Source organism: Opisthocomus hoazin, chromosome 10 (genome assembly GCF_030867145.1).
Source record: "Opisthocomus hoazin isolate bOpiHoa1 chromosome 10, bOpiHoa1.hap1, whole genome shotgun sequence".
Taxonomy (NCBI): Eukaryota; Metazoa; Chordata; class Aves; order Opisthocomiformes; family Opisthocomidae; genus Opisthocomus; species Opisthocomus hoazin.
Genome location: NC_134423.1, coordinates 11,063,925 through 11,341,767, shown reverse-complemented (window position 1 = coordinate 11,341,767; position 277,843 = coordinate 11,063,925). Strand labels below are relative to the sequence as shown.

The window sequence follows — 277,843 nt, the reverse complement described above, 5'->3', positions numbered from 1 at the left end:
CTCTCTGGGGAAATCTTTCATGTATTTGAAGAATATATAGTCTGTGACTGTTAAAGGAATGGGCTTAAATTGCAGTGAGTGGTAGCAGGTTGATTAAAAAAAAGTGTTTCCTGATGTTTCTTACTGACAGAGTGAATAAACTTTGGATTTCACTAGACAGAAATGTTGCTGTTTGGCCTTTCTAATATGCTCATATCTGCCAGTGCTTTTTAGGAGACAGGGTGACTTAGTTTCATTCCAGCTCTTTTTTTCCTTGACTTCTTTGTCTGACTTTTTCAGTTCCTGTTTGGATTTCCTCTTGGCTATCTTGTAGCTGGGTGTAAGGCAATTCTGCTGCTACTTTTGCAAGCAAAGCGTCACATTTCTTAGTTTTTAGATGTAGCTAGCTGCTCCCAAGAGATTTCCTCCATGTATTTAACTGTTTGTGATATACAATGTGTAGGACTTTCCCATACCACTACTTAATCTGATGTGACTCATCTTCCATAGTGCAGAGTCTACCAAAATTCAGCTCTGTTGCAGTAAGATCTACAGCATAGCAAATACAGAACCACTAAATAATCTTTGGTACCCTGTTGATAGGCTTGATAGAAGCTTTATAGGGCTGATTACACGTAGTATTACATCTTCACATTTCACTACACTGTCAAATGCTGATAATGCTCTCTGTGAAGTATACCTGCTGCTTTTCAGCAGTTACTCCTACTGTTCCTTCAGCCAGTAAAGCTATTAACACTAGCGCTGTTGGGTGGTTTGGAGAGGGAGAAAGATGTGTGGATTTATATTCAGGGAGTGGCTGGATCTGTTCTGGATGTTGGTTGACAGTACTTCAGTTTCCAGCTTCAGACAGCTCACAGTGTGTTTACTTCACCCTAGCTGCACAGCTGAAGTGGCTGCTCATCCAAACCACCTGGGTCTGGTGCCTTCTGCAGAAGAGGCTATGAGGTCTTGGTGCGACTGCACAGAGAGTTACTCAAAGAATGATTGAATATGCGTATGCTACCTGGAGCACACAAGCATGTAGCTTGCCTGCAGCAGTCAGCCTGACCGTTCCAGAGCTCTCTAACACATGGGATAAGACTTGCCTTAAGGGTGTTTTTTAATTGAGCTTTGTTTCTTCTTGCTGCTATTCAAATAACTTTTAAGTGCATTGCGGTGCAAGTGTCGTGCTTTACTGCCTTTCAGCAACCTGATGAGGCTCATGAGAATCCGAGAATCTCATTCAGAATGTAATCTAATAAGGCATGGTCAGGTATGTGTTTGTCTTGTTAAACAGGGGAAAAATGGTCTAACAAGCTCAATTTAACAAAGTAAAAAAACAAATGTCTTTAACAAGAAGAGGACAGCTCCTGAGATTTTTCAGTACCTGAAGTTTCAGATGAGACTTGAGATAAGTACTTGTGATAATACTGGTGGTGATAGCCTCCACTGTACGGAGTTAGCAGATCATGTAACTGAATTAATCTTAGGCCTGAGGTAAATCCCACTGAAATGCAATAGAAGTCTCTTAGGTTTTCTTGTGCACTATGCTCTGTAGCATTAGCACACACTTGGATGAATGCAGTGCTTAGCAGACTGTCTTTAAATTGTCTTTTTCAATTTTTGCTCTTTGGTGCTACCCTCACCGATTGGAGCAGCTGCGCTTTCTACATACACTAAACCTACTTCCACATCCTTTTTCAAATTGATCTTGCTAATCTCTGCACCTTCTGATAGCTCATCTGTTTCCTCTGGACCTGTATTGAGTAGATGCAAAGGTCTTTTAGAGACAGCGTCTTTTAAAAAGATGATGTATGCTTGAGATCTTGCTAAAAGGCAAGAGAGCAAATGGACATCTGTACTACATCTAAACTGGTGCTAGCACGAAGCTTCCCCTGTCTGCCAAACTGCTAAACTTAATACAGTATCCTTATAAAGTGGCAACAGTATTTGTTGGTTGCTGTAGGCTGTGCATGGCTGTTGAGTGGTAAGATGCTGGCACTCTTACCCTGTTTCCCCATCTCGCATATCATGCTTGTGTTTCTAGACTGCTTCAGCACTGATCTTTCACTTCTATTCTAGGGCTGTTTTTTCTGGATTTGCTGTTTGTCCAGCTCAGTTTTGGTGATACTGTTCAGTATTGGGACTGATTAGGAGAAAGCAAAATCAGTGGCAGACCAGAATTGTTGCTACTGATTTTTGAAAGTCTAGGTTAATATGATTTTGATGGGGCAGTGTCATAGTTTGCCTGTGCCCTACACAGCAGTAAGTGTAAACTTTGCCCTTCTCTCCTCCTTCCAGGTGAAAGGAATATCTGCAAAAAAATACCAAGGTAGTCCTGCAGCAAGTCATGTTTCCTTCTGTATAGTATATCGCAAGGATTAGTGCTCAAGACCAAGGCTGAATCACAGGCTACTTGTTACTGGATGGAGAAGAAGGTGCTGGGGAAGCACAGCTGTACAGCTGCTCCTTGGCTGTGTTACACCCCAGGCAGGTGTAATGGCCTGACTGCTGGCTGGCGTAGCAGAGGGAAACATGAGAAGTAGAGTTTGCCCGCCTGTTTCTTTATTTCCTCACTATGGCAGTTGCCTTCATTATACAGGCTTTGTTTTCATGATGTGTATTTAGTCCAGGCATATACCTTTGACACAGTCCTTGTTGTGACTGTGATAATCTTTGCTGGATCTGTGCCTGGCGGCAGCTGTTCTTTCCCCTCTGTGTCTACATTTGAGGATAGCTGTTCGGCTGTACTTCGTGTGGTGTATTTACACTGCAGATGAGCATCAAGTACAGTTTGCCCATAACCTGAAAGCATGGCCAGGTTTGGACATAAACTTTAACCACGCAAATGAGAGATTATCAGAGTTCAAGTCTGGTGACCAGCTGAGACAGAATCATAGAATGTTAGGGGTTGGAAGGGACCTCTGTGGGTCATCTAGTCCAACCCCCCTGCCGAAGCAGGGTCACCTACAGCAGGCTCCACAGGACCTTGTCCAGGCGGGTCTTGAATGTCTCCAGAGAAGGAGAATCCACAACCTCTCTGGGCAACCTGTTCCAGACTTGCTTAGTGACCCTGCTGGAGCAAGCGAAGAAGCACTTCTGCAAAGTTTTGACTTTTCAGTGCTATACAATGGACTACACATTTTCTTTTTGCTCTTACCTGCTTACCTTGACCCTAAATGATCATGCTTCACATGAAAGCTTTTGAGTTGAAGCCTCTACTCTCTTTGCCAGAGGGAAGCCTGCAAACATGGGTTACTACTAGTAGCTGGTGAGCCACAGCAGCCTGGGGCCACAGAGCTATTGCTGTTGACGCTCCAGCAAACGGACAGCTTTGCTTTCATTGCCGGTGTGTGGTGCTTCAGGCAGCAGTCCTTTTCACCAAAGGGGCTCCTGCCCTGTGTCAGAGTAACTTGAGCTTTTCCAGGTTAGTTGTGGTGTCAGACTTGCTAGCATCAGGCTGTGACTGAAGAACTGGAATTAATTTTCTTCATGCAAATAAAATGCTTAAGCAAACCACTGACGTTTGAGGGGCCTGAGAGCATCTAGGATGCCTTGTATGCAAAAGCACTCTGTTTTGTAGACCCAAGTAGGAATCTGTTGAGAAAACTGCTTTTGAGCAGAATTATGAATTTTTTCTCCCACCTGGACAAAGGAAGTGTAAGATAGAAAATGAGGCTGCCAGCATATCAGGTAAGCAGGAGCAGTGTTCGTATGCTCTCAACTAAAAGTAAGAGGAGGATAAGTCATTTTTGGCAAAGGTTGTGTTGTGTAGTCCTGTGCCAGGCCTCTACCGAACACCAATAGGCAAGACTTTATTTCCTGGTACATACCGTAGGAGAGCTAGGCATCCTGGCATGTCCAGGACCTGGAGAATGCCCCATCCTTGGGAGGCTTGCTTGTCACTAATAGTCCAGCACTCAACAAAGTGCCCTTGCGCTTTGAATACAATATCCACTTAAAAGCTTAAACCCACCATTTTAGCCTGGCAGTGTAAGTACACATGGGTGGGAAACGAAGACATCAATATCAAGAAAAGGCAGATGGAGGATACAGACTGAGAAATCAGAAGTTAAATTTAGGGCCTGTGCTGATAAAGTCCTCAGGTTTAAAAAAAACAAAAACAAAACACCTGACAGGACCCTGTGGAGCAGGGAGGATGCATTTCTCAAGATCCCCTCTATCTCTAGAGTAAGAGCTTCTCTTTGGTTTTGAATCTCCCCTGGCTGCTGAATTAAGCGGTGACTGTAGTAGAACCTTTAGCTGCTGCTTAGCAGAACAAAGTCACTGTCGCTCATGGCTCCCTTCCTCACAAGGGCTTCAGACACAAGAGGGGCTGTGCAGCAGACAAAACATTTCTCATGTCTATCAGTGCATTGAAAGCTTTCCCATTCACACTGATGTTAACATTCTTATCCTGGGAAGGTTAAAGTTCACCAGTTTCCCAAGAAGTCCCTCCATGGACAGTTTTCAGCTTAAAATTTCAGAACAATTCTTCCTTAGATGCAGCTGCTGAGCGTTTGTGCCTTTGGAAAGTGGAAAGGAATTACTAAACTCCCGCGCATGCTCCCTGCATTGAGTGTGAGTGTTATCTCCTGTCTGCAACCCCCTTCCCAAGAGCCATCCAGTTGTGTTACAAAAACAAGCAACAGCACTGTGTACACAATATAATTTGTGTTTTTGTAACCAAGGGGATGAAATCTGTTAACCATAAACATAAACCATGTTGCTAGTTTATGTCCCTTGTGTAGCCCCTGCCCATCTGGATGTTGGGTCCAGGAACAGAGGGTCTAGTCTCTAAGTAACCATTAATGTTAAACAGCAGTAGTGAAGGGGATTTTTAATAGGAATAGCATTACTATGGTTGCAGGTGTGTTTGTGGTTTTTATCTATTGTCTAAATTAACTGAAACAAAAAGTCCCATGTTTCCCACCTGAAATGTTAGCGGTCGCCTAGAGCCAGTCAAGGCGACCTAGCTACAGCGACATAGTTACAGCGACCTAGCTACGGGACAAGAGCCAGAAGAGGACTGCGCATGTGCAGAAGCTGGGGTCAACCAGCGGACACTGTGATGAAGAGGATGAGCCTTCATCCTGAGACCCCCGACGACCACCACTAGGAGGTACTGCGCAAGTGCGGGTGGGAGGAGTGTATGAAAATGAACTAATTTTATTATGAAAGGGATAAGTTATGTAACCTAATAAATAAGTATATTTTGATCTATATAAACTATACGGAAAAGGTATGGGGTATGCACGTTCGGTGGAATTATCCCCCGTGCATCCAGCGCTGCAATAAAGAATGCCTGCCTTTTAACACTACATTGGTGTTACGAGGTTTATTCCTGGATTTTCGGTGACATTTTGGTACAAGGTTTTCCAGTGCAAGTATTGATCTGACTACCACCCAACACTGGCTTGTTTAGATGGAGTCTGGGATGGAACAGTCACAAAAATACTTGGTGTGCCAGGGGATTTTCAGCTTATGATGTCAAGGTGCTCTACAAACTCCTCATGATGCATGGGGAAACTGAGGTATGGCTTCTCCAAAGTCATACCTTTGCTTCACAAAGTCAGTCACTTTCTTATTAAAGGGTTTAGCCTGGGATCCTTGAACAATCCAAGTGTGGAATCCCACACAGGAGATTTCACTCAAGTTCAGGCTAGAATTTCTTTAGCTGTACTGTGTGTCCGTTTACCCTGAGGCAGGGACTGCAGCAAATGCCAGAATTTCAAAGTCAAAGAGAATTCAAGTCAAAACACCACTGCTGAAGTTACAGTTTATTCAGTATTCCACCAGTTAACATGCTTGGTTAATTCTCCTTATGTCTGCCCTTGATTTGGTGGTGTAGTTGAATTATGGTAAGGGCAGCGAAGCTGGGATTGCAAGTGCTGGCTTATGTCTTCAAATCTGTATGATGCTGGCTCTTTTAGATCTGATAGGTGAAATTCCTTCTGACTTCAAAGAAGCTCTTAGCATATCTGTTCCCTCTTTGCTCACCCCCCACTACCCCTCAGTTGTCTTGGTACTCTCTTTATCCTCAAGAGGATATGTGGAAACCCCGGGCTATAAAATGGTAACTATGTTCTAAGCCCAGTCCTGTCTGCCCAGTGGATTGGAGGATTTTGTTTTTCCTTGGGGATGTCAACTCTGATTTCTCCTGAATTTGCTGGAAGGTCTCAGTGATTTCTACTAGAGTTTTATATCTAAAAGCAAGATTTAGTCTGTGCTTTCACCTCAGAATACACCACCACAGTAAATCTGCCTTTTGGGCCCTTGTATCAGACAGAAATGCCACGGCCACATGGCACGCAGCAGTGATAGGCTGTAAATGTGCTCTTAATGTTGCCCCAAGCAGCCTTGTGCCAGATCAGGTGTCAGCTGTCCTTTCACAGCTGGTAGAAGGACAGGATGAGCGCTGTACCATATGCACTGGCTAATTTGATGGAAATATGATTATCTGACCATTCTAGAAACAGATCAAATTTGCACTGTGCGTGATCCAGGAGTGCACAAATCTGGAGATAACTGTGGCTCTGAGCTTCCCTCATCCAAAATGTGAGCAGGCCACAGAAACTAGATAAACGCTAATGCAGAACAGATAATGACTTAACAGTTTGACTAAACGTTCTTTGCCCTCTCTGTTGTTCAGTTTTCTCACTGTAGACAGGGCATTGTCATTTTGTTAATAACCTAGTCACAGGCAGGTACCAGTTCCTGTTCCTCTTCCAAAATCTAGTTTCTCCACACAAGTTTCCTTTCCCTTACAAAAACCAGTCCATCAGCCCCTGCAGAGCCCTAGCAGCCATTTGCTTTCCTGAATCCCAGTGTGACCCAGCATCACAACTTTGTCTCCTTCCTCTTCCTGGGGAGCAAAACCCCAGCTATTGTCTCTCCTTTAGCCTCAGGTACAGTGAGCATGCCCAACACATCACAGCTGCACTATAAAACCACCTGTGATGAGTACTGTCATTAATTTAGGAAGCTGGTGAATGGTAATGACTGAGCCTAGTGCTGTTTTTAGGGGGGGGTTGTAACAGCAAACTCTGGTTTACTTTAGGAGCTTGGCTGCTTGGTTGTGCCATAACCCTATGGCAGCAAGGAGACATGGGTCTCGGAGTGAAGGCCAAGCTAAGGGCATCTTCCTGCTCTCCTTGCTCACTAGCAATGAGCATAGTTTCCGTTTGAGGATACGTGAAGCATTGGTAACTGTGTGGCTGCTAAGTGCTCTTGCTTTCAATGCCCCAGCCCTAAAAGCTGGAGACCAAAGCAAGGGAAAAGAGATGGTATTGAGCAGCAGAGGCTGCTTTTCAGGCCTTTACAGTTGGTCCTATACTGTGCAGAGTTGTTGCCAGTTACACTGAAGGTTAACTGACCTTTCAGTACAGCACACTGTGTATAGTACTGATGTAGAGTCCCCCAGGATCTCTGAGCCTGCACAGTTAAGCCAACTAGCGATGATACAGCCAAGAGGTTACATAGCACCAGAGAAGAAAGTGTATTAGTCATCCACCAGTTCTTAGGTTAGATGTTTCTTAATGCCCAACCAAGCTCCTATTAGCACCACCTGATGCCTCGCTTGTAATAAATCTCCTCCTGGCACCCCAGTGCTTCCACTTAAACTGCTTTAGTAATCAGTGAGGTCTGAGCTGCAGCTGGGAGTCTTTGCCTGGAAAGCTACCTCTGGAAAGGAGACTTGGACCTCAAACGCACGTCTTGAAGAAGCGAGACGAGCAGGAATCCAAAGTAACAGTTGCTACTCTTTATGTCTTATGTATATGATCTGTCAGCGCTTTGGCTGAAGTATGCTGGGTTATTCATAATACAGAGTTCAAACCATGGTCCTCAAGGAGGTGGCAAACACTTCAGACCTTGAACAGCCACTGTGCTCCTGTTGTTGCTGACTGCTCAGCTCTAAAAGGGTTGATCTCTTCCTTTAAGCTGACTAGTTGTGAAAAATGCTAGAAGCTAGCTGTCTGTAGCGATGGACCTGTGCTCTTGGCAGGGCATCCTTTCTCTGTGGTTAAGCTCTGACTGTGTTGGCTGTCAGCGTTGGGTCACCTGGATCTCTCTGTTTCTAGTCTGACACTGCTTTGTTTAACCCAGTTTAACTACTGGCTTGTGGGCTTTTAATACTGTGCACAGCAGCTGAGATCTTCAGTGCAGAGATGGGCCTCGTGCTGCTCTTGTAGACATTTCCTAATTTCATATGGTTGTTGGTGCCTAAATGTTATTTTTAATCAGATTTTCCTGTTCTTAATTAATAATAACGTGGTAAAAGAGAATAATGTGCATACCTGAGTATGGTTTAAGTGTACTGTTGGGCTGGATTGCCTACTTCCAACCTTTGAATTCTTCTTGTGGTTAAAGGAAGAATAGGACAGATTACCACTACACTTTTTCATAGCAATCTCATGGCATGAAGTTCTGCAGTGCAAGGTCAAAAACAGCTCAGTAACTTCATTGTAACTTCTCTTTAATTAGTTTGTCTGTATACGCATACTAGCCACAGGCTATAGGTAGGTGATTAAGTCCCCCCCACCTTGCAGAGCAGCTGGCAAAAGGCTGTTCCTTGCACCCTGGAAACAGCTTCTGGTGTGTGAACCCACTCAGAGCTCTAGCAGTGTCGGTAAGGAGGCAGTCTGCTTATTGTGAGTGTGCCATGAAATAGGAGTTACCCTGACAAACTCGCAACTTACTCTGCTGCTGTTGTTTTGTCCCTGTGTATTGCTTGGCACCTCCTTGCCCAAAAATGATAGTCAAAGTGAAAGTGGAGGCTTATCAGAATAGTTTGTCCAAAAAGAATTTCAACCAGAAAAGTTGGAGTTTAGTTTAAGAATGCCTCCCACTGGAAAGGACCCATTTCAGTTTCCCATCTTACCTGAAAATTAAATCATTACTTGAATGCCTCAGGTTTGTTGCTAAAGTGTTGCCAAACTGGAGAGGAAACATTGTTATTAAGGCAATATTAGTAAAGCAGTAACCATCATTTGACCTTCCTGCTTTTCCTACTGATGGGGTGTGGATGACACCCAAAACACGGGAATACTCGAAGGGTGTGGGTATTTCTTGATACCTCTGTTCTATTTCTGACAAGTGCTGCCACAACGATAGGGCAAACTGCCTAGATATGACTTGGTAACAAATCAGCCAGATTCTTCAATATAAAGCAGTAGAATCATGAGAAAACATCACTGGTGCTTTTTCATTTCCTGAGCAGTCTGGAGTTAGCATGTGGGACCCAAATGCTATGACACTGGGTAGATTTTGAAATACCTGTAGCCTCTTGCACTTAGTATTTATTTGACAGAAGAATAGACAGGTAGAAAGGAAACCAATTTCCTGAGTTTGACAGCAAAAATACGAAATGAGACAGGGCTTCAGGGTAACCAGGACTGGGTACTGCAGCGTCTTGTGTGAGGCTGTCTGGGCCCCCAAAGAAGTGAGGAGTCTTAGCAAAATCTGTGTGTCGCACATAAATAGAGGAGATGCATCTCAATGGTTTATTTTATTCTCTTTAATTAAGATAATCTGCAAAATATCTGTGTAAATTTATTTAGGTATTTGTTGGTTTATTACAGTTGTCTTTGTGGAAGACTTGAGTGTTCAAGAAGCAAATATATTAAATCTCTTGTACTTTGGGTTTCCTCTGATGCTGTACCTAACGAGCGATGTTGTAGTTGTCTCTGACAGCTACCATTTACAGCGCGGTAGCCTAGTTGAAGGCTATTGTGGACCATCTTTCTGTCACTGTTCAATTCAGACGTGGTCATGGAAACCTGTCATTAACATCTTCAGCCTGAACAAGCACTGCTGTTCGTATAACCTGGTGCCTTAAATGCCGCTCAAGTTCCTGCAGTTCCTCTGAGACTGTGCTAATCGCAGGTACTGAGCCCTTCAGCACTGATGCAGGTGTGCTGCGTAAGAACTTGGGGAAGTGTGGGAAGGACAAGTATGCCTGTGCAATGGGCTGCAGGGAATGAAATAAAAAGGGCCTGCAGCAACTTTTATTCCATTCTTGAAGCAAGAAATTAGAAAAAGGTACCACGAGTGCCTCTGACCTTCATTCTGTTTCATTTAAGGAATAATTGCATTGACTCTTATGGCTTTTTCTGTTGTCTAGGTTTCTCTTTGTCTTTACCTGTGTCTTAGCTAACAGTTCCTCCCTGCTCCATGCCTTTTGGGTAATAATTTGGTTCATTTTCATTGACTTGGTTCAGTTTTAAAACCTTGACAAGCAAGGTCATTCTGCCCCCAGAAATAGCAGGTTCTGCTTCAGATTAAGTCAACGATTTTATTTTTTTTTTTAAACCATCTCGAAATGCTGAAAAGGGAGGACTGGCAGAAAGTATCTATCGATCCCTTGGTAAGTACAGTGACAGTTGGAAACATTCTGAAATACTAAAGTAGAAAGACTGATAGAGCTGAAATCTGTGAAATACAGTGAACCTGCACAGTGCGACTTCTCTGGAGAGGGTTTGTTGAAGAACGAGTGCATTAAAATTGGCTGGAAAGTAAGAAGGACACGTCTATGCCAGCAATCCCAGAGATACAGAGGCTGTAGATAGCAGTTAGAGATGGAAAAGCCTGTGGGCAGAAGAGGAGGAGAGGATCAGCCAGGTGGACAGAGGGGTTGAAAGGAGAATGCACTGATGACACTGGTATGCACATTGTGTGAGGAGGCAATTGGCACTCCTCTCCGGTTCTCAGAGGAGAGGGATCAGGGCAGTGCAGTACTGCTGGAGGCTTTGCCTATTTGTTGGTTTTGTTGTTGTTTTTTCAAACATGAAAAATCCCAGGTAGATGTCAGGGAAACAATTCAACCAAGGCAAAAGCAAGCCTTGGGCTCGTCGTCTGTCCTTATTTTGCTACCCCAGAATCCAGTGCAAAGCAGAGCGATGGATAGCACGGATTTTGCTGTATTAGGCAATAGCCATGATGGGGAGTGCCTCATGTTTTCTTGCTACTGATGTATCTTGGTCCTTGAGGTGTTCCTCTTTAGCTGCATTCATTGCTTTTCATATTTTCATCAGTGACCCTGATAAAGAACAGTGGAGAGTTCCCCACCTTTCTCCCTGGTTACCCACGTGCTGTAAGGGGAACCTGAAAGTGGGCTGTTAAAAGGAACTTAAGAGAGCTTTTTCCTTGCTTTGTACAGCTAAGACCTGCGACATCAAAGCTCTCTGCTTTCTGAGTGTGCTTTCTACTCCACCATCAAAAATGCTTGCATGGCCTGTGCAGTGAGAGGAGGGGTTCCATGGCAGAGAATGTGGCTGCTGTGACCGTAAGGGTGGCTCACAGGCTGGCTGGAGATGGTCCTCTGTAGTGAATGACTTCACAGACCCCAATCTTATGCTCGATCAGAATCCCTTTATTGCTCAAGTGAATACCTGTATATACTAATACAATAGTTACTAAAGCCAATCAACTTCGGATTTGTGGCCTTGCAAATGCCAGTTCGTGGTCACTGTTTTTCAGGATCTTTTGCAGGTGGATGTGTGAAAGCAGCTTATCTCATGAGAACAGAGAAGGGAGGCACAGGATGCGCTGATCCTTCAGGGTGATGAGACAGTGCTGTTCTGTCTCAAGTTATACGGTTTCCCACAGTCCTCCATCCTGGAGAAAACAGCACTTGCTTCCTTGGTCTTTTTCATTTAGTGCATTTAAGTTCTGGGCAGGATTTTCCTCCCAGATTCGCCAAGCTTTGGACACTGATGGCAGCACAGTGTGCTGAGGGTAGGAAGAACTATGGCAAGAAATGCAAGTCCTAGTCTCTCTGAGGTGAAGATGGTTTTGGCAGACAGTGTAGGCCAGGAGGTGCTGGGATAGGGCAGGAGGAAGGGAGAGGAAAGCACGGTCAGTTGGTTATTTCCTGACGGTAATTGTAGAAGACAGTAGTATGGGTTGCCCTTGGTCAGCTGAAGCAGATCTTGTGTGGTGTTTGTTTTCAGTAATAGAATATTTTTAAAGTCTGATCACTGGGGCTTCTTTCCATCAAAGCTTTTCAAGATAAGACCCTGGCACAAAGCCTCGCTGCCCATTCCTTTCTGCTGTCCACCAGCCATCCTCATTTTCTTCAATGACAAGTACAACGTCTCCTTCACTGATGTCCAGTTCATCCATGTTCTGAAAGGAGATGGGGAAAGGCAATGTGGTTAGCCTGAGAGCACAGGAGGGCCCAAGCATGTACCTGGTGGGGTTTTTTTCACCCTGCTTTTCGTCAACAGTCTGCCAGTGTCCTTCTGGTTGTGAATGAGCCTGAAATACCTGACAGTGAGGGTTAAGCACTTACTGAGCTGGCTATTTTCTTAAGATCCTGCAGTTTCCCCAGCTTCCGTGGTGTCTCCTCGTGAGCAACATAACTGTTGTATCATTGGGGAAGGCCAGAAAGGGTTAAATACGACTGTCTTAAACTAGCTATCCATGACCCTTCTGCAGTCTGCAGGTGTTGTTAAATAAAACAGTGCACAGCTTAATTCCCAAGGGAGATAACAGTGTATCTACTAATCCAGGCCTTAAATAGGTGTCTCAGTTCTTTTAATACAGAACAGCGGTGACCAGTGGAGATACAGCGACTCTTCCTGAGATAGGTAACTTCTATCTCCAAGACAAATGGAGTAGCTGCAAGTAAGCTATCGCTGAGCTCTCGGGCAGCTATCAGCCCATTCAGTGGTGCTGTCCTATTTTCCACAGGAAACCACTTTGCTACCCGCAGTGTAGTAAAACAGAAAACAAGGTAAGAGAGGCTTCCAGATATGTTTGCATCAGCTAAATCTAAATATAATGTACCTGAGTAAGTAAGAACGGACTCAAAAAGTGGGAGGCCTCAATATACTAAAAGAAGTAACAGGCTCTTTTCTCAGCAGGGAAAATCCATGTGTGTCATGTTTTTGAGGCAACTGCTGGAGTAAGGATCTGACAAAGAGATCCAGCAGCCTCCTCAGGGGAGAGAGGCATTAGCAGAGAGGTACTTTCAGCTGTGCTTGGATGAAATTTCTGGCAAATAATAAAAAAGTGTTTAAAACAAAGCAGAACAAAGAATATATAATAAAAGGCGTCAGAATGCTGGTGTACCTAAGACGAAGTGCTCCTTTCCAGGCCTTACTCTGTTTTTGTCATTTATCTGGCTCTCTACTTTGTCATGTGCCAGCATTTCTTCAATGGTGGCTATTGATGGCAGGTCCTGTGGTGTGACGGTGTCTTTGCACTGTAACATAAGACGTCATGGACGCTGCCCCTTCTCTTAATCTAAAGCTAATAAAAGGAACCTTTAAACTGACACGTAATTTAACTGTGAAAGTCCCATTAGGTGAGGCTAATGGTTTGACAAGAGTCCGAGAGGTTCTGGAGTCCATTTGAATAAAAAACTATTCATAGCCTGTCCATTTATAACCTTTTACTAATGGTACTATGCCTGGGTAGGTCTAAAGCCTCTGAGAGTTCAATATCCTAGTTAAGAATGCAAGTTGCTCCTGCTGAAAATCTGCTGGTACGCGGACCAGGTCCACTGTGATTCTGCAATTTGCAAAATGGAAGGACAGGGAAAGAGCATGGAAAGCCAGTGTGGTAGACTGAAGTAGGACTCTCTAGATGAGAAGTGAGATCAAACGGAGAAACATTCCTAGATAAGCATATGTTGTGTATTCTTACACAAGGAATCTGCAGCCATTTTCCCTAGGAGAACATTTCACAATAGATGCAAGTTCAGAATGTAGAATACTGCATACTTAGCCATCACTCCCTAAAAAATAAAGTAGTCCTTGTGTTTGCGGTCTCCTGTATCTCTAGGGGGAGGTTGTAACAGCTCAGCACTAATTTAGGAGTGATTACACTAATGTGTAAAGTGTAATCACTTGCAAAAAATCTTATTGTTTCATCTTCAGGCAGCGTGGTCTAGTGATGAGCGCCAAGAACCGGCAGTTGGGAGTTCTGGCTTCTGCATGTGACCCTGACCAATAACTCTCTATGTGTCCCTGGCTGTAAAGTGAAGATAACACCTCCCTCACAGAATTAACACTGTCAGGCTGTTTGGATTAACATAATCTATTTTAAATCTGACACTATGAAATATTTATTTTGAAGCCCTTCGTTACCTGGGCTGTGTAGTCATAAAGTACTCTGTAGTCCTGTGATGATGTGAGTCCAGCTTGTTCATTTACAAAAATGGATGCATAGACTCCGTCTGTTTTCTCTGCTAGAAAAAAAAGAAAAAAGCCAAACCACACACAGAAATAAAGAGTTCAGTTGCTTATAAATGCATGGGATCACATGCAAGAGTTCACAAATACAAGAGTTTCTGTTCTCTCTCTGTCTGGAGATGTACATGTATAGAAAAGCTGTTGTGAACTGTAGGTAAAGTCTTGCACATAAACTGTGTCCGATTGATTAGATGACAATACGCCCACTGAACTTTGTGGGAGGTCAGAAACTAGCTTTAGCCTCACCCAGGTTGGGAAAAAAGTTTACCATGCTGAAGCACAATCCAAAGAGGGAAATGCTGTGATTAAACTGCTTTAAAATGGTTGCTACTGGTGGTAGCAAATCGTAGCAGCTCAGTGACTCACACAGGGTTTTTCTTTTGCCCTTGAGAAAAATGGAAAATACTGTGCCAATGGGTCACTGCACATTTTCCAGTAATTTACATCATTCCCAGATAGTTCTTTATCACTGACATAACTTTTCTGGAAAATATTGTTTTAATCCAGCTTGTCATAATGAAGGAAACCTCTTATTCCTTCCCAGCACCCGCCTGGGAGCTTCCCCTGCCACTGAGGTGAGCAGAGGTTTCCCACATATGACCCCTTGGTGGGTTGATGGTGCTGTGACAGCACACAGAGCAGCTGGCGTACCTGCACCTTCCCACAGTCGATCCTTGGTTTAGCTGTCCTGCTCCAAAGAGCACTGTTGGCTCTTTGACTTCAGATTTTGAAAGACAAGCATGGGAGCCATTGAAAAAGCTGGATACAGAGAATGTTCGCCATTCCTGAGGGTCTTGTCCAGGGAATGTTCTCACCTCCTGTCCCCAGCCTAAGGAAATTTGGAAGTAGTGGCTACCCTCAACTGCTCAGCACCGCATTGCTCTACGTGTGCCCGAGCCGGTGCCTGGCAGGTCCCGCTGGTGTTTGATAGCACTGGAGGGTCTCCCCTGGCTGAGCACCAAATGCAGTAAATAAGATAGTCTGGGCTTTGTTTCTGGGTGCCCAAGTGGGCATGCCTGACAAAGGGCATGGTTTAGAGCTGTTCTAAAAAAGCTTTTTATTTTCTTTCGGTGGGGATCACAGTTAAAATACTTTTGTTTTGAAACAAACCAATAAAAATATCGTAAGCTGTTACTTTCTGCATAGTCAAAATCCTGTTTTAAATGTCATCTGGTAAAGGCCTAGCTGCAAGGTTACAATAAGACAGTGTAACTGTGAAATGACATGCATATTTGCATTCATAAGGCATAAACCTGGTCTATTAAAAACTTCAGGCATTCTCTTGGATTTTAGAGGTAGTGTGTTCTACCTTAGGATAAAAACAATTGTCTAAGTCAGACTGTGGTGTGCTGAATGCGCAGTTCCCCTTTGCCCACACAGAGATTCTGAAGGTTACGTGGATTATTTGGCACTTTAAACTAGGAAATTTGCTTAATACACATCCAAGCTAAATTTTGTTTCCTGACTAGTCTTGCTCTTGATTGCCAACAGGAGAATATCTGCTGTACCGCTTCTGCTCTATGTCAAATCTTGATTTAGCAGTGTGATCTAAAACAAACACATCTGGTGAACTTATTTCCTGAAGAGGCGTACCAAGAGGAGGGGCTGAAGGAGTGACACTTTCCGTGTTGTTTTTGCTGCTGCCATGCAGTAGTTCGGAGAATCTGCAGAGAAGCCAATGACAAAATGAGTGAACAGGACTGGGTATGAGCATTCCTTCGTCTCAGCTCTCTGACTCAACCTTCCCTCCATCTGCTGCAGCACTGGGTAGATGGCATCTCTTCCTGTGGCTGTCTGTTTTCATTTATGCTGTAGATATATTTATCTTCAGTTAAAAACATATTTTTTAAAAAATGCAGCAGAATACTGAGCCATCAGTCATCACGAAATTGTGCACAAAATGCATCAGATAGTATTCTGATGTTGTTCCAAAGGCTTATGGTGCAAAAATCCAATTATTTCACAGTATTTATATGATGAGAAGTATCAGTTGTTTATAAGAGATTATGATCCCTTTATCTTTAAGGAAAACTGATGCAATTTAGAATACAAAGTTTGTATAACGAGCATTTCTAAAAACTGTGAATTTAAGTGATTTTTTTTTTTTTTAATCTATCCCTAGTTATTTGCTGTATCACAGCTGGGTGCTGGAGAATGAGTAAAGTGAGAATATAGGTTAGGATTCTCAAGCATTGGTAGAAATAGCATTGCATGCCTAAGGCATATTTAAAGGGTCTGATTTTTCTGCTGGTGAACACTTAATGTTTCTGGAAAATGGACATCCAAACTCCACAGTTTCTGACAAACTCAGACTGAGTGTCTCTAGGCTGCTTGCCCATGCAGAGCACGGTTGTATTCTAAATGGCGGTACAGTTGTCTTCTGTAACTGTATAGTATGCAGCATTAGAATTCATTATTATAGAAGATCTGGTTTCTGACCGAGAAAACAAAGTATTGTGTTTAAACCTTATCAGCTCACTGACAAGCCTGGACCACATTTTAAATGGGAGATCACAGCCTGCTCCTTGTCTTTGCCATGTAATAAGGCTTGTCAAGGTATAAAACTCTTCTGCTTTAAATACGAAGCCGTTCCCACTGTGAAATAGCCATTTTAGTATCAAATATTTAAAGCAATAGATCTAGCATGCTCTTCTGCTGATATAACTGCATCCATGTTGTAGCATTTACCAGCATAAATGGATCAGAAAAAGAAGAATCGCCTCCCTAATCATCACAGTTATTTCGCTAAGTGTTTTTTCCTGTGGTGTACATACAGAGAGCAGCTCTTTGTTCTGCTCAGCTGGACGGTGCAGTAAGCCAGGAGGTATTGCCAAAAAAGACAGCTCTCCCCAGCCTTTGCTCCCAGCAAGACTCACCTTTGCCCTCCCTTGAACAAAGTGGTTTTGTTGCTATGTGCCATGACTCACTGGGAAAGCGGAAGTAAGTGCATGCTATCCGTCGCTGACCAGCTAATTGTTTTATGAACTTGTCTGCTGTCTCTCTTCCCACTAGGCCATGGCAAAATTACCCTGACTCTGGTTTTAATACGTTTGTGTCTTCTGTCAAGTTATGTTTATTGACATGTAACTGCCTCTTGCTACAATGATGGGAGTAGTGACTTTCCAAGCCCTGCTCCTGTCGCCATACATTGCCATTCATAAGGAGAAATACCTGTTCTGGGAACCGAAGTTTGTCACTCACCTCTTTATCATCCCACAAGACTGGGTTGGGCTGCTGTTGCTTCTGTTTGGCTCTCTGTTGTAGTAGTTCTCATAGCCTATTGCATCTGCAACAGGGCAATAAAAGTGAGATGTTCAACAGGCAAAACTGCTTTCTCCCCGCCAGAACACAACTGACAGTCGCAACCATCAGGGCTGCTGGAGCAAACTGCAACGCAGCACCTATCTGCACTCGCCTGTAATGTGGCTGGAGCAGCTGAGGCGGACCTGGGGACTCAACAAAAGCCATTTGAGTGATTGTAAGCAGATATGTCTATGGTAGCAAGGCATGCTTGACCTGAGACAAGCACAGTCAAGGTCCTGAAGAACCTTTGTAATAGCTGTGGCTAACCCTAATTAAGGCAGCATTTTCCTCCATGACTGTTCCCTCTGTTGCCTTAAAGCTCAGGATTTCAGGGAGCAGAGCAGGGTCATTGTGAGCCTGGGATCATATTCATGATAGAATTGACTCCAGTGTGGTTTGTTTCTTTTTTTCTTGGTGTATTGAGTCAGCAATTTTTCTCGGAGCTGGGGAGATTTCTGAACTTTACTGTCAGCAGCGACAATGAGCAATTTCCTGGTCTGTGCTTTTGCTTGAGTGTCTCCCTGCCTTTCATATCTCCCCCGTCCACCTCCTGAGAGCTGAACTGCTGTTTACTCAGAGTTATTTGGGTTTTGTTTTCTCAGACACAGTTCCTTCACTCTCCCCTATGGTGTCATTAAGGGTGAAATTGAGACCTTTTCTAAGTTTAGCTTTACAGATGAAATAGTTACAGATGGATTTATTTATTTTTCATCTCATACCTCCCAGTGTAGTTGCTTAGAGCTGGTGGCCAAACACCCTTTCTGCCTTCTCTGTGTTAAAGACAAACAAATGTGAATGAAGTCTGTGATACCGCATTATCTCCATTCTGATAGCAGCAAGTTACGAAAGACATTGGACTTGGGCTAAAGGTTGTGTTGACATTCTCACATTGGGTCAGCCAAGATCATGAGCAGAGCAGGCATGTACAACTGGTGAGCGTGAGGAATCCTTACAAATAAGATTTTTCAGTAACTGGAGACTTTTCTGACCAATTTAAGGGTCTCCTATTACTTTTCTAGTCTGTCACCTTGGTATAGTTTCTAGTCTATAATGCATTGAAAGATTAGGTAGAAGAAGGTTGTGAGCAATAGCATCAAGAAACCAAAAGGTTTGATTAGGATGAAGGTCTCCTGCTACACAATGCAAAACATGTGGGTTTCCTCCTGCACTTCGTAAATAATAAAACAGATCCACAGCTCACCATGTGCTACTGTGCAAACTCATTAGTCAGAGCTGTGGAGATACTAGGATGTTACTTCCAGAACATGTCACCTTCAGACGGTGGCAAAAAAAAAAAAAAACAACACAAAAGCAAATTAGTTGTTTCTTTGCCTCTCATAAAGCTCTCATGGGTTTTTTTTTATTAGAAATGAGTCCTGACATAGCCACGAGCTGTTTGCAGAAAATTGCCTAGGCGACTGGAGAATGAGAAATCTCACGCAGGGAAAAAACAACCCTACAACCTAGCTGAGAATTACAAATTTTTTAGTGTACAGAAGTTGTTTCACACTGTTGCAAGGCACGGTTCTCCCTTCTGCCAGTGCAAATGTAGTTTTGCCTTGGTAAATGCTCCTATATCAGTGAAATTAAATCCCCTATGCGAAGAAGAAGAAACTATAGCAGCAAAATGTTATCTGGTGCACCCGTATCAATATATTTGTTTAAAAAAAATCCCCAAATCCCAATTCTTAATCATCACAGGTGTAATGGCAGAAAGACCAGGTGAAAAACAGGCCTCCAATGGCTCAGTGCTGAGTTAGCAGCAGCATCCAGCTCTGCCGGAGAAGTTCCTTCGGTGTAATTGCTGGCAGCTCTGAGCTCTGGGATGAAATCAAAGCGGGGTAAGCTGTTCCTGTCCAACATAATTATCCCTTGGGACAGGGTGTTCAAACTGCTGGTGTTCGTACCTATACAACTCCTAGCATGGAAGGTTTTTATCAGTATAAAATCTTCTTATGCCTGTATAGCTTCTTCCCCACTCCAAGTGGAAGTAAGCTCTATTGGTACTGCTGAGGGGACACCAAGGGGATTTTCTCTTTGACGTAGCAGGGTGGTGTTAGAGCAGATAGTGGAAGTGAAACAGTATCTGTGCATGGATTAAAATAAAAAATCAATGGTGGAAGAGCATAGATCTGTATCATCAGCTAATAAAGAGATGAAATAATAGGAATTTTTCTCTCCTTTTTACAAAGACGGTGAATCTTTGTTTACTGCAGAAGTTGCACAAAAGTGGAAGCATTCACTCAGTCTATAAATACCTTATATTGCTTGTTGAAGTCAGAGGTCATGGTTTGTGTTTGGCCATGTGAAACATTAGATAGTGTCCTTTCTGGTGGTGTGTTTGGAGAGCTCCTACCCTTTAGCAGCACATTCTCATTTTACAACTGCTCTTAGCTCTTGCTGTCCCAGTCTTCATTTCAGCCCAGAGCTTTCGATCTTTGAAGTCGATGAAAAGGCTGCTTTGGCTTGAATGGACAGAGTCTGTGAGCCTTACATTGCTTCTGTGTGCTGGAGCAAAGCCAATTTAATTCAAAATTTCCTCCAACTAGGGTCTTGCCCTTATACAAATAACTTCCTGAGAGGAAAAAAGATGTTATTCCCCATTGGGCAGGTGGAACAAAATAGAATACAAAGTTTGGTCCTCTCTGTGCTACAAATGAGGAGGCAGCACCTCTGTCAAGGGGACACCAGGGTGCAGTTACACATTAAGTTGACTCTGACTTGTCACCACTGCAGGAAATTGAGGTCGCCATCTCTGCAAGGCAGTTTGCCACCTCCTTAGCGGTGCCAGTTCAGCTGTACTGTGAAATGAGTGTGGTTGAAAAGCCAAAACAACTTTTTTTGTGTTGGGGGGTTATTTTTAACCTGGATCATTCGGCTACCCCACTTACAGAACCACCCAAGGGGCGATGGCAGCACAGTGAGGGTATAGTGAGCTGTGGCGGATGGGAATGAATAGCCGGAGCAGAAACTCCTCCAGCTGGCTTCACCTCCCAAGGACGTGTACCGCACAACTGCAGCCCCAGCCTGAGGGGTGATTCATCTGACAAGACCAAGAGGAATAATTACCTGGAGGTTGTGTTCCTGTCATTTTAGTCTTAATGAAGTAGTCTATGTCCGACTCTACAACGCAGTTCTCCAAGCTTACCCGAACCTCTTCATAGAGCTGCAAAACAGAATCCAAGAACTTAATTTAATTTATAACATTTCACATTGAATTAACACTAATGTTCTTCTAATACTTTTCCCCGTAAGAGACGTGTTATGCTTGACACATGTTGGACATGGACAAATCTTTGGCCTGTCCCTCATACAAACATTCTTGTAAACACAAATGTCTATTTGTCTCTGGATATCCTTTTAAGAGAGGAGGATGAAAGCAGTCCAGGGCTTTTCAGTGCAATGAAGAAAACAAAGGAAACAAAGTTCAAAGTCAAAACTAGTGTGTTCTTTATGTCTTCCAATTTTGAGACCTTGACTGGATGCCTTTCTGAAAGTTGTGCCCAAGTCCAAATGTACTCGACTGAACGTTCTGGTAGCTGGAAGCATTCCCCAACAAACCGAGGGGAGGAATGTCACCAAGTGTGACACACGGTGTCTACATCTAGTCATGTATATGGTTTACATCTAGAGGGAACAAGCAGGATTGAGGATACCCCTCCTCACAGAACATGCCCAACAGCCGGGTTGCTGGAGGCAGTCCACAGGCGCCAAGAAGGGCAAGCTAGTGCTGTATCATTAGAGCACTCTTGCTGCTCCTCTTCCTCCTCCGTACGTGAATCTGCTTGGCAGGTGCCCCTACCTCATCGTCCTTCACACACTGCATGGAGAGCTGGTTGCAGTGAACCCACAGCGAGTTGCGGAGGATGGTGATGCGGTCGCACTCCTGGACCTGGAAGACCTAAAGCCAAAGAGATATGAGGTAGCCTCATGATAGTTATTCATTTGCAATGCAGGCAGAGACAGGACTGGGGCTCCTCTGGGCCCAGTTCATTTGTCTGCAAACCATTCTGAAGGATTCTTTTTAAAGGACGTCTTTTCAGCTACTGGAGAAACTACATCTGCTTGTTAGTGCTCAAGAATTTGCATTAATTGACGGCACACATTAAAGTTCAGTTTTACAGACAAAAATAAAACAGGGGAAAGGAACCAGTATCTGGATTTGACTGCTCTCTCTACTGCCAAGGATTTCGGAGTCAGGGTCCTGTCTGCCCATCGCACTGAAATTTTGGTGTTGAACAGATCAGTAAAGTCCTGTCATGAAAGGGTTGCGTTTATGTTAGAGGTAGAGCCAAAACTATCCATCTCTGCCTTCCAAGAATCTCTTTTCAAACTTTTCTTCTCTGAAAATGTTTGAGGCTCTTTTGGAGTTGCCTGTGTTCATTTCTAAAGTTATTTTCATGGTGAAGATAAGGCATTTTTCTTTCTTCAGAGTTTACTTCCTTCATCTGTCTGATTTTCTGATGTTGTTGCACAGCTTGGGAATAACGAAGGGGGAAACCAGAGAAGTGTGAACTGATCTGGGGGAAGGGGGAAACCAGAGAAGTGTGAACTGATCTGGGGGAAGGGGCAGATAAACTCTTTCTTTAAAAAACTTAAAAAAGAAAAAAACACCTCAAAAACACCCTGATCTCTAAGTTGTTGTAAGTAGAACATCAGTTTTTGGTTTTCTGTGAGGTGTGAAACCTCAGATGCTTCCAGCCATCTGTTTCCATCTCTGTTTGCTAGTAATTATGTCCAGAACACCACAAAAGTACACAATATTCAGCAGAACATTCAGTTGGGTATGCTGCCTGCCATCTAATATCTTACCATCTGAAAAAAAAGAAACCAACCAAAAAACCACAACAGAAAAAGGAGCCCATCAAGGGAGTCAGCTGGCGTTGGGACCAGTTTCTGAGAGAACCTGGAGGGTGGAGAATGAGTATTTCAACATTCATTCTGAAGAAAAAAAACATGGCTACAGCTTAGCCCCTCAGAGGCTGCTGAAATAGCTCAAGAGCCGACTGGGAATTTTCCAGGTAAATGGCGTCCTACTGGGAAATGCAGCTCATCAAAGAGGGAAGTGTAGTGACTCTGGGCCTGTCAAGCCCTTCGCAAAGTAGAGCTGGCTGTTGTGGTAGACACATCGCTCGTGCTCCACTGGCTTATACAACAGACTGCTAGTGAACCTGGGCACCTTGTGCCGCGGAATATGGTACAACACCCACGACAAAGGTCATCCTAAGTGCTGCCACTTGCTAGCTAAGATTTTCGGGCTATGGATGTGCAGCACTCAGCTAGAGACCTAAGTGATCTTGGCACTTCCAGATTCCCTACTATTCAGCTAGAAGCTTGGGATCTTAAGCTGCTTTTGTACTAGTCACTAGTTTTAAATGCCTCAAAAAAATCTATCAGTTCTACCTACAAGCACTTTCAAAAGAAGGTGTTAAAGATGCTCTTGCTTTATGAATGGTCGTTTGAATTAAGCAGCGGGCAGGCCGCAAGCTCTGTGGGCTATTCCAAATTTAGCCATGTGTGAGAAATGAAGTGGCTTGGACTGTGGAACACTTTGCTTGTTTGTTGGCTTTTTAAGAAGGGGAAAAAATGTGCATCTTGGGAAAATTAAGGCTTGGCACAATTTCTGTGGAAAGCCTGCCATGCCAGCCATGGGACTTTCCAGTCCTCCCAGACAGGGAATATTTAAGAGGAAGGAGAGAACTGGAAAGCTGTGCTCCTGGCATTTTATTTTACGCGAAAATAAAGCCTGCAACAAGTAAACATAGCAAAATCATACTTTAACAGATGGGCAAATGTATTTGAAAGATTAATGTGATCAAATATGTGGCTGGTTTGGATGTCAACCAGTTCCTGTAAATTGCTGTGCAGAACTTACTAGCCAAGTGCAAACAGAGACTTTTCCAGCACCGCCTTTCAGTTGAAAGATTACTCCATGGCAGAGGGCAAACATTCTTGCAGGTGACTATAAACTGCTATGCAAAATGAAGATTCTGAGTGGCTTGGCTATTGTTGCTCTCTGAATGCTACGGTACATACTTATTTAGCTTAGCTAGAAAATTTTATTTTTAATTTCCATTGAGCTGGAGAGATTAAAAAAAACAAAACCAAACACACACAAAAACCTCTCCTGCATTAGAACAAGAAGCTGTTCTGGAAGCCTTTTGCAAAACATAATCTATAGGGAACCTTTTGTTTGGAAGCCTCTTGCAAAACACAACCTAAAGGGAATCTTTTATTTGTTCATTTTTAATGGATTAATTTAATTCTTCCTGTTGCAATTTTGAAATTCATTATTTAAACTAAAAATGAATTTTCATCTCTACATTTCTATTCATTTTCTACTGAAATTACATTTTGTCACAAATGAATTATTTGAGAAACAACCTTACCTTGGCTGTGATGGGTCATCCCTAAAGCTAGTGTATTCTTAAGTTGTGGGTGAAAACTGGCAACAAATGCTTGCAAATAGGTTGTACCCATTCATATATTGCTCCATTTCTCACACCTCTGCACTTATTCCTCTCCTTTATATTTACACACATACGGTGAACAAGCAAGGAGAGTGTAAGCAAGTGAGACAGCTAGCAGCTATGTCTAAATCAACTCTGGTTTTCACAGTATTTTTACAAAGGCATCTGCTGAGACTCCACACAGAGCAAACAGCAAAGCCCCTGGGACGATATCTCAGGTCTTAGACTGATATCTGCAAGTAGGGTAAAATAAAGAGCACACAAACATATCGCTGCAAAAGTCAACGTTTACCTTGCAGGTTTTGATATGTTCCTGTTCCCATTCTGTCCTGACCTTATCCAGCTGCTCAATGTTCTGTTTGTACACGTTCTCTGTAAACGCAGACACGCATAATACAAACCCAACAGTTAGGAAGAAAAATGATACAATCTTTCTTTTTTCCCTCCTATTAGGACTTGTTTCCTTGTTTCTACTGTGGTTCTTACACTTTAAGCCTGTGGTTTGCTAGACTATCACAAGAATGTGTGAGCTTGAAACTGGTGGGCCACAAGGATATTGGGGTTTTTTCTTTGCAATTTTAAACTCAAGTAAGGCTTTTCTCTGCATGGTTTGCAGATCATTTATAAACTTTGTAGTGGGGATAATGCAAATCAGAGATGAAGAGCCTGAACCATGCTTGGGCACTGAGCATCCTTAGGCTCTTTCTGTGCTGGGCCAGCCAGGTAAGCCCTGTGCTTTGGTGCAAACTTTTACATGAGCAGCGAGGGACAAGTCTGAACTCACGCACCAGCTCAGGTGCTTGCTGGCCTGTCCATTCTGGACGTATTTCTGGCTGGAGACTGCTACCATAGGGAACCTGGGGACCCTGTCTCTGGTTTGGGCTACTGGGGGCAATTTGAGTGTCATTCTTTTGTGCTTTCAAACTTGCTTCAACAAGAGTTTTTCTTTCCTGGGTGAAGTCCCTAAAGGAGGTCTTCTGTAAATTCTTTAATGAAAGTAGGAGACTGGCATTTCCACAAAGGAAAGCAGACGTAGATGACTATCAGGTTGCTGTTCTTTAGAAGCTTCTTCATTAATCTTTGGGTAGGTGACTTTGGGAAACCTGACTGAAAACAAAGCCAGCCTGGGTGGTTTTGGATGGTGCTCTATCAAAATCAGTGTGCTGGCAGATCTTTGCTGAGAAAAAGCTTAGTTCAGTTGCAAATAAGGCATCACCTGCTTCATTTGCTGCATCTCTGCATTGCTTGGCTTTGTTCTGGCTCTGAAACAGGAAAAGAAACACCCCAAATTAATTGCTGACCATGTTTTTTTGCTTCTGCCCCAGTTTTTTTGCTGCCCATTCCTTTTCCCTTTCTAGGGGAAAGGCTCAAACTTGCAAACACTTCTTGGCTGTCCTGCCTTTATGCACGGTTCTGTTGAATGTGTGCTATGGAGAAGGGACCAGAATTTCACAGATGCAGCCATAGGTCCACTGACTTCAAGGGAAATCTGGCAATTTACATCTTTCCATTCCAACATCCCTGCCATAGGAGCTCAGTGCTGGCACGACCCAGCCTGAAGCTTGTGTATGCTTGCTGAGCTGTTTTTTTCTCAAGTGTTTGATGTGCTTTTCTAATAGATATTTATAAGCAGAAATAAATGGCAGTTAAAATTCTTCATCTTCCAAGCTCCTCATGTAATACACAGATGAACATAGCCTTTAAAATACTTTGCAAATGCCAGATTATTTCCCCTAACAACTCAGAAGCCTAAAAGCAAAATTCACTCTGAGTAGAACTTTTTCAAAAACCTGCAGCTTTTAACAAGTGAAAATACAGTGATTATTGACAGCTCTGTACTCCCAGGTCTTTCTGCACAGATGGTTATGACAGTACATTAATGCACAGCTCTAGACATCAGTGTAACACGTTCGTCGTTCTGCCCTTCAAGACAAGGCTAAGGTAGGGGTTCTTATCACCATATTCCTCGTCACAGCTGGTTGGAAAAAGTGTAGTGAGCTGGGAACATAAGCTTCATTCTTATTTGCTTCCTGGCCCAAACTGTGAGGGCTGCGCAGAATTGAACAGCTGACATGTTTCTTGTGGGATGCCTCCCTGCATTTCAAATGTGCTGGCATGCGTGTGGAAGAAATGGCAACGAAGCACCCTGGGATCCCTCTACATGAAAGGAGCTGGGTCAGGTTTTGATGCCATTGAAGCTGCAAAGTGTTCTGGCATTATTTCAGTAGGGCCAGGATTTCATCCCATCTTTACAGCTAAGCTGGAGGGTTTTGTTCATTAAAGATTAGCAGATGCTGGAAATAAAATGTAAAGTTCTGGTGCTGTTTTTAGAGTCTCCATCCCCCCACTCCTTGAGATGATTTTTGATCCTTTTTGCTTACACTGCACTGATTTTTATCGAGCCAAAGGGAGTTCATTTATTTTGTTTTCTCCATCTGTTCTGCTGTAAAATGTTCCCATTAAAAGTTAGTGAATTGTCAGCTACAAGTATCAAGACGATGCAATGAAGGACTGCAGTGCCTCAATTTCCAATGATTTATTTTTGAGTTTTTTAATTTAGTTGAAATTAAACTAACCATAAGGAGAAAAATGTTGAGGAAAAATATGCATTTTCATGTAAGATACTATGCCTCCTAAATGTACACGACCAAAAGGCAAAACTAACTGCATGGCTTACTTATGACTTGCTTCCTTGTTTTATGAATAATTGCAGAGAAAAATCTCATTCAGGTTTCCCTTCAGGATTCATAAAGGAATTAGATCATAACCTGGGATAAATTAATTAGTAGATAACAGAATGGCAGGGGTTGGAGGGGACCTCTGTGGGTCATCTAGTCCAATTGCAAAGTCTCACTTGTGCTGTCCTTGGCTGAAAGGGCGCTTGCTGCCTTCACTGTCTATTTTCAGATTTAGGGTGCAGTGACAACACTTACTCTAATTTTGATGAGCTCACCAGGCAATAACATAATATCTGTTACTTCTGACTTCTGGCCATAGGCCAAGGAGTTGGTTTTTTTCCTGAATAAATATTTGTTATGTGACAGCCTAGGAAGGGGAAATGTGATGACTATCTTGAGGTATCACAGAATCACAGAATGGTAGGAGTTCCCTTCACAGTCCCTTTAAAAACCCTTGGCCTACCACAGCACAAGATCTGGGTTACCGAAGGAGTTTGGGGAGGAAGACCTACTTGGGAAGGTGCTTTGTTTTAATTTTGATTCTGAGGAGTTAATTAGAAGGGAAGGCAGCCCCGGGCATCCCACAGAATGGGTTGTTCAATTGTATTCTTTTGTACCTTGAAAAGGAAAAAACCATTATTTTCTCTCTAAATGGCACTGTCATCTAAGGTACCTTTTCTGTTTGCTTTTGGTTGCCTGAAGCACTTGTCCGTTCAAAGGACTGCTCCGCCTCGTCCGCCTCCTTGCACTTCTGTTCGTAGGTCTTCTTTGACTATATTGAAATGAAATCAAATGTGAGGGCTTGGGTTAGGGAACAAGGCTGGGTTGTCTCCAGCTTGATGTTCTAGGCATTGTTTCTTTTGCAGTCTTGGGGAGCAATTCAGTGCCCAAGTTTGGGCAACAGGAAGAATTCCCAATGACGCCATAAGGAGTTAAAAAAATAGAACTGAAAAATTGAGGTAGGGACTGGCAGCATAAATCAGATCCTCTTCTTGCAGCCCTGAAACTGTTTGCTTTGTACAGTTGTGGCCAGCTCCCCACAGGTGTGGTCACGAGTACACAGGGAGCACAAGCACCATCGGTGCAACAGGCGTCTGTCCAAGCTACCATGCAGAGACAAAACTGGGAGCCCACGTTCCGCGAGTGCCAGTGGCGATGGGTTGTCATTTCCACAGTGTGACTCAGAGCATCAGATGGCTGAATTCAGCGTGTTGCCTTGCCCATTACCACAAGCTGTGAGACAGAGCCAGCACCCCATAAGTGACAGTCTTGGTGCAGTCCTCAGCAGCAAAACAAATCCTTATTTGCACCAAAAGACCTCCCTGTCTTAGAGATTCACGTAGAACAACCACGTTTAAATAAAAATGGCTGGTACAGTTCCAGCTTTAGCACTGGCAGGTCTGCAACTACTTTTCTTCAGAGGCAATTGCCCATTGGAAACCAAAACCAGCTGCCTGCAGTTCCTGTACCTGCAAGCTTTCCAGCTGGAGAGTTTTCCTCCTGTTTACAAGATTCCCTCACCATTTTAAAAATTGTATTTAAACAGACTGACAAATTACATTTGCTCCTGGACGTATATCCTTGCCTAGAAGGAACAAAATCCTGTTTGACCTGGGGTATTGTTTATTCCACGTTAACTTTCCGAGTGTTTGTTTTGGAGACTCCTCAGTGGGTGAGCCAGGGAAGATTAGCTTCCTCCTCATAGGAGGAATCTCTCACACACACGCTCTTGCACTCTTACGCACTCACACATTCTTGACTTCCCTTTAAATATAGGTACATGTAATACAGATTTCGCCCTGTCTCAAACTGGAGCCAGTTTCCATCAAAAAACCTGCACAAAACCTCCTTGCTTACCTCCATTGTTTTCTTGTAATGGGACAACTTGCTCTTCTGCACGCGCTCCATTGCAGACTCATACTGTAAGAAACACACAGAAGTAAGGTTGTCTTGCTTTGGACTTCTTTCCCCTCCTTTTTTAGGGGCAGGATTAGGAAAGCCGCTGTCAGAGCCTTTCGATGAGCCACGTGCCTGTGGGGAAAGTGACTTCACACTGCTTTTATAAATGGCAGGTTTCTAAGTGACACAGAGCATCACAGTGCCAGGTAAAAAAAAAAAATCCAAGATAATTCTGCTTCAGTGGTTTCCATTAATAGCAGAGAGGATGTAGCTATTCATTTTCTTCATCCCTATTTTTTTTTTCCTAAGGAAGATTAAATAGTGTAACACCCAGTCACTGTGCCCATCAGCTCTGCCAGCAGATTTCATTTTCTGGTTCGAGAGCTTGATCCCACATCTTTGCAGACCAAGCCCCTGTCTCACCTACGTGAGCAAGGGTAGTTGTCCATTTAAAATACAAACAGTTTCTGCATAATTTATATTCCATTGCTTCTGGCAAATTTATACCCAGTGTGATTTGATTTCCATATTGTCATCTGGTCAGCATTGGAAGGACAGGGATGAATTCTCTTTTATGGCTTTAGCTGTGATATGCTCAGCCTTATGTGACAGTGAGATATGCTCTTACTTGGCAGGGTATGGGTTTCTTCAGTGGGACTTTTGGTCCTTTAATCTTTATATTCTTCTCAAGCAAAACTGTCTCCGGGGCTGCCCAGGGTCTTGCTTCACACTGGGCTAAACAGCACAGTCCCGAGAGCAGCTACAGCGAAACACAAATCACAGCATTTTGGGAAGTTACCAAAAATGCTGACACCATTTAGCATGTCTAATGTTGACTTCCTCACAGCCGCACACTGGATGGAGTAAAAAAGCTTGCCTAAGTCTCCAAAGCAGCTTTTCCCTTTTTTCCAGGCCCCTCTAACTGTTTCCAGTTGCGTTATAGGCTTACTGTTTTCAACAGGAGGGAGAGCCTCTCTCTTTGCAAATCCTAGTGGCAAAGTCGTGGGGGAGATACAAATGCTGATGAACTAGGTGCACGCTGTCTGTCTTAATATGCCTTATTTTCTCCGTCAGCTCCCTGTGGACGTCAAATCTCGGTAGCAGCCCTAGTTTTACCTACTCTTATATACAGAGTTCTCTGCTGTTCCAAATTCCTCTGTATCAGGGTTGTAAACACAAGATTTTTGTGGCATTGGATATTGGTCGTATGCATTTTCTTTTGTTTAATATTAGCAAAGAACTGGATATTTTATTTTTCAGCGTTAAGTGACTGTCCTGTCTTTGTATTCAAGCCCATGGAACCAGAGAAGGTGTAACAGTGACCATTGTTGTCTTTATTGAGAGCTACTTTTTGAAGGGACTTAGAGATGATAAGATCATAGGGGATGAAATGGCCTTGAATATACTCAAATTTTTGTTATATGTCATCAACTAGATACTATTTATTCCACGTATTTGTAATTTAGCATATACCATTGTTGCATTCAGCATGATATTAAGTTGCTTATATGTTTTTAAATGTTTGTGTTGCCCCTTTATTTTAGTGCTTGTTGGAGATCATGTGTGATTGTACCAAAGAAACCCAATTAGCAAGGGTATAAAAAAGGGAAAGGGAATGTTGAAGTTCCTGCAGGAATAGCAATAGTATCTGCAGTTATACCAGAGAGAGTAAAAGTGTCTAAAGCCTCTGTCTCGTGAGTTCAGAGCACTACTTTATTTCCAGCTGGGGGCAGAAAGAGGTTTTCTTCCACAGGCTAGTATATGGAGTGAACAGGGCACACGGGGCTTGTTTTTTGATCTTTTGCAGTATTCACTGTCTATGGCTAGAGACAGGTCATCAGCATAGACCATTGACCCAATCTGTTTCAACATTTCACTAGTTCCTCACCTTTTTCCTTTGCTCCTTCTGTCGTTCTCGGAACTCCTCTATTCCTTTCAGTTCATCCTTCAGCATTACTGCCAGCTGGATATGAGAGTTTCCAACACTTTCGATTTCTAAAGCAAATCAAAATTTGTATAGAGTCAGTGGAAGGGTCTTTAAACCTGAAGTCACACTTTCCAGGGGATATTTCTGGGCTGTGGCTGCTGTATGATTTGTCACGCACGGGACAGCCTTTACAAAGCCCTCCCTTTGTTTCTGCATGCACTGACGTTGCTGAGGGTTCCCACAACCTGAACAGAGCTTATTGCAGGTCCTGCCAAGTGCCTGCAGATTGCACAGGCATGACTCCTCGCTGCAGAACTGCAGCACCTGCTTAGAGCAGCCTTGGCAAGTGCAGAGCCGGCTGCATTTCTTTGTAGCCCCATTTACCCCAGCCACCCCTCTTCCTTCTGGGGCTGGAGGTCAGGTGTTGTGGCACAGAGGCAGGGAAGGAGCTCTGACCTCCATCGTCACTGCCTGTGTCTGCTTTCCTTCCACTACACTGCTGGGTTGCCATTGCTCTTGGGAGCTGCTTGCTGCTTGTGTCCAGCCTTGCACAAATGTCATTAGACGAGGTTGCAAGCTGCGAATTTCCAAGGGTCAGCAAAGATGGATTGAATTTCAGAGCACCTGGCTGATGCCGTTTGAAGAGGCTGGTAACTTCTCTGCATTTGTCGGCTTTGGTGCCTCTGAAATGGAACCCCACATTTTCCAGAAATGTTGAGCTCCCCCACCCAGGCTCTAAAAATACCTTAATTCACCAGCTGCTTTTCAAAAGGGTGTTTTTATCCAAACAGCAGGTGCCCGTAGCCAGGTACACTGGCCTGTTGGCTGTGATGGTGTTGCATTTTCTGCATGTCAAAGATTTTCATTCAGCCTTGGTCACATTTAGAAAGCATGTTGTTTTGATGTCAGTGGTTTGCAGACGAGAGAACAAAGCTGATATTTTGTGACTTGATCCAGATAAAATTAACTTGAGGAACAAGCCAGTTTCTTTGCCGCCAGAGCGCGGATGGAGTGCCTGGCCTCAGAGGACTCCCAGCGAGGACTATTTCCCTCCACTCTCCACGCTACAGACTGGGATAGAAAAGTTGGAACAGAGGGGGGAAGAGGATGAAAGACCCCAGAGGAGGTGAACACAGTGTGCCTGTCTTACTCCGATCAGAAAGAAAGATGTAAATACTTACGTTGCTTGAGCCTCTCAAATGCTGCCTTCAGTGTGCTGTGAGGCAGAAACAAGCGCACTTTATTAGTATAGGCTTCTAAGGATGGGTTGTGAATCTAGAGAAAAAACTTTCCCTCAGAATCTGAGATCCACGTACAGATAAAACTCTTTAATAGTCTTGTAATAAAAGTTGACCATGCTAACAAGCACAATAGCATCAATCTGTTACCATCAGGCAATGCAATAAAATGCTCCATGAAGCAAGGAATTGCGCTACTCCTTATGTGCATCCACGTTTTTTAAGCCCTGTATTTGTGACTGTGAGTGCTAACAGACATTCTCTATTCTTGCACCTTTCCAATGGATACAAGTCATCTGAATGAAAGACAGTGAAGGGAACTGAGTTTTGGAGCACTGTTCTGAAGAGTAGAGCGAAAGCAGCTCTACCCTCTGTGTTGCATGCAGCACCAGCAATTTTCTGCTCCTCAGTCACCCCTGAAGCTAGAGCAGCTCTGCTGTGCAGCATCCCCCCTACTGCGCTTTCCGAGCACCCTCGTGTGGTACAGCTCGCTCTCCTTCAAAAGCCTCACAAAGGGCACAGAGGCTTTGAAACCCTGATGCTCCCAGGGGGGTTCGACATCCCAGACACACAGCATGAATAAATCATGCTGTGAAATCAGGCCTCGGTCCTGGGCTGTGAGGTACAGCGTGGAGATGAGCGAAAAGAGATGTTCTGCTGCGTGTCCTGGTGGACCTGCGCATCTAAGTGGTCCTACAACGTAGAGCTGCAGAAGGGCGTGAAAGGGTAACAATAGATTGCCTGGTGCCCTGAGTTTTGGCAAGCCAGAGTCCAGTCTAAGAAAGCAGCAGAGATACCAGCATGGGAGTGATGGGAGAGGAAGAAGCATAGTCTGTAAGAGGCATTTTCAACTTAGTTTGCTCTAGCTCCAAGTCTGCAGGCTGGCAGGGCATTTGTATATGCAGAAGCCAAGGCTGTGGTGTGAATTGGAGGGTTTTCAGATTTAGAAATAATCTTTTCAAGACCCAGAGTGTGTTGTTCCCTGAAGAAAACAGTTCTGGGATCTCTGTGGAGCCCTGGTCTACCTCAGTTGGGAGCCCGGGGGAAAAGCCTGTTAATGAAGGCCCTAAAATCTCCCTGGCTGAAGCCTGGCTGCTAGGAGACCCCAGAAAAGGACGCGTGTGACTTCCCAGCCATGTGCAACTGCAGATGGGTAGGGAAATCCTGTATCTCTTGGGCCGTTTCGGGACTCTTAAGAGGCACGTGAATGATCCAAATTGTCTTGTGTTAATTTAGGCTGGACATCTGTTTCCCAATCAAAGCTTGCTCTCCCAGTCGCAAGGCTGCCCTTCCAGGCATGAGAAAAGCGCACAGGCAAGGGGAAAGGCTAAGCCTATCCTCAGCAATAACTGCCTTGCAATCCACTTCCAGATCTAAACTTGTAGAAATATAAGGAAAAGACTTTCAGCCAGAAGAGTATTGAGCTAACTGTTAGATTCTTTCAGCTTTCAACTAAAGTTGTTGTGGTGAATCTCCTGAGATTCTAGATTGAGTATTTTTCACTTTTGTCCTAATAATACTTAAACATTTTGAAGGTTCATTTTGCAAAGAATTAGTCTGATGTGAAATTTTGATGGTAGCTAAATTTTTACAACACAAAGGAAACAAACAGTATTCTTTCCACCTAAGCTAATTAAAAGCTTTAAATTAAAAGACAAATTGAATATCAGCAGCAGAAATAGCTTTTTCTCACCTAAAAGCTCTAATGGATTGTTTTGAAAAAATAAATATATACAAGCAATAAAATTCACTTTTTTAGTGTGGATCTTCCAATAGGAGGTAGGGAATGTGCTAACAACTTCATGCCAGGTAAATACTGGAATTTAGAAAACAAAAGACACTTGCAAACCGCACATACTCTTTGCACACTATGTTGATCTATTGTTCCCAGAGATTTTTTTCTTCTGCTTTTGGTGATTCAGGTTATGCAAAGACTGGCAAATTTGCTGTAGTGGACACTGAAAAATAGCACTTTCTCAGCAAGGACAAAAGCAATTTGCTGCTTTTTTGGTTTCCAGGCATCCAAGCTACCAGAGTGGTTCATGATCATAAGCCATACACAAAGCTTTTCTCCTTTATTCTGGCTGTCTGTAAGGATAAGTCTGTCTTCTGGTATAACGGTGCATCTGGCTATGAGCTGGAGAGAGACTAATTTGGCCATTTCAGAAGGCTCTAGCCTTTTTCTCCATGTATGGAAGATTTGTCCGGCCAGTTCCCTAGCTGCTGACTGGGGCAAGGCCACAGTCCATAAGTAGACTGAAACAGACTTTAGCCATTTCCTTCCTTATTTTTATAAAAATTTTCTAAAATCCGTGAATCGGATCCCTCATCCTTATGGGGCTTAAGGGAGTAGGAAGTATGTCATTGTGCCAAGTTATGTGTGGGAGAGAATAAATAAATCGGGTTTTGGCCCATGGATCCATCGGGTATTCCTTTATGACTTCTGGGCTGCGGGGATGTGCTGGCTGCAGCAGCAGCAGTGCTATAAGTGAGCTCCTCGTTGCTGCTAGATGCTCTGATTATATCAATGAAATATATAATTTCAGTGCTTTGCTGGGTTCAACGGAAACAACTCCTGTAGCCAACATACAAGCGACTCTTAATTTGGTCTGTGCTGTTTTGTATGTACTGTACCTATTACCTATTTCTTCTGGGTGAGTGTGACTTTCTAATAGCGTTGATAAGGGCTTGATTCTGAAGCATCTGAAGTGAGGAGGTCTCACTCTCACGGAACCCGGTTCATCCTCTCGGTATGTTATGCTGCTTAGCATTGTGGTAGTAATTGATTTTTTTTGTTTGTTCTGTGGCCAAATTAGAAAATCTGGGGTTGAAAATAATTCAAGTAAAACTGAAAATTCGCGATATGCCTCTCTTCTTTTTTCTTTTTAATTTCTTTTTTTAATTGCTCACTTCTGATATCTCCATGTATGTTCTGGAAGGTCACTAAACCACTCCAGCTAAAGACAGAGCACCAGCCTTCCCTTTGGGCACCTCTACATGGAGCCTGCTGCAGAAGTCTCACTGAAAATAGGCTTGGACACAAACTTACTGTGTGTGTTTGTAAATGACTCCTCCTTGGACATTTAAAGATTGGATTTGTCAAAAGGTATTTCTGGTAGAGATAGGGCTGACTCTGAATCCAGAGTAACGGGGACCAGACGGAGCCTGTGCAACAGCCACTCTGCGGCAATTTCTGGTGATTTTTGCCATCTAGTGGCTAAAATATTCTTACTGTTTTCTCTGGCTTCATTTGCTGCAGTCTCCTGCTACGCGAGGACGGCGGAATTGAGCTGCTCTCGTAAAATCTGCACGATTCAGTGTTTGTTTTTTCCAAGCGGAGGGGGAGAAGGAGAACAGAGCTTTTAGAGGAACAGGGGAACAAAGGGGAGAAGCTGATTATGGTAAAGCTTGCCCGTTGTTCAGCATTCTTGCTCTGTAGATTGCAAAATACTTTCCAAAGTGAACTTACCCAAATTTACCTGGCACACCAAAGCTGGAAAGGCAACCCTGTCGCTCTAGGGCACTGACCACTAGTCCCTGTGGGTCTCCTCTCACAGGATAAACATTTACAGAACATCGTTTGAGAGCTTGGTTTGATTTTTCTCCCAGCAGAACCTGTCCCCTGCTTTGAAGGCAGAAAACGCATCCAGTATTTGCACAGAGGTGCCTTGTTTGGCACTCGTCCACCATCGCAGCACAGGTGTGAGGAGTACTGGGGAACCACTGCATCTGCTCATAAATCCGTTTTACTCACTGTGCAGAATCAGTTGGTTCAGGAGGGGGAATTGACTGGAACAGTGTGGGATGACAGCACTTCAAAGTGAACGTGTTCTAGCTGCTCTCTGGGCTTGCTTTCTCTCTCTTCAGTTTTGGACCTTGTTTTTGCTAGAGAACTGGGGTGTTGCTGGAGAGCAGGCAGCGCTGGGCAGTCCTACCTGACACAAGGACCACTGGGAAAGGTACTGTAGGTAGGGATCTGGTACCTTCTGCTTCACAGTCATCAAAAGCTGAATTTTATGGCACCGGAGATGTAATGAACAGAGCTCTATCAAGTGGCAGTGCTTAGGTCATAGGTACACTCACTTACATACGCTGTTGCACCACACTATTTCTTTTGCAGCTGTAGGCTTGATCATTCGGGCATTTTTTTTCAGTACTTTGCCTTTTCACTCAGAGACTGGTTTAACTGAGTAATTCGAAGAGTCCCTGTACATCTTGTACACAGGAAGGTAAAACGGGCTCTTCTAACCGGAAAACCACAGCTCTATTTAGATTTTTTTTCTTTTCTACCTTTGCTTGGTGAATAAAAGTGTGAATTAACCCCACCTTCCTTTCTGGTAGGTTTTCATTTTAACATCAGTATGATCTACAATTTTCTGTTCTTACTGTAATTTTTAAAAATATTCTTTCTGACATTGAGAGGAGTCTCTGCCAGATGAACCCTACAGAGCACCTTCCAGCAGTCCTATTCATCCTCTGCCTCTAGTAACCTAGATCCTGATAACATGGTTATGAATCCAACCCACTGCCAGTCTCCTCGAAGGCCATGGCCAACAACTGTCTTTCCTCCTGCCTGGGTTTGTCAACATTTCTTTCTGTGAAGCCCAGTGGTGGTAGCAAAGTGTAGGGGAAACAAGTGCAGAAGTATTTGCACCTGGGACTCTGCCTTGCAGAAAAGAAAAGAAGGGGGGGCTGTTGTGCTCTTTCAACAGGGAGGTAACTGAGTCACTACCAAGTCCTAGGCCAAGCACACAGCAGAGTATTTCACGTGAGAATCGTGTCTAACATTGCTTAGCGGGGATGTGGTGAAAACGTCAAAGAATTCATTTTGACAGGATGTTTTCTGCTTGTTCTCAGAGGAGCTATAAACAGAAAGGCAAACCCACTCGGCAGCTGGGAAGATTTCTGTGCAGGTCCCAGCTGTGGTGCGATGTCTAAGCCACCTGCCATGGAAAAAAGGCACGAGCAGCACTCTTTCTCTGACCAGGGGAGTCCAAGTTTCACTCTGTCTATAAATTCACAATAGCAAGGCACTCGCTAGCACGAGGAGTCTTGCCAGCTATTACGTGAGGCTGCACTGTGCAGCAGGCTGGGCTTAGCATCGGGTTGGGTGTAGCATATCTTTCATGAAAGTAGCAACAAATGTGAAGGGTTTCTCTCGTGCTGTGGTGCGTCTGCATATGTGTTTTGCTTCTGGAGCTTGGATATTTTTGGATAGGTGTCAGAAGCGGAAGCAGCCCCAAACAGAGTGGGAAGGAGGCTATATCATCACTCCCAGGGCTGGTTAGTGGGAGCACAGACACATCGCCCCAGACTTTGCTGGGGCAGGGGAGCAAACAGGATGGCATCTCCGTGTACGTTCTCCTCTCTGTAAATCTGTGCCCACAGACTACAAATTAGACCCCTTGTGACTCCAGAAAGACCTATGCCTTTCAAATCAAAGGATAAAACAATCAAAACAACTTTTGTGACTTTAACATCAATTCCCTCATGTGTCCTGGAAAGAATCCAGCACTGCTCAGAAATACTTATCCTCATCACCAGCGAAGCTATTCTAGGTTGGATTTAAAAAGAACCGAGCAAAGCTTAGGTCACTCAGAGTACCTGCTTGGGCCCATTTTCATAGGGTCCTAAAAATCTGAAATACAAGTGTATAAAACTCTGTGTGAGTTCAGAACATGCGAGTGGAGAATAACTAACCATGGAAGGATGTGACCTTCCAAAATGACTTTTAGCTTCAGTCCAAAAATGCCTGCTCTGTTTGACTAAGACAGAGGATTCTGTATATTATGTGACAGAGGAACTATATTTATACACAGGAAGCAGCGATTGGCATTTCGTTACAGATGCCCTCACCTCGCGCTCACTGAAATATTCTATTTCAGGCACTGCAGAGAAGGGCAGATCAGACAAGGGCTTGGAGGAACTACCCTTTCCAGAGGTCTGAAAGAGATGGTAGTGGAAAAGAGGGGGGAAAAGTAGGAAATCATATACATGAGAAGAGACAAGCAGAGCAAATGACAAAAATAGCTGTTGTCAGACCAGGCAGAATTTAACCTGCTACCGCGTGTTTACATCAGTTATTTTACAGAAGAACTGAGTTCCCAGAGGCTCTATTTCAGCTGAAGCTGAGGATGTATCTGAAAATGGGGCTCTGTAGTATATTCTGTTTTCATGGTGTTCTGCTGAAGAGTTGCCCAAAGCTACTGCATGGCAATTCCCAGTCACCTTGCAACCTGAAAGGAGTTTCCTCTTAAAGGCATGAGCTCTACTGAGAATCATCTACCATGTGTTCAGACATCATTACTGTGTGTGCCACCAGCAAACACTTGCAAATTTGATCTCAGTTTGTAATTCAGCTGAAAATCCCCGGTTTTTGTGCATCCTCTCCCGTGTGTGCAACACAGAAAATGGAGAGTACAAGACCATACAGTGGCTTAAAGTTCATGACGTGTAGTTCCCTCTCCCCCACTGCATGTTGGAATAACCTGGCAATTGCCAAGAATGCATGGCTGTGGCTTTGTAATCCTCTTTTTCGTAATTTCTTTTATGCTTAGAGACTATGAAATTGTGATTCAGATATTATTTTTTTGCAGTTAAAGCCCTGTTATCCCACTTTCTTAAAATTAGCATAAGGTAGGAATGAAGACATTTTTAAAATTCATTTCAGCCTTGATCTCTGATAGATGAGTTCCAGAGCTCCATTTCTGCGCAGCATCTGCAGCATCCATCCTTCCATCCTGTCTGCTGGGATCCTCCCGGCTCACCCACTCCTCGAGGGCTGCCCTGCCCTCTCCTAGGTCTGCCCCACTCAGGAGGTGCGTTTGGAACTGATATTCTCTCGTGCTCCTTTCCAACACCTGTTCTCCTCCCAGAGTTCACTCAAACTCCCCAGGTACCTGTATTGCCAGGCACAGCCTGCATCCGTGACCGTGCTGGCATATCCAGGTGATTCGCTGGAGAGAAGCAGCCAACCTGTGCCATAGTTTTGGTGTTATTATGGACCTGGGTGCATTTGTAAGAATCAGAACAGGCAGTGGGACTGCAGCTCATCGGTGCAGACGTGCGTTGAGAAACCCCACTGTAAGGAAGCTGATCTGCCTTTATCATGTGTGTCTGATCTAACACGGCAAGTGAGGTGAGGTGGGCTGAAAATCAGCAAAGAAAAAGGCATTTCTGCACTTAACAGGAAAGTAGATTGCTTTACCTTAAGACTCAGTGGGTGCTAAAAGGTTTTGGGGTTTCAAATAAGAAAAAGACACAAGAAAAACCCATTGGGAGCTATTACATACAAAGCTGCTGGTGTGGCAGCCCCTGAGTTACCAATTGCTAAGGTTAGAAGATTATTTAGAACTATCCTCATTTGCTTGCCCTGTTCTTCTACTCTTCCCTTGGGATCTAGTCTTGAGGACAGATTAGGCTGAAGGGATTTTAATCTGAGCCTGTGTGACTCTTCTTGCAGTCTTGCACTTAGATTCAAGCGTGTGCATCCTTCTATACATTGGAATGAGCTTGCCAAGACCTCTAGCAACTGCTGAGTTAGGTCTGTGTCATGGGCTGGAAAGAGGACATCTCCCTTCGCTATGGGAAGTAGTTTCTACCAGCTGCAGTGCTCGAGGAAAGGGCAAGCAGCCAGAATGCTTAGATTTGCTTGATTCAGGCTGGACTATTGAATGACTGTGTGCTCTGGCTGTTAGGCAGCACTTACAGGGAACTTTTATTTCTTGACCTGGAAGCTGGAGTGTTTGTTTGCTATGCCTGTAGTAACCAGCACCAGCTTCTTTTAGAACCTCTGTCTCCTGCTTTTTTTTTTTAAAAAAAGAAAAAAAAAAAGGTATTGCAACACCTCTCCCTCATTGCGGCATGTCTGCCTCCTCATTCTAGTTTTATCAGTGCTTTTTCTACAGCTCTAGGCTGGCCCTGGCCTTTTCCGATACTGGTTTGAAAAAGAAGAGCGAGGACCTCACTGAAGTCGTTGCTCCTCCAGTATCAGCGCTAAAACTTGTCCCTTGTTAGCCCTCAGTTTTCAGTGATTTCTCACATTTCTGGTGCTACGGAGTCTGCAGGTGGAGGCACAACCTTGTCCTCTTTTCCCTGGTCACGATGTTACATTACTGCTGCTGCTCGGTAGTGAAGTGTCCTGGTACAGTCTTGACTGGTAGCTGTCTCTGCCAAGCGTGAGCAGGGCCAGACCCCGAGAGGTCAGCTCTCCGTCAGAGGAGCTGTAACGGTGCTGAGGGAGTGAGCACTGGACAGCACACAGGGTGGAAACCCGATGGCTGCTGTCGCCTAGATTCTTCTCCAAGCGACGGAGAGTGGTCCCAGAGGTGCTGTTACATTTCAGCGAGCCTTTCCTACTATCTTTCTTTTGAGTCGGCAGCACATTTTTTCATCTGTGTCTCTCAGTAAATAAAAATGGGCAGTTGAATCTATTTATAGATTTAGCTGAGTTTAGCAATTTGCTCCAGCTGAAGCAAAAGTTCAGGGAAGAAGGGAAGAGCCTGAAAAAATGTTGAAATTGTTCTTTTCTTTGATTCAAAACCAAAAGCCTTTAAAATACGGGGAAGGCTTGGGAGTACAGAGATGGCCACTACCTGGCGCAGTGTGCCGTAGACTTCTCCAGGCTGCTCCCCATCTGCTTGTGTTTACTCATGGTGCTTATTCTTTTCGCCTTGTTTTGTATTGGCCCTGACTGTGCTGAAGTAGCAACCTGGGCAGTACCTCCCCACCGCTGCCTAATTTCTCCCTTGAGCAGACCCTCTTCTCTCCAAGCACAGGAGGCAACAGAAAGGGCTGGGGGTTGGAGGGTGTGTGTGGTTCTCTACATTTTTTAACCTCTGAGGGTTTGAGTGTAGAAGAGCTGGGCGCCTGCCAGGCCCTCGGTTTCTGGAGTTGGAAAGAGCTGTTCACACTGGTACTTGGAGGATGTAAGTACATGAGGACCTGCTGGGCTGCCCATCGCACGTAGCAGTGCCGCCGTCTCCAGATCGGCAGATCTGGCATCGACTGGCAGCATGGGTTTGCCAGGGACGCTTTGCCAACAGGCCCCTGCGCAGGGACTGCTGCTTGCTCCAGCTCTGAGTCACTGCTCTGCTCTGCTCTCCATGGCAGCCACAGAGCATCGCTGTGACCTGGTGAAGTGGCAGGAGGTTTTTGCAGCCAACTCATTAGGTTCAGAAGTTGTGCTAAACAGAATTAAATGGCCTTGCAGTTGTTTCTCTTGAGGTGGTCTGGGTGTTTTCTGATACTGGAAGTTTCTGAGTGGCTATTGCAGACAGATTTTCTGTGTTCTTTTTATCGACTTTTTGAAAGTGTACCAGGTACCTTCCTGATACTGAGAACTACAGGGGTGTGAAATCATTTCCCAGAAGTGACAGAAAGCCTCAGTATCTGGGATGTTCAAAAGATAACTGAATTTAAGGCTAGAGGTTAATAATTTTGCGTTAGCAAGAAAATGAGAGTGTGATCTAAAATTAGTAATTCCTGCTCCTCTGCAATACATAGCATGGCACAGGGAGTTCTGTAAGGTGTTCTGCAAAAAAGCCCGGAAGATACTTTTTTCCTGGTAATTGTCAAATGCAAGATATAGGTACAAATACCTGCACAATGACCTCATTAGATTTTGTTTGAGAAATACTGCTACCCGAAGCTGCATTCAAAGATGTGCACAGCCCTGTTCAGCCTGTCAAGTGCTTGTAATACTCTTAGGACGCAGTGTGCTAGTCAATAACAGGGAGTCCTATTAAGAAGAAGCACTTGGAGTAATGCATGGCGATAGCTGTAGCGTAGTCATTTCAAGATTTTCTTATAGGTAGTATGTAGGTTCCCTCCCTCTGGTCTCCCTGAAGGACTGACCTTGGAAGCAGAACTGCTGTCAGCAATTAATGTCATATAAACAAAGAGGAACTTCACTCTATGACAAAAATTTTAAGGTGTTAAACCCAAATATTTCATTTCCAGGAGTTGTTCCAGCCCTGAGTAGACCCTAGTTTTCCCTGACTTTAAAGTGTTTACTCTGGACAAATGCCCTGCACTGCCTATCTTTGTAACTCCTGAAACAACCAGGGGATGCTCAATGACAGAAAGCAAAGTGTGCGCTCTCTGCTTCAGAACAGATACAGTGAGGCATTTGCTCTGATAAAAATATCAGCACAAAGCCGGTTACTGCCCAGACCAGGCGTGGGTTTATGCAAACATAGTAAATCAACTCTGCAGCATGCTTTGTTGGTATATTCAGCCTTCCGTCTATGCCAAGCTATAAAATTGCTGGATCAAAGTGGAGCTGGGCCTGAGTCCAAACTTCCCCCAACTTGAGGGGGAACTTGGATCCATATCCTGACTCTGGGACTTGCCTCTGCCTCTAAATCAAGCTCTGATAATCTCTTAGGAAAAGCCAGACCCATGAATTATCCACTAAGTCACAGAAAGGCATCCAAAGCTGTCTGTTTCTGAACACATTTGCTCTGCTTGCCCTGCATTGCCAGTAAAGAAATTTTGGTGGAGCCTTTCGTTAATTATGGAACACTGATAGAATCATAGAATCATTAAGATTGGAAAAAGGAATAGAATCATGGAATCATTAAGATTGGAAAAGACTTCTAAGATCAAGTCTAACCATGATCTTAGCCTTTGGTTTGGGAAGAAACCATCCATCCTTAATCTGCTATTTTAATTTCCAAAGAATTTTTCTTCTACTTCTTTTTCTCCAGTTAGGTCTGTGAATTGAGACACTGGGAAGGTAGAAACCATCCCTGGCAGCCTTTTCTAGGAACCTTGCTCTACCTTACTGCATTGCTCAAGGGCAAGGGGGAGATGGAGCACTAGGGGAGGGGAGGCTTGCACTCTCTCCAGACTGAGCCTCGGTGCTCTCCACACTACTGGGCACTTGGGTTAATGCAAAGGTTTCCCTGTCAGCCTGGATGTGCCAGCACCAAATTGACAGCAAGTGCTGCGGGGGATTGCCTGGCACTTGCACGCCGTGGTGGTGCAAGGGTTTGAGGTCAAGATTTCCAATAAAACACAAACGGAAAACCGCACTCACACTGAGAGTGATAGATCAACATAAAAAGGAGACTGCACTTAAGAAATGAGATGTGGGATGGATGAGGGTAGCAGGCCCCAGGGATCGATAGAGCTGTTTGGTGTTTAGACTGAGGTCTTCTCTTTCAGACTTGTCTTCCGTGACCCCAAATCTTCATCCTCTGCCACCTTATTACTGTATTATTATTTGTTACAATAATGAAAAAATGTCACATTATTGCTACTGCCATCAAGAATAGCAGCAGTTTATCAGCTGTGTTTATGAAGTTAAATTCCACGCCAACATATATCTTCCCCTCCGAACACAATTTATACATGATCTAAGACAGTAGTAGAGGTGACAGAGAAAAATATGTGTCATTTTAGTGTATTTCAGTAGTTCCATTGATTTGTCTCAAATCAAGTCCCTTCAAAGGGCTTTGAAGTTTGTATTCCTAAGCTAAGCCTTTTTCCTGCTGCAGAAGCTAATTTTTGGTGTCTTTGTGCTTTGGGTTTGCTCTGTCACGGCCTCTCCGTGTCCACCCAGCTTCCCAGAATTACTAAGCCACCATCCTAAATATTTCACAACCTTTTCCTTTCCCTTTTTTTCCCACCACTCAGTTTGTTTTTGGAAGCAAATATTAAACATTGTTAGCAATCTTGAAATTAAAAATTTTCTCGGTAAAGACCTACTGGTAATTCCCAAATAGCCATTTTGTGAGTCCTGCTTTGAAGGACCATGGTGTTTCCCAATTTTTCCCATACGTTGTCAAGTGCTGTGCAACGCACTGATGTGAGCAGCTTATGACCCCATTCATAGGCAAAACACAGGAGTCTGGTATTGCTTCCAGAATGCTTTTGTTTGCACTAACAGTAAAATAATTCCTTACTTGATTTCTGTTTGTCCTCCTGCTTTCCGGGCAATTTGAATCAGCTCTTTCCCGTATCTTTCTTCTGCTTGTGCTCTGTTAAAAGAAAAGTTTATTCCGTTTGTCGTAGTGGTACTGGGATCACATTTATGCAAATCTTGTCATTGCATCCGAGGTACAAAACCTGAGAAATACTATTTCTTTAATTCCTAACTCTCCTCAATTCTGGTGCTGTTACCTCTAAAATATTTTGGGTTAGTTATTTCTGGAAGAAATGAGAGAAAATGTATGCCTGTCTCCGTAGCTTTGATTAGACTATGGAGTGCTGTGTAAAATTCTGTCCCTAAAAAGTTGGATTCAGTTGGAAGAAGAGGTGTACAGCAGTGAAGATGCTCAGGAGAATGATAAGTCTCTTTTGCAACAGAAACCCAAAAAATGGCATCTGACTTCATCCATCAAAATTAAGGCCGGGAGGGGAATGAAGAGTAGGATCCAAAGGATATAAATTTAAATTTTCATTTAAAGAGAAGTTCTGAGTAAATGGGAGCCGGGAGCAGCAGGAAAACTTCTGCCCATTAGAAACACGAGGTGCTGCTTGAGCAGCTGCGGTGGAGGCGGAGGGGAAAGGAGTCTTGCTGGTTGGAAGGTGATGCTGTGACAGTTTTATGGAAGGGACAATATGATGCGGTGGGTCACCTAATGGGGAACTGTAACTAGTGACTCAGGCAGGTAGTTTGGTTTCTATGGTTAATACAGAAATACACTTTTTCTTTGCTGTTTTCCCCTCCCCCCAGCTCTGGAACAAGTTTCTATTCTCTGTTTAAAAAAAAAAGCAAATGTACTAAATATGTTATTTCCTTTCTTCTGGGTGCAAGAACGGAGCAGAACTGAGTTTTCAGTCTTCGAGTAGCTGCTAAAACCTACTGAATGCTCAACAGTAAATAATGAACAGACAGCCTGGTGTTGGGGACTGGGAGTGGATTTTGGTTAGGGTAAGTCCAGCTCTCAAAAGGGATTTCAAAGTGTTTCAAACAGTTTTGAGCCTGAAACTTTGCACTTTAGAGGAACGTACTGTTTGTTCACAACAGGAATTTTGATGTGGGTGTGAGGCCGTGCAGCCCTGCTGATCTGTTCTTACAGCCACCTTCCTGCTTGGCCACGCGGGGCTGTTTGCCGAGTCCTGGCAGTTTGAGAGCTGGGCTTTCAGCTTCACAACATGGCAGCTGCTGGGGAACATCCGAGCCAGTCTCTGGCTGGGGACTTTCCCCCAGTCCAAGGAGGTCTGTCAGACTGGTGGAATAGCAGAGCTGGGCGCACAGCAGCTTGCAGTTGCCGTAGCCAGGAATAGCAGCTGCTCCTGGCCTCTGCCCGTGGCTCCCACGTGTCTAATGCTGCACATTCAATTAGTTAATTGCTGTCGTCCTGCACTAGAAATTGCTGCGTTTTGGTGGGGTGTTCATACCTCGCTGCTTTGAGATCCCTCCTAGAAGAACAGGGTGCAAAATATAGTGACAGGCCACAAGAAGGTGCCACTTCATTTTCATGACAGATAGATAAGATTTCATCAAAATGGAAATATACTCCAGAGACACACAATGCTGCAGAAGCAGAATAGATTATTATTCTTCTGAATTTAATAACAAGAAACATTTCTGTGTCAGACGCTTTGCTTGCCACATCTTGGCGCTGCCTTTCCCGCTTTCTGGTACTCTCACACACAGCTTCTAGGCTTCCCTGAAGCCATTGAGAGCTGGAAGGTATTTTGTGGTTTAAACCTGGGGCTTTGTTCTGGAATACATCTGCTTTCTCGCTCCCCGATCTCCTAGCCCCTTCTCTGGACCAGGCAGAGGCATATGTGAGCAAAATTAATTGGCCTGGATGGAAAACTGATGAAGTGTTCGCGTAGCCAGGGCAGCTGGTTTCAGGACTCAGGGCAGCTGTTGCGGGAGTCCTTGCTGGAATTCTGGCATCATGCTCGTGATGCGGGCAGCCCCTAGGAACACAGATTCGTCCCATGCTTTGATGTCCTCCTAGGTCATTCCGATGAATGACATAAGGACAAGCTGAAACAAACATCTTCCAGAAATAAACTGGAAATAATACCTCCTTTCTTCAGCTCAGTGCTTGCTGTCTTTTCTCCTCTTCCTCCCCCCGCAGCATGTATGCACACACACAAGCAAATGCACGTATGCACACTCACTGGAATGTTTTGGGGTTTGCAAAATTTTGTGGAAACATTTCTCCCTTTAGCTTTCAGATCTGCAAAATAACTGTATCTGTATTTTTTCTTCTTTGTGGAAAGTCCTTTGTGCCTCCACCACAAACCAGGAAGGACCTTGTCCTGCGACTTGCAGAAACCTCTCTGATATGTTTTGGAAAGAAACACAGGCGTATAGAGCATCAGATGCATGCTGCAGTGTGGAGCCTGCCTGAAGCCTGCGATGCAATTCTAATCGCTGTGAGTTATGAGTCACAAAGGAGCCATTTTAAATGGTTACAGCTAAGCCACCATCAGACAGTTGTGACTTCAGGACTGTGTGACATGTGGCAGTAAAACATGCGTCCATTGGCGGTCAGGAAAAGCAATTCAAATAGCTTCAGAATTTGACAGGAGACTCTTTGCGCTCTGTGAAATGGTCAGCTTTCAGTTTCACAGCTCACATCCCCTTGAGAGTCCCACTGCTTGAAAAGTAGCCTTCAGAAATCCAAGCTAAAACTGGAAAGCTAGATGGGGACAGCATGGGAGGAAAGAGCAGGCATTGACTGAGGACGGCAGAGCAGTATTCGTAAGGAGGCAGCTCTGAGACTACCTGCTCTAGGATTACCTGCTGAATATGTAATCCGTGTTGTGTGGTCTTTCCTACGGGCCATGCATCAGCATGTATGCGCCTCATGTTCCATGGTGAAACTGGTGAAACCCTGCCACTTAAAAACACAACCAAATTTTGGATATTTTTTTCCAAGTCAGAAGTACAAAAATGAATGACAAAGGAGTCAGAGCAGCTGTGTAATATGTATTTTCTCACCCATAAAAGTGTCAGCTGTCTACAGCTGTGGGTGAGGGGCACCCAAGAAGCATGTAGAGGGTAGACACAAACTACAGCATTGTTATTCAAAGCCTGGTGAGGTTGGCAAACGATGTGGGCTGTCTTGGGTGTCTGGGAAAGGTTTTTGGTAGCATCTTGTGTAGCTTTGTCTGTATTTGAAAAATGGCCCGGTTTTGGTAGTTGCTGGAAACTGAAACAGTGCCTGAGGTAAGACCATGTCTAAAGAGAAAGAAAAATGTGCAAGTCATTTGCTCCCTCTAAAAGGGGAAACTCTGTAATGCTACTTGAGGATGTATGTGCTACGGTATGATTTTGGGCCAGTAACGACCTGGGTCTTAAAGGAGCTCTGGGTTTCTGATTCTTTCAACCTTCTCCTCTTATATCTTTGAAATTTGTTTCTTATCTGCCTTCACAAATCATGTCAAAAGGCTAGGATTCAAATCACTCAGGCTTTTCTGTGTAAACTATTATCACTACCAAATTCAGAAACGACCTACTGTTCCTCTCCAGATGACAAACAGGAGAGAAAATGGAGGCTGTTCACACTTTTTTCTCTCTGATTTTCTTACCTCTGCTTGAGCAAATCCTCCACATCTTTGCACATCTTCCTCCCATCCAACAGCCGCTGTATGAGCACCTCGTAGCCAGTGTGGAAGGTGAACTCCTTGCACTGAAGACAGAAAGAGAAACAGTTGAGCTGATTTGTGCACATAGTTTGCAGGTTTACCAGATGCCTCCTGTCAGCTGTATGGAGCAAATTAACTTTATGGGAAACCCAAAGGGACCTTTAGATTTGCCCGGAGCAGTGGCAGCTGGGGCAGTGCTAAGCGTGCAGGTATAGGTGGGTGAGGCTTCTCCAAAGTGAAGATCTGTAAAAGTTTTTATTAAATCAAGCTCGGTTTTTAATACTGAAAAGTGAAGTGGTTCACAAACTTTTCTGTGTGGAAAGCAGCTCTAGCTGACTTTTTGGGGAAGTCACGTTTAGCGGTGGGTGTGGGACCTTTGCAGAGCAGAGATGTATAGTGGCTCTTAAGGACAACAGCTCCTTTTCCCATATGTTTTCTAAAAAGAATGGTCAGAGTCAACTCCCTGCTGCGGGACTCTCGGTAAGACAGTGACCCATTGTCTAGACGCGAGTGGAGAAGTGAAGAAATCCAGTGCTCATACGAATATCGACCCACGGGATAGCGGTATGCTATCTGCTCAGTGGTGGGTGTCTTGAAGGCAGCGCTCGTGGCACGGGGTGGCAGTTTGCTGCTAGACAGCGCTTGGGTTTTGGTGTGCTGTTAGGTTTTCCTCTGGGATTGCTGTAACAGTTCTTATTGTTTGAATCAGTCTGTCTCTGGTGTAAATTCAACATGACAGGGTTTAAAAAAAAAATAGAACATAAGCACATGGAGACCTTGGGAATGTGGACATCGGGTCTTCAGGAATCTGCAAGTCTGTGTTTGAGGCGCTTGCCAAGGAGAGCAGCTTCCCTTGCTTTTGCATCCACTACCCGATCTCCACGCAGTATGTGGGATTCACCCGTGTCTTTGGGTATTTTTGCAGCCTGTCCTGCTCCATGCACCCGCGTGGCACACGGAGCCAGCCAAGGCAATCTGTGCTTTCCAGCCAGCCACACCAGACAGGCGAGGTCCTGGAGCTGGGTGGGGTTTGCTGCCCCGAAGCCAGGGCTTTCCTCTCCTGCTGGGGCTCTGTGCCTTCCGTGGCTCAGGGCCATGCTCCCCTGCTGAGGTCTAGGACCGCAGATCGCTCCCCATCATGCAAGTCCACACGTCAGGCTTGTCCCTGCCTATGTGACCCATCAGAGCACACCCCCGTGCAGCTCAGGAAAAGAAATCTGATTAATGAGCAGAAAAACAAGTAGTCTTCTGCTTCTTGAATCTTTTTCCCAACTTCCCGATTGCAGTGCAGCAATGGTAAATCAGAGTCACAAGAAAGTTAGTGCTGCTGAGGAAATGCTGAGAGCCCAGAAAGGGAAGGGAATCCAGTTGTGACATGCTCCGAATGTGGCACTGGGAGAAGATTTCTGAGTTGTCCCACTGACTCACAACAGGATCTCAACAAGCCATTTTCACTTTGAGAGCCTCAGTTAACCGGTACATAGTGATAATGTTACTGACAATGCAGTGGTGAATGTTAATCTGAGCTTTATGTTGTAGCGTTATGGTAAAATCACGGACTGTGCAACCATAAAGAGAATGAATATGTTCCTTCCCTCAAGCAGTTTATGTACATGAATGTAGTTTATCCATCTATCCACTGTCCCCTAAGCAGTTATCATTTAATAAATGTGTTACAGAATCACAGAATGTTAGGGGTTGGAAGGGACCTCTGTGGGTCAGCTAGTCCAACCCCCCTGCCTTCCACCATGACTGTGAAGAAGACAGCTATTGAAGTCTTGGGGTTGGGAAGGCTTCTCTGGCAAGCAACTGTTGGACACTTGAGCTTGCAGCTTCGCTTCCTTCTTGCTGGGATGGGAGAGGAACAGGGTGAGCTCTGGAGATGAATGGTGGCGGCCGATGGCAGCCTCAGTGCTGCTCACCCAGGCCCCAGGGCTTCTGTGGAGGCAGACCTGCGAGGGCGTTGTTTTGCTCCTTCAAGAGCTAGGATAAATTTCTGCAGAAAACCTACAGGTTGTAGTAACGTTTCCAGTGCTATAGTTTCGTGACAGCAGTAATTGCTTCTTCCTTAACGGACAATTTTATCACGAGCAGTGGGGAGAAAGGAAAGACAAGCATAATGGCTCACGAGAGACAAAGACAAATGCCTCTGCCAGCAAAGTGTCTGCACTACAGAGCCAGGCAAGACCATAATGTAGATAAAAGAATATGGAGAGATGGTGCAGTGGATTCACTGTTATCACTGTTGCAACCACAGGAAAATCAGAGGATTACATGTGCTTAGCTGAAGAAACATCACCCCTGAAGAAACAGGCTCTCTGAAACAAAACATCAGTTTTCCAAGGGCAACTTACACATGCACCCCCCAGGGAGGGATCCTGCTGTGAAATAAACAAAGAGCAGCAAGTTTTTCCCATGCATACAGGCAAGCAGGAAAGGTTCTTGGTAATACCATGGCAATGGGCTTGTCACTTCCTCACTCTCCCTTTTTTCTGAGGACATCCCAGTGTCAGAAGGCATTGCTGCTGTGAAAATCTCTCTTAAATTGCTCCCTCTGCCTGGCAGAAATCACTCTGGTCAGATGCTCCACAACCAACTCACAGTCCATAAATTTTGATTGTCTGTTTCCAGACCAAGTAACTTCATCCCATAGCTGTGTACAGACCTTCCTTGTCGCAGAAATGCTGCCCAGAGGTACATCAAACTACCACATGGGTTTCTGTCACCCCAGCAGTCAAGCATACTGCTACAAGCAACAAATGGAGAGCGATAAGCACACTGCAAAGTTACTCTGCTGTTTCTGTGCAACATATCTCATTGTTTAGTAAATGCTAGAACTCACTTAGTGTCTTCTCCCACCTCTTGTAAACTGGTGCAGTTGCTATAACGAAAGGATGGCAAATGCTGTAGATCAGAGAGAACTACTTATTAAATTACTAAATTCCCTAAATAGAGAATGCAGAACCTACTCATTATCAATCCAAAAACACACACATAAGCACAGCAGTGTGCTGGGAGTCGGCCTGCTGACTAACAGCCCTTCTAAGGGCCTGATAAAACTACCTAATGGACTCGATTCAACCGTTTATAAATAATGCAGCCATTATAAATGAAGTTATTTTATTTATAATAATTCGGCCATTTATACATAAAGTTACTATAAATATAGGAATATTTTAGCCTTTTAGTGCATATAGAAATATACCTGTTTAAACACGAAATCTGTAAGAGCGCTTGCACATTCCTAGATCACAGGCTTTCTACCAAGCAGGACATGGGAGTAATGTTCTCGCCCTTCATTCTGTGTGCTTGTACACACGTGTGTATGCCAAGTGCAAAGAGCCAGTGCCTTACTCCACGGTTTTGCTTTCTGTCTGTTGCCTGCTAACACAAGTAAGGCTTGAACTTGTTGAAAATGGAGCCATGGTAGCCGCATCTGAAGGACAGCTGGAATCTCCTCTGATGGGGGCATCAGTTCCTGCCTGCTAGGTTTGTCTGGGTTTTGTCGCTGTGTCTGACCCTTGTAGAGGGATTTGGCTCCAACAGGTCTAAAATGGGCTTCACACCACAGGCACTTCTTTAATTTTTCTTAATTTTGGGGGGATCCATCTCAGAATTTGCTTTATTGTCCTCACTATGTGTTCCTGAAGAATGTGAAAGCTGTATTTCAGAAGCCACAGCACCTGAAATCTAACCCAGGGCTTCCTCAGCCTCTCAGGCAGCAGAACTGGATGTGGTCTAAGTAGTATGTGTCACTAGCATGTCACAGGCTGCAGCGGAAATGTAGCCCGATGACAGCCCAGGTTTAGACAGGTTTAAGCTGCTGTGGTCACTCACACTGCAGCGTTGCTTCTTAATATCCAACCACAATGTAGCCATAAACCATTTAGGCCTAAGATTACTTACACAAGCATTTCCCTTTCGTTTCAGCAGCTCTTTTTCTTCTTTCCTGTGCTGCACAACTGCATCCTCTCTCGGTCGCTTCTTGAATCCAAACAAACCTCCTGTGCCCTGTCCTGGGATGCTGGGTTTCACTGCATTGATTCACATGTGTCCTTAGAGTGCCTGTTTCAGGCTGAATAAATCCCTGTTGGACAAGGATGATGCTCTGATTCTCCAGTAAAGTCTAACTGAGGCTTTGTACCGTGACATTAATGTCTGCTCTCTGAGAAACACTTCTGATACATCAGAGCATGCTATTTGCTTGCTTTCGCTGTCAGATCAGACCAGTGGCACCTAAATGATCTGCAGTCTATTGATACACCTGCAATTTTCTCCTCTCCTGCAATTTTATGAGGTCCCAGAGTGTGTTGTACCTTTTTGCTACTGGTCTCTTACTCTCATTTTGCACCTTGAAACATTAACTTTATCTGCTTTCTGAAACCCTGGGCTTGAAGGTTATCAGATATCTCCTGTACAATATTTCATTCTACCCATTTCTTTCAACAACAGCTATTTCCAGCCCATCCTTAATGTTTTATGCAAATATCTGCAATGAATATATTGAATAAAATAAATCCTGAGACCATCTCTCAAGAACGCTTCCTCCAGCTTAGGCATTTCCATTTGGGCACAAGCCCCCAGGAATGAGCTCTTTGCCCACTTTGCAGCCGTTCTTCTCCTGCTCTCTTTGCTCCAAGCCCTGCTTTGCTTTTCTTCTCCAGTTTCTTAAGGATTTCCTGTGCAGCACCGTAACAGACCCCACATTTTCTTTGTCAAGACAATCAAGACAGCAAGATTATATCCCATTAAACAACTGTCTAGCCTTGATAAGCTCTCACCTTTATTCTATTTTCCATTTGCCATTTTGTCTTACAATTAGCATTGGCATCGAATGGTTCTGTAAAGGCTGTTAAAGTCACACAACTCGGCTAGTGCTTGGGCACCTCTCGGGTGGGACCTTGTAATGATTGTAAGTACTGCTGAATAGTCAAAAAAGTGAATTTTTTTATGCAATTAGAAAAGAGGCTGTAATGAAATAACAAATGTACTCATTAAATGTGTAAAACATAATTTGTTTATAAAAACATCTAGGTAGTTGCTTGGAAGAGGGTGATTTGAATCACCACCAGTAATCTATCTCCTTGCCAAGAAAGTGATTCCACTTAGTCAAAGCGTGTATGACTCTGAAAGAGGATTTACTTGTCATGATTTTAATAAAAAGGATTAACTAATCTGTGTTGTCCAGCAGACCTGTAATCACTCAGAAGACAGTGCTGGACAAAGGGATTTCAGTGTTGCAGGCAGATTTGTATTGTCCTGAGATTCTTCTGTTAATAGTTCACATGCGCGTGGGTCTCTGCCCCGAGCCCAGGGTTGCTCTGCTCGTGGGGAGAATCCCAGCTGATGGAGAGGCAGCGTCTCCTCTTCCCATTTACAAAAGCTGCTTCCCTCCAGCACAATGAGCAACCCTGTTCCTCTAGAGATGAGAGGAATCTGGAAGGGGGTATGTGACTGAAAAACATTAATTTTATGCTCCACTTTAACCAGAGTAGCTTTTCCTAGAATGCTTGAAAGGAGGCACGGAAGACTTCAAGCAGAGGTGTTGACAGTAAGCACACAGGGACACGCTTTCTTCTTCCCATTGTTTTTTCCCCCAGGGTTTAATGATGCTGCTCCCTCACATTAGCACTTTACTGAAGAGATAGGTGCCTTGAGACTGCACCATCCCGTCTGGCAGAAGCTGCTCTGTAGGCAAGCATGCAGGTAAACATCGGGAGTTAATTGTGGGAGAGACCATCCGTGGCTCTGAGCGGGTTTCTGCAGCCGTGAGGGAGAGGGTCTGAGGATTTGGGGTTGGTAACGCAGGCTGCAAGCAGGAAGGCTCCCTGCCCAGAGGGCAGAAAGTGCCGTACAAAGGTAGCTGGGAGCTGACGCAGTTTCTGCTTACCTGCTGGTGGCACAAAGCTGGGTAACCCCGTGCTAAGTCCTGTGTCTCCAACTAGCTGGGGATCAGCCTTACAGCCCACCCCTTCTCTGAGCCTTGAGCTGCCTCAGAGGGCACCGCAAGGCTTTCTAAAGAGCAGGCGGCTACATTTTGAAGTCACGAGGGTACTATTGCAATAATATCAAGTAGGAAAGACTAAAATGCTTTGCTGGTTACTGAAGCGCAGTTTTGGTAAATAGCTGTGATGATGGACTGAACCGAAGCAAAAATTTCCAGGCTTGTGTGCAAAGTGCTCGCTAAATTGAATGCCCTTGCACGTCCGGCTGCTAATATTCAGAAAGTGACAGGAATTGATGGAGTCGTGGCAGTTGTGCTGTAGAAACTGCGGGCTCTTCTGTTGTGGCTGGTTTTCTTGGAACACTTCTAGCACCATCCCGGGACCTGGCTTGCCCACCCAGAACTTTTTTCCGAGGTAGCTTACATACCACGCTTCATACCTCTATCCGCTCCTGCAGGATAAGCCGGCTTGCCAGCAGCTCAGCTGCTTTGCAGCTGCAGTTGTCTGTCCTGCTTGGTAAGTGCCACCGCAGCTCCACGGCAGCTTGCCGTGTTGCTCAGGGGAGCCATGGTTGTGGCCTCTTTCCCAGCCGCCCAGCCGCTCGCTTGCATCTCGCAAGGAGCCGCGTCCTAGGTGGTGTGCAGGGAGGGTAACCCCCAGGGAACCACACAGCTTCAGTGCTGCCCTGACTGGGAAGAAGGCCTGGAGGAGAAACAGCTACGTAGCAGATGCCGGGTGCGTTGCTTGGTACTCAGCAGGAGGGCGCCGAGCCGCCCTGGTGATGAAGATAGTATCAAAATCAGCAGGTTACCTAACCACTCTGCACAGCTAAGGTGGGCCTGACTGAGAGCGGTAGTGCTACGAGCACCGACAGTTGTAGCGTAGCTATCAGGGATTCTTTTAGCCTAATGATCCTTCATTGAGGAATTATTTGGAAGGTATGGTCCGCAAATGTTCAAAAAATCTTAAAGCAAACAGTTTCTCTTAAGTTTAAAAATGTTTAGCTATAAGAGTGCATTCCTTGTCTTTGTTCTTAGTGGGATTTTCCCAAGGCGTTTATCAGAAATATTATCAAGATGGGTTTTGGACTGAAAATGATAGATGTTCCTAAATCACCTAAATAAAGTGTTCATACAGATATTTTTAAAATTAAAAAAAAAAAAAAGAAAGAAACGGAATCTCTATGAGTATCTTTGGAATTTTTTTAAATTCAAACTTTGTTTGCATCATAGCTTATCTTGTTTAGTGAAGGCAAGCTCTTGACAATTTTAGTAAAACAAAAACTCAAGATTAATTTTTCCAGGTTCAGAAATGAAGTAACGTCTGGTGTGAGGATGACGTTTAGAGGGAACAAGAGATAGTGAGTTCCAAACCAGCGCCATTCTGCTAGTATCTTTTTCAGCTGTCAGAAAGAAATCTTTTGTATCCGCAGTTGTATCACACACGGTGTCGCAGTCCGGGACTGAAAGCAAGTTGTTCTGGCTGAGTTATATCAATGAATGATATCGTTGCCTCATACCACTGTGAACTGGCACTGCTTAAAAAAAAGCGTTTCTAGAGCTTGATCTCTTGACCTGCGAGTCCCCTTGTCAACGGCTCTATCAAGGGCTTAGTGTTTACTGTGGGTGAGCAGCAAACAGATTTAACAGCCAGCAGTCAAACGTCATTTATAATCTCAAAGTGCATTTGACTGGGCCGGATATTTACCATCATGCCATGGTCTTTCACTGTAATTGAATCACTTGCTCTATGTTTTGGGGGGGGAAGGGGGCATCCCCTGCGATTCTTTAAAATTTACTAGCATTTCTAGGAATGTATTCACCATACCAAGTGTTTTAGGAAGTCTCTTGCTCTTTTTCTGCACCACTCAAGCTCTCCTGAAATAGTGCAATGAAATGGGATAGCAGTGAGCACCACTAATCTGTGTATCTGATGTCCAAGTTGAAATCCCCACTCCAGCTCAGCTGCGCTACTGAGGAGGGGTGCCCGGGGTGATAAGCAGCAGTTGGGCATTGCTTCCCGTGACATGAGCTGCTGTCCTAGCTCTGCTCTACACCCATGAGACATGAAAGAGCCTTTTTCCAAAACAAAAACCCAGGTTCTCAGGCTGATCCTCTGCTGCCTTGTCCTGGAAATGTGTCAGCAGCTGAAAACCCAGCTGGGTGACCTAATTAAGAGGGGAGCACATAAATGGGAGGAGGTTGTTGGTGTCCAGAGCAGAAGGGAATTGCAGCTGAAGCCTCGAACTGAGTCTCCTCTGACCAGTGTTTAGTGTGATACGAGTCCTTTTCTATAAATTTCCATGTGATGACAAACTGGTTAATGAGTTTAAAAGCATGCGTCCGTGCTGCATACTGCTGTACTGTGAAAAGCTCCTTTTTCTTACTGGCTGGAACTGGTTTGAATGGATGGGATTGCGATGGTTGCTCACGCTTTCCAGGATCAAACTAACTACAGAATTTATATGAAATTAAAAAAAGAACTTTTTTTTTAAAAGTATATGATTTTTCCACATAAGCAGAAAAAAGCAAGGAAAAGTAGGGGGGCTGGAGCTGGCTGCATAAAATTTCTCTCATTCCGTGTGGATTCACTCTCTGGACGTTAGGAACATAGATGTTTGCTGAGGATGTAGGTGGCTATCTTGGGACATTTTAGTGGTAATTTCAGGAGGTGACTTGGGTGTTTTCAACTTGTGGCTTAGTTCACAATTTCACTGCTGCCTGTCACCTAAATCTGCGATGCAGTACTTTTCATGGGGACAAGGCAGTATTTATTGCCAGACATGAACCTTGAACGGGGCCTCCAAAAACCAGAAGGAAAAAAACATTGCATTTGTCGCTTTACAATTGCTGAGCTGCTAGATTGCCGTCTCGTGCTTCCCCCTGTAATGAGGTAGGCTGGAGAACTTCAGACGAAAACAGATTCTCATCAGACTTGAATTCTGCGGCAGCTAGGGTATTCAGAAATAAATGTAAATTGATATTTCACATACTTCACAGTAGCATTGCAGAACTGGTGACACTGAGCAAACCGGTAGCTTCCCAGTGGTCTTTTGCTCTTTGTGACATTTTGGGCTCTCTCCAAGAAGGAAGTGGTTGGTTTTGAGTTCTGCTGACAGGAGGAATTTGCTCCTCAGCTTCCTGAGCCCTCGCCCTCTTCACTGGCGTCCCGGATTGCTCATGTGTTATGTATTAGGCATTCTTGCAGTCACCGTGTGTTGTTTGGCTCTCTTCACATTTTAATCACCCGATGATTTGCATAGCTGTAAAGTGGCTGCTGCACAAAAACCTTCTTAACTTGAGCAGGTGTTTGTTGGCTGGCAAATTAATGGCACACAGGGAACAGGCTTGCAAAGTCTCAATTACGGCCTAATAAAAGGACTCTGCTTGTGCTTATTACCTCCATTTTAGCTTCTCTTCTTAATACTTTAATTAAATAATATTCTGATGAGCAACGTTTCCTAAGGAAGAAAAACTGTAGCTTGAATTTTTGCTCCCTTTGTAAGAGTGCAAGTTTTTATGGTGGTTTTGTTTTGTTCTGTTTTTCTTTGCATAGCAGTGTCTTTACATTTCATAACATGATTAATCACAAAATTAGTCCTCCAAGCTTTAGCTAGAGGACTGGAGGATGAGACAATGATCTCTGAACTTTCAGCTTCTTTCAAACACTACGTGGAAGGAGCTTTGCCTGTTGGAAGGCAGAAACAGAGCTTCGGGGACCTGCTATGGTATCACCTCCTCTCAGCTGCCCATCTGCCCATCTCTCCTTATGCCTTCCACCAAGGGCATGAGCAAAGGCAGGAAATGGAAACCTTGTGCCATCCTTTCTCATGAGAACACCTTCTTCGTACTGAGTAGGAGAAGAGCATCTCTCTTCATTTTGAGGCACTGTCACCTATTGTTTTCTTCCAAGTGAAGCTTCTGCAGGTGGGAGTCCCGGGAATTTTATGACCACCTTCAGGGCATACCATGCTGCAGCTGTGCAGCAGTTCAGACCCCTGATGCTTCTGCGCTAGGAAAGGGAGAAAAGGGCCAGCAGCCAGCTGTGCATCACAAGAAAATTGTGACAAAAGAGCTAGGAATCCATCCAGGAAATCTGGATAGAACAAACTTCTGGAACACCTTTGTGATGGGGATAGTGAGAAATGGGACAGGAGGAAGTAAAATCCCTCATTAGTTTTAAATCGGAGCTTGATGTGGCTATATGGCACAGGCTTGCGGTGGCAGCATCCCTTTGTATTTTCTCCACGTGGTGACTTCAGGCGACACCTAAATCCATAAAGTAAAGTGGCTTCTTCCCAAGGCCAGCAGAGAGGCCTGATGTGAGCGTTTGCTCCTGCCTTTCATAAGGCACAGCACTGTTTTGCCGTGGTGCCTTCTAGAGTCCAGCAGATAAATGTGTCCATGAAATCAGATGTCGCTTCAGCCTCTTACTGAATAGTGTTAGCTACACAAAAGAAACTGGAAGTAAGATAAGGAGAAATAGAATCTAAAAAGTAGAGGATACTTCTGTTTCATACAAAATAAGTGTCAGAGTTTATTTTTGGTTTTATTCCTGTTTATTTCATCCGCTTTCAGGTCTATTCTCTTCTAAAAGAGTGCTCCTCTCCTCCCACAAACGCTGTGGGCTCAGTCCCAGACCACTGTGAGAAACACGAAACAATCCTGACTCGCTCAGGGGAGAGACAATTGTGCAGAAGGTCAGATAGAGCCACTGAAGCCAGACCTGTTTAGTTCGTACATTAATTCATGAAAAAAACGATGTGTCTTTCTCCTCCCTGTCTTAGAAAACTTAGAATTCTTTCCTGTTAGTCCTGAAAAAGGTACTAAATAAGACATACTCCTGCAGCCACACTTTCTGCTCGCCCTGTAAGAAGAGCCAGGCATTTTGTAGGTGGTCTTCCCTGGCACGCAGGGAAGGGTAAAGCTTCAGGAAATCTTCCCGGAGTCTTGCTGTACAAGGGGAATGGATTAAAGATTTAGTCCATTTCTTAGTGAGGATTATTCCGATAGCTACATATTACCATTTCCATTTTACAAGAGATCTTCACCATTTAAACAATAATTTTCAACATATCCTGTTACTCAATATGATGCAACATATTCTTACACTCTGTTAGTACCGCGTAGCACAAAGTTCTGGGAATTGTGCAACCCAACAGAAGAAAATCAACTTTAGGCTTTTAGAAGTTCTTAAATGAGGGGGTTAATTTAGGAAAAGTCAAGCAGTTTGTCCAGGTGGGACAACCATGCCTGTATTACACGACATTCCAGGAGGCCTATATAGGAAATGAGCAAGATCTATGTAAGTGGGTGCACACTAAGGGATTGCTCCGGCACAGCCGTTTTTGAACCCTTTGAGCTGTTAAAATGGTTGCATCAGCCTGACTGTCACGCACGGGGTGCCTCTTCACTCAAAACTGCCCTGTCTTTTAACCAGCAAGAATAAAATCCTTGTTCCACTCGCAAAGAGCCTCAGCGTTCTCTGCCTTAGGAGTGTTTTACGTTCTCGTGAGCTTCTCTTGTACAAAATGAACTACTATCGCTTTGAGAGCAGGGTGCGAAATGGTTCTCTTGCTCTGCACATTTATATAAGACTTTAAAAGTCCACATTTCACCTCTTGACAACAGCAGCAAGAGAGAACAACAAAAACAGACATTCACGTTGATATAAAGAAGAAACTTGCTCTGAATCAGGCAGATCTGATTGAGCTATCCCGCCACCTAAGCTGGCACACTATCGACCATCTGCTGGCTATATAGGGAAGGGAAATTTTATTTTCATCTCTCCTTCCTCTAGCTGTTTTACTTGTGGATGAATCTCCTGGAGTGGAGGGAAGGCGTGCCTGGACTCTAGGCTGTGGCTAGGGTAGGCTGTTGGGCAATGGAAGCTCTAGTTCTCGTTCCAGACTGCATTCTCCCCTGCAGACCTCCCAGCACCCCAGAGGGCTGGTTTCTTTACGGTTTTGGCCTCTTCTTCCCCTCTTTGGTTAGAAATTTCACCTTAAACCTCCATCTCCAGAGGAAGCCTTCAGCAGATGTGAACTTTTTCATGAAAACCCAGCTTTATCTTCTGAAACGGCTTCCCTACTTCCAGTGAAACTGTGTTTTCCCACAAAAAAGTTTTGCCAAAATGGCGAGTCCTGACCAAATGTGCAGCAGGGGTCTGTCAATGGCAGCCACCTCCTTTCCTTCTGGTGCTCCTGGGGATTTCCGTCCCACTGAGCAGCAGCCCCCGGGGCTGTTCGTCAGCCCTGACTTGTTAATAACCCTTCAGAAATTACAGCACCTATTGCAAACAGTGTGAAGTGAGGAGGCTCAGACCTCAGTGTTGCTGACCACCTATTTTCTTTTTTCCTTTGCTGACACCTTTTTTTTTTTCTTTCTTTCTTTTCCTTTTAGGAATTAATTAGGCCTGGACAAATTAAAAGCAGCACCAAGTAGCATCTTGGTTTGAAAAGTTGTTGCTTGAAAGGAAAAAAAAAGTTTGTGTCTGTTATTTATTTGCTCTGAATGGAACAACAGAAGCTGGTATCTCTAAGCTAGCCCGAGCTCGTCAACTTTCACTTAATTCTCGAGACTAAGTAAATAACTGTTGCCTTTCATTTCAAAGAATAATGAAGTTGCACCGAGAGTGTTTCACCAAGAGCTATGGAACTTTTCAGTTCCTCAATCTTGTTCAATGACGTTTTTCCACCACTTTGAAGAAGTGCTAAACTCCATTTAAAGTAAGGGAGCAAGTCTTTGGAGAACTGAATAGCTGTTGGGATCTATACGCAGATTTTCAGCATTATTTTTTTTCCTTAACCTTGACCCCCTGAGCAGCACCGAGTGATCCCCGTGCAAAGCCATGCCCTCCAGCCGTCACCTCATCCCAACTCAAATTCCCAAGTTTTTACTGAACAACACAATGAACTTAGTACATTATTGAACTGTGGCTGCTGAGAAAAGTTTTATTACAAAACCTAGATTAAACAGGAGATGAAACAAATGCTTTCTATGCCATCTGCCAGCCAGAATCTACCCTGCTGCAGTATGGCATGAAAACAAAATCAGATAAAAGGTCCTTTTGAGCCAAAAGGAGCTGAAGAATAACAAAAAAAAAAAAAAATCTGTTTATGAAGCAGCCTAATTTGCTTTCCACACAAGTATGCAGTGAGTATAACTGGATTGAAATTCAGAGTCTTGCCCTGTGCCTGCAAAGCGACGCCAGGTCAGTGTCCCCAGTCAGCAGCTGTAAACTGGGAAGAAGCAGAAGTGGTGCGACTCTGCGCTGCTGCATTGCGGGAGCGCAAGCATTGTGCAAGGCAAGGGACGGGTCGTGAATCACGCAGTCCTGGAAGGAAAAAAATATGCTGAAATGAGATTCCTGGGGAGAATCTGATATTCACCCTGGCCAATGTGTCGTAGGAGGAGAGGCTGAGAGCTGGGCTTGCTCAGCCTGCAGAAGAGATGGCTCAGTGTGTATAAACGCCTGGGGGGATGGAGTAGGGGACACAGGGCCGGGACTTCTCAGCAGTACCCGGTGGCAGGGCAAGAGGCAACAGGCACAAACTAAAATACAAGAAGTTCTATTTGAGCGTAATAAGTTTTTGTGCTGTAAGGGTGGTGAGACACTGCAGCGGTTTGCCCAGAGTGGCTGTGGAGTATCTCCGTCTTTGGAGAGCGTCAAAACATGGTGCTGGACAAGCTGCCATGGCTGGCCCTGCACTGAGGAGGGGTTTGGCTGGGTTCCTGTCCGACCTCAGCTGTTCTGTGACTTCACCAGGAGTCGATGCACCTCGACAGCCTGCACCAGCAAACCAGAGGACAGCCTCTCTGGTCATTGCGTGAAGTGCTGTTACAGAGCCACTGGGTCCGTTTCAAGCCATGTGCGACAAATACTCGTTTAGGCGATATTCATTAGACATGTCTGTGTACGTGTGAGTGAAAAGAGAGCTGATGACTCATCTATTCCATATTCAAAATGCATAATCATGGCGCAGTTACAGTTGGCGTAAATAAGCATCCTCTGTTTCTCTGAGCCCAAGCCACTTTTGCAGAGCAGGACAGATCAAAACAAGCCAGACATAACTGCGTAAAGATACTAACGAAATTGTCACAGTGAGTTCATCAATCAACCAAGTTAAGCAGTCAAAACCCCTAGATAAGGCACTCGATTGCAGCATGGCCATCAGAAAATTTTAATAAAATGTAATTGCTTCACTGTCTAATTATTTCAAATGCTGACCTAAAACGAGCTTTCTGCAAACCCATTAGTCCACCTGATCTGGAAAGCCTTCTGCAGCCTTAGGACCAGCCCATTGTTTAAACCTCCCCCAGATACTCTTCCTCCTCACAGGAGGTGAGGTGTGCGTGTGTATGTCCTCCTCAGCTTGGTGTGCCACATGCAGGCCATCACTGAGCATATAACCAAAAGCTGCAAGCATAGAACTCTAGTCCTTCCACCTGAGCTCATCACCAGGGAGATGAACCACCCCGGAAGTGCTGGTTCCTCACAGACCCTCCCAGGTGCTGTTTTAGGAATATGGGAGATGGAAGCGGGCACTGATGTGTTTGTCTCGCTACCGATATCCATGCTGGGAGCATTAGTTCATCTGAGCTCCGTTTTAGCTGTTGTGCTCTGCTCAGAAGTGATCTGTGAAGCACCAGTCTTTCCATAGCCACAACAACTAATCAGATTTTCTGTTTGTGATTTCCTGCGGTTTCAATGCCTGTTGTGAGATTGCACGCCCCTTCACGGGTGCTTCTGCTTGCCTCACTCAGCTAAGCATCCTTCCCAGGTCACATGGGGGAATGTAGGAAGAAATTAAGTACAATAAAAGACTAGAGCAGTCTCTTCCATGGAGATGAAGTTGACCTCACGACAAACACAGACGTCAGCTGGGCAACTGGTTCAAATTTTCCTAGTTGGTTCCCCCTGTATTCCCCATTTCCACACACGTCCCCCAGTGATGACTTGCCCTGGGTGTACGCAGGGCCACAGCTGTACATCTGCCTCTAGTCACACTTTCTGGAGTTCGGAGAGACGCAGTACATACCAACAACAGAGCCCGGCCTGTCTGGGTGCTGGTGTGCCATGAGATTATCTATTTTAATTTGCCTTGTGTCGGTAGACACAGATGCAATGGGTGCAATTCAATTCAAATGAATCTCAGTGGGGAACCACTCTCAAAGCTGGGATGCCAGCACAGAAGTTACAGCAGCCGCGTCATTCCCTGCCGGGGCACAGTGTGCCTCGGGCTCAGGGGCTGGCAGGAGCCCTCCCAACAAACCTGCCCGGACTCGCTGCCTCCGCACTGACCTGCTTCAAAACAACCGGCCCTGCGACACTTAGCCTCTACAGGGAAGCGGGGGAGCTCCTGGTATAAAAAAGACTTCCTTTTTTGAGTAAAACAGTTGATGCTGTATATCTTCAGCACATTGCCTAGTAAGTCTAGAAAATAGTTTTACTCTGACTTCTGTAATCATCTCTGCGCTCTCGTACCACAGTTGAGAGTCTCATTAGAAGTTACGTTATTTATGAAACTAACTACATCTTTTTTGGTGTACATATAATACACTGTTGTGTAAAAATCTACACTAACAGTTGAGAGGTTCACCTACCAAGTCAGCTTTGCATTGAACCTGCTGTAGAATATAGCCTGAAGTCCAAACAAGAAAGGTTATGGAAGCTTCTTGTCTTGTAACGGGCTCTTTGTCTTCCACGGCTCCTGTGGCTATAGCATCCGACCATAATCACGGACACTAGACGGGTGGGAGTGTGGTTAATGAGAAGCCTGCAGCAGGTCAGGGAGGCAAATCTTGCTATCTCACATTCAAGGCCTGCATCGTGTTTGCTGGCCCCTGTCTCCAGCTCACTCATACTTTTCAGTCCGAGCTGCAAGAATCCACAAGCCCTGAGCTCACCCGCAGCTGAGAATGAACACGCACTTCAAACTTCGAGCTTCTTTCCTTTTAAATCCTAAGCACCTCAGGAGCCCGTGACACATTTTTGGAATTGACTTGGCCGCTTGAGTTTGATTCAAAGCTGCCCGAGGGAATAGATTTGCTCCCACTCAACTCTGGGAACTGTGGAGCTTGCCCCAAAACCGAGCACGTCCTTCAGCAGCCTTCCTCGTTCCCCTTCCCCGGTGGGTGCGGCAAGGCCAGTCAGCGGTGCTGGTAAGCACTGACCTACCTCTTGGCCAGGAATAGCTGCGTGTCACAAGGCTGCGACTGGAGCGTCGAGCAGCACGTTGGAGACAAAACAAAACAGAAGGAAAAGGCGACGGCAAGAATTTCAGAGGAAAAGCAAATGATGCGTACAAGAACAGAGAACGAGACTAAGAAAGAGACTCAGTGTTTGTGACAGAAGCAGAAAGATTTTCTTAGTGCTTTTTTTGTAACAGAAAAATTAAAGTTGCTCAGATCTCTGCCTATTAACCTAAGCCTGTAAACATGAAACTTAGCCGGTGTCGCAGATGCGCTCCCCATTAACACAGGAATTTACCTGCCTCTCTAGTAGGAGGCTAGAGGAGACAGGTGAGGTCTGTTACATTTGCACAGCAGCCCAGCAGAGCAGTAATCCATTAGCAACTGCCCTGCACTGGTTGTCAAAACCAATTTGTATTTTCATCTTGCTCATATTTTCCGAAACACACGGTCAGAGGATAGAAAACTACTGCTAAGAAGCACATTCTAGTGGAGACTTTGAGCAACAACTTTGCCTTGAACCATTACAGAGTGCGTGGAGGATATAAAACCAAAAATTACAGTTAAAAAATATACTAGTTCTAGCCCAGGCCATGATGCAAAGAAAATAGAAAAAAAAGAAGCACAAGTGTGAAACTTTTAGTATAGTACTATCACTGCTACATTTCATAAGGGAAAATAGAGATTAAGTCACTGCGACATTTAATAGGGAAAAAAAAAGAGCTTAAAACTTAGACCTGTTATGAGCAAGAATTTGTGTTTTCTTGAAAGACAGCACACACTGCTCTTACGAAGTCTGAGGACCTTTGGGGAGGAATGAATGATGCTCTTTCTCTGCAATTCAGGGAAGATCTGCTGCTGTTAGGGTTTCTTTACATATTTTACGTTGCAATAGGTACTAAAGAAACTTCTGCCTATCCGAAAGTTTACTGATTGTACGAGCAGGGAGCTGTTGCTTAGGGTGCGGCTCGTCAGGGGGAATCACGGGGAAGGGGTGCAGCGATGTCTTTCGGCAGGTCTTGGAGCTCAGGGATCTGTACGGAGTGATCTGCTGTGGTGCAAACACAATTTCTGGTTTTTAATCATAAAGATGGTTTGCATTCGTGGTACAAATTGAATAAAGAAGATAATTGTTTACTGAAGCAACCCTAGCAAATACATTTCCCTTTCACTAACGGGCATGGCAGAACCTTATGAATGCTAGAATAATTGCTGATCTTGTGATCTGGGGGGCAGGCTGTACTCTTTTGCCACATTGTGCAACATCCTGTAAGTTTTTAGTTTAAAAGACAACTTACTGCATAGCTAAAACTACGATCCTGCAGCCGGATGTATTTCTGCCCTGCTAATCAAGCTTGGCATACAAGGTTTCCAGCCAAACAATGTTAGAAACAAAGCCGCTGTCCTTTGAGGAAGGTGTTAGATTCAGAGCTAAGCAAGGACTATAGTCATGTTGACATGACTATGCCCAGGAGAGAAGTTTAGGGAGGAAAAGCCAAAACAAACTGGCCTGGCCAGATTCTCAACTGGCATTCATCGCCCTGACCCTACTCCAGTCTGCGGAGTACACCTGATTTATTCTCGCTGAAGACCAAGACCCTGGAAAGTCAATACACCAAAGGTACCAGCTCTGTAAGTCAGACTGCGTATTTTGGGAGGAAGTCCAGAAATGCAGAAGCTGCAGCTCCCAGGGCAGTACTGGCTTGTGGTCGTGTCCCACCCTGTGCATTGGACTGGGCAGTTAGTAGCTGTATAAAACAGGAGGCACGGAGGATCTCACGTAGTCGTGGTCTGGCACAGTTAGGGTTAACATCAAAATTAACTTTTGCATTTCCTCATTACTTTTTTTTTTTTTTTAACTGTTCAAATCTGGTGCTGGAGCGAGGGCGGGGAGTGCTTCCTGGAAGTGCCAGGAGGAAGGTGGTTCACTGAAACTTCTTCTTGCCTCTGCCCTGCTGTTTCGTACCAAGAGAGGGTTTACCCTGAAGGGCGGGCGGGTGGAAGGAATGCGCAACCAGCAAACGCGCTATGAAGGGGCTGTTCTACTTGTCCTGACGCAAAAACGGCAGGGATAGCTCCTATGCCTTCATGTCTGTCTTTAAGTCAATGATGGCCCAGACGAGAGGGCGATAACATCCTGTTGACCCAACTTTGCAGCGTTAGGGCTTTGTGGTTGGGGTTTTTTTTCCTTAAAACCTCCACTCTAGACGCAACTGCAACACAACCTCGGATCACCCTGGGGAGACATGACTAGGGTCGTTTTACCCTGTAGCTGCAGAGAAAGAGCTTGAAAACAAGACACCAAACGATTCTTCAACCAAAAGTCAAACAGCCAGAACAGAGCATGTCTACTTGGTTTCGTATTCACAGTTTTTAAGCCAGTTGTGAGTGTTCAGGTTTGGTTCTCAAGTGTCTGTGCTGGTTTTCTCTGGGTGCCTACACGTCTCGTGCGTGCCCTGCTGCACCACAAAGCAGGCACGGTCTCTGTAGGAGGGGGAGCAGTAGCGCTTTGCGCGTAGCCGGCTGGCTTTGCTCCGCAAGCAAGCTTTAGAGAAGTCAGGCTGTAATTCGTAACCGTTCACCTGCTCAGGGGAGCCACTCCTAGAACTGAGGCTGCTCTCTGCATGCGAGCGCTCTCGGGGCGATGAGACAGGCAAACCCACATCGCTCTTGAAAGCAGTTTCTTGACCTAGCATGGGAACTGGGAACGTCAGTTGTTTTATGTGGATTGGATATAATTCTTTACAATGTATTCTTCTGGCTAGGATCAAACACTTGCACTACCAAACAGCATGTTAATCTCTGGAGACAAATTTGCTTTTTTACGAAACTAAAACACAGAACGGGATTAAATTAGTTTTAAACTATGTCTAGAACTAAGCTGTATTTTAAAAGGTTTTTAAATACAGACATATTGAATATAGGAAAAGCACATGAGATGCTCACTTACCCAAAATGCATCTTTAAACTCCAGCTGGGTCATTATTGCTGTTCTGTGGAGCGGGAGGAATCCTTCAGCAGGTTCGTTCGCAGATGCGAGCAGCAGCAGCCGCAGCACTGAGCTCTGCTGCTGCAGCCCAGCTGCAGCAGAAAGAGGAGCACATCCGCAGACCCGTCTCTTCGGAAGTCAGCTGGTGAAAAACAGCATCGGGCAGTTTCAGGTAGCTCCGCGTAATGACCTACGGCTGCTATGGGACAGAGGGGAAAAAAGTTCTTGCACACACAGAGTGACATGCACGCACTCAGCACCCTAACCCCAAACCTGTTTCTCTTCTGGTAAACAGTTAATATTGAAATGAGGAAGCAGGGAGATGTCAAATGATGTCAGGCTGTTCCTTGCCTTGCGAGCAGCTGGCAGATGAAAAAAAAAAAATAAAAAAAAAAGGAGAGAGAAAAAAAGTGGTAAAATTCAGTGATATGATTTGGTCAGCTACCAGAGGAAAGAGCACAACCAAAATGCAAAGGAAACCAGCACAATACAGAAAGATAAGCTGTGGAGGAAACAAGAGACAAACTATCATACAGTGCTGTGGTCTTACAAAGAAAAAGAAGCAAATGCAACGTGTGTGCCACATTTCTGCAACACCTTCTGGGGCTAGCAGAGGCCCGTGTGTTTGCAAAGGGGAAGCATAGCTCAGCGTGGCGTTTTGCAACTGAAAAGGCTTTTCAAGACTCCGGTTAAATTAAGAACACTGTCAAGCATGCAGGTGTCTGCACACTGTTAGATACCTACACATCTACACTGAGGATATTTCTGATTTGCGTGCCCTCATGTGAATGTTTGTATGAACAAGCAAGATACTTGAAATTTAGAAGTAAAACCCCAACTCTTGAAAAAAACTTGCGACAAGAGCTAAGAGTTTAACAGCACCAGGACCTGAAGTGGAGCTTCATGGACCTCTGCGCCGGCAGCGCGCCCAGTACCACACCCAGCGCACTGCTGACATTGCGTCCTGCAGGCAGCCAGTTAAATAACCTGACCCGTCGGTTACAGCGCAGCTGCAGAGGAGTGCTCACCAGGCAGTATGTCTAACACTTCCACTAAATCCTCTTCAAAATACCTGTCCTGCAAGTGAGGTCGCCTCTGTTCACCTCCTTGGGATGTTTTAAGGATTCTGCATGCTCAAATACTCAGTGGCATGATTTCATTCACTATTCACTGAATATTGGCATTTTCAGAGGATAGGAAAAAAAGAAAAGAAAGACCCTCCTGCTGTGGTTGTCTATGCAAAAATATGCCCTTCCACACCAACAACACCTCTGGACTTACTCAGCTGTGACTAATTAACGCTGCCCCTGATGCCTGGGTGTTGCTTGTTTCTTACTGTCCCTGCAGCTCCGGCCCCGCGGCAGGTTGTCGAGCGGTCCAGATGTCTCATGGCTTCTCAGAGCTCCGGCGGGGCATGGAGATTTGCTCAGGGACCTGCAGCAGCTGGTGGCCGGAGCTGGCTGTGGCCGCTCCATGAGCGATTTGGAGCTGTCAGTGTAGAGAACTGGCAGGCTTCCTTCCCCATGCCCTGAAGAAGACAGGGAAGGTGCAGAGACTTTGAAAGGGAAAACAAAGTGCGAGCAAAGGAGGGCAAAAGAGAGAGTTTGCAGGGCCAGAGGTGTGAAACTGCTTTGATTGTCGTGAGCAGGGGGAAGAAAGCATCACTGCATGAGAGTGGGAGAAGGAGAAATGCGAGGATTCTGTATCAGAGGGTGCTGAGGAGCAAGGAATGAGGCTTTCTTCCACAAGCAAAAAGTCCCTGAAAAAATTTATTTTGAGGGTATGGTCATTAGTCATAATACTTGATCTGTAAGCAAAAAAAAGAAAGAATCTTTTTAGGAACGTCTTTCTAAAACAAACTGTTTCCTTCTGCTATTTCCAAATCACAGCTTTGTTTTGAAAAGGATGGCTTAGGTGCTGTTGGGGATCCTGAAAGCACCTCGAGTGTGTTTTGGCCCTACAAAATGAAACCCTGCTTTCTCACTACTTTTAGTTCAGCTTCCAACCAAGAAGCCAATTATTGGATTGAATCTGACGCTGAGCAATGTGCCTGCATTGGTCCCGCCCCACAGTACTGGTGTAGCACAGCCACCTCCCTGAGGAGCAGCCGGGGGTGCCTCTCTGTACCGTAGGCTCGGGCAGGTAAGTTTATCTCTCACCGTTGGCCGCAGAAGGGCCTAGAGCAACCATGCTCCTAGCGCAGGCATTTTGATGAGCTGTTGGAAATTAGCTGGTGCGAGTCGCAGCCCCTGGCTCTGACAATGCAGAGCTGTTGGGCAGACACTGGATTTGGAGCCATTGCCTCTCGCATGTCCCAGCGTCGCTGGGTTGTTTCCAGAGGGTGCTGTGCCTTGCGGGTGTAGTCAGGCTTTGCAGGGCTCTGCAAGAGGGAGAAAATGATCTCCACTTTGCAGCTGAAGAAACTGAAACCCCGTAGCAAATAGTCCTGGCAAGTATGTCAGCGCGAGAGGCGGAGGCCTGGGTCAGAGTTTGTACGATGCTGACAGGGACTCTTCTCCAGGTGTTTGCGGTTCACCGCTGCTGAGGTGCGGGCACCGCGTCACCGGCCAGCCGCGTCGGCGTCAGGCACAGTATCCATAACGCCATGCAGCTCTTTTCCTCTGGGCGCAGCAGCACCGGCTCCACTTGGCCACAGCGTAAAAGCGTAGCTCTGCAGCTGATAACTAGCCCTCTGCAGCTGGTAACTAGCCCTCTGCAGCTGGTAACTAGTTCCCTGCAGCTGGTAACTAGCCCTCTGCAGCTGGGAAGTAAATAGCTCTCTGCAGAGGCTCGGGTCTACCTCCGCGCTGCACAGGCCATGACTAGGCTTGAGAAAACTGGTAGAGGATTCTTTTCCTTTTCTCCCATAAGGCAAAGCACCACAGAATACCTAAATACCCTGCAGTGGGCATCTACTAACCTTATGCTGGGGTGGTTGACTACGACTGCTGGTTTTTAGGGTGCGATTACTTGTTGTAAGCTTGTGTCATTTAGCAGAGCTGGAACCAGTACCCAGAAATAGCAGTTCCCAAGAGCTGTCTGAGTTCAAAGGTGCACCAGCCTCCTGACCGCTCCCGAAACTCGTCTCTGCCCCTTTCCCAAGCACATGTGTCAGGACAGTCTTGCAAGTCCCTTGTGACACTCCCATGGCAAGTGCTGTGCTTGGAGGAGAGATCTTCCTAAAGCCATCCTCCAGACAGGAACACGCACAACGTGGCGCCCTGTTATTAACAAATACTGTGTCTCACAAGCAGGGTAATGTTTGAGTCCTGCGAAGGTTGGAAAGGTTGTGCCCTGGAGGGAGCTCTGCGGTGATGAGGGAAGGGGAGTGAAAATCCGTGAACCTTGCTATGCTACTAACTACTAGAATGACATCTACTGAAACCACCTTGAACTTCATGAAATTTTCCCCCGCAAAATAGTTCTATCGACACATTTGTGCCAAACAGAAGCATTCGCAGTGGGCAAGTGAGTGGGCCTAGGGCGGTAATGATACGTGCTCAGCTGCTCGTCCGTTCATGTGGTTATTGACAGGCTGGACCCTTTGGGAACTTGCACGGCCCTTCATCTCCACCTCCTCGTCTTTCTAACGCAGCTTTTCGTCTAACCGTTGCATACAGCTCCGCTCAGAAATCCAGAAGTGTCAGTAACAAGCCTGAAGTGGAACGCTTCCCTGGCAGCCACTGCGGCTTCCTTCCCAGCCCTGCTCCACAAGGTTAAAAATCCCCTGGGTTTCTGTTCCATCTGTTTGATAAGGGCAGGAATCAGTCTCCAGGTCACAGTGTTGGGTGTTTCTTCCAGTAATTGAAACTGTTTGGCAACAGAATGTACCATCTGAATCTGTTCTGCAGTGGAAAGTGATGAAAAGTCTTCAGTTTGGTTTAAAAAGTTCCAATTCAAAAAACCTGAAATTTTGGTATGCATCAGAATGGAAGCTTCATTTGGGTCGAGCAAAGCTTTTTATTAGGGATTTGGGCAGCAGGTTTGGAGCTGACCGTGCTTAAAATATGAAAACAGCATCTACAGACAGGGCTGTGCTCCTCCAGGGCTTCAGGCAAGACATTCTTCCCAGTTAATGTCTCTAATCTCAGACAGTTGATTGGAGCAGGCAGTAAACCTTTCAGTCTGCACAGCAAAGGGGTGAGGGAGCCTCTGGAAAGTAGTAAGGCAGTATGTAAAGAGACGCTGAATATGCAGATAATTCAGGCATTAAGCTGGTTGTGTTTTTCAAAAGTCCTCAGGTACATTATGGGCCCTTGGAATCGTTGTTTGTGAAATGAAAAATGGAGAATAGAAGGCACTTCTACAATCCTTCAAAGCCTCTGGAACAATCACATCTCAGAGCTATGGCTTCACAGCCATTGCTGTCATGCAGTCACGTTCAAAATTAGCACAATTCGGCCCCTGGTGCCTGACGGAGTCCTGAAGCCTAGAGACACCGACAGCAGAGAAACCCCTTCCAGAGGAAAACCACGGCTAAAATACACAAGCTTTGCAGTCGGTTAGCTGCGCCTGCTGTTTCTATTGCCATACAAATGACTATCCAAATTTCAATGTGAGAAATGTTAGGGGCTTTCAAATTATCCACAATCGTGCCGATTTAAAAATTTTGAAATCACCTTGCCTTCTGTGAGGAGACGGTCTCTGTTCCCATGGAAACAGAAACAGCAGCCTCCGAGCACCCGCCTCGATCTGTGACAGCTCCTCTGAACCGACTACAGCTGCTGGCTGAAAGCTGGCTCAGTCCGCTCCAGACCCCGCGACAGCGGCTCTGAAACATGCTCCTTTCGCTGTTCTAGGAGGAACTATGTGAACATCCTTCCAAAAGCACCACTGCACGGTGCGAGACAGTCTGGCTGGCACATTGCTTCAGTGCAATTGGCAGCTAATGTCAAGATGAATTGCGTATCCTACATTCCTAACCAATATCTAGCATTTCACAGGGGTTTCCAATAGATGCCTTCATTGAAAGGTGGACCCAGTCGCTGGCATTTTACCCAAGAGAAAGACTATCTTAATCTTCATAATTATGAAGCACATGAAAGGATTTCCTCTAAAATTAACGTCATGGTACTCTATATCCTAAAATTATTGCTTGTATCACAGAAATGCAGGGTCTTTTTGTGCTTGGTGCATGTTTAAACACGGTTAGCTACCATCTTTATCCCTGAAAGGGTTTCAAAGATGAGAGAGGAGCAGAGATGCTGTGGGAATGTGCAGTCTCACAGGGGGCTTGCTCAACGTGAGCGGTATCTGGCAGTGTTTTGGAGAGAAGTACGGCTACTTTGTGAAAGAGAAAATCAAAAGGCTTGCGTTTCTGTCTCCCCTTCTTGTCAGAACTTCAGGTACCTGCAGAAAGATGCTTTTTATTTCTCTGACATCTTTTGTCTTTTTTACCAAGACACTGGCTTTCTCCCTCCTGTTAATTCAAAGGAAATCACTACTCATTTGCAAGTATTGCATATGCATTAGCCAAGTAGGCAATGCTTGCAGTGCTGGAGAGGTTTCCACTTCTCAGAAAGGACTCTTTCCAATTCTGGAAAGAAAGCAGGCTTCACGTTCACAGAAACGTCAGACAGAAGTGAAGGACATGCTTTGCAAAAGAATAATCTTACCTGGTGGAGACTCTGGGGGGTAAGCATGGAGGCAGTCGCTGTGCAGATCGCCATTTGCAAAGATGCTGCTGTGCTTTGGGAACCGTTGTGGCATTTTCTGTTGATCGCAAACCATTGGACCTTTGTCCACAACACGCGATCTCCAGCAGGTCTGTCTCTGTGCAAAGTGTCCCTGCTTTAGTGGTACAGTGAATTGTTTAGCACCATGGGAGGCTTAGATTCCTTTGGCATGTTTTAGCAAATATTCTGCATATTTGCTCATTTAGAAACATCACCAATCGTTGTGGGTTTTTTCTGCTTAGAAATGCAAAACTGTAGCCAGTCAACAGTGAACATCTGAAAGATCTTTTCAAATATATTTAAAAAGCAAAACTTTTCTAGATAAATTATTTGCACGTTTATCAGTGTAAACAGGCTGACATATTAAAGTTCAGTTGTTTAAATTTCAAGACAAAATATAGCTTACACAGTTCAAACAAACGAGTTGTTTAGGCCTGGTTCGCACTGTAATCCTCCACCTGTTTGAGAACACACCTGCTCATATATTCTGCCCAGGGCAGTGGGGGAGTCCCCATCCCTGTAGGTGTTCAAAAACGTGTAGATGTGGCACTTTGGGACGTGGTTTAGCAGGCGCGGTGGTGTTGGGGTGACAGTTGGACTTGATGGTCGTAGAGGTCTTTTCCAACTTTAATGATTCTGTGATTCCATGATTCTATGCTTCTGGTTTACCCTGTACTCCTACCTCGGTAGCTGGAAAGAGGGACAGGGAACTGGGGAAAGCATTTGTACCGTGTGTGCTCTTTGCAAATCTGAAATGCCAGCAATACTGATCAGCTGAACCACGCTTCAGCTCGGTCAGGGATTAGGCCTGGTGCTTGACACTGCTCAGTCTTGTTTTTTTTACTGCTGTTACTGTCAAAACAAAGGTTTAGACTCATAGGCTGGTTTAAGTGGGAAGGGACATTTAAAGGTCATTTCGTCCAACCCCCTTGCAAGAGCAGGGACATCTTCAATCAGACCAGGTTGCTCAGAGCCCCGTCCAGCCTGACCTTGAATGTTTCCAGGAGGAAACTGCCCTCCCTGTGTCTCAGCATAGCTTCCAGGAGGATCTGCTCCGTGATCTTCCCAAGCACAGAGGTGAGGCTGAAAGGGCGGTAGGTCCCAGGGTCCTCCTTTCTACCCTTTTTAAAAATGGGTGCAAGGTTTCCTTTTTTCCAGTCACCAGGGACTTCAGCTGACTGCCTTGACTTTGCAAATCTCATGGAGAGTGGCTTGGCAAGTCCATCAGCCAATTCACTCAGGACTCTGGGATGCATCTGGTCAGGTCCCATAGATTTGTGTATGTTCAGGTTCCTCAGGCGGTCACTAACCTGATCTTCCCGTAGAGCTTCCCCCAGTCCCCGTCTTGCCGTCCATCCACTGGAGAGGGGTGGGAAGAGAGGCTCCCAGTAAAGACTGAGGTAAAAAAGTTGTTGAGTACCTCAGCCTTCTCCTTGTCCATCATTACCAGTTGCCAGTCTTGCTCATCGGGGAGGGTACGCTTCCTTTGGCCATCCTTGTCTGGCTGACATAGCTATAGAAGCCCTGCTTATTGCTCTTAGCATCCCTTGCCAAGTTCAGCTCCAGCTGCACCTTGGCCCTCCCGACGCCATCCCTGCACACCCGAGCAGTGTCCCTATACTCCTCCCAGGATCACTGTCCCTGCTTCCACTGCCTGAGTATTTCCTTCTTGCTCTTTAGTGTGACCAGCAGGTCTTGACTCAGCCATGCCAGTCTCTTCCTTTCCTGATTTCTTCCGCCTGAGGATCGAGAGCTCTTGCGCTATAGGAAGTGTCCTTAAAGTTCTGCCAGCTCTGTTCTGCTCCCCTGTCCGCGAGGGCCATTTGCCAGTGGGTCCTATTGACTCACTCCTTGAAGAGCTGGAAGTTGGCTTTCCTAAAATTCAGGGTCCTGACCTTGTTCTTTGCCTGACCCGTATCCCTCACGACTGCAGACTCCACCAGTGCATGGTCACTGCAGCCCAGGCTGCCTCCGATCGTGACATCACCGATGAGCTCACCTGCATTGGTGATCAACAGGTCCAGTACCGCACCCCCTTGGGTAGGGCTGTCCATTACCCGGCACAAGGAGTTCTCCTCTGTGCTCTCCAGGAGTCTCCTGGATTGCCCGCAGCTTGCCGTGCTGCTTTTCCCGCAGACATCGGGGTGGCTGATATCACATGGCAGGATGAGAGCCAGCGAGCGCGAAGCCTCCTGGAGCAGGAGGAAGAAACCTTTCTCAAAACAATTTAACTTTTCCTTTCTGCATAGCGAATTCCTTGTGGATTGCTTTCTCAGCTTCTTCCTTTTTGCTCTGATAGATCAGCAGGGCTGGTAAAGCAACGTTCTTCATGAGCAAGTATTTCCTTACGCCTCCATCAGAGACATTGGTATACATCTATGTGAGCAACATTTATGTAGCACAAAGGATTCTGCTTCAAGGACCAAATTCTTGTGGAACTACCCTTTAATGTCACTTTTCTTCTTGTGAGAAGGGCACAAAGCACTTCACATGAGGCACTACCTTCTGTATAGAAAAGGTATAATACAACAAGAACAACTGCTACCTTAAAACCAACATTGAGATCAATGTTCACCTTCTGAGGGGTTTTTCTTGTTACTTCTAGCAAGCTCCGTTTTTTTTAAGACAGAGAAGGGAAGGATAGCCTGCAGTTGGAAATGCTGCATACTCAAAACAACTTACAATGTGTAGAAACATAAACCATTTGGCAACGTGTGTTTAGATGGGATCACTTTAAAGAGGGTTATTTGTGCCTCCCGGTCTGTGCCAGGCAGGTCTCCGCTGCAATCTCCTGCTATGAGCGGAGCTGACTTCAAAGACGGGTCGCATTGCTCAGGACCTTTGTGAGCTTGGTCTCTGGGGTGGCAACGCACTGCTTAACCACCGCTACTGTGAAATTCTCGTCCAGTCAGAATTTCCCTTGCTGGAACTTGTGACCGTTCCCTCTTGTCGCTTCATTGTGCACCTCTGAGAGTTCTGCCTGGATTGTACCAGCACTGGAATCGTGCTCGTGGTGTCGCCCAGCCACTTTCCCCGAGATGAGCTGTGCTTTTGGTAGGATGCACTGTTGTAGATGCTGAATCTATGAGCTGCTTCATGTTCTGAAAACTCTGCAAATCTAAGCCTCCTATTATTGATATCTCATATACTACTTGCCGTCATTATGCTCCCTTTGCCCTGTTCACCTGACATTTTTACGTGCCGTGTTTGTTTACAAATCAAATTTTGCGACATCCTTGATTTTATAAATGGAAGGATTTTGGAACAAGCAGAGGAATTTTGTTCTGTTCATTGAATTTAGCCAGTATTTGTTCCTCTGACAGTCTCTCTCACTTCAATGTCGTCCAGAGAACCATCCCAATGCATATTCCCACAGCGCTGGGGACTGCCCCTGAATTAGGGATAACTAATTTTGAGGGTGAGAATGTCACCTTGCCAACAGGAATGCTCCATCTCTCTCTAAGAAACCTGGGCGGTTATTACACGGAGACAAAGTGCTCTTACCCGCTGTAATATTTGACTTGGGAATATTCCGCACGTGCTGCTTACAAGGCGCGATCAGAAGTAACAGGGCAGAGACCCTCAGTTACAGCATGCTGAAGCAGGATGCCTCTTCGCCTCTAACCACAGTGACACTTAACCTTCACCATCTCTCTTTTTATTCTTCCCGTAAGTCAAAGCTAAGGTTTCAATTCTGAGTTAGATCTTTTTGGCTTTTTCCGGACTGGCTGTTCTGAGCTGTTCCAGCTGACCACAGCCTGAACACTGCTCACAGAACTTCTGCGGGCAGACGTGGTGCAGTTTGATGGAGTAAAGTCTCATTCCACAGCGGGGGATTCTAGGATGAAAGGTAGCGTTAGCTGAATCTGCTCTTGCTTTCTAGAATATCCCTACAACCTGATTGTATTTGTTTGGTGAGGTTTGTGACTGGCGAGCAGTCTCTGGTGTCGCTGGAGAGACACGTAAGGAAGAACGGGGTTCTTTAGTATGCCATTCAGAGGTCTGTTTGATCCGTGGGATACAGTGGTGGGAAGCTTTCTCAAAACAAAGCATCAGTTTTACACGACAGAACAGCAGCAGAAGGCACAGTCCTTTGTCCCAAATTATCTCCCTGTTTGAACATGTGGTGATAGCTACAGCCTGGATGTTGTAGAAGGACTTCTGTAAAACCTGGCAGAGGGGAGGGAGCTACCAGACGTTGCCCTCAGCCCTCACTGAGCAGAGAAATTCGGAATATCCTACGAAGAGTAGGGCTGACAGGAAACAGAAAAACGAGGCTTACCTGGGTCACTGTGTGCGTGACTTCCGCGGGCTCTGGTAACCCCAGGCTCACTACACCAGTAGTTCCTTCTATAAATTAACATAGAGTAAAATATGGCCACACCGGAGTGCTGAAAAGCTCTGTTCTAACAGATCACTAAATATTAATAATGAAATAGATAATAAAGTTTCTGTTTAATTTGTATCTACAGTCAAACAGGTGTTAGTCCCAAGCGATACTTTGCTTCATTGCACCTTCCCTCAGTACAGCTCAGAAATGCTAGGTAAAGGACTCTGTCGGCGCGTAACCCTGCAAATACTGGAGCTACTCTCGTGTAGAGTATTTGGAGAGACGTCACTGAATGCGGGTGGTGGATTGCCAAGCTGGGCAGCCTAAACACTAGATTAAACCATGAAAAGCCACAAATCTTTCTAAGATTGTGACAGCACTGTGAGGCTTCTAAGCCTAAAGTGAAAGAAGCCCAATTTTAAAAACATGATCAGAAATCAGAAGATGTCTACACTAATTTACTCTAGCAATGACAGAAACGTTCAGCAGAATACATCATCAGCAAAGGACTGAGCTTAGCCTTCTCCAACTCCACGTTTCAGTTCCATTAGCAATGACAATATTTCCTCTTAAGTCCCAGGTTTCTCTGCCCGTGGCATCGCCTTAAGAGCTGCAAAGCGAGGAAAGCTGCAGTTCTACCTCACAGCAAGCTAAGCTCTGATAACACCTAACCCCAGCTGCTTGCAGAAATAGGAAAATAAGCAATAAACGGGACATTTGGCACCAACTCCGAGACGCAGGCTGTATAACCGCTATGCTGCCTGGTACTCTACTGGTCTTGCTACACCTCTTCTCATTCTTGCTTTATGCAAATAATTGCAATCCAGCAAACAACTTGGAGCCGCGTCAAAGAGCAAAGGGTAGTGGCATCCTTCCAGTGGCACTTTTCTCTCCTTGTTTTGCCTCCTTGTTTTGCAAGCTGAAGACAACATTTTTAATACCGAGTATGCCGCTGAAACTGTCACTACGACTTCTTTAAAAACGCTGTAACACAGACAACAACAACAATATTTCATATTCCTGGACACACTGGATTTAATTAGGCTTTTTTTTTTTCAGATCAGATCCCCCTCGCTTGCCCCCACAGCAACCATTGTACTCACACTCCCAGGAACTGAAATAAACAAATATGGTGTGGAAAAAACGTAACCACAAAAATTTGAAAAAGTGTTTTGAATTTCTATCACTATGATATCTAAAAAAATACAGTAAAAGTATATGTAGTTTTGTTCTGAATCAAAATTGCTAGCTGCTAATGGTGACACTTCAACACTTACGTCAAAAGGAATTTCCTGTTTGTTCTGAAAGTAATTAAGAGGTGGTGTATCAGGAAAAAAACAAGGCAGAACTAGTTGCTTTTACTCAGTAAGAAGAGTTGGGAGGAAGGAAAACATTGGTCCAGAAGAACATTGCAAGGGCACTGCAGGAGTTAGTTATCTCGGAATTAAAAACCCCCTAATACACACACCACCATCCATCCTGGGAGGCTTTGGCTTTGTTTAGAATAATCAGCTAGTTCCTGTGACTTTCTAGCAGACAAAAAGCGAATATAGGTACTTTCTTCAACTGAACCTGTTGTGCCGTTAACCTTTCAGACTATTTCACATAATCACGTAACGGGACAGTACCTACTTTTATGAACAGTAATTGTGGAGCTTTGAACCAAAGTTAACTTTCAGAGGTTACTACTACAAATATTATGTAATGCCTTGATGCTTTAGAGTTCCATATATCCCAAATTAAAAAAAAACAACAACAAATCACTTTTGCAAACATGTCCAGAAAATGCTAAACACACACTCTTGCTTTTTTGAGTCTTCTTCAGCATCCAGACGAGATGATGTGTCTTTGGCTTACAGACGCTAAGAATGATGCCATTGCACATTACTTATATTGTGTACATTGTTCAGATTTCAAGGAGTTGCTATGGGTCACCCACAGTAAGAAATAAATGGACAAAACGCAGAATGACAGTGTTTTAAGTTTTAATCCAACAAATGAAGAGGGTCTTAACACTGTAAAATACCTTTATATTGCTAATGCTGTAGAATTGTACCTTAAAAACAGTTATTGTCTACACGTGTAAAAATAGCAAGTTTTATGAGACAAGAAACCACGGTATAGAAACCATTTAAAATTAAGCAGAAACCTCTTAAAACAATTGAGGCATTAATCTACATGTTTCTCCAAACTTATTAAATAAAACACAGTTAATTCTGACTCTAAACACCCCCCACCTTCCCCAATCCCCACCCTAATTAAACTGATTAGAAAAAAATAGTAGTCTCTCAGTTACTACAGTTTGCATTCTTTCAGAATCATTTGGATTCTCCATGTTCTTCAAGTACAGTAGAACAACTCTTCACAATACAGTACTAATCCTACAGTAATTAATTGCCCAATGCTATATAATTTTGGAACAAAGTATTTAAGGTTAACTTTGAAGGCTAGAAGAGGCTCAAGGAAGTCTGCAAGAGGGCAGTCAAATTTTGAACACAAATTACTTACACAATCATTAGTGTACTGTAGTTACAGCATAAAACTTGCAACATGGCTGACGGGTGCTTTTAACAAAAGCTCCAAATGCAAGAAAGGGAAGAAAAGCAGATTACAAAATAAATAATCTAAAGTTCTTCATGGTAGAAACGTTCATCATGAAGCTGCCTACCATAATCCGTTGCTTCACTGTTAAGGAACAAATCCTGGTTCTTAAGAATTTCTGCTTCAGAAAGCTTTTTATCATCATTCACATCCATTTCGTCAATAAGGTGAAGAGCCTTTAAAAAGAAATGGAACACCATGTGCACAGTTAATAGATATGAGCATTCACAAATAACGCTTTTGGAGAGGCTTTGTCAAAGCCCTGCCACAACACCATTATTTGTAACAAGCCACACAAGACTCTACATTCAGAACAGAGCCTTGCTTTTCTCAGTTTGTTTCCTTTTGCCTCTTTTATTTGGTGGCAAGACCATAATATCAAATCTCTATCCCCACTACCAATTATAAAGTAGCAAATCAATGTCAAACCCACAGCTTTACTTGAAGGTGGCAGACGGTATTAAAACAGCAAAGATTAATCGTAGTGCTGGAAGCACCCGTGGTCCTTGAAATGCATGGGCGGGTGCAGCACAGACCTTCCGCGGGTGATCACAGCAAAGGGAAGCTCAGCAGCCCAGTTAGAGATCGTGTGCTTTCAGAGAGCCCCTCTGGGTGCTGGGCCGCTGAATGACGGCTGCAAGAGCCGGTCCTTGACATGTGGGACCTCAGCGAGGATCTCGGCCAATACAGCGTGCAAGCTGAGCAGCCTCTCTCAGAAGTGGACACCCGTTAGCTCAGTCACGTATTTACTCACTGTCCAACAAGATAAGCATCGTTTACAGCGCTTGGGTTCAGCTGCAGGTGCGCTCGCTTTCAACTCCAGGGGTGTCTACTGTGCTAAGCCAGTTTTTATTTCCCAAACCTGTGGAGACTCGCTTTTCCATCACAAAAAAAAAATAAAGGCAGGGAGAGACTTGCAGCTGGATATTCTGTCCCTATTTATGACTTGCAAAAAACACTCCATCTCTATAATTCCTGATTAAAACGTAACTGGACAGTATTTAATGTTCACCGTGAAAAAGGGTTTTCTACCTTCAGCAGTGGACAAGACAAGCCACCTATGCATAGGAACTTTAACGCTGGGTAGCAATTCATGTTTTCCCTCATTTGCTGAAAGCAAAAGCTTGCTTTTCTGAAAAAAACTTCTAAATACTAAACCATGACGATGTCAAACGAAACTGCAAGTTAAAACAATTCTCTGATTTTTGCTTGTTTATATAGTACAAAAGGAGGGAAGTTCAGCAGTAAAACAAAAAACCAATCACAGAATATTTTATTTGTAGCTTATTCACAAGTATTACATAGCTCACAGATAACAAGCCAGTACAGCGGCTCTGCTGCACCTATTATTTCTGAGAATAGAGGAGTCCCGGTATTATATGGTTTGTGCTTTTATCTGCTAAACATCTACGAATACGATGATTTAGAGCATCCTTCTGTTCCTACTTTTTCTGATTTGTTTGGCTTCATATAACTGCTTAGTGACTTTTTTTTTAAATTAAGTATTACTTACATTTAAGCTGACTACATCACCAAAAAGGACTGAAGAAAATAACAGGGACGAACGTCAGCCAAGCAGATTTTAAAAGCACTCTGCATGGCAAAAGCTAAAGGATAACTAACACACACATCTTGGTAAACACAGACCAATTCCTGCAAATGGAAGGTATAGTAATTTTTCTATTTTTATGTTATTTAGCTACAAGGTTATTCAAGTCATTTTGAAATGCTGAAATGAAACTGGAATATTCAGCTTTCAAATAGCTGTTTATGACTTAAGTCAATGCTACCTTCTCTTCAGCATAGGTGACTTCGCTAAGCCCTTACATTAACTGAAGAAAAACCACAGCACATCAGAGAAACAAATTTAAAAAATGATTTCTTGCAGAACCAAGCTATTACTACAGCATGGCCTTGCTGTAAGCTAAAAATTGAATGAACAGCAAAGACCCGCTAAAAGAAAACTCCACCCAACCAAGCAAACCAACGCAGGTATGAATAGACTCAACACAGCACAGAATTCAGGTCAGAACAGGTTATTTCTGTGAAATAAGAACCAACCACCCTCAAGTATCAGATGTTAAAAAAAGTCTGTGCAACAGCTTACAGACCCACATTTACAAAAATACCGCTAGAGCAATCTAACAGCTTAGCCGTTAGGTAACAGGGTTAGATACGTGAGCATCCAGTGCTGCGTGCTAGCCACGTTGCTTTTTCTGTCACCCACAGCGCTGAAAAAGCAAGAGGAGGGACCTCTGTAAGGAGAGGGGCCAACGCAGCAGGCGGGCTACGCTCCGACACAAAGCGTCTCCCGTCCTTCCCAGGAATTGTGGAGGCACGAGAAGACCTGTTGCTCCTGCCCTTCTGAACACCAAAATCCTCCAGTGTGAAGGAGAGAGACTTGGACAAATTCAAGTTAAAAAGTTACTAGCGGAAAGGCAGAAACCCTCTCTACTGCAGCCGGTGACTGAACAGCCTGCTTACTGAAATGGGTTGTTCTGGAACCCTCGGTGCTTCTACTACCTGCTACAAAAAAATCAAGACAGCTACAAAGAGAACGCACTTAAACCTATTACGGTGTTCCACCCCTGATTAAACCATTTTAATTATCATCATCAAAGTCAGTATTACAGCATCTTGAAACAGAGAAGACTTCCATTTTCTTGTACTTACGAAAAGACGAGATTTTAGTTCTGCAAATTATGATAATTTATCCAGTTAGAAGAACCATGATCAACTGTTGCTTTCAAAATTATGCTGTCAGTATGTAACTGTTTCTTTTAGTAGTATATCTCATTAGATTTACCTCCAATAACTAGAAAATAACTGATTAAAATACTGTACCATAAGTCAAACTAGGTAAGCTATTTAAACATGTAGAAAAGCACTTTGTTAATTTACAGACGTTCAATAAAATTAATAGGAACTCCAAATTTGCCTCATGCAGTTAAAGGACCTGCATTCCTTGTCAAACTGAAAAAAGGTTAAAAATGTATGCAAAGATTTATGAAGAATTCTTTTTCAAGTACTAAGACATGATAAATCTGAATGCATCTATCATTCTGTTGTGATACCTTCAAAATTCTGTGGCATTAATTAAAATCTACACAGCAGTCAACACACATACCTCCTCTTGTGCAATACCCTGGTTGTTAGGTACTATCCAAGACAACAGCTCTTGAGGGTTGAGTCTTCCGTCATTATCCTTGTCATAGTCATTCACAAACCGATCCTTCTCAACAAGTATCCATTCTGGATCCTCCCGTGCAGCTAGTAAGACACATTCGTCAAGTTTAAAGCCACTCTTTACCTTAAAGCCCATGTTTTCACTTCTCTCCTACGCAAATTAACTTTATCTCATAAAATGTAACATTAAACCGATTTCGCTAAACAAAGGCAAGCCTCACAGACCAGTCCCAACAGATGCCAAGTAGACAGTTTGCTACTTACTGGGATAGCTGACTTATCAGTAGGAAAAAGTTAAAGCAGATGACAGAGGTATTTTCCATTTGCAGTATTTACCTTGGCTAAGATTACTCTCTCCCATTAACGTATAGCAATTGTGTTGCAGATACCATGTTGAGCGTATCACACGACAGCCATATGAGCACTACTACAGGCCTCAGACACTAGTCATCCCAGCACTTCACGGACGGAGAAAAGTAGGGAAAAGCTTGAAATCCACAAGAGTCCCAAAAAGTATGTTGATGACTAGTGTTCAGCAGTATATGGGATTATGAAACTTCTCAGGCCATATGAAGTTTTTAGTAATGTTCTACTGTCTGCTCCCCTGCTTCATCATCAAGTGAGGTCAGTCTGTGGCAGCTAACACAGCAGGTAAAAGTCTTAATTAGCACAGGCTCAACAGACTCAGACTAATACTGCAGGCTTTCAAATCACTAATTTTTTTTGTTTTCTAAAATACCTGGAATATATCCAAAGCAATTGCATTTACTGTTTTCATTTCTTTGGTTATTTGTATGCTTGGTCTATACTTACCCTATCCACTGGTATTGCATCCTGCAACCTAGCCAGCAATCTTAAACTTGTCTCTAACTCTTCACGAAATTTAGAAGCAATTCATCAAACTGATAAACATTGCAGACAACCATGAACAGATATTAAAACTTCCCAAACCTTATGAAAGTCAAAACTAGTTAGCATCACAAGCAGATAAATAACAGTTAAAAAACAATTAGGTTTCTATTATAAAAGAAGAAAAAGAGTGAAGTCTCTCTCCCTCCTTTCTAACATCCAGTTTGCAAGTCAATTATCCCTTAATGTCACAATTTACCATACACTGTCACCCAAAACCACGAGACAATTACGAAGCCAGAAACACCACATAGTTTGTCAGTCATTTCAGAGCGCGCTGCAGGAACATTGTCTGCAGAAGAGATGGCCATTTGGAGAAAAGCTGAATTAGTTTCTACAATTATAGCCAAATCTGAATTCTTGCTAAAAAGTTTTAATGAGAAAGCTGTTATCTTCTCTATTACCATAAGGACCCTAGCAACAATTTCACTCCCTTCCAACAACTTTGGGTACACTGGATTGGAAAAGCCTTTTTCAAGTCAGAGCCGGAAAAAGATGAAGAACCCTGCAGCTGCCTTAAAGGTCTATGGGGTTTACTGGCTCTGGCAAACAAAGCTGGTTATAAAAGGTGAAATTCCAGGTGGTTGATTGGAGCAAAGAATAACTGACTTCCCCTACTGCTCCATATCCTCACATGGCTGTAACATCTTCCCTAGCTAGGATGCTGGTCCACACAGGAATGAGCACTCCTGAGGACGAAGCAGGCTTTCCACATGCCTCAAGCTACTGATCTTTTTGGAACTGGAGGAGTTATTTGCCCTATATTTATTTTTATTTTTATTTGTTAGCAACATAGCTAAAGTATTGAGAAAGACCAGATAAGCATCCTTTTTCTTGTCAAAGAAGGAACAGATCAAGTTTAAGGAAGGACAAGAGTGGAAAAAAAAAACAAAAGGTGAAAGCAGATGGGCTTCTGATAGCTGGTACAGGGAACAAACTCTTTATGCTTCCCCTCCACCCCTCTTAAAACACATGCAGCTTCAATCCTTCCAAAGCAAGGCTGACAGCTGCCGCCTTAAGCTTTATCAGACCAGGAAAGCTTAACCTTACATTCATGCTGGGTGTTTTTGCAGACGCGTTAATTAGCAAAACCGCATCTTGTTTCAGCCATGCACCTAGTGACGAGGAATATGCTTCAGTCTTTAGGAACACAGAAAGTAACTTGCAAGGAAACAGTGGAACAGGCTGCACACAAACCACTGCCGCATACATACAGGGCAGACCGAAATAACGGCCTGCTATGTCCAGTACCAGGAAACTGAATTATGCTAGAAGACAGGATGTTACTCAGAACCTGTAGGTGGAGGTGTAAAAAGCTGAAAATAAAGGTGCATATAATTCACCCCATTCCAAAAGCTTTTGTTCAGTTCCTTCTTTCATGCCCCTGCCCTTTTGCTTACTTGGGTCTCTTCTGTAATCACCAAGGAATTCTTCCAGGCTAACAAATCCATCACCATCTTTATCATGTTCTTCCAAAGCCTCCTGAATGACAAAGTCCTTTTGCATACATACAAAAATATCAATTTGTGAAAAATTAGCAACTTGTAATCAAGAGAAACAGCACTAAATCATTTTAGTGCAATAAGGTATTTCATTTTAGCGCAATAAGGTATTCTTTAACGTAAAGACTCCCTCATTTCAAATCTGCTTTTCTGTTTTATGCAGCCTAGTGCAGTAATTGGTTCCTCTACAACAGAAGAGACCTGTTCTTACGAGTTTAGAATGTCGGGTTTTATGAAAGCCAGATCTGTAAGGTGTACACAGAGTTGGAATCCTGCAACATAATGCAAAACTATAAAAGTAGCTGAGAAACATGAATGTGTACAAAGCTATGTAATTTCACTTCACTTTTCTTTTTTCATCTGACATATTCACTAATTTGCATTTTTGCAACTTTATGAAATTGCTAGGAAAACTGGCTGGTCGTGTGGTCCTATGTTTCCCAGTGAAGTCAGTGTGCCTGTTCTTATAATGCTGTGTTTCCCTGTTTGTCCACAAGCAACAGTTCTGTCAACAGAGAGAGAGGCTCTGCTTGCACAGCGCTGCTCCTGGCAGTAGCCAAAACTAAAGGGTCTATCGCAGAAAAGCACCAAGGTACTTTTAACTGGGGTCCACTGTCGGCACCGAGCTGGAACGACACCAACAGTCACAGCAGTGACAGAACAGATGACTAACAAGAGTGCTCCTGGCTGAAACAATAATCCCCCAAACTCTGACTACAGCACAGTCAATATTACAGCTTCAGGTGGGCTTGAGTACTCTCTTTTGGCCAGAAAAGTGACTACAGTGTCCCTTTAAGCAGAGTGAAAGTCACCAGCGCTTGACCTTCTCCTGTGCAAAGAAATCTTTCCTGTAAGTCCCCCCTACTTAGAACCGAACTCTGAGCTAGGCATGAAACTTCCTCCCGCTAAAATCACACTGATGCATTTCCAACCTAACAGAGTTTAGAGAGAGTTATGATGTCAGTCCAGTCCCAAAAGTTTGGGATAGCGGTGCAATACCAGTTCTTGAAACGGATTTCAAAGAAAAGCACTGAACTACTGCTCCTGCTCCTGACTTCCAGCACTGGATCCACAACACGTTATCTGATTTTTAATTTGGTCTGTAAAAGCAGTGAACACAACTGCTCAAAGCACGCTCCCTGTAGTAGTGGGGCTAAGCACATGCACTAAAAAGGTGTTGCATCTCTGTACAAGGCTGATAAAGCTACCCTCCTAAATCTTACCGTCATATACTCCACTTCTTCAGGATGTTCAAAAGCAACAAATTCATCCTCATCTAGATCAGGAACATCATCTCTATTAGCTTTTTCAAAACGTTTTTTCTCCTTTAAATGAAGCTTAGAAAATAGATTTAGTTAGAGCACTTAATGAAAAGGAAAAACAACATTATAGTAGCTGGCTGTAAGCTCATTAGAATATTAATTGTTTCACATTACCTACTCATATTATACTGATGTTACATATTCACTAGCAAGAGCTCATCCAGAGCAACGAGAACAGCACTTTTAATTGAGGTAGTTTTATTCTAAGAATCGCATTAGAACTTCCTTTTCTTTAATTTAAGCAGATATTTAAAACACACCCTAGCCAAGGCTTCAAAAACACGGAAGGGAGATAAAGAGAAGACCAAGAATTCTTGTCTCGATACATGCTTCCTCTTCTAAAAGTCACCAATTCCCAATCTAACCGAGTGGAGTACAATGATTATAATTAATGGTAGCCATTGCATATTCCAAAGTCACCATTCTAAGGGCGTTTAACCTTCTGGATCTATACCTCATTTATATCGAGGGCTGTCTGTAGTTCAAAGAAGGGCCTGAAATATCATATATGTAACAAGTCTTTTCTGAAGCTATTTTAAGTGCTGAAGGATTAGACAGACTCCTTTAATACAAGGTTGTTGTCCATTACATCTGAACATATTTCAAAGCGAAGTCATTTCTCTAACCTGTTTTAAGTGTAAATATTAGCGTGCCTTTTAAAAGTAACATTCACACTAAGCAGGCAAGTTCATATTTCTGAATGTCTTCCACTTCCTGTTTCTGTATTCCAAATGTGCAAAAAATTTGTATTTTCTTCTTGTTTCATTTTATACAGACTCTTTAGACAAAATAAAGACCTACACCATTGATAACTGATCTCTACTCAAACTGCAAGTGATGTGAGCTATAAAAATGTTGGAATCTCACGATTAAGTGTGTTGTGCTGTCACTGTGACTCCGATCCAGATAAGGGAGTAGCCAGAAAACCAGAGATCACAAATACTGTAACCATTTGAAATTGTACTTCCTAGTTTATACCCTATTTATCAACACTCCTCTCAAGATTAGGCTAACCTGATTAATATAGGGCATGATATGTAACAAACAAAGTATAATTAGAAGATCTTAACTATTCTGAAAAATAATTAAAAATACTCTTAAAGCAAAGCTGACCTTAGCTGAGAGGCAATTCAGCAGGACTGACTGCAGAACGTACTAGACTGCAACATAAACATGAACCATCAGGGAAAAAGTACTTTTGTGGGTTTTTTGAAAAGTGATGAACAAGGCTGCCACCTTCTGGTAAATTCCTATGTTTACTTGATGTCAATTCTAAATCGATGCCATAGTCTTAACTCTTCCATTTTGATTAGAGCAGGATCACTAATTTCCAGAACTAAGGAGAATGCTGAAGATGGCTGACATACGATGTTTGTACAATGTTGCTGATTTTGCTCTTTACAATGTATGCTGAAGAAATCAGCTAGCAGGAAAACCTAGCAAGCAGTCAAACAAAGTACAGCGTGAGTAAGAGTTCTGCCTCAGCGTGTATATCTAAGACAGCAATATCTCAAACACGGGGTCAGTATTTTGACTGGTAGTTCCATTTAAAGTCTTGTTTTATTTAAAAGCTATGTAATTATTCAGCTAAGTGACCTTCGAAGCTTTACAGTTTCTTTCTTCAGTGTGTAAAATCTCCTGCCCACCGTCTACTTTAGCTTCGCTTCTGCCAACCTCCTGTATTATCTACTACTACTTTACTAAAAGCAGCCAAAGTAGTCCTCAGAGAAAAAAAAACAACTCAGGCCAGAATAGTCTAAAAACTCACTTCTCTTTTTGGGAAATACTTACCTGTACTTACAAATTTTTAACCTGAAATTAAACAAGTTTTACTACGTGGTGATTCTCGGTGAACCTTCCCTCCCTGCCGCTCTGGCCTTCCTTTCCACTCTTAAGTATCTGCTTTCCTGTACGAGATTAATCCGTAACTTCTGTTGTTTATACAGCCACTTTTTGCTATCAGAGTTGCCTTCTGATTGCTAAAAATGTCAGAATTGCTATTGCTTTCTCTGTGGGTTTCTAACGGACAGAAAATATTAAAGCAGGCAATACTGATCCCCCACACTGGGTACTTGAGAAGTGACGGGAAAAGTGGCTAGAACAGCGTACTAAAGGGGGTTAAAGAGTACAAAGGTTTCCTTCACCTCCAACAGCAGCGGTAGTGGCCCCTGCTGAGGGCAGGGCACTGGTTAGGCTCCAGACAGAACCGAACAGATTGCCAGCTTGTTTTAAGATGATGCACTCTGTGATAAGACCATCAGTAGACTTACACTCCGCTCAGCTAGCAAAATATACTTGGGAGGTACGATTTCATTTTGTCTTTGTTTTGATGGTAGCAGCTTCAATACTCCATTACTTTAACTACTCCCCTCTCTCAGATAGATGAAAGCGTTAAAACATGTGCCAGCTGCGATGGTTTCTCTACCCATCTTGTTCTGTCCCGATAAACAAACTTTTGCCAACAGCTTACAGAAACTGATGCTGAAACATTTTACCTGTCGAAATGATTCTTCTTCTTGATCATCCAGGACAGCGTTCTCATCAAAATCAATTACACGATCATACATTTGCATATTATACTCCTTCCAAGACACTAATCCATCACCATCTTTGTCATAGTTGTTGAAGTGTTGCTTAGCTTCTTGCGTAACATAATGTTTAAAAGACTGCTGTATCCAGGAACTCAGCTCATCTGTGAAAATCATTAAGAAAATAATAAAATGGAAAAAATCAGAATGATCTGCACTGTAAAAACTGCGAAGATACCACAGGCCTATTCAGTCTGGAATACACTCTGCAATTCAGATGTAAGCATACAGGCAAGAGGTTAGTTAAAGCAAAACAATCTGTTTCCTCTGTGCTACAGCTTTTTTCAAGCTAACAGAACAAGAGATCACAGCTACAGCCTTCAGTTTCTCTTCCACAGTACCATTTCCCCATCAACACCCTCAGGCTAGAGTTGCACGGTTACTTTAATCTGGCCTACACTGGTGTTGCCAGAAAAAGCTCTGACACACATGGGAAGCGGTAGGAAAAAATGATTGCAGGTAGCATTCATTCAGCTGCACAGCAAACTGGATCGCTAAAAACTTGGCCCATAAGAAGGAAGATTCTTCGCTTTCAGCTGAGAAAGTAGCCTTATTAGCTCCGTGGGAAGCAGACAACGGAAGCAAGAAGCCTGACCCTTTCGGTGGCTGTTGACGTTCTTGTGGGCTATCTGAAAAATGAAATGACTATGTGGCCACAGGTTTTCAAACCTGAAGCCAACCAGCATCCTTTCACCTTTGGTTTTCTTCCTTCAGAGCTTTATGAAAATGATGCTGAACATGGTTCAGGCAGACAACTCTAAATATAACCTTGTACACAAAAAAGCATTGTTCCCATCAGCTTTGGGTTTCTTTTGAAAAACCACAAACTGAAGTAAAACTAAATTCACTGCCGTTGCCCTAATTACCCAAAATAAAATATTAACAGATATTTTTGCTTTGATTGGGGCTGAAATAAAGTCTGACATATTTTGGAAAAATGCTTTTAAGCTACTTGTTTTTATAGAAACACGGCTGCAAGAAATAAAGCATAATACACTGCTGAATTCACAAAAATACATTAGTTCATCTAAAGGAGACTGGGAGAACACATTCTCTCAGTATCATCCAGTTATTGCCAGGTGCCCAGAAGAGGAAGGCAACTTCCTCTGCACTGCAAAATTATATAATTAGACCAACTCAGTTGAAATCCTGCTCTGAATGATCTCACGACTAATAAATCCTACAGAAATTACTACTGTGGTGTTCAAAAACTAAAGTATCTTATTCCATCTTTCTCAGCAGAAGTGTCAATACAACTTTACTGGGTTTATTTAAATATCTTTGAAAAGATACACTGAGAAATAACTGAGATTAAAAAGCTTTGATACCGTAAGTTTCTTAGTGTAAAAACACATTCCACTGTGAGTTTTCCTTTGGGAAGTAAGGGGAAGGCAAGTTTCCATGACACTGAGAACCAGATCCTCCACGAGGATGAGCTATGGGTGGAATTTCCACACTTTATAAATAGACCTCTTCTGTCACAGCCCCCCCCGTTGTCAACTGCCTGTTGTCTGCTACGGGGATTAGCCATCTTGCCAAAGTTACACGCTACCTCACCTCCACACTGCCACATGCAGGAACACTGAAATAAGCGTGCAGTTAATTAGTTTCAGCATATAAAGTGAACAACATTCAGGAGATATAGCTGATGTCGTCTTTAAAACCGTATTTTGTCCTCTCACTCAGAAAGCTTCCTGCATGTTTAGTATCATGTGAATGAAGCATCACTGTTCTGGCATTTGAACGGGGATTCTGCTTTCTACTTGCTCTGTGTGTGTGCACATGAGAGACTTCTGATTTTTTGTCAAAATCACAGCAAAACAAAAAAACAGGTTTTCATAATGAGTTTTAAAGTTCAATGCAGAAAGCGTCATGATGACGTACCGAAAGGAAGGGCCCAAGTTTACTGAGAAGTTCGCAAGTTTGACTGATAAAAACCCGCCTGATAAGAGACAGTTGATACTATATCGTGATGAAACGAATACATGATTCCCCGGCCCCACTCAGTGTCACCAGGTACTGGAGCGCACGTACGCGGCGTTATGGCCGCACCCTGCTTTCTTTGCCTCTCAAACTTGCTCGAAAAGGATTCCCAAAGCAGAAACAAAGCGGCTTGGGACGTGCAAGGAGCAAGGTGCAAGTGCAAAGCTGGTACCTGGAACTCAGTACTGCTCTCCCACCCGTGCTGGACCCCCTTCCCTCATCACACACAAGCGGGATCCTGGGGGCTCGGGGACCCTCCACACAAACCCCGCTGGGATTTCTAACGCGCCCTGCAAGAGGGTCGCTGCGCTTCGCACGGAGCTGCTCCACCCAGAGCCGTGGGCCGCGTCGGGGGGGGAGCGTATCTTCTCCTCCTCTGAGGGCGCCGGGCCGGGCCTGGGACGCGGAGCAAGCCGGGCCCCGCCCGTCACCAGCTCGGCCCCGGGGCAGCGCCCGCCGTTACCCTTGGTGAGCAGCCCGTCGCCATCCGAGTCGATCTTCCTCACGATGGCCCTCAGCCGCCGCTCCCGCTCCTCCGGGCCGAGCCGCGCGTACTCCTCCGCCTCCTCCTGCGGCAGAGGGAACCGCGCGTCAGCCCGGCCGCCTCACGGCCGGCTCCCGCCCGCCCCGGCTCCCGCCCGCCCCGGCTCCCGCCGCACCTGCCCGCCGAGCAGCGCCTCCCGCTCCTGGTCGGCGCGGTGCTGCCCGTGTGCCGCGCCCGGCGCCGCCAGGCCCAGCGCCAGGCCCAGCGGCAGCAGCAGCAGCAGAGCCCGCCGCCGCATCGCGCCCGCCGAGCAGGGCAGCGGCGGCCGGGGGCGGGCCGGGGGCCGGCCCGGGGCTGGGGGGGCGGCCCCGCCGCCTGCGCGGGAGGGCCGCTCTCTCGGCCGAGGGCCCGGCTGCCGACGCCGACGGGGAGCAAGGCTGTGTGAAGGAGTTAGCGGGTAACGGCTCAGCGCAGAGAACAGAAGAGCGAGCGGTGAAACCAGCCTGGCCTCACTCACTGCTCAGGCGAACTGAAAATTCGTCGAGGGACGAGCGGGGGGCCCCCCCGGTGATACCCATAAATGTAAAATTTCCACTCACAAGAGTGATTCTAATTAAACGAAAGTAGATCCTTGCTGTTTTGAGAAGGCAGGAAAGCTCTAGGACAGAGAGACTCCTAAATAATGTTATTTGGACAGCTCGGCCTTGGGAGGGCAGATGCGCCAAGCTACAGAGATCAAGAGGCACCAAGAGGGCAGCAAGACCGGAGCAAAACAACCTGGAAGGACATCCGTGATCTGAGAACTGAGTTGGCGCAGAAACAAAGGTCAACCAGCGAACGCTGTGATGAGGAGTGTAAACCTTCATCTTAAGACCACCAAAGACTGCCCGAGGACACTAACAGACATGCGTGAATGACATTAACATATGCTAATTATTCTTGGGAAAGTCATGAATATGCTAAGCACTTATCGGAAATATAATGAATATGTATATTGTGATTGTATTTAACCTGAAATGAAAGGGTGTTTCGCGCGCACATTTGGAGGAGAGATCCCCCGTGTGCCTGGCGCCGAAATAAAGAACACGTGCTTAACAGCCCTCTGACTGTTGAGTCTGCAGCTCCGGCTTCTCATGGCATCACCGGGAATACTGTTCCTATGAGCTGTCACGTCAAATTGGGATCGCTCCCATCCCGAGCCCGCTGAGGTCAAGTTACCATTCTTACTGGATTAACTCAGATTTACCTAAGGCCGCTGTTAGATTTGTTATTTCTCCTCTCAATATTAGTGTCTTCCTGGAACGCCTCTTTTAAACAGAAGTGGGATTAACCCACCCAGATTTGCAGGAGCGCGGTGGTCGCCACGTTTAAACGGAGCCCTCAGTCAGCGGAGGTTGCCTGCTGCACTGTCCTCCCTCTTCCGTGGCAGTAGTGACGTACTGCTCCCAGGTTAACCTCAAATTCTATTAACTGTGAAGAGCTATGACAGTTCATTTGAAGATCCGAGAGTAAAATATTGCAAGAAATCAGTAAATGTGTTATTGCAATTTCCTGCCCATATGAGAAATGGCTTTCTATTAAAAAATCTAATAGTGAGCTAAGTCTAATATCTTTTATTGGTTTAAACGTCATATTTCCCATCAGTATTTATATAAATCACATACAACAAAAGTCATACTACTTGTGGCACGTGTAGACAAAGCAAATCGTACAAGTAATCAAAACATAAATCAGATTTCATTTGTTTCTGAAATAGCGCTGAAGATGCTTTGCCTTCTTTGCCTAATGCATTACTAACACCCCAAAAAACCTCTTTGCTGCCTCTCTCACGGGCTGACAAGTGTATCAGATTATACATTTGAGTGCCTAAGCAACTGCAATAGCCTCCAAGTAACATTCAATGTAGATGTGCGAGGAGCAAGTGTATTAACAATAACGTTCATATGCCAAGATGACTGAGATAGGAGGAGGGAGGAAATGCAAACAGCTGGAGCAACAGAGCAAGCAAAACCCAAAAGTCATCATATCCTATACATTAGGAAAAAATTTGAAGCTCAGCAATAGGGAAAGCACAGGAAATCTTATTCTTCTCTTGGTGGTTAGCCTGTGTCCACATACAATCCAGACACTTCCCAGCACGCAGCTGATCAGTCATACACTAAAATTCAAGATCATTCTGGTATGGGTGCAGGGGAAGAAAAAAAATGAGAGAGACTCTCATGTTCCCTCAATATTTTTAAAGCAGCGGACAGCAAATGCATCACTATTGTAACTTGCAAGTAAAAAGAGAGTATCAGTGAAGCTATTTTTAAATCAGAATACAAGTCATGCTACATAACGAGGTTTTTATGTGCTGAACTTCCTGACTTTTCTGAAAAATCCCCCCTTCCCTCAAGCCAAATTGCATACAGTCGTTCAGAAATCTGTTTGGAGCTGGTCTTTCAGTCACAAAGGAATTAGTGTTAGAAGGTCACGTTCAGCACGACCTCTTCTCTATGAGATCTGCAAATGTAAATGTGTTCTGCTAAACTGTCAGCATGGGAGCAGTTGTCCAGCAATGCAAACAGCAGTTTCTTAACAGTTATTCCTAGCAGGTGAAGTTAACCATCTGGCGTTTACTATAATTTTTTGACATTTCTATATTTCAGTTTTATAAATCACTGCCCAACTTCGATAAGCCTTAATTTTCTTTAATGCATGTCATTTACACACTTTCAGAATAAGCAGATTTACAGCAGTTTTATTTAGCTAGGTTTCCATTTTGACATATTCTCCTAATTTAGTTTTTATCACCTATAAACATTTTAAGCCGCATACAAGACAGTAAAGTGCATCTCAGACCTGCATGCAAAGGTTATCCTTCCTTCTTCCATTATAAAAGTTGTTGGATTTTGGCATGTGGGTTTAAGTAAAGGGAAAAACTGAGCAATAATTTACTTACAAAGATAATCAGGTTCAAACACCCTGTGTCTGGATTTCAAAATGACAGGTATTTGCTTTAGTAATACCCAAACACAACTTTCTTGAGGGTTTTAATTGTTTCATGACATCACACACAGTATCCTGGAGTAATTTAGACTCTGCAGACATCACAGACCTGTTCTTCTACTTCTTTGCCTTTAGTGCTGTTATTAATATCTGAGGAAACAGGTTATAAATATATATATAAAATATATATAAATATAATGGCACCCTTCTGCTGTGGCACCTGATTTGGCATCGAAGCAGAACAGCGGGATTTGACGCTAGGCGCAGTACTGCGGTGCTTGGCTCAGCCGCAGACCAAGGAGGCAGCTGTGGCAACTCAGACGGCTGCGTGATCGGTAATCCACAAGCTCACTATCGAACGACGGCAGCGTAAGGGATTTGGGTGGACCTTCACGGGCCGCCTGGCTCAGCTCTCTGCCCGTGTCATCTCTTGAGAGGCGGGTGCGCTGCTGTTCCTGGAGGCTGCAGGGCAGCGTATGTAACCTCCCGTCTATGCCAATCCTTGTATTGCTTTTAACGTTTTGGAGATGGCAACCAAAATTGTCTTGGTTACAGTTGAGACCTCTTACTTCTCATCATTCCTGTGGCAGTGGGGGAAGTGGATTGTGCTTTCTCTTCGCAACCACACGTTTACGTGCTGGAACACTCCTACCGCATCGCCTTTTGTCTTCTCTTTTGGCTAAACAGATTCGACTCGTGCAGTTCCTTCTCACAGATCACGTTTTCCAGGGCTCAGATCCCATGGAAAGGGCTGACCCCTCCACGAGCCCCATCTTGGTCTCCAACTGCGGTGTCCAAGCGGGACGCCTCACCGCGTTAAACCCCGAGATTAGGTCCCGTTTTGCTCGCTGCCTGCACGTACACCCAACGTATTGCACACAGTTATTTGTTAGCCCGCACGTATTCGCTTTTCTCCTTTTCCCAGGGGTGAGGAAAGGGCTCGATGCTAAGGCACCGACCGCCATCACCTCAGCAGCCAGGGCGGCCCGAAGAGGCGGCACCTCGGGGCTGGCTGACAGGGCCGTCCCAAGCGGCGGGCGGCCCGGCCCGGCCCGGCCGGGGGAGCTGCCGGTACCCCGGTGAGCAGCCGGCGAACACTCCGCGGTGCCGCCTCCGCCCCTGCCGGCGCGGGGGGCGGACGGGCACGCTGAGGGCAATGGCAGTGCCTTCACCAGCGCGGGCGGCGCATGCGTGGCTGGCGGGGCCGACCTGCCGCCGGGGGGGGGGCGCAGACACACACGAGCGGAGCGCGCGGCGGCGGGCGGGAGGCCGCTGGCGGCGGGATGCGATGACGTCACCGCGGCGGGACGCGCGCGGGCGGGACGGCGCAGCGCGGCGGAGAGCGTGAGTGGCCGCTCCGCGCGCCCTGGGCGTGGGGGAGGGGCGCGGCGGCGGCGGGGCAGGGCGGCGCGGGGCGCGGCGGCGGGGCAAGATGGCGGTGGGCCAGCCCTCTGCCTCCCCCGCCCCGCGGAGCCCCCGGGCGCTGGCCCTGCCGAGGGCCCCGGGCTCCGCGGCCTGCCCGGGCAGCCGGGCCCAGCGCAGCGCGGGGCCGGGTGAGGGAGTGAGGCCGGTTGCTACAGGCAACTGGGAAGCCCATGGCGGCGGGCGGGACCGGTGGGTGCGGGTGAGGCCTTGCCGTGTGAGGGAGCTCGGCCGGGCGCCTCGGCAAGCCTGAGCCTGGCGGGGAGGGCGAAGAAGTCTCTCCCCCGTCGCCCCCGGCCAAGCCCGCGGTCGTGAGGGAGGTCTGTGAGAAAACGCGGAGCTGCCCGGTCTGAGGGAGAGCCCCGCGCCTGCCAGCCCTGCTGTGCGGTTGGGCTGCGCGGGTCCACCTGCCTTGGGGTGCGAGGGTTGCGTCTGAGGAGGGGAGAGGCACACCCAGTGAGAAAACTCACTGTAAAGTCTTAAAAACTGCCACAAGGTTCATAAGTGTTTGCTTTTTAAAAGCTGTTGAGGAGGTTCGTGGTTTACACTGATGGTCTTCCTTCGCTGTCAAGAGGGAAAATCATGGTAGCGGAAGCTGGCAGTGCGGTAGCTCTTGCAGCATTCGCAGGGGGAGGGTTTGCCTTCTCTATGCATTTTTCTAAATACAGGTTTTTGTTTTTAAATTGTTTCCAGATGCACTGCAGTGCTGGGAAGGTATTAATCCCTCAGATTTTTTATCTCGAATACATATGTCAATTTAATGAGCTTTCACTACACCTAGATTATAATCATGGTAATTTGGCGGGCAAAAACACGGTTTCCTAAGATACCTCAGCGTTCAGAGACTCCTGATGCTGGGCCTGTCCTGATGTCTGAGGCGATGCTGAAATACAATCATACGGTGTTTTCAGAAACTCTGCTTTCTTCAACCAACTGCAGAACGTTTCAGTTTTCATAAGCTCCGCAGGCTGTCGAGGAGCAAAGAAACAGGTGCAAACCTTAACAACTGCCCGTTTGTTGACAAATGGGCAATTTATGCGGAGTACAAGGTATAATAAGGGGAAAGCCTGCTTAAAGCAGTGTAACTAATGATAAAGATGAATAAAATCCTTCTTTGGATCTGATTAAAGGTTAATCTTGTTCTGTTACGTAATTTCTGATATTTTAGCGGTGTCTTTAACTTCTGGTCAGCGTCTGGTGCTTCAGAGGAATAACAGTTGCAGGAGAGTGTATGCACTCTAATCAGTAGCAGGCTGGAATTCATTTCGACCTTGAAGCCAAGGGTTTAGTTTTATTTCAGAATTGTTGTTGCTGTTCTGGAAATTCTTGACAAAGCTGTAAATATTTAGTCCTGTGCACTTCTGTGTTTGTGGCAATGATTCTGTGGTTCAAAAGTGGGTAAAAGTATTCACTTTCTTAAAGTTGACTTCTACAGGAACCGTCACATCTTTTTTTTAAGAGTGAACAGAAGTTTTCCATTTTATTTTGCTTTACCAGTAATTATCTGATACTGATTTCCTAGTAGGTCTGTGATTAATTTTTCTTTTTAAGCTAATAACCAGCTTGCCTGGGACTCTATGGCGGGAAAGGTTATTCTTACCTTGCACTGTTCTAGAGCGGTCCATGCAATGATTTGTTTTGAAGTTTTAATATTCTTTGTACTGATTGCTACCTTACAACATGTACGTCTACATTTTTATTTTGTTCTTGGGCCTTTGGCTACTTTTAACAAGGAGTATTGCAAACACTTTACAAATAAACCTATCCTCTGAAAACCTTACTGTGTTCGTCTGATGTCCATAATGTAAATGCTCCTAAGAAGCTAAAAGCAATTTTGGAAGTGGTTTGAGTGAAAATAATTAATTGCATTTATTTTGACACAGGTATGAAAACTCAATGGGGTCATCCAAAAATGTAATAAGTGAGCCTGTTGATGTGGAGGAAGGCTATAACATGATGGTAAGACATTCAGCTTCTATAACAGCGTGGTAGGATTTTTCCTGGTGCAAGAAAAACTTGTTTTTCATGTTGGGATTCAGTGATAAATCAGGCCATTTGTATACTCCCTGAAAGTCTTGATTCTAGAAACTGAATCAATTTAGTCTATTAACACCATGATAAGAAACCTTCACAAATGAATTTTACTGCAGAAGAAATCTGAGTATTTCTTCTGGTTTTGGATCGTTTCTGGCTGTGTTATTCACTCCAAGACATTTATTTCAGCCAATTCCTTCTTCAACTACTTTCATCCAACCTGTGCTCTAGTGTAAGACCATAATATTTGCTAACACGAATAGAGTGGTGTTTTTTGAAGTAGCTGAGGTTAGAGCAGAACTCATTTTCTTTGAGAATGCCAAGGATTAAACTGGTGGTTTTGTTTACAGCAATGTAGATTATGTATCTGAACACCATTAAAACAAGAATCCTCATAAAAAGTTCTGTAATCATAGCCATGCAAAGAAACAGTACAGACTAAGTCGCTAAAATCTGCTGTTTAAGGCTGAACAAATGTGTAGTCGCTCATTTTGCCTAACAGATCGTTGTATCTAGAGCACTTCCAAGAAGGTAACTTGTTTGGGTAGTTAAGTAGCAAACAGGATGGATTCAGGTTGAGGAAGTGTTAAAAAAAAAAAATCTATGTACCAGTATCACTTGACTCATACGAAGGAGGGTATTAAAACTTGTTCTTGTCTAATCATATGAAAAGACTGGGTTGATACCCTCTATGGCCTTTGGCACAACAGTTTACGCTTCTTCGTGGCTGTACACTTCCATTACTGCTACTTGTCCCGTTAAGACCCCCTTTAAGGGTTTGTTTTCTTTTGACTGACGTTTAACTTACGGAGATGAGAATTTTAAGTCAGACTCTAGTTTCGTGATACAGAGTACTTGGAAATGTCATGTTGAGATACTTCTGCTTTCTTTATAAGCCTTTCTGACTAGTAAAAAAATAAATAGTTCTAGAAGTCAGTTTGATGTGAGGTAATGCAAAGATTTACACTTACATGGAAGTATTAATCTCCAGAAATAAGGTTGGAAAACACATATCTTGGTGGGAGTTGTGTGGAAAGGAGCCTTGGGATTATAGACGGTCGTAGATGCAACAAGAGAATTTATGCTTATATATTAGGAAGAGTTGGGTCTGCTCTGACCTGGTAGAGGGGACTTGGAGATTGAGGTAGACCTGAAGAGGTCCCTTCCAGGCTTTGGTATTCTGTGGCTGTGTAAGTCATGCTAATTTATGTGTGATATGTCGTGGCATACGTTAGGACTGTGTCAGAAGTGATGAGAAGGGAATACCATATTGCAGACAAACTCCATGCATCATTTTGAGGTGATTAAGTGGGAGTATCATCTGTAAGACATGAACAACCTATCCACAGTGTTTCGCATTGAGAAGATCTTCACTGAACTATTTGTATCAGCTTTTGGACATTGTGTTTCAAAGACAAATGCGAATGACTCGGAGACAGTCTGGAAGAGAAAAACGTGAGTGCTCAGATTCAGAAAACTTGAAATCTGAGGTCTGGAAAACATGAGAAAAAAGATCGAAGGAGTAAGGATAGTAGGCCTGGAAGATGAGAAGACCAATGAAGTGGAACATAACAGCATAAAATAATAGGAAAGAAAAAAAATTCAAATGGTTTCCAAGCCCTCTGTGTATGGCAAGAATGAGTGGGCTTATGCTGTAGGAAAGCCATAGTTAAATATTATGTAGGTTGTGCCGAGTCAACACTGTCTGCTGGTGGAGGATCTGAAAGAAAAGATGCAATAAATGAGGAAAGATTTATTTGTTTACTTCATTTTTGGCAATTGGAGATGCCATAAATTTACTTCTAGCTAAGGTGAGTGTGTGAGTCTTTTTTCAGATTTGAGAATAAACTAATGCAAAATGGAGTCTGAACATTCTTCTTTTGGTTTAAGACAGACACATTTCAGAGGCGATTAAGTTAAAATTATTGGACTCTGTTCTGAAGTAAGCTACCACAAGTGTTTACACTGGGAGTTTATGTAGTAGTTTAAAGTGATTTTAAAACAGTTATGTGACATTCGTGGTTCTTTAACTCTTAGGTTGATGATGGAAAGTGTATTGTTAAGCAGCAAGGGATTAAAAACCCAAACCAAACTTGATTCAGCAGAAATGGTGACTCTTACTAAAATTTCCTAGTGAGAACAGGCAATTGATTATCTAGAATAAGGGTAGACTAGAACCAGTTTAGTACAGATCCTGGTTTTTTTATGTGCTTTGCTTGGCTTTCTTTGGGCCAAAATATATTGTTTGCTGTATTTATTTCATTAGGTTTTCCAAAAGTTCACTTGTATAGCTGTGCTATTTTTTTCTTTGGTTTTGTTGTATGACGCAGTGATGTCTCTAGCTAGGTCTGTAGAGCACTAGATGGCACACTGCAGCTGTGAAACAAGTGCTTGAGGACAACTGGATGAGAGACACTGGACTTAAATACTGTTATATAAGCGTTGAAGTAAAAGCAGCTTCTCATTTGTGTTGTGTTTCCTACCACCTTAATAAATCATAGCCACTCATCTGCTAAATTTTCTTTCTAAAGATGTACTGGTACTATAAAACAAAGTGGTTGCAGGCTTGGGTCGTGTGGTGGTAAGAACGAAAAGAGGAGAAGTACGTCTTCTGATTAGTGCTATAGAAAATCAATCTGTGCCTAAAATAATATTTAGATTTATGTAACTTTTTTTTGGTTAAGTTTGTTGGTTTTTAAAGATAACTTGGTCAGCCGTTTTGTGATATCATAGTACATCTGTTTAGCACTACAGTATACAGATTGGCTTTGTTTCAAATTATTTTCGGAGGAATGACTTGGTGCGCTGTAGAAGAGGCAAGATTTTATTTAATTGACATCTGTAAGTTGATACAACTATTTCTTAACAGATTTGGTTTTGAATGTCTTGCGATGGTGTATTTTGCAAGCGCAAAGAAATATGTGTATTAGGTGAATGACGTTCATCCTCAGTGTGTCTCATTCTGTCTTTTAACAGCTCCAGCTTTCTAGTAATAAAAGCTAACTTTAGTTGCCGGGAAATACTTTCTAGGTTCTTCTCTTCTCATTGAAATAGAAGTAGGTTTTTGATATGTTTCAAATGGTTCCAATAAATCTTGTGCCTTTCTCTAGGCTTTCTCCAGTCAGCTAACACATGTATTTTGGTCTCATGCAGCTTTTCTTGTGAATGATTAGTTCTAATTAACACAAGGTAACTAATACAGTTGTGAAGTGTACTGTGATGCTCTGGCAGCATTGACAATCAATTAAATGAAGGTTAAAAATGTGTAGTGTAGACATACTTGTAGTGCGGGCTGGGTAGTAACTCTTCATGTCACGTTGATGAATCAGTCTCCTTATCATGCAGAAAAATGGTTGTGAAAATTAATATGTACACCTGTTTTGGATATTTGGGGAAAATTCAGTACCCACGTACCTCACTTTGGATGGTTTAACCACATAATGGATGAAGTTAACATACCAAAACAAAAATTTATATTTTTATATATATATATATATATATATATATGTTTTTTTCCATCCCTGTATTTCTTGTTTTCAGGCTGCTTTCCAATGCTCTAATAGCCATGACAAAGTGAGGAAGATAGTTGCAGAAGAGGGACGTACAGCAAGGAACCTAATTGCGTGGAGTGTTCCGCTGGAAAACAAAGATGATGATGGTATGTATTCAACAGTCTTCCAACAGCTTTTTCAACTTCCATCCCTTTCTCCACTGGAGTTGCTCACTTGGAAGCATGTTTCTTACATGGGATTTCTCTGTTGAAAAGAAAAAAAGGTTAAGTTTAGCCTACATAGTATAATTTTAAAGCCTTTTTCCAAAATGCACCCCGCGGTTGACATATCACTTTATTAAAACCTTCACAGTGACAGATTAAAAACTGTTTTCATTTTGTCTGTAAGAAACATGTAAGACTGTTCTCTTGCTGATATTATTTAGATACTTGTGTAATATAATAATGTTGTCGTAAACTGGTCTCTTGTAACTTGGGAATTCAGTATTGTAGGAATGGCTTAGAACAATCCAAGAAATTGTTCTCTACGCTCTAAACAAATGAGTTTGGAAGTTTCTTTTGGTATCACTTCAGTCTTTGGTAAACATCTGTGAAGAATCTTTAAGGAAGGGGATGTGTGGGGACAGTTTTCCATCATGCAAGTCCTCGGAACAGTTTTGTTACTGTTGTAATATTCTCTTGTGGTATGATGACTTAAGGAGCCAGGAATTGACTGTAATTTTTCTACTGCTCAAGCTGTTCCAGATGTCAGAATGCTGTTTCTGAAGACTTCAGCTCAAGTATTTTTGTAGCTCATATGTCCCTGTGCAGGTGCTGCTGCTTTTGAGACTTAGGAAGGAGTGTGTCTACAAGTAATTTTTTTTTTTTTCTTTTTTTTTCTTTTGGTGGTGAAGGTGATTGAACCCTGGAACAAGTCGCCTAGAGAAACTGTGAGCAATCTTCGTCCTTGGAGATGCTCAAAACATGACTGGTCATAGTCCTGGGCAGCATGCTCTAGCTGACCCTGCTTTAAGCAGGGAGGTTGGACTAGGTGATCTCTAGAGGTTCCTTCCGACCTCAGCTGTTCTCAGATTCTGCCAGTGGAAAAGATATTTCTATGAAAAATTATGTCTAAGTTACAAGATAATTAACCAGTTAAAATCCAGTTGTCGGCCGGTCACGAGTAGTGTTCCCCAGGGCTCAGTTTTGGGTCTGGTCTCGTTTAGCATCTTTATCAATGATCTGGATGAGGGGTTTGAGTGCCCCCTCAGTAAATTTGCAGAGGACACCAAGTTGGGTGGGAGTGTTGCTCTGCTTCAGGGCAGGAAGGCTCTGCAGAGGGATCTGGACACGCTGGATCGATGGGCTGAGGCCAATCGTATGAGGTTCAATAAGGCCAAGTGCTGGGTCCTGCACTTGAGTCACTACAACCTCACACAACACTACAGGCTTGGGGAAGAGTAGCTGGAAAGCTGCATGGTGGAAAAGGCCCTGAGGGTGTTGGTTGACAGCCGGCTGAACAGGAGCCAGCAGTGTGCCCAGGTGGCCAAGAAGGCCAACGGCATCCTGGCTTGGATCAGGAATGGTGTGGCCAGCAGGAATAGGGCAGTGATCATGCCCCCATGTGGAGGATGAAGCATTAAAGGACTGGGGACATGTGAGCAATCCAGCATTTTCTCTATGAGGCCGTGAAGCCTTAGTATAAGGCCGCAAGGGCATCTAGAGGACAAATGGTGGTATAAACAAAGGAATGAATGCAAAGAAAAATGAGTCCAGAATACTGAAGCGGAACTTGCCACCTGGCAAGAAAGCCACGAGCACAGCGCGTGAACAAGTAATGCACACCAAACATAATCGGGTTGCTATGTGATTTAATTTGATTATTGCCAATGGGAGATCACCGCATATGTAATGGGGGATATAAATGTGAGCTATCTGGGGCTAGTAAACGGCTTGTACCTGATCACATTGATCGTCATGTCGAGTCCGGTTCATCCTCCGTGACACCCCCATACTTGGTACTGGTGAGGCCACACCTTGAGTGCTGTGCTCAGCTTTGGGCCCCTCATTGCAAGAAGGACATTGAGGGGCTGGAGCATGCCTGGAGAAGGGCAATGAGGCTGGTGAAGGGTCTGGAGAACAAGTCTTATGAGGAGCGGCTGAGGGAGCTGGGGTTGTTTAGTCTGGAGAAGAGGAGGCTGAGGGGAGACCTTATGGCTCTCTACAGCTACCTGAAAGGAGGGTGTAGTGAGGTGGGTGCTGGTCTCTTCTCCCAAATAACTAGCGATAGGACAAGAGGCAATGGCCTCAAGCTGCGTCAGGGGAGGTTCAGGTAGGATATTAGGAAAAATTTATTTTCTGAAGGAGTGGTCAGGAATTGGACCAGGCTGCCCAGGGCAGTGGGGGAGTCCCCATCCCTGGAGGGGTTCAAAAAACGTGTAGATGTGACACTTCGGGACATGGTTTAGTAGGCGCGGTGGTGTTGAGGTGATGGTTGGACTGGATGATCTTAGAGGTCTTTTCCAACCTTAATGCTTCTATGAATATGTGGATTTTTAAGTGGGCCAGTTCTGTGTTCTTGTGGCAGCTTTTTTTACATCTGTTTCCAGAAGATGCATTTATCTATTTGCTAGTCTTACATTTGCCTGCATGTTCTTGAGCATGTTAGTAGATCCGCTGATATTATTGGACTAGTCATGTGGGTCATTTAGGCAGAACAGAATCGGGGCCCTGAAGAATTTATAGATTCTGAATTACACTTTTGGGGAAGGTAGTAATATGAATGAGTATATGCAGAAGGAACATGGAGTATATTTTTAACAGTATTTTTGAGCTACTTGTGAGTTGATGCAATTTCTCTTTAAAAAGTGTTATTTTTTAATACTACCTTGCTTGTAATACTCTTTTAGAAACTTTCAAGTAAGACTTCTTCCTTAAAAATGTGTGTATGTGAGTTGTAGATGAATGTTTGCTCTAACATTTTCTGCTAAAATGTGAAGAACAAATGTAAAAGTGAATTTTTAGCCTTCATGAAGTAGTTGTTATGTACGATAATTAAAATCCCAGTAGCTCTATTAATTTCCTTCTTTTGGTCGTATTAGCACCAGTGTAATTTTTAAACTTTTTGTCAATGGTGCTTTCTTCTTTTTAAAATTTCTTCATTAAATCATAGGCTGACCTTTCTGCACAGTACAAAGAATCTGATGATAATGCCTGATGGAGAATTTCGCTGTGGAAAGGAGCTTGTGGCTAATGAAAGTCTGGCAGAGCCAGATCCTTTCTCTCTTGACCCTTGTCTTGGCATAGAGGGTATATATGTTGGTGTCAGTGAGCTCTGATTCGTTTTATGCTGATCTTTCAGTATGTGTTGTGTCCCTGAGGAATGATACAGCAGTATTATGAATTAGGACAGTTCTAACTCATGCAGGGGTTGTGTAAATCAGGCCAAAGGTTCAGGTTGCCTGAGCCAATCCTGCAGTGCTTCTGTACAAAGCAGAATTTTGTCTTTGTGCGGTTTCTTCTGCTTGTAACATTCAGAGGTATTGCCTTGGCAGTAACAGTGTGTGATTTAACATTTTGTATTATATACTGTTATTCATTATGAGATTCCCCCCCCGCAGAACAGTGAGGGTATGGGCATTTGCTTTTACTAGTGGTAGTATTAGAGAGGGTCAGTAAATTACAATGCTGGATTAATTTTTCAGTTTGTATCCTTTCTGTTTCCTTTAAAAAATTGTGTACTTGTGTCCTTCTTACCGTTTAACTTTTCCGCTGAAAGACTTGTGTTTCTATGGAGGACATGGGCAAAAGAGCAATAATGAAAAGAATTTCAGTCAAAACCTTCCAGTTCCTTCATGGAAGTATGTACTTCCCATCGATAAGAAATATTTCCTTAGAAAGGACAGAGATTTCTGGAATGGCAGTGGCACTTCTGTTTCACGTTTTGGAGCAGCGTGCACCATTGTTATGTCGGATGTGAAATTCAAGAATACAGATCAGTGACAGGAGAAAATCCAAAACACGATGGCAGTGGTCTAGAAGAGACAGTGACTGTTAGCACATTTTGACTATTGAAATTAAGATACTGCTTCACAGAATTCATTAATATGCAGCAGATTTTGTTGGATAGACTAGCTAACAGTTGACTGTGTCCTAGGAGGAGAGTCTTACAACTAAAAAATTCACTAATCTGATACTCTGTCTCCAGAATTCAATTTGTATTCCAAACCTGTGGCCACCAATTGCCTGCTTATTGCAGTCACTTAGACCTTGCCCACCTTGGAAGGCTGTGACCATGCTAAAAGAAGATTTCAGATTTTTTTCCTTTGTAATTACTTTATATGCCTAGCAGGAGATTTGAGGCACTGCGTGCAGATAAGCACTACGCATGAATTTTATTACAAGATGTAAGCTGTGATATTAGTGCCAGTTAAAACATCTGAGAGGCTTGACATTTAAATGTTAATAGAAGGTAAGGTACCTTGGGAACTGGGAACTGTAAGAGATGTGTCAAAAAATTGGATAATCTTGTATTTGTAACTATTCCCTTCTTATTTCCTATTTGTTTAAAGTCATTTGGGCTCTCGCCATATAGAATTCATTTGTAGATTAAGCATTTCAGGGTAAGGAAACATATTTTATGGGTTGAAAGGTACCTGGCACACTTTGGGGAGCCTGCAGTATCATCTGCTGCTTTAGCCAGAGCCTGATGGAGTAAGTAGATATTGCAGTATGGGATGAAAGTCATGAAACTTGGCTCTCTTTGGCCAAGTGAAGAAGTTCTGAGAGTCGTGACTGAAAACATTGTGTGTAAGCCATAGCAACGTTGGATCTGATTGTAACTGGCAAAATATAACACGAAGGGAAGGGTCCTCTTTAAGGCTTGTAAGTTTCAAACTTTGAATTTCACTGAAATGAATGGGAATCCAGTCTAGTGCTGGTAGGTGAATACAGGGCCGTTACATTCTGGGTAGAGACAATGACAGTGATTTGTAAAAGTAGTTTGTTACAAAATATATTGCCGTAATTCAGTCTGGAGGTGTAAAAACGTGGAGAATTGTGGGTATATCCATGCTTGAAGGCAGTAATTTCTCCAGGTCCTTAGCATTGTATGGTTAGAAAAATTGTTGCTACTATTGCTCTACAGACTTCTAAGAAGATATGGTTTATAATAATATTGGAAACTTCAATATGCTTCAATTAAGAGGTCAAAGATAATCAGTCCCGTCTGGTTGCTTCCTCCAGGCAGATGCCTCTGCCCTACTTTAAATGAGCTTCAGGCAACCAGGTCTTATCCAAGCCTCATTTTTGTAGAGATGTTTCTTGAGATGGACAACTGCACCAGCTGGGCTAGTGAGGTAGATTCTGGAGTACAGACTGGTTGTACATAGCAGTGGCACTGTGACGTAGGCTAGCTGCCGTGGAGGTTTGACAGATGCACGCAGGAAGAGAGGTGACCGAGTGAATTTCTCAGACTCTGTATAAGAACTAGAGGAAAACAACAGAACGCTTACCTGACTGCATCCTCAGATTCATTCAAGAAGATGAAAAGAAATGTAAGTGAAAATTGTTATCATTCCTGCTGAAGGTCTGAGGACAAGCAGTGTCAGTGGCACTGAAACTAAATACACAGATGATCTCTGGCATAGTGAGAACAGAAATAAGGGCTGCTGTTAATTACTAAATTTAAAGGTGATTCCCACATTTCTCGTATCAGCAAAACTATCCAAAAGAGAGAGATGGGAGGGATGATTGTTGAGATTGTTAGTATAAAAGATGGCTTTTGAAAATAGTTTGTCAGGGGCTTTTATTTTTTTGGAGATGTTAGCACCTCAGCTTTTTGTGACAGGAAGTCTTCACGAATCATAAACCCTGTGTGCTTCATATTTAATTTCCAGACTGAGGAAGTGGACTTCAATGTAAAATATGACTGTAGCTCCTTGAATGCTGCAAAAGTTTGTTAATTTATGTATTTCACATTGGCAACTTAATAGCTAAGGAGATGATTGTCTTTGGTCACTCTTGTTCTTTCCTTAAAATTCAGCAAATTCCTAGCAGATAATGCCCTTCATATGTCATTGAGTTCCTGTGCATCTCGGAACAATGCTAGAATTGTGTAGCTACATACCAGTAGTCACTGAAAGTAGGGATAACCATTGAGCATTTCACTTGTGTTGTCACTTCTTGAGAATATAAAAAGACGAAAACAGAAACGAAGACATCTTCAAATAACCAGAGGCATTTATTAGAAGACAAAGACTAATAAATCTGGGAAATGCGGCTGCTGCTTGAAGACAAAACTTTTTGGCCCAGACACCTTAAGAAAAAATTAGTCCTTGCCACACATTATTTGCTTTAAAGTTTGCAAAACCTGGTAGTTACATAAGTTTTGTTTTTTCTAAGTGTCTGCCTTATATAGAAAGTGCCTGAAAATTAGCTTTTGGCTTTACAGGGGACTTGTTCAGACATTTCCCGGTTCTTAGATGATGGATTAGAATGCTGTTTTTTGTAGAATCTGAAGAGACTGCACGTTTTTTTTCCTGTTCATCTGCCCTTTTTTAATTTTAACATACCCATGTTTGTTTGTAAGCCTTTTCACTGTGCAAGTTCTGTGTGCCACTGCATTCAAAATCTTGTCTTTGCAGAACATAAGTCATCTCAGAAGAGAGACGCTGGTGATTGAAATATTTCAGTTATCATAAATCTGACATGGAACTGATCCTCAGTTTAAGCATTTCAGTGAATAGGAAGTTTTTATACATACGGTAGCTGAATCAAATATCTTCCTGAATGCTCCTAAGTTGAGTTCAATATATTAATTTTTACCTGTTTTGGCTAGTGTAGCATTTAAAAAATGAATTATCAAGCAAATAATTTTAAATTTGTTTTAAAATTGTGGGCCTTGTTCCCTGGTACAGCCAATGATGCAAACCAGCTGTGCAGCTGCTTGATTAAGAAAGGTTTACAGCTGCTGTACATAGCCAGAGCAGTGTAAAACAGCTGGACTGTGTTAGGGAATTTGGCCTAAGAACTGTTAAAAACTCAACTGGACAATTCTGAAATTGGAGAATGATCTCCATGGTCTAGGAAGGAACTATGTTTAACCAATGTATTTATTTGCTTGGCTTCATCCAGCTAGATAATCTTGAAACTTTTACTTAGATGTAGTCAGTGCTAGGGAGTACTTCTGCCATAGTTAGTATTTTATCTTACTTGCTTACGTTTTTGGTAATTGGATCCCGTGATTTTCATGTTGTGCAAGTTAAATACTAAGGTGGAGGAATAAAACTGAATATTTTTTTTTTAAATTACCCCTGAGCAAATCTCAAAGATTAAATGCGAACATGTCAGGTAGGTCTAGGCTAACACGAATTTATCTATGCAAAGATATCTCTTATTCAGTTAAGAAATTGCCAACACTATAGCACTGAGCCCTGAAATAATCCGTTATGACTGTGGGAATTTAAAGTGATTTTGGAAGCGTAATTGCTGAAATCACTTCATGTCAGCAGTGGGGGGAGACAGGTACAATTTAGAAGGCATTTGAAATCTTAAGGGGAGTGACTTGTGCTCTGTGAATGTTTTTCTCTCTTCCTTTGGCTACCTAAATGCAGATGTACTAAATCTAGTCCTAAGTTCTGCTTTTCCCTACCTTTCTTGGCAGAAAATACAGAAATCTACTGGTAGGTTGTTTGAACAGTTCAAGAAAAACTAAATTATTACCTTTGTTTTTCTTAAGAAAGATATTCCTTGTTTTAATTCTGTAATATCTGACTGAACAGTCATTCAAGAGCAGACTTTTTTTTTAGTTTATGTAGAAAACTGGTATCATATTTGGCTGGTAGTTTGTAATGATACGATTTTCAGAGGTACTAAGCACTTAAGGTTGTCTTTGCGTTATGAAGTCTGTAATTCTTGCCTTTCTTTGTAATTTTTTTCTTTTTCTGTGTATTTTATGGCATTATCTGAACTGGGGAATATATATTTGGCATATACAATGTTACAAACCTCTTAACTCATAAATTGTACCACTAGCAGTACATTGCGAGATGAGATATGTGCATTTTAGAATGCTCTATGTACGTAAAATCGTTATTGTTGATTAAAACAGTTGCTTCTCCCACAGGAAAATCGAAATGGCAAGCTGGTGGAAAAACCAAGAGGGTGGCTCAGGGAACACACAAGACTGCAAAACAGGTATGGTCTCATTTTTTATTATGATATAAAATTTACAACATAAAAATGTTTTGTGATATCACTGATACATTATTGGCTGAATAATACATATATAAAACTGTGCATATGTTATATTTTTAGCGCATACAAGTTTCAAAGTCAAGTATTCAGAAGTTTAAAAATGCCAGAAGAGGTTATCTTCCTCAGCCTTTACTTTTGGCACTTCCTAACCTCTGGATGCATGTCTTTTTGGCTTTAAAGTTACTTAAGGAAAGTGCTGTTCAATAGAATGATACAAAACATTTGTCCTTGTAAGCACGCTGCTTATGCTACCTTTCTGCCCAATTTCTAATTTAAGGAAATGCTTTATTTCTTGACTTCATGTGTTAATGGTTGAAGTCAGTATATCCTGTTTCGGAAAAAATTAGGCCAGACGGGTAAAATTTCCAAGAGTTATGACTGGAAAGCAAGTCCGAATGAGGAGTGTCAGGAAGAAACTGCTCTTATTTTTATTCGTGTTTTTTCTATGTGACTGACAATATTCATGACATAAATGAAGTAATACCTCAGTCTTTCTTCATGTTTAATATTTTTAACAGTTGCTTTTCTTTGAGGAATGGATTTCACCATTAGTGTGGCGTTAGCCGGTTAGTATTTTCAGACAGTCTGTCAGATTTTGATAATATGGCATATGGAAGATGTTATTTTTTGAGAAAAAGAAAAAAATGTTCTGCTTCCATAGAGATGTATTTGCGTCTTCAAAACATAGGCATGTTGTTTTCCCAATTTAGTTTAGCAACTGTTAACCGTGTGTTCTCTCTTCACGTACTAGTATGTTACAAACGCTGTGTATCCTGGTTTTCTTGTTCCGTGAAGGTGGAATTTTATTGATGTAGTCGGGGTTTCCTCTAAGGATTTACCCTCAGAACGTTTTGGGTGTAAGAGTAATGTGCTAAATAATTTGGGTTCTGTCTGTTTTAGCCACTTGGGACTAAGTAAATACTGAGTTTTCAGGAGAATACTTGATTGTTACTCAGTGGCTCCGTGTGGGATTGCTGTGCTAAAGCTATATTGTAGAAACAGAGTACGTTCCTAGTGGGTACAATGAAGGTTTGAAATGGACTGCTGCATGTCCGTGCATCTTGGCACTGCAATTTGGTATTCAGCATCTTGATTTCTGCTGCATTTCAGACACTGGATTCTGCTGTAAATTGGTGGCCTTTTTTCTTACTTTTGTTGAGTCTTCGTTTTAATTTTTCTTTACATTAGTGGCCCATTTATAAATTTACAAGAACTCTTTCATATGATCTTATCAACCTCATCGTCCTCTCAGTAGGGTGCTGGCAGATGTATGTTAAATAAACTTTGGCATCTTGAGAATGAATACATTGTACTTTCAGAATAAGTACTTCATACTTTCCATAACTCCAAGGCAAGTTACTGAAACTACTGGGGGGGGAAGAGATTCAGTTTTAACATCACTGTCATCATCCACACTGAATTACTTGAGATGTAAGAAGGAATATTCCTGTGTTTCTTAATTTCAAAAGCATGAAAGCTTTGCATGTTCTGCAGTTGAAGGTTTGAACTGTCACTGTAAGTGACATCGTATGAACTAGCCCCTCTGAATCTTTGCCAGTCTTGGGTGGGTTTTGTTGTTCTAGTGAGGGCAAGCTTCAGTGTAGGCCCGCTAGATCATGTCTGTATAAGCCATCATCACGCATTGGGTAAACATATGTAGTACTGGGGGGGAGGCCAAGGCAAGCTGGTTTTTGGTGTGTTTATAAACACTGTGATTGATTGTTGTGGTAATGTAGGATGGTCTGCAAAGTTGTTGAAAATGGATTAAATTTTGGAAAAGTGTATTGTCAAAGGCTAAGGGAACTGAGATCGCTGAGAAAATTCAAAAGTAAGTACTTGTATCCAGTTAAGAATGATGTGTACAAATTTGCAGGATTAGAGCTTTAGAACTTTGCTCAGAAAAACTTAATTCTGTGTCCATGTGTCTCGTCAGTGGAAAGAGGCTTGTGTGTCAGCTGTTAACGAGAGTGAAAAATCTGCTCTGAGTTGGCTGGAAGCACTTTGCACAAGGATGTAGGTGGACTTTATGTGGCTTGAGTGTAGCTCCTTGGTGAAGATGTGGGATCATTGCCTTATTGTTCTTCAGACTACACTATTAGAAATACTTTGTCCTGTGTCCATGTGTTCCGTCTGAATACCAGAGAGATAATCATCTCTGGAAATGGAGTTTCACTATTCCATCACTCTGAACCTGAGCATGACACCTAAAAATATGATCTGGTCAAAAGTACATACTTTTAATAAATACTATTTAATTAAAACTTAATTCCAGGAAGGATGAATAAGAATAATAAAGCTATAGCTGTACATCAGCACAGAAATGCCAGTCTTAGTCTGTACCTAATCCAGCATTTCTTGCTTTTCACAGTGAAAGGTTAGTTTGATTTGTTAGAAAAATTACTTAAGATGCTTACAGGTAAAGATCCTGCTGAACAATATACAAATTAACTCGGAAATCCTGGTAATTTTTTGGTGCTTGCGTTAAACATTTGTAGAGAATGTAGCAGTCTGTAATAAAAATTTGTAGCGTCTTTATATTAGAAGTAGTCTTTGCAACTCTTAAATTTAAGTGAGTACTGGCTTTCATTTCAAAGTTGGTGCCAGTCAAACTTGATTAAGTTTGGAAATAACTTGCTGAGTTTGATCTTTTGTTGTGGAATTTCTGGAGGCTGAAGTGCCAAACACGGGACATGGTTTAGGTTCTTCTCAGAAAATTGATTTCTGTTTCCTTGAGTGGCAGATACCCGGCTGTGACAAATTCAGATGTGCAGTGTTAGACCTGACTTGTATCAGAAACATAAATATTATTTCTATTAACTAACCACCAGTTTAATGCTTACCTGCTTGTGTGATTGTGTTTACAAGAAATTTGGTAGTTTAGGGACTTGCATCCTTTCAGAGGTCTTCTGCTGGAATATGAGTAACTGTAAAATATTACTTAGGTTTTACTTAAACACTGGAAATTTGCTTATGGGCATAATAATGGAACTGCTGCAACTTACAGTAGTTAACACAGTTCAACATGCTGTTTTGCTAAGAAGGCTGACACATAAGAAGTATGATAAATGGAAGCCAAATATAGTATAAGGATAAGATTTATTGCTAAATATCGGAACATATTCCATGACACGGTCTTAAAAATACATTTGAAAATCTATCTTTCGAATAGTGGGAATTATGCATGGTTTCCCTTCCAAAACAACTGATCCTTTGTGTCAGCAATATTACCTGAATGAGTAGAAACTTAGTCACTTAACCAAGGTCACATTTTATAAATACAGGCAGCAAAAGGTACCACTGTTATTTTGAGATAGCTATTTATGATCTGTAGCTAAAATTCTGTCATTATAAACTCTGTTTTAAAGGAGCTGTAGATTAACCAGTGTAAGCTTTGCTTTAAAGCTTTATATACAGGGCTTCAGCTAAGGAGCATCTTTTCTCCAAGCAGCTCTTTAAGAGGTGACTCTTATGTCAGAGAAGAAAAAATACAAAATGCTCTGATATATGAAACCCTGCTGAAATTCCTGTTCATTGGTTGTTTATGACCTGCATCTTCTCTGAACATGTCTCTTGTGCATACATCAGCTGAGGTTCATCTGAAACACACTTGGAGTATTTTGAGATATATGTAAGGGCAGCAGAGATGCTTGTTATGATTGTAGTAAATCAGGTTTCTGTTCGTCCCCTTCTTACAGAAAAATTAGAATCTGAACACAAACGCAGGTGAGAGCATAACCATTTTGACAGCGCTCTGTCTACCTCTCTAATTACCAAGCGGAGTTTGCACTGTTAATGCTGTGTGGTACAGGCAGTCAGAGCACTGGGCGGAATGGGGAGACTGGGACCCAGAGGGAAGGGCTACTGAGGAAACAGAGCTCTGGAGTTCACTAATTTTGCAGGTTCAATCTTTGTGTCAGGGTTCATTTCCCTTGTAATGGGAAGCTGTGTTTATGGTATGAATTTATTGGGAAGGCCTCTAAAAACTGGAGCAGAAAGACATTTATACTCTGAAATGCAGTGACTGAAAAATCATGTGGTGATTGCTGCCTTTGGTCAGGCGTTGGACCAGGCTGCCCAGGGAGGTGGTGGAATCCCCATCCCTGGAGGGGTTCAAAAAACGTGTAGATGTGGCACTTTGGGATATGGTTTAGCAGGCACGGTGGTGTTGGGTTGGACTTGATGATCTTAGAGGTCTTTTCCAACCTATGGTTCTATGATACTTTCCCGTTCTATAATTTGAGGATGAGAAATACGAGTTCATGTTTCCTAAACATGCAGGGAACTTTTTGTAGCTTAGGCACAATTTGTTGGAATTCAAGAGAAATCTATGCAAAACAAACATCCTCTTAAGGAGGTTGAGGGAAATTTTCTCTAGACTTTGTACAATCTTTGGGTTTCTATATCTTTAATCATAAAAATATTATTATAGCTCTTCCTTAAAAGTACTTTCATTGATAAGTCCATCCAAAACTATGCTACAGTTCCTGATTACCTTATGTTGCCTGTGGTCTAAAATGACTGTGTTTTGGTTTCGGCTGCCGCCGGCAACAAAAGCGCCACACGGCCGCCCCTCCCCCCGCCACGGTGTGCAGGAGAATGGAAAGAAACAGGCAGAAACTGGTGGGTCGGGATAAGGGCAGTTTAACAGAACAGCAAACAAAGGGAACAGCAACAACAACGATACAGATAAGGAGAAAATACGACAAAAACTCGCACAACAGACCCGCTCTCTTGGACAGGACCAGCGCTGCGCGCTCCCGAGCCGCAAGTGAGTTCCTGCCACGCCGCCCCCCCCACCACCGGAACCCAGCATGACGGCACATGGTATGGAATACCGGGCTCTGTTTGGCCAGGTGGGGTCAGCCCCCACCCCCCGGCTGTGCCGGCTGTGCCCCTTCCTGGAGTCCGGTGAAAATGAACCCTGTCCTGGCCAAACCCAGGACATTATCCACCCCTTATTCCATACCATCTACGTCATGCCCAGGTCCCCCATTGTCCAGTTGATCACCACCAGTTCTCCTGTCTCCAGATATCATTCCCTCAGTCTATGGATCATCACTCTGAAGTGTCCATTGAGTTCATTTAATCCATGACTTCAGGCTCCATCTGTTGTAATGGTCTTCCGTGGCAGGAGAGGTGATGTGTGGTGATGGGCGGTCACTTGCTGCATCCGGAGCTCACGGCTGATGTATCTGGTGCGGCCCGTGCCCACAGTCTGCAGGCAATGTTGATCCTGATGAAGTTGCTGGATGCCAGTTGTTGAAAACCAGGTCCAGTTCCATCATCGCTGTGCTCTGCTAGAGTTCATCAAAAAAGTCCATCCTTCTTTAATCTGGACAATTCTTACTATGCTACTACTGGTACTAAATATAACAATTATAACAGTGATAACAGACAGTGACAGGGTTATTTAACAATTAACTTTATACAATTTATTTATGGACTATTCTCCCCCAAAATCAAATCCCCATGAGGTACACATTGGACTTCCCCATCCTTCCGCATTACCCACCAGGTACACCCAGGTCCTTGAGCAAAGGCAATCCCCCGGACGGGCTTGCCTTTGCCTGAGGCAGGACTAACCCAAACCGTCTTCCCTAACGTGTTCCACATGTGCACTACAGGGACTTTATCCCCTTCTACGGGGCGCTGAGGTTTTGACTGGGCAGGACCAGCCCGGTTGGTGGATCCCCTGGTGTTAACCAACCAGGTGGCCTTTGCTAAATGAGTATCCCAGTTTTTGAAAGTTCCAACCCCCATTGCCCTCAAAGTGGTTTTTAGCTGCACATTGTAACGTTCGATCTTTCCCGAGGCTGGTGCATGGTAGGGGATGTGATACACCCACTCGATACCATGTTCTTTGGTGTCTATGAGGCTGTTGCGAAAGTGAGTCCCGTTGTCCGACTCAGTTCTTTCGGGAGTGCCATGTCGCCACAGGACTTGTTTTTCCAGGCCCAGAATGGTATTCCGGGCGGTGGCATGGGGCACAGGGTAGGTTTCCAGCCATCCGGTGGTGGCCTCCACCATTGTGAGCACATAGCGCTTGCCTTGGAGGGTTTGTGGCAGTGTGATGTAGTCAATCTGCCAAGCCTCCCCATATTTATATTTTAGCCATCGTCCTCCATACCACTGAGGCTTTACCCGCTTGGCTTGCTTGATTGCAGCGCATGTCTCACATTCATGGATAACCTGTGCGATAGTGTCCATGGTCAAGTCCACCCCTCGGTCACGAGCCCATCGGTATGTCGCGTCTCTTCCTTGGTGCCCGAGGTGTCATGGGCCCACCGAGCTATAAACAGTTCACCCTTATGTTGCCAGTCCAGATCCACCTGAGCCACTTCAATCTTAGCAGCCTGATCTACCTGGTGGTTGTTTTGATGTTCCTCAGTGGCCCGACTCTTAGGGACGTGGGCGTCCACGTGACGGACTTTTACAGCCAACTGCTCCAGACAGGCAGCAATATCTTGCCACAATGGGGCAGCCCAGATAGGTTTGCCTCTGCGCTGCCAGTTGTTCTTCTTCCATTGCTGCAGCCACCCCCACAAGGCATTGGCCACCATCCAAGAGTCAGTGTAAAGATAGAGCACTGGTCACTTCTCTCGACTGGCAATGTCTAAAGCCAGCTGGATGGCTTTCACCTCTGCAAACTGGCTGGACTCACCTTCTCCCTCGGCAGTTTCCGCGACTTGTCGTGTAGGGCTCCATACAGCAGCCTTCCACCTCCGCTGCTTCCCCACAATACGACAGGACCCATCCGTGAACAGGGCATACTGTTTCTTCTCTTCTGGCAGATGGTTATACAGTGGGGCCTCTTAAGCACGTGTCACCTCCTCCTCTGGCGATGCTCCGAAATCTTTGCCTTCTGGCCAGTCCATGATGACCTCCAGAATTCCTGGGCGACTGGGGTTTCCCATTCGGGCGCGCTGGGTGATCAGCACGACCCACTTACTCCACGTAGCATCGGTGGCATGATGCGTAGAGGGGACTCTCTCTTTGAACATCCAGCCCAGGACTGGCAATCGTGGTGCTAGGAGGAGCTGTGCTTCAGTGCCGACCACTTCTGAAGCAGCTCGAACGCCTTCATATGCTGCCAGAATCTCTTTTTCAGTGGGAGTATAGCGGGTCTCGGATCCTTTGTATCCCCGGCTCCAAAACCCCAGGGGTCGACCTCAAGTCTCCCCTGGTGCTTTCTACCACAGACTCCAGGTTGGGCCATTCTCCCCGGCTGCGGTGTAGAGCACGTTTTTAACATCTTGCCCTGACCGGACTGGACCAAGGGCTACGGCATGAACTATCTCCTGTTTAATCTGTTCAAATGCCTGTCGTTGCTCAGGGCCCCATTCAAAATCATTCTTCTTCCGGGTCACGTGGTACAGAGGACTTACAATCTGGCTGTAATTTGGGATGTGCATCCTCCAAAAACCCACAACACCCAGGAAGGCCTGTGCTTCCGTTTTGCTGGTTGGTGAAGACATAGCTGCTATTTTGTTGATGACATCCATTGGGATTTGACGGCGCCCATCCTGCCATTTTATCCCCAAAAACTGGATCTCTTGCGCAGGTCCCTTGACTTTACTTCGCTTAATGGCGAAACCGGCTGTCAGAAGGATCTGAACTATTTTCTCCCCTTTCTCGAAAACTTCCTCCGTGGTGTCACCCCATACAATGATGTCGTCGATGTACTGCAGATGTTCTGGAGCTTCACCCTTTTCCAGTGCAGTCTGGATTAGTCCATGGCAAATGGTGGGACTGTGTTTCCACCCTTGGGGCAGTCGATTCCAGGTGTACTGGATGCCTCTCCAGGTGAAAGCAAATTGTGGCCTGCACTCTGCTGCCAAAGGGATGAAGAAGAATGCATTAGCAATGTCAATTGTCACATACCACTTGGCTGCCTTTGACTCCAGCGGATATTGAAGTTCTAGCATGTCTGGCACGGCAGCACTCAGCGGTGGTGTGACTTCATTCAGGCCACGGTAGTCTATTGTCAGTCTCCACTCTCCAGTAGATTTTCTCACTGGCCATATGGGACTATTAAAGGGTGAGCGAGTTTTGCTGATCACTCCTTGACTCTCCAGCTGGCGGATCAGCTGATGAATGGGGAGAAGGGAGTCTCGGTTGGTACGATACTGTCGCCGGTGCACCGTTGTGGTCGCGATTGGCACCTGTTGTTCTTCAACCCTCAGCAACCCCACAACGGAAGGATCCTCCGAGAGACCAGGCAAAATGGACAGCTGTTTAATTTCCTCCGTCTCCACAGCAGCTATGCCAAAAGCCCACCGATACCCCTTTGGGTCCTTGAAATACCCTCTCCTAAGATAGTCTATGCCAAGGATGCACAGAGCCTCGGGGCCAGTTGCAATGGGGTGCTTCTGCCAGTCCTGCCCAGTGAGGCTCACTTCAGCCTCCAATACACTCAGCTCTTGGGACCCCCCTGTCACTCCTGAAATGCAAATGGACTCTGACCCTTTGAACTCTGATGGCATTAAAGTACACTGTGCACCAGTGTCCACTAGAGCTTTATACTCTTGTGGATCTGACGTGCCAGGCCACCGAATCCACACCGTCCAATAAACACGGTTGTCCCTTTCCTCCACCTGGCTGGAGGCAGGGCCCCTCTAATCCTCGTCAGAGAATTTGCTGCTCACCTGCTGTAAAAATGACTTGGAGGTCCCCTCCAGAGGATTGGAATCAAAATCAAACTGTCTACCTGGTCTGGAGAGCTGGCTTCTGGAAACTGGAGCAGCATTTTTCCTAACAGAATCCCCTTTGGTGATTGCTTTACCTCGCAACTCATGGACTCGTGCCTCTAGACTTGAGGTGAGTTTTCCATCCCACTTCCTCATGTCCTCTCCGTGGTCACGCAGGTAGAACCACAGGCTGCCCCATGGTGTGTAGCCTCTGTATTCCCTCTCCGGAGCAGAGAAACGCCTGCCCCTAATAGCTGAGACACTGGCCCGTACAGGTGGGGAGTAGGACATATTCCTTTTTAGTCGCTTGACCAGTTTCTCCACGGCTGAAACAAGGGAGGAAGAGAGACTTTCCTCATATTGCCGGAGTCGAACAGCCACCTCATCCACTGTTGGTGCCTCCTTACCTTTCCAGTCTACTATTGCCAGTGAGTTGGCATATGAGGATGGTGCGCTCCGCACAAACTTCCTCCACATGGATTGTGAGCACTGGAGTTCATCTGGGTCTGTGGGTACCTGCTCATCGTCTGTGTCACAGTAAACCAGCTCCCGCACAGCTAATTCCCTCAAGTACTGAATACCCCTTTCCATATTGGTCCACTTGCCAGGGTAGCATACAAAATCGTCACTGAAGGGGTACCTCTCCCTCACGCCTGACAGAAGTCTCCTCCACAGGCTGAGGACTTGTTCCTTTTTCCCAATGGCCTTGTCAATGCCCCCATCCCTGGCCAGGGATTCCAGCTGCTTGGCTTCCTTGCCCTCTAACTCCAAGCTGCTGGCCCCGTTATCCCAGCACCGCAGCAGCCAGGTGGCAATGTGCTCGCCTGGGTGGCGGCTGAAATCTTTCTGCATGTCTCGCAGCTCGCCCAGGGACAGGGACCGGGTGTTGATCTCTGTCTCTATCTCCCGCGATGACCCTGGCTCATCGTCATCCCTCCCGGAGCGATCTGCTCTCTTTGCATCTTTCTTTAGTTTTACGGGGGCGACTGCTACCGGCACAGGTTGGTCATTGGGCTCAGCCACGCTGCCTGCAGCCAGAGCGGGGGCTGGAGCAGCTGCTGTGCCTGCCAGGGAAACCGAGGCAGACCCTGCAGCTGTGGCTGCAGCAGGCGTGGTGCCGGTCAGGGGGGCTGTGACTGCCTGCTGGACTGGAGGGGCTGCAGGGCCGGCTGGGGGGGCAGCGCCAGTCGCAGTGCCTGCCGCTTCGCTTCCCCCCCCTTTCCCCCTTAAGGCACTGAATCAGGTTGAACAGGGCTCGGTAGGCGTGGGCCAGACCCCAGCACATTGTGGTGATTTGTGTCTCTCTGGAGTTCCCCGGGTGGCAGCACACTTTTTGCAGATATTTTACCAGATTGTCCAGATTCTGTGTTTGTTCAGGGGTGAGTTTAAAACACACCGTGGGTGCCCATTGCTCTAGACACCTGCCCATGCTGTCCCACACACCCAGCCACTCACAGCTATCCAGCCCCCGGGGCAGGTCTCTGCATGATGTTCTTAACTACTTGTTTAACCCTAAACAAGACCCAAAACCCATTCAGGAGGCAGGACAATAGGAGAGTGCTGGCCTGAGCATCCCACAGGTACTCAAAAATTCTCAAAAGCCGTTAGGACCAGCCTGAGGGAGAGAGGAGGCGCGAAAGAGTGGGGGAAGGTATCCCCTCCGGTTTTCCCCACAGATTGGGTTTGATTATTCACAAATTCTAAGACATAGTATCCGAGGTACGGAAATGACCGCAGTGCCGCATGCAAATACAAGCCTAATTTCATGCACAGTGATGTTATCATGTCATAAGTCGATATCATACAGTACAGTAAAATCATCACCCTGATCCTCTTCCCCGTGATGATGAACAGCACCACAACAGGGAACAAGTACAAGTACGGATTCAAAAACCACAACGATCTGATCAAAGACAGAAACATTTTTACCGGCGACTGTTTAACTAACACAGTAAATACGTACAACAAATTATAACAAAAATCTAAGAAAGCTGTTTTAACACCCGCTGCTCAGCCCTGCCGTTATCCCCGTCCCACGCCTGGGCGCCAGTTTAATGTTTTGGTTTCGGCTGCCGCCGGCAACAAAAGCGCCACGCGGCCGCCCCTCCCCCCGCCACGGTGTGCAGGAGAATGGAAAGAAACAGGCAGAAACTGGTGGGTCGGGATAAGGGCAGTTTAACAGAACAGCAAACAAAGGGAACAGCAACAACAACGATACAGATAAGGAGAAAATACGACAAAAACTCGCACAACAGACCCGCTCTCTCGGACAGGACCGGCACCGCGCGCTCCCGAGCCGCGAGTGAGTTCCTGCTGCGCCGCCCCCCCCCACCGGAACCCAGCATGACGGCACATGGTATGGAATACCGGGCTCTGTTTGGCCAAGTGGGGTCAGCCCCCACCCCCCGGCTGTGCCGGCTGTGCCCCTTCCTGGAGTCCGGTGAAAATTAACCCTGTCCTGGCCAAACCCAGGACAGACTGCTATAAGAATGCTCTGTCTCCAAGTACAAACTCCAAGGTAATGCCATTAAACTCATGTTTTGGCACAAAGAAATGATGTTTCTCAGCTTTTTACATAGGAGATGGAAAGGCTTGAACCCTGGTCATTTGTTCTGCTATTTACATTATTTCTAGCTAGACATTACATATTCTAATTGTAAAAACTGTGTACTGGCTTATGCAGTGTTGGTTTTGACTGTTTTTATTCAATCACCAAAAGCTGAGTTTTTAGAATGGAATTTTGCAGTAATCCCTGCAAGTGTACTCCAATAAGAACTGATTTTCCGGTGATCTGTGCCACTGAACCAATTCATGAAAACTGCATGAAAGCTGCTGTTAAAACAAATGCATTAATGAAAAAAACAGAGCATGCTATTGTAGCATGCAGCTAACATCTCCACCCCAAAATGGCACACAGTTGGGTGTTACTTTGGGTTTACCGGAGGTGCTTATCTGTGTGGCTACTATGGAATGCAGAAGCTTACAGAAGTCTGGCGTGGCAGCAGGATTTTTCTGTTTATTTTTTGTTGTGGGAGAGCACTTCAAGTTTCATAAGGACAGTGTCGCGGGGCCAAGTACTGAAGATGGTATTCTCAGGCAAACAGGCATGCTTCAGAATCTTTTGGAATATCTGGTGCAGAAAAGTGACAGTGTATCTCTGTCAAGGAGACCTATCCTCATATGAGTGACTGAGCTAAATGCACAAGGTGAACAGAGACGTGACGCTGAGGTGCCATAACAGTACTTGCAGGGAGGTACGTGGTGATTCCTGTCCGTGCCAGCATTTGTGAAGACAGTAGAATGTTCTCCAACTGCTCCCATCACATTTAGCATATTGACAGTTCTGTGCATCTGTGCAGCAGAGCAGTACTAGATCAGTTAGCCTGCACGTTAACATTAAAAATCAAACAACAGATTTGTTGTGGTTAAAGCTGTTAAATTACAGCTTAGAACAGCATGAGGACACTTTCAGACTTGGCCTAAGTAGGAGCAACTCGATTCATTGGCACAGCACTTATATTGGGTTGAATTAAGCTTACAATGTTAACAATATGGTGAGTGGAAATTTTAGTACAAGTAGTATTCTAACGTGTGAAAGCTTCCTGCCGTAACTAAGTCAGTGCTTGCTGGCATCTCCTCTGCAGTGTAGCCATAACATATCGATCAAAGGGCTAGCCGCATCAGCGTTGTGCTGACGTTAATGCTCATATATTAGAATGAGGGTTTAAAAATTATAAAGTCGTCTGTAATGTCTGGGTAATAGAATTTAACTGTGGTGGAATATTGCTGGCATGATTATTGGGAAAATGTTACTTTCATCTCTGGATGCGCATACTTGTCAGAGTAAATAATACAGGATATGTGATTAGAAAATGTCACTTTCCAGTGTGCTAAGAAGGAGAAAATCTTGTACCGTTGTGCAATGTGAATGCAGAGTTACAAATGTCAAAGAAAGAGAATCTAGTTCTACATAGCCGCTGTATATATTTAAGATAAGAAAGTGTGTTTTAAAGAACTCAAGTCAGTGGGGTGATGTAGTCGTCTTCAGTGAAAAATGTCTTGTTTACAAAAGTTTGAATATGTTGAAAAAACCTGTGTTGCGCAGAAGCCCAACCCCTTACCTTACTTCTGTTTTTTGTTTTTGTTTTCTGTTGTTTCTTGTTTTTTTTCAGAGCACTACCATAGACTGTAAATTAACATCAGCGGCAGCTGGAGATAAAAACTTTGACAAAAGCCCAACAAAAACAAGACAGCCTCGAAAAGTTGATCTGCGAGCTCGATACTGGGCATTTCTTTTTGACAATCTCAGAAGGGCAGTTGATGAGATCTATGTTACGTGTGAATCAGATCAGAGTGTAGTGGAATGCAAGGTAAGTCTTCAACTGTTCTTTGCCTGTTGTCACGTGGCTCTTACCGTGGTTTATTATACTTTACAAAAAAGTCAAATGTGAATTTGAATTTTAAAATTGCAAAAATTAGAAAAAAAATGTGAATTAGAATTAGAAAAGGAATTAGACCTTCAGAAACATGTTACTTTTTGATTTGTATTCAGTGAAGGCTAGTAAATAGGAAAGCTGATGGCATATTTATACAGATTTAAGACACTTTCATCTTAGGCAGGGACTTAATTTTTGAAGCGTATAAAACTTGTCCATGATGTTATTAGATCTTAGTTTTTTGATGAGATCAGTTTTTACTTGTTGAGTTTTGAATTTATTAATTTTCTGACTGGACACCGATTTATTTGTTTTGTACCTGTAGCGTTCTCCACTGTAGGTGGCACTGTTGTGGTTCAGCCTGCTTCGCATTCATTTGCTTCCTGTTAAGTGGCTTAATTATACATTGCTCCCTTTCTGCAGTGACACTTATCACTCTTCAACTTTTCTCTGTGATGTTAAGAAAGTGATTGGTGGTGAAGCATAAACAACGTCTAGTTGGGATGTCACTGTAAGGCGCGCTTCCGAATTTCGAAAGACCTGTGTTTGTAATAACTCGTGCATCTGTTTTACATTTTATGGTGATTTTCTAGTAGATCTGTAGAAAGGCCATTGTCATTTGATAAAAATCACTCATTCTTTAGAAATGGAATTGATCGGAGTCATTAAGAGAAGCCAGAAAAAGAAGTTATAAAATAAATGTTAAATATATGACTTCTATTTTCATATTAAACATGGCTGAAAACTCAACACATTCTGGAAACGATTATCTAATCATTGTAAAAAACTACATATACCAATTTAAGTAAACTTTTTTCTTATCATATGCATCTAGTTCTCTGCTGTAATCAGACACGGCCAAATTGACTTGGAGATTAGCGTACAAATACATTTCATTGAAAGCAGGTTTGAAAACTGAACAGTAGCTAGAGGCTTCCAAATGGGTGGTTGGTCTAACACAATTTAACATTTTGTTACTGAACTATCTTCCTGCTCAGGAAACGTCTCTGGAGAATTTTTTGGTTTAAGAAAATCAGTCAGCCTTGCATTGTAATTAGATTACCATTTTAAACTTTTGTGACTGAAAGAACAGAAGCGTATTTGTATCATTATCACATATTTTTGGGATTACATATCGTTCCGCGTTTTAATCGTGCTACTTGATCTGTTCTCAGCTGGAGATACTACATAGCCTAAGTGAAAAGTCTTCGTTTTAGCAGATGCTTGACAATGATGTATATGTCTATGTGTATCAGATTACTTGTTTGCAGACCAGGAGTGGAAAAAACCAGAAATGAGCAGACAGGGGACTCATGTCATGTGTTGTAAAACTTAGGTAACATTCATGTTGCTTTTACCTTTCAAGGGCTTTTCTTCTCAGCACAGAAAAGCGCCTTACCTGAGTAGCTGGAATATGCGTTTGTGCTATGGTCTTTGGTTTGTGAAATTTTCTTTCAAAGGTTACTGTTAAATGATTAATTTATCAAAAGTCATTAATTATTACTCTTTTGATAAATTACTAAAATTTCTGTTATTTAAGCTATGACGTATAAAAGTGTTGAGTCTTGCAGATTATTTTTGCTAATAATGTTTCACTTCTATCAGTTCTGTTGATTGTCATTATTTATTTTGGGGTGGTTATTATTGACAGGAACAGTCCAGTTTCTACTTTTCTACCGTATGTTCTAGCTAATCACAGCAGAATATCTTAACTCCTGTCTTTTGAAGTGAGTGCTTTATATAACTCTTAATAGATAGGCATATGACATTATTGATACTACATACGTGGGCTTCAACCAGGGAGTGATCAAACTTGTCATTAGTGCGGAGGTGTGCTTTAATTTTGGATGGAATATTAGTGATAACGAACAACAGATCCTTGTGGAGAGTGCAAGTCTTCCTCACCTCTGATCCTGAAAAGCTAGTGCTTGCTGTCCTCCATCAACTGAAATGTCTTAAGTGCAGCTTTCATATTGTGGAATATACGGAAAGTGTTTAGGAGTTCATAAATTAAAATAATGTAGACTCAGAGTTTGGTTGGCAAATGATATTTGAAAAGCACACAGGTGACATTGTTTTAAGAATTCATGTAGCTTAGTAGAAGGCCTATGTCCTGCCTTAAAAACAGCTTAACTCAGTCTTTAGTTTGATTATTACAAATCCACGTGTGACTCAAATCAGGTGAATAATCATCATTTGCTTATCTAAAACAGTTGTTTTATTGCCTTGGCTTTAGTTGTCCTATATACATTGCTATCATGTTACTCCCAAGCACCAAGTTTCATACTTTGTATTGACTGTTCTGATCCTACCTGGCCAGATCTTACAAGATCTCTGGTTGTGCCTTTTCTTGCTGCTTGAAAATATTAAAGCGGTGAACAGAATCTAAATTCCCTGCTTTGTGCCAGCTTGGGTTTTCACTGTTGCAATAAAGATGGCTGTAGCAAGGTTCTGTGTGTTATGCCAGGGACGGCTCCGACCGCTTGAATGTGCAGGATTGGGAGGATGCAAAGTGATTTTACACCTCTGTCTGTAAATTCTGTGTGGTCTAATGAGGTATCTCCCAAACTCCGCTATCATCAGCAGAATAGCAATAATGCAGATGTGGCGTGGCAAAATACGTTAAGCTTCATTGGCAGGAAAATCATGTGTACGATGTACCATAGGCTTTTGGACTTAGGAGGCCAGGTTTAATTTGGTCATACCATGTGTCTTGTCTGTCCTTGTATAGCCATGATTTTCTGTCATCCCTGCCATAACTTTTAATATCAGTGGACCAATTTAAATTAATTTAGTAATTATACATTTCATGAGAGTAAGTGACTAGCTTGGAAGAAGACATCCTGTTCAGGTTCACATTGCAGAAAAAACTGCCACTCAATCTGTATTAAACACCAGAGAATTCTGAGAGACAACAGGAGAATGAGAATGCACCAGCTGAGGGAAGAGAGATATTTTGTGTGTGTGCGTGTGTGCATGTGTGTGCGTGCGCGCACGCGCACTGGAGCACTTGCTGGTGAAGACTGAGGCAAAAATGTTGTTGAACACCTCAGCCTCCTGCATATCCCGGGTAATCAGGTCTCCTGTTCCCTTGCGGAGAGGGCTCACGATTTCCCTAGCCTTCCTTTTATCAGCAGCATACCTATAGAAGCTTTTCTTTTTGCCCTTGACATCCCTGGCTAGGTTTAATTCTGTCAGGGCTTTAGCTTTCCTAATGTGATCCCTGACTGCTCGGACAGTTTCTCTGTATTCCTCCCAGGCTACCTGTCCTTTCTTCCACCTTCCATAGGCTTCCTTTTTGTGCTTGACTTTGTCCAGGAGCTGCTTGTCCATCCATGTAAGCCTCCTGGCGTTTTTGCCCGAGCTGCTCTTTGCTGGGATGCGTCGCTCCCGAGCTCAGATGAGGTGATCCTTGGACATTAAGCAGCTTTCTTGGGCCCCTCTTCACTCCAGGGCTTTATGCCATGGTACTGTGCAGAGGCTGCTCCTGTCTATAGAGGCCTCATCTGCTCAGTCTCCCTGGTGGTGTGGCCTGTAGCAGACCCCCACTATAGTGTCACCTGTCTCTGCCCTGCCCATGAGCTCTCGGTCAGACCCTCACCCATCCCAGGTGGAGCTCCATGCGCTCCAGCTGTCACTGACACAGAGGGTGACACCCCCTCCTTGTCACCCCTGGCTGTCCTTCCTGAAGAGCCTGTAACCTTCCGTTCCAACGCCCCAGTCATAGGAGCCAGCCCACCATGTCTCTGGGATGCCAAGAAGATCCAATATGGTTAAATGTTAACTTTTCCTTCTGCGTTTTTCAGTGGGATGTTGAAAAATCCTTTCTATTAAGATATATCTGCATTGTCAAAAACTTCTGTATATATTTCAACTTTTTAAGCGATACCTCCTCAAACTTATGTCCTGGTCAAATGGGCATGTGCTGTTCTATTTAAACATTTTAGTTGTATAAAGATCATATTAAGAGAAGACCTATGTAAAAATAAAATGTGAAAACTTCTGGTGTTTAAAACCTTTACATTAATCTAGTTCAGAAATGTTTCTTTTTGATTTTTGTACCTTTTGCTCTCCTGTAGTCTTACAAATTGGCACAGTTCTATTGATTACGTTGTCACTGAAGATAACGTTTGATGCTCCCAAATTGGAAAGGGCTCTAGTGGCTGTTTGCGGTTGAAATTGCAGACGCAAGGGTTGTGGTAAGGATACAAACTGTGGAAATGTGTGTAAGAGGATCGGTGGTTGTGTATATTTTCTCTCAGCTTTGGGCACTGCTGGAGTTGGTATGTTGCTATTGATTTGGAATTGAGAACTCTTAAATGATGTATATAAGATATATAGGTATAGCTTTGATGCCTTGTATATAAAGATACAATGAACATGCTTGAATTATTTCTAAAATAAATAAAGGATTCTTGAGTTTAAGCATCATCTCACTGTACATGAATCTGTTCAGGCACTAGTGATAGATAGACATTAGGTATATTCTAACAGATTGGGCTATAACCTTCAACATTTCAAAGTGTAAATTGTATGGCTATTATATACATCAGCTAGGTTTCTGTGTGTCTAATGTTTACATGGACATTTTGTTACCTAGTGTTGTCTAGTTTTGGGTGGTGAGCTTAGGCAGAAAAGAAACAGTAATGCCTTTAAATCTCTTTCTGTATGCTAAAAGGAATTAAGCCCAAAATTATTTGTGGATGGAGGAAGGCATATTCTGTAGCCAGTTTTGGCCAGCAGAATGTTGGTTAATGCAACAGAGAAATGCATTCTGCTGCTATTATTTTATGGCCTTCAGGTACCTCAGCAACTGAGTTTATATATATAGTGTGTATATATATATAAAAAATAGAAAACCCACACCACACACTTATTTAAAACTGTTATTGATAGAGTTTGAGCAACGGGATCCTGCAGCTAAGGCTACAGGAAGTCTAGAAGAATCTAAAGCTACTTTAAATTTAATTGTAGGGGGTTTTCCTCCCAGGATGGCTTCAGCTGTTGTTTTTTTCATTTCCTTTCAATAAAGCTGAATTTTGTGATGTGGAAATTTAGTTCTATATTCTTTCTGAGTTGCTCTTTAACATTACTTAATGCTTTCATCTTTCCACCCATCATGACTTATTGGTATATTTTTATAAGGTTTTGGCAAGGGTAGTTTCTCTCCTTGTCTCTAATGCTTACAGATACATTGTTAAATCAGTCTACCTTGAGTGTAGGTCAGTGAAAACAGTTTTCATTCTGCTGGAGATTCTTATTCCCTCTTATAAAAGGGAGAAGTCAGCAATGAAGTTCTGTTGTTCTGGTTCTCATAGACAGCACAAGATACCCTAAAGAGGTGGGTAAAGCCTTTGCCTTAAAAAACTTGACATGTTGTGTGATGCTATTATGTGAAAGAACCAGCTGAAATGACTTTAGTTAAGGCCTTCCAATCAGGGTGATATCAGTGAGAGAGCTGGAGTTGATTGAAGACCTCCCAGAAGGAGAGGGGAACTTGCTTCATTAGGGTCTCTCTCGCTGAGAATGCCTGGTGAGGGCTGGTTTTGGTTCAGGTATGGTAATTCTCATGATTTCGATCTATGCATGCAGGTTGAGACCCATGGTCATCCAGGCTGATTACTGGCTTTTAAGACAGCCAAGAAAATAAAACTGTTTCTAAACATGTTGGAGCTGAAGGTAGAAAAAAAAGATTTTCCTAACTTCAGTGAAAAGGAAATCTGCAATCATTCAGTATAATGGCCAAGTTGATCCAGACAGGATCTTGATCCTGTTTTCACTGATGAGAGCCAATTCAAAACTTACCCATCCAAAAAAAGTGAAATGGACAGAGTTGATTTTTTTTCATACTTTTCAGTTTTACAAATATGAAATGTACCTGGTTCCAGGGAGGAAAAAATACAGAATCAGGGTTTAGTACTTAAGGCTTTTTGGGAGAGATAATTTGTATATGTGAATTTGACTTCTTTCCTTGTAGTGCTACAAACACTAAGAAGGTATCCCAAGAAGAGTTACGAAGTAATTGATTTCCTCAACATAGGCCTCTAAGTATTCTCTTTAGATAGATTATTCTTGCTCCAGTGTCCTGGATTCCTCTGTGTGAAAAAAATCTTGATTTTCCAAAGGAATTTAAAAAAAACAAAACAACCCACCAAAAAAAAGCCAAACAAAACACAAAAACCTCAAGCTGTCAAATCAATTTTTTTAATTAATGTTTATTTAGCATCTTTTGCTTTTTACACCTAAATTCTTATAACTGCTGATTATTTTCACAGTAGCGTCTTCTATTAAGTGTATTTCTGTCAATTTTATAACCATTTTGAGTGTTAACTTATTACCTTGTTATACTGATGTCTTCATGCTTTGAACCTGTAGATATCCAGTTAGAAGGAGAATTTCAGCATGAAATGAACACATTCTGTATGATTGAATCTATTTTCTTTCTATTCAATAAAACCAAAGTGATTATGAGTTTCCCTGAAAGCCTCAGCCAACAATTTATATATTAGAACATGTGTAATTCTTTTTCTGTATTACTCACAAGATAGTCTTTCAGATCAATAGGGTTTTATGGAATCTGTATTGAAATTGTTGAAGAAGGTCTAATTCTGCAGTCGGAATATGTCAGGAGTGTGCTAGGCTGCCACTTAAAACTCATTTATCAAAAATAAATGTCTTCTGGTTTTGAATTTGGAGTTATTTAGGAAGAGTATGGTCACGTCTCTTTCTCAATAAATAGCCTGGGGCTGTACTGTGACAGTCAATGCCAAGTGAAAAGAGTTTGTAAGCGTTCTTCCTGTCTCTTTCTGGACATTTACATTTTCATTGTTGTCATCTTTCAGAGATGGCTCAAGATCATTGAGGTCAACAGTGAGGGACAGGAAAATAGGGTGATGATTGGGCATTCAGTCTCACAGACAGAAATGCATGAGATCTTTCAGAAAGATAATCTATCCTAAAAAGCCAGCTACTGAAAAGCTGGCTGTTCTCCTAGCTGGCAGTCTGGATAATCCTATTCCTGCCTGTCCATCCTTTGCATCATATAGATATATTTACATTTTTTGTGTAAATAAATTGTGTCATTAAGTCCCTGCATGTGCCCCCTGACCACTACATTATTTCTTAGGGAGAAAATGTACTTTGGTAACGGTTAGGCTGCTCGGAAACACATCCCTGGCAGACGGAGGGTTATGGCTGCCGTGTTACAGGTGAGTCGGTGAGGAACAAACCAAGCCCAGAGATGGTTCAACACTTGGATCTAAGAGGCCATGTGTCTCTGCAGCTTTTGCTCTCTAGAATTTGCTGCTTAGTGGCTTTTGCAGGGCTGGTGTGAGCATTTAAAAAGGCATACCAGCTGGGAGAGCTTTAGTCTTTTCTTTTTACTGTTGTCAGCTATGTACTGAAGCTGGTAAAAGGGGAGTCCTTTGGCTAGAGGAGCTGCTTCCTTTCATCCTCTCCCAAAGTTGTAAGAGGCACTGTGGCAATCACCTTTGTTTAACCTAACCCCAGAGCTGGCTCAAAGTGTTTGTAATTTAACTGTACATAAAAGGCTACAAGGAATTTTTAAAGCAATTTTTGTGTCAAATTATTGAAACATCCAGTTAGCCTTAAAAACCATAAATTTAAAGAAAGAAAGAAGGAACTTGGGTTGACTGCTAAAAATGCACTCCAGTACAAGAAAATAGAGTTTATTTGGGTAAACAGATGATCTGAAATATTCAGTATAGAATACCAAATGTACGATGTATAATATATAATGTATAATGAAACAATACAAAGTATGCATAGATTGCAAAATAAAACACACATTTCTAGCTTTGAAGTGTAGGTGTAGTGACTGAGTTAATTTCTCTGACATCCATTCTACTATTTTGGATTGTAGTAACTTTAAAAGCCTACAGTCTTCCACGCTTCCCTGTTTTTTTCCTTGTTTGAGAATAGGAGCATAAATGGAGAAGACGGTGTTTCAAAGCCATTTTGGGATTTCCAAACAAAGTGAACTTCTGTTTTCAAGGATTGTAGCAGGCCTCTTTAGGACCCAAGTCAAGATTGTCTTTAAAAAAAAAAAAAAACTCACTATTAAAAAACTTTAAGATAAATACATAGAAACCAAAGTAATGAGTGACAGCGGGAGAAAAGAAAGAAAATCAGAAAAAGAGCTTTTTGATGCGTGGGACTGTTGGTCAGAATGATGGAAGGGAGAAAGAAACAGGAGCCATATTGTGAGTGGTTTTATTTTTTATATTGCTGATTTTCCTCTAAGTGTTGCTTTTTAACAGTATTGCTTTCTTTTTTGGTTTGAACCAGCTCTTTAAAAATTGTATGGGATAGATATGACCTTGAGAAATAATGGGATTTAAAATTGTTTTGACTCTAGTGCAGTCGTAGTCTACCCCATAAAGGTTCCTTTTTGTCAGCACCTTCTCAAGTGGTACAAGTTTCCACTGCTTCAGCACCACAGGGTATATCTGCTACCCGCGGTACGGTAGGTGAGCTGGGGAGCTGTATTGATGGCCAGGATCCCAGAGCCCTGCACGCCGGGATTGTGTGTCAGGAGGACAAAGGGATGGCGCCAACCGTCCTGCTCTATGCGCCAGTAACTAGAATTAATTACAAACCAATCGAATCCGTTGCAGCCAATTGGTAAACTAATTGGTAATTTTAGCTGTACATCTATGTGTAGTTATCTGGATGCCTGTAACGGTGCTTTCAGAGCCACTTTTGTTCTGCTTCATCCTGCTTGACAAAATGGCCCTCATAGCTTTAGGGAGAAAGATGTGCATCAGTGAATATGGGGCTGCTCCAGCTGCTTGTCTTGTTTGTATTCCCTTGTTCGTAAAACATGACTCGGGTTACAGCTGCGTGGTTCTGCTCTGATCATTTCTGATAAGGTGTAGCTAAACATTCTTTAAAATAGGTTAAGCCATTTATTGTATTTTTTTTCCCGTGCCAACTAAATTCAGAAATACAACTCATTCAGATTTCTTCTTGGTTTTCTTTTCTGAGGCAGACTTGAGAAGTAAATGATTTGGAATTAAGTTTTGCTTTCTATGCTCTTATTGTTAGTGACAGTCAGCACAACTTAGTGTGGGCTAAACTAAATGGAAGTGAATTGAATTAGAAAGCTGAAATTTTATTAGTGAAACTGAAAAAAGAACTGGCTCAAATACTTGACTTGTTCGTTTTTTGTAGCAGACTTTACTTAAGAATTATTTTGGTGCTGTAAACCTACTGCCTTGTAAGAAAGATTTTTCTTAGCTTTTTAGTGGAGTATTTCAAAACAAAGAGCAGCGTTTACATCAGTAGTGGTAGTCTGTTTGATTTCCCTCGCGTTTGGCTTTCTTGTGACTTTTCCCTTACAACAACCAGCACAGACTCTAGACCTGTCACACGTACAGTCAAAGGAACGTGAAAACTGAAGCTGAATTTCAAACTTCTGTTTGTGTTAAGCAAAAGGAATAATCATCCATATAATTTTGTATGAAAAACCATTTTGCGTACATTAGAGGTCCCTTTTCTACTAAAAGGACAATTAAAAGTAAAGATGAATGGGACGTGATGTTGCAAAACTGTGCATTAGTCACCTGTACTGTAGTAGAGGGTTTTTACTGTTTCCAGTGTTATGAAAGTTTTACTGTTAAAATTTGTGGTTACACACTGAAGAACCAATGCGTTTTCATCTGTAATTGTTTCCAAAATATTTCTTAAGTAATACTTACTTGCTTTGAGCGGAAAATTTCTCTTAATACCAGCAGGAATGACTTTGACATAGTAAAGAATTTGCAAAGCAGCAACACTTTGTCATTAGGGTTTTTCTTTGTGCCATAAAATGATGTCTATATTTTAAACTCTGCCTGTGAAGCTGATACGCATTTTCATAGAATTCAAGCTTCATTTATGGCTTTTTATTATTTTCAGCATGTCGTCATCATAGACTACAGTATACATTTTTCTTATCTCTGAAAGAGTAGTTATAAAAGCTTCTGTTTCTGATGGACGTGATCTCGAACGATCTCTGTAGAAATGCATTAGTGGGCTTCGCTGGGTGAGAGTCAGCTCTGCGGAGAAGGTGCCTCATGCCTGTTGGCGCTGATGGTCTGTGTGGCTTTTGTCACATTCAATAAATGATTTTTTGAGTTTATATGTGGAATATAAGTGGCTTCCTAGCTTCCTGTGTGGTAGAGAATTGTTCCTTTTTCTGTCGGTGACAGCAGATAACTATAGTTTGCTCAGGAGATAAAGCTCAGCGTTTAATCATATGGTCTTTTTCTCTGCTTTGCTGTGAAAAAATGGCAGTATTGTCTGATTAAAGACTGCAGGATCCCAATGTACCTTTTAAAATTTGTATTGTTTCTGTTTGCAGTCTAACCTTGCTATAGTTACTACACTCATACATTTGACCAAACTGGAAATCCGTAGGTGCAGTCAATAATTTCTGAAAGTTAAGGATATTTTTATCAGGAACAAGTGTTTTAGCTCCCTACTGTTCAGCCACTGGCATTTTCTCTATGAATTTCTTCCTGATATAGTGTGAAGTCAAGTTAATTTTATGTCTTTTTAGAGCAATGGATTTTATTTGCTAGAGACCAACAAATATTTTACAAGATTCTAACTACTTAATCAAGATTGCACAATATTTTGAACAAAATTCCAGCACGCCCACATAATTTCTAGCGGTGTATGTTTGATCCTACCCAGGAATTACAGGATGGTCTGGACTGCTCTTAAAATCCCTCCCAGTTGTGTTATTTTATGATAACATGTAAATCTTTCAAGCCAGAAAATATGTTCATGACTACAGCTTTCGGTGGTTAATTCATGTAAAAATGCATAAATTCTTCAGTAACTCCGTGTAGTTCAGAAGTAATTTTTAAAATAGTAAAAAAATAATTGGTTTGTAATGGTCAAGAAGTATAATCTGGGTATTGGAGTTGTAAGGTCGGGACATGTAATTACTCCATAGACAAGAATGGGCAATTAGTGCCTTTTTTTCACTTGTGAAGGTGTGCTAATTAGAGAAGAGAGTGTAAACTTGCAGTTTATCTTGTTTGTTTCTCAGTAAGTTTATGTCAAACATGATGAGTTTATAAACCAAGTGTAATGCTGCGGTCTTTCTCTTTTTGCCTTTCAAAATATCACCATGAGAGTCGTCTTGATTAAAAACTGCTTGACAGTGCTGATAATCTCATGTGACAGTAGAATGGCTGTCATTGATCTGGCCACGTACAAGCAGACGTCATTGGAAAGTTCTGCACAGATGAAAGTCTGTAGGAACAGGCTACGGTTTGCTGAACTTCCAAATGTTTTTTGTAGTACTTAAGAATTATTTTTTTTTTAATTCAGGGATCCCATGATTCTCCAGAAGGAATTCTCTTTGTCTGATGCACTTGCCTCTGTGTAGCTCTTGGTATTTTTCTTCGCAAACAGATTAATCGTGCCATCTTTAGTCTCCCACAGGTCTTATCAGGTTTTACAGTTGTGCATATTTGATGAAGTATGTCCAGCATATTTTAAAAGATAACAACTCTGACAAAAAAATCCGGAAACAGTGATACATATGTTAGGAATTATTTTCTTGCCGAATTTTGCTATTTTGTCCTTAGACATTGGTGCTCGCAGAGATTTTAGGAAATGTACATGTTTTTTGATAGGCTAAATGTTTTAATATTTGTTTACATAGAGATCTGAACTGTCTGAGCATTTCTGTTTTCAGGATTTTTCTGGGTTTTATTTTTTATGAGAACGCTCAGACTGGTACATTTCCTACTTTCTCTTCAGTTCCTTTATTCATGTGGGGGGATTGTTTTTCAAATATAAAGGTTGATGTAATGGTTGCTTTTCAGGAAGTCCTGATGATGCTTGATAACTATGTAAGGGACTTCAAAGCATTGATTGACTGGATACAGCTACAGGAGAAGCTAGAAAAAGCTGATGCTCAAAGCAGGTAATTAGACTTACTTTTTTTTAGTCTATGTCCAAATATGTCTCACAGTGAACTTAATTTTGTAGAAAAGATTCAGCAAATAGAACCAATTTTAGTATCTACTCTGGGGCACCAAGTAGGAAATTTTCCTTTGGGACAGAATCGGTGTGAGGAGATAGAGGGGATTTTATCCTCCCCAGTAGTGTTATCAGTGAACAGCTGTGCTAGAAATGGGAAAGGGTTTGGAAGTACTGCAGCAGAAAGGTAAAACTGATCACATCATGACAATTTGTGCCTAGTGTTGAATTTGTGCGTTGGTGCCTAAGTTTTAGCTTTGAGAGGTAAATGAGAAGTAGGGTTTTGCTGGTACAGTTTGTGCCCGCAGAAGATGGGGAAACCTGTAGTATGTGTGGAGTGATACACTCTAGTTCTTCCGTTTTCCTTTGTGAGTTCTGTCCCTGGTCTGCCTAGATAGAGGCAAAAAGTAGACCAAACGTGACAGAGTGGTTTTGTCAGTTGTTTACAGGTTGTTAATCCTGCTAGTAGTGCTGGAACCAGTTAAAAAATAATGTATCTAAGTGTTTTTCTGAATCTGTCTTCACCAGCACTGGGTTCTACAAGTTTAGTTTTGTTTTTAATTGCCAGTTGTAATTTTCATGTAATGAGAGAGCTTCAGGAGCAAGTGTTAAAAATAAGAAGAAAATAGCATCAGCTTCAATGAGATGCATAATGAAACTCAAACTGTGTCTGTTTGGATGAGAACATTTTACACTAGTGGCAGTTAACTTCAATCAATCTGTTCAGCTATCTTTGCAAGTACACCTTTATCAGTAAATGTTATTGCTGACAAAGTTTGGTATGTCAGTAGTAAAATAGGAGGAGCGGATGGTGATTTATTTGGTTAGTTCTAAAGATTTTTATGTACTGGAGATATTTGATACCTATATTAACTGAAGCAGTATTTAAACTGTATTGAATGCAGGATAGGAAAACGTAGGGTCCCTTAAATGGTTGTGGGCTTTTCTGTGTGGTGTTACTGCCACTAGACCTAGCGGATATTTCTAGTCCTACGCCCGATCCTTTCCTTTTAACTGGTTGGTTTGATGTTTGATCCCACACTGACATTTAAAATAAGCGTTGTAGCCTTGAGAGTATGCACTGTTTTTTATATGGGTCTAGCTAATACAATTTGGTTTGGAGTTGGTGTAGAAACAATTGCTAAGATGTAGGATTAAATTCAGCAGTATTCATGAAGACTTTATAGCATTTGTCGGTACTGTTTTTCCTTTAAGGCTATAGACAAGTAGTTGTTGGCGATTTTTTTTTTTTAACTTTTCTTTCCTGAATTTGCAGACCTACTTCATTAGCCTGGGAAGTAAAGAAAATGTCTCCAGGACGTCATGTGATTCCAAGCCCATCGACAGATAGAATTAGTGTGACATCAAACACTCGAAGAAGTTTAAATTTCGGGTATGAAACCAGATAAATTTATTAAACTTAAATAAAGATTCATTTGAAGCAGAGTTCATGAATACACTCTTTTTCTGTACTAATCAATATATTGTTTTGCTGCTTATTAAGTCATATATGCAATTATTTGCATTTATGAAAGAAAAGCACATGGGCTGTAAAAGAAAATCCTATCAAGGACTTAATTTTTTACTTACAATTATATATTTAATTACTGGTCATTCCAAAGACCTGAAGATAAAATACAATTAGTGTATTTTATGTTATGTGTTTCATACTCTCTTCCCACTAATGTGTTTCATTAGTGGTTACAGTGTCCTCAGCAGAGATGTAATATTAGAATATTTAGTCAGTACCTCTGAGTATTGAGCGCTCTTAAATTTTGAATATCAAGTATTTCTACAAAAATCCTGCAAAGTGAGTTTGATGGAAAAATCACGCCAACAGTGCCAGTCTCTTTGTGGATGTATGGATTGATACCTACCTCAGACCTTTGAGAACTGTCTGTTTTAATGCATGATGATGGGGAGAAAACATATGCAAGTAGTCAAATGAAAAATTTGAATCTGGCGGAAATCAACGCTCTGTTATTTTTTATTAGAACACAAACAACAGCTCAGCGTAATGATGCCTTTCAGCTAAGCTGTTTTTTGTATGTCGTTGCATGTTGCTGTTGTTGCTGGAGCTGTTTTATTCATCATCACAGGGAGATGTTTAGCAACTGTGTGTGTTACAGCAGCTAATAAGATGAGATTTTCTGTCCTGCAGACTTGCAGACTTTTTCCTCTCACTTAGTCTGCTTGTTTGTCTCGAAGTAAGGCAACACCAGACAAATACAATATTTTGTGTGTGTTTGAGAAAATAGCATAGAAAATAAGGGTTTAGATATACTTGGTCCTATGGAAATTTTTGACAGAATTCTAGGAATTATTAGGAAAGGAATAGAGCACAGAAGAGAAGGTGGTGGTGTACCACTGTAGAAATTCATAGTGAATGACTCTTACCTTTGGTCATCTTTATCTCTTCCCAAAAGCAATGCAGGAAAAGTATAGGAACTGGAAACAAGAACAATCACAATTATCCAACAGTATTGATGCAGAAAGCAAAGAATTTGGAGAAGATGTAACAAGAAGTGTATGGTAAATAAAATAGCTTACAGAGAAGACGAGTAGGAAAATTTTGTTTTTTCTTATGAAAAGGAATGGGGAGTATGAATTGAAATGATCAAACACCAAACTTAAAGTGACAGAAGTATTCTTCACAACTGAGTATGTAGAATTTGTTGTTATGTGGTGCTTTGGATGCCAAAACTACAAACGACTTCAGAAGTCAGTATCACAAAGATTAATGTCCATGTTTGGTTAATAAACACGAAGATATGTTTAGGAAAGTATGACAACTTTTTCATGTAAATGGCTGCAAACTGGAGAGTGTGCCAAAGGAGAAGGCGTTCTGTACTGCGTGGTGCTGGAAGTCTCTTTGCTCAGCTGTGTGGAGCTGTCGGAGGCAGGGTAGGGCTTGGCCTCTGCTCTTGCTTCCCTCAAGTGAAATAGTGTTGCATCCTCCTAGGGTCAGTGCGGATTATTAACAACCAACCGGGCGGCCAGGTTTGTATCATTTGTGGCATTATGCCTGGTAGGGTTTTTTGATGACAGCTTGATAAAAATAGGAAATAACAACAAATGGACATCTCACTGGGCTTAAAATAAGTGAGCAGTCTAGTTATAGGGAGCCTTTCTACACATTTGCTTGAAAACTGCAAGATCTCCATTTCTTTATCCTTGTTTTGTTTTAGCTAATGAGGCAGCTGGACTGTTATAATCAGTGTTGTAAAGCTTGGAAGAGAAATCAGTTGTATGATTGCAGTTGAAAGGATTCTTGTTACAGAATAGAATTGGACACCTCTTAAATGTGTGCTTTTGGAATGAATGTTACCATTTCCCAATTTCAAAAATTTTGCTTGCATTCACTTAAATAAAACTCTACAGATTTTTTGCTCTAAACCTTGTGCAGGAAATGGCAACTTTTTACAAAAGGCAAACCAAAATAATTTAACAAACACTACAGTTCTGTACATCCAGAAATTCGAAGTCTAGGCCGTCATTTAGATCTTTCTGAAAGTTACTAGAATGGCCTTCCAGGTTTACAATTTATTTTTGCTAAACAGATAATAGAAAATAGATCTGTTCTTTTATTTACTTAACCTTGGAACAGAGTGCCTTATGGATTTGTGTGAGCAACATTGACAGTTAGACCTGCACCTTTCGCATCTCTTGCACACAGACTTTGTTAGCCTCCTCGTGTTAGTTACAGTTGCAGCCCTGTCGATACAATTCATTGCTGCAGTTGGGCAGGACCCAGGAAGATGCAAAAGAAGAGCTGTGACATTTGGCTGTGAATACTCCCTGTGTGTTTATTTCTATGATTTGAAAATTTAGTGTCGGAGAATGTTTCTTGTGGGAACTGTTTGTCCGTCACTACAGTGCTGCATGTTTCTTCAGCCACTACGCATTTTTAAAATTTTGGAACTAGCTCTTGATCTGAATTGGTGGACAGCAAGATTAAGGAGAGTGTCCTGATAAAGCCTGCTAACAAACCATTCTGTTTTTCGATTAGACGCTAAAAAGAGCTATGACTTTCATTTAGGAACCCTGCAGTGGCGATTTCTGCAACACGCCTGGCTCCTTCTGGTGTAAGTTGGGCTGATAAGGTGAAAGCCAATCATGGAACTAAAGCTGCCAATCCTGAGCTAGCAGCAGCACAAACCTCTCTGCCACCTCCGGCACAGAAGTCATCGCGGAAAAATGGCAAGTCTCTTTAAGTGGCTTAAGTTATTTTCACAAACTATATGGCATAAAATTAGTTCAGAGTGTGATGACCTATTTTCACACCAAAACTAAGTACAATTTTGCAAAATACAGTGTTTAAGTATTGAGATAGAAGATGAATGCAGCCTGACATTATCATTGTAACAGAAAAGTTTGGGACAAAGCTGTGTTTTCATGTGTAGGTAACATTCCATTGTATTTCCACTAACTAGAATTTGATCTGTTAAAATACCAGTACATAACACCCCATGAAACGAAATGTCTTTGGTCACAAACTGGTTGTCTGTTTGGAATGGTTTAACAATGTAAAGAATAATATGTGTCCGGGAATCTGTAAGAGAGCTCAGCGTAGTTCTGTGTGCCCAAGGAGTTGATGTTCTCAGAGCTGTGCTGAAGTAACAATCGATATTTTTTTCTTGGAAGACAAGAATGACCACATTCAGTTATGAATTGTTTCTCTGAAGATTCTCCATGGAGAATGCTTGATGCCGGGGTCTTTTTTCTTCTAGAAAATATTTAGTAAGTTGTAGACATAAAAAACTTTACCTTTTGATTTACAAAGTTAGTTTCTTTGCACACACTGGAACCCTGAGGTTATCTTCAGAGATGCATTTTTCCCATTTATTTTTTCATGTATGGTCCGAGATAACTATCTGCAAAATCAGCAGGCAGGATGTAGAAATGGATATTCTAAAAAAAAAAAAAAAAAAAAAAAAAGGTCATAATTTATTTTTAAAAGAAAAATTACTGAAAGAGAATGTATTCATTAACATAGTTGTATGTTCAACCTAGTAGTAACAGAAGCCATGTGTAGGCGTTTGGAGACTTGTGATATAGAGCTAAAATACTTTGTCCAGTTAAACAGAAGTGAGTTCAGTAGCATGCACTCTTACACTTAGCATCTTACACATGCAGCGTTACGCTTAGCAAAGAACAATCTTGGTCTTAAAAATGGTTGAATGGCGATGGATTCATGCTGTTTGCGTGAGGGAATATCTTCCTGTATGGAGTTGCAGGGAGCTGGTTAGAGAACAGTGCCAGTTTGGCTGAGTTTTCAACACTGTAGGTGAAAGTATAATTCCACGTTTAATTTTTGCCAGTAGTTGAAGCTATTCGTAATGAAACCTTTTTCTGTTGGCTATTGCTCGTGACAGACTCCAAGCTGTCGTTAAAATACCTTTATTAGGTATTCTTGTGCATATGAAGAATTCTATTAGCTACACAGGGAATAAAACTGATTGGCCCTTCCATATGGATAACATTTTTAAGAGGCTAAAACGAAGACAAAAGACCTTATCCTCATGTTAATTTTAGGCATTTAAAGGGCTGAAGAATCGGTGTTGTGCTGTGTTTTATTGGCAGTTACCTGCAGCTGATGAGCTCCAGAAAGAGCAAAACCACTTAGGTCCTGTAGTACTGGCCTGTAAGTGTTCAGTCATTTATAAAATCAAATATACTATCCAATTCAGACTTGAAGCATTTCATTTTAACAAATGACAGTTGTTCCTTTTAGAGGCTTTGTTTATTCTTAAGGATCTCTTATCTCTGGCATTCAACTTTGGAGAATTTCGGTGATTTTTCTCATGGCTGAATTATAATGTTTTTAACAAGTCAGTTTCTCTTTAGAGAGAATCCTTTGTGTGGAGGCTAGAATCACTTTGGTAAAATCAAATTAACCTCACAGATCGGAGCACGAGAGGATCTGTGAAGTTTGCGCAAAGGGAGTCACAAAGGCTCTTCACATCCATTACTGAAGCAGATACGAGGCTCGCGTATCATCTGCTCTGCCTGTCCCCCAGCTAATGCTCTCACAGCTGGTGGGTGCGTTCAGGCCTTGCAGGAGGGAGCATGGGTTCCTCCTGCTGCCCTGTAATGCTCTCTTGCCCGCCCTAAAGCCCAGCTGGGGCTTACAGTGGCAAGAGTTCCCTAAAACACTTTTTCTCCAGTGATTTCCAACAGCATTATCATTAGGTCTCTCAATGGTTTTGTAGAGTGGAGGAGTGGTATGATACTGTATCTGTTTGATGGTTGATGGAATTTCCAAATTTAACTAAATAAGTCCTAGAGAGAGAGAAAATGCATTATTTTTCCAGATATTTCTTTACTTTTTTTTTTTCTGGATGCATAATGAGGTTAAATCATCTTATCTCATTTCCCTCATTAAACTTACTGTTACCCTTAATATTTTAATAAATTTTAAAAAAACAATAATTTTGTCTTTCATGCTGGAGTGTTTTCTAGAATATGAAACATAGTCTAGTCTTGTTGTCTGACAGGTTTATGGCAAGAGAATATACTGGTTTAAGTCACAGTAGTACACAGAGGCGATAGCCTAGCATGAAAATAATTCCCAGGTGCTCAGGGAAAGAGGTGAGATAGGTGATACAAATTTAGAGTGTGTATTAAGGCTGAGAGTAGGTTGTTACAATTAGAAAAATTGTTTATTGTTTGTACGTGATTTAGGAGAAAGGGCAGTCAGGAACATGTAAACTTGTCAGAAATATCGGCTGTTTTTTTCTGTTGCCACACTTGAAATCTAGTTTGATAATTATCATCTTTCCTGTATAATTGCTCATGTCCATAGCTGTGAATAGATGTTCCGTGTGAGGTAGTACCTAAGACTTCAGACTTTGCAGAACACACAGTCCTCTGAAGTGACTGTCCTGGTTTGGGCTCAGACATGCCCGCGCCTGATCTTGTGGGAGCGTGCACAACTTCTGCATGTTGAGAACAAGTTGCAGGAATGTCATCCTGGACAGCAAAGGACGGGCTTTTTCCTAATGGGATTGTCAAATTCTTAAGCACAATTTCTGTTGGAAATTTTAGACTCGTTCTCTTATTTGTCTTTTTGTTTTTCCTTTCCCATATTTTTAAGTGACGATTGAAAGTAGTCTGACAATTAACATCTCTAAAGTCTTGTCCATTAACTCACGGTCTCCTGTTACGACTTGTAAATTTAACACTTCTTGCACCACTATGTTTTCTCTGTTACTTTTTTAAGAAGTTTATTTTATTGTTCTGGTTTTCATGTCTTCTGCCCTTTAACTGTGTTTCAGCTGAGTTCATGTTTCTAGATTTGCTTCCAGATTCTCAAGCAATCAGTTTTCCAAAGTACCTCTCAGATACAGTAATAGTATTTTAGAATTTAAAAACAAATAGTGCTGAAGTTTACTAACGAGCAGGGAAGGTCAAATAGGCTTTGGTAGTATATTACTTGCAAACAAATTTTTAAGAAGGGACACGCATCTCCTGGGGTGGAACTCCTTGAGTTTTGCACATACTTGCCTGGATTTATGTTATTGCTGTTGCCAGTAAGGCTGCTTGGCCAGTTCTTCCAGCTGGAGTAGCTTCGACAGAAGAACGCCCCGGTGGCTGTGGGGGCCTCGGGATAGCAGATGGCGTGTCACTGCCGTGTAATCCAAGAGCGGGCAGGGACAGGGAAGTTCAGCTGAAACTAGAGAATGATCAAGGTAGTCAAATGAATTATTCATTAGCAAAACTCAGACAGTAATCAAACCCAGCAGGTGATACTTCACATGCGGACGTGGCTGTTGGGTGATGTGAAAAGAATTCCAGACTTAAGGAGAAAGGTGGAGGAGGGGTGATGCCCTGCTGAGTGTTAACTTTGCTTCAGATCAGGAGCTGTGTGATCTCGTGTCAATAAATGTATTAGCTCTGCAAACTTGTATGTTAAAATCGTGCCTGGAAATGACTGAATGGCTCCCTGGGGCCCGGGTTAGGGATGTTGCGAAGAAAATCCCTGGTCTGGTGCGGCCTTCTGATTACTACCCCCTCTTGGTAATGCAGGTTGGCGGGGACGAGATAGCAGAAAGAAGTCCCAAGGCCATCAAAAGGGACTTCAGGGCACTGGGGCGATTGGTTGAGGGATCAGGGGCGCAGGTGGTGTTTTCCTCCATCCCATCAGTGGCAGGGAACAGCACTGAAAGGGGCAGGAAAACTCACCTGGTTAACAGGTGGCTCAGGGACTGGTGCCATCAGTCAAATTTTGGCTTCTTTGATCATGGGGAGGTGTACACAGCACCGGGCCTGCTGGCAACAGGTGGAACTCAGCTGTCTCAAAGGGGGAAAAGGATTCTTGGCCACGAGCTGGCGGGGCTCATTGAGAGGGCTTTAAACTAGGTTCGAAGGGGGAAGGGGATATTGCCCAGCTCACTAGGGATGAGGCTAGGCTTGGAGTGCCAAGGCCAGGGGTGAGATTGACAGCCCAGCTCAAGTGTGTTTACACCAATGCACGTAGCATGGGCAATAAACAGGAGGAGCTGGAAGCCATTATACAGCAGGACGGCTACGACTTGGTCGCCATCACAGAAACGTGGTGGGACAACTCGCATGACTGGCATGCTGTCATAGATGGCTACAGACTCTTTAGGAAAGACAGACCAACAAGGAGAGGTGGGGGAGTTGGTCTATATGTGAGGGAGCAACTGGAATGCATTGAGCTTGGCCTGGGGGCAAATGAGGAATGAGTTGAGAGCTTGTGGGTTAGAATTAAGGGACAGGCTCATAAGGGTGACCTTACGGTGGGTGTGTACTACAGGCCACCTGACCAGGAGGAGGAGGTTGATGAGGCCTTCTACAGGCAGCTGCAAGCAGCCTCACAGTCACAGGCCCTGGTTCTCATGGGGGACTTCAACCACCCTGACATCAGCTGGGAAGACCATACAGCTAGGCAGGCGCAATCCAGGAGGTTCCTACAGAGCATCGATGATAACTTTCTGATGCAAGTGGTGGAGGAACCAACAAGGAAAGGTGCGCTGCTGGACCTTGTGTTAACAAACAAGGAGGGACTGGTGGAGGATGTGAAGGTTGGAGGTAGACTCGGCTGCAGTGACCATGAAATGGTCGAGTTCAGGATCCTGCATGGAGGAAGCAGGGCGATAAGCAGGATCAAAACCCTGGACCTCAGGAGGGCTGACTTTGCCCTCTTCAAGGAGCTACTGGGAGGAATCCCGTGGGCCAGGGCTCTCGAAGGCAGGGGGGTCCATGAGTGCTGGTCGCTCTTTAAACAACACTTCTTCCATGCACAGGAGCAATGCATCCCCCTGAGAAAGAAATCGAGCAAAGGAGGCAGGAGACCTGCATGGTTAAACAAGGAGCTTCTAGCGGAGATCAGGCAGAAGAGAAAGGTCCATGGAATGTGGAAAGAGGGGCAGGCCACTTGGGAAGAGTACAGAAACGTGGTGAGAGCATGCAGGGATGCGACGAGGAAGGCCAAGGCTCACCTGGAATTGAAGCTGGCAAGGGATGTCAAAAACAACAAGAAGGGCTTCTTCAACTACATCAGCAGCAAAAGGAAGGCTAGGGACAACGTGGGGCCGCTGCTGAATGAGGCGGGTGTCCTGGTGACAGAGGATGCGGAGAAGGCAGAGCTACTGAATGCCTTCTTTGCTTCAGTCTTCAGTGCTAAGACTGGCCCTCAGGAATCCCAGGCCCCGGAGGTAAGAGAAGAAGCCTACAAAGAGGACGACTTTCCCTTGGTCGAGGAGGACTGTGTGAGGGATTGCTTAAGCGATCTGGATGTCCACAAATCCATGGGCCCCGATGGAATGCACCCACGAGTGCTGAGGGAGCTGGCGGATGTCATTGCTGAGCCACTCTCCATCATCTTTGAGAGGTCCTGGAGGACAGGAGAGGTGCCCGAGGACTGGAGAAAGGCCAATGTCACTCCAATCTTCAAAAAGGGCAAGAAGGAGGACCCAGGGAACTACAGGCCGGTCAGCCTCACCTCCATCCCGGGAAAGGTGATGGAGCAGCTTATCCTGGAGGCCATCATGAAGCAAGTGGAAGAAAAGAAGGTTATCAGGAGTAGTCAGCATGGATTCACCAAGGGGAAATCATGCCTGACCAATCTGATAGCTTTCTACAATGACATGACTGGCTGGGTAGACGAAGGGAGAGCTGTGGATGTTGTCTACCTTGACTTCAGCAAGGCTTTCGACACAGTCTCCCATGATATCCTCCTAGGGAAGCTGAGGAAGTGTGGGCTGGATGAGTGGTCGGTGAAGTGGATAGAGAACTGGCTGAATGGCAGAACTCAGAGGGTTGTCATCAGCGGCGCTGAGTCTAGTTGGAGGCTGGTAACAAGTGGTGTCCCCCAGGGGTCAGTACTGGGCCCAGTCTTGTTTAACTTCTTCATCAACGACCTGGATGAAGATTTAGAATGTACCCTCAGCAAGTTTGCTGACGACACCAAACTGGGAGGTGTGGTAGATACACCAGAAGGCTGTGCTGCCATTCAGCGTGACCTGGATAGGCTGGAAAGCTGGGCAGAGAGGAACCTGATGAGGTTCAACAAGGGCAAGTGCAGGGTCCTGCACCTGGGGAGGAACAACCTCATGCACCAGTACAGGCTTGGGGTGGACCTGCTGGAGAGCAGCTCTGCGGAGAGGGACCTGGGTGTCCTGGTGGACGACAGGTTAACCATGAGCCAGCAGTGTGCCCTGGCTGCCAAGAAAGCCAATGGGATCCTGGGGTGCATCAACAAGAGTGTGGCCAGCAGGACGAGGGAGGTTCTCCTTCCTCTCTACACTGCCCTGGTGAGGCCTCATCTAGAGTACTGTGTCCAGTTCTGGGCTCTCCAATTCAAGAAAGATGAAGAGCTACTGGAGAGAGTCCAGCGGAGGGCGACGAGGATGATGAGGGGACTGGAACATCTCCCCTACGATTAGAGGTTGAGGGAACTGGGCTTGTTCAGCCTGAAGAAGAGAAGGCTGCGAGGGGACCTTATAAATGCTTACAAATATCTGAAGGGTGGGTGTCAGGAGGATGGGGCCAAGCTCTTTTCAGTGGTGCCCAGTGACAGGACAAGGGGCAATGGGCACAAACTGAGGCACAGGAAGTTCCGTCTGAACATGAGGAGGAACTTCTTCCCTCTGAGGGTGACGGAGCACTGGAACAGGCTGCCCAGGGAGGTTGTGGAGTCTCCTTCTCTGGAGATATTCAAGACCCGCCTGGACAAGGTCCTGTGCAGCCTGCTGTAGGTGACCCTGCTTCGGCAGGAGGGTTGGACTAGATGACCCACAGAGGTCCCTTCCAACCCCTACTATTCTGTGATTCTGTGATTCTGTGAACACTGAACTGCTAAGTGAATTAAAATGAAAAAGTACGTTCTTATGCACAGCTAGTTGTCAGATGGCATAAAACTGTTAAACTGATTCCAAAAATATCAACAGTCTGAATGCATGCTTGCGTTAAAAACTTTTGCGTTTAAAAAATTCACCAAACAATATTCTTTAGAACACAGAAGATGTATTTCTGTGCTGTTAAAATAATCATATGAGTCTTGAGTAAGAATTGTGAATCTGACAGTGAACAAATACAAATTAATAATTGAACATATAAGGCTTTTACTAAAAGATTCATTCTTATTGTAGTAAGTGTGATTATGGCTTTGCCATGCTCTGAATAATTTTATTCTGATTAATTCTATCATTTTAGGGCACGGAGAAATATGCCATGAAACAAGGAATGAACTAGCAGATGGTTTGGGGTTTGGTTTTTTTTGGTTTTTTTTTTTTTTTTTTTTGTGGAATTAACTTCAGTACATATTAGTAAAGATATTAGTAAAATATATTAGGTAATGTTAGTGCAATTACTATTAAAATACAGATAAGATTAATATCTTACTATCTATAAGTTAGTAAAATTATCTTTAGGTAGTAGATACTACAAAAGGGTATCTCCTAATTTTACATAAGGCATCTTTTCTGCATTAATGAAGTAAGAGCTGACTTCAGTTTTCAGAAAGAATAGACATGAAACCTTGCAGCAATCTTATTTCACAAATGACAAGCAAAAGGAATTGCAAAATTCCAAAAGTCTGCTGCAGTAAAGCGGTGGAGGGTTTTTTTTTTTATTTCATCAGTCTTCTGAACAGTCTCTTCGTTGTCTGGGTATTACTTGCCAGGGAAATTTCTTGGCCAAATTTTGTCATAAGCTGTGTACAGCAAAAGCTTTGTGGTTCTACCAGTTACAAAAGTCAGCGGCGTAGGAGCAGCTGTGATGTGCAAGGGGCCTGTGCAGTCCTCGGTGGCCCACGTAATGCAGGGCCGTGTTCCACACAGGCTATGTGCCTGGAGCTTTCTGCAGTAAATCTGTTTGCGATTCTTGCGGAATTAAAACCCTGCTCCCTGGAGTACTGTTGGAGATAAGATTGTCTCTGAGAGGGTAATAACTTGTTTAGATCACTTGGTCCTGTAGGTAATAATATTTTTTTCCATACAGAGGTGAAGAAATGAAAATAAAAGCCAAAGTTGCTTACAGGGGTCAAATGGAAAGTGAGTGGTAAAGATAATCTGTGTCTTTTTGACTGCCATTCCCCTTTCTAATCAGGGGTGCATACTGAAGCATGTGCTAGTGCACATAGGGGGAATCAACACAGAAAGGCTGTTTGCAGAGGTATGCTGGCTCTGGTTACCGCCAGTAATCTGAAGAGATCTGATATAGTCCTTCACACAAAGTTTTGGAAATTTGTTTACTTTCAAATATACAGTGAATTTTCTAGAATAAAACAATTTCAACAGTAAAATATCAAATGGAATTATTTTTTTGCATCTGTCGTGATCAGTATTGTTAAGGTTTGTGAACAATTATATAGTTACGTAAAAACAGCTATTGCATGAGCCAAGATAAATTCCAGTACAGTCCTGTTAACTTCACTGGTAACTCGTGATTTACACCAGCTATTGCTCTAGGCTGCTGTGTTTCACCCTGAGGTGTTCAAAAAACCCCATAGATAGATGAGCACGTACTGTTTGTAAAGTGTTAGATGCCAAGGGTAGCAAAGTATGAAAGTGCCATTAGTTCTAGTTTTAGGCGAATTTCCAGTTTACTGGTTACTGCTGACGTTGAACAGCAGTTCCAGTCCGCCTGGAGGTAGTGTAGTGCAGTAGGTACAAAGGTTTTATCTTTTATCTAAAGTAATTTTTACTGACAGTCCTGTGACTGTGCTGCTGCAGTGCTTTGTAGTATAGCACTTCTAGTGAAAGGATTGCTACCAGAATTTCTGTACTTGTTTTAGAGTTGCCAGAAACACCTGCCTCGAAGGGAAGTTTAAAAAGACTGAAGGATTTTTGACCATGAAAATTAATGTTCAGACAGGTCCTTTTTATATACTACAAACTGCTTTAAAATAAACATACATGTTCTGAAAGGAGGAAAAATATTTTGTTCTCATCTCCCTATGGGTGTGTTGACCTGCATGGAGATGTTATTGGCAGTCCATATGATGGTTCACTTCTGGCAACCTAACCATCGTGTGTTCCTACTAAAAGCAGGTGGTATTTTTAGAGAGCATAACATTAATATCTTATATTTTTTCAACCACTTTATATTTTGCTTTTAAAAATCAGATCTCTCGAAATGCAAATTTTAAGCCAGTCTTTAAGTTGGTAATGTGCAATTCATCATAATATAAAAATTATTCCATTTTCTCACCACCCTTGGGTGTTTCAAATTACATTTTTTGACAACCAAGTAGACTGGTATTTATTCCTATGCATATTTATGTTAAACTTTAATGTTGGAGCTCTGATCTTTATGCCTGAGCTACAGGACCATCTTTGTTACTAAAAGCTTTATAAATACCGAGAGAATTAATTTTGTTATACAAGTTCTATTCTATTCTAGACTTTTTCCCTCTGTAAAGCAGGCAATTTAGTGTTGGTTTTTTGATTCTGTACTCCTCCAGGTGAAAAAAGCATCTCCCACACCCTTCTCTTCCTTTTATGGGAATGATCCTAAAAATAGCTTATGCCAAAAGTGTATTGGAAGATATCATTCATAGTTAGTTCTTGAGTATTTTTGCAAGATCTTTTGTTCAGCAAATAGAAACATGTGAATTACTCTTCCCACCTGTGAGTTGTACCATCAGGTCTCAAAAGAATCACTTGCAGTCATTCCAAGATGTGTGGCAAATTATGTGCTGGTATTACCTGCTGGCCCCAGAAATGTTATGTGTGGAGAAGGGGGTTCACCTCGATATTCTAGAAATCTGATCACACTTAAGACCTGATACTTCAGCTAGACAAACGTAACTTGGAAGGTTTTTCAGATACGTACCAAGATTAGATATCAGAAAGGTTGATCAGCAAGTTGTATTTACTAGCTATTTAGTCATCAAAGTAAATGAAGTAAACTACTCTTCTATTTCTCCTTCAGTTTGCAGTCCCACTGTAGTGATATTTTGCGATTTCCTGGAATCTAGGAAAAGAAATTGTCCGAAAGCTGACATTAATTAGTGTATTTTTATTATCAAAATGAAACAAATGGAAAAAGTAAAGAAAACACTTCTGGAAGAATAGTCAGCCACATGCTGGACAATGCTTCTACACTAAGATGTGCGATTACATCTGCAGAGATTTGCACTCTCACACGAGGCCTCTAACATTGCTGTTGCTACAAAGAAGAACAGGAGTGTGGTTGCTATGTTGTGCTTTACCATCTGGTGAAATAGCGACATGGGCATGAGAAGCCTAAGTACGTCGCCATTTTTCACGTGGTTTTGTGTATGAGTAGCTTAGCTTCCTGAAGTAACAGAATTGGTCCCATGATAGAGTTGTTCAGTGTTTGTGGAATTAATAGTGCTCCTTGAAGTAAAAAGCTTTGCCAAAGAATATTTCATTGATTTTTTGATATTGGTTTTTAAAGAGAACATTTTTATCACACAACTTGTGTAATACAATAATAAAATAGTTGTTTATAATACTTCTATTTAGAAGTCTTCCTTTCTTTGACTGGAGTATTTCATTTTCTATGTAGACCGAAAGGATGCAGAGGGCTGGGAAACAGTTCAGCGTGGAAGGCCTGTTCGATCTCGATCCACAGCTTTGGCAGCAAAACCTCCTGTAGCTACAGAATCACAGAAGTCCAAAGGTGACGGTGACAAAGAAAATGTCATTTCGCCACCATCGGAGAATAAGTGTGGGGGTTCTCTCACTGACAGCGGTGCATCCAAAAGCACGGAGCTTGTACAGAAGGATCCTTTACATCAGTCTGAAGACCTTCTTACTGAAAGGACGCAGGTCAGTACAATTTTGAGCCATTTTCTAACCTTAAATCCTGCAACTTTTTCTTTAGAGCATTTTCTAAAGGTAGTGCTGTCTACAGCTGTTATTCACTAACCAGATTGGAAAGGGATTTAAAAGTAGTGGCTGTTTGTTACATTCATGGAAACACATTAAAGTGTTGACACAAATAGGCAAGTTAAAAATCATGAGATGAACCCTGTGTTTTACAATGCGTTGGACATGTTTTCCAAAAACTCAGCATTAAGCACATCTCATACATAGAAAACTTCAGGTAGAAAGATCCAACTTTCACAAGGTTATGAGCAGCTGAAAGTGTCTGTACATGGAGTTATCTGCATCACTCACTGTAAGGTTGCCAGGTATTTTGTTAAAATCCTTATGGTTATAAAGAAAAAATCCTTTTGACTGACTCAAAAAATCAGTATGTTACATTTAGTTGATTTTGCATATGTCGCTTGTTAGTTCCCAGCACACGTCTCGGAAGACAATGGGAGCACTGGCACACTGTTGCAAGAAGATTCTTTACAAACAGTTCCTGAGATGCCTCCAGTTCTCACAAATACTGACTGTACTTCAAAAACCCTGCAGATTAAGGAAGCTTCCCCTCTGAGCACTGATAGTGTAGACCGACATCAAACAGAAAAAGCTGAAACTGAAATGGATCCCTCAGATATTTCAAATGTGAGTGCTGCCAGATTGGTAAGAAATCTCGTAAGATTTCTGAGTAAATAATAAATAGAAGTGTTAATTTTCTCATTCGGTGTTGCACAGTGTTTATTGTTAGCCTGCGATAGAAATTGTAGAAAACTCTGTAAGTTACTTAATGTAGAAAAAATTATCTGTTGCATGGATACTTATTATGGTAGGCTTTAATTACAGTAAAGTTTTGAACTTGAAGAAAGATATAAATGCATTATTTGCAATCAAGAGATCTGTGCTCTTATTCCTTTTTTTACATATGTTTGCCATAATTTTTCATTTCCTTCCACTATCAATCATCTTAAGTCAGACTCTCATTAAAGTCTTACTCCATTTTTGCTAATTATTCAAACTGGAATCACATGGGATATCAGAATTCTGTTAAAAACAAATGTAGCCCTCTGCCTTTTAAGACTAGCCAAACAGCTCTCTTGGGTATTCCTGTGCAACCAGCAATCTGGACGAATGCCATTCTTAAGCAACAAATGTGAAGTCAGTATTCTGTTTTTATGTGGCTTCCCAAAATGAACATCCTTCTTGTCTGTAGAAATCTGCAGGTCACTCTGGGATTCTCTTGAGTGGAGAATTGCAGTAATGCTATGTAAAATCCAGGTTATACTTTCAGGTTTGGTTTTGTTTTGTTTCAGAAATGAGATAAAAATTCTGATCTGCAGTGGTTTTCCTGTAAATTGCTTTCCCTTTAACATCTTTTATAAATTGGACTCCTGCTAGGTAATTTCTAAGTCAAGTATCTGTTTTTAGAGCAGATTTCTAACATCTCATCCACTAACATTGTTTCAGATTCTCAGTTATTAACAGTTCAGGATGCTGACAGTGTGGTAGGATCTGTGTCTCTTGTGAGCATTGTACTGCTCGTGATGAGACTGCATTGAACAAGCAGATTTGTGTTCTGTGGCACGTTGTTTGGTAGCCAGAGTGGAAACGAACCAGTTCATGCTGGACATTGGAGAGGGAGAACACGATCAGTCGGCGTATTCAGGCTTACAGTCTTGCCTAACTATCTTGTCACTCATGTTGAAAACCAAGTATAGCCTGAGATTCCGTAGTATTAACTGCAGTAGAGTTTCCAGATACAGTTCGTCTGCAGATCCATTTTTTTAAGTAATACTTTGGAGCAAGGTTCCTTTTCTGGAGGTAACAACATGGCATGCCATTACTGTTTCAAAGTATGTGTTGCTTAGTCCCTAAGATGTGGTATTTACAAGAATAATTAGAGAAGAATGGTCTTTGTTGCTTTTAATGACACTGTTTGTGTAATACGGTTTGGAATAATGTGAATGATAATTAATTTCTTAAGTGTTTTGTGTAGCTGTTAAATGATTTAATAGTTGCTAACAGTTTTAGTGGGGTTTATATTTCAGCTACCTTCACAGTATTTAGCAGCAAGGAACTACAAGTAACTAGAAGTTGAACAAAATGTTACAGAATTCATATTAACTATGTGGAAACCACTTTTTTATGGCCACTTCTGATTTTGAGGGTTTTTTCTGGTTTCATGTTTCCTACAGTCTATGGCAGAAGTCCTTGCTAAGAAGGAAGAGTTAGCAGATCGCCTGGAAAAGGCAAATGAAGAAGCCATTGCTAGTGCTATCGCAGAAGAAGAGCAATTAACTAGAGAGATTGAAGCAGAGGAAAACAACGACATTAATATCGAGACTGACAATGATAGCGATTTCTCTGTGAGTGTTCGATTTATTTTAAAGTGCCCAACTTCAAGCTGTCTTTGTCAGCAGAGTATTAGTATAGAATTTGGTAATGTTTGGTTTTGCATTAATACAACCTGTTTTATATGCAAAGTAAGTAAATAGTGTGGTGTAATGATTATACAGTATTGTCTAAGGTATATTAGTTTAGTCTTACTAAACTCAGCAGCCCCATGCTGCTGAGTGGTACAATGTCCTCTGATACTCCAGTTGTTGTCCTGCTGCCTACTTCTGTGTGCGAAACTGGGGGAGCTGGGACTTGGTATTTCCGTTGTTGCCACACAGGAGCTACTCTAGGTGAAGCAGAAGTCACCTTTTCTACTATCAGGAGCAGCATCTGTCTTTGAGATGGCTAATTCAGTTTGGAAACATTGCTGAATGTCACTGATTTGGCACTTTTTAATATGTGTGTACACCTGCACATCAAGGTTTATGTTTTTACTGTCTGGATCATATTAAATTTCAGGCTAGTGTGGGCAATGGAAGCATATCTTTCTGCGGTATGTCTATGGACTGGAATGATGTTCTCGCAGATTATGAAGGTAAATTTTCAGATATTACTGTGCTTAGGTTGACATGACAGCAAAATTTAGAAAATGCCCATTTTACTTATGGGAAGTTAAGGTTTCAGAAGATCCCTCTAACATCTGGATTATATTCCAAGTTATGTTATTTTTTATGCTATTTCCTTAGAAAAGATGGACTTAGGTGTTCAAACTATCTTTGTGTCTGTTATTAAGTGCTCTTCCCCATCTCTCTATTAGAATTAGAAGATTTGTTACCCAGTTTTATCTTAACATTTGGATAAAAGCGTAATAAAATTATTAAGCATTGAAAGTGCACAGGGATTAAAGATGCTTCAGTCTGTGTCTGCACCTTACTTAGGCTCAAGAGAACCCATTAGAGAGAGAAATTCAAGAGTAACTAAGCCTCATTAATTGCTCTTCTCCCAGAAACATGTGTTTAAATTATCAAAGTCTTTGTTTTCTTTCCATACAGCTCGTGAATCATGGCACCAGAGTAATTCTTGGGGAGACAGAGTGGAAGAAGAGCCTGCTCGTCCGCCTGGACATGGAATACACATGCATGAGAAACTGTCGTCACCATCACGCAAAAGGTTTTAGAACTGTTATCTGTCTTCATCAGCCAAACTCATGGCTGCCTGAAACTGTTCATAAATCTACTTTCTCTAAGTCTGTGGATGGCAAGCGTTGCAGAAATCAGTATATTATTTTCATAACGAACTAGGCTCATGGTACCTTGTCTAGTAAATAAAGACTTGAAGACTAGAAGAACAGTGTTTATATTTAGGGGAAGCAATTGCCTTCCAGTGGCCTGTTTGTTTTCTCTTACTGAAAATGACATAGAAATGTTTGCAACACTGTCAGTTAGTGTTGTCTCACTTGCTTTTGCTCTGCTTTGTTTTTTGTTAAAAGAACAATAGCAGAATCCAAAAAGAAGCATGAAGAGAAACAAATGAAAGCTCAGCAGCTGAGAGAAAAGTTACGTGAAGAAAAGACACTGAAGCTTCAAAAATTAATGGAGAGGGTAAGCTTTCGCTTTCTGTAATACAAAGGAGCCAGTCTGCTGCCATTCAGAAAAGCATTTTTTTCCACATGGCCTAGAAGTGATAGAGGTTAAAACTAGTGGTGAAATGAAATTTTCCCCTGAGTTCACGTCGTTTTCGCAGATGACTTGTGCATCGCAGATAGGAAAGCAGTCTTTCAAATCATGAACATCTGAGAGAGTGTTGTTGACATACTATACTGACTCGGATTCAGGGAGGGTGTGATAAAAGTAGAAATGTGTTGCATGTATCCGACATAAATGCTAAAACTGATCAGACTGAAGCAGTTAGCAAATCAGTGTACTTTGGGTTAAACTTAATGCAGGCTTTGTGTAGGGCATCAGAATGTTTTATTACTGTAAATAAAGCTTCAAATATTAGAAAATTCTGAGGAAAAATCAGGCCCTATTTTCAGTGACTGTATTGTTAATGAATTTACTCCTTGTATATAGGAGAAAGATGTACGGAAATGGAAAGAAGAATTATTAGATCAAAGGCGCAGGATGATGGAGGAAAAATTACTCCATGCAGAATTTAAACGTGAAGTGCAACTACAAGCAATTGTGAAAAAAGCACAAGAGGAAGAAGCTAAAGTAAGTTATTTTGTTTTAATGGGTAACTATTTAATAGTTATGCTTGTGCATGTTTTGTACCTCGGAGTGTCTGTGAGTAGTTTGTGAAAGATGGTGCAAGTTAGTTATGAACACATGTGAACTGTGAAGCGGATAAATGCTGATCTCTAAACCAGGCAATTTTTCTCTAATATGATTTTAAAATTAATTAGCTATTGTTAGCTGTCATGGTGGGTTGGACTGGAAGAAAAGGTGCGTTGAAATAAAGAGCTGATAGTCATTTTTGCTGCTTTTGTTCCTCACAGAGAGTATGGCAGCATTTTCAGTGATAACTGGTGCTCCTGGAGGGAGTAGAAGATCTGATTATCAGTTCTTTGCTTTCCAGCATGTAGAGTGAGAAGTGGGGAGAGCTTATTGCTCATCTGCTTTGTCAAACATCCACTCTAGATCCAGCATTCGGTGTCCTTAGATAGTGGTTGTGTTGCTGTGTTTTGTATTGCTAATACTGTTAAACAGTTGGAAGGAAGTAGAAACCTACAGCACATGGCAGTTATTCTAAAGTAAATCTTTTGTTAGTGCTCTTCTGACTTTAATACATAATTTCAGAAGACAAGCACTAGATGAATGCTTTTTGGTTTACCTTACTTGTATTACTTTGATAAACATTGTCGTGGTTTAAGCCCAGCTGGCATGAGCTCCCTGCCTAGCCCCAGTCAGGTGGGAGAGAGAACTAGAAGTGTAAAAGTGAGAAAAGTAGTGGGTGGAGATAAAAACAGTTTAACGTTTCGGGGGGGGGGGGTGGGGAGAATAATTGTAAGGAAAATAACAAACGGAGAGAAATAATACCCAGGAAAGAGAAGTGATGCAAATGAAAAGAATTGCTCCCCACAAACCAACCGATGCCCAGCCAGGCCCTGCGCAGCAGGCCCCTTGGCAGCCTCCCCCCCCAGTTTTATGGCTGAGCACGACGTCGTGTGGTGTGGAAGATCCCTTTGGTCAGCTGGCTGCGTCGCCTCCCAGCTTCTTGTGCACTCCCAGCCTACTCGCTGGCGGGCAGTGTGAGAGGCGGAAAAGGCCTTGTCTCTCTAAACACTGCTCAGCAATAACGAAAACATCCCTGTATTATCAACACTGTTTCCAGCACAAATCCAAAACATAGCCCTGGACCAGCTATTATGAAGAAAATTAACTGTATCCCAGCTAAAACCAGCACAACATAAATGGAATATTTTGTTTTAAAGGCTGTTTTTGTTCAAGTAAAAATACATGCACCTCCTTAAAACTAAAATGTTGCATTATATGATGAGCATACATTCCAGCTGTGATTGATGCAGCCGTTCATCCGTATTATTTAAGATAAGCACAACAAAACTGATTTAGCTTTCTTACGTAGTCGCTGTTTCTGTCTCTTGGATTAAAATGAATTCTAGATTACCTAATTCAGTCTAAAATACCTTCATTATTATTTCATGACACCGGTGTGACTTCTATAATCACATTAACTAAACCACACTTGCCATAATTCCCCAGCGAAGCAGATGTTTGAAGTGTTGAGTGTGTTTAAATGTGTAAGATCTGCTGCCTCTTGAGGTTCTTGTGTTCTGGAAACAGAGGTTAATTGGGCCAGGAGGCTTTAGAGAAATAGCACAACATGGCTGAAGACCATGGTAACTGTTGCTGCCCAACTGGTTGTCCAAATTCCCAGTGCTTACTTGTTTGCTGAACATGAAATCCATTCTGTAAATGAATTCTAGTCAGCAAACAAAGCAACAGGAATATCCTACTACCCTTTACATGATCTGTTGTTGTCCGTGTATCTTCTCTTTACTCATTTCCTCTATGGATTCAGACAGATCATGAACTTTGAATACAGCAAAAGAGTTTCTGTTTCAGTCAGAGGTTTGAGTATGATTTATAGCTGATAAATTTTTAGGGTTTTCCTCAATAACTTTGGTTCTAAAATCTTGATTTTATTAAATCAAAGTTAGGTTAAATAAGAGTTTGTTTTTTCCCATCCATATAAATTTCTAAAGCATTTGCATTTAGAAGCCAAAAGTTGACAAGAATTTTGTTCAGCAGCCTTGTAGCGAGGACAAAATATTGATTACCTTCATGAACCTAAGTAGTAGAAAATCATATTCTTAGTTTATCTGTTAAAGTACTTTGAAGTTAGCCTGTTCATATTACTTATGTATTGCACTGTCTTCCTGTGGTTGAAAAAAATAACGTGTTTGTGAAATAGGCTATACCGATTATAAATATTAACACACTGAGCGAATTAGTTTTTCTCTTATTCATGGTATGTATAGTTTCACATTTTTGTTTGGCAAGTACTAATATATCTAAAGTTAGAACAAAAGACCTTTTGGATTCTGCTAGCACTTACGTATTTTACTGATTTATCCAGCTTGGTCTTAGCATTCCACATTTTGTGAATGAGAGAATAGACTAATGAAGTCTCATTGCTGAGAAGACTGGGAAGATTTTCCTCATATTTACCCAGAGTTTATTGGTTTTCTGATACACTTCAGTTTCTGTCTTTTATATTCCGTAGGTTATCTTCTTTGAAAAGAACCAAAGCCACCACCACCCCCCAAAAAAAAAAACAAAACCAAAACAAGCAAACAAAAAAAAAAACCAACAAAAAATCAAAGCCCTATTCTGAACCTGGTAGCTTTCCAGCCCATTCCGGAGAAATGTCCCACCAGTTTAATTAACAAATGGATAATTAACAAATGGATGGAATCACTAAGAATGAAACTTATTTCATCTTCTCAGATCTTTCCTTACACTTCCTGATTATTTGCAGGTGAATGAAATTGCATTTATAAACACCTTAGAAGCTCAGAACAAACGTCATGATGTGTTGAATAAACTAAAAGAATATGAACAACGTTTAAATGAATTACAAGAAGAGCGTCAACGAAGACAAGAGGAAAAACAAGCACGTGATGAAGCAGTTCAGGTATAGTATGAGCTGTAGTTGCAGGGGGACAATGAAATGCGCCTTTGTTTTTTGTTTCAGTTGTGCAGTCTTTGTTGCTTTCTATCCTACGTCCGTTGTTCAGCTTCAGAGAAGTATACTCTAATATGTTTCTCCTTTATAATGTTTCAGCAGTAAGGGAGAGAAAGGTAAGTCTTAACGTCGCTGTAGCAGAGGTATTATAGAGCCTGAGTAGATGATTCACGCCTGTCTTAAGCTTGTTTAAACATACTTGTTACTCCATTATAAGAAAATCCTTGTATTCTCATAGCACTTAAAACTTTGAGAAAGCAGAAAAATATTCCTGATCATATCCCTACTGTAATAATTATCAGATTTTTCACATGATCACTGAAAACCATAATGCAAATGTGTTTGTGTTCCTGGAATCCTGGTGTGAGTTGGTTTTTTGGGGGGGTTTGTTGGTTTTCTTTAATACAGCATTCCAATACTGAGTTTTCCCAGCCTTATACATCCCCTTTTTTGAGACTGTTCTCTGTGTTAGAATCTGAAACACGAGTTGTTTTCTTCTGTAAACTCCTCCTCCCTCTGTGCATGCCTCGGTTCGCCACAGCTGTAGATCACCTGTGAATCCAGCTTCTGCCAGAGCATAGTACTTGGCATTAGCAGCGGAGGTTCTATCTCTTTGTTGAAAAATGGGTCGTGTGCTGACTTCAGTGGCTCAGAGGCCATTTTTGAGACAGAAGGTACTCCAAAAGTGCTGGATAAAACTCTGAAAGAATATATTAATAAAAGTTTCTGGATTTTCAAGGGCTGATTGCACTGTCAGTGAAAAGTACCCTTCCAGATTGTTTATAAAAATCTGATCTCGGTGATCCTGGTTTTTGTATATTCAAGAATGCAGCTTTCCTGGAATCCCTTTCTGGGATTTTGGGTGTCTTTAACTATTGCTTGTCTCTGCCATTTTTTTTAGTCCTTTCCTGGGTTGTAGGTATTAGGCTGGTCTTAGGCTGGTAGTTAACTAGAGCAAACACTGCAGACAGGCTTGTCAAAATCTGTTTTGTTTTATAACATCATTCAGATAGTTTCCAAATCATAATTTAAATATTAATATTCCATGGGGACATATGTTATTTCTACATCGCGTCTGTCCTGTAGGATCACAGAATCACAGAATCACAGAATGGTAGGGGTTGGAAGGGACCTCTGTGGGTCATCTAGTCCAACCCCCCCACCGAAGCAGGGTCACCTACAGCAGGCTGCACAGGACCTTGTCCAGGCGGGTCTTGAATATCTCCAGAGAAGGAGACTCCACAACCTCCCTGGCCAGCCTGTTCCAGTGCTCCGTCACCCTCAGAGGGAAGAAGTTCCTCCTCATGTTCAGACGGAACTTCCTGTGCCTCAGTTTGTGCCCATTACCCCTTGTCCTGTCACTGGGCACCACTGAAAAGAGCTTGGCCCCATCCTCCTGACACCCACCCTTCAGATATTTGTAGGCATTTATAAGGTCCCCTCGCAGCCTTCTCTTTTTCAGGCTGAACAAGCCCAGTTCCCTCAACCTCTCCTCGTAGTGGAGATGCTCCAGTCCCCTCACCATCCTTGTAGCCCTCCGCTGGACTCTCTCCAGTAGCTCTTCATCCTTCTTGAACTGGGGAGCCCAGAACTGGACACAGTACTCCAGATGAGGCCTCACCAGGGCAGTGTAGAGGGGAAGGAGAACCTCCCTTGTCCTGCTGGCCACACTCTTCTTGATGCACCCCAGGATCCCATTGGCCTTCTTGGCAGCCAGGGCACACTGCTGGCTCATAGTTAACCTGTCGTCCACCAGGACACCCAGGTCCCTCTCCGCAGAGCTGCTCTCCAGCAGGTCCACCCCAAGCCTGTACTGGTGCATGAGGTTGTTCCTCCCCAGGTGCAGGACCCTGCACTTGCCCTTGTTGAACCTCATCAGGTTCCTCTCTGCCCAGCTCTCCAGCCTATCCAGGTCACGCTGAATGGCAGCACAGCCTTCTGGTGTATCTACCACACCTCCCAGTTTGGTGTCGTCAGCAAACTTGCTGAGGGTACATTCTAACTCTTCATCCAGGTCGTTGATGAAGAAGTTAAACAAGACTGGGCCCAGTACTGACCCCTGAGGGACACCACTTGTCACCAGCCTCCAACTAGACTCAGCGCCGCTGATGACAACCCTCTGAGTTCTGCCATTCAGCCAGTTCTCAGTCCACCCCACTGACCACTCATCCAGCCCACACTTCCTGAGCTTCCCCAGGAGGATATCATGGGAGACTGTGTCGAAAGCCTTGCTGAAGTCAAGGTAGATAACATCCACAGCTCTCCCTTCGTCTACCCAGCCAGTCATGTCATTGTAGAAAGCTATCAGATTGGTCAGGCATGATTTCCCCTTGGTGAATCCATGCTGACTACTCCTGATAACCTTCTTTTCTTCCACTTGCTTGATGATGGCCTCCAGGATAAGCTGCTCCATCACCTTTCCCGGGATGGAGGTGAGGCTGACCGGCCTGTAGTTCCCTGGGTCCTCCTTCTTGCCCTTTTTGAAGATTGGAGTGACATTGGCCTTTCTCCAGTCCTCGGGCACCTCTCCTGTCCTCCAGGACCTCTCAAAGATGATGGAGAGTGGCTGAGCAATGACATCCGCCAGCTCCCTCAGCACTCGTGGGTGCATTCCATCGGGGCCCATGGATTTGTGGACATCCAGATCGCTTAAGCGATCCCTCACACAGTCCTCCTCAACCAAAGGAAAGTCGTGCTCTTTGTAGGCTTCCTCTCTTACCTCCGGGGCCTGGGATTCCTGAGGGCCAGTCTTAGCACTGAAGACTGAAGCAAAGAAGGCATTCAGTAGCTCTGCCTTCTCCGCATCCTCCGTCACCAGGACACCCGCCTCATTCAGCAGCGGCCCCACGTTGTCCCTAGCCTTCCTTTTGCTGCTGATGTAGTTGAAGAAGCCCTTCTTGTTGTTTTTGACATCCCTTGCCAGCTTCAATTCCAGGTGAGCCTTGGCCTTCCTCGTCGCATCCCTGCATGCTCTCACTACGTTTAAGACGTAGTCTTAAATCTTTTACGATTTACGTAGTCTTAAATCTTTTACGGATGTTTAAGACGTTTTCACTACTCTCATGAATGAAGTAATTTTACAGGCTTTTATAGTGGATAGACTTTTTCAAGGTGAACAAAAATACATGGCCAATTAGTGTGTAGCTTAGTTCATACACCTGTGCTTTCAGTGTATGTTCAAGCTCCTGAATATACTCATATTTGCATATTACTTCTTTATCTAATAAAACCGCAGTTTTTACTCCATCATGAAAGTGAGATATAATTCTATAAGCAGGTGTTAAAATACACTTTCTGTTAATTCCTTTTTTTGTTTTTTCCTGAAAGAAAAGTTAAAATTTATTTTTCTATGACCAGGAGCGCAAAAGAGCCCTCGAAGCAGAACGGCAAGCCCGTGTGGAGGAGCTGCTGATGAAGAGGAAAGAACAGGAAGCACGGATTGAACAGCAGAGACAAGAGAAAGAAAAAGCACGGGAAGATGCGGCACGGGAGAGGGCCAGGTAACTTCGCAATAATTTTGTTGGTTCCCCACCCTTCACTGTTATCCTTTCCAGCAAACTGCAGCCTCTCTATAACAGTACCTGCTTAGCTCTTCAGGCTTCATAATTGAAAAAGTAACATTAATAAATTTTCTTGGTGAACGATTTGAAAGAAGAAATCGAGTGAATAATAAATTCTGTAGTAGATTTTTGTATTCCTTAGATACGTGCGCAAGATAACATGCAAGGCTGTATTTTATTATATTCATGTTAGTTTTATTGCTAACAAGACCTTTTAATAATTTGCCTTTTTCATATTTTAGCTTAGTTTTCAAAGGAAGCAAGATTAATGCCTCTGTGTTCCCCATTTCCTCCACTCTCCAGTAACTTTTGGACTTACTGGCATCAATTTGAGTTCACCTTGTTGTAGACACCAGAGATTACATTTGTGAAGGCCAAAGCCAGGAAATCAGGCTTCATTAATTCTGCTGCCTGTGAACTACGTGTTTTATGGTTTTTTTGCCCATAATCAGTAGTTCACAAAGGGATTTTCATATGGGCTCCTCTCTTTCTGTTGAGCGAAACATGCGGTGCACAGAGAATGAGTGTTGGGTGGCATTGTGGTTTGTGACAGAGTTCTGCTTTGAAGTCTGATTCAGGAAAGCTGCTCTCTGCTTATTGTTTAGTTTGCCAAATTCTGTTTGTATTCACCTCCTGTTATTCCCTTCTTTCCCTGCAGTTCCACTGCCATAAGCATTCCATAAAACCTAAATAGAAGTTACATTTTTTTCTATGATGTGTTCACTAATGATTCTTTAAACAGTTTTATTTTCACAGCTTGTTTTCTTCAAAACTGTCATGAGGAGTTCTTTTTTTTTCTTCCAAGTAAGATATTCAGAAATGTATTGATCACCTTCTTTCATGTTGCAAAATCACGAGTAATTCAAGCTTGACATCATTAAGAGATTCAGCTTTCAATTAGATGTTTAAATCTAATAAATCGTGGACAGGATCTGTGTGGCCTTGCTGAGGACTTCGTGGACCTTTCCTCAATACATTGACCCAAAGTCGCAATGAGATAGAGTGAGTTGGAAGGGATCCTTCAGGATGTTGTTCTCATTCACAGACACTTGAGGAAGATTAGGACTAACAGGGAGAATTTGGGTTATGCTGTTTTGGAAGATGGGACACTGCATGTCTAGGGTTTCTTAAGTCTTTCTGAAATTCGAGGAAACTCACAGTAAGCAAATGTGAGATAATTGTCCCATTGACATCTTTGCCTTCTGAGGTCTAATAAAGTTAGAACTTGGGTGAAGGCTCAAGGCGTGTAATACTTTGCTCTTTTTGTTTAATCAGTTTTAAATCTGTCACTTTTGTTTGTTGGACCCCACTTCTTTTATTGTGACCTGTGCAGGACAGCAGTTTCCATTTGGCTGCTGTTAGTACTGTGTTTCAGCAAACTTCCTCTGTACTTGCTACTATAGCACTGGCTTTTCAAATGCTTTGTATTTGATACTGCACTATCGTGCTTGCATTTGTTTTTCTTTGCCAGATGCTGATTGTGTAAGAGAGATTTTTTTTCCGTTTTTTTTTTTTGTTGTTGTTGTTGTTTTTTGGTGTTTTTTTTAATAATTTGGGGAAAGAGTAGGAAAGAATGTATGTGTGGTGCCCTACAATCTGGTGATTGTGTTAAGTCTTTGCATCTCCTTAATAACAGTTCTGAGGTTTCTCTAACATAGTAGAATTTGAGGAGGATTCAAAGTGTCTTGGTTCCGAAGCTAACAAAGCTGAGCTTGACGGGAAGCTGGCTGCACTGTCCCTTCCATCTTGGACTTTGGCACGTTTTGGTGGAACCTCAGGGGTATCGTTTGGTGGTTTGTTTTCTTGGGGTTTTTTTCCTGCTGCTAGGATTTGCCTCTTATCCTGAAGATTTAATACTTGCTGGAATGAGTAATTCTTCAGTATAAACTTTACTGTATGCATCTGGTGGTGATTAAAGCATCTGTATGAAAGGAATAGCATACTTAAAACTGACTTTAAAAGCCTCTCTGCCTTTACGGTACATTAACTTGATTCCAGTAGAGTTTCAGATGTAATTTCAGAGTATTTTATATTCCAGAGAGTTGAAATCCATAATATGGAAAATTTTGTTCTTGTCAATAGAAATCATAAAACTGCATAATGTAACCTAATCATGTAAAAAACATGCTTTTCAGAAGGGCTTCTACAAGAATAATGCTGATGGTCTATAAACAGAAATTTTAGAATTTTGGTTCAAATATTACTAATCCAAAGTATGCAATGATATTAATTTGTCCTAGTTTGTAGGATTAAACAACAATTTTAAAACGCATACTGAAAGAAATAGCTAAAGCAAGCTTTGGGTTTGGGTCATGTTAGTTGTGATTTGTTTCAGCTCATAGTGTGAGTCAGGAGCTCTTCAAAACAAAAAAAACAAAGACTGTAGTTCAGTCTTTCTTTATATACCTCAGGGGAGATAGCACATAAACTACCTAATGTTTCTCATCCATCATCTCTTCTTCCCCCACCCCCCCAGTGACTGGAAGAGTTCACTTATACTTTCTGAAAGAACAGTTGTGCGTGGTGTTTATCGTTAGACTTGCTTCTGCCCCCATCGTCTTTCCTGTCTACTTTTATATCTTCTGTGGCTTTTTGTTTTAAAAAGTTGCTTTATCTGAGCCGTCTACTTTTACTGAAATGGTTTTGGTTTTTTCTATGAGTTAAAAAACCCAAACAAACAAAAAAACCCCTAGAAATCCACACAAAACACAAACCACTGTGGTTTGCATAATACTCTTTATGTTATCCTTTCTAGTTTTATCACTCAAACTACTTTAATTTTAGAATGCCTTTTAAAAAGACGGCTAATGACTTTGAGTGGCTTCTTCATTGCTCCGTTTTACTCAAAGCTTTCGTTACTTCTTTTGGCCGTTCACAGCTGCCGGACTTCTGCAAGTGCTTCTCTCCCATCCCAATTTTTTTTTTTTATTTTGTACAAACAGCACGAGTGGCTGGCTTGCTTCCTTGTGAGGGTTTAATAGCTCCCTTGGCTTACTGATCACTAGGAAGTTGTTACTGATGAAACTGTTGTCTGCAGGTTTCCATTTAATAGTTGTAGTAACAGATCAAATTATACATCTTGTTCTTTTCTCAGACAGAAAAAAAGTCTTAATCTCTTCAGTAGGATGATGCTTAGGGGATTCCCAGGCTCTCACTGACATCCACACGCACGACACCCTGTGCTTCAGCACGTTTCTGGGCGAGGGAAGGAGAGTTGCTAACAGTGAAAAGGACAAGTGAAGTTTGAGGCATGATTCAGTTTTCGGAAGAGGGATGTAGGGCAGACAGGTTCAGTGCACAAATTACGTCCTGGCTGCAGTTATGTGCAGAAGGTGACAGTAAGGTAAAAGCCTAATCTTGTTGCTGTCCTTTGGTATATTCAACATTTAGAATTGCAGGATTCTAGAGCATCAGTTTGTCACTCCTACTGATACCTGCAGTATCATTTGATGTTGGTCAGAGTTTCAAATCTGCAAGTTTATATATTCAAACTTCCAGAGATTATCATTTTTATAAAACACAGTGCCCTCACTGATGTTTGGTTTTAATTTGATTTGCCGTTGTACGCCTCCCCTTTGGGTCGCTGACAGTAGCTGTTGGCTGGAGAATGCTCATGGTGGCAAGGTATCACATTCATCACTGTTTTGCAGCGTCGTGTTTACTGTCATTGCTCTGGTTTGGACTGAGGTACGGTCCAGGTTCTGCCACGAAGGTTCAAGTGTCTGCCTGAATTAAATCACTGAAATTAAAGCATCTGTGTTCTCTGTTAACTAAGTTGCTTTCTGTTGTCTTTCTTTTCTACTGAGCCATCTTCAGCTGCGTTTTTGGGATGATTGTTCTAGACTTCAAACAGAAATTAGTCAATACTGTCCATGCCTTACATTATTACAAGTTTTCCCTATACTTACTATCTTTTGGTTAGAGATCGAGAGGAGCGACTGGCAGCTCTTACTGCAGCTCAACAAGAAGCCATGGAAGAACTGCAGAAGAAGATTCAGCTGAAGGTATAAAAAGCTACTTTTGTTGAAAAATACATCAACAATGTAGAATTTCTGCAAAATTATCTCTGTATGTATGTTTGATTTGGTGAAGATGTTACAGTGCACTGTACAGGGAATTACATACCTTTTTAAGAGATTTTTAGTTAGGCTTTTGCATTAAGAAGAGGACCTTGCTGTATAAACACACTGTATAGTTTGGAAAGAACAAGACTGAGCTCTATGGAATTCACTAATTTCAAACCTTTGAATGTGAGAACAAGTAAACCTGTACTTTCCAAGAGAAGTCAAAGTAAATTTTAATTAAACCATAAGGAAAATCAATTCACCAAACAGTCACACAAGGTGCTGTCTAAAGGTATTGATATTGATGCCATCAAGTGTGGCAGGCTGCTTCCATTTGTTTCATGAAGGACTGCAGTTATTTCATAAAATAGGTGTAAGGATCAAGCCCGTCTAGGATGTTTTATGTATACGTACAAACAATTTTTCATTTCAGTGTTATTCTTTGTTCTGATCCCAGTCTGAAGCACTGTAGCTACATTTACTTGTAAAATGCAGTTTTGTTACTAAATACAGCCTCATACCCCAGCCTCTGATTTTAAATAATAGTTTAAGAGTTTGTTCCATTCTCATGAAGGTTAGGTATGAAAACCCGCTGAAAAAACCCAGTGCTACTGCCAAGAAATAACAAGTAATTTCTTTTACTGTAATTTGTAGGTTTTGATTTTGTATTTATCAGTAAGAACAGCACTACATAAGTTACATATTTGTAGAATTGAAAGTTGTGTTCTGTACTGGAGTGTTTCATTAAGAACAAAACAGAACTGAGATGTTCAATGTAACAAAAACATTTACAGAAGGATTTGCAATGGATTGTTAGTTGATAATCACCCATAAAACAAAAATAGTGCTGATTGTTTTTTAAACGATAGCATAACGTTAAAATGTCTGTGGTGTGTGGTGACTTCTAATGCCTTTCAGAAACAAAATACAGTTTGAATTTAACAGAAGTTTATCCTAACTGTACAAGATTTGGTAATTCCCGGTATTTCTTTGCACAGTGTAATTCCATTTGTTGTGATTCAGTGTGTTTTTTCTTTGTTGCTTTGATTATTTTCCATTCAGCACGATGAAAGTATTAGAAGGCACATGGAACAAATTGAACAAAGAAAAGAGAAAGCAGCTGAATTAAGCAGCGGAAGACATGCTAATACTGATTATGCACCAAAACTGACACCATACGAACGAAAAAAGCAGTGCTCGTTATGCAGTGTAATGGTAAGTTGAGCAGAGGGAGTGCTGGCAGAATTGCAAGGCCAACCTAAGCCTCGAAGCTACAAATTACGCTTCATTCACAGATGAGAGCACTGCACATCTGCTGTGTCCCCCGCTCTGCTCTTGTCAAGTGACCCTTATTTTGGATTCTTCTATCTATAAAGCAGGTGGTTTAGGGAAAATCTGAAAGAACTGTGGAGTTGTAGGTGGAATGGGGAGTGTGGACAGTACTTGGTTGTTAGCTGTCTCTGCTAAGAAAAGCAAGAAATAGGGAGTGTGAAGTGAAGGTCCTTAAAAGTTAGATTTGAAGTGGTGAAGAATGTAGTTCTTTACATAGCAGGTAGCCAAGCTGTGAAGACCTTGTTATGAGATCCTGTGGATATTCGAGTCAGTGGATGATTGGACAAGTCTCATTGGCTTGAAATTCACTGAAGGTTACTAGATACAGAGAAACCACATCAAGCTCAAGAAGTTCTTGAAGTGAGTTTCGTTGGAGGCTTAGAAATATTGAAGGAGAGAATCAGTGTTCGCTTTGTTTCTTTTAGTTTTCCTTAGGTATCTGATTTTCTGGTCGCTGTTCGAAGCCACATGCTTTGCTAGGCAGACCTCCAGTCTCAACAGGGTATCTGTTGTTGTGTCCACCTTCCCTAGGTCCCAGGAACAGTGGGCAAGAGGAAGCCATACCCTCATTGTGTAGGAAGCAGGGAGGTCTGTTCTTGTTGATAACTGGTTTTACTGATTTGCAAAGACTTTGCATTATTGAATCTTCGTATCCTACTAAGCATTATTTCTCTTTAATTGCTGAATTAAAGAAGATTGCACAGGATCACTTCAGGCAATGCTGGAGCAGAAACTCAGGTTCAGCCAACTGGAGTCTTGTATATTCACTGACCATGCATTTCAGATTGGAAGTCCGGAGTATGAAGTTAGATTGAAGTCAAAATGAGATGAGAAGCCAAGAAATTTTTTAATCTGGTATTATGCTGCTGGCTAGCAAATCATCATGTAATTTACTCTTTAAATCCTCCATAAAAGATGGTCATGTAAAAACTAGGTTGAGGAATAAAGTACTGTGCTTGAAATTCTGAACGCACTCCTGACAAACTGGCGTATTTTATATTGTATTTAAAATACTGTTATTTATAGAGTACTGAATTACCAAGGAAAAAAATTGCTATTAAGTCATTGTCGTTACAGATATCGTCAGAAGTGTACCTTTTTAGCCACATTAAAGGGAAAAAACACCAACAAGCTGTGAGAGAAAACAGCAGTATACAAGGACGAGAGCTTTCAGATGAAGAAGTGGTAAGTTTTGTAATATTTTTTTCTATATTACTTCTAGTTTTAAATGCCATCCAGCTGAGTAGCCTAAGAAGGTCTTGAAAATTCTTACAGAGGAATTTAACAAGAATATTTGTGTTAGCATGGGAATAATAGTGCCTTTTTGAATGTAGACTACCAATGAAAAGGAACAAAAGAAACAGTGGGTTCAAATACTTCAGGCAATTGCCATTTGAAATAGATTGTGTATAAAATGTGACTAACTGCTTTTCTATTGGTCCGAAGGCATTTTCCATCTCACTATATTTATCTTTTCATCATAAAAATCAGATCTGTTTGCAGGTGTCTGCATTTCACTTTTTGTTCCTTCTTGTTGCTTAAAATATCTTAGTCCTTTTTCAGGTTATCAGCTGTGCTGTCCGTTGCATCAAGGTCAATAATGCTGAAAACTGCAGTGCTAAATTACTTTAACACATAAGACTGAAAACGCTTTGCAAATATTAGCATTTCTAGAAAGAACAACAATTAGTTTTTTCAGTAGCTTTTTTAGAAGAATTGGCGCTTAGGGTGATTTTTAGGAAGCACTGAGGACGTTTTATACGAAATCAAGAAACTATGCTGTTTCAAAGAAAAGACTTCTGAATGGTTGTCCGATTTAATTTCTTGTAGCTGCTGCCTGAATTGAACGACAGTGTTAAGTCAAGCCCTTTTCTATGAGACAGATTCTGACAGTAAGACTTTTGAGTTCTGTCTTACCCAAAAGATTTGTGAATGCCCGTGTGTTACACCTGTCAGATGTTGGGAAGAAATACTGTGCACGCCAGTTCTGCAGAGCTGAATCAGATCTAACTTCATTGTGTTCAGAAATCTGTTTCCAGCCAAGAGAATTCAAATGAGACTGATCAGTGCTTCTAATTTTTGGCTGTCTCCGTCTTTCCTGTACCGTTCTTGTGCCTAGTGTTATTTGTTGAAATCTTCTTTTTGTTTACAGCTTCTTACATCCAGTAGTAATATCTTTTCCTTTTAAAAAGCTCTGGAGAGTTAAGTCTCTGAGGTACTGAAATCCACAGAGGTGATTATCACTGGAAAAACAGAAAAAGAAAATTGGAGAGATACAGTAGTCTGGAGGAATAAATTTTTGCTGAGTTGCAGTTTGCCTGCCTCTTCCTAACTGTAACAAAAGCACAGAAACTATCTTTGCAGTTTCTTTTCCTCTTTTACAGTGGTTAGTGGGAGTTGTGTGGATTTGGATTTGGTTTTAGATGCCAGGTTTACCTAATGGGATAGATGGGAGAAGGCTTCATACAGTATCCATTTTCCTAGAAATATAAGCTGTGAGATTTCCCAGAATCTTTGGTGTTGGTACACGCACCAAAGTGTGGGCAGTCTGTAGTATTGACATTTCCTCGCATCTCTCTAGCCTGTGCTTGTATCTCTAGCCACTGATAGTTGAACTATGGTTCTTGCTGGGCAGCTGTCTCAGAAGCAGATGGAGGAAACGAATGAACTAGATTTCCTTTTGTCTGGGTGTTAGACGCGATTCACAACATCTGAGTTGATAGTTTAACAGTTCCGGCTTCCAGAAGAAGGGATGGTGAGGGCCCAGCTGCGTTTGTGCCCTGCTGGTGAGAAAGAGGTTCCACTGGAGGGCACAGGTCTGTCTCCTCAGGTTTGTGGTGTCCGACATCGTGTGCTGACATCCAGAGTTCTGCAGCACAACCTTGCAATGTGAACTTCAGATCAAGATGAAGGCTAAATGTATGGGATTTCTTAAACATGTGCTTAATGCGGGAGCAAAAGGAGAGAGCAGTTTTAGCTGAATGGACAGCTAGAGGATTACAATAGCAGGTTTAAATATCCTTAATCAAGGTGGTGCATAGTATTTGGCATTCTGGCAGCATGTGGATACTTCCATTATAAGATAATTAATGTATTAATTATAGCTAGATTTTCATTAGTCCAAGTATACAATTCTGAACTATACTATTGTAATCTGAAGTTTCCTTGGCCTGAGGCCCTCTCTGGTTTTCTTTGGGTTCTTGGGGGTATTTTTGTTGTGGGTTGTTTGTTTTTTTTTTTTCAGAGAGCAGTAATATGATATACATGCTAGAGATATGGTCAGTATAAAGCAGAAAAGCAGTTTCGTTTATCAGAGCAGTCTGCTTTGTGTACCTCTTCAGCATGCATAGTTAGTGCCAAACTTTGCCTCCCCCACAATTAAAGCATTCAATGACTTTAAGTTTTGAAGTACCTGAGAAAAAATTTCCAAAGTATTATATAGAAGTAAAACTGTATTCCAAGGAAGCATTATAATATGCGTAGTTACTCATTCATTGCTGTTTTCAGTTTTTTTAGTCAGTGAAGGTATCTGTAGTGAGAATACATTTGTACTACTTAAAGTTATTACTTGTCATCTGTGATGTCGTTAGATTATATATGTCTTGTCTGTGACCCTTCTTCTTTGACATAAAAGATTTTATTTATATCACCTTTGACCTAATGAAATTTCACCTTTAACCTGATGCACTTGACATCTCAGATAACTTACTCTTGATCTTTGACTCATTTTGTGTTAAGCCTATGAAGTATAATAGGTAGCTGCCTAGAAAGAAAGCTTTTTTTTTAATTGTAATCTGACCATAGAATTTCTTTATTATTGCTTGAGAAATCACAGGAGGACTTAAAATATGTTTATTTTGATCGTATTGGTATCACAGAAGGTAAGATTTAAGTATCTCTGTAAGACTTTGGAGAAATCACTTAAGAAAGTGATTTGTAACATGTCTTCGTACAGTCATGATTTTGTTGGGTGCTTTGACTGTAAGCAGAAACTTAAAAGCTGTATTGAATGATCAGTGACACTAATTTCTCTGAGCCAGGTGGATGCTAGCAGTTGATCTTTCCAGATATAAAAAGAAACTGTTATATTTAATTTTTTTCCCTTTGCTATAGTATCTATAGGGTCTGTAATTTTACAAATGTTTTCGGAGATAAAAGTAGACTTCATGTTGGAGCAGTTTTCTATTGTTCTGGAATTAATTAAGCATATATTGTGCTTAATTCCAGCATATATTGTGCAAGAGTTGACAGCTGGTATTAGATCATCAGTAAGATTAACTCACTTGTAGATGGATGTATTCGGTGAAGCTCACAGAGGAAATAGTTTTGTTCTGAATGAAGATCCTGAAGATGTAAAAGCATGAAGTTATTTGTAAGGTTGTGTGACAGCTTCGTTTCATCTCAGCTGTCTGGATTTTCTTCGTTTCGGTATTTACTGGTCTTCAGCTGAAAAGGATGTAGATTACTGTTAAAACAAAAATACTGATTTTGAAACAGTGGTTATTATGTGAAAGCAAATGAAGTTCTGTTCACTTTTTTTACTTCCTTTTCCACTTTTCTTTTGTCTGGTCTCTTATAAATACATTCATCCATGTAGATGGCAAAACTCTTTCAGCAGGGTAGGCTTCAGGCTAAAAGTCGTCTTCCCTTTGCTGTGTTTCTGAAACTTGCAATGCTATCCCTCTCCCAGATCATTTCACCATTATTTTCAGTGCAGTGACGATGTTCTGTCTACATTTTCCCTCTCCGCTTAAATGCACGTCTTCTGCCGTCAGACGGACAGCTTTCCTTTCTTTTCACGCTGCTGTTCTCTGTGCTGTTGCTTCTCTGTCCCCTGCCTTAGCAGTCTTAGTGCTTTCAGGTCAGCGGAAGATGTAAACAAGGTATGAAATTTGGTTCCATTGGCTGCACTGGAATCAGTTCGTGTGTTTGAAGTTACAGCTGATTGTTCTGCTGAGTCGGAGCCTGGGGGACACTAAGGGCTTGTGACACAAAGGCCATTGCTGCGAAGGTGCCTGCTGCAAGGCCGTAGGGCAGCACGTGGGGGCTTCGTTAGACTGGGGGCTCTCTATGAGGACCTGGTAGACCTTTGCTCCCACCTGTAGCTCCTAGATTATTTATTCATTTTTGTGCCCCTCTGCTTCCCCTCTGTTTTCTTTGCCTTTCTTGTCTAGTCAAGTTTGCTTTGAGAAATACACGTAACCAGTAATCCGTGTGGCTTCCTTCTTTGAACCGTTGTCCTATCTCTTGTCTGCATCTCCTGTCACTTGAATAGAATGGTTAAAAGGTGCTTTTAGAGTATAAATCACATCGCTCCTTGCACTCTATGAAGGTTTCCAATAACTGAAGGGCACTTCTAAAAAACATATGAAATAGATAACTTGGCAGACATTTGGTTAATTTATATAAGGTGCATGCTAGAATTTTATGTGTTCCAAAGCAGGACGGAGGAATATTAATGAACCATTGTTTGCATGTCTGAAAAATGTGCGCTTTTTTATCAGGGAAGAAAACTGACACTACTGTCATGATATAAATGAAACAGCGATCTTCTTAGAGATATATTTAGATCAAATGAAAATATAATCCCATGATGGACCAAAGAGGTGGTTGTTGTCTGAAGACTGACAGCACTAAAATGTGGGGATTTATAGAAAAACATGGTTGGCTGAGCCCACCCGCATTCCCTTTGGAAAAAAAAGATGATGATCGTCAGTGATTAAAGTGTGCTCTGTAGTGTGGTTGTTAAGTTGGCTGGGGTTGCAGTGGAAGCCTTTTCTGGCGTAAGTCTGTCCAGATTGCAGCGGGCTCTGATTTACAGCATGCAGAACCCTGCTGACAAGTTCCCCTGGTGCAGGCAGCGCTCCCCTGGCAGGGCTGCGCTGCCGCCGGGACGCGGCGAGAGGCTGCCCATGAGAGCAGGGTTCTGCTGGTACGAGCTCTGGTCCAGCCCTGTGAGGTTTATAGCTCGCACAACACACAAGCGAGGCTCATGTTCATATGAGTTTGAATTTCTTAAGGCTTTTTAGGGGTGAGGGTTGTTTTTCTTTAAGAAACCAAGCTGTTTTCTCCAAGTTGTGTGCTGCTTTCATTATTTCTGACAGAGGAAATTACTGAGGGAAAGAGATGTGGGAATCTCTTCATGCCTGACTTTTCCTCTTTTCCTTTTCTGGAGAAACAATGATGCCTGAATTTTGCCTTTTTTTTTTTTTAAATTCACTGTTTTAATTAAAATTATATTATGTATGAGTATTGTTTTATTGCTTCAACTTTAGCAGTATTGGGAAAAATGCTTTTCGTTTTCCTTTCTGCATCAGAGTGTTTTCAAGTTCTTCTATTTAAATGAAGATTACTATCCTGTGAACTCCTTTTGTAACCCATCTAAAAGGCGTGATTAAGCAAAATGAAAAATAATAACACGACAGATGAACAGTTTTTTCATTTCATCTAGTAGAGGAGTTTGAAGTATTCATACCTGTGGGTGTGTGGTCTTTTAAAAATTGTTGTGCAAGACGAATATTTCTCTTTTTGTTCTTGAACATTCATGTGTGTGTTACGTATCTATTTGTATTGTGTTGTCAAGGGGTTTTTTAGCCATCTTTATTCTGATTTTGACTCTAATGAAAGTGCTTAGCATTCAGTTTTAAGCATTTGTGTTTGATTATTCAAGGCTCTGGACTAAGGCTTTCGTGTGAGTGATTTCTTTCGATTATGAACTCCAAGCCTAAGGTTTGCAGCCTCAGCCTTATTCTGGTGTGTGTTTGCACGGCAGTCTCTTTTGAACATTTGAATGGTCAGTTATGAGCACGACAATACAAGGAGATGATCCTGATTCAGCTCTGGTGGTGCGTAAAATCTGAAGTAATTTTGGGGTAATACAGTGGTACACATGGTTTGGTCATATGTTGAACAGTATTCTTATTTCTTTTATCCACAGAGTTACGGAATATAGCCTTCATTGTAAATTCATCTTTATTTCTTGGCATCTGATCCTAGTTTTCCAACAGTAGCCCATTTTTCTTCTCTATTGCCCAGCGGAAGCAATCTGTAAATCACCTACGAACAAGAACTCCCCACCCCAGTAAAGCCTCAGGTTCCGGTTGAGTTTGCGCTAATAAAAAAAAAAGTATCTTTTTTTTTTTTTTTTTTCTTGGAAGACAGGATTTTTTTAGAGGAGTTGTGTGTTGCTAGAGGAATGGAACTAGACCAAGCATCTATGGTCCATTTTTGTTTATGGAGGTTTCATATCTGTTGCATACCTGTGGTCGTTTCAGCACAGGAACGCTGGCCTTGTAATTCTGCGGTGAATTCACTTGTCCCAGAAGAAGCTGTCCTGAACGAGCATGTAATTATGAAGTTTAATCCATGATGCAGTTTGCAGAAGGTCTGGCAGTACTCTATAGATCAATTCTAGTTTTTCCTACTTTATGCAGCACGAGCTTCTTACCTTCAATATATTACAAAGTGTTGTTTTTCTTGGCAAAAATGCACATGATTAATTGTTTATTGGCTGTGTCTTTAATTGTGATAGATCATCGCCAACAGCTGCACCCTTCCTCCTTTTAGCTTGGATATCTTGAATATTCACAGCCAGTAAGAAAAACTACTGCTGGCAGGGCCAGCTGCACTCTCATTTCCCTGTTTCTTTTGCTTGCCCTTGCAGCCAGATGGTAAAGTCAGTGCCTTCCAGCTTTCTGCCCTAGTCTGCGGAGTGATGCTTTCCATGCCCAGTACGCAGAATTCTCATTCTTGTGGAAGAAACAGCTTTACTTTCTTTCTGCTCCCATGTTTTGGAGTGACATGTAGGAAAAGGAATGATATTAAAAATCCCAAGATATATCTGAATATTATTTGCTATTTATCGTAGTGGCAGGCTGTTGTATCATTGAATTTATGGACAAGCAAGGTGACTAAAAGTGCATTTGGTATTAGCAGTAAAAATATTGTGTTGGACGTGCTAAAGAGCAGTATTAATCCCTCATTTAAAAAATTTAATATTAATTAATTTCAAGAAGTGAAGGAAAAAATGCTTTTACATGAAAGGTCCGTCTTCAGTTTTGAATGGATAATAAAAGTTTTTTAATGCTCTAGGCTCATCTTCTAAAGTACATTCTACCATAGAAATATGAATAATTAAAATCTTGATTTTGAGAAAATAATATTTGCGTATCCATTACTTTATAACCTGTTTCTTCACATATGAAGCACTTATAATAACTCCTATTAATGGTAACAGGTAAATACCTTCCTTATTTTGAATCTTCTCCTTATTTTGCAGTGGATCATCACTTGTGGTGTTACAACAGTATTTGTGCACAAACATTTGATCTCTTTATGATTAAGCATTAATGACCATTTGTGTTTCAAGCTTTCATTGGTTATAATGTTGAAAATTGACTTTTGCATTTGATATAACTCACAGTCTGCTTCAGCATCTGTTTTCCGTATCAAATATTGTCCTAGCTATGAGGAAAAAAAGTAAAATACTGAGGAGTTTTGTTGAAACATGTAATAAAATCATGAACGAATACTCCTGTGGTAACATGATTTAGAATTGAACCTTAAAAACGTCTTTAAAATTTGGCAAAGATATCCCTTAAGTGATGATATACAAGTAAGAAACTGTTATTCCTGACAGTGGTAATAAATATCAAAAACATTTTAAAATTATTTTCTGCAGTTACAGGATATTGTTTATTTTGAAACAGGTAAAAATGTTAATCCAAAAGATATATGTAGGTTTCAGAATAGTTACCTATTGATTTGCTAGAATATATTCCTCATGTACCTTACATTTATACAAAATATTCAGTTTGCTATTAATTTTTTTTTTATTAAAATGGTAAATGAATGACAGCAATTATTATGTGATATAAACTACTACAGGTATTTCTTTATAATCTTCCTCATGTTTGTTATTTTAATGCTGATAGGAGAGGGCAAGTAAAAACAAGTGTTTGGAAGTTCAAAAGATAAAGTTTAGATAAATAGCTAGAGTCAGATATTTTTCAAGTTGCCTTGGTCTTCAGAATTGGGTTAGAAAACCTATAAGAGTGCTTTTTCTTTCCAAATTTGGGGATTCAAGGCTGGAAAGAGTGCAAAAATAATAAGAATAACCAGTCTTATGGTATTCTGGCACTTCTGCTTCAGTTCTGGACAGAATCCAGAAATACAAAAGGGAATGAAAATGAAAACTACTAGAGAAAAAAAACCCTATAAACTTTTCAGATTCCAGGAAGGTAATTTTGGCTCAGTGTTTTTTGTGAAAGTCCAGTAGCCGGAAGGGTTTTCCGCTTACACAAACTGGTTAGTGTATACGTACTGAAAACATGGCAAGTTAAGCAGTGTCACACGCTGCGTGGAACGGACTGTACACTGGAGAGGTCAGGCCTTTACATGCCTGTTGCTAGACAGAAGGGTTTCGCTCCAGTGGTGCTTTGTGGTGGCACAGGACCCTTCAGTGTTTACAGAAAGCGGCAGAAAAGACTTGATATACTGGGTGATGATCCTGGCTGCTCCTGCCAGCAACTGGCTGGCTTCAGACCGGGGGATTTCAGAGCCTCCCTTCTCTGGCTGTTGCTGCTGGATATTAGGAGGAATCTTGTGCTTCGTGAGAGCCAGTGAGGAGCAATGTGCATGCAGGAGAACAGAGGATCTGCAGTTACGACTGCCCTACAGTGGGAAATGCCAGGCTGTGATTTTTCTTTTCAGCTTGAGCAGATACAGATGCTGTACTGCAGTATTGTCCTACCTATGCGATCTTGCCCAGGCAGAATTCATAAAAAGGCAAAGCTTACTTAAAAAGAAAGGGAAAGGAAAGAAGTAGTTGTATTATGTTCATTCCTAATTTCAGAATAAGGGAATTTAGTTAGGAAAATTCTGTTTGTCATGCTTTACGTCACAATTGAATAACGTTACTTTAAATATTTGCTGAGTAGTGAAGTGAATGGTAGTTTATATGTAATACAGAGAGCCAAAAGCTTCGTAGTCAAAGAGATTGAGTTGGAAAATAATTTTGCAGTTGTGTTCTGGTTTGATAAATACTTACACATCCAGTATTTAATCTGAAAGGTCAGATACGTGGATGTGGTTGCTGTAGTCGGGACATTAAATGGAGGGAGCTGGACAAGAGTATTGGTCATGTGAGTAGGTATTGTATGAAGGCGGTGTCAGTTACGAAATTTTTTCTCCAGCTGTTGTATTTTATAGAGATTACTGAGGTTCAGAATCCAGTTTATAGTACAGTTTTGCTCATCCAAAGTGAAGTGGACCACACTCAACTGTATAGCATTTCAGCATTTTGTAGTATTTGTTACACTTTTCATGGAAAAAAATTTGCAATTATGTGTGTTCTGGAGTCTGAAAAATTAAATTTATTTCAGAGAATATTGATAGGAATGCAGTAATCCTTGTAATATAAATGTCATAAGAAAAAGACACATAATTCAGTGTATAGAGAAAAACTTGGTTATAAGAAGGAATTAGTGAACTAAAATTATCAGCTTCATGATACGAAGTGGCTAATTTTTCTGTTTCAGGCAGTTGAACGGGACTAGGCAAGGACTAGCAACAATGTGACTTCATGGGTGACCTTATTAGTTGTAGCTGTAATGGTTTTGGCAACTCGGATTTCTCATGTAGGTTGTCAATGAGGCCCATCTGTTGCATTTGGAAAGTTTCAGGATTCTCGGTGACTGAATGTCAGAACAGTTGAGGACAGAGGGAAAAGAGAGGAAAAGCAAAGACATGTTTTGGGAATAATCTTCATTTCTATCTCGTCTGCTTTGTTGTGGCTGCAGTTTTACATGTGCATTTAATGTCAGTTCCTATCACCTTGCTTGTAAATGAAGTACAAAAACTTGTACAGGAATTTTATTTCAGTTGTTCTGAAAAGGTCTTCAGTGGTGTATAAAAATTATTAGAGGTCTATATGGCTTTATGTTTAAAGATCTCAAATGACAAGATGTGTCTATACAAAATGCCATTAAATGTCAGATTGTGTGTATTTACCAGGGTACTTTTACGTTTCATAAGCTTTTTCAACAAGAGACAGTCTCCCTCTGAGAAACAGGTACAGTAGGCTTTGTGGTTGTTAAAAACAACCTTTAGTTTTGGTGAATGCATGTAAATAACCCTGGAAAGAAACAGCAGGAGTATTTCCACTGTAATGCGTCACTGAGCCATCACCATCCAAGGATATATAGAGGAATATATGCTGATGAGCATGAAGAAACACATCAGCATTCAGTTCTTGTTTCCATATTTTGCAGCAGTGCGTCAGAGCGTAGTAGAGACCAGCAGTTCTTTGTGGTGCAGATTCTGCCATCTTCGTGAAAGGTGATAGCTTGTTTTGTGACATACTTGATCTCAGCTGTGCGACTTAAAAGATGAGTTATCAAGTATGAAAAATTATGGCAGAAATCTGATATGTGACAACTGTTGCAGCTGGTGCTATTTTAGTCCTGACAAAAGAAGTATTGTGTTAGTAATTTTGCTGATTTTGTCTGACAGAAGTCTTTTGTCATACATAAGTCTTTAAAACAAAGCTTTTGAGAAATTGCCTAGCTAAAATTGAAATCGCTAGCAAAGAAACTGAAACTGCAATGAACGTTTTTGTTAGGTGTGAATACAGATCTTTATAACAGAAGCTTTCATTAGAAAGGAGCCTTTAATGCCCAAAAGTCTCCAAAGCTCTGATGGTTTGTGAATATCTGAGGATTTGGGGTGGTTATCAGACAGACCCTGCTCAACACAGCACAGAATCAGGCCAATAATGCCCCTTCACACTGCCATAAAAACAGACCCCAGAATGCCTCTATGAACAGGGTAAATTAGTCTTAATAATTCTTACTGCAGTTAGCATTTATTTATATAAAAATTAAAAAAAATTGAAAAACTTTTCTGGAAGACTTGAATGGATTGCCTTTATTAGAAATTAAAACCCCTGAAATTCAATAATTTCATTATTGCTTAAATAAAAGCCTTCGGAAGATGAAATAAGGTTACTTTCTAGACACTGCACTGGCTTCACTCACTTCCATACCCTTACAGCAGTGACTCTTTCGGTCTCTTAACCTGTCCAGCCAATGGCTGTGCAAGTGAAATTACGGATTAATTTAATTATTTAAAGGAATCAGGTATACTGTTCTTCAGTGTGATTCATTGGATTTTAAAACCTTTGTGTTTTTCAGGTAGCTAGTAGGAGCTTAATAAAACATGGGAATAAATGTTGGGAATCAATGTTTTCACGCTGCCCTGAAGCAGAATGCAGCAGCAGCAGCTCCCTTCAGGTGTCGACTGTCCCACAGCACCAAGCTGTTAGCTACGCTGGTGTCACACCTGGATGGCGTCGGCCTGCCCGCCGTGATAATCCTGCGCTTTGATCTGTACCTTCACAGAGCAACTGGGCTGGGGGCACAAGGTGTTACTGCTCTAGTCTTACTTCAGCGAGCTGTGTGTGTGTAGTCTGATATTAATCCAAAGGGCCGCACATGAAAGCTGAGAACTCTGAGAAACGCCGTTCGCGAAGGTGCTGGGGTTGGCATGAACAAAGCAGTTTGGAACTGTCCTGTGCGCTACGGACAGCCCTCCGGGCTGGTGAGGGAGTGTGCTGGGTGGACCCCCAGTGTTCAGCTCGAGCCATCTGCTAAGCCAGAGGTGAGGTTGGGAAGAGGAGACGAGTGTCTGCTGAGGAGGTGGCTGAAGTCTGGTGCCGTGTTTGCCGTCGTGCGGCAGGAGGGCCACAGGCTGGCTGCACCTGTGTGGAGGTGTTCTGCCCCTTTTGTAAGGCTGTGGCTGTTTCAAAGTGCGGTGTGAGCTGCTTTTTGCCCTGCTGTCACTTTGAAGGCCATAGTGAATAGTTTGAAGATCTGATGAGCCAAAAAAGCCCAGTTTCATGGTTGAACAAAGGTGTAGAACTATAGTAATCGTCCTTGTTAGTTCTGTGTATTACAAGTGCTTCATCTCACTCGTAACGCGTGAGGTAAACTAATGGTCAATTATAATACTAAGGTGTGCTAGTTCAGTTTGGAAAGCAGGGATGTATGTATGAAATCCCACTGAAATAATGAATATCTTTTCTTAATATCTGAGCATCCACAAATTGCACAGGTGAAGTACCCCAAAGCTTGGTATCAAAGCAGGAATAGTGTTGTAGTCAGTTCTGAGGAAGCCCGTCCGTTTCTTGCTATTGAAAAACCTGAAACCGTCAGCTTGCTGCGAAGTTTGAGCCTTGTGACCAGGGAAAAGCTGTTGTTAAGTAGGTATTCAGGGATACATCTCTCCAAGAAGACAAATATGAACTGGGGTTTCATAACCAGCGCTGGGGTGGTTTATGCTCTGTGCTACTACAGATTGGTTAAGAATGACCTCCTTAAAAACTGGGGTATTGTGCTAGTCTGGTGCTACTGAAGCAGGCTCAGAGGAGACAGTCTTCTCCCATACCTTATAGAGGTTTTCCTTTAAGCCCTTCTTGCTGAAATTAAATGGATAATATTAAGCGGGAGGGAGGAAATGCTTGCAAAAGCTGCTAGAGTTAGATGCGTGGGGATGTAGCAATATCCATGGTTTGAACAACTTGTACAGTACATTGGGGAAAAGACGCTGGGGTGTACTGGGAGTTATGCAGGGTAGGCAGCACAGCAAAGTTAGTCTGTGTTACTTTTAGGATTTTCGTAGATTATTATGCTTGTTTTCTTATGTCTGATGTTAATTCAGCATTCATTTTGCATTCGTGTGATTTAAGATACGTATCTCAATTACTGTTTTGACCAAATATGTATTGCTAAGTTATATCATGCTGCAGTGCTGTACAAAATCTAAAAGGTCTTTTTCCAGGAAATTTCACAGAGATTTATTTTGTTTTCAACAGGCATAATATTTTCCTGAATCAGTGAAGGAAAATATAGGTTGTTGTATGGAAAATATTGTCTATACATTTTTTGACACTTCACCCTTTAGTTTGAATTTGAAGGATACTTACCAAAAAGGAAGAAATAACCACATCTGATTGTGGCACTAATCATTTTCAAGGATAAATTATCTTTAAAGCAATGGTGACCTATACTTTGTAATGTGTTCAGTGTTCTGTAAGAAAACAAATAGAAGATAAGGCTCAGTAGATAAAAAATGGGGTAAATATATTCTAACAACTGGTGTTAAACTGGTTGTTTATTGTTATTTGTGAAAATGCACAATTGGCTGTTGTAGCCCAGTAGTACAAGCAGCCACGATCCAATATGGAGATACGATGTGCACTTGTTGCATCGAGGTATTTGTAGGAGACATTTCGACAGTGCCAACACATCCGTGAGTCTTCTGTTAGCATAGAAGGACGCTGCAGTATCATGCAGAATATCAGGTTGCGCACATTTTTGAACTGAAAGAGACTAGTTGAGGCCGTTGTGCTTTGAGTGGGTCAGAAGGTTCTTGCGCAGACAAAACTCTGAAGTACCTGGATAGTTCAGAAGAGGGTAGATTCAGTAATGCACATTGAAATTGAAAAGTAAGTTTAGAAGGGGCACTCGAGTAGAAATCCTTGGTTGTTGAAATCTCACTTGCTGCGTAGAGTACTTCAAGTAAATTTTCAGCTTGAGACAGCTGAGGAAAAATAAGGTAATCAACAGTTTAGCAACTGTGAGTTTGGGGGGGTGTTTGGGGTTTTTGGGAGGTTGTTTGCACTTGTACTTTCTGGATAGTCTGCTGGTCATTGGAATCGATAGAAGCCGCTACATGTCCACTCATGGATAGCATAGGTCAATCAAAATTGAGAACATCTTTAGGGGAATAGCTTGGTTGGGTATTCATTTCTAAAGGATAAATATTTATTTTAAATGTAGATCTAGAATTGTATTTGGAGTAGTCTATGCTTTCCCTGAAAGTACCTCTGAGGAAACAGGGACTTTTTGTAACATTTTCAAAAAATCTTGAAACAAAGCATTTATTTAAAATCACATGTTAGAATCACATTCCCTTTTCTTGCATGCCATTATGTAAAATCTGTTCTATTTCATAATTACAGCATTTCTTCAGTGGGCAACTGAGATTTTACCAATATTTTACTTAAATGCGAATTTGTTAATGTGAGAGGAGAAGTAATATTTGCATCAATAAATGGTAAAATCATAAGTAGTGAATAGTTTCAATGTAAGCTATCAAAAGTTAAGACAAGTTTAGGTTTTTCGTGAAGAGTTAAAATCATAAACCAGAATTAGTGAATTTAATATAATGAGTTCCGTTGATAGGGCAGGACTTTGGTTTCGTGTAGCTGTAAAAGGGAACTTGGAGAAGAGAGACGATGGCAACTTGGAGTTCATACTCATTAAGTAACAGTGTCTGAAGATGAAGGACAACATCTATTCTCCTTTACTTCTCTCAGTAGTTATCCTTCCTTATGACAAAATACACTGATGTGTTCTCTCCAGTGTGAAATAATCTCTTTACCAAAATTTATTTTGAAATTTTTCTTCATTTTCTTAACCAATGTTTACCACTGTTGTTTCCTGGGAAGATCATCACATGCTGTAAAATTGAGTATTATTTCAATATTTCCTGCAGGAGCACCTGTCATTAAAAAAGTACATTGTGGATATTGTGATTGAGAGTTCTGTTCCTGTGGAACCATTAAAAGATGGAGAGGAGAAACAAAAAGCTAAAAAGAAAACCAAAAAGCTAAAGGCACGGATGAACTCCAGGTAGTACAAATTTCGTTTAAATTTTTTTTCTTGAAGTTTTGTTCTGAACTTTACCTTTTGTCCTTTAGTGTGAGTGCAGTAGAAGGCTGAAAAAAATTTAGAATTATTTGCTTTGAGAGTGTCTTGAAAATAATACTGATGAGCCTAATTTATGGCCACTTTCTCTGATTGAGAAAGAAAACTGAATATCGATCTGGAGCCCTTGGTTTCACCTGTTAAGAGCTTTTCTCATAATTGGATGCTAGTGCCCTGCCAAAACTGCAGCCTCTTCTAGCATACAATAGCATGTTTAAATTTGTGTAAACCATGCCTATTTTTCTTTCTAGCTATTGATTTTTAAATGAAGTATCAAAGAAAATCAATAGTAATCAACAAATAGAAGACAGCCTGCTGTAGTGTCAAATCCCATGACTAAATTTAATCATTTTTTGTTGCCTGTCACAACAACAAGAAAGTTAAAAATATCTTAAAATGGAAAGTGAGTTGTCAGACCTGCAATTTGTTACTAGTCTAAAAAGTGACATCTGCAAACCGGTGTGATATGCAGAACATCATTATATCATGATCTGGCAGTGTCAGTCTGTATAGCTGAGTAGTCCCCAGCTGAGGTTAAGACTTAACTGAATGTTATATTTTTGTGTTTATCTCTAAAAATACTTCTCAGAAGGTAAGAATCGTTAAGTATTTTCTCTGCTTTGTTTTTAAGCAAGAAGAGTTACAAATAAGAGGAAAAACACCTGAATGGATTTTTAGAGCTACAGTAAAAACGAGATGTTTTATTAACTCACGATAGTGCTGATAATGGCACATTAGTCTTCAAAACCACAATACTTTTACAATGTACTCCTGTTTCTGCTTGTTTTCCTTGTTGGATGAGCAACTCCACCATCTGAATACCCTGTTAGAACACACTGTTGAAATTGGAGAACTTATTCTGCCAGGTTTCTGATTGCTCCAGATGCAGAGTTACTTGTGTTACCTGTTGACTTAATGCAGTTACCGGGTCCATCTTTTATTCTTTCTCAAGAGCTGCTTCAGTTGAATTTAGCCAAAGATTTGTCAGGCCTAGGAATACAAGCTCAAATAAGAATTTGTCATTGGCGCGGATGGTTGAATTGCAGAACATTTTGGATTCCTATGTGTCAGACTGCTGGGTGAGTCAGCATATTCATCATCAAAAATTATAATTAAAACAGTAATAAAGGGGCATTATTTTACAAGGTGATATACTACTGAAAATGACAGTGAAAGTTTCAAAATCTAAGAGGATTTATATTGGCAAGACATGAAATTCACGTTCATTAAGCTTGTTTTTAGTTTTAAAGGATGACTAAACTTTTCAGTGGGGTTACTCTCCTCGAAAGATAACTGAGAGTTAAACTGAGGATTTCACCAGGAGTTTTCTAATGTTGAAACGACTTACTAATAAAAATGTCCAGTAGCAATGTGAAGCAAAGGAATGTTTACATGGAATTGGAAACAAAAAATTGATGAGGAAAAAAAGATCCAATTGGGAAATTAATTTTAGCCATGCAAGTCTTGCTAGTCTTCTACAGTTACTATAACTGACATTTGAGAAATAATAATAGGCATAGTAATAACAAATACTGCCTGGATGTTCCTGCATGTCAGCTGATTACTGGTGAGGTGGGGAGATTTTCTGTGTTCAGAAAAAGGAAGAGGATTATCTGATGTTATGTGGCTAAAGGAGTAACCTCAGAACTACAATGTGAAGTACTAAATTAAATAGTTTAGGTAATGTCTACTATGTTTCTGCCCAACAATATGGACAGTACTACCACCAGATGGCTGGAAGTTTACTGCTCAAAGTCAACTCAAAATTGAAGTGGAATATATAGTTAGAGTATTTAGTTTTTCGAGGATAGTTTGGAGGTGAAGAGCATTTGACGTTGATAACTGACATAGTTTCACAGGTGTCAGCAAATTATCTACAAACCATGTCTTAGTACATATTTGCAACTATTTCTCTTCTCTAGAAAAAGAAATAGTTATAACAAACCCCCTTACATGTCAAGGCTTGAAATGATACATTCATTTCAGTTTCTAGGAAGCTGTGGTATTTTAATCTTGAAAAAAAAAAGAGTAACTGCATTCAAATAGGTTCCTGTTGCTCTCCTGAGTTTCTAGATCTTAAATCACGATTACAATGTCAAAGCAATGAAGGGCAAAGGTGAATGAGGGGACAAATTGTGATCAATGGGTTATTAGATATGTTGCGAAGTTTTGTTAGTCTTATTAATAATATTTATAACCCTAAGCCATTAAACTGGTGCTCTAGTAACAGCTGATATATAGCTGAGTAAATTATCTCAGGTTAGCATGTGTGTGCTGCTGTTGGAAGAATCCTTTGGTACCTGCGTGGCAAAAGGAGGCTTCGTGAAAGCTACCCTCACGCGACAGAGGTGTATTCACCAGTAGGAAGGGTGCACAGCGCCGGTGTTCTTCACAAGGGATTTAAAGCACTCTGGTCGTGTTCATTTAGTAACCGATATTTGAGGAGATTATTCATGTTTGACTGACTTGTCTGTACAAAACTCAAAGCTGAAATGTGTTGTTTCTGGCTAAGAGGCAGGAAGGAAGGCAAAAGGTTAATAAAGGAATCTCACCTTCATGTTTAATACTAAATTCAGTTGTGATTAATAGCTTTATTAACGATCCACAAATCAGAGCTAGTGGTAAAGTAACAATACTCGCGTGTAGCGTAAGTTGTATAGGTTAAGCAAGCCAAGGGAGGATTGGAGTAGCTTTGGAAAACTTGATCCACTTGGGTGAACAGAAAATATAAAGAAATATTTAGTATGTGTATCTGAGAGAAATAACAGGAATTAAATCTTTATTAAATTTTTTTTAGTAGTGTAGCAATGAAACACATTTCCCATTGGAAGCCATTGTCAAAGTGTTAGATTTGAAAAAAAAACAATTGGACATTTGTAAAGTTGGCAAGAATGTCAATTGGCAGCAGTTAATGTTCAGAATACTTTGAAAATTAGTAGGAAACACCATTTTTATGAGTGAAAGTTGCCCTGCGGCAGATTTTTCTTCTCCTGTCCTGAGGGGCTTTTGGCACTTTCCTCTGGGGCTTGTTACGGAGGCTCGTGGTAGCGACAGCGGGATTGCGTACCTAATCTCAGATTTAGTCCAGCGTGCCAGTGAAGTTTCCTTCAGGTGTGTCTACAGGTTTTTCTGAAGAATATTCCAAGCTGGGCATGATGTTGTCCCTTGTTCATCTAAGAATACAACCCCCTAGGAGGCTTGAGCAGCGCATCTCCCTGAAGTCCCTAGAGATCCCTGTTGCATTTGTGAAGTGTTTGTTTCAGAATAAAAATCCAACAAGCAATTTGAATGGATCAAGTGTTTTTAACAGCTAAATGCTTTTACTGCCTGTTGGATGTTTCTTCATCTCAGGGCTCTGTCTCTGAGAATTGATTTTTTTCTGCGTCGCCATAGTGTCTGAGCTAGTTTTGCTTTGTGTGTGTATGTTGTTGTATGGATCACCACTGAATCCTGTTCTGGTTGATGAGCTGCTGGTGGGTTTCGCCTGTTGGCACAGGCTGGCTGGAGTCAAAACAAGCAGGGGCAGAAGTCTCGTCTACCTCCTCCTACTTTTTGGCGTATGACCAGTGTAAATAATACTTTTAAGGGACTAAAGAGGTTTGTGTTTCTATTTCCAACAGTAAAACAGTAGCTGGTGGAGGTGTTTACTTCTCTGCTGCGTGCCTAACAAGGTCCATGAAGTTACAATACAGTCACTAGTTACATTAAAAAATACTCCTGTAAATATAGCATTATTTATGTTAATTATAATCTCTGTGATGTGGTGATCTTCTGATCTGCACTACATGTCTAATTACTCAGATTTTCATGAGAGTAATGTGATGATTTTATAGTAAGCAGTAGGTTACTGCAGTTGTATATATCACTGGTACCATTTCCTAGCCTTTGGAAAGTCAAATACACCACTTGTGTACTGATGTTATTCTAAAGTAGTAAATTAATCGTACACTGTTAATGGCCAATAGTTAAGCATCAGTATGGATTATGACAAGGCAGAACTGACAGAAACGCCGTGTGTTGCTATGAAATAGAAAACCTCCAAAGATTAGAATTATTTCGCTGGTATTGCATACTATACAGTGAAGACAGTAGTCAATAATTATGAATATTTTCTCCTCCAGGGCCAAGGAATATGAGAGTTTGATGGAAGCAAAAAATGCTGTCTCTGATTCCCCATTTAAAACCAAGTAAGCATTTACCTTTACATATTTTAGACATGAACTTTTTTTTCCCTGTCTGTAGCAGAAGTGCTTCTGAACTTTCCGGTGGAGCAGGTGTGGTAGTGTTCCCTCTTGATATAGGGTGTATTGCGAGCTTGAATTACAGATCAGTTCCTGATACAAAAGGTCAGACCTTATAAGAGCAATTTTTTTTAAGGCACAGTACATCTTAAGCCACATAAAATGCAATAGTAAAGAGAACGTGTGCTCATCCTTTGCTTACCTGGAAACAAGAAGGTTCCACCTTTGTACTTCAAGACTGATGGTGAAAATTCAGCACTGGAACTCTGGGACTGAAAATCTTATGTTTGGCCTCTGTTTGGTCAGAAACAAAGGTTCATATGGTAAAAGCACAGACATTTTAATGCACAGATGTCTTAGTCTGGCATTGAGTTTTTTAAAGAATCGACCTTTTTATCGTGTGGGATAAGGCACAGATGAAAACAGTTGGGCGGTGAGATTAAAGCGTGACCTATTATCACTCCTGTCCTGCTCCTTAAACTGAAAATTGCTCAGCTTTTGCTTGCTGATTCCATTGAAACTGGTTGGCAAAAGATGCAGAATATTTGGATTTCCAAAAAGCTTTTGATAAGGTCTATCACCAAAGATTTTAAAAGAAACTATATAGCTGTAGTGTAAGTGGAAATCATTTAAAAAAATGAAAAGAAGTGGAGTATTGATGATGATGCAAAGATATTTAGGATAGTAGAGACAAGAGCTGATCCTGGATGATAATTTTGAAGAGACTGAGTGACTCGGTAATAAAATGGCAGGTGAAATCCACTGTATATTAAGTGCTACACAATGGAGGGGAAAGGCAGAACTCGATTATATCTTCACATACAAAGAATGGGCTTTGCACTTGCAGAAATGGTAGGTAGTTCCAAGCAAATACCAGCTCAGTATTCTTAGCAGTTAAAGGAAATCCTCTGTTAAAATTATTTAGGAAGGAGCAAAAACAGAACAGAGAATGTCATTATGTACAAATGCCTGGGTCGTCTGTATCTTTTGAATACTATGTGCCGTTCTGGTTCTTCGTCTCAGAACGGATGTGCTAATAATGGAAAAGGCGCGTGTTGATTGTTTGCTGTCCTTTGTGGTACCAGAAGGAGGGAGCACAGAATGAAGGTGGAGCCAGGTTCAAAAGAAGCCCAAGACAGTGATTCTCAATGCAGTGTGCAAGTAGAAGTGTGGAACTCGTTGACAAAAATCATGCAGGTGCTGCATTACTGCAGTTCTGGGAAAATACATCCAGCCCAAGGGATTCCAAAGCTGAAAATGGTGACAAGAAACTGATCAGTAGAGGGCTATGTATGCTTGTCCTGTTCCCGCGACATCCATTTGCAGTGCGTTGTTAAACAGAATAGTGGGCAAATGGCGTGCCTGTCTAATAGCTGCGCTCAAAGAAGTCTGTGGCAGGTTAGTCAAGAGGCTGTTGTGTCTCAACAGTTGGATTTAAATACCTTCATCCTAAAATCACGACTGCTTTCCAGGTTGGGGATATTTGTCTTCAGACTGAGGTGATAAACTGTATCAGATCCTGTATGTTTTGTGGTTGCTTCTGTCACTCCTAAATTGCTGATCTACTTGCAAGTAGCATTTTTTTATCAGTCACTGTTAGTAGAGATGTTCAGATCCTTTCTGCTAGGCTTCCTTGGCTGGAGACACAACTAGCCTGTAAGCTTTGTCTTTCACATAGTCTTTTCAGTAGTTTGAAAACCTGCTGCTGAATCTCAGTTTCTATTTTAAAATAATTTAAAAATCCATCAGTGGGGCTGACCATAAGAAAATGGAACATCTCCAGCAGATGGCACACCGGCATAAACACATGGTGGGAGAAGGGGCTGCCGGGGACTGCGCTGCTTAACAATCAGCACTTCAGTTTCCAAGATTAGTTTCATGGCAGATTAAGACTTTTAGGTTTGTAGCTTCTGTGTTTTGCTTTCCTTTGCTACCAGAAAATAAAGAACTAGGGTCTAGTTGTCACAAAGTAGAAATGTGAGCGTTTGAGTGACTCTGAAAACGCTGATAAACTGTAGTGCTTCCACTTTAGTTTCTTTCTGACTTCTGGTTGTCAGTGATGTAATTTGGTCATTCGTGTCTCAATTGCAGTGCAAGAGAAACTAAAACTGGTTTGTTTGGTTTTTTAATCTCTTGACTGATCCTGAATTTACCATTTTAATTTCTCTTTACTTAGTGAAATGGTGGTGTGCTTTCAGGCAGAATCCTCTGTTCCATCTGCTGTCTTACTCCTCCTTGATTGCCTCAGTTGGGCTGTATGCTGCTAGATGTGAACTGGTACGATGGCCACTGTGGAGCTCACTTTCATCACAGATCTTCTGGGAGATTTCTTTGGCAGTCTTCCTGTAGAAATCTAGTGATCTGGCAGATGCTTACATCTAAATTATTAGAACACAGTTTCAGATATTGTAGGTATTGTTATTTCGAAAATTACACAACTTTTTAGCTACCATGAGGGCTCAGATGTTTCCAAGCTGCTTTGAGATCAAGGGTTTGGCAATGGGAGTTCCAGTCTGAACCAACATTTTAAGAAGAAAGAGAGGACTGTCCAGAAGTCAGCCAGAAGCCTGGTTTATTTCTAGGCAAATTTGTTTACTTTACACAATACATAATACAAAATGGAAGAAGGGTAGAGAAGGGCAAGGATGGGAGGGCAAGAAATTTCATGAGGCAAGAGTTTTAGCCCAGACCATATCTGTTTACATGGAGAAACTTATTTTTAATACAGGAGATATTAATAGGAAAAAACCTTTTTAACAGTACAGGATCCTGCCTATCAAAGAACAGTAGAAAGAAGAATTAGCGGAAAGAAGCAAACGGTAGTAGATCTCCACTGAAACGTTACTGCACTGGGAAGCTATGATTATAGTTAACTGTTGCCTTTTTAGCCAGAACGCAGCATACTGTACTGTGAGCTAATATTAACTGCTACTGTACCTGGCTGAGAGAGAGCAAACCCTTGCCAATGCCAGGAGTTGTAGCAGCTACCCGACACGTGCTCTCAGGAGAGCTGCAAAGTTACTGCGAAGAGTCACGTCACAGGATGAAGTCGATAAAACCCGAGAGTCCTGAGTGTGTTCTTTGTATCAAAACAAATGCCAATACTTTTTGTTTATTCCAAAAGAAGGTTTGAGGTGTTCAGATTGGAGTGCAAGTATATGAATGAACAGAAAGTACTTTTTAACTTAGTGGGCTGTGGAACTTAAAAATGAAAAAGTTTTGGGGTTTTTTTTAATTCCATTTAAAATGTGGCACAATTGCTAGATTTGCTTGTTAACAGAAGCAAACGTGTTTTAGAAAGAAATCAGTAACTATGACTTTCTCTTACTCTGCCTTGCTTATGCCACGCTTTGTTGCTCCCTCCTTTCCCTCCAAACTGACTGTGTCTTCGCAAACAACTAAAACCATTTATGGAATGCAATTTCTTATCTAATTTTAGTTCTTAGTCATGTTGTCAGTTGTTGCAGAAGAAAGACAGAACCCAGAATTAGTCTTTGGCAAGTAAAAAGCCTTTTTAGATCACCTTGAAGATTAAGCCACCTTAACATTATGAGGCCACTGATTTCCTGCTGCAGCTGGTAGGTTGTTTCAGTGGTTTGTGTCAGTTTATGGTTTGCAGATTGATAAAACCTTTTGGACTTAGGAAGCACTGATCCAAGTGCTTTCTAAGCTTTGCATTGGTAACACACTAATACCAATAAGCAGACAGGGTTTATCCTGCTTTGATGGACATGGTATGTATACCTTTTTCAGTGTGAGTACTGAGGCTGATTCCCGGGTAGGATTGTGAACGGCTCCAGGGGCTCAAAGTAGCTCTTTTTTAGCAACAAGAGTTTTAGAAGATGTCTGGAATGGATTTTTTTTTTTTTTTTCTTTTTAATATCCGTTAAAAAGATTGTGTCTGTTCACGTGGGTGGGGAAATAATTCCAGATACTACCTGATCCAGTAGGTATTTTGCTCTCTGAACTATTCCGTGTGGCAAGAGGGACTATGAAGGAAAAGGGCTGCGGATGTTCTCCCCGTGGAGCAGGCAGTCTGTTGCTCCCTGGCCTCTCTCCGCTGCGCGTTGTCTGGTTGGTCACTGGTGGCACGTAGGGCATTTTGTATTTTGTATTCTCAGAGAACTGGTCTGAATGTAATATTTGGTGTCCAGTCTGTCAAAAGGTCTATCGGTGATGGCTCTTGCTGTTTGCAGCATTCTCTGGTGTCCATCAGAGCATGTTTTTACAAGAGAAGGAGAACATTTTCACAATGCTGGTGTGTTATTTACATCTATTTCGTATCTTCTAATCCAAAGGCTTGTATTTCAGTGTAAAGCAATCTGCAGGTAGCAAAGTGTCACCATCATCCTTTAATACAAGCAGGGAGAGTAAGGTAATGAAAGATTGCCATGTGCCTAAAGGGCGTTAGCAGGATTGCGGGGAGCAAAATGTAACCCCCTAGTCTAATACTTTAGCCAGTCTCTCCTCGTGCAAGAAGGAATTGGGTATTTCACTTTTTTTTTTACTTACCTTTTCTGTGTAAAGGAACACTTCAGATAGTATGGAAGAGGGAACCACCGTTATCCTGAAAAAGGGCTGCAGCACAAAATGAGGAGAGTTAGGAAATGAAAAATTGTTTCCTGTAAGAGTCTTCTGGAAGAAAGATGGGAATGTAATGTGAAGTTTGTTCTTGCAAGTCCCAAGGCTAAATGCCTCTAACAATACACTTGTGTCTTATTTTCCTTATAGTGTATCAGTGCATTCGCAAGATAAGCTTACCTTGTAGGTTTTCTTGGTGTAGTAAGCTATGTGAACTATAGAAGAGCCAAAGTGTAAATAAAACAAAACTCACCTAAAGTTTCTAAAATGATAAATACCTGCTTTATGATTGGGTGGACAGTAGATTTCATCTTCAGGGAATTGCTAGAGCATTCTTACAGGAATTCAAAGAAATAAATTCAGAAAGTAATCTTTGTAGGAATTTTTCAGCATTTTTCAGATAGCTTCCATTTCAAAAACTGAAGAAGGTGTGTGGAGCTGCACATTTAGATGTTTAATGTCTAGCAGTGTCAACATGTAGAGTGGTATATTCCACTCAGCGAGCAGATTATGCCAGATGTGCCACCATGTATATGAATTGTGTTGCAGGGGTCAAGCTGCAGGCAGTACAGGATAGTGCAGGGGCCGTACGTTGCTCCAAGGATACAGCGCAACTCCCTGTTTTGGGTCGGGCAGGAACTGCCGCAGACTTTCCCAGTTCTCTGCAGGCAGAGGCTGCATCGGGAAGAATTGGGGCTGTGTGTCTGGCTGGCATCAGGCCGCCCTGGCAGGAGCGCACGGGAGGAGTAACCGCTCCTTCCGTACAGGAACTGCACAGGAGCCAGCACTCTGCCCAGCCCTGCGAAGCCTTCCTTGCGTACATTCGGTGTACAGCCAAGAAATCATGGATTTCGGTGTGGAAGAGCTGAAATACATGGATGTTACTGTTTCAAGGCTTTTTTTCTAGAGATGAAATGTGGCCTATAAATATTAACAGAGATCTTTTTCCTTTAGCCTATAAAATATATGCAACTTGCTAAAAATACTTAGCCCACACTAAAAAGAAACCCTTAATTCATATAATACTTTGGTTTAATTTTGTTTATGTATTTGCTCTATAAACCTTCAGTATCAGTATCCCTCATTTTCCCATTTGCAGAGCAAAAAGATCAGATAATGTATTTATATTTGCTGAACATACTATTTATTAAAGTTTACGTAATGGTAATGTTTCAAGACCAATCAGCGCCTTATGTCCTCTCTGATATTTCTTCTGCATGCTGAATTATCTGTTTGTGGACAATACTAAAATCTTAATTAGTGAGATGTAAATAATTTTAGGAAAAAAGACATTAACTTTAACTTTCCCTTTTATTTAGCCCAGTAAATTTTCAGTTATTCATCATGCCCTGTATGGCATGGTAAGCATTGGAGGAATGCAAATTGCAAGGCAGAAGGAATGTTAAATAATTGTCTTGAAATATTTGGATTGGAACTCAACAGTATTTCCACGTGGTCAGTGGATCAGGTCTTGATACCATGCCCTATTAATCTACAGTGCCTACAAAGAGTGTGCAAGGAGTACAATATGTACAGAGTTCTCTCTGTCCAAATGCCTTCATAGCAATGGTAAATTCTATATCCAAGCACGAGTCGTCTTGCATAGATTTCTAGTCCTGTGAAACAGTCCTAAAATTGTTCTTATGTCTCTGACACTGCCAAGAAGTCAGTGTAAAGGATATTAAATTCAAATAACTTCTCCAAGGTCACTTGGTGGGAGGAGGAAGTTTTTTATTTCCCTTGTCTTCCCCATGTGATCACACTGCATACATTACCTTTTTTTTGGCAGATGACCAACATACAGTAGGATATGAGGATGCAAGAGGTAATTCTTTACTGTGGCAGAACTGAAAATTTATTCTTCATGTTTCTTACTGTACAATGCTGAACACACACTTAGAAAGTCTGAATTTTGGTAAAAGTGTCCAGGAAGATTTTGAGAAGAAATGGAGAGCTGGAAGCTTTTCCTTGAGAGTTAACGTGTTGTACAGCTTTTTTTTTTTTTTTAAATGGGGACAGAAACTGAACGTAACATTTAACTTGCGTAGCGTCTTTATAGCTTGAAGAGAAAGAAAGGGAATTTTGTCAACAGAAGTAACAATGCAGTATGATTATTTTCTGTATGAGTCCTTGAGTAGTGTTTTGACAAACCTCCCATGTTTTGTATGCTGATGCCTAATGTAGATGAGGCACATCCCTTTCTTTAGCCTCTGCGGTTAATCCTGGTTGAATTCCATCCCTCCAATGTTAACTGAAGCAAATGGAAACCCCTCTTGCTGTCCTCAAATGAAGTTCAATATAGTGTGGTGGGTTTTTTTGGTGATTTATATATGCTTTAATCATGGAATTTGGGTAGGTGTTTTGAAGAGACAAAGTCTTTATTTTTACTTAATGTGCTAGGATATTGTCAAGGCAATAGCCGTACTAAATCCCATTCTGTGAGAATACCTGGAACACTCTGCTTCTAGATCATATTCCAGGGCTGCAGCACTTTGACTTTTCATTGGTGTTGCAATCCACTCCTTATAGTGGTCATCTGATTTACTGTCAAAGTCCTGCAGTTATTTGTGTTTTGGCTTTTCATTTTCTTTCCCATTTTAGCTCGTGGCTTACTGAGTTAGACAGAGGTTTCCTCCAACCTCACTTTCCACAGAGGAAATAGCAGTACAGAAAATCTCATCAGGACATAATCTCCCTTTATTTTTCTCATCATAGAAAAATCCTGGCTGAAGACTAGTGGATCAGCTGACCAGATGATAAGAAGTCTAAGACTCAAAATTCTACAAACCATTTTTGTTTGTACTGTAAAAAAGTATATGTGTTTTCAGCGTCTGTTGAAAGCTTTTAACAAAGCGCTTATTTTTTTCAAAGAAAGGGTACAGAGTACCTGTTTCCTGTTGATTAAGTGGAAACTCTCTATTCTTTCCCCAAATAAATATTCTGATTTTTTTTTTTTTTTTGATACATGTGACTCTTGTGGTACATTCCCCAGCCATTCCGTCTCATTTCTTGCCTCCCATTAATGTAATTTTCTCTTTGCCGTTACTCTGTGGTCACTTTGTGAATGCTTTCTGCCCCCTTATCCTCATTGTCTCCCATTTTATGATAAGCATTGACCCTTCCGCTCTCTTTTCCTTCCTGTAGAGCTATGTTTGCTTCTAGTCACAAGGGTATTTCTCCCTCTCATCTTGCTTGGTTATCAGCTTCGTCCCCCTTTCAGTACAAACTGCTTAATAGATGAAACCAAAGGCCCGCCAGCCACTGAGCCTGTCACTGGCAGCAAGCAGCCAGCAGCAGATGCTAAGGCCATGGTTGACACATACGTGGCAAGTGCTGAATGATGCCTCCTCCCCACTTCTCTGTCTCCAGTTCAGGGACTCTTGTGTCACCTGCCTTAAGACATCTACAGGTGTAGAAGTCTACATCTGAGCTAGTTACTGACTTCACATTCAAGGCAAGGAAGGATAAACTATGAGTGTGTTTGGACTGCTTTATTTTAGACCGTAGGATGAGAGGAGTGGTGCCGTGGAACTGCGTATTTCTCCTTGCTGCCTAGCAGGAGAGCACAGCTGAATAGCCCAGTCATAGATGTGTAAAATTGAAATGAATCCTAACCCAAGTCTGTCTACATCTCTCCCACCTCTGCAGTTTGGCTTCATTACTGACCCTCATTAATAGAATGCCCTTTCTCAGGTAGTCTGCAAAGTCACTGCTTTTCACTTACTCAGATAACCTTAAAGAGCTAGTTCTTTTACAATGCCTATAAGAAATTAGCAAAGTAGTCTGCTGTTCTGTTTCCCTTACTCATCTCAAGAGCGAGCTACTCGGAGTAGTGGGCGGGAAGGATTGAATGACGGAAGAAAAGAAGGATGAAACCACCTTGAAAATGAAGATGACAAAAATTAGCAGGATAAACTGTGGCGGGAGAATGGGAAAATTCACTCTATGGAACAGCAACAGAAACAAACATGGAGCTAATGAAGAAGCACCTTTGTGGCTGTACTGTTCGCACTATTTCTGTGCCATTTCCCTGACAGAGTAACTAGTGCGGTGTCGCAGGCACTCCGAGCTGACTCCATCTCCTTGCTTTGTTGCCTAATTTACATGCTGTTCAGTATAGGTGATAATAATCTTTTACACAGATTTTCATGATTGCTTTATTGAAATTTAGTTAGTAGAGTTTTATTCCAAAGATGAAAATCTGTGTGGTCAGGTGAGTCTGCTTTAACTGCTCTTTGTTTTCTGTTTAATGTTGAAGGTTACAGCGATTAGCGAAAGACCTTTTGAAGCACCTCCAAATGCAGGATAGCTGTTCCTTGGGGAACAAGGTTTCTGCTCTGGACAGGACGTTAGGAGAGATTTCTCGTATTCTGGAAAAAGAGGTATTGTGCCTGTTACTATTTAACTTATGGTTAACCTGTAAACTGTGGTGCCCTCTGATATCGTCAGTTTGGATTTGAGAATGTTTAAAACGTATTGCTGAATTCATGACCTCTGTGTAACAAGCAGTGTCGGCTATTAATTGCAGTTTTCTGTGGTGATTGCAGCAGTGGATACTTCTATGTAGACATCAGATTTTACAGAGACAGTTCTGCAGAAGTGCTGAAAACACACTTGGCTGATGCTAGATCAGCTGGAGGATGACAAGCTGTACTTCCAGTCTGTTTTCGTTAGGATTGTTTCTAACCTGGGCCGTTTCAGTCGTCTAGTTTATAGTGCGTACCCACAAACAGCTTCTGCAATAAGGGGCCAAAACAGTTAGCAGAGAGCAGAGGAAAGAATTGGAGCCAGCTTTGCTGTCACAGCTGCCATATTGCGCTGCTGTGGCTGAGTTTTGAGGGAACGCGGATCTGTTCGGTTTTCTCAGAGTACAACAAGGCCTGTGCTTTTTGGGTAGGTCGTTGATGGAGGGTGAAGGTATGATGTGCATACATATGCGATAGTTCTGAATTTTTTTAGAGTGCTCTCTTTTGTAAGGCATGTTTTGTTTTATGGTAAATGTTGGGATTTTTTAATTGATAGCATAGCGTTTGCATCTCTTTTACTGTTTCATTGTGGTCAGTCTGCTGCCACAGTGCTTTGTTTCTTGTGTGTGTTTGCTCCATTAGGACCATGGTATTTGAGTTTTCAGCTGGAGCATTATGTTCTGTGCTCGCTCTATTACAAAATACTTCACTTTCATATCTGTAATCAAGAAATCAAGAAAATTAGTTCTCAGAGAAACCAAATTAATGAAATTTGAGGAAGGAGTTGCATCACTGTGGTTCAGAGTTGGTGTCTGTGAAGATGAGAGCTTTGCTTGATGGTTTTCAGAGCTTAGTCGATGTGGAACACAACTGCTGATAGAATATACTTTTAAATACTGAACACTGCCTGGGGTACATAGGGTTCTGCCGTGCATTCTGCTAGTTACTTTGAGCTGCTGATTGAGCTTAATCACGCTTGCAAAAGAGTTGTGGCCTTTTCAACTTTTTCAGTGTTTGTGTTAACAAGTGAATTTTTCAATAACTATTTATTTCAAAATATAGAAATCACATTGTTGCATGACGCCTATAAAAAGATGTATCTGTCTTGAAAGTTCTCTAAATAATTATTGGAAACTGTTATTGGAAAGTGGTGGTGTATCCAGCCTCTCATCAGTAGATGTCTTCTGAGATTTTTTTTAAATGAGACATGAATTGCAACTAAATGTTAATCATTAATTGCTCGTAATATTCTGCTGCTTGTTGAGTCTGCAGTGGGGAACTGAAAGATAAACTTGACAGTATTAATAAGCATGCATTGTTTTGTTGTTGAGTAGGGGTTTCTACCCCCCAAAACATGACTTTGAACTCTGCCACTGGAGAAGTATTACTATATCTGAGTGTCCTAATCAATAAGGTCAGGAAAGATTGATTTCAATAGCTGTCACTGTGTTTACGGCAGAGATCGTACATAGTCATTTATAGAAGTGTATAGTAATTCTCTTGTTAACTTTCAAGTCAAGAAATCAGCAGACACATCTTACATGTCGATGGGCGGTGAAAAGAATCTTGATGGTGTCAGTCATCGACTGAGAGGAGGAGACTGACACTGTTAATTGAATTTCCCTGGAGAGCAGAAAAATACACCATAATGTGGGGGGGGGAAATGAGGGAGTGGGAACCACACAAGCTGTCAGTGTGTGTGAGCTGATAACATTGATTTACCCTTGCTAATGGCCTGGGTTGAATAAAGAATTGCCCTGAGGGAGGACAGAGTTCACTACAATAGATCCTTGCCCCTTACTAGAAATTCTTCAGGCTCAGAAGAAGTCTTGCAAAGGTACTAGAAAATAAAATTGAACCAAAGAACCCTCTTTCCAGCCATACAGTGAAACATCGGCTTTTTCTTTTGTTAATAGTTTACACTGACTGAGAATTGTGTTTGTACAGTTTCACCAGGGAAATAAAGATTTGTTTTTACAAACCAGGAGATAAAATGCTGAGCTGCTGTTGGTTAAAGTAAATAAGAAAAATAAATACCACAAAATTTCTCAACAGAAGGAAGGGTTATTCAGTTCATTAGAAATTCTGTGACTGTACTCATACAGCATTAAAGGATGGGGGTATATTCTTCATGCACACTTGAATCACAAAAAAGCTCCATATGAAAGACTGGCAGCCCTGTCTCACTGGGTTTTGCCTTCAGGTAGAGTCGAATCAGACTAACAATTCCTTTTTGGACTTAGTCTTCATCTGTTGTCTTTCATAGTAAGTGATAAGACTTTTTCTCACTTCTGAGCTTCTTCTATGATGTGAGAACATTCTAGGATGCGGCATGCCTGCATGATTATTGTGGTCAAACTTTCTTTTGTTTTTCATGCAGGTCTGCTGGACGTAAGCAGATTCTGCACTTGGGGCCGAGTGGTTTCACTGATGTAGCAAGAAGATTTTGTTAAACGTGAACTGAAAGGTTTTTATATTGACATATCCTCCAGATACTCAGATTTGAGAAGTCTGTCTCTCAGGCAAAGATACATCTTAACCACTGTGTGCTTTTTAATTCATGTCTGTGTTTATTGTAGCACCTTACCTGCTGCTCATTAACACAGAATTCATAGGCTGCTGCCGGTTCCTGTGCAACGCAGCAAGATCTGCAGCTTTCACTTTGAATCCAGTGCATGATTTGAGTGCTAATAAGTGAAAGAGGAGTTGCTTTGCTTTGCTTCAGGTGGTTGTTAGATATCCAGAGACTTTTTGGTATCTCCACACTGGCTTGCTTGCGTGAAGCTCTACAACTGCTAGAAGTATTGCACTCTATGCCAGAAAAGTATTTGCAAGTAAGCGAGTTGAAGTGCGGATTTTGAGAGTCTGACAAGGAGTATGGCCGTTAATTGCTTACAGCCTGTGGTTCACATTTATTTTAATTAAATAAATGCAAAAGGTGCTATGAAGACATAAACCACAGTGTCATTCTGGTTTTAAATAGATTTGGACCCTCAGGTCATGTGTCCTTGCTCCTGCTGGTGACAGGGAGCAGGAGGTACGAAGCCGGATGGTGCTGTGTACGCCTGGTACGCTGTCCCTAAGATGCGTCTGCAGCGGGTGCTGCTGGGGTGCTGGTTTGGGTGTGGTCTAGGTTATTGGAAGGCAGTCCCTGGGCTTTGCATGTAGTCTGTCATCCTTTCTGGCAGAAATCCTGGAAGGAAGTTGTGTTCACTTTCGCCTCTGCTTTGTTTAAAAGTATATTAAAAAACCAAACACACAGACACAAGAGCAAAATGCATGCAAATATTACCAAAAGCCCTGGCCTGATGTTGGCAGATTGTCGTATGGGACTCCTCAAGCTCTTAATAAGATCTGATAATGCTTAGTTTAAGATCTCCTGTGAATGGGTCTTTGATGCTGGAAGAAAAACTCCTCTGCCCTCTTAAAGAAGGCAGAGCTGATGTTTGAAACTGCAGGGCTTAACCAGTTTTTCTGCCACAGTTCTTTTGATTTTAGACACGTTCATTCTGTGATGGGGCTGATTTTACACATCCGTTAGCAAGGGCAGCAGTGTGTTTCGGATGTGCAAGGGATCCCGGATTAACTGCTGAAGTTTAACTCGAGCGCTCATGCAGAAACATCCTGTGAGAGGGCACACATTCAGAAACGAGCAGGTTTAAAGCTGTGTATCCTATCAGTGTGACTGCAGGTACCGTTTTAAGTTACTTATGCTTACATCATTTATTTCCCTCAATGTACAGAGGTGAGATTTACTGATTAAAAAACCAAAGCCATTTTCTACTGCATAGACATTAGCTGTTACACTGATTGAAGTACACGCTTTTCTCAGGCTGTGAACCTGACCTGGGTCAGAGGCTGCTGCCCCTCAGATGGTCAGCCTTAGACCTCCTGACAGAACATCGCTTCCCTGAAGTGCTTCCTAAAATTTGTTTCTGGGGCTTTTTTGAGGGTCTGGGTTTTAGAAGTCCTGCTTTTAAATGTTTATTCTAGGTGATTTCAATAGGTCTGGGCTAGGCAGAGGTGGCTATCGGTGTTACTCTGAGGAACGTGGCAGGATGCTGCCTTCAGTGAGGACGGTGACAAGCAGCTGAGGGCAGTGGCCTTTTCACCTCGCTCAGCTGCAGCTAAAGCACTGCAGTTAAATCACTTTAGTTAAATCTGTACAATACTCACATCTGACATCCAGACAGGCCCTTAACATGTCTCCCATCCTTCTAACTGGGGGTGTGACACAGAGGTTCAATGTGATTGTGAGGGAACCTCATGGTTTTTGGAATCCAAGTGCAACAGTCCATCTGCTTAACCAGAATTACTTTTACACGATGTTTCTCATCAGACCACTCATTTGAAAAAGGTCTTCATCACAACACAGGTTGTAAGATTCCTTTAACTAAGTGATTTGCTAGAGAAGATCTTTGAGATGCACTCCTGAGGCGAGGGTTACAGCCACAGGGGAAGGATGGAAGTTCGAGAATGTCCCAAGCAAGCAGATATCACAGGTGAATTTCACACGTCCCTGGCACGGCACAAAGCACTAACAAACAAGATTTCCCTGGTTCTGATGTTCATAAAACTGACTATGAGTTTTACAGTTTTCAGGGTAGCTCAAAGTATCCCTCTCTAGGTGCTGTAAAAATCTCGGTAAATAATAGTGAGCACAAACTAAGTTGTGGAAGTAAAATGGAACCAGAAGAATAGAAGAGGAGGCTTTAAATATATTGGGCCATGGTGCTTATAGTTACTTACCAGCTCTCTTCATACAAATCTAGAATTAGCTGCTTTTCAGTAGGCTGAGTTTCAAGATACTTATTTTTATTGCTCATTCAGAGTAGTATTCTTACTGGAAACAGATTTCAGGGGGAAAAAAATACACTTCCTTAGAAAAGGTGTGGTTTTGTAACTGAAAAGATGTGTGAATCTGAGCTATTAGTTGACTGCAGTGTTTTAATACTTTTTTTTGAAAAGGATCCCAATGCCTATGACCTCTGAAACATGCTCTCTCAGTGACCATTAATGGTTTGTTTTGTGTCAGGCAATGTTTTTGGTTTTGTGATTATTTTACATAGATTTTTCAGCCTCCTGCTTCAGCAGTCATGATGTCAGTTATTTACATTTCAGTAAAATGTTTGTCGTAGCTTTCAAATATGCGGGGACTGTAGACAGACAGTGTTTATCCCATTGTAAAGACTGTCAGAAGCGGCTGGCTTTAACAACACAGTCAGGCCCGGTATTTACGTTTTACTCTCTAAACTCTCAGGCCGGTGGGGTATGGTGACCGTAGCCAGTGTGGAGATTGGTAGGCGTTTTTTGGGAAGGCACGCGGAATTGCCTAGCTGGCTGCTCCCGATTCCCGCCGCCCCCCCCAGTAATACAGACTGAATTGTCAGAACCCAAAACAATAGAATTAAAAACTGCTGTAGAACTTAAGGTATGGAACAAAAGCAATGGTAAATGGAACACGTGTAAGCTTTTTCACTGTTCATGATAAATTTCTTCAAGTCTCTATGGAGATTTAAGATTTCTCCATGTGTGTATGTGTGTGTGTACATGTATATAAATATATGCATGACATGTATATACAGACAAAATAGATTTCAAAAGCAAGTACTCTATGCTCTAAATACTCAGTGTTATTATTTATAAGTATATTTAAGAATACAGTGGGAGTTGTGATTGCCAAACTCCTACGTGTTTTATTTTGGTGCTGCAAAAAATTTGTGCAGCTGGCTGGAGCACCTGGGTAGCTGTGTGTTTCTAGGGCAGCAGGGTGGTGTAGCCATCAAAGAGAGAACTGGAAGACCCTGAATATAGTGGCTCGATTTGATTTTTCAGAAGAATAGAATTCTGGACCAGCTGAAAGGCAGTAATGCATCTTTAAGGTTTTCGTAACTTGCTGTTGATTATATTTGAACTGCATTATTGCTTTGAATGAGGATTAGACAAGATACTGTAATTTGATATCAAACTTTTGAAGGAAGTTTGAATTCATAAGCTAAGAAAGAGTGACATAAATAGTGTATTTTACGCTAGATTATATCATTGGAAAAATCAGACTAGCTTTAAAGCACACAGGCCATAGCTTGAAGTTTATGGCTTTTATTTCGTAATTGAAGAAAACTCTAAAGTGTGAATTAGAAGCAGCAAGTTTTGAACCTAAATTTTGGCTAAAAACAATTGATCCAGATTTAGCTTGGTTCTGTTAATCTGCTAGATTCCTTAGGGGCAAGGAAGATCAGTATCACTGAAGAAAGCAAGAGTGTTAGCACGTGGAGCAATGGTTCAGTAATCTTTTCAAAATTCGTATTTCTTGTATTTGGAACATCGAAGGGTCAGCTGAGAATAAGACAGTGGCAAAAATCTGTGGGCCTAAAAAACCTCTTATGATCCCCCCCCCAACTATTCTGTTTGGCTTTTATGTAGGGAAAGGAAGAGATGGAGAGAGGAAGACAGTAATAGATGAGCTTGGGAGTTGTGAATAGAATACGTTGCTTCTGTAGGCAAGCTGCAGTCACCAGTTAAGTGTTATGGATATCTGCATCTCTAGGAGAAACCCAGCATGAAGGCTGATACATGGCTGGAGTGAGGGCTGGAGACATCACAGGAGATGTTGGCTTATCTGTCACCCTCTTACTGAATCAGAAAAAGCATCATAGGGCATTATGTCTGAGAAAGGGTGAAAATTACTCTTTACCTAAGTCATGGACTAGTGGCTTTACCCAAATTACAGCCACATTGTCTGTATTTTGGGATCTTAGTGTATACATGCATACACACACAGGCACATTACCCAACCGATGATGTGTATAGCCTCACACCCGATTCATTTCTGTCTGACTGAAGCTTCTAAAAGTTATTTAACATTTATGTTTAAGCATCATTATAGTAATGAAAAGCTTGATCACGATGCAAAACCTTTATAGGCACATTTGGGATTGAGAGATGTTTGTATTTTCCTTGACAGGGCGAGTTCTGTGCTGCTGCAGCCCACTGCTGTTTTCTTGTTTACTTGATATCTCCCATTTCCCCACTAGAGGACACTACTGGCAGAAACAACACGGCCTGTGAATCCTTAGAAGTAATAAATCTATTCAGAAGTCAAGTTTATTTTGGAAGAAAAATGCTTACGGAAGATTTTAATTTCATTAATACTGATATGATTTCTAAGGTCAAAGGCATTACCAGCTAAATTAATTTGCATGGTGCTTCTCAGAGTCCTGTGTTTAGTTATGGCTGTGTTCAAAACAGACTTTAAAATATTGTTGATTTTTGTGTCAGACAAACAGGCCCCAGTTGTGTTCAGCTCGAGTACTCCTATCGGAGCACGCCTTCTTCTTTCTGATACCAGGTTAAGCCAGTTCGGCAGCACTTCATGTGCCAATCTGCTCAGAAATTCCACAACTTCTTTTCCTACCGAGCTTCTTACAGGAGCATGTCTCCTGGTTTTGGTGCCCATTGGGCTTGGCGGCGGTGGCAGGGGTGCCTTGGGACCAGCGGCAGGGCTGGCCTCCAGCCGGTGAGACGAGCTGACAGCTGCGGGTGGAAAGGAGCCAGCAAAGGCCCACGCGTCCCACGGCAGCCCCACGCCCTTGCAGCAGTGTGGTGGGACCCCGCAGAGGCATCAATGCTGTCGCGTTGCGACCTGCCGCCTTTCTGTTATCTATGTGGTACATGTCTTTTGGCTCTTAACCCTGTGAAGAGTTTGATATACGGTGTGTTGGTTTACACCAAAAAGCCTTCTTTTATATTGGGCAGTGGGCTTTTTGTGGCCAAAGCTTTTGAAAAATTAAGCAGAGACTCACTCGCTATCTTAACACTGCTTTCATCAGCATTTTGGGATTTTGTTGTTTATGAAGTAGGTGCTACTCTTGTTACTCTATAGATAAGCAGAAGTTATATCTTCAAGCTTCATTTTAGCTAAACATGTGATGTATTTCTATACAAAGAATGGATTGATATTTTAATCCATCCATCATTTTTTAAACTTTGGATACTCCTGCAGTAGCCAGTTCCAGAGCTACAGTGATGTCATGCAAAGGGAAGTTATTAATCAAATGCAAAGCTGAATTATAACAGTTAACAAATGATTTAAAGTCAAAATCCAAACTTTATGAAGTATGTTGAATTGCAAAACTTAAAAATAAATTCATTTTGTCAGATAAAACTAGAATTCAGGCCCTTGGAACTCTGTATTTTACCAACAAAAATGTAATAATTTTGCTAACACAGAATGTATCGCAGGGAATTCTGTATTTATGCTTCCTTTCTTGCAAGTGTTAATCTAGTCTGTAGCTGCCTGAGTTCAGAGCATGAACTCGGGAACTGATGACGCAGGTAGAATTGATGGAAAATCTGACATGGAAATAACCCTTCTCAAAATTAATTCACTTCTTTAACCCCTTTAACTGGGAGAGTAGGGATTTTAATGTGTACGTGTTCAGCACTGGGTGCCAGCGATGCACGGTGCCACTAAGACATGGTTCGGAGAAGGCTCAGCAGTGTTCGAAGCGTGGAGTATAGCGTGTGGTACTGTATCTACCATCTTAATCACATATGATCCAAACTGCTCCTAGTAGTAGAAACATCGCCTGATCTGCTGGGCTGCGACAGTGGGTTTGGTAGCAGTAGCACGGTGGCTGTGAGTTCAGAGAGGAGCTCTTCGGACGGCGTTTTCTGCCCAGCAGCCAGCCCCCAGCCCTGCCAGGAGGCAGTCAGCAGGGACGAGTGGTGTGGGTTGCGAGTAGGACCAGGCAGCTTTGGATCGTCAATAATTCGTTTGCCCAGAGTTTCTGTAATCTGTGGATTAACCCTTTTCTCAAGATGAACATATAAATAGCAACTTGTTACTAGAGGTCAGCCACAGACTATTTTTTACCTTGTTTGCTGGAAATGGTATTAAAAGGCAAGTTTGGTTCGCAGATAAGCTCTGCAGTGTACTTACTCTGAGATTGTTTGGAGGTTAATTTACTGTGCACAGCGTGTGTAGCTGAAAAGGGCTGTGCTGATCTCTGGTTCTGTGGGGTGCGGTTAAATGTCAGCTCCGAGGGCACTGAGGCTGCACTCTATGATATGTGGCCTTTTGCTGTCAGATCAGGCTTTTTCCCTGCTGTGTCAGTTTAGAACTAATACATTGTATCAGAATGGAAATAATGGATAGATACACAGTCCAAGGTATGCAAAGTTTCTTCACTAAGCATTTACAAGACAAGAGATATGTTTTAATATCATTAAAGTTCAGGCACTGATTTCTCAGCGATGAGAAAATGCCCTACACAGGCACATTTCTGCTAATGAGCAGATGATAGTTTAGAGATCGTGATAAAGTAGTGATTAGTATAGTTTCTAAAGAAATGAAGTTATTATTTCATTTAGTCTGATGGTATTATATTTATACACACATTTTCTTTAAAGTGTTTTTAAAATTCTGCGTCTGATTTGAGACCATCACTTCTGACTTGAGAACACATCCCCAAGAGGTCTCTGTTGGCTGTCCTCATGTTTGCAGTACTTCACAGACGCACGGTGTTCACTGCCTGTTGCTGTCCTGGTGGTGGGGTAATGGGCAAACAGTCCCAGAGGTTACAGGAGCACCCAAGGCAATCCGTGTGAAAGCTTTCTTTAGGGTTCAAGTACTTTTTACTGCACTGCAGGTCTTTGAGCAACCATCGGTCCCTCTCTATATGTCTTCTCCCATAGAATTTTAATATCTGTAGTTTTGCTTGATTGCGCTGGTTTACGTAGTGTAAGTTCAGCTGAAATCAGTGCTGCTTTCTGGTGCCTGAAAGCTTGCAATAGTGAAGTATCAGCCATGGGGCTTTAAGAGTCAGTGGTGCAAGAGATCTGTAACTTGCCTACTCACTGGGTGATTTCTTGTCCAGTAAACTGCTGAGAGAGAACAGGACACGATCACGTAGTCATGCTTTCTAGATACTTCTTTGGGAACTTCTGTGTATGAGATTAATCACAAGAAGTCGAATTGGCCTTAGCTAATGGAGCCATCCGTGGACATCTAGGAGTAGTTGTTCCTGGTTTTAGAGACTTAAACCTTCATCCTTGCTTTCCTCCTGTAATTGATGCATTTACTAGATGCCCTGTTATTTGCGAATAAACATTTCTTTTTAGTAAGCACAAGTGCTGCAATGCTCAGTGCTGTCTGTCACAATATAAGGACAATTCTTATTTTTCCAAGCAAGAGTGGCGGTTTGCTGTTTTGCTGCTTAGCACGAGTGAAAGCAGTTGACCAGGTAATGTGGGATTCCTGGTTTGCCTGTCTTTCCTTTATAGCTTTCACTGATTCTTGGAACTTCACAAAGGGGATTGTGAGGGGCCTGTCCTGGTCAGCAGAAGGGTTAACAGAGTGCCTCACTGTGATTCTACTGTAGCAGTGAAAAGACACTGCAGAACTTGGAAGGAGATTGTGTAAATGAGGTTCGTCTAAGTCAGTGAGATAATACAGTGATTAAGTAAGGAGCCCTATCTAATATGGTTTACCTTACAATATGGGCAGAAGTTTGGAAACAGAAGAATAAATAAAATATATAATGTGTGCAGACAGAAATTAAGTGTATGAGCACGTGACATTTTGTGTTTGCAGGGCAGACTTAAGAATCCATTTCCCAGGAGTGGCGTTGTCCCTAGGCCTGGACCAATTTTAAGTTGCTTGTCAATAATGTACTTGCAGAGAGTACAGTAGTGAATGCATCCTCTTTTTTTATTTTTTGTTTAATTAAAAAATAATGTAAGCCTCATTTTTATTGTTGCATCTGAGTGATGTATCAGATACTGCCTTTTTCATTAATTCTTCTTTGTTGTACTTAATCAACTTCCTTTATACTAAATATAAGATTTGTGAAGTTGCAGTTAGTACACCTGAGCTATTCAAGTGAAAAAAATGGTATTATCTGAAGTCTTAGATGCTAGAGGCCAAGCTCTACACCAGAGCGTGCATGTACTGAACGTGGTGCGGGGAGTGAAGTATCTTCTGCGAGACAAGGCACGGTTGCCTGCCTGCCGTCTCAGCAGCTGGGGAGATGCTGGGTCCGGGTCCTCACCGAGACGGAGCCACAGAGATTAGTCTGGATGGAGTGTAAACACAGAGACCAGGGGAGCTGCCTTGGCAGCTCTGTAAGGTGGCAGAACCAGCCTGAAGGCTTCAGAATTTGCACTTTGCTTTGCGGGAGAAGATGCAAAGCAGCATTTCTCAAGCCCTCCTTTCTGTGGCCTTGCATAGCATTACCTCAAGAGCTTGGGTGCTGTAGCAGGTAAGCAGTGGGCGAGGGAGGAGTTGCTCCACGTACCTGCTAGGTTGGTCCTGAATGAAGGAACACCCGCCCCAATGGTGTACACAGGCTGCTGAGCCAGGGCTGGCTTGTGTTTAACCCGCAACTGGTTTCCCGTTGATATTCAGTGCTTGAAATTCTACTGTGGGTGAAGTCACCCATGTTTGAATACCACTTTGACGTTTTCAGATGGAACAGGGTGTTACTGTAATACTAATTTTACTAGAGAGAAGTATTACAGGGAACAAAATTGTCTGTTTAAGTAGAAAATATTATTTTCATATACTCTACCGTGCTTTTCACTGTGTAAAATTTAATGTCTGGAGGACTAATCAAAGTGTAGATCTGCTACAATCACAGACATATCTGTGATTTTTGCATGTGCATGTAGAGATACTTGTGTATTTATTGGGGGGGGGCAAAAGAAAAAAAAAAAGGAGCCCGCCCAGGATTCAGTTGTCTGGTTTGTTTTTCTAAGGCAGCTTTGAACTGCATTTCTTAGCCCCTGGCGTTTTAGATAGAATCTTCAAACACTAGATAAAAGGAAAGGAGAAAATTCTTAAGGTGGATTTCAACGATATTTTACTAATTAGTTATTATTTCTTCCTTCAGTGTACAGTCTAACAAGCGTAGAATAGAGTTGCCCGAGTTCAGAGTGTTCTTTCAGGAACAGAAGTCAGAATGTTTCAGAGTATTTGGGTTTCCTTCAGAAATACTTTCTTCTGAACGGTTTTAGTTCCTGAGGCCTGTTGGAAGAGGCTTTCCAGATCCACTGCTTATTTGGACATAGTGGGCAGGATGAGCAGAAGGCCTTCTTTGGGCTGATGAAGGATAATACTCTTTTTTAATATACATAAAACTATTGGTTGTGGAGGATTGGCTTTGAGGGAGGGTTTACACCAGAGTATTTAAGTTAATTCAAAAAGATCTCAGATAGTCAAAGTGTGAGGTGCTAAAGTTACGTAGAACAGAGATGGTAAAGCTGGCATCAGATCATTTCAGCTGTTAAAGCTCTGCGTTATTTCTGGTTCTGCTCTCCTTATCAACTAATAATAATACTTTAACAGGAGAAATGTATGGAAGTGAGTACTTTGGTCCAGGACATTGGATTTCACCCAATAACTCTTGCACCAAATTAATAAATTATGATTTAACTAGGATCATATTTTTCTAGGAGATAATCAGGTTTGATTTAAAAACTTCAAATGATTGAGAGTCGACTATATCCTAAGTATATTATGCTCGTCATTAATTACTCTTGGCATTAAAAAAAATCATTTTATTCTTACCTGAACTCATCCAGTTTCAGCTTCCAAGTGTTAGCGCTTGCTGTGCGTTATCAGAAATCTTCCCCTCCTCATTCAAGTACTTCCACATTGTGATCCCATCGTATTTTTACTTTCCCCAGCATAAGCTAAACTGTACTTCTGTCGTGTCTCGTGAGGAGGCCAATTTCTCTGACCTCGTGTCTTCTGTCTTGCAAATCTTCCAGTTTGCCAAATGTCCTGCGGAAAGGGGAGCGGCAGCGCAGGACTGCGGGTTTGGTCTCGCCCCTGTCCTGGAGTGTCGTGTGTGGAAACCGAAAGCTGTTGCAAGTGGATGTTCCCTTTATTTCACTCTGAGTTACTTGGTGTTACCTGCTGACTTGTATAAATAAATCAGGGGTTTTTCCCCTGATGTGGTTTTATTTGAGAAGCACAGCGTTTATATTCTCCGACTGCCGTAATGAGGGAAACAAAACCCAGCAAGGTAACAGCACAGGTCAGCTGGCCTTTTCATGCATTTCTTTGCTGACCGTGTTAGGTATGATGAGGCATATCTGTAAATCAATTTTTTTAGCTGTATTTCTCTGTGCCAAATGTCAGATAATGAGATTAAAACATTATTTTGAGCTTCCTATTTAGTCTGCTAGTTTTTGAATTTGCCAGCCATACTCGCATCATCGGGTAAGTGGTGCTGCTGAAGGTGCCACAGATGCCAAGCCCTGATGAAATCCACCCTATCTTGTTAATGAACACACGGCCAGTTGTTCCCCATCTGCCGCCTCTGTCTGAAAGGTTAGGAAGCCCTTCCTTCGTGATCACAAAGGACATAATTATTGTCTGTAGAGGAGTCAAGTACAAAGACAGTTCATCCAGTCTGACCGCTACTGCACTGCAGGCCACCAAAGATTAACAGCTGCTTCTCCTTTGATTAGGTTAGGTAATAACAGTTACTTTAGTTAATAATTGGATGGATTCCCAGGCCATGTAATTCAGGTTTAGGCTGTCATTTTTTGCTGGCATGTAGCTAAGCTGTATTATTGGAACGGAGCCTGTAATCCTATTAGTCAGCTGTCACTCAAGCCCTAGGGCAGAGAAGGGGAATTCAAATCCGTCAAGGTGTTGTAACAGGTAGGTAAAGAAGTCAGCTGCACTTGCCCAGTGTGCAGGGAGCTTTCTTGATTGTTTGTCATAATTTTAAAGAAAAGGATTAATTTCAAGTTTCTTAAAATGTTTAATTCATAATTAATCCATAAAGCAGTTACATGATTAGTTTAATTTATTGTGATTTCTGTTTACTTTGCCACGCGTGCATTAGTGTACACACATTCTCTGCTAAAGTTACTTGATTCATGCACTCTTTTGCTGAAATTAGTTGCCGTGTGCTCAAAGTAACAAGTTTATAATGGTCTGAAGATTAAGGATACATACTTCATATCACGTCAGCTGTGTTGGCTTTCCTCCTGCACTGACAAGACCACCGTATTTCGCAGTGCTACAGACTGGTGAGGAAGGAAGAAGACAGAAGGGTTTTTTCTTGTATTGGTTTTGAATGCTGCAGGTGCTGTTCTGAAAACTGTGTCTGATGTTGGTTTTGTAGTGGTTAAGACACATCTAGGTGGCATCCCCAAGGTGGATGAGCCACCTCCTGTCTCTGTTAAGAAACGCGTAGATGGCAGTAACAATCATTTTTTGCCCACATGTTCATTTCTCCCTGCTCTCCTGCGTGACCAGGTAGCATCAGAGCTTTGAAATCCTTTTGTGGTTAAACACCAAATTGTTTACAAATGTTATTTGAAGTAGTTGTGAATTTCTGAAAATACGTGTAAGCAAGCCAAATTTTCACATACCGTTTGAAAACCAGAAGCGTTTTCTTTTGTTCAACAAACATGAACCCTGTTATATCAGTTGCCTTGGCTGGATAACCTTCCCAATCTAAATATGCAGCCGCTGAAAGAACAGTTTCTATAGTGAAATTATGAAATGGTTTTCATAAGCATCCAGCTAAGTAATTTGGGAGCCCATTAGAAGTCTGGAGGATTCTTTCAAGCAGCAGACATGTGCCATACTGGTTTATGCTCTTTTCAAATAGGGATCTAATATTTACTCCCTACAGGATCTGCCATTTTTCGTACTCGCATGGCGCCTGGTCTGCCCTGTGCCTTGGGTGCTACCAGAGTAAAAGTCATGGTTACCTGAATGGTTCTTTCATTCCGACACCCGTTCAAACGGGGACCAATTTAAAAGAAGAATATTATGTGAGGAAGACTTTGAATAACTTATATGCCTCGGTCTTCTTTTGAATTTCTAATACATTTCAATTTGTATCAGCTAGTGTAAAGCTTTAGCGCCACAGAAATTAACAGAGTTTAACAGAGTTTGGGTCATATTTTGAAGGATAGAGGTTAATTTTAGAAAGAAAGACAAATTGGATAAGATGGCATGCTCCAATGTGTTAATGCTTTGAGAAAGATTTCTTTAGATGACTACATAAATACTTCAAAATTTGAAAATCGCCTCTGAATTAATTCAGACATATTTTAAAATAATTTGGTATTGTTTGCCTGCTATACTTCAGACAATATTTGTCAGCATTGGGGAGATTTAATTCTGTTTGTTCTTTATACTCAGCTCATCAATACGAGGTCTCATATTGTGGATAGCTGAGGGAATGGCCTGCGCACCATTCCTTTTCTCACTGTTTCCTCTGGTACCACAGCTGCACAGTATTCACGCTGAAAACATCAGTAACGCAATATTGAAGTGCCCCTTCTGCTCCTTTGTGGGTAGGGCACGTTCTCCCCTCGGTTCCCATGACCCCCGCTGACCCAAGGCCAAGCTCAAGGAGCAGTGTCTGAACCTGGGATTCTCGATAGCAGGACGTTGCCTGGGGCCACGGCCGTTCACAGGCAGCGTGTACCAGCAGTTACTGCAGTAATCAACATTGCCTTTTAGTAAGGGGGTTAGAAGCTCGTGGAGTTCTCCGTCTTGAAAGAATGCTTGGAGATAAATGTACTGAATATCATGCCAAAAGTAGTGTATTCCTAATCCCTACGTGGCAGTTTTATAGATCTTTGTAAGCCCAGTGAACAAATACTGTGCTCATGTATCTCTCCCAACTTTGCTGCTGGTTTGTTTCTTTTATTTAAGGTTTTTTCCCCTCTCTTTTCCATGCACATCGTTAGGGATTTGTTTCCCTGATGGCTAAGCACCAGTGTGCCCTGGTATGCCCTTGTTGCCAGGAAGGCCAATGGGAACCTGGGGTGCATTAAGAGGAGTGTGGCCAGCAGGTTGAGGGAGGTTCTCCTCTACTCTGTCCTAGTGAGGTCCCATCTGGAGTACTGTGTCCAGTTCTGGGCTCCCCAGTTCAAGAAAGATGAGGAGCTACTGGAGAGAGTCCAGCGGAGGGCTCTGAGGATGATGAGGGGACTGGAGCATCTCTCCTACGAGGGGAGGCTGAGGGAGCTGGGCTTGTTCAGCCTGAAGAAGAGAAGGCTGAGAGGGGACCTTAGAAATGCCTACAAATATCTGCAGGGTGAGTGTCAGGAGGACAGGGCCAGACTCTTTTCAGTGGTGCCCAGCGACAGGACAAGGGGCAACGGGCACAAACTGAAGCAGAGGAAGTTCCAGCTGAACACGAGAAAGAACTTCTTCACTCTGAGGGTGACGGAGCCCTGGCCCAGGCTGCCCAGGGAGGTTGTGGAGTCTCCTTCTCTGGAGATATTGAAGAACCACCTGGACGCAGTCCTGTGCAGCCTGGTCTGGGTGACCCTGCTTCGGCAGGGGGTTGGACTGGGTGACCCACAGAGGTCCCTGCCAACCCCCACGATGCTGGGATTCTGTGAAATGATGATTAGTTTTTATGAGTAATCTAGAGAGGAGAATAATAGGACATAAAGCTAAATCATATAAAGCTGGAGAAATTACAAACTCACTTTTGTTTGATAGAACATGTATCAGTAAAGGAAGTTCTTTAAAATGTAAATTTGTATTTTGCAAAGTATACTTGTATTTTAGCAAAGTATTAGACAAAAATGAAACAGGCTCTTTGAAAAAAGTCTGACTTTACAGAAGTGATGCTGAAAAGAAGTGATGCTCCAGATTGAAGTGGAAGGAGAACATGTAGGAAATCAAATAGCTTCAAAAGATTAATATTCTTTTTAAACAGATACATGAGGATCTCTTTGCAGAAATATTGTAGCTACTTTCAGTGTGGCTCTGGTGACTGATTTGGCGGGGGGGGAAGATGTTCCTTTCCACACACTTCATTATGAGGTATTTATGGAGAAAAGAGGAGTTCTGGAAAAAAATCACAGATGAGAGAAGTTTACATGAAAAAAATAAAAGAGGAGGATGGCTTTAGCATGAATGAATATACAGAGTTGAGAAACAAGCCGAAGTAGGAAAATGTGACAGTGTACGTTTTCAAGAATGAAGTAATCACTAAGGGGAGAAACAAAACGAGGGCAATAAAACAGGATATAACTCAGAGTAATGGGATGAAATAGAGAAAGGGCATATTTGGTCTAAATGACAGGAAAGACTTCTTGGCTGTGAGAGTTAATAGGTTGTGGCATAATCTCCCATGAGAAACAGGGAGAGTGAGAAGTGGGAAGTGCTTGGCATGTTTAAAACTGGAGTAGCGCTAACAAATAAGGCCGTAGCAAAGAAATCAGCAGCGTCACGGAAATGTCTGTCTAGTCTGTGTGCTGTGACGCCGATGTGCGAGTTGTCTGCAGAAATCCTCGTGCGCAGTTAGCTACACTGGCTGCGTGTGTACGTCGACTACCGAGGAAAGCGCCTGCTTGAAATAACGAAATCTCTCTTTACACTTGTGAAGTTTAAGGTGAAGGGAGAAGGGACCCGTTAGAAGGGTCCCGGGCGCTGGGGTGTGCTGACCCGCTCTGTAGCACCAGGGCAGTGGGGAGAAGGTTTGGGAACTGCGGCCGTTAGCCGAGGTGCCCCGATGATACGAGGCGATTTGTGGCAGGGCTGTTCCTCTGCTGTTCGATTGTCTCTCCTCCTGGAACAGCGCTGCAGGGAGCGGTGCTTGCTGCGGCTTCACCCCGCGCGGGCTGGGTGGGCAGCTGCTGTGCTGTGTGCCGTCGGGGTCCCCAGCCGAGGGTTGCTTCAGGAGGCTGCTGCTGGGGTAGCCTGGTGTCTGGCTGAGTTGACAGGGAGGGAGAGGAGCTAAAGGAGGAATACAGGAGTGAACTCAAAAATAACTCTGCAGTTAAGGCATGCATAGTGGGCTAACTGGACTAAAATCGACTGCTAGGCATTACATTGATCAGTTGGCCTGTAGGAAATCAGTGGCTGATTGCCTTAACTGCTTGGTGAGTTGGCACACAGATTCCTGTTCACTTGAGGCTAGTTATGCCTTCAAAGGTAAACCTTTTGGCTGCCTAAAAATCTACATGCAGGTCGTATGAATTGGGGAAAACGGTTTCTTTTTCAATGTCTGACTTCCCTGTTTGAACAGGTTTTCTGGAGCTTTGAACAACTCATTTAAATAGATATAACTGTTTGCTTGAAAGAAACTTAATGGAGAGAAAGTTGCATGAGTTTAAAAAAAGAGTAAGATAGGTACTTTTGTGTTTACATATTAATGTCAAATTCTCACAGGGAAAATATTTCCCTTCTAATCAATTACAGTTCTAATTGTTCAGAGAAAGATTTTATTGCCAGAGTCACTAGGATCTTTTCCTGTTGCACAGTGTGTATATGTATTTTTCCATTATAGTATGATACATTTTTTATGGACTAATAATGATTGTATTTATAGAGCTTCCCATTTCTTCTCGCAAGCCAAATGCTTGCAGCAATGGGGGAAAAAAATATTTCTTATAAACTAGAATATCCTCATCATGGACAAAATTAAGATGATGAAATACAAAGTTACAGAAGAAAAAGGTCTTGCTTGCTTTATTTTAAACAGTAGGAGATAAAACCAATTTTGCAGGAAAGGCAGAGGGCGTGGGTCAGTTCTAAAATCTGGGACCTGCTCCAGCAAAAACTCAGACATTTGCAAGCTGTAAGAATGATGGTAAAATTGTATTTAAGTGTTAAATTCTGCTAAGTGGAAGTTCAAAGAGGCCGCTTAGAAGAAAGGAAAGCTAATCTAGACAGCTAGGAACACGTACCAGACTAGTTAAATTGAATCTTTCCATTTATAACCAACAGCATAGCATAACAAATGCAAAACAAGCTGGATGCAAATGTCGTACCTCAAAGCTAAAAATATTTATTCATTCTGCTACGTTTTGAGTAAGCTGCAAGCAAAGGACCTAGGGCAGGTAGTAAGTAGGAGCTGCCAAAGAGATGAACTGCACCAGTTGTCCAGGTGACATCTTCAGACTTCACCCCTGTAGCTTCCCATAACTGAAGCACTACCAAAAATCACATCTAGATTTTTAACCTGATTCTTAAACTCCAAGCGATTAATTTGAGAAGACAGAACAGCTGACCAAGTTGTACACTCAACAGCGTCTGTCAGGCAACGTTTCTGTCTTCCTGAGATGAAGGCTAAAATAAGCCAGCTGAGTGGTGGCACTGTCAGGCTTTCTTCCAGATCCGCAACTGAGCTTACGGGGTCCACGTTCTGTGAATGTGTAACCAGGGATCATCACCATAATGGTGGTAGTCACGTTTTGAAGTCATCTGCCTCAGCTGTTTTGTGCATCCAATGAACACACGAGGGAACAAGCCTGGAAGTTGTCTCGTTCTGGAGAAGTCTGTAAAAAACAAGTACCCGTCTAGAGGTTGTCTATATTCAGTAAATCATATACAAAGCAATGAAGTATAGCTGCAGAGGTAACAGCAACAGGTAAAGATTAGGTTTATTAAAACCCCTATAACAGTATGTCAGTACAGAAAATACGATCTTCAGCTGTAGTACCTGTGTAGTATTTGATATGTGTATACAATCTTCAGGAAAAATCGCACCTGGGAATTTCAACTCCTGCTCTAAAGAATGCTGTTCCCGGTGCACTGGCAGTGAAATGCTGTTTTTCAAAGGTGTTAATCATGATGAATATATGTATTAAGGATTTTCTACATTGATGAAACTCAGGACAATTTTCTATCGGGCGTATATTTTACATAGGAATTTCTTTAATTTCTGTTGGTTCTCTGTTTGTCTAGAACACAGCAGATCAAATAGCATTTCGGGCTGCAGGAGGACTGACTGCCCTGGAAAATGTTCTGCAGGCGGTGACTTCTCCCACCAATCTCAACGCGGTTTCACGGATTCCTTTTAAGTAAGTATGATCGGTCCTTCGTTTGCCACTTAGAATCACTAGAATATTTATTTCACATCTGCTGCTTCACTGCTTTGTCTCCTCATAGTCCAATATTGAACTTCAAGTTAAAAAATTGTGCCATAACTCTACGCTGCCGTGGAAGGTGAAAGATGTTTCCACTCAACCTCTGGTTTTCTAACTTGGTGATGTTATTTCTAGCTATGATATATTTGAGCAGCATTACCCCTGATTGTACAAAATGAGAAAAGAGCAAACTGTATGAAGCAGAAGGAGGAGATACATATCTTTTGAAGTTAGTCTGTAAAGATCTCCTGTGGGAAGTGGGGGAATTTTTTTAGGGGTTGTAATTCACTGGAGCCTGCCTGCTTTTAAAATGAAACAGTTGTAAGATACTGCTGGTTGAAAGGACTTCTACAAACAGGTAAGTCAAAATTCTTGTGGATTAGAGGAATTCCTCTTTATAGCATGTAAGAATAGAAGGACTTAAATGTCTAAGCCCCCCAGAAAAGGTGGTGACTAAACAGAAAGCCTGCAAAAACTGGTAACTTAAAAGCATGCTTTTTCCCCTAATCTCTGACTGTAATTTTTATCCATTCAAAGGCACATATGTGCTTTTAGAGCAGAGCTAGGCACACCTTTAGTACACGAGGAACCAAGCCCAGGAATATACTGTTGTGTACCATTGTCATCATTTGTAGGTATTTTTTAGCATTGTAATGATTTTGAATTCAAATGCTACCTTGTGTGGGTCTGGATTAAAACTGTCCTTTAATACGTTATGGGACAGGTGTGAAGTGCTAGGAAAGAACACCAAGGGAAAAAACCTGCGTTTAATGTCTTGAGTTTGCTCTTCAGAGAGAATAAAATTCTTGCCTTCCCGCCAAGTCGTGCAGAATGCACTTGCTGCAAGTCCAGCCAGCTCCACTGATGAGCAGTCCTGAGCTGGTCCTGTGGTGAGCAGCTCAGCAGCAGCCTTTGGGCTCGTTAACTTGCAGAGGCTCTAATTTATCCTCGTCAATGTGCGGTAGGCTTTGCAAGGGAAAGGGCTGCACTGTGTCGCCACTAAAGCTTACCTTAAGTTTACCTTTAAAATCTTAGAATGTGCATCTTCTGTACAGCTTCAATTTTTGTTCTTTCTTTTTAGGAATATTCTCACTTCGGCAGCCTTTACACAGAATTACAGAATGTTAGGGGTTGGAAGGGCCCTCTGTGGGTCATCTAGTCCAACCCTCCTGCCGAAGCAGGGTCACCTACAGCAGACTGCACAGGACCTTGTCCAGGCGGGTCTGGAATATCTCCAGAGAAGGAGACTCCACAACCTCCCTGGGCAGCCTGTTCCAGTGCTCCATCACCCTCAGAGGGAAGAAATTCTTATAACCTTTCCAAAATTCTTTAAACATTGTTTTATTAATGCAAGTTTTCAACCATCTGTATTCCAATAGAAATATCAAGGCAGAAAAGAAATTAATTTAAACTATCCTGGCAGCTTTGTACGTTAATAAAATCTACTGAAGAGCTTAATGACACTGCTGGCACAGCGTTTCATTCAGCTGTACAGCAAAGTGCAGTCTCCAGTTTGTAGGCATCGGAGAGTAGGGTAGTTTGGAAGTTTTGCAGCAGGTTGCTTGTGATTTAACACAGGATCTCGCTTTCCAAAGCTAACTGCTCTTGCAGTTTTTCTCTGCGAGAGTCTAACTGCTGGAGTCTAACCCACGGAGCCTCGAGTCTGCTGGCTGCCTCACCGGGAGCATGGGGCTGCGGCACGTGGTGCAGAGCCTGCTCTGTCGGCGTCTTGCTGTGATAGAGCAGAGAACATCTTTGGGGAAAAGCTGCAACGCGGCTGTCGAGCGTGAGCGCCTGCTCTGGAGGGTGCCGCTTTCTGTGAGCAATTTGGAACAGGCACAGCCGGGGCTGGGGTAGAGAAGCCACGTGAACGCGTGTTAGTATGGTCGCCTTTAAAGAAATTCTTCAAATGTGTTGCTTTACATTCAGAACATTTGAGAGAGTTTCAAAACCAGAGGATAATCATAGAATCTGTTTAGTTCTTTAAATGCAGAAATTTTATATCACGTTTCTCCTCATTTAATTTTTGAAATGAGTTTGAAATTATTTTTCTTTAGTGCAAATATAATTTACATCCTGACTTCTTAAACTTTTAATCTAGCGAACCAGCAGTTTTCTCTCTTTAAAGACAAAGCAAAGCCCTGTGGAAAGAAGTTGAATTAAGACCTTTTATGAATTGCCCTCCAGTCTTCCCCTAGCCAAATATGTTTTTCTAAAGGATACTTCTGTACTTCAGATAGATTGTGTGCTCTGGCAATGTTTAACCATTTGTAGTCATCTCAAACTGAGAATTTGTCTGTTGTTTTGCGATGAGGATAAGCTATTCACAAGTAGGTGAGGAGATTACATGGGCTATTATCCACATCTCTCTTTCTCCAAAATCCTGGCAGTATGGTGCGGCTCAGAACTTTAATCCTGTGTCTACAAGATAAAGCTTTATTATCAAAAGATTTAACAGTATGCCCGTTGTTTTGTACTGCCGTCCAGATTCGTAGCTGGACCAGTAGGTCAGCAAATGCTGTGAAAAAGATGTGACGTTTATGAGGCAGATGATACATTCGGTGTTGGGGCGGTTTTTCTCCCCTTCAAATAAATCACTGAAAAAGGAAAGAGAAAGCAGTGGATTATAGTAGGCTTTATTATTGGTGTTAACGTACAAATTAGTGTCCAACTGTGTGATTTCTGAAAGTAGCATTTTCTGATTTTCCTGAATTTGTTCTGTTCTCCACAACATAAGACACATCCAGCAGAATTTCAAGGGTTTTTAGACTTCTACGGTATTTTTCTTGGGCTTCTGCTGATAAGTAAATGGGAGCTGCTCAGCAAAACTATTTAATGACTGAAGATCGAGACTAGAAGATCCGCTCACCCCCGTGTTGCCTGGCCTGTTTGCTGTGGGCAGCTCGTTGAGCCACTCTGTGCTGCGGCGTGTTACTGGCCTTGCAAACTGTGACCAGCCTGCTAGCAAATGAGGTTTGTGGGGTTGGTTTAATTAACGTTTGTGACATACTTCGAGTTCCTTAGGTGACCAGCACTTTTAAATAGAAATTGGCAGTAGTTGTGTAAGGAACAAAGGAGGACTTCTGTTACAAGTTGAGACATGATTAAAGTCAGTTTCATTAGAAGGTAACTTCTCTATTCATACAATTTCTTGCATCATTTATTTAAAGCAAATATTATCAGGGCAAAAAACCTCAAACTATAATTATATCTGTAAAAAGCAGCAAATAGTGCCCACAGAATATTACGGATGGCATCTATACAAACAACTCTTTTCAGTAAGAACTATCTTGAGCTGAGAACTGGTGTTGTAGCTTGTCTGTGTGATTTTTACTTGGTTTTATGAGCATACATTTCTTAAGCTGCGGCTACTGTTCATGCAGTTCCATAGGATTGTTCACAAATTCTTTTAAGTAAAATGCAAAACAAGCTTTCTTATTTTCTTGTAAGGTTATTCCCACTAGAGAAACATTCACTGAGAACTAGCAGTTGGTGCAAGGCCATAAAGATGCTCTGGAGAGAATGAGCTCTGTACAGGTTCAGCATCTGAAGCCTGCAGCATCTGTCCCTTCCCGGGCGGTGTTCTCGTGTCTGCCTCAGGGCTGGGTTTTGAGCGCTCGGAGCTCCAGAACAAAGCGATATTGCCCTCGGAACACATTTTGTTGTTGAAGGGAGCTCTCTGAACTGTTACAAAACTTTGCGATTGAGAGCCACATCTCCAGTGAAACAACTGGTAAGCCAGGGACTGAAGAATTTCTGTAGGAGACTTTCAAATTTTGTCGCACCTGTAAGTGTTGGGGTAGATTCATGGTTTGATTGGCACTTGTCACGCGATGGTTCATTCGTAAGTACAGTAACATTTCGGGATGAAACTCAGTCTGATTTTGGAAGTGTCTTGAGGGAGAACTGATGCTGAGTTTTGTCTTTTCTCTATTAATTGTGACTAGATTTCAGCTGAAGCCCCTTTTTTTTTTTTAATTGGACATCCTTAAATCATGTAAAATACAGACAAAATAGTAATTGATTGTGAGTCTTTGAGGGTTTCTGATGATGTAATAGACTCTGTGAGTGAAGTATAAAGGCCTGTGTAATCTTCAAGAGTTAAAATTGGTGGTTTTACCTTAAAATCACTTTTTTATTTATTTTTGGTTTCAATCCATATTCTTACCTTGGTGGGTCTTTAACGTTCCACTCCACAGCAATTAGGTGCACAGTTTTTCAGTAACAGCTCATCTCCCACTACTTTTGAACTCAGCTTCTAAATACCAATACCGATCACTTTCCCTATCGGAGTGCTGCATGATATTCAAACTGGTAAAAAAGAGCCGTTCACTACTGAATTGACACATCCTAAATTTGATAATGTTTAGTTTTGTATCATTTCATTACCAAATTGAGCTTTTTGGGTTATTTTCTTCACTGATAATCAAAATACATTCATTTATAGTCTTGAAAGTAACGTTGAAAAGCTTTACACCTGAAACAGGTTAATTAATATACATTGGTGATGCCCTAATTGTTATAAAGCAAAAGCTGTGAGTTCTCAGCTGTGTCCTGGTATGCTGCAGCGGATTAGTTTTGCGTGGTTGGATATTGTTGCTGCCTCAGTATTTTGAATAAAAGTTGCAGTTTGTCAGCTTGATTATATTAGGCAAATCGAGGAAAGTGAAGATGTGCTAGCACGCAAGAAAATCACATACATACACGTGAACTGTTGATATCTAGCTGGAAGATGTTGATTATTTCTTTCTACTTGTGTAAAATAAATAGAACATACAGATGCGTATTTTTGTTCAGTTCAAAGACAGATTTCTTTTTTGGATCAAAGTTTGTGTACCAGAACGAGTGTTTTTATCACTGGATTTAGTCTAGAGGAAATCCTTACACCAGAGGGTGGACTTACTCCATGCTTTGAGTATCCATGCTGTCTAACGTGGCTTTAAAGCTGCTTTGCGGGTGTAAGACAAAGTTTAGTGCAACATCACTTATCAGTAAACAGCTGCTTTGTGTGAGGCTCCTACTTGACTATTGCAGCTGATTTTGATATCTCTTGAGATAAAAATTTTGGAATTAAGAGCAGTTAGAGCTTCCAACGGGGGAAAAAAATAGTAAGAAATGTACAGAGTTTTTCATCCCAGAGAGTTAGACTTGTGGGTAAATAAAGTTCTGGCTCAACATGCACAGCCCCGTGCTTGTCTCGGAGGCCTTGGGCAGAAATGGTGACAGTTGACAGCTGTTGTTCCCTTAATAAGATTAAAGTAAAGAAATTAGTGGTGCTGTCTTTAATCTGCCATTTAACACTGTGAACCACCTGGGGACGGCTTCTGTGCTGACACTTCCAATTGGGAATGAAAAAAAAATTGTGGAACTGAATCATAGTTCCGAGCATGCCGTGATTAGAATGTGTTTAGACGAACTGTAGTTAGCAGGCTTGTGCTATCAATTAAAAGAACCCTCTTTATTGTTGTGAAAAATTAATTTGACATCCATTTGCTCACACCACCTTTTCAAATGCATTATTTGAGTCTCTGAAAATGCGAGTACTTCTGACGTGAGATTCAGTTGGGAAATACAGAAGCATGATGCATTATTACCGTGGAATTTGTTCTGTGTATAAAGTGGGAAGGTTTTGTGTTTCCGAATGGAAAATAAATGGTCCTCTTAGGAATTAGGAATCCCATATATCAAAAAACTATTGCGGTGAATTAACTAAATCACCTCAGAAACTCTAAAATGCTGTCAAAATTGGAAGTTATCCTACCGAGTTAATATTTGACGCTTTGGGTAAATTATAATGTTTATATCTAAATAGAATTAATCTTTATTTTAAAATAGCTGATAAAATGACAGATGCTGATTTAAAGCATTTTCTTCTCAACTGAAAATAGAAACTACCAATACATTTTAATCTCTCTCTCTCTCCCTCTCCCCCTATAAACACACCTACACAGGGGAATAATCTTCCATAAAAAGTAAGAGTAGATGCCAAAATAAATTTTTTTTCAGCATTACTGAGGGAAGTGAAATGAATACCTTTATATGATCAAGAAATAAATAAAAACCTTTATATAGTCAGGATAGGAAAAGAGCATCCTGTTGCAAGGCAGGTTTCAGAAAACGCACACGAAGCATGCTGCCTGAATTTTGTGTAGGTGTCATCGTTGTGGGTAAAAATTAGGTGAAGTAGGTGAAAATTAACCTGCCTGTGATCAATAAATTATGATTTAATATTGTTTTCATATCATGTGAACTGCAGATTGAAATTTAGTTAGGCAGCAGAGTAAAATTAATTACCAGCACAGTAAAATTAATGTAACTGGTAATACGGTGATACTGAGAATATTAGCAAAGGAAGGGTATAAACATTCTTTATGTTTTTTACAGATCAAACCAAGCGAGGTAATGATACTTTTTAAAATTCATAATTATTTCTCCAGCTGGAGAAAAGACAATCCAGAAATACAAATGAAAAAATTCTTAATGTAGGCTTTCTGGCCTCGGAGCATTTCCAGCTTTTCCTGGCGGGAGAAATAGAGTGGATGTATATGAGATGCTTCCGTTCCAGCTCTGGGGAGCCGGGCTCAGGGACCAGATGCCATGGCAGTGAGCACAGCAGTCAGTACAGCAGCCTGCCTTATTATGTAAATCACAACTTTATTGTTTCAAAAAATATTTTAGGAGACAAATAAAGCGTAGAACTCAACCCTCTTTATAAGTATGTTGAATTAGCCTGCAGCTTGTTATGTTACATACCAGCTTTGATGATTTCTGTACGATAACTGGTTGTTTGTTGCAGTCCCACTTTGTGTGACCTTCTGACAGTGCTCACAATGTATTTTCTTCTGTGGAGCTTATTTGAACTTAGTCGCATTTTTTCATGTTAAAAAAAAAACCTAACAAAGTAGAAGTTCTTTTGCTTTTGGTTTACTTTAGACAAACAACTTGACTCTCTAGCCATCTTTATTTATTTTTGTATGTATTTATGGTGCATTTGTGTTGTGTGTCTGTGTGCCTATTTGCATAGTATGTGATAGCTTTTGTAATAAGCAAAGTTCAAGAAATAAACTGTGTGTTTATTCTGGAATGGTGTTATCCGTGGTCAGGTTTCCCTTCTCTGTGAGTATGTTCTCTAGCACTGGTCCTAGCTTCCCTGCGATTCCTGCTTCCGTTGGAGGAGAAGGAAATTGCTGCACGTGATGTTGGGCACGTTTTGTACATCTGGAGCCTGCCGTGACTCCTTGTGTTTGTGGTTTGCTGTTGGTAGCCCTGCAGATCACTCCCCTCTGCCTGCCAGCCAGAGGGGTAGGTCGGTGGGTGCTGGGGTAGTTATATGCTGGCACTCACAGGCTCAGTACGGTGCTGGTTCCCAGTATGTCAGCAGACATTTTCGGACAGGGAATTCACCTGTTCAGTTCTGCTTGCTCAGTCCAAATTACTCAATCCTCTCCATTCCTTGCTTTAGTTCACAGGTGCTGCACAACAGCCGCTCTCGAAAGCTGGTCCTGGTACACCGTGAATTACTGTGAATAGGTTTTTTCTCTTGCAGGTTCTACTACGAAAGGGACCTTATACCCAGATTATTTGTGTGATATAACTGTAAGGCACAAGCAAAGAATATTACTTACCCAAATTATGAAATTAGCTGATATTCTGTGTAAGTTTTCTGAGTTTTGAGTATGGATGAGTCCAGTAGCCATACAGTGCATGATTTCTGATAAGTCTGATTTTACTGTTTTGAAGTTATTAATTATTTAATTGATTTCATGTTAATTTTTAGTTCTGTTTGGTGTCCCAAGTTTAAGAAAATCAATGTGAATTGCTGAAAGGTTGTTTTGTATTGTTCTTCTATTTATTGGCTTTTAATTTACCAAAGAAAAGAGTATAATTCTTATTTTTCTTTTTCTTGCTTTCTGATTTTTTAGGTCACTCTGCAATACAGTAAACGCTTACAGCCTCACCTGTAGTAACTGTGCAGAAAACTGCACTTACGTTCTTTTTAGTAATAAGATCACTTTTCTGATGGACCTGTTGATACACCAGTTTACGGTACGTAAAATAGCTATTTTAATTTAGAAGTTTTTTATGCTTCACAAACACATCAGAGTATTCAGAGTATAAGAACACCAGGAGATATATGAGAATAAGAGCTCAAAAGAATTAATGTTGTATGTATTTGGTAACTGTATCTACTATACTTCTGTACAAATGGATATACTTGCTTTTGCTAAGAAGTTCTGCAAAATCATACATACCAGGAACCCTAGTGAGTGCACAGTCATCTAACATTTTCTGAGGTTTTCTTCTTTACTTCACCCTGTAGAAATATTTAAAGTATAGAATATTATAAGTTGTCCATGTATGTTTGATTCTTCTGTGTTTCAGTATCAGGAATATAAGTCAGGTCAGTACGTTGCAGTGGTTTCATTTGCTGAAGTGCTTAAATAGCAGGAGTCTAACTGTGAAAGTTTTAGTTTTCCAATGTTTCATTTAATTTGAAATGTCATTAAATATTTTATTTGAAAACTCATTTTTAATTCATAGTGACTTACTCATCATAAGATATTTAGTCTTGGTTTTCTACTTATAAATTGTGTGTATGTATTTTCATGAGCCAAGCAGTTTGTTAATTGAAAAGTTATGTACATAGTCTAAATAATTTAAATGACACTGTTAGAATCAGCAAGCTGTAGGACTGTTGACAAACACTTTAGAAAGATAGTCTGAAGGTCCTTGACACAAAGAAAATCCGAATGCAACCTGTGTGTTCTCCTCTAAGTAGCTGCCAGCTCGTTGTTCTTCACCAGATCTTTCCAAGAGGCTTCCAGGTACTGGATTTCAAATACCCTCGGTGAAAGGTGGGTGTATTGTGCTGGGCCCGTCACAACACTGCTGGCTCGCGGCAGAGCTGGCCAGAGCACGGGCTCCGTGGGTAATTGCACGGGAGATGAAATCCGTCAGCACTTCGCAAGTGACGAGAGTTGTTCTGGTGCCAAACGCCTTCCCTCATCTCAGTGTGGCACTGTGCAAACGACCTGGGCTTTTCCTGGAGAAATACAGAGGGTATTTCTTAGGAGATGTGGGCCACCTAGAGATCAGAGATACTAAATAAGAAAAATTTACTACGCTTAGAGCTGTTCTCAGGCTGTTGCCAAATACTCCCCTTGAATTGCAGCAAAACTGTAATTAAAGCTTAACATTTCCTGTGATCCACAGTGGACTTTTCTTTCCTGTGCATAAAGTCTCTTATGTTCTCTTCAGGCAGAATTGGCCCTTAAACTAGGAGATCTTCAGAATTCCATGAAGGACATATTTAAGTACAAAAAATAAATACAGTGCCGCTTTTCTAAGCCGGATTTTTCACTCCTGAAAATATAATAAATCAGATCAAGTTTGAATTTTTCTTTTTTATTAAAAAGAAATGGACAAATGGAGAGCACTATTTTTTATTGGATCAAGCTCTGAATACCAAAATATTAAAAGACACTCCTCCAAAGAGTTTAACTCCCTGCGGTATTCCTGGTTTGGGGAGCTGTGTGATGCTGCCTTGGGCTGTCATGTGTGTTCCCACTTACTGCTGGAAAACAAACCCCAAGCAATACTAGAAGTAATAAATGAGAATCTGTATTTGGGAGGTTTTAACAAATTGTTAAACAAATATGGCAAGGTTTGCTGAATACAGAAAGAGGAGGAAGCCAGTGTTGAGAAACTTTTAAATGTCTTCTTAAATACAGCAAGTGTGAGCCTTACTTGCAACCAGTTTAATGTGATTTTATTTTTTATTTTATTCACCAAAATCGAACGCAATGTCAGCGTCACTTTTGCTACAACTCAGAGCTGCACATTTTAAAGATAAAATTTAAAGCAATCACCTCTCATTGGTGACAAAACGTTAACTTTTCTTTACACAGGTGTTAACATTTTGGGGAGAAAAATGTTACTTGAAGAATTATAAAAAACAAACACTTTTTTTGTCCAGTGAAATCTTGGGTACCGATGGCAAGTGGTAGAATAACAGCTGGGGTGTATTTATCTTTTTTTTTTTTTGTAACATCCAGCTTGCCCAAGTTAATTATTACAAGTGTCCTGTTTAGACCCTTCCTTTATCGCGTACCTATGCAGACTGGTAGGAAACCTTCTATAGCCTGTAGTTACCACTTTGCCTCTCTTAGCCTCCTGAGCTCAGGTGATGCCCAAGTCAGTGTCTGTTGAGGTCAGTAGCAGCTGGTCTCCGGATTTCAGCATTTAATGGATCCAACCTTCCCGCCTATGTTCACAGAAGTCGTGTGCTTGAGCTATAGCTTGGTTTAGCTGCAGACTGCTATCTCTGCTCTGCTTTGTCTCCTGTACCTAGCAGATAGTTGCAAAATAAGGAAAACATTTCTAGTTGTATATTTTGGAAGGTTTCACACGGAGAGAAACAGATACTTACACGAAGCTGTAAGCACGTAAGGATAGGTTTTTATTTTGGGAGTTTTTTTCTGGTTAAGTGACAGCTGTCATGCACTTTTCCACGAATATATCAGAAAAAGCCATATATGTAAACCATGCATACCTGTGCCTGCATTTGGAAAGAATTTCATATTTAGCAAACAGATTGGGGGTTTGGCTTTTTTTTACTACATATCTTCCTTTTATGATTTCATGATAAGAAAAGCATGACAGTTTGTTTTCTAACTACATGTTCTCAGATAGATCAAAGGGAGATTTCAGAAAGCTTTTGAGACTAACAAGTGGAAGAAGACCACCTTGTCCAGTAAAAATTCGTGGAAGATTTTGTTCATTCATTCAGATCTTCCCCATCATAGCGCAGCAGCTGTTACCAGTTAAACCATAATGCAAATCCATACTCACTAAGAATTAGAAACTGAAACATTTTTATTGTTACATTTCTTCGTTCTCGTAAGTATGCAAAATTACATGGATTCTTTCTTGATTCATTTTCGAATTGCATACTACATAGAATTGCAAATCATTAGCCTGAGACAGTCACTACTGTGCGCTGCATTTACTCATGTGCATTGTTGCTAATGTACTGCACAAGCAATGGAATTTTTAGTTTCTCTAAAAACACAGTTTGACTGGTGTTATTTCTGTTTAAGATTAATTGCTAAAGGCTAGAATCAGATTGGTTTTATTTCTTGAAGTAGATAATGTTATGTAAACGTGCAACATATAGACTTGATTTCAGAATTGAAAAGCAAAAAAAAAAGTGAGTCTCACCAGTCTGTCTCCAGCAGTCTGGCTTGCCCGAGTTGGTTGCCATTTATAGCTCTGGTTGAAATTTCAGATATTTCAAATTGGATCACTTTTTTTTTTTAAGGCAATCTTTAAATGCATACTATCAGAAAATTCTAGATGAAACATCATTAGTGAACACAGAAACGTGTGAAATGAGCATTGCAGTGCTCGTAGAGATCAGTCAAATGCAGAGATCAAAAGTGAGTTGCCCATTACGTTTTTCTTCTCCGAAATACAGTGCTGAAGTCTGGTCTGTATTGTAGTTAAATGGCCTATGAAATTTTACTTGTGAAGTACAGTCAGTTTGATTGGGTTTAAGTCAAGCTGGCTATCTGGTCAGTGAAGTAATTTTTCTCCACCATTTCTTCCCTGGAATGTGCTGCTGTTTAATTCGGATGCCGTACTGCTTCAAAGCGACAGTACACGTCCTAGCCCATTTGCTGCTTCCGTAGCCATTTGTGATCCGCTTTTGAGTCTTCTGTTCTGCAGCAAGCGAGGAGGCTTCATGTCTGTTTGCGCTGATCAGAATAAGAATTGTAAAAGCACAGGCGTGTCCGTGCTTACCAGCTCTTCTGGTTCGTTCTGTCTCCGTGGTGGTCAGCCGTGTGGCACTGATGGTACTCCTAGCCCCGAATAACGAGACCCTTCCAGGTCACTAGGAGATCTGAAAAACCTGCTTGCTCTCCAGTTTCAGTTCTAGTTGGAGACCTGAGGACCAGAACAGAGAAATATTGAGGTTGGCCAGAAAGGTACCTCAGTTCGATGTTGGCTCTGTGGTCTGGGTCATTTCTAAGGCAGTTCAGTCAGCACTGGCAATGTAAAAAAGGACAAGAGCTTCAGGTCTTTTTCTTTCTTTTTAATAATGCAACTTCTAAAACTTACATTTTGTTCATGTTTTTCTTCAGTAGGAAGCCAATGTGTTAATCCTGTAGTAAATCTTGAAAATAGGGCTGGAGTAGGAGAAATAACGACGTATGAAAGTATTCAGGGGTAGGGAATTTAAGAAGTGGAACCTTCATCTGCACCATGTTAAGCCTGTAGACTTCCCAGGCCATTTCAATTTCTTTAGGTCACCAGTTACCACACAGAAGGTCTGACATCCTGTAGGTGCAGTTTGAAAGTATAAATTTTCCGGAGTGTTTTTGAGGCCAGCCCAATGACTTACACATGCAAGAAGCACAAAATCACCACTGTTAATGGGAGAAGAATACAACACAAGTGACCAAATGAACAGAAATAGGGTCCTTCAAAAGGTATGAAGACTTTCCATTTAGGTTTAGCAGCTCCATATTTAAAATTCTTTGTGACTGTGAAGGATTATGTGTTTTATGAGACAAATATAAATGAGTTTTCAGAGTCAGAGCTCTGTGTTGCTAACTGGAAGCTGTATTTTTTTGTTGTTGTTGTTAGCACAAAAAAAAGTGCTCTGATATGCAGAGGTACTTTGGGTGACATGAGTCAGAATGAAGTAACATTTTCAGCTATATTAAATGTGTGCCTAAGTGCTTTACTGGATTGGGGCCATACTGTTCAGCGTCTTGCAGATTGAGTCCTAGATGCTGGGCAGAGTTGAAGAGCTTATGGCAGCTCTACACCAGCAAGGGAATCCCTACACAAGGGGAATTCTCTGCCGAGTGGCTTGACAGTTGTATGGAGGCTGTCCCAGAGCTGAGAATCTGGTCATCAGAGCATTCTGGTTCGAGGTTTAAGGACAGTAGGAGTCTTGATCAGGCCCAGCAAGGGCAGTCATCATAAATGCTAAAGTAGCATTGGGATGTTGGATGTGTCTAATAGTTGAACAGTGGTTACGTTTTTCCTGATTCTCCTTTGCGATTTTAAAAATGTTTTATACCAGTTACTTGACAAGTCAGTTTAAGTGTGTAGTTGTACCTGTAGATTCGTGTCGATTAGACTGTTAAACCTATTAAACCTCAGAAAGAAGTGTGGAATGTTTTAACATTTACTCTTCTGAAGCCCATGTTCAGCAAATACAGTTTCTCTGAATATCATTAGCTCCTTGTGTAATCAACACAAAGAAACCAGAGCTTGAAAGCTTTCTTAATTTTACTATTAAATCTTAAGATTTCCCACCCCCTTGCTTGATATAATAATCAACAAGCGAAGTAATACATCACGTTTGCAAGCACCCCAATTAATTCTGAACATAAATCTTGACACATTTTCACACTATCCCATTACTTCTTCAGTAAAAGAGCTGATCTTTCATCACTCGTTTGAGTTCATATAAGCGGAAAATATTAAAGGTAGGAATTAAGTTCAAATTTACCCATTTTCTGTAAAACAGTATTTTCTTCTAGCTCCTCTTTGACATAAGCAGTATAAAAAACATATTTGTTCTCACCGTGTGTTAATACACACATACTTCCCCAAAAATCAAATGTGAAAAATCTGCAATAAATGAATGTAGTAAGAATGCCAGATCTATTTATTTTATGAATTAGGAAGAACAGTTTTATATTAAGGCATAAACTCGTGTAGCTAAGGGCTATATACTTGGAAAATATAGTTCTCATATGTACATTCAACTGGAAGACAAAAAAAGACATTATCTGTTTACAGTACTGTTTATTACAGCAAATGGAAGGCTCTAGTGCAAAATGTTACTAAATCTTTGAAGTAGTAAGCTATATATAATTTTTTCTCTTAGGTGAAAAAGCACTGAGTAGCATTTGTTAGCAATTTTTAAAACTTGGTGTCCCTAGTACAAAGTCACCACATTTAAGCTGACTCATACATTGCAAAGCTTAATCCATCTGTTTCAGTAGACAATTAGAATCATTAGGTGTGAATTATTTTAGTCAACGAAAGTTACTGGAGCAACATAATACTATTTTTCCCTTTGAACTCGAATAAGCAGCTAAAGACTTCTCACTTGCGCCCTTGGCTCGTCACCAGAAGCAGATTATTACAATGAGTTGTAAGTACCACCGCGAGGCTCAGACCTAATGAATAATAAATGCGTGCACGTGTTGCTCTTTGTCACCAAGTGTTACCGAATCCCTCTGGATACCTGTACGGGGAGGAAAGATTTTCTGTGACCTCACTTGCCTATACCAAGAGTGATGATTTTAACCTGCAATGAAAATAAAGTTTCAGCCAGCGTTGATCAGTGGTGACGGCATTGAAAGCCTTGCGCTGCCCCGTAAAGGTGCCTCGGCAGAGCTCTGTGGTGCGCAGGGTCCAGCAGCGTTAAGCCCCGTGAATGTCCCCAGCAGCCCCGGGGCTCCATGGACACATCCTTGCTGCCAGGGTCTGGCCGTGAAACTGCAGGGCTTCCACACGCTTTCCGCTGGCTGTTTGATCACCATAGGGCAGGGTTTCAGCTGGTTTGAATGAGCTTGGACTGTAGAAACGATAAAATAAATAAATAAGTTATACTCTGCTTGAGGATTTCCTTCCAGGTCTGTATCCTGCATGTAGGTTTGTCTTCAGATGTACGTGTTGTGCATCTCGACTTCACTGCCTTTTTTAGGAGTGGGCTTCAGTTTAATGATTTGGAGAAATCTGATTCTGTTCCTCTGAGGTCTCTTCGGAGAGAACTGCTTGTTGTGCTGCCAACGTGACTGATGTCCAATGGACAAATGCAGTGGTCGTCAGGTGATGTCGTACATTGAGACATTCAGGCCTTATTCAGGGGACGCGTTTTTCCTGCTGTCCTTAGTGGTTAAAATAGGAAGGTATCCATAAAAGTGCTCAGACTTCCTCCAGGCCTAATCTGACATTTGTGGGAGGAAAGCGTTTCCCATTGCATCTTTTAGAACTAGGTTGTTCATGTCATCCTTTATCGTATTCCAGTGTGTCAGGTTGTGCCCTAGAATTTGTGCAATTTTTCTCTCTTCTCAGGTAGTTCCTTAGTTGTTTTTCACATTTGTTAGGGTTTTTTTTGGGGAGTGGGGTGGTGTTGGAGTCTTCTCATCAGATTTGGTCAGGATAGGGGTTTTGTATCTACTTCCCTCTCTTCCTGGCAGAAATTTCTGCTTCAGCTGCCTTTCACGGTTTGTACAAAATCAGGACTCTCTCTGTTTTGGGAGACTTGGGAAGATTTAGCAGTTCTCTTTCGTTCTGAAAAAAAGATGGAGAAGAGAAACTTGAATCAAGTAAAGATTTGGAGCCTTGCCTCAAGGGTCGTCTTGCCTTGGAGGAGCACTTAGCTCTTTGAAATACTTAGCTAGTTTGGGTTAGCTGTAATAGTAATCTGCTCGACTGAGTAGTTCTGACGCTTCCTAGGAAGAGAATTCTCTCGGAGGCTTTCCCAGGTGCAAAGGGGAACCACCATAACTCATCTGTGTCGATTGAGTGAAGGTTGGGCTCTTCTGCTGGCCTACAACAGCTGCGCATCGCCCTCTGCGTGTGCCTCGGCGGGTGTCAGAATTCGTTCTGAGTTCAGTTGCGCAGAAGCTCCACAGCACAGCTGAATACCCCCTTGTAGATGGGGACAATCTTGCGTTCCCCAGCATCCTTTGCCGTTGTGACCAGACGGCACCTCCCGTGGCCTTCCCGTGGGTTGTCTCCGTCTGCTGCTCGGATGCTGCAGTGTGCCGTTTGCTGGGGGCAAACTGGTGCTGTTCCAGACACAGGGGGTTCTGTGTACTTAAGGTTGGAGGTTTATCACGACCAAACTTGCTTTTTTTGGTTAGAAAAAATCTGTAATTTTTCTAACATTGAAATTCCAGATAAAATACCTTAGAAAGATGCTTACTTCAGGATATTTTTGTAATACTTTTGGTAATTTTAACATTTAATAAATTTTGTAGTATTAATAATCGTGCTATTAGTGTTAATATTCAATATTAGTTGTGTTAGTAATATTAATGTTTAACAATTTTTAAAATTTTTGTTTGGTTTTTTTTGCTATGAAGGAGAAAGTCCATGGGGGATTAGATCTCGTTGCAGAGGTCATCCCTGTTGCCTGCAAAGTGTATTGTCTTTTTCCGTGAAAAGCCACAATTGTACCTTCCGTGTCACAAGAACTCTTGCTTTTCAAAATAGTCACTTCTGTCAGGGTGTTTGTTTAGGACTCAGACTGTTGGGTAGCCTGCTGACGGTACCTTGTGTTTTTCCAAAGCCAAGCAGGGGGTTACCATACAGCGGTAAGTGCTGTTCCTTCCACAGAACATGGCTCTCTCTCCTCTGTGTTGCTGAATGCTTTGCGTATCCGAGGCATTTCCGATGTCTTTGTGTAGTACTCAAAATGAACCAGCTCAGTAGTATTCGCAGACAAGTTAAAAAAATATTTTTTTTTTTGCTAGTATCTCATCAAAAATCCTGTGTATGCTTAAGAACACCACAATCACACTAATGAAATACCCTGCTGCTGTGAGGTTTCCTTCAGTTCCCAGACACTAAACACTCTGTTGACTTGTTGCTGTTTCAGCTTATATTAACTGCAGGAGGGCTATGGGCCTTTTCTTGTACCTGAAATGCTGTTTAATGCTTAATAGCACTGCTAGAATATGTTACTTTATTATTATTTATTGTGTACTCATATGCAGCTTTTGAAATGTTTCTCTACAAACTTTGATTGTTTTTACTGAATTCTGGTTGTCTTTTCTTTTTCTCTCTTTACATAGGCTATTGTTCCAGATGACCATAATGCTACTTCAGGTAGAAGCACAAATAAGCAGGTATTTGAAGATTTAACAACAGGACTTCTGAGGATAACTGCTGTAATTTTCAGATGTCTAATCTCCAGCCTCCCGGACGGAAACAGCCGCTCTGCTGCACTGAAGATATTGCAGGAAATGAAAAGTAAATCCTCACAAGTGGAAGCCTTCAACAGCAGAGTCCAAGACCTGATCAGGTTAAAAAAAAAACAAAAAAAAAACAAGCACACTTCTGTAAACCTGCTTTACTACAGAGAAAGAAATTTGCAATGATTTAGGAATTAACTGCTTTAACTCTTAACTTAGAGTAATTTGTGTGTGTAGTCAAGAAGATTACAGAAATGCTATATTCTCAAGCAAAAACGTTCTTCAAAACCCGCAGACACAGAAAACCAAGAGTCTTTTAATTTAGGACTTGGGTTTTTGTGTCCTCTCCATCAGTTTCTTCTCCTAATGCCCTAGGAGTCAGCTTCCATATTTTCATTATTTTCTCTCAGTTCTCTATACCAAGAGATGTGTATGCCCATTGCCGTGTGATCCTGCATATGTGCATTCATATAAGCTTGCCATAAAATTACATGCTTTCTATTCCAAAGATTACCCAATAATTCCTGTAGTCTGATTTCAACTTTTATAGCATAGCTGTATTTTAATAGCAGTTTTCTGCAGATATTTCTTGAACAAAATTTCAACCAGAATAACTCTGTGAGTTATATCAGTAGAGTAGAATAGAATACAGTGTTTTGCTCATTTTTACTTGAAACATTCTAATGGGTAAAAATACTTGAACCTGAATATATTAATATATATATAATTAATATATATATAAAACTAATATGTATCCAACAATATATTAGATTTGCTAAAAGTATATAGTTTCACTAGTATATTATGTAAATAGTCATAAATACATCTTCAGCCCTCTGAAGGAATGAAATTCTGGTTAAATGCTACTGAAAATGTGTCACTGAGCATCTTCAGACTTTTCAAGGTCTGGTATGATGCTGATGGATACAAAGAAGACAGCTGGAGGAGGAAAGCAAAACAAGTAGTTGTCATAGATACCAGTGACCTCTAAAACTTTATTGTTCTCATGTAACCCACCTTCTCCCCAAACAGGTTTTGAGAGAGTGTGAAATTTCAGGATGTATTCTCGCCAGTTATGAATGGGAGGGTGGGAGGTCTGCTTATTGATAGTTGTGCTCAGCAGACATCTGACACTGACTGGGCCAAGCGCAGGCATACCCTTAAGATAAGAAGATACATGAGAATCCAGCCAGGTCCCTCACCTGGGGCACTTTAGGGGATCTGGTTATAAATGGAGAATGAAAGGCATGATGACAAGGTAATAGCGCAATTAGGAAAAAAAAAGAAAGATGGCATTTTAAACTAGTCAAAACCAGACAAATTCTGTTATTAATGAGAATCTTTCACCTCCAGGTCATGGTATCATATGTCCTCGGGGAGCTGATTAAATGAGAGTTTTAGGAAGATGGGGGAAGAAAGAGGAAAGTTGAAATTTTGGGGTTTTTTTTTTCTGTTTGGGGCTACCAGACCTGATGCCTGAACAACAATTACCTACGCACTGTCTGGGTAGCCAGAGGGTAGCCAAATTGTTGGAACTGTCCTATCATAGGTAAAAAAGACTCAGCCATGGAGGCAGCAGGTTAGAGAGCTCTGACATTCCGCTTGTCTGTACGCTCTGTTCTTGAAGGGAGGGAGTGCTTCGGGCGTCTTCTCATTGTCTCTGGATGCCATTAAAGAATAGTCCCGCTAGACTGAAAACTCTCATCTATTTCTTCTCTGCTGAAAGAGCAGCCGCTTTGTATCCAGGTGTGGGTGTAAAGGAATGGGGACAATCAACACATTTTGCAGGCGTCAGTCAGATCGTAGAGATGTTCCTAGGGAAAAGGAAGAGAATATTGACGAGAATGGTTGTGCCTTTTTGTGAGCAATCATCTGTCAGTATTGCCTGTATTTTATTTAGTTCTTCCTCTTCCCCCCTGCCTCAGAGATTTCTAGCACTCAGCATTTCTCTGTGACTGCAGTGTATCTGACACCCAGCTCCATTCCTGGAGTTAAGCTGCTAATACAGGAGAGCTTGCTTATCACCTGTACGATCAGGTGCGTTGCTTAGATCAAAATCTGCAACGAACCCAACGCTGATAGCCTTTCACGTTGCTAAGTAGAACAGGCCAACTTACCTGAGCAAGGAGTGTGCAATTGATAACCTTTGTGTAGCTTTTAAGTGTTTTTAACTGCCATAGTTCAGCAGCTTGAAAAATCTTTCATACTGCAGTTAGATTTCTTGCATTATATCCAGTGTATTTTTGTTCTTAATTGCTTGCATTGCTTCCAAAAGCTTTGTTTCAGCAGGGTGAACTTTGGCAGAAAGTCTAGCTTCTAGGGCTGAAGAGAGATTAGTCCTTGAGCAGCAACACTCTCTGAAAAGTGGAAAGGTTTTCTTCCCTAAGCTTAAAAAGTTGCTGATTTTTTCAAAATCAGACTGTAAGATGTGTGAGGGAAGAGTTATTTCTAATAAGTACTTGTACAGCTCCTGGGACAGGCATTATCTAGTCAGTATTATTCATTTACTAGAATCACTATTTGATAACGTTCCATACTTCATCAAGTCAGGGTGGTCTTGACGTTGTGGAACTGTATACCCAATGGCGTTACCATCGTAAGGAGCCCTTGCGCCCAAAGAGGCAATCTCCAGCAAGCGGACGTGACAAGCAAGTAGGCAGAGCAGCTGGTAGGACAGAGTGATAGTGTTAACAGGATGGTTTAGTGTGGACTGTCAATGCAAAACCAGCAAATCAGTTGGTGGTGTCTGAAAGCAAGTGATTCCTGATGTTTTTTAGATCAGGTGGGCACACGGGAGAGAACAGCAGCTCAGATTCTGACAAGGAGGTTCTCCCGCTTGAGGAGAGTGGAGGAAAGTACAAAGGAAATTAGAGGGGAAAGAGAAGAAGGAGGTGATTGCAGCAGGAGATTTGTCTCCGCGAAGGAAGTTGAGCTAGCATAAGTCAACAGTATGAACAGCTGAGATGGAGTAAAGTCTGAAAGCTGAATGTTTGTGGTAGAAAAAGAAAAGTACGTGAAGTTAGGTGATAACAGCAAACTGACATGGAAAAAAATAATCTGTGTGCACAGTTTAAGTGGAGTTGAGAATGATGAAAGTGTGAGAGAATGTGGTATGGACAGAGAGATCTTGGTACAGGCACAAACAGCAAAATTTTTGGCATAGGTTTCCAAGCTCTTAGAAATTCAAAGAAGAAACTTCACCAGTAGTGATCTGATGATCAGCAATGATGATCTGATCTACTCTGCTAATAAAAAAGAAAGAGGACTTTTCAGTTAAAAAAAAAAAGAATTCACTTAGCTGGGTTTTGTTTGTGTTGAGTTTTGGTTGAGCTCCTGAGGAGACTTTCTGATCCTGCTCTTTGTATATTGATGGCAGAGGGTTGTTACCTGCATGTTCTATTAGTCTCTTAACTGTTGCATATATTTTAAAAAGGAGAAAGAAAAACCAACAACTGGGCAGTAGTTGTTATGAAATATATTGCAATAAAACGTTATCTGGGTAGCATCATTGTCTTCTTGAACTAGTGTGTTCTACAAAGTTTATCTCTTCATGCTAAAAAGAAATTGTGTTGTTGTAGAGCTGTCAAGATTATTATAAATCATTTCACTATGGCAAAATTCCATTGTCCTCCTAGGAGTATGGTAAAATAAACATTTACACTCATCTTTTGTGTACAATATAATACAAATTATCCTACAACAGACAGATCTCTTAACAAAAACTACTGATAGTTACAGAGAGCCAGATCTGAAGTTACTGTGATACGGTTTGTATTGAAGTAATCACAACCTGCATTTTGTATGGCTTGATAGAAGAGAAGCAGAAGTTACTTCCTTTGCAAAGTTACCAAAACTGGTATGGGATTGGGATTTTTTAACACAGTTTTTCCTCTGTTTCTAGTTACGTGGTGAACATCGGATTGATAGACAAGCTGTGCTGCTGTTTCCTCTCCGTTCAAGGCCCTGTTGATGAGAATCCCAAAATAGCAAGTTTTCTACAAAATGCCACCGCAGTGTTGCATGGAATATGCCAACTGTGCTTTGCTGTCAATGGAAGGTGGGTGCACTTGGTCTGTCATCCCTGATACGTTCATCAGGCAGCAGCCATTGTAGCTCTGTGCCAACACCGCATTCATGGAAGCGGGCATTCTGCTGAGGCCATCAGGCAGGCAGAACTGTTCTTAGTCACACGGTAATAACCGGTAAAGTAACAGTGCAGGAAATTCACTCTGCTCACCCTTTCACCATTGAAGTGTAATTAGTTACCTGCACTGAGTCTCGATTCTTGTAAGTCATTTATCAGAATTGCAAACTCTATCTCCTTTACTCATCATTACAGAGAGGGTTTTATCACTGCTAATTTTAAGTGTCCAATCCTAAGGACTTCAGGAGGTATTTTATTGTCAGCTAAAATCAACTCTTAATTGATTTGTCTCTAGAGCAGCCTAATTCAGCTCCTGTTCTTTAAAAAACTGCTGTCAATAAGAGATTTATATTTTCTGTAAAGAAAAGTATTACTAGATTTGTCTGGGAATTTTCTAATCCAAAATGTTTGTTGTCATAACCTAAGCAGGGCTGTGGGGAATGAGCGTAAGGTGTGTGTCTGCCAGCAAATCTGCACTTCTAGAATCTACAGCATAGGACAGCCTGACACTGTGAGAGTCAAAATATCAGAGCTCTGGGGGGTGCGTACTAGAACCTACCACCGTTAGAATGTTACACATTTCAGGGAAAGACAAGGCTGACAGAACTTTACAATGAATTCCTGAAGGGTAAAATGATGCTAGAGTGGAAAAACTAGAGTTAATAAAACATAAAATAAGAAACAAAGCTGTAGGTAAGAGCTGTTGCTGGTAACACAGGGACACAGGCACATGGAAAAAGAACTGCAAGAAATACGAGCCCAAAGAGACCATCCCAATTCACTTAAATTTCCCTTTCTGAAAGCTGCCAACTTGGCATTTTACATTCCAGGACAGCACTGCCAAAAGTCAAATGCATACTTAAAAAAATAAAAATAAAATATATCAGCCTTCTCTTAGTGGAATAATAGTTCTAGCTACAAGAGTGAGTAATATAATATTTGCAATTTCTGAAGCAGGCACATGCTGCGCTCAAGTAAGAGATGTTTGCACCCCAAAATAATACAGCACTGTGCAAGTACTTGTTTGAAGAAGTTCTGTGCTTTGCAGCAGAAGAGTGATTTTGAAGGACTGAGGGGTTTTCTTCACGGTTACGCCAAGAAGTATCTGATCTTACTACCTGCGTACAACAGCAGTGCTTTTGATGTTATCCAAAGGTGCTGATTGTTCTCGATTTCCAGGTTGGATTGCTCATTTGAGCGTGAAAAGAAACAAGAGGAATGAATCTGGAGGTTTCAGAACTGTTGTCTTTCACTTGTAGATCAAAAGCTTTGGTGTAACTGATCAGAAGGGCAGTTTAAATGAAATGTCTTTCATCATCTGAGCCCACTCTCATTTAAGTGAAGGCACAGCGTAATTCTGTCGTGTTACAGAAGTCCTTAGTATTCAAGGTGATTTAAACGGAAAAGGGTATTGCCAAACACAGATTAAGGTGGCAGAAACAGAGCTCAAATTTACTGAATTCTTAAATTTATGTCCCAATACAGTAGTACGTGTTGTGTGATACATGATCTGGAGCACAAAAGGTGGCCTCTCTTTGTGAGAAATACAGATGCCTCTTTCATTCGTGGTAGATCGTTCGTAGTAGGAGGCAGTGCAGCCTGTTCAGTCAGAATCCGGCATTTCTCGTTCTCCAGCTCAGCTGGTACATGCTTGAGCACCAACCAGCCATGCTGTATTAAGCTGCTCTGTACATCTGAGCAACTAACCACTCTGATCATAGAGCTTTTGAAGTTGTCACTGAGAGGGGAAAAAAAGTCTAGTAAGTACTACCAGTGCTCTGACTCTGCAGCACAAAAGTTTTGCCGAAATAGTATCAGGCTTTCACCACTGCTGCAAGAGCAAAGTTGACTTGTTCTTTTGATGTATGTTCCCACATAGAATGTTACCAGGTTGGAAACGTCTTTGTGTGCCTCAGTGGTGACTGTGGGAGACACAAAATGAATTTGTTTTTTCTGATAGAATATTTCAGGCTATTACTTGCCGTGTAAAAGTTGTCACTCCCCTGTTAAATGCATTGGAGTATTTTTCCCAGTGCTCTTTATGCTGCGCGCAGATCTTCGCATGCTGGGCCGCTACGCAGCGTAGTGGGAAGCTGCTGGGTGGCTAACGCCCCGGGACCACCTCGGGGCTCGCAGACCGTCCGCGGTGCCTGCAGCAATGGTGGCCTTTGTGAGCCAGGAGCAGCCAGGCGCTGCGTGCGTGATCCTCCGCCTTTGCTTGCAGAGACCACAGGGCTGCTAGGACCTTTACTGCAGCTGTTGTCGGTGATGTCCCCAGAAGGCCCGAAGTTAAATCTGCTAACTCGGGTTTTAAACAATTAGAAGATCCTGTCCTGTGGGCACCAAGTATGTTAGGCCATTTCTGGAGCTTGGTTGTAGGAAGAGCTGTCAGTCCAGACTTTCCTGTCTTCCTCACAAGAACATTTCATAAAACTCCCAAATTTAGCGGGGTGTTTCTAAACCAAGCTCTGAATTGATACCCAGCATTTATTTGGACAGTTACTTCATGGAAAACAATTTTATAGGCAGGGAAGAGATCTCAGTCAAGTACCTACCTGCAGGTCTACAGGAGGCAAGATGTTACAACAATAATGATTATTAGAGAGTAGCCTCAAATGGTGTTCTATGTGTATGTCAGTACGGAATACTAAATGAAGTGTATGGTGGATAGAATATAGCTGATAAAATTTTAAGACATAAACTAAGATACTGTTTTTTATTCCCATGGTAGACTTAGGGGAAAAAAAGGTCTAAAATCATGGAATTAGATACTGTAAAGAAAAGTCTTGCGAATGTAGAAACATAAATTGGAGGATTTTAACATCATAAAAAGTTACTGAAATGAGGGAATCTATTCTGAACATGTTATAAACATATCTTATTATAAGAGAGGAGGTTTTCTTTTCATTAGTGGTCAAAGTCTTTAAAAAGATTTAACTTTGATATTGATCTTCTCAAATGTTCATTTTTGGTGCTGGCTAATAAATGATAGATGGATTGTCTGAATTGAAGTTTTGCTGTAGGTGTGATAGCATGTTTCCAAACACTTTGTCATACATACAAAAGATCATTTGTTGAAAACATTAATAACTTGTAAACCCATGTGAACTTTGTTTTGATTATTTTTATACCCTCATCTGTTGTACAGTGAGAATCAGTGAGGGTGACTTGAGACCTCCAGCTGGAAGTCCCATTTTTCTTACACTGTGTTGTGTCCATTGCTCACAATGGACATGAGAGCTCCTTTCTCCCTGATGAGTAAAAAACGAACAAAAAAGCATGGAAAGTAGGGTATTGTCCCTTATTATATATAGTGAGAAATTGTAAAATGCAGCACATCTGAATATAGAGCTGTCTCTGATGAGCAAAAGATGAACCTGACATTGGATACTTAGACTTGTACATCGTGGCCATCATAACGCTTGACTGATTTTTGCTTACTGTTAAGGGTAACAGTAGCCAGAATTGACAGCAGAGACGTTTTTATTAACCTGAAATAAAGCAAAATATTAAATAGACCTTATACAGAGCAACAGTGGTTTATATAGCTGTATAAATCTGTCTTGCGGTTTATGTCCAATTCCAGATGACCAGTAGCAGTGTTCAGGACAACAGCCTTGTTTTCCAGAGTTTATTATTGTAACTATGAGTGATACAAGGCGTAGTTTGGGCCCTTGAGTCCTGAATATACACGTGGAGCATGCTTGACTTGTAAACACGAGACAGAAAACAGTGAGCAGGCATGGAACGCAAGGAGCATTAATAAAAGCATAGCCATGCTGCCCCAGCTCACCCTTCCCTAAAATCAGGAGGGGGAACTAAGTAGGAAACTATATGGCAAGTCCTTTATCAGTGTAGCGAGGATACTGCTTATGTTCCTGTCTTTTCCTGTACTGCCCAGTGTTTGTCAAATCTATGTCCTTATTTTCCCCGTAAGTCTGTGGAACTAAGACTTCTGTCCAAGAAGTTTAGTTGTTACTATATGAAGGACTACTATTAATGCCTTATTCCACTTCTGCCCATTAGTATGAATGAAGAAATTCTTATTAACCGCAGAGTTAATGCAAGCAGCAGAAGGAAGCTGTCAGCAGTAGTGCAGCGTCAGGGTTAATCACTCCGTAAGAATGCTCTCCCTACGAGCAGTACAGTGGACTAACAGTAGCACAGACACAAGGAGGACAGGGAGTTGTGCATAAAGAGAATATTGCAAATAACAGTCCCTCAAATCATGTAGCTCCTTGGGACCTCAGCTTTGTCAGAAGGTTGCTGTTTGCTTGATGTAGGAAATGTCTGCGAGCTCCCTCATTAATCTAGGAGAGCAGAATGTCATAGCAGTACGGTAGCTGAGTTGTTACTGTTATGTGTTATCTCAAAACAGTAGTGGAATACAGACAAATCTGTGTCAACAGCTGATGAAGTGGTGGGTTGCAAGCTGCAGTGACGTAAAGCTGCAGATACATAGGGCTCGGTCCAGCAAAGTAGTGACTGTCATGTCACAGATACACAAGGAAGAAGGCTGGTCTGGTTTCAGTTTTATTACAGTAATTAAGATAATGTCTGTTTTGGCTGCCAGATGGCGAATCAGATGCAAGTCTGCCTGGACCTGGTGGAGCTGCCCACCCCTTCCAGTGGGCAGCAGGTCCAGCGAGGACTGTAAACCAACTGAAGCTGGTTCTTGAAATGACTAAAAGGATTCCAGTCATCGCTTTTACACAACAGTGTGCTTCCTAGCTTGACAGTGTGAATTAGAACAAGGTCTGAGAGGTGTTAAATACCTCTTTATACTTCTTTTATTATTATTTTGCCTCTTTATTTTGACATCTGTTTCTAAACAAAATAATTTAGAAGCAAAAAGTACAGATGATAGTTTTTGAATCCTAATAATAATTAAAAAACCCCAGATGATATTCTAAGCCTCTGAAAATCTCATGTTTCCATTTGGCTCCATGTTATTAATCAGGAGTATATATTTCAAATATACAAACATTATAATGTATATCCGTAGAGAAGCTTGTCTGCTTGTTAGCTCGGTCAGTTTTTAAAACAATATATTTTCAGATATAAACAGTTTGCTCTTATTGAAGCTTGGAGAGATTGTAGTTTTATACTTGTTCTGCAGAGTATGCTGTTTCTCATCAAGCTGTATTGAATTCCTCTTTTTAATAAATAGTGGCTTATTTCAAGCATTGAAATGCCACTGTTTAGTATCTTTCTTTCCTGGGATGGGTATATCCGTATTTTTAAATTCTTAAACCTTTTTTGCAAGTCATAAACTCCTTACTGATTCCTGAGACTCCTTGATAGCAGAAGCTGAAAATCATAACAGCAGCCCATAATGAAAATTCCCTGCATTTCATTAAACTTTGCTTTTTAAGATCCTGCAGGTTGTTGGACTGTAATGTAAATATTTGCCTGTTTTTCTGTGTTAAATATAGAGGCTTGGTAAAGTTTGAAAGCCTGTCTGTTTTGCTAGCTTGATAAGCCACTGTAAAAAACCCAGGGAGTCTTGCTTCCCTTCGGTGATGGGCTGGAGGGGTTTTGTCCATACTGACTGTTTGGCTTCGGCAGCTGTTACAGACACAGCTCAGGAGTAAGCTGCTTTGCACAGGGCAGTTAGAAGGAGGTATGTCTGTAGGACCCTCCTCCTCTTAATATTAGCTGCGTAAAACCTAGGTTTCTTGTACGACATAGTCATCTTCTGATGTTATGTTTTTTATGGATTTTGCTTCAGCCTGTGTCCTGACAGTTAGCACTGAGTTTTCACTGGGCTAGTGGAGGAAAAAGAGTCCACCTTTTTCGAGGTGGACCAAAAATCTACTAAATGTATGAAATCCACTGTTGTACAGAGTTGACCAAAATGACTCGAAGCAGCATACGCAAAGGTTCCTGCTGTATTTTCTGACATCTCGTATAAATTTTTTTCTACTTTCAAGCCCACAACCAGTATGAATAACGTCTTTTACCTTTTTATTGTAAACATTTAGGCTTAAAGTGATTATAACTGACAGTTAAAGCCAACAGGACCCAGCGGCCTGTTCAGATATGCATATAACTGTAATACAGGCAACATCAAAACTAAACCTTTCTAACAGTTCCTTCAGTCCAACAAGCCTAGGAGATGGATTTTTTTTTTTTAACGGCTTTGTTCTGTGATACAACTTTAAAATTCCTAGTCTTTTCTGTGAAACAAATAATGCTTGCATTTTGAGTTATTTTACAATTGACTTTTTTGTGTATAATTTGATTCATTCACTGCTCCAGAGCGGCACGAAATGGTAAAAGGATTTCATCCAGAAATGTAAGCTTTTTCATATGGAATTGCTTATAAAGAAAGATGGAGTGAGCGTTGAAAGCAAGCTAACTTCAACCTTTGGTAAAATTGCTCAATCTTCTCATTGCATATAGTCACAAAAAATTCTGTGGGGTAGCATATACAGTAATTAATTTGGGGTTAGCATTTGACCATGAATGGGGTTTTTTTTCTGTTTCGTACTGTTGAAAAGACTAAGATTAAAATGAAGAAATACTAATTGGCAAAAGGAGCTGCGCTCTCATGTGACGCTGTGGAAATAAACATTTGGGTTACTGGCGCGTAGCTAAGTGACGGTTCGCACATTTTGGCTACTGCATACTGCAAAATAAATAATTGGCCATCGGAAACTGTTTGTTTTCAAGGAGTCCGTGGATCTACACACCAGGGTTGTAGAGGTGCACGGAGGTGGTCCCATGGCTGTGTTAGCTCGCCCTCCTGTTGTCGCAGTCCGGGTTCTGTCCTTACCTGCTGCCAGGTTCGTGTGCCAGCACAACTGGAAGCGACACGGCCGGATTCTGCATTCAGGTGTAGCTGGCAAGGCCGGGCGATGGCTCGGGGAGCGTTGCTGCCGACTCCATTCACACACGCTCACTTAAAGACCACACAGCTTCAGCATGAAGATTTTGGGCATGGGTTCCAGGTGTAGGAAAAGGCAAGTAGTGCCGTAAATTGTTGTGCAGCGTAGCCCCATCCAAAACAGACTTAGAGCTCTAGTATTTCTTCCACTTTTTTTCATTCTTTGTGGAGTAAATGTTAGGGTTGTTGTGAGTGTTGCAAACCACCAGCTGAATGCTTGTGTTTCTTCTTTTGCGGCAGGTAAGTGGCATCGAATCAGAATTTTAATTGTCTTTTTAATTGACTTGAGCTTGTCTTTCGAATGTTACGACATATTTTGAGACGCCCGTGGCCTGCTGAAGCGCTGTCATGGCGGGTTTTGCGGCACGGTTTCTTAAAGGATTGTTAGGAGTTCAGTTGGCAATCGCAGTATTAAACAAACATGCTGTTTTTGGAACCCGTGCAATAAACTCTGACACATTCCCCTCCAGCTGACTCTCCACAAATGGCTGACTGCTAACTGGCAGAGTTGTAGTGGAGGTCTGGTGGTAACAGTCACTTGTGTAACTACATAGGTGCTGGAATATAGGCACAGCTACGCTGCTTTTCTTCTTACTGTGTCTTACCGAAAGACCTGATTGCTTCTTTCAAAGGTTTGTGAAGTAATTATGCAGTCTCTTGTGGTTTTTGTACAGCATTGGTATCCCTGAAATGTGGCTGGGAGACTAACCCTTGAGGCAGCAGCCAAGGAGGCTGCAGTTAAAAACTTTTTCAGTAGCATCGAACATTCACAGTCTGTAAATAGAAATAATCTGGAAAGAAATGGTACCCATAAATGTTAATTTCAGATAAGATCTGTCCTTACACCTGTGATCTAACTGATAAAAAGCTGAAGTGAATCATCTGAGCAACTGCTTTCTAAACGTAGAGATGTGAGCGGACGGTGATGGAGGCAGATGGGTGCTAGCAGGGTAAGTTGTGTACAGCCCAAACACTGTCCTGTCATACCCGCCTGGGCTCGGGGCTGCAAGAAGACCCCTCAAAGGCTGTGCAGAGGTACCCCTTAGCCTGAGCGCAAAAATAACCCTCTGCAATCTCCCCTGCTTCACCTGCAGCGTGTTAGCCTCCTCGCAGTAGCTCTGTCCCCGTGCAGCTGCTCGGCAGTCCCTGCTCGGGGACACGATGGGAGTTTGTGGTGTCTGGAAGAGCTGGTCGTCAGCTGGTGTTTTTAGTGCCCGCTCGTGCTACCTCACAGAAGAATTGTATCCACGAGAAAATGCGTAGATACCAGCAAAACAACTGCGGAGATGGTGTTTCACGTAACTGTTGTTCCTTCTTCTCTTAAAATATTTAAGCTATGTTTGAAGTTAGCCCAGTACCAGCATCTTCTTATCTTCTATCCTGCTCTCCCTGTTTCTCTCTTTCTCTTCAGTCCAAGGAAACAACGGGGTGCTGTCACAAATAGAAGGTCTCATTGATGGATGTTGGCTTTGGGGGAGGTGATGCTGTCTTGCCTGCTTTTTTTGCTTCGCTAGAAAAAGTGAAAATGGCAGAGCAAGATGATGATTGCCAAAACCTGGTGGTTGCTGAATTGATGGGTTGGTTGCTGTGCTGAAGACAGGTGTCTGTACCATAAAAAGCAGGGCTGTCAGCCTACCTCAGGTCTGTGTTGGAAGCTTCGCTGGAGCCGAGCAGCGGGTGTCACAGAGCGGTGTGAGGTGTTCCTTGTGCAGATACTGAAAAGAGCATTCAGAGCCGTTCTAGTCAAGGGAAAGCTGCTTGCTGATGCTGGTCAACAGGAATGTTCTCGGCCCTCGGAGTGTCCCGTTGCTCCTGTGTTAAACTGGGGTCTTCAAAGTTGCTGTTTTGCTTTAGGAACTGGTTCTTGTTTCCACTATTTTCTAATTTCCTTTGCTTTTAGTTGTTATAAAAGGGAAAGGTACCCTCATTGAATTTGTCCTTTTATGACATTTACTCTTTCTCATGTCACTTGTTGTATTTCCTTGAATTATATTTTTAAAAAAAAGAAAAATCTTTGTGGCCTCGTTTGATGTTGACACTTCTTCCTTTTTTTTCTTTTTTCTGTTTTTTAAGATGCAAACATAGTAGATGAGGTAAAGACCAAGTTTTGATGTACCATATTTTCAGTGTTACTGTTTACTCTATCTTAATATTTTAGTGTTTCCTTTGATTGCAAATATAGACTAAATGTATTTCCATAATGAAGTTCAGGTGATTTACTTGAAGAGTTTTAGTTAGAAGTCAGAGTGTATAAAACTTGTTGAATTATTTTTGTGCCTTATTTTGTATTTGCCTGCCTTCCACACATTATTTAGCCTCCAGAGCGGTGACAGTCTTAGTCTTTCTTTAGTAGCGACTGTCCTGCATCAGCTTCTGGATTATTAATAATGTGCAAAAGCATGAACAGTACAAATCATGGAGGGATTATGTTAAGTGCTTTTGAAAGTTTGGATGTGAGAATGGAAGGGGTGTCCTGAGTTATTTGCCTTCCCGTCCTGGTGTCCTAGAGAGCCAGAAACCCTCTCCATTATTTTATGTGCATACCCAAAAAGTACCAAAGAAACCTCGTTTCTGTTTGCACAGGCTGAGCTGGTTTGTCTCGAGCATTTCATACCTGCTTGTGCTTTGCTACCATGCAGTCTCCTGTAATAACATCTGACTGAAATAAGAAGTGGTGTGGTTTGTTACCTGTTCAACCACTTCACTCTTAAATTCCTGCAGAACTATTTGATTAAGATCATCTGGTCCTGGTAACTTATTTTGCTGCTTAGGTAGGCAGTTTGTTCCAGTGCCTGCAGCCCATCGCTGGAGTCCTGCCAGCTCTGCTGGCTGCTGGGGCGAAAGAGAAGGGTGAGTGCAGGCTGCTGCCCTGCGACAGAGCGCGTGGAGCCCCGCAAGTGCCCCTGGGCTTCCAACTTTGAAGCTGTCCAAGTTCTGTGTGGTCTCGCGCTGGTATTGTGAACCCTTTTTGGGAGCAAAGACACCGGTATGTGAAGAAAGATATTTAAAGATACAGCTGCACTGCAGTTAGAGAGCAGGAGACGGTGCCCAGATTATTAAGTACTTTCTGGAAATGTGGTTTCGTGACACATTAGACATCAGGTTTTTTCCTTTTTGGCAGTTTACCGGTTTTCTAACGTTTGGTGTATTAGAAGCACTGCATCCTGGGCAAGTGCCCTCCCTGAGTGTTGGTCTCCTCCTCAGAGAGCTTGATGTTTCTTTTACAGATCTTGGAACATATTTGACAATACCCGTCAGGACTCCACAGGACTAACGGCAGTTCTGCAGTCTACGGATCTGGTCGGAGTCTTGCACATGCTGTACTGTGTTCTTTTCCACGGGACAATTTCAGATCCAAACACGGCAAGCCCGAAAGACAGCTATGCCGCGAACACAGTCCAGGTTGCCATTCAGAGTTTACGTTTCTTCAATAGTTTTGCTGTTCTTGATCTGCCTGCCTTTCAGGTAACAGATGGTTTAAAATCTTGCTTACTGTGAAAATGTTCGTTGTTGGCTTATGCTTGTGGACCAAGTGCTGTCTTTAGGATCTGAGTTATTGAAGGAACTTTCACGATTAAATGTATAGTGGCTTTTTGTGCTTAAGATTGCTTATTATTGTATAGCTATGGCAACTGAATTTAAGCAAAAAGTGAAAATTTCGGCTATGCAAAATGCACAATCCCATCCATTACTACTTCTATTAAAAAAACCTTACTTTTAGCATAGTGCTTTTAATACCTAATAAGCCCCCAAAATGTAAAAAAGTGTTGACCAAAACCACAAAATAACAGTTTTTGTAGTGTGAAAGGACTTGCTTATATTAGAACCACGATTTACATTTTTCAGTGGCTACTTGCATTAAGATTGTACGACTGAAACTGAAAATGCCTTGATACAAGTTATTTTATCCATGTAGAACTTTATTGAACAAAAATTGGAAATTTAACTTTTCATAATTTTTATTCACAAAAAAAAAATCCCGTTGACTCTGGAGAAGTTAAGTCTTTCCTTAACCTTCTTCTGTGAACAGATTTCTGGTGTAAATTAATCATTTTGCCGTACTAAGAAAATAGAATTACTAATATATTTCTTAGATAAATTGGCAAAGCTGTTGTGTTGTTAATATAAAATACCTGTGAAAAAGTGTTGCTTCGCAAAACACGTTTAGCTGCATAAATCTTACACAATTCATCAGAATAGGTTTCTGTTTCATTTAACTTGTAATTTGTATGTAATTTCTACCACACGCTCCATCTGAAATGCATTAAACTCAGCAAGAGCTTTGCCTGAGTAAAGAATTTAGTATAAGTCTCCTTCAGTTCGTATTTCTTGACTTTGATTTTTTTAATACATTTAGTATCTCTGATAACAGCAGTAAGCAATTTGCAGGTAGCAGCACTCATCTGTGTAGACGCAATTACAGAATCCAGTCCTGTTAGGGCTTTTTTGCAGGGCACAGAAACAGTGTATTTATTGGAGTTCCATGTAAAACAGCTCTTACACACACACCATTAACTCCCATCTCCTTCTGTAAATCGAGGTGTATCGAAATAGTTCTCTTCTACAGTTTGTCCAGTAGCTCTTGACTTGTGACTGGTATTTGTTGCTGCAGATACTACAGGTATATACCAGAGAGTAAGGCTTGAATTGAGACAGTTACGGCTTGTAGGGGCGGCTGTAGCAAAGCAGCCTGAGCTGAAGGGCTGTCCCACTGATACCTCAATTACTTTTCAAAATGTAAGCTGCCACTTAACGCTGTCTGTAGTTATCCTTCTACCAAGTACCATTGTATCCCAGCATTGATAACAAAACATCGGCATGAATTCCCAAATCCCATGGTCTGCGTTAGCTTGTTCTACATCAAGTGGTGCAAGGTAGGAGTTGTTGCGTGAAGGGCGGTAGAAGACTAACTGGTGTGACTTACTTTGTCCAGTCCATCGATGCGGGGCGCTCTGCTCAGGAAGCATCCACGTAGCTGTCGGCCTGAACTGTAGGCGTAGTATGGTTTGCGATGGACAGGCACGCTCGTGTCGTCTCAGCAGCTGACGCTCTCAGTGTATTAATGTGGTTATTTCTGTAATGTTAAAAACTCAGCGTACACCGGGGGCAGTTTGCTGTCCATGCTGACCTTGTGGACTGTAGCAGGCTGGCAGACAGCAGAAGGAAAAAGCGTAGCTTATGCACGGTCTGATTATTATCTCTAAGGAGTAGTTTTATCACGTAATAGTAGGACTAGGGTTTTTTGATTAGCAGAAGAGGTCTGGTATTCTAGAGTTTGTATTAGCACAGATGGCTCATGGGTATATATTTCATTTAATTTGACAGTCTAAACAATTGAAAGATGGTAGTGAGAAAGAACACAGGATCCTGAGCTGATATTAATTCTGGCTAAAAAGGAAGCATAGTTTCCTTGAAAAATTGGTTTAACTTTTATACACAAACTTGGGTGCCCTTTGACCCATTGTTATCAGGCAGGGTTGAACCCAGAGTGCTAGGTCACAGCATGCGTGGGCAGCACTAATTAAATAAGGGTGGCCCCAAGAACATGGCATTTACACGATGTAAAGCGGTAGATGGTGGCTTATTGTGCATTAAATTTGGAAAGTAAACTAGCTTACCAAAATGCTGGAGGTTCAGGATGGAACCACAGCAAAGTCTGCTTTAATTGTCAAGGATTCTACTTTTGCTGGCTGGATTTGGAGTATGCTGAAAGCAGACTGTTCCACACACTGGGATTTATGTGTACGTGCTTAAGGCAAGCTACAAGGTATAAAATCAAGAAAACTCTAAAATTAAAGAGATCTTCTCACAGGCCTGCGCTGCTGTTTCATTAGAGTTAGTAGACTGTCATGCTCATTCCTTGTGCTTTAGTTTTCCCCTTTGACCTTGTGTCGTTCTGTCTGTTTGACATGTTTATTAAATAGAGGCTGTAGGCTGCGCAGATAAAATCTAATTCTGAATCTCCATGTTACAGCCATTTGCCTACTTTTTAAAGCATCACAAGAAGCTTTGCAGCTGAATGTTCTCTCCTTTTGGAGGTTTCTAACTTTTTTTTTAAATGTTTGAAAAGTCATTATTTGTTATTAATCTTTGTATTCCATTCAGAGCATGAGTTATTAATGAGAAATGCATTTTGCTCTTTTGCAGAAATGAAGATGGTTTGGTTTCTTTTGCTTATTACTAAGAAATATTATTAGCATTAAGTTTTCCTGGAACATGTTATGTATGTCAAATAAAATGGTCAACCTAATGCTACGCTGAATGTCAACTAAGCAGAATCCAGCTTTTCCTGTGTCCCTTTAAAATCTGAATTTATTCTTACAGTCCAGTTGTAAACAGTGAGCTACTGAAAGAAGAGATCTGATTCTGTCCTCCTCCAGACTCATCACAACAAGGAACATAGTCTATACTTTGCAAAAAAAACAAAAACAAAACAAAACAAAAAAAGGGGGCGTAATTGATGTATGTGTAATTCACACGATTTCTGTAACGTACTGCCAGACTGTAATTTCTGTTTCTTGGCCTTTTTTTCAGTCGATTGTGGGTGCTGAAGGACTGTCGCTTGCATTCCGGCATATTATCAGCTCTCTGCTGTGGTACTGTTCCCAGCATACCTGCGAAGGATTGCTGCACGAAGTCATTATTTGTGTGGGTTATTTTACTGTAAACAACACAGATAATCAGGTAAGGCAAATGGAAAATGGGATCAGGAGTTATCAAGTGCACATTTAGTCATGAGTCCCTCAGGAAAACTAATCCCCTCAACACGGTCTTTGAAGTGCTTGGGATTCCTGTGAGCACAAATGTGTGCGTTTGGCAGAGAGAAGCTGAAGTTGCATCTTAACACAAAAACATTAATTTTATGTGGCCACAAGCAGCCTCCATGTTTTGCTGCAGACAGTGATGCTGACATTGCACTGATTTGAGCTAGCCTTACTCGCTGCCAAGATATACTTAGCAACTGATATTTTTAATTCCAAGTTAACTTCATGTCAACTTGGTTAGATGGCTGTGGTACCCAAGTTACACCCTTTGAAAGCCAACTGAGCTAGTCAACCGTGAAGGCCTGTCCTCAGATGACAATGTAGCCAGCTCCCTGGTAGCCAGAGACCTCATTTGAGTTTAAGCCAGTTCTTTGCATCTTTTTAGTAGTAAAACAAACACCCAGTGGAAATCCCCTTCTGGCTTCCTTGATTGTTGTCCACTTTTGCCCATGGACTCTGTAATGGCTCATATTAGTAAGAATAGCTTATAAAATAATCCAGACACAAAACTTCCAAACTATTTCAAATACTTTAGTCTTAAAAGTCTCCTGGTTTCCTCAGCTTCCACGGAGCCTCTCAGTGTGTATCGGGCAGTGCAGAAGCTGGCACTTGCTCTTTATTTCTGAGTATGTGAACCTGAGTCTGGATGTGTAGAAACTGCGTTACGGTGCCTACGTCTTTGGTATGATTCAGCTGCATGCTGTATTTGGCCTGTGTATTTTGTTCTCTCTCCATGCTTGTGACAGCTGGTTCCTGGTTTTGTTCAGCTTTTGGGGTAGGAGCTCAGGATGAGGAGCTTAGTGCCCTCAGCAGAGCTGAAGAGCAGAAGAAAGAGGTGTTACTGCTTGTCAGCAAAGGGTTAGCAGAAAAGCTGTCCAACAATGTTCTGGCAGTTGTTAAATATAATTGGAACACTATAATATCGTCAAGCTGACAATGCTGTCGGAATTAAGATGCAGTTACATAATGTAGTGATATAGTGATGTTTCAGTGGCTTTTGACCACAACCCGAGGGAGGATCCTGCAGCCTCCCTACCCTGTGCAAGAAAATCCTGCTCAGGATCTGGAGCTGAATGTGGGCAACGCTTTTTAATACGGTCGTTTTGGAAATCCATGTGATACTGCTGCCATTTTCTGATGCCCACTGCTACACAAAGGGTCGTGCCGGCATCCAGAAGTGCCAGCAAACAACCTTGTCTTTTCTCTGCAGTTTAAAATTTTTCTTTTCTGGCACACAAGTGTAAACAGATGTGATTCATTGCACGGAGGACTCGCAGCTATAAACATGCCAGGAATAGCGCAGAAGAGGGATTTCCTTCCAGCCATGTCAGTTGTAGTAGTCCGTAGTGCCGGTTGCTGCTTGGTGCTCGTGCCCCGGGGTGAAGGTCCGACCGTGGCGAGCCGGCACTGTGCCCTGGCAGCAGCTGGCTGCGGCGGCTGCCAGCCGGCAGTCCAGAGACCGAGCGTCTGCAGGCGGGCGTCCCAGCTGGGGATTGTGTGGTGCCGTGGAGGCTTCAGCATGCGCGCTCGGAGCTGGGGTCACGTGCTGTCACTAATCTGCCCCCGGACTGGGTTAATTTTCAAGATGAAAAGGTGACTTCTGCAGCTCTGAGAGTTAAGTTTAGGTCCTTGGTTAAACGACGGCGGTATGTTAGTACTTTTCATACATTAAAAGCAGTCTTAGAACGATGGTTTGCTTTGGTGGTACTGTCTCAAGAGAAGTCATGACATACGTAACTATTTAATTTCTTATATGCCTGTTTGATAAGCTTTTAACTGAGAAGGTGGCATTTTGGTTTGGGGTTTTCTTTTTGTTTCAAGAAGCATATTGAAAAACTGAAGCGTTGCTCACCCAGGTACTTGCAAAATGTAGGGAAGGTTTATTTTAGTAACACAGAGTACTTTTCCTTTTACTAGTAGGCAAAGCAGTAAGACTTGCTTACGGTCGTTATTTTTGGGTGCAGTTAGTGTTGCGACTTCCAATAAAGATATGGTGCCTTTCATGAAAAGGGAGGTGCTTTCTGCTCTTCCAGGTATGGTTTCATTTATTATTATGTTTTGAGCTTCCAGTGTTTTCTTTCATTGTTGATCACCTGCAGAGTCCTACTAAAAATAAAAAAATTGATCTCACAGTGAAAGCTTTCAAATAGTAGGTCTGAACTCCTGGAAAGAACAGCATAATAAAAATAGATACACCAGCCTTCAGCTGTGAAAACAGATTTCCATAGAGCCTGATAGCTCTTTTTGTTTAGTATTTGAACGAACTTTAAGAGAGTCAATAACTGACGTATTCCAAAGCACATTTGCATTATTCTTGCAGTCAAATGTACATTTGTTTTGAAATGTTTATCACTTAAAATAAGTCTTTTCCTCTCTAAATTTCTGTTCCTTATTACAAACCTTTGTATATTTCCACTCCTTTCAAGTCTCAAAAAAACCCTGAATAGTTATTTGGAGTTTTCAGTGTGCCTTTTCCGATTCCTTTGTCTACCCAGATCAGATAAATACCCAGAACAGTGTACTGGAATAAAGAAAAAATGGCATGAATTATTCAAAAAACTTGCAGTTTTCCAGTTTGGAGAATAGATAGATTTCTAAAAAGGAAATTTTACAGCCTGTCAACCTCAACATTGACCTTGTGTAGTAGTACTGTGATTTAAGCAAGTGAATTATTACCACTATGCAGTCAAAATAATAAAAGGACAATTTCCTAAATATTTCACATTCATAGAAGAAAGTCTTCCAAGAGCATCATGTGCCAATCATTTAACATAATATAGGTTTGTCTGGGTTTATTATACTATCTGTAAAACTCTCTACATTTAGTGGAGTGGCGACAGAAAAAGGAAGGTTCTTTTCTCTCGTGTGGTGTCGAGATTCGTATTTCCCTGCAGTTTGCCGGAGCCCCAGATGCGAGGAGGGCCCCGCAGTGGGTCCTGCTCCCGCACAGAGGCAGCGGCTGGACTCCCGGGTAGCGTTCTCACCACGGTTAGCTTTTGGTCAGGGCCCGAGTGATTCTGCCAGGGAGCGACGAGGACAACGGATTCCTAAGGAACGCTTTCCTAAGTGTTTTGGTAGTGCTTGCTCTGTTTATTTTTAAAAGACTACGATTTTGCTGACTCTGCCCACATATAATATATTAGTAATATTCCTTTCCTTTTTTCATATTTTGCTTTAACATTCATAAAGCTTTTTCAGGACAGCTGCTGTCGCTGAAGAAATAAATCAGTTATAAAACTGAAAATTTCAAAAAGCAGAGTGTGCTGCTTTAATATTTTAAACGCTTTAACATCATTAGTCAAGCCTAAACGACACTGTCTGTTTTGTATCGGCACGTGAACGTTTGTTTACTACAGAGTTAGACAGCCTGCCTTTCACGAGATGGGATTCTGTAATCATGCTGCAGCAGAGCTCGGCTTTATTAGGCATCTGCTTTGCATGAAGTATGACCAAGGAAACGGATTCTCTTTTTCTGGCCACCGTTTAATCTACTAACGCACGAAAACAGGTCCCATGATACTAAGGATGGACATGTGAAACTAAACTGCGTAATAAAAATAATGTCCAATCTTTCAATAAGCCAACCGTACTGTATCAGGCTAGAGGATTGCAGTTTCTAATTAGAATGTTCTTGTTAATTAAAAATATCCTTCTGTTTCATTACATTTTTATTCCCTTTCATTGTTTGATTTAATCATTATAATGAATATAATTAGCATACGCTGTCAACTCACTTCATTTGCATATTATATTGGATAATTGAATGTGGTCCCATAATTAAATTATCATGAATGACAGATGATTTGGCTTCTTTCATATTGCTGTATTGGGTATAAGAATCTTTCCATATTCATTGCAGTTAGTGAATATTTTTCATATGAGAAGTCATCACAAATCAGATCCGTAGACTCAGGATCTTGCCCAGCAGGCTCCAGAAGTTGCATTGTTCATTTGTGTTGCTGTGTATTTGTTTCAATAAAAATAGCTTTTGTTCTTCCAGTCTTTGACACAGACTGTATTTAGAGTGCTCTGGAAGAATCTCACTCACTTTTGGGATTTGTACGATAGGGCTCAGTATAGTTCTAAATTGTCAAACGAAAACATATTATTACTAGATTGCAAAACAAAATCTCTGTAATATAGCTATGGAGAAGCGTATGCAGCTTTTAAAAGCTGAATTATAAAATTAGGGTTTGTAGGTAGAAGTAAAAACTTCTTTTAGGATAACCAATGCAATTGGAAAAGTTGGGACACAGAAACCATGTGTACTCGAAGCGGGGATTGCATCCCCAGAAGTCTGCCTCCTGGTTGCAGAAGTCTGCCTGACTTCTTGCTCTGTTGCTCCAGACCTTTTACCCCTAGACAGTTAAGTCCGTAAGAACAGTACGTTATTCTTATTGTAAACTTACAAATTTATAATTGGAATGTCAATATCTAATAATCCATATGTTGCAAATAGAAGCACACGGAATTAGATTTAATAGCATCATTCACTTATTGGAAATTTATCCGTGCTGTATAGGTGCGGAAAATTTATCACAAAACATGTTGCAGGCATTCCAGCTAGCTCCAGTTAAAAGCAGAAGGAGCAGTAAGCTTACAGGATATTTTGGGAGAGGAATTTTTCCTGTCTTAAAAATACAAAACATCACGCAGCAATATCACAGGTATAAATATGATGTTCAAAGAAATTCAAATGCTGTATGGCAAGCACAGTTCTGAGAGGTCTGTGAAATTCGTGACTCGCTCCCCAGACAAAGAAAGCATGGCAGATAATCCCCAAGAAAGGCTTCGTCCTGAGATTGTCTTTTCCCTTTTTTGTTAAATGATTATCTTAGAGTTCTATTTTCTTACTTTTCAGCATTTTTTTTCATGTGCCAAGCCTTCTGTCATAAAACAGCACTAGACTTTATCCTGCAGTAAGTGTTTTATCACACACACGTGTGTGTATGTGACATATATCCCAACGACGGTTACGAGTACTGCTGGGCTGTCAGGGACACTGACAACGTGACTTTAGATTAAATGTTGCCTTCTGTAGGGAAATTATTTTGTGCTTTCAAGAGTGTTAGTGCCTATTGAGTTTCAGAATGTGGTCAGGTTCCTCTAGTGCTAGTGTGGAGAAAGAAAAATACTTTTAAAACAGAAAAATGGTGGAAAATCAGAAATTGACAGGATAACTTGGAAGAATGGTTATAAAAATACTGTGTAGAGTTTCCACACGGGTTGTTTACTAGAGGCCGTCATTAAACTTCCATTATTTATGTTCCTTTTGGGGCTATGGAGTGACTGGAACAATCTTGATGTGGTGGGTGGAGTTTTTGGAAATACAATACAAGACTAAACATACAGGAATTGGTAGTTACCATATAGTTAATGTCCATATTTAGAAGTAAATAGTATCTGAAATTACTTAATTCTGATTTTGTTAGTTTCTTTTCAGAGGAGGGATTTTTAGGAATACGGATTTCATGCTGAGGTTATGGGCTTAGTTCTTTAAACCTTTCAAAAAAAAAAACACCTGCAATCTTTTAAAGCTTTATAGGTTTGAACAAAAAATATGCCTGGTAGATTTTGTGGAATAGCTGATTTTGGTGAGTGAGTGATTCCTGTGAAGTTGTAGTCTTGACCACCGTTCAGGAGCACTTCAGCTTGTGAACAAAAAACCGCCTAAGGATTAAACTCACCAAGAGCGAATACAATATGGCAGAAGCATGTAGGACCGCGTATTTCATGCGTCGCATCTTAATTGCATTTCTGACATTCCAAAATGCATCTGATAATTATTTTTTGAGTGTGGTGAAGGTAATTTAATACTAGCAAAGACTTCACATGAAATCAGGTGTGTTTAGTTTCAGCTCATGATGGCTGCCTGGTTCCTGTAGGAGAGGAAGAGAGTGTATAGGAATTAAAATTGAAAATGAATGCACTTGGATTTCTCTTATTGTCTGATTCTTAAATTGTAGACACAAAAGAATAAACTTAGCTCCGATGGCATAGAAGCGAGTACTTTCAGCAGCCTTAAAATGCAGCCCGTAACTGAAGCTTAGAGGTGAAGAGAGCAAGCAATCGGCGAATGCCGCCTCCGGCGAGCGGTGTTCTCGTCTTATTCCTGGGTCAGGAATAGAGTTTGGTGGTCCCAGTTTAATCCCGGTGGACCTTTGTGCACATCAGAAAACCACCACGGAGTGTGGCATAATCCTGCTTAATAAGCAGCTGCTTCTCAGCTAGGACGTGGCTCTGGCGTGCGGTGGGTTTGGCCAGTGGAGACGGGCACAGAAGCTTGCGCAGCGCCCGCCGTCGCTCTGCCTCCTTCCCACCCAGCCTGGGGGTCACTCCTGTTCGTGAGAATCCAATTTCACACACAAGTTTAAAACAAAGCCTAAAGCCTGTAAATATTTAATCAGGGCTTGTGAGCTATTGTCTGTCTCGCCTCATGTGTGAGGGAACTCCCTGTACTTCTCCCATAAACCAGAAGTGTTCCAAGCCTTCGCAGACCCACAGCGAGCGTCCCCAGCATCGCTGGCCCCACGCAGAGAGGATGCCAGCCTGCTCTGCCTTCCCAGCTTCAGGCTCAGTCAGTCGACAGTTGTTTCGAGCATTCGGATGCTGCGCGAAGGGTGGGAGCCTGCGAGAGGCCCCAAAAAGTCTCCCAAATCCATTTCAGCGTGTTCAGCTCGAGTAACACTTGATTGAAGCGATACTAAAACATAAAGTAAAATGCATTAAATCTTGCAGAGTGAGTACTATGGAAAATCTTGCTCATCTTCCTCTCCCCTTAGTGATGGCTAAATTGTAGCACATTTTTTGTGGAAGAAAAATACATTTTCTTGCTCTCTGTTTTAAGCTTTTCCTCAGCCAGCTCTGTGACATGTCCAATGGCCAGTCTTTTTAGTCGATGATCAGATATTTTCACAAAGCCAGAAGCCGTTTATTATGGAAACCAGAAGACAAAATGTACTAGTAATAAAAATTCTAAGGCTGTATAGCTTACTTGCAAGTAGGTTTTTGGAGAGCGACACAAAATGCTTGCTTTTGAAGAGACAAAATGCTCGGAGAGACACAAGAAGATTTTCTGTGTTTTAGACTGTAATATTTTAATTATTCACACCTACTGGTGATTTTGACCCAAATTAGCTACGTTTGCCAGTGGGGTGGCAGAAGTGACAATAGTTTGTTTGAACTGCTCTTGACAAAGGTCCTGTTTCTTCTCTAGTCTTGAGATCAAGAATTCTTCATTCACATCGACTGAGTTTCACCTATGTAGATGAATAGAGATTCAGACCTAAAGCAAAAATTTAAAAAAATTATTAAAATTACGAGTGGTATGTCATCAAAGTTGAGGACGTTGTCTAGGTGTGAGGATGATTCTTCAAAAATAGTGCAGGCTACACGGTCCGATTCTCATAATTTCAGTGTTCAGAATAATACCTAAGGCTTTGAGACCTGATGTGGTAGTTTTTCATCTGAGCTTACAGAATATATGTATTTCTTAATATGTTTGATGTATAATAGTATTCTCCACTGATTAAAACTTATTAGGCCAACATGTAAACATATGAATCTCCTGCTGTGTTATTATTTTGGAAACCATGAAGTTTCCTGTTTTCTAGAAAGTAATTACACGCTTCAATTGAACATGGTACGCAAGTATATGATGAACATTAAGCATGAGAGCAACCTGAGGTGTGAATGTTTATTTTGCTGTTCATATGTTAAATGCTAAAATGCTAACATTTTTAAAAGTAGGCTTTTCTTCCGTGCCTTTTCTAGTTCAAGCATTAGACTGCTATTTTATCCTGTAGCCTGGACATGTGTTAAATTCCCAAGTAACCTGAATGCAGATTAGAATTGTTGCCATTCTCCTCTCATCACATTGTGATGGAGCTCATCTTTTACACTATCTGTTTAATATTATTTACTTATTGCTGAATCTAATCCCTATATACTTAATTCATTATCTTTTAACTAAGGTGACTTGTCATTTTGGGTGACATTTTTTCAAGAGCTTTGTATAAAGAACTTCTTTATCTAGATTTCCCACTAGCATCACTTTTTATAAATGTTTTTACGTCTTTTAACTGCATCACTGTGCTTGTATTTGCCATTGTCTTATCCTAAAGTCTTAAATGGCGAAGGATGATTATACAAAAACTGCTCAGGTAATTATTTCGTCATTACGTGTACCCAGAGTAGCACTGAATCTGTGTCCTTAAGCCATAGAGCTAGCTCTAAAAGGACGGTGCTCATAATGTGGCTTATAGGAAGACTGATGTTTTTTCTGAACTCTCTTATCTTCTGTCTGAAAACTTACATGTGATGTTCAGAAAATAAACACTGGTATTTTTCAAATAGACAAAATTCTTATTTTAAAATCAGAATGTATCATTCTGGAACATTGTTTTTGCATGGAAGTGGTTCTCTGATTGCTAATAACTGTTAGGAGGAATTCAGGACATTCTTTGCTCAGAGCCTTGTCAGTAGTGGAGTTTGCAAACTGGAAAGAAAAGAGCTTGACCTTAAAACAGAAGAAGAGCTGAAGTGGTGACATATTCTGCTGATTAAATGCTAGCAGTATGGGATCTGTTTATATAGAAGCAAAGAAATAGTGCAGCTCTAACTTTGAAGAGAAACTCTGGACTACTAATATAAAGACTTATTTCTTTTACAAAGTTATAAATAACCTGACATCAAACAAAAGGATTTAACCGTTTGGTGGAATACTGTAGTTACAGAGATTAGGTGCACAACATTTCGGTTCCTGTTCAATAGTTATTAGTTGTTTATACAAATCAGAATTGGCATTTGTATAAATGATAAATAAATAGAAAAGAAACATTAACAGTTCCCATACCAGCAGTACAATTTTAAGATCCAAATGTTTATAATAGCCATGTTAAGTTTGGAACCGTAGGTCATACGAGATAGTGGGAACAGCAAGGAGTGCTCCTTAGAGAACCATTAGCTTTTTAGTCTGAATTGCTCTAAGAAAATTGCATCTGAACATGAAGTGCATTACAGCAGAAGAGCACAGTCAAGTAGAAGAGCACATATGAATGCTTCATTTCATAAAAATTGAAAGAAATTCTGTTGAGAAGGGTATTTTTCTAGAAAGTTAATTCAGCTGACAGTGATAATCACTGCAGTTGTTGCGACGTACCTATGGAGTACACCATTTCAGTAGCAGGGTTTTTTCTCTCCAAGAGCTGAGGCAGTTTTTGTTTCAGGAAGTTTTAAACTTTACAGAGTTATGATTCAACTCCATTTTCCTGTAGCTACATTAGTAAATTCCGTCTTACTTTGGTAAAAGAGCTACAACTTCTAATACTTGGTCAAAATTACTAAGAAACACCAGCCTGACTGTAGAGTCCTAAGAACACAACATTGCCATGCAATGTTAAGTGCACCATTTGCCCGTGACTATATTACTTGTAAGGTTTTGTTCAGATCTTGACATTTGGGGGTTTTTTGTGGCTACAGATTCTGTACAGTTCTTCTTTGGATGAAAGAAACTGATAGGCTACAGAAAGCACCCGTGAGTCACGTTCTTCTCCTGCCGCAGTGTCTCCAAGCCAGCATCCCCCTTACTGGGCAGACCTGGCAGCATGCGTGCAGTTCCAGGTGCTCGGATGGCAGCTGAGAATTGCTGGACATCACCTCTGCCTTATTAGTTATCCCACTACCTCTGCAGGTCAGATTTATGGTCACTGTGCCCTAGCAGTGCCACTGATGCCAGCAATGCATTCGGTCCCAACGTTTCTGTATTTTTATGTTGTGTATTTTAACAGTATAAACTTGTGACGTAATGTTAAGATATAGCAAAAGGAATAGGAATAATAAGCAAACGATATGATCAAGGTAACATCTAAAGACACTAATTTTTTTGAATCTTCCAATATTTTTGTGTAGTTGATTTCTGGAAGGCAATGTGAGCTGGCAGGCAGAGTAACCAAGTGGCTGCTAGGAGAGATGCGGGAGAGTATTTTGTTGTTTGCGGCGTGGAAGGCACTCCTGTACACCCTTGTGTGCAGAAGTGTTACTGGTGACTCCAGGGAAGTGCAGCTTCACAAAAAGTAAGCATTTGCATAATCATTGGTCTAATGGTTACGGGAAATTTGTGACAAAGGAAATCATGGGGCAGCACAGCAGAATGAAAGCAAGAACTCAAAGAAGTTACAGGATCTGCTAGGAGAAGTACCCACATACGTTCTTTCTATTTCGCAACACTTAATGGTGTCTTCCAGTTGTGTTTTTGGAAAGTCTTCCGCAAGTCTCCCAAAAATGAAACAAGAAGAATGGAAGCACACATCCACGTTCCGGAGTTAGCCTGGGGCTGTGGGCTCTCACGTATACCCCATAGGTCTCCAAGGGCCAGCGCCAGACTTGAAGGACCCTGAAGCAATGGATTATTTTTGGCAGCATTGTTTGCCATGTGGAAATGGATGTGGCGAATGCACCATCTTGTTTAGCGACTGCCTTTGATAGCTCGGGAAATGCTTTGGCCAGCTGGGAACGTAGCCTGTTGTAGCCTTGGATGTGATAACCTGACCTCTGGGTAGCTATTTGGAGAACAGCTGCTTGCCAGGCTTAGGCCAACTCATTTTTGACCTGGAATACTGTGATGAGATTTTTTTATTATTATTATTTGGGGGGTGAGGAGAAGCAGCCTTTGAGGAATGAGTTGAATAGAATGGTAAATATCATTTTAGACCTGTGATGAATGTCTTGTAGCTTTCTAAATGTGTGGACAGTCTTCAGTAAATGGTAATAATTGGTTCACGATACGATCCTCTGGTTTAGCACAGTTTAGTTCATTGAGAACCTGGCTGTCTGAATCGGTTGAATATTCACTGCTCAGCTCTATGTTTTGCCTTTGCGTAGACAAAAAGCTTGCTGCTGGCTTTCTGTTCTTCCTGACCAGAGAATTAATTAGCCTCTTTGAAAGATAATTCCAGTGTTTTTATGGTATATATGGACAGAAATCACTGACATGAATGATGCCTTTCCAAGTGAAACAAGAAAACCTAAATCCATCAGTACAACCAGACTAAACATTGCTCTAAAAATCAGCACTTCCACTCTGCAGTAATCCTGGACTAACTCTGGGTAGTACACAAGGAGTAAAAAAGTTCTCGGTCTGAGACTGAAATGTTTTTTTACTTGTAATGAAATATCTGACAATATTTAACATACATGCATAGAACCGTAGAAAACCAATCTGTGATCACAGTCTTCTTTCAAATCTCGGGAAGGTTGCAGGCAAAGTTTTCAATTAGTTTCTCTTTTTTTTTAAACGCTTTACATATGTAAAATGTGTGCAGTTACAACTTGGAAACAAAAATTTGGATTGTCACCAAAAATGCTACCCCATAGTTTAAAAAAATGTAAATCTTCACAAGGCAATTTGATTGAACTACTACTTGTTGTGAAATTAGTAGCATGCCTCTACATTACATGTCTAATGAGGACATATTAATATGTGAATTATATGAATATATGAATTATCAGTTCACTTCGACTTGGCTAATATTTGTTTACTGTTTTACACAACAGTCATTCTTCAACTTTCTGGCTGACATTTTAGTTTTCTCAGTGAAAATCCTGTTTATTGCTTACAAGATGCTTGTAAACTCAGTTACCTGATTATGAAGATATAGTTCCAAAGACTAGAGGATTCTTACTTCAATTTTCTTGTAAAATGAACCATTGACTTGGTAAAATTTTACTTCTGATTTGACATGTAACTGCTGATACATTCTGTATCATTGCTGTATCTTTCAAAAGATCTGGGTCCTATTATGAAGATTTTATTACTCTTTTTGAAAAAAAATCACACATGCATTTAAAAGTAATTGTAGTTTTCAGTCATGGTAAAAGGAATATGGAGAAAGATTAAGTGAAAGACAAATAGATGTATATAGAGTCTGTAAGTACGTTCACCAAAACACCTTTCCCTTGCTCCTTCTGACGCGGCGGTTGCCCCGGTGTGTGCCAGCAGCTATGTCCCTGCCCTTGCAAGCAAGGAAGGGAGTCGCGCTTCTGTGATTCTCATTCCTGTGGGATTGTCAGGAAGGTTTCTTTGGGCCCTTGGAGCTTCACAGAAAAAATAAGTGAGCTGCAAGATTCCCTTTGCTACCCAGAGGCAAATCGTACCAAGGTTGTTTGGGTCCAAATGGTTTATTAGTTCTCTAGCAACGGCCTTCAGTCCTGGGAAGGTCTCCTTTGCAAGGTGCCAGTAGCAGGAGAGGAAGGCAGCTGGAGCTGCCCTGGTGGGAATACAAGGAAGAACTGTGGAATCTAGGATGGAATATCCGGAATATCCTTCCAGCAGTCACATCAGGTCTGTAGCCAGACGCCCTACCTAAGTGACAGGGGAAGCCTCCTCTCCCAGCAAAATGATGAGTTCCCCTCGCAACTTTATTACTGTTCCATAGCACAAGGAGCTTTTAATTTTTTTGATGGATTGTCCTTTTTAATTGCTCAAGTGCTGTGTGGCATATTGCTGGCTTTTGTCATTGTGGTCTGTTATGAAAGGCTGACTTTCATCCCGCTTCAGACTTTCACAGCAGGAAGAGTTGCAGCCAATGGCCAAGCAAATACAGTGAGTGTTGGCCCAGGTAAACAGGAGGGAGAAATGGATTCCATCTAGAGACTTTAGAGATCATGAATCACGCTTTCCGAATTGAGAAGCTTCAGAAATGCCGATACAGTGGATCAGGAGGGTTATTGCACTTGAGAGTGCAGAGTGCAATTTCCAAAGAGTCACATGGGAGCGTGGATTGCCTGGGAGGGCAGAAGGGAATGCCTGACCCTCCGGCTATTGCAGACCGAGCACATGAGCGGGACCTGCAGCAGGCTATAAGCTGGCGGGAGTGACAGCAGATAACTGATAGGCAGCCTTGAAAGGTGCTGCTCAGTAAAAAGTTCCCCTAGGTCATCCCATCAGTCATTGCGCTGGGCAGTCAGCTAGTGGGGATTCAGCAGGCACACCGTACGCGGGGGTAGGAAAGCTGGAAATGCAGACGGAGACGTAGCAGGGAAAATGGTATTCTTAAAGGTGACTTATAGCAAAGGTTAAAAGTAAACATTATCAGGTATTAGAGTGGCATATATTGTACAGCCTTGCTACCTGTCACCTTATACGATGTTGCTTCGGTTCAGTACAGTAAACAATTCAAAATGCTCTAGCCTCTCACTTTCAGCAGGCTTTTCCGCTGAGGGCAGACGGTGCCACTGGGCAGTGCTTTCTGGTGTGCTGGCGCTGAATCCCATCACCGTGCTCTGTAACAGGGGCTCCACCTCTGAAACGCAGCAGGGTCTGGAGTTTGGCTGGTAGCACAAACTACTACTTCATTAATTCATCATCAGATAGCGTTTCAGAAACATATTCGCTGTGTCTCTTACCTGGCCGTAGTTTGGGTCTTCAGAGGGTTACCCTGATGTAAACTGTGGTGGGCCAAAAATTAAGCTAAGCTAAGCAGGTACATCTTCTTTGGAATTAATTTAAGCTAAGTACAGGCAAAACCAATAAAGTTGTATTAATATCTATAAATTTTGAGAGTAAGCAAAGTTTTTCAATGAGAAATAGAAAACATTCATGTGATTTGCCTGCTCTGGATAAAAATAGCAACACCGTAGCTTGTATGAATTTGATAGGTCGCAATTCAGAAAAAGAAAGCCACAAGCAGATATCAATAGAACCTAGGCACATACCTGAAGTTAAGCAGGTGCTTAAATGCTTGGCTGTACGGAAGTGTGGTGATTTCGTTAGGATCTTGTTACATTTGACAGGCATATCTGACTTTCAGGCTAGAGAGAGAGCAACAAGAAAAGCTAATTCGAGGTAGATGTGTCTGGATTCTAGTGTGTGGTAGGAGGAACAGCAAGCTTTCTGCACTGGGTTTCGATAAGGAGTTTGTATTAGAGCATTTTGTAAGATCAGTATTCGGGGCGTGCAAAACTCCCTGGGATCATTCAGCCGAGGGACTGTTTAAGAGGAAGAAGAAAAAAAAAAGAAAAAAAAAAAGGGTCGAGAAGTCTTTTTCCACCGTAAGGAAGTCACAGGCAAGACTTTGCTTTCTCCGCCAGTTGACAGAGAAACAAGAATATGTGCTCTGCTAGAGGTTTATTTGTTCGGGGTTTTTTCCAGTAAGGGATGACTCATGATTTTCTTTTTTTCTTTTTTTTTCAGAGTACAGAATATAGTGTATCGGGTTTAGTAGCTGCATTAGTACAGTGAGCTGGAATCATGAAATTGATTCCACATGTGATAAATACGAGATTAAAACAATCAGCAGCCCTTGTGTATACCTTCCTATCTTTAATGTTGATAACATAGTAGTAAAAACATTGAAAAGAAGAAGATAATGAAATAATAATTCCATGAAAGCTGTTTGGGTATCTGCGCTGTTAGTTTGGCAAGAGTTCACTAACTATCCATAGCATTTTTAGAACAGATAAAGGAGGCGAAGTGCGAAATGAAAAATGAAAAGTCCCCAAATCTTCTTTTCCTCTGCCTGCTCATGAAGTGTATGGTGGCCGTTGAAAAGAAATGAAGAGTTCTGTCCTGGATCAGAAACACCAATTGTGGTCACTTTAGTACAGCTACGATTGATTTTAAGTCCTTTTCCAGTAGTGGAATTTGCCGTGGAAAAACATAGATTTATGTAATAACCACTCCGGTTAATTTAAAATGCACGCGGTAATCACCAACTGGAAAGGCTCCCTCCTGCTTGCAGGGTGCTGGCTGGTAGTTCAGAATCCTCCAAACGCTGCAGTGATACTTCCTCAGAACAGTGTCTGAGAGTATGCTTAATTGTCACGTATTTGGCTGTCTTTTAAAAATTCCTCCTGTCTTGAAGGGCATTAAGACATTTCTGCCAGTATTTTGAAAGGTTTTCAGTGTCTTTTTGGCTGGTGAACTGAAAAAATGCAAACTATTACTTTGTTGATCTTGTTTTTAAACTGAACTGCATTATCAACTTAGAGTGTGCTCTGAAGGTATTGTTAAAAGCACTTTGAAAACTTGTAAATCCCTGTAATTTATGTTCCTGTGGTCTCAACTGCTTCTTTCTGTCCTTCTGGTTTTAATTTGAACGCAGTCTTGTCTGGGTGTGTACCTGTAAAATTGTGTTTTTCCAAGTACAATTTACAGTCGTGACCTGAAGTTTTACAGTGTTCTAACCTTATAGGAGCTTCCTCCGATGCCGAAAAGCCAACTTTGGGTCAGGCAGCTCTTTCATATTGTAATTGTCTGATCAAGGTTACTTAGAACAGATCTGATGTTGGCATTTTTTAGTTTATCACAAAGACTTTATAAGAATATCAAGTGAATTGGAAAGGTTCCTTTGCAGGAGAGGAGTAATAGCATTGCCTTATTTCTTCAGATGTACACAGTTGTAAACTTAGCCTGCTTCATGACAACAGTCCCATTTATCTAAACAATTCTCCTTTTAGAGCCAATGGCACTGATAGAAACCGAGATAAGAAATACAGAGGGGAGGATCTTGCCGAGTCTCTACTTACTGAAACTCCTTGCTGTGCAGCTTACAATCACCTTTTCTTTTTGGTGCCTGAGAACGCCAGGCAGACATCCACCATGAAACGGAGTCCTCTCTAATTTCCAGAGAGCACTCTGGTGAGGGATGATCAAGCTTTGGGAGAGTTTTTACAGTCCTGCTGATCTCTTTCTTGATTTCCTCCCCTCCCCCCCCCAAGATGTGCTTACTATGTTTAGATGGCAGGGGTTGGGGTTTTTAGTTTCGTACCTCTAACTTACAATAGTCCCTTTGCTCTAATTCTTTGTCTTTGGAATGAAGGTATTACACGATCTATTTTGCTGTAATCTTCAGGTTAATCCACTTTCTCCTTTACTTACTGTCTTTTTGGGTGACGCAAGGAAAAGAAGTTTCACAGCCTTACATTCTCTGTGTTCCTCTGCAATAAAAATAATATTTGCATGCTAAAAGAGAAGTTATTTGGACTAAATGTTGTAAGCTTTATTTTTAGTGTTTACTCCTCAGCCACGCTCATTTTTTTAGCATGACTTCGGCACCCTTGGTGGTTAACAGGAAGAGAAGAACAGATAGATCACATGTTTTAATTTTGTTACATTTGTATTTTCAGATCATTGTACAGTCTGGCCGTCACCCCACGGTGCTGCAAAAACTATGCCAGTTGCCTTTCCAGTATTTCAGTGATCCTCGTTTAATCAAAGTGCTCTTCCCTTCGCTAATAGCTGCTTGCTACAATAACCCTCAGAACAAGATCATCCTGGAGCAGGAGATGAGTTGCGTTTTACTCGCCACGTTCATTCAGGTAGCTATTGCAGTAACGTAACAGCGGTGTGCAGGATAGCTGCAACAGGTTTGCTTGCCTTTGCTCTGTATATGGAAAGCATTCGACTAAAGTAAAAGGAGTAAACAGCGCTGAAGTGCTTCAAGATTCTCTGCAGCTCTTTTCAAACCACAGATGATGCCTGCACTTGAGGCATCTTGTCACAGTAAAAGGTTCAGGTTCTCCCTGTCACATGCAGAATCCTGTTTCCAGTGAAGTTCCTGGATGTGCTGGAAAGATTTGATGTAGATCCTGCTATTACAGGACAATTCTTAAAATGCTTATTTTTTTTGAAAGCTACCACACATATAGCAGATCTGAAATATGTATATTAATCTGTTTAGATACAAATGTAGAGTTGTATACTGTGTACAGTTGATTTACAGAGAGAACTGGAGTGTATACATTTTATGCAGAAAATACACAGAACATATGTTACTGGTCTAATCTTGCAATCTTTGTTTTTGACAGTAAGCCACTGAGGTCATTACTAATACTGTTTTGAATAAGGATTTACCGCATTTTTTGTTCCCTTCATCTAAATTTATATGCTGTGCTTTATGTATCAGATTTTATGCGTGCCTTATGTTTTCCATACATTTTATTGACTGTTTCCAATGAATAAATACAGTTTTTGTAAACACTCTACTATTAAAAAATAATATGCTTTTAGGAGTCTAGTAGTTCTGTATCAGTCACCTGAAAGTTACTGTTGTGGATACAGAAACATTAGTCAAACGGGTGTTCCTAATGCTTTCCAGCTAGTCCAAGGGTAAGCTACACGGATTCGGGAGAGAAGGCACGAGAACTAAATATTTACTAAAAGTCTTAGCATAACATCAGACTCTGAGTTCAACTACTTTTTAGCCTTTTAATACTAAAATAATTGCATAGGAGTTTAAAGAAGAAAAAAGTTTGAATTTGCCATATAGTAATGAACCTCTGGTTAAATACAAAGCTGTAATTCATCTTTGACTTTGACTTTCTTGTAGTAAAGCTACAGATTTTAGTGTAGAAATTGCAGTGGCAAAAAAAAGTTCAAGCATTATAAGTAAATGCATCAGGCTTAGTTTGGGTTTTTTCAGCTAAAAAACATGAGTGGAGGAGAGTGTTCCCTGTATGAATAATTAGGGTTATTTGCCTTGATTTCTGTGCTAGAAGGGAGAGAGTGGCGTTTAAATCCCCAGTAGCTACAGCAAAGCATACTTACAAGGGTCAACGTTATTAATTTGATTTCCAGTTGGAGATGTATCTCCAATGCCAAGTCCACATACGACTCTTGCAGGCTTTTAAGAAAGGTATTAAAATAGGGAAGATCCTTGTGTGCTGTGAAGTGCCACTTTTTTGCTGACTTCCCTGGTACGTTAGTATGTTACCCACTTTAAAGTCTGTTCCTAGATGTTGGGCATGCACGCGTGCACACGCAGAGAACGATTCTGAAGGGAGCCGAGGAATGCTCAGATACCCGCACACACAGAGGAAACTTGGCGCTCTGCTTTTAGTTCAGCTCGCTGCTGTTTCTCAAGCAGATCTCTCATTTGCTTCAGTGGAAGGTTTGGGAAAGACTGTAAAACGTTTCCCCGTGACTAGAAAATGAGATTCTTCCTGTGCCAGGGAATGCAAAAAGAAGTCCCGTTTACGTAAAAGTTTGGTGGTGTGTACAAATATAACACTTAAATACAGTGTGTTAAATGTGTGCAGCGTAAATCACAGGAAAATGATTGCTGGATCTGACAACGACCCTGCCTTACGCCTCCCTGCCAACAGATCTATTTCCCTCCTCTGAAGTTTGCATCATCCTTTTTATTTTTGTTACCTCTGTTTCTAGATGTGCTGAAATAATTAACATCGAGGGGTATCCACGGTTTGCTAAATTGTATCTCATATGTCAGACAATACCCTCTCTGCTCAGGGAATACGTGAATGAAAGAGCCCTCTCGGCTGACTGGCGTGATCCCCCGTTGTGGGAGCGCGGTCGGCGTCCTCGCCGGCTCCGGGGGCTGCAGCATCCCCGCCGACAGCGGCAGGGATCGCGCGGTGGATTATCGGCTGCCGCCGCTGCTTCCGTGGCCGGCTGCCGGCTGGATGGAGGGCATCGCCTCTCCGCAGAGCCCCGCTTCCTCACAGGAGAGCAGGACCGCAGCCTCCTGCATCCGTGGGCAGCACAGCTGGTGAAATTGAGGTGATTCAAGAATTTTGTGAGAGTGTATCTGGAGTCGGGAGCATAAATCCTAAAACACCATTTGTTTTAAAGAAACAGAGCTACAGTGCATGTTCTCTGAAATTACAAGTCATGACAATAACTATTTCCTAAGAAGATATTAAAACCTTGGTTTTTCTGCTGTGTGTTAAGTGTATTTAAAAAAAAAAGTATAAATAAAGGTATAAAAATGCACTGTGTATTACAGAATTTGAGCTCTGGCAGTATGCTGTTACGATATGTAGCAAACGAGCCAGAGTCTGTTAATTTACAGAGTTCATAAAGTACTAGCATTTTTGACTGACTGTGAAGGCTTAAAATGTTGTTTTAATTCCTCAGATGTAAGATCTGAAAACCTGATGCCATTTCTTTTTTTCACCCCCATAGGATTTTGCACAGAGTTCAGGCCAAATGGATAATCAGTTATCTCAGCAGAGGGGTATGTCTCCAGTGAAATGTAACAAAGTAGCAACTGGGTAACAAAATCTGTAGATACTGTATTTTACTTTGATTTAAATTTTTTTAATCTGCATCATGACGAAGTATGGTAAATTGCAAAATGATTTTACAGTTTGGGGAGAGGCTCTCAAGCTTACATTCTGACTTAAACATACGTGTCTTCCAGTCCACTGCTCATCATGTCAGGAATTCAGACTGTTAATCTTTATTAAATGCTGTGTGGTATCGTGTCTCAAAATGTGATACTGTACGTGCACATATTTAATTATCTGCCGTCGAAAGTTTTAGGTTGCAGAAGCCATGCAGCCATTCTAATGCACCTGGGGAGCCAAAAATTAGTAAAATACTATCCTGTAATTATCCTGTGAAGTTCGTCAGTGTGCAGAAGAGTTGCGAATTTTTTTTTTTTCCCTGCTCAGTTGTTGTAAATATTGTGTTAAATGCAGTTAACCTCTCAAGGCTGAGCATCTGAAAGATTCTCAGCTAAGACTGCGATTACTCATTAAACACGTCTGAAATTCAAGTGTGTTGATGGGAATCTGGGCTGAAGTCGCCCACATTTTGCCTAAGTACGTCGCTCGGGCAGGCATTTCTCCCTGATAGCACGCAGACACCCGCCACCATTTTGCTGAACGTTTGGCAGAAGAAGAGCGGTTCTAAGTCTAAAGCACAAGCTTTGGTGTTTAAAAATAAATTCTAAAATATAAACATAACTTTATGGAGATTTTTACTGTCAGCGTTATACCTCTCAGTCTGAAGCAGCCTCGTGCAGTGTCTGCAGCACAGACTTCCCAGCAGTGTGTTTGCATGAGAGAATATGCTTGAGAAACATCTAAAATCCGAGTGGAAAACTGCTTTTTATTTTCACTATTGAAACTGGATGGACTTTTAGACAAAGATGACTAAGTGGTGACGTGTAAGTGAGATTTCAAAACATTCCCCAGTTGCAAAAAAGCTGACTTAATAATAGCAAGAGCAGGATTATTTTTATCTATTGTATCACTTGAATGTGAAGGATGGTGTCCCCAAAAATCAAATGGGAACAAGAACGTTGCTCGGAATAAAACTTGAGAGCACAGGCTTCGCTGTTGGGCGCTGCGCTGCTCGGACCCCGCACACACCTATGTACGCATGTGTAGTCCCATGCGCGTCCCCAGCGGTGCTCATAGGAGTAAAAGCTGTGTTTGTAACCACACTGCGAGCTTTGGGGGCTCGGGGAGCAAAGCTCCTCCTCAGCCCTTTGTGGGAAGAGAAGCTGCCACACAGAGCGAGCACCATTGCAAACACAGCTGAATCAGTCCCAATGGGTCCCAGAGTATAAAACGTGTAAAAATGTGGAATATTCTGATGCATAAAGCAAAAAGAGCCTGATCCAGAAGCTTGAAAATCTGAGCCTTTCCTCATCAGAGCCTTCTGCCCCCGTTTTTAAAGCCAAACCTCGAGTTCGGAGCCCCGTGGAAGCATCACCGCGTGATAGGAGACGTTTTTGGTAGGGGGAGGGGAGCAAATGGCTTGGAGTGTCTTGAAGTGGCGGCGCATTCGTTATTCTTGTTTTATCGCCGTCTTATCTGAAGAGAAAATAACTTGGTAATTTTATGTGCTGTCTCCAACAGAGAAGTTTTTCAGTTCTCAAGATTATCTTGAGCTGTCCAACAGATTCCCCCGCCAGTCCTGGGAAGAAGCTCGACAGTTCTTCTTGAAAAAATAAGCGCTGAGTTTGGTTTTGAAATCCCTGGCGTCGTCGCGCTGACCAGTTCCTGCTGACTACCTGCTTTCAAGATGCTGTTCCGAAAAGTTTTTGATAACCCTAAATACTCAACGCTGTAGATACATAATTTACACTATTTATATCAGAAGTACTGTAGATACTTCCAAGCTCTGTTTTGTAATTTTGATAATTTGGGTTGATTTCATTTGCATGCCCTGTGTCATGGTTCGGGTGTCTGCTGCCCTGCGACGCGGTGGGACCCGTGCTGCGGGGCTGCTGGAGCAAGGTGGCGGGGAGAGAGAAGACGTTCTATATATCTTGTAATAAAGTAACTTATTCCCTCTGTAGTTTGACTTCCGTGTTGGTGTGTTGGGATTGCAATGCTCAGAGAGAAGACAAAAAAAAGCAAGACCCCTAAGATGCCTTTGCCCTTAATCAAAAATCTAGAGAATTTGCCAGATCTGGCTCTGAGGAAAGCTCGCTTGTCATTTTTTGGGGGATTCGGGGATAAATCGTGTCAGACGGATTTTTCTTAAGCCCCGCGCGTTGTTAGCGTCTCGGTGAGGCCGGGACGCGACCGGTTCACACCTGGTGCCGTTCCGTGGGCGGCGGCGGCTCCGCGAAGCGCCAAGCCCGAGGGCACGGCCCGGCCCGGTCCCTTTCCCGCCCTGCTCGCCTCGGGCGGCGGCGGCCCGCGCGCGGGGGGCGGCTGTGAGATGGCGCGCGACGGCCCCGGGCCCCGGCGCGGCGGGGACGCGGCCGCCTGAGGGAAGGCGCCCGGCGGGGTGGACCGGCCCGCACCTGAGCCGCCGCGGCGGTCTGAGGAGGAAGGGGGGAGCGGGGGCCTCGGCCCGCCACCGCGGAGGCGACTTTACGGCCCCGCTCCCGGGCGGCGTGAACAGCTTGCTGCAATCGAAGCCCGAGGAGAGCGCGGAGAGCTGAAACCCGACCCACCGGGAGCCAGGTAACCGCGGGGGGGGGGAGCCCCCCTATCCCACCTGTCCCCAGGCCCCGCCGGCGGCGGGGCGGCCCCCTCGCCTCTCCCGCCCGAGCCGCTTCAGCGCTCTGTGCGCCCCGACGGCGACTGCGGGGGGCCCGCTCTCCGCACGGCCGCCGCCTCAGTCCCACGCCCCGGCGCCGCGCTGCCCGCTAGCCCCGCTCTCCCCGAGGGCCCGCTCGCTGGGGCTGGGGACGCGGCGGGCGGGCTCGCCGCGGTTGAAGGCCGCCCGGGGCTGCGATCCCGCCGGCAGCCGGCCCGGAGCGCGTTCCCGCCCGGGTAACGGGGAGGGAGATGGAGCCGGAGCGGCCCCGCCGCGGTCCCGGGTGATGCCGAAGGGAGATAAGGAGCCGCCGCCCGCGTCTGGAAGGGGAACGAACGCGGGCGAGGGGACGGCTGGGCTCGGCTCGCCGCCCCGGGTGAGCCCCCCGGGAGGAGGCGAGGCGGCCCCGCACCGCGGCAGGTGCGGACGCGGCCCGGGCGGGCCCGGGGGCTGCTCGGAAAGGGGAACCCGCGCTCCGCCTCCCCGGCTATAAATAAGCGGCCCCGGTCGGGATAAGCCGCTCAGCGGGGTGCGGGGAGGCCGTGCCCGACGCGCCGGGCTCCGCGCCCGGAGTGCCCCGCCGCCGCCCTCCCGCCCCTGCTTCTTTGTCTTTTCTTTTTTTCGTTTCAATCGTTCCTTTTTTTTTTCTTTTTTTTTTATTAAGTCCAAAATACTTAATCCCACTATTCAACCGCTGACTCTGACAATAAATAACAATAACTTACTTTTGTTCGTTAAAGGCTCAAACAATCCGTCCTCCGTCCACTGATAACATTATTAGTACTGGGTTTCCCGGCAAAAAGTCTCGTTATCCGTGTCCCGTTTTCCCAGCGATCGTGCGGGGCCGGGCGAGGCATCGGCGTGAGATGAGGCGGAGGGAGGCCCGGGCCGCGGAAAGGCGCGTACGCCCGGGGAGTCTGTCCCCGTTTGGTTTTTGGTTTTGTTTTTGTTTCTCCTTTTCCCTTCCCAAACGGGAAGAAAAGCGGTCCCCGACGCAAGCGGCGGGCGAGGCAGCCTTTCACCGTACCGGGCTCCAGCGGTGAAATCCGCGTTTCTTTGGGGAAAAGAAACATCGAAATCCGCAGGGAAAAAAACCAAAAAAAATTAGAAAAACCAACCCAAACAACGAAATCACCGGGGCGGGGGCTCTCTCTCCGGTCTGGTGAAGGCAGCGAGGATTCCGGTGCTTTTTTTTTGGCCGTCGGTAACATATTTTGTTTGTTTGTTTGTTTTTAAATAAGAATAATTAAAAAACAAAGGCGCTTGTCCGGCGCTCTGGGAGCGGCCCGGGGCCGGGTGTCTCATGCAGGGAGCGCAGGCATGCGTAAGTCCCGCGGCGGCCTCACGTCTCGGCCGGGCTGGGCACCATGCTGTTGGGGGTGTCGGGGAGCTGGGAGGACAGCGAGGTCACGTCGCTGCCGGAGGAGGTGCCCAACGAGCCGGACTCGGAGAAGGAGACCTGGCGGGAGCGGCGGCGGTGAGGGCCCGGCGCGCTGCCCCGTCCCTGTCCCCGTGTCCCCCCCCGGCTCCCCCCGGCCCGGCCCGGCTCACCAGCTGCTGGAAGGCGGCGGGCTGCTCCAGGTCTCTCTGCAGGGCGAACTCGCTGAGAGCCTTCCAGGGCGGTTGGTAGGTCTGGACCTCCACGGCGCTGCCCTGCACGGCGCTCTCGTGGCGGACGGGGCTGCCGGCCACCAGCGGGGTCCCGGTGAGGCCCTGCAGGCTCTGCGGGGCACACGGCGCTTCAGCACCCCCCTTCCCCTCCCCTCCTTCCCCCGGCCTCCCTCCGCGGCGGGGCGGGCGCTCACCGTCTTGTCGCCGTGCTGCTGCTGCTGAAGCTGCTTCATGAGGATGGACTTCTTCTTGTCCTTGCAGCGCTTGTTCTGGAACCAGACGCGGATGACGCGGGGGCTGAGCCCCGTCATCTCCACCAGCTGCTCCTTCATCAGGGCGTCCGGGCGCGGGTTGGCGGCGTAGCAGGTCCGCAGGGTGTGCAGCTGCTTCTCGTTCAGCACCGTCCGCACCCGGGTGGTCTTCTCCGCCGCCTTGTGCGCCGCCGGCCGCGGGGCGGGGGGCCGGCCGGGCACCGGCTCTGCGGGGGGAGCGCACCGTCAGCGCCGCCCGCCGCGGACCTCCTAAACCGCCCCATCCGCCCTCCCCGGTACCTGCGAGGTGCGCGGCGGCGGGCGGCGGCAGCGCAGGGCTGCGCGTGCCGTCGGGGAGCGGGCCGTGGTCGGCGCGGCAGAGCAGGTCCCGCTCCCGCAGGCAGAACTGGTCCCCGGGCAGGAGCTGGCGGCCGCAGGCGGCGCAGCGGAAGCAGTCCAGGTGGTAGACGTGTTCTCTGGCGCGCATCACCAGGTCGCTGCTGCTGAAGGCCGCCCGGCACTGCGCGCACTTGATGCCGAAGAGCCTGCGGGGATGCGGCGAGCCGTCAGGGCCGGCCCCGGGCGGCGGGTAGCGGCCCAGAGCCCGGCTTTCGTTTTGGGGGGGAACGGGGGGAGGTTCTGCGCCTTCTCGCTTTTGTTTTGTTTTTTTTTTTTAATAACGATCTTGGGGTCACCTGCTGTAGTCCCGCTTGCAGTAGGCCTTGCCGTCGCGCAGGAAGCATGTGCAGGTCTCGTCCAGGGGCTGCCCGCACTCGGCGCACTTGAGGCAGGCGACGTGCCACTCCAGGTCCGGCGACACCCGCAGCAGGAAGGGGTCCTGGATGCGGCCCCCGCAGCCCGCGCACAGGGCCAGCCCCGGCCGCCCTGCCGGGAGCGAGCGGGGCACAGTCAGGGGCAAGAGCGGGAGCGCCAGGGATTGGGCACAGGCACTCGCCTTATCCTGATCTTTTTTCTTTTTTTTTTTTTTTTTCGGAAAATAGAAGAAAGAGGAATACAGACAGAAACACGGAAAGAAAGGATGGAAACACGCGAGGAGAGAAATAAATACGACCAGAAACGAAAAGAAAAACAAAGAAAAAAAAAAAAACAACAAAACAGAAACTCGGTCGAGGGAAATAGGTGCAGAAAGGCAGAAACATGAAAGTAGAATTTCGGGAGAGGAAATCAAAGCAGAAACACAGAAACGGTAAAACAAAAGCCGAGGAAAAACCGGAGGAAAGAAAAAGAAATAAACCCGGGATGACATTAAAGAGAAACAAAACCAGAGAGTTAAAACAGGAACGCGGACAAACGAGACGAGCGAGAGACAAGAAATCGGGGAGGCAGAAAGAGAAATAAACCCAAACAAAAACAGACGAACAGAAAGAGAAAGAAATAAATAAAAACGGAAAGAGAAATTTTAAAAAAAGACAAACCGAAACACGGAAAGAGAGACAGACGGATGCACGGTAACGCGGGCAGAGCAAGCGAGTAAGAGCCGCGGGAAGGAGAGCACGAAACGGGAGCGGCGGGGAGGAACGGGCTCAGCCGCGCGGACAGCCCGGTAAGGAGGGAGCCGGCGGGGCACCAACGGCACCGGCGGCACCGCGGGCCGAGCCCGCAGCCGCCCGCGTCCGCCGCGCTGCCGCAGCCCTTCCCGGCGCTGTCACCGCGGGGCCGGGGCGGCGCGGCGGCCGCCAGCCCGCCCGACGGCAGCGGCGGCGGCGGGGAGCCCGGCCCCGCAACGTCCCGCGCCCGCCCGCCCCGCCGCCGCCGCGTCGCTGCGCCCGCTTACTCTTGGAGGGCTCGCCCATGGCGCCGGGGAGCGGCCGCGGGAGGAGGATGTCCACCATGCGGGCGGCCCCCCGCGCACCGGCCGCGATGCGGGACGCACCGCCGCCGCCGCTCCACCACTACCCGCGCCGCGCGGGGCGGGGGCCGCGCCCGCCCCGCCGGGCCCGCCCCGCCGGGCCGCGCCGTGATGTCAGCGCGCACCGGCCGCCGGGGGGACGGGCGGCGCTGACCTCACCGCGCGGCCCCCAGAGGCGATTGGCGGCCGCGGGGAGGGCGCCCGCGGATTGGCCGCGGTGAACAATGGGCGCGCGGCGGGGCGCGGAGCGGCGCGGCTCGGACGGGGCGGGAGAGGCTCCGCCGCGGGGGCCGGCGCACCGGGCAGGCGCCCGACCCTCCCTCCGGCCGCCCGCCGCCCTGCGCCGAGGGGACGGCGGCGCCGCCGGCCCCAGGAGACAGAGATTCGTTTCAGCCGTCTTCCCCCCCGCGTTTTCCCGACGGTGTCCCTCGACCTGCATCTCGCCTTCCAGTTCCTCCTCCTCTTCTTCCCCTGTTTCCGTTCTGTCCCCTCGTTCGCCGCTGATTCCGCCGTCCCGGCGTTTCGGCGTGCCGCGGGCAGGTGCCCGCGGGCGGGCGCGGCGGGACCGGCCCCGGCGCTGCGTGGAGGCGCATCCCCGCGGCAGACGGGGGGGGGGGTGTCCCTCCCCGAGCTAGCGATCCCCTGCCGGACGGCCGCCCCGACGGACCCGAACGGGACCGCCCGCATCGTTGGGACGGCTGTCCCGGGCAGCTGCCGCGCGACGAGTTGAAATTAGAGGGAAAACTAGTCTTTTACCGCATTCTCGTGCACCTGATCCCGTGCTGCTCCTGCAGCTGAACCTCTCCCGTTGCTTTTTTATCCCTTCTATGCGTTCTTCCTCCTTCTTTCCTCCCAGTCTCCACGGGCTTCCTGCGCATTAGCAGGAAAATAGGGAGACCGCTTCAGCGGCCTTTGACTCAGTTTTAAATTCCCAAAGACTCGGCGGCACAGTGGCGCGAGTAGCTCAAAAGGTCCGTAAAAGCTTATACATGCTGGAACTGAAATCGCTGCTGTCTTGGGGCTTTGGTCCTGTCCCTCCCCTCCACGCAATGACCTTTCTGATTTTACACACGGAATTTGACAGGCATAGACCGACCTGTACGGCTCGGGAAGGACATGGTGACTTTAAATTTTAGCTCAGGAAGGGCAGGCTGTGCTCATTCTGCTCGGAGGAGGGAGGCAGGATGGGTTTTCCAGCCAAAGCACTTGGTTTCCGTAAGAGTCAGGCACCCTGTAGGTAAGAAACTCCAGAGGCTGAGGAGGGGGAGAGGACGATTTGGATAACCGGTGTTAAACTACTTGACCCAATCTCCCCAGCACAACCACAGCCCTCACTATGCCTTTGAGGACACCAAACGTTGAAAGCAAACATTTAAGTTTGCACAGGGGCTGAGGAGGGAAGCAGGGTGGTGTTCAGGGGACCCGCTTCAGCAGGGGCACGTGTCGCCAGGGGGTTTTGGCATCTCTGCCCACCCCTGCATGTGTGAAGGTGCGGAGGTGCGGTGTGGCGATGGCATCCTCAGGGCAGGGCGAGCCCACGCGTCCCCTGCCTGTGTGGCAGTGGCGGGGTGGCCATGGTGCCTGTTGGAGTTTGTGGTCTGACCACTGCCTGCCGTTAGTGTGGCTGGTTTGCCAGCAGCAGAGCTGAGCTGGGAGGTGAGCGATGCAAGAGGCATTGGAAAAGTTTGCCTGGCTCTTCAAACGAGGGCGAGCCTGTGGGACGGGTGACAGGAAACTCCACAGCGCTGCCATGGCCGTGGGGTGGTACGGGGTGTCCTGCCCAAGCCTGGGTGCCTGGTGGAAAAGGGGATGCAGAAGTGTGATTTCAGCCTGAGCTGGAATCCACGGAGTCCTCAGTGAGTCAGTATGTGCATGTGTTAACCATAAAATGCAGAAATAAAATATCAGAGTGATAGGAGAATGAGACACGTCTAAGAATACAGTAGCTTGGCAGGGATGCTCCATGTTGCATCACTCTTTTCTTACTTGAGGGCAGGGTCCTCGCGGCTCTCCCAAACCTCCCACCAGCTCAGGAATAGGAAAGGTTACAGCTGAGCCAGCCAGACTTCTCCAAACCGGCGCAGAGCTGTGCCGTGGGCACACCTGTGTCAGTACAGAGCAGGGCACCAACACCCGGCAGCTATGGTGGGGCTGCACCCGGTTTGTGACCGGGCAGGTAGAAATCAGGTGGGCAGTGCTGCACAGATACCCCCAAAAGGGGCTTGCCGGGGAAGTGCTGAAAGCCCTGGACCTCCTCTAGATGATGCACGAAACAATTTAACATGACTACAAGTAATACCAAGAGGCATAAAACCAGCCTGATACCACCACGTTTTACAAACAGGTTAGTTGTTTGTTCATTTGGGAGGGGGGGTGGGGAGGTGAGGGTGTAGGGGAAAGCACATCATAAAATCATAGAACAATTCCGGTCATGAGGGACCACCGCAAAACTGCTTTCAGGTTGCTTGGAACTGCTGAAGCATTCGCTAGTCCAAACCAAAGGCAATCTCTCCTGCCGCACTGATTGCTCCTTCTTCCCCCCCGCTCAGTGTCCGGAGTTTCCAACTGCTTTTGGGGCAATTCCGGTTGGGTTTGGTGCGAGAGCTGGCAGGGGCTGCCTGGCCGC

At 42.5% G+C, this 277,843-nt stretch overlaps 4 protein-coding genes across 7 annotated transcripts; 1 reads left to right on the top strand and 3 right to left on the bottom strand.

Moving 5' to 3' along the window:
• Window positions 1–9,539: 9,539 nt before the first annotated feature.
• Window positions 9,540–66,661, bottom strand: PSTPIP1 (proline-serine-threonine phosphatase interacting protein 1). 2 transcript variants are annotated; one of them, XM_075431883.1, is made up of 15 exons: window positions 66,342–66,661; window positions 47,197–47,297; window positions 43,602–43,676; window positions 31,636–31,670; window positions 30,416–30,522; window positions 28,486–28,548; window positions 27,302–27,400; window positions 25,167–25,212; window positions 24,243–24,322; window positions 21,283–21,381; window positions 20,550–20,646; window positions 17,379–17,463; window positions 15,771–15,841; window positions 14,073–14,173; window positions 9,540–12,105 (listed from the first exon to the last, which is right to left on the bottom strand). In XM_075431883.1, the coding sequence occupies exons 1-15, from the start codon at window positions 66,372–66,374 to the stop codon at window positions 11,974–11,976; spliced, it is 1,224 nt and encodes a 407-aa protein (XP_075287998.1). In that variant the 5' UTR covers window positions 66,375–66,661; the 3' UTR covers window positions 9,540–11,973. The 2 variants fall into 2 exon arrangements, with proteins under 2 accessions (XP_075287998.1, XP_009939510.2); XM_009941208.2 differs by having other exon boundaries at window positions 14,073–14,170.
• An 11,692-nt stretch (window positions 66,662–78,353) lies between these two features.
• On the bottom strand, window positions 78,354–91,267 carry RCN2 (reticulocalbin 2). 2 transcript variants are annotated; one of them, XM_075431731.1, is made up of 7 exons: window positions 91,136–91,267; window positions 90,940–91,045; window positions 88,401–88,597; window positions 85,807–85,920; window positions 84,482–84,578; window positions 82,114–82,256; window positions 78,354–79,162 (listed from the first exon to the last, which is right to left on the bottom strand). In XM_075431731.1, the coding sequence occupies exons 1-7, from the start codon at window positions 91,256–91,258 to the stop codon at window positions 79,010–79,012; spliced, it is 933 nt and encodes a 310-aa protein (XP_075287846.1). In that variant the 5' UTR covers window positions 91,259–91,267; the 3' UTR covers window positions 78,354–79,009. The 2 variants fall into 2 exon arrangements, with proteins under 2 accessions (XP_075287846.1, XP_075287848.1); XM_075431733.1 differs by having other exon boundaries at window positions 85,807–85,908.
• A 3,944-nt stretch (window positions 91,268–95,211) lies between these two features.
• Window positions 95,212–270,746, top strand: SCAPER (S-phase cyclin A associated protein in the ER). 2 transcript variants are annotated; one of them, XM_075431781.1, is made up of 32 exons: window positions 95,212–95,292; window positions 97,254–97,329; window positions 100,945–101,062; window positions 109,020–109,090; window positions 122,010–122,207; window positions 134,117–134,217; window positions 135,550–135,666; window positions 138,313–138,473; window positions 149,274–149,536; window positions 150,131–150,223; window positions 151,771–151,941; window positions 152,432–152,507; window positions 152,965–153,082; window positions 153,402–153,513; window positions 153,985–154,125; window positions 156,914–157,069; window positions 160,478–160,620; window positions 164,603–164,684; window positions 165,807–165,959; window positions 167,154–167,261; window positions 181,632–181,768; window positions 185,965–186,030; window positions 194,924–195,047; window positions 214,816–214,931; window positions 222,920–223,043; window positions 231,827–232,056; window positions 235,848–236,003; window positions 246,207–246,444; window positions 249,514–249,663; window positions 265,869–266,060; window positions 268,666–268,717; window positions 270,351–270,746. In XM_075431781.1, exons 1-32 carry the CDS (start codon window positions 95,237–95,239, stop codon window positions 270,443–270,445), a joined length of 4,194 nt encoding a protein of 1,397 aa, XP_075287896.1. In that variant the 5' UTR covers window positions 95,212–95,236; the 3' UTR covers window positions 270,446–270,746. The 2 variants fall into 2 exon arrangements, with proteins under 2 accessions (XP_075287896.1, XP_075287895.1); XM_075431780.1 differs by having other exon boundaries at window positions 150,005–150,223.
• A 1,849-nt stretch (window positions 270,747–272,595) lies between these two features.
• Window positions 272,596–275,200, bottom strand: ISL2 (ISL LIM homeobox 2). The gene is made up of 6 exons (XM_075431870.1): window positions 275,143–275,200; window positions 274,043–274,232; window positions 273,648–273,892; window positions 273,291–273,574; window positions 273,037–273,207; window positions 272,596–272,944 (listed from the first exon to the last, which is right to left on the bottom strand). The coding sequence occupies exons 1-6, from the start codon at window positions 275,198–275,200 to the stop codon at window positions 272,828–272,830; spliced, it is 1,065 nt and encodes a 354-aa protein (XP_075287985.1). The 3' UTR covers window positions 272,596–272,827.
• Between the last annotated feature and the right edge of the window lie 2,643 nt (window positions 275,201–277,843).

Bases quoted from the DNA above. Each gene is read 5' to 3' on its own strand.
- PSTPIP1 (XM_075431883.1), bottom strand. From the start codon at position 66,374: ATGACCCAGCTGGAGTTTAAAGATGCATTTTGG. The intron at 30,523-31,635 runs GTAAGTATTTAC...GATTTGCTTTAG, and splicing joins ATTTGAGAGGCTCAAGCAAC to AAATCGAAAGTGTTGGAAAC. The intron at 24,323-25,166 runs GTGATGCCTTAT...CTGCGTTTACAG, and splicing joins AGATGCAGCAAATGAAGCAG to AGAACGTGTACAAACAGAAC.
- RCN2 (XM_075431731.1), bottom strand. From the start codon at position 91,258: ATGCGGCGGCGGGCTCTGCTGCTGCTGCTGCCGCTGGGCCTGGCGCTG. The intron at 84,579-85,806 runs GTAAGATTTAGG...TGTATGCAAAAG, and splicing joins AAGAAGTGGAGTATATGACG to GACTTTGTCATTCAGGAGGC. The intron at 82,257-84,481 runs GTAAGCAAAAGG...GTGTCTTACTAG, and splicing joins TGATTACAGAAGAGACCCAA to CTGCACGGGAGGATCCAGAA.
- SCAPER (XM_075431780.1), top strand. From the start codon at position 95,237: ATGACGTCACCGCGGCGGGACGCGCGCGGGCGGGACGGCGCAGCGCGG. The intron at 149,537-150,004 runs GTCAGTACAATT...GTCGCTTGTTAG, and splicing joins TTCTTACTGAAAGGACGCAG to TTCCCAGCACACGTCTCGGA. The intron at 153,514-153,984 runs GTAAGCTTTCGC...CCTTGTATATAG, and splicing joins TTCAAAAATTAATGGAGAGG to GAGAAAGATGTACGGAAATG.
- ISL2 (XM_075431870.1), bottom strand. From the start codon at position 275,200: ATGGTGGACATCCTCCTCCCGCGGCCGCTCCCCGGCGCCATGGGCGAG. The intron at 273,893-274,042 runs GTGACCCCAAGA...GCATCCCCGCAG, and splicing joins TGCAAGCGGGACTACAGCAG to GCTCTTCGGCATCAAGTGCG. The intron at 273,208-273,290 runs GTGAGCGCCCGC...TGTGCCCCGCAG, and splicing joins AGCAGCACGGCGACAAGACG to AGCCTGCAGGGCCTCACCGG.